Below are 260,465 nucleotides of genomic sequence, written 5' to 3'. Positions count from 1 at the left end.
GATCTGGTGTCAGTGTACGCTACTCTCAAACTGCTTTACGTACGGTGCATGCCCAGACTATTTTCACCCAGCACTGCGCATGCCCAGAGTTGTTTTTTTTTTCCTTAAAACTGAGGAGGCTCATCAAAAACTGCGACTTAGTTTTTAGATGAGAAAGTACGTGTTTTGTAAAGTTACATTTACTCCACATGTAATTATTCGTTTTATGTTAAATACAGACAGCTGGTGTTAACGAACGGTAAAGTGTACTATAGAGCCAGTTAGGTTACATTTTTTAAATAATTTTGCAAAAGATCAAAAGGCAACTATACTCGGACTGCAAATTGTTTACATTGACGCGTAGCGTTTTCTTCACACTGAAGTAACCCTTAAAAATACACCTTTGTAAAATTATTTTGCAAAGGTATTATTATTATTATTATTATTATTATTATTATTATTATTATTATTATTATTAATTTCCTGGTGTGAATTCTGATCATGTTGTTGATATGTTTAAAAGTAATATTAAGTAATAATATTACATTATTTTAGTTCTCTCTCTCTCTCTCTCTCTCTCTCTCTCTCTCTCTCTCTCTCTCTAGAATCTTTTCAAACTACTCTATATATAACCACCAAGATGAATTGTTGGATTGTTATAACTTGACCAAACCCCAGGGTAGAAAAATGTGACGCTTATACATGTCATATTTTGCTACCAGTGTAACGTTAATTTTTGCTACATCATAACAAAAACTGTTCTATTATTTAAGCACAAATCGCCAAACAAATGATCTTTGTCACAGCAGTTTCCCTTATACAAGTCTCCCATAGTAAAAGCATAGGAAAGCGATGTAAAGAACAGTGAGGTATGGTAAAGCATATTAATAAACATGATAAACCAGGGTAAATTATGGTTAATACATGGTAAAAGTCCAAAATACAGTGCAAAAATACCATATAAGGGTTGTTTGTTTTGTTATTTGGTAGTTTTTAAAATGAGTTATACAGTATAAGGATAGCAGAGCCATAATTAAAAGTCTATTTGCTCACTCACTGTACAAACAATTGTAACAAGCGATCCATCACACAGGTACAGGGGTATTATTCATTTTCCACCACAGGAAACGACAGAGGGACACAAGTTTTTCCCCGAAAAAGATTAGCAGCAGATATGATGCTGCTTTGTTCTCGAGAGTACCTGCTAGAAGCAATCAGATAGCAATTGAAAATACGGGGCAAGCAGTCGCCTGGCTCTGGGTGTGTTCGCACGTGCTGTGGCTTACCTAGCTGCTGTAGAGTGCTGAATTTAGGTACAGACACAGAACAAGCCAGGGAGAACTTGATTTGATTGCATCAGTGTGTTCCGCATGTGTGCCAGTACCAAGATTCAGTCCTGTCTATACCCAATGCGTGGCAGGATGCTGGCTTGTGTAGCTATGGGGTTTTTACTGTTGGTGCTCCGTTGGAGGGTCAGGAATCCAAATCAAGTGGAGATTATTGCATTGTTTCCATATTGGACTATCAAGGGGAGACCCGTGTGTGGTTAGCCGGTTCTAAGCCTTCCCCTGGTGGTGTGACCTGAAAAGACAAGATGCCCAATTTATGAATTAATGCCCAATTTATGGCTTAACATAGAATCCACCCTCCCTGTTCTTTTCAATAATACCAAGATCAAATGTTTTACCCAGCTCATTTAACCAATTCCTTCTTTCACTGGAGATTTTGTAGTTGCCATGACCCGTTTATATCCCCTTTGGTCATGATTTTTGTATTTAATCTTTAGAAATTTGGAAACATTTTATGTGAACTCTGCTTCAATTGTCCCTGCCAAAACTTTGAAAAAAAAACCCATTATGCATTCTAAAATAGATACATAGATAGGAAACTTAACATGGTACAATTATACATGCAGTGACTGAAGGGGACATATAACAGAACCTGCACACAAGGTATTATACCTGAATGTCAGTATGACTAGATGTACCCCAAGCAACGTTATGCCAGCCTTATACCTACACCCCTAGATCCTTTGGGCAGTATATCATTGCAATAACCCCCATCATATCAGGAATCACAGCACCAGTATTCTGAACCTGGTTAGTTACATCCAAAAACCACTCCATAATCTTACTCAGTGTTATTGCTCAAATACTCAAAACAAATACCGGTACTGCAAAGATTGATAACATGATAAGAATCTTAAAGCGCAGATTAGCCCAGTGGATGTGGCTGAAGCAGAGCTAAGCAGATATGAAATACTAGCACATCATATTGACCATGTCAAGCACAAGAGAACCTTCCTGGGCTCTTTTGTGATTCCGGGATGTAATTAAGCAGCTCCAGAGAGTCTTATGAGACATGGGTCCTCTATATATTACTAAAGAAGACTGCATAATCCAGTCATTTGGATGATATTTATTTTAATATTCAACATTGTGTGGATAAAAGTATGAAAAAAAGTTTAAATTGACAGGAAGTCAGAAATTAGTATTACTTTCAGTAAATTGTGGAATCTTCACTCAACATTTCATAGAGGGTAAAATTTTAGATTTTTTAGTATTTGTCTCTTGAGTCTCATCTGTGTAGCTTAATTGTATTTATTTATTTTCTGCTCATGTTGCTGAAGTAAGTTTGAAATATCCAATTTCTAAAATGACCACACAAGTATCTGAGAGTATTATTTAAAATAAATAAATACATAAATACATGTTTCTTTCAAAAAGTACACAATACGCTTGCATGGAATAATTTGTGAGTTACAAGCCCTTTAAGCAGAAATACATGCAGATTGTGATTCTTCTTCCAAACTATTATAGAAACACTGTAGCAATGACATCTATGTGATGTGTCTTGTTTAAATGAGAGAGATGCAGCTTTGAGATTGTGTTGGCTCTGTTTTTGAGATGTAATGTTCTTGTGTGAAAGGCGGCAGTGCCTTTGATGTATAAATAGAGTGCTGTGTAATTATTCTCAAGAATAAATATCGACATGAAAACCAAAGCACACTGATAGCATCAGGAAGAATGTTTATGGCCTGGTATCCTGTTGTTGGCTAATTGCTGAACAGTCTACTCCAAGGAAACACATAGACGTAGCTTTAAAATGACCATACTGTTCTGTGTCCTGTGCTATACCACACCCTTCGTTTGAAAGATAATTCACATTCTATTCTCATTGCTAAAGAAGCCAATACATACCAGTAAATCCTACCTAATATGAGTCACTGTCAAGTTGCATGTCTCACAATTTCCTACAAGCCAAAACTTTTGATTGATTGTCCATTTGCCTCAGTCAGGCCTCTTACTTACTAAATATCTTGGTATCTCTGTAGATTATCATCTCCTCTTTAAAAATACGCAAACATTTTAATGAGCAGTCTGTCCCACAAGTTCAGTGGTACCCCAAATATGATCCACTTACTGCCAATGCAGAATGGCTGGGTGTGGCAGGGGTGAGGCCCTGCACATGTAAATAAGATGGTCTTGTTTTGTTTGTAAAGAAAATGTGTTTTTTTAAATATTTACGTTTTTGGAAAATAAAGTTTGTATTAAATATGGCAGGGCTGGGAGGTTAGCATTCACTACCTGCCCAATTCAAATTCGTGTGCAGCATGTGACCAGGTGTTGATTAACTAATTAATTATCAATTAACCCTGGCCACAGGCCTTTAAAAAGGAGCGGAAAAGCTTCTTCATATACCAGCTTGAAGCTCATGACTGTGTGCCTTAACCAGGGTGAGTGGACCAAATAATACGCAGGAACGACCGTGTGTATACCGGGGTTCCAGTGTTTAACATAGGGATTACCGTATTTATTCGAATTTAAGTCGCACTTTTGTGGCCAAAATAAAAGTTCAATTTTTGGGGGGACCGACTTGGATTCAAGATTTTTAGTTAGGGTACCAATTTACATTTGCGCATGTCATTTATTCTGGTGCGCTTGAACAAGACCAACTGTACACAGTACTGCCCACTACAGATATTACTCTCGGTACAGTACCGGTATATTAAAATGGCTGCACAGCGAACTTCATGAACATTTGTTAATGCAGCTTTTAAAAGAAAAGTAATTTTGTTTGCTGAAGAAAAGAGAAACTGCGGCATCTGAGATGTGTCAGAAGATAGAGACGCAATCGAAAGGCTATGCAATGCTGTAATATTACCAGTATAGTACTTGTTGAAATGATCAACGCAGGTCCGGCTTCAAAATGAACAATCATTTATTTATATACCTTTCTCTCTCTGGAGGAGCACAAGAAACAGGAACACTAAGGTATGTACTGCTTAATGGCGGATCCTCCATTGCTGTTTGATTCTCACTGTTATTATGGTCTATGCCTGGTTTAACTACGGGAACCCCACTAGTGTAAACTCCAAACTCCAAAGTCCTAACTCAAACTTAAAATGAACTACACATTTCTGTCTTGCACTAATTTTGCTTGGAACGTGACAGAGTCACGTAGGCCAAATTAAACAAATGAGGACAATAAAGCAGACTGAAATAAAGTTCAAGGTAATTTACCCTTTCCCAGCTACCATAAACTGCAATGACTGTTCAATACTGAAAGTACTGTACTGTGACCGAGCTGTTGGCGTGTGGGTGGTGACGTCACGGACCAGGAACAGAAACCAAAACAATTAATGAGGGGTGAAACTGAACGCAACGGCGCTCAGTGTTTCATTAAATAAATAAAACAAAAGGGTTAAACAAACACAAACCAAAAGGCGCGTTGGCCAAACAAACAAGTGTGCTTGTTTTTATCCAGCACATCTAGCAATTGCTTTATTCTCACCCAGCCTTAACGTCTCTCCTCTGACACTCCCCACTTTGAGTCGAGAGTGGGTCTTATATTCTGGCCGAGGGGTTAACGAGCTGTTAATTAATTATTACCCCTCATCCACAGTCTGCACGAGTTTAGTAAGGATGCGTGACTGTCAGCTAGTTAAATAATCAGTAGCTGATCAGTCACGCATCCTCACAAGGTTTTTAAAATACAAAAACAATAACAGATACGCGGCGCTTCGCTGTAATATAAACATAGGGGTGGGACACTCCGTCACATATTTTCTTTTCCCATTTGTATTTGTAATATAGTAGGTGACGTACCCTGATGCTTTAATGTGCAGTGATACAGTGTTCCCTGCTGGCACCTAGAAATTAAAAAGTAATTTAACTGTTATTAATTGTGTTTTTTTTCCATTACAAGTTAAATGTGACTTCAAGGTGGGTTTTTTGGTGTCCGTATTTGGGGGTGCGACTTGAATTCAGGGGTGACTTAAATTCGAGTAAACACAGTAATGTGGGGAATTTTAATCCCAGAAAAGTGTATTTTAGTTGATATCAAGGACAAGGTTCCTGGAGCAGGACGTCCCTTTTAGTGGGAGCAGCGCTTGGCCGGTGTTTGGCCATCCTTGTTGATGGCTCCTTTTCAGTACTTCCTGATTCCAGTGAAATCACGTGATGCAGTGACCTTTCAACTCTGCTCGTTCTGCCTTCTTAATAGTGGTACAATAGAGCCAGCTGAGGTCATCCCATTACGTGATTTCTTTGGAATTAAGTACTCAAAGGGAGCAGGCCTACAAAGGCAAATATAAATAATTAATTACATTTGAAGCTACAGTACTCCAGAAATGACATGTAATTCCCCTTCCAGCAGGACTGTAAAGTATTTGGTTTGGATACCTCGGAGGAGCTGCAGGAAATGGTTTTGGTCAGTAGAGGACACTGTTCCCTTTAAAACTATGCTGCTAAACTGAGGTCCTGAATTACAATTTTTTATATTGTTTAAATGAAGGTAGTTTACAGTAATAGCAATAACTATTATCACTCATGGGGAAGGGTAGAAGTTTGATAACAGCTGCAATAAATAGTTACCACACCACAATGTTTTTTTTGTCATCAAAATGAAGATAAACCATTCCATCTAGTGGGGAAAAGGAAATCTACAACCTCTGTATAATTCCTTCTTCAGGATCATGCTTGACTGTAGCATTTATAACCTAAAGCATTTACTGATACTGATAAAAAAAAAAAGTAAAAATAGTTTAATACATAGTGTAGATATATACATATTCATTTAAATATACATATAGATATGCAATGTGAACCATTTCACCCAATTGGTTTCACTTTAAAATTCTAGCCAGTCTGTCAGATCAGGACAGTTACTCACTGAAGAAAATTAAGAATGAACAGGTTCTTTATGAGTCAGGAAAGCAGACCTAAAACCAGGGAATATAATACCCAAGAAAGGCAAAGAACCAAAAATATCTAGTTAAAAAAAGTGTTAAGTTTCCTATTGTAGATTAAATGCACAAAATCTATGCAGACCAGTAACTGGCACAGGCTCAAAAAACAGAAGAGTCACAAATCTATAGCACCAATGTAACATATATAAATATCCAGACTTAATTGTCAAGGCAATCCTGATCAATATAGCAGATATCTAAATGTGTATTTTAGTAACCTAATTGAATGGCTAAGGTCCCTATAAATAGACATGAGACAAACAGTAACCCAGGCAATACATACAAGTATAGTATAGTTGATTAGAATACCAACACCACAATGATAGCTATATAGGAAACTGGTTAATTAGAGACACGTACAATCAAATAGGAGTCACATTTAAAAATGGGGCTCTAAGCAACAACGATTTAAAGGGGTACAGGGACAGGGATTATATTTTAAATTAATAAAAACATAATTCACAAAAAAATAATGTAGGCTTATTCCCCTTAATTACACCAGGGGGTGCTGGAGTTCTATCTATACCGCCTATAGAAAAGACACTTGGAAAAAAATCACATCCAATAGACAGACTATACAAATGCAATTTAAGAAAGGCAGGGATATTAATAGGCTAAATATGTGTAATGAGTCAGTCAGTTTGCATAATAATGCCAGACCAGATATATTTTCATTAGTTTTAGAAGTTGTTTACTGTATTGGGGTTATATAAGGCCACCTCTTTCATTGTAAACAAGTTGTAATGTTACAGAACTCCCTGCGGTGCTTACAGGAAGCGCACTACAGGAAGCGCATTACGGGTCCCTTGTTGTTCGTATCGCAGCAATTCATTTTCTAAACATAATCCTGATTTTGATCTTTTTTTATTCAAACATCATGGCTCAAACATAAATCACCTGGGAAACACATTTCTCAACTTTGACTTGCTCGACATGAGAACACTTTTTTTTTCATATAAGCATCACAGTGTATCCAGATCATGCTGCCTCCTGCAGCAATGCTTGTATTCCTTTCTCATTTCAATCAGAGCTGCAGCATTGTTGCAGGAGGGAGCGTGATCTGGATACATTAAGATACCCAAAGAGAAACTCTCTCTCCTGGCAAATTGTGACAAATGTATTTATGGGGAGTTATGACCCATGATGCGTGAAGAAAAATATCAAAATGAAAACTTCCTATTTGTGCGGTTTCTGTGTGTTTTCATATTTTAATATTGAATACAGCTTGGTTCTCTGGGTTTCTCAGTCACTTGTTTGTTTGATTGCCCGCACAGTTTCCATTAGCTCTGCTTGTTTTGTTTAACATATTTATCCAGAGCTATTGTTTGTAAAAGCTGAATTTAAAAATGGGCCATGAATCAGTTAACTACAATTAGAAGCAAAAAAAGTAAGCCTAGTAACTCAGAGAATGAGCAGCACTTACCCATCGCTTCTGTCAAAACAGGCAAATTAGTCATTGTCTAAATTCAGAATGACTTTAATAGGCCACACATGCAAATGCAATTCATTTCAAATAGTAAGAGAAAGGGAACACATAGCCACACACAGTAAAATGCAGGAGACTTTTTAGAAGTTGTTCAAGATGCCTAATGCTCCGACTCTTTGGAACTCTCTCCCAGCTTTGGTTGTGTGATGCTCCCACCATCGCTTGCTTTAACACAACTCTCAAGACCCACCTGTTCTCTCTTGCTTTCCATGCTCTTTAAGCCTGATATCTGCTATTAGCTGCTGTGTTGCTGCTACTATTTCATGTATTATGCTACTATCATGTATGATTTACTTGCCACTATTTAATGTATTATGTTTTTTTTTTACTGTATATCATGTATTATGCATTTCTCTGTATTTAAAGTATTCTGGATTTTCTTGTTGTTACTGCATCTTGTAAAGCACTTTGTGATGGTGGTCCACTATGAAAGGTGCTATATAAAATATAGATTGATTGATTGATTGATTAATATGCAATTTTTAAAAATCTAAGCACATGGTAAATTCGATTTCCTTCTTTCTTTAAAAAGAAAGTCCTGCATTCAAGCATATGCACTTATCTCTATAAGCACAGCCCACATGTATAAACCATGCTCCTCTATGCACAGTCAGTTGTTTTATCTTCATTCACAAATCCTAGATACATGAAGAGCAAGACTTTCCAAGCAAGCTCACAGGTAACTTAACATGACTCGTCTCTGACTACATTGTAATTGCACAGTAGTGGTGCAGTAATTGAAGAAATGGTTGTGTAGTTACAACCCACCGACTTTCTTAATTACAAAAAACAAACATTTTGGCAGTTGCTTTTTGTAATTACTATGTATTTACACGTGTGATGTTTGTAATTACTATGTAACTACATTGTGGGGGTGTTAGTTTCTGTTTCATTTCTTAAAAGTTTAGTATTAAACATGTTAAACATCTTTTGTGTACATCAATTAATTGTATATAGAAAATACTGAATAGGAAATAAGTGTACATGTACTACTATTTAAACACTAAGGATAACACCTATATTTAAAACTGCATGTTTTAAAAACAAAGCCAAAAGGAATCACCGGTGTTCCATTGATTCGATATCTTTAGCACTGCCAATTTGCCTGTGTGTTTGTTTGCTTGTTTATTTTGCTGGTAGGGCGTTGTTGTTGTTGTTTTTATTTTTTTTAAAATTTATTTAAACTTTTATCACAAATGCCGATAATTCGGAAACAGAACTTTATTTACTGTACTTTACTGAAAACATGTAAACATTTTTATTAAGACCACTTAAGAGAAATACTGTAAAACCTTGTATTAAGGCCTGTGGCAGGGCTGAGGCCTGCCCCTGTAAATAGTGTATTGGTGGTGATTTGTCAATAAAATGTGTTTTTGTTTGATTAGGTATGGCAGAGCTGGGAGGTTAGACTTCCCTCCCTGCCTAATTGAAACCCAATGTGCAGCATGTGGCCAGGTGTGAATTGGATAATTGGAGGTCACCTGCCTTTAAAAAGGATCTGGAAAGCCAGTCCTTTGTTCTGTGCTGTACCAACCGTTTTAAATTGCACTCAAGACATTATTATTTCTCAAGGTAGAACTGAGGGGAGAACATCCCTGAAACTGCCCTTGCGAAACTCACATTTCTTTTGAATATCCAAGCCGATTTATTTTCCATACTGTAGACAGAGAGAGGTGAGAAGAAAACTGAATACTGTCAGTTGGGCAATGTGTTTGGTTTAGTGTAAATGTGAATTTTTTTTTTTTTTGGTCCCAACAAATTTCACCAACAGTGTTGCCAACACAGTCGGGTCAAATCAGTTCAATATGGACTAGGCTTAACTGACCTCTCTGTAAACTATCAACTGTTTAGAAAAACTCCAGGTGCAACACGATGTAACTCACTTGCTTAAAAACAATTCAAACCATTTGAATTGAAGAAAAGTAATTAACATCTAGAATGGTGAAACTGTTGTCTAGTTGTAACCACTGGATAAGAGATTTTAAAACAATCAAAATTGTATTAATTAAGGAGGCTGTGTGGTCCAGTGGTTAAAGAAAAGGGCTTGTAACCAGGAGGTCCCCGGTTCAAATCCCACCTCAGCCGCTGACTCATTGTGTGACCCTGAGCAAGTCACTTAACCTCCTTGTACTTTGTTTTTTCGGGTGAGACGTAGTTGTAAGTGACTCTGCAGCTGATGCATAGTTCCCACACCCTAGTCTCTGTAAGTCGCCTTGGATAAAGGCATCTGCTAAATAAACAAATAAAATATAAAACATTCTCTATCCCTTCAGTATTAAGGCCACCCCCCCCCTCTTAAGACCTAATTTTCTCGGTCACTTGATTGGCCCTATTAGCGAGGTTTTCACTGCATGTAAAGAAACACTTATGCTACTTTTAAAAACATTTGAACTTGTAAGACAGTGTAAGGTAAATTTGGTAGTCCAAACACTGAATTAGAAACGTTTTTCAATGAAAGTGTTGTTTGTAATTACCAGGGCTTTAAAAAACATTTTCTTACCCTCTGATTTGCATTACATTCTCACAAGCACTTTATCTTTGAGCTACAGGTTGTTTCGTTATTAATTTTACTTACAACAACTCCGATGAAACCCATACAGTGATCATGTTTAAGTACTGGAATCGTGCAAGTAGGTGCATGCGCTACTGTCTGCAATGGCAGTGCGCTAATACACCAGATAAGGGCATGGGCTTGAAAAGAAAGAAAAAACTCAATTTACAATGCTTTAGTGTGGGCGTTACCATTGTTACTGTCAGAATTAAACATGCTAGTGTATACCCTTATAAAAGTTTACAATAGTAAAAGCACAGTGAAAACATAGTAAAGCATGCAGTAAAGAATAGCAAGGTATGGTGAAGCATATTATTAGCATGGCAAACCAGGGTAAACAATGGTAAATGCATAGTATAACTGTGGGAAAGGCGAGGTTATAACATCCACAAATACAGTAGTAAACTTTTCGAAGTGTAGTAATGCAGAGATCTCGTATTTGATCTCTGCTGTGTGGGCGCTTATACGCGGAGATGGATGTATGTGTTTATATATGAAACCAAAGGAGGAACTGCAGTTTCTCAAAAGCAGCGAGTGCCAAGTATAAGCCCACACACCTGCTTGTGTGATCATATGTAGATGTGGTTTTAGTTGGGGTCCAGTGACCTGCTGCCCATGACGCCTTGATCTTAAAATGTGTGGCAAGAAGTAAAAGTTCAAATTAATAAATAGTGTGGTAAATGCATTGTTAATAAATGTGTGTCATTTAATTACAGTCAAACCCTCAAAAGGATAGAGTATAAATGGAAACAATAAACTCAGCTGACTTCATCAAGAGTTCACCATTACTCTGGCAAAATAAGCATTCAAACACAGCCCTGTGCCTGTTTCACTGTGGAGCTACTAGATATGGCATTTCAATAATATAGTCCTTAACAATGTACATGTACAACACATTGTAAGAAAACACAAGGGCACTGCATACATACACTTTCATCTTATTATATGAACTGGTGAGGAAAGCAGACTGTTAATGATGTCATAATAACTGATGTGATGTCATCAGGAGCTGGTCCCCATTGATTCTGGCCAAGTCCTTTCAATGTGGTGATAGTAAGCGGAGGGTGACATTAACAGGAGTGATATTGAGTAGGTTTGACTGCACCAGGTAATTGTTTTATTACTCCTTTGTAACAAGTCTTGTTCCCATGTCAGTAAGGTTTGCGTTCAGCTACAGGGCCCACATACATGTACAGAAGCAGTAGTTAATAATAAGGCTGTATTATTTCACGATTATCACTGAATTCGCAATTTCAGTGAAATGTACTCATTGTCGTGTAATATGTAGTTCCAAGTGAAAATTCTAATTTCTGAAAGAATCATGTAAATATACAGTACTGTGCAAAAGTTTTAGGCAGGTGTGAAAAAATGCTGTAAAGTAAGAATGCTTTCAAAAATAGACATGTTAATAGATTATATTGATCAATTAACTAAATGCAAAGTGAGTGAACAGAAGAAAAATCTAAATCAAATCCATATTTGGTGTGACCACCCTTTGCCTTCAAAACAGCATCAATTCTTCTAGGTACACTTGCACAAAGTCAGGGATTTTGTAGGCATATAGTCAGGTGTATGATTAAACAATTATACCAAACAGGTGCTAATGATCATCAATTCAATATGTAGGTTGAAACACAATCATTAACTGAAACAGAAACAGCTGTGTAGGAGGAATAAAACTGGGTGAGGAACAGTCAAACTCAGCTAACAAGGTGAGGTTGCTGAAGACAGTTTACTGTCAAAAGTCATACACCATGGCAAGACTGAGCACAGCAACAAGACACAAGGTAGTTATACTGCATCAGCAAGGTCTCTCCCAGGCAGAAATTTCAAGGCAGACAGGGGTTTCCAGATGTGCTTCCCAAGCTCTTTTGAAGAAGCACAAAGAAACGGGCAACGCTGAGGACGGTAGACGCAGTGGTCGGCCAAGGAAACTTACTGCAGCAGATGAAAGACACATCATGCTTACTTCCCTTCGCAATCGGAAGATGTCCAGCAGTGCCATCAGCTCAGAATTGGCAGAAAACAGTGGGACCCTGGTACACCCATCTACTGTCCGGAGAAGTCTGGTCAGAAGTGGCCTTCATGGAAGACTTGCGGCCAAAAAGCCATACCTCCGACGTGGAAACAAGGCCAAGCGACTCAACTATGCACGAAAACACAGGAACTGGGGTGCAGAAAAATGGCAGCAGGTGCTCTGGACTGATGAGTCAAAATTTGAAATATTTGGCTGTAGCAGAAGGCAGGTTGTTCGCCGAAGGGCTGGAGACAGGTACACGAATGAGTGTCTGCAGGCAACAGTGAAGCATGGTGGAGGTTCCTTGCAAGTTTGGGGCTGCATTTCTGCAAATGGAGTTGGGGATTTGGTCAGAATTAATGGTCTCCTCAATGCTGAAAAGTACAGGCAGATACTTATCCATCATGCAATACCATCAGGGAGGCATCTGATTGGCCCCAAATTTATTCTGCAGCATGTCAACGACCCCAAACATACAGCGAAAGTCATTAAGAACTATCTTCAGCGTAAAGAAGAACAAGGAGTCCTGGAAGTGATGGTATGGCCCCCACAGAGCCCTGATCTCAACATCATCGAGTCTGTCTGGGATTACATGAAGAGAGAGAAGCAACTGAGGCTGCCTAAATCCACAGAAGAACTATGGTTAGTTCTCCAAGATGTTTGGGCCAACCTACCTGCCGAGTTCCTTCAAAAACTGTGTGCAAGTGTACCTAGAAGAATTGATGCTGTTTTGAAGCCAAAGGGTGGTCACACCAAATATTGATTTGATGTAGATTTTTCTTCTGTTCACTCACTTTGCATTTTGTTAATTGATAAATATAAACTATTAACATGTCTATTTTTGAAAGCATTCTTACTTTACAGCATTTTTTCACATCTGCCTAAAACTTTTGCACAGTACTGTACGTGGTTTATCACTTAAACATAAATACAGCACACATTTGCCTTATTGCCGCACTACCTGTTACACTGCATTTAGGAACCTGGCAGACGGTCTATTTTGCTTCTTGTAAATGATTGAGCACACTGCATAGAGCTGCACGGTTCTTTTTTAAATGTCTTCAATGAAAAAGGCACCAGCTGCATCAAAGACTGGAAATATTTCTGCTGAAGATCACTCTGTCTAGTACAAGAAGGGGACATTTCATTTACATTTATTTATGTTTTTTGTTTCACAATTCACTGATGGTGAAAACACAATGTCTTTAAAAAGTAGACATGAAAAACTGTTTTTTCAGGCAAGCATTGAATATTTAGGAACATTTGTTTAATAATAACTCTAGAGACAATGATCAATTTTGAATGTGAAAACGCTAGTTTATCCCCTGCCTGCCAGGTCTACAAGGCCCAGAGGGAGATGAAGCGGCAGAGGTGGCAGTGGTGGCAGAGGGGAGGATGGAGGAGTGAAAAGGCTTCCACTAGGGTTTAAATAGGTGATTGAAGGTAGGAGTGGATGAGCCCTTGCTACCCCCATGGTTACAATAGTGGAAATGCTAAAATAAACTAAAATTCAATGGCAAATGTTTCAACTCGAATTCATATTGTCATGGTAACCAAAGCAGTATTTTTTAAAAGTTCTTAAAGAGGCAGCCCAGCTGCTGTGGGAGTGATGGCCTCTTGCAGATGGCTTCTTGACCCTCTTCCTGGTTGTGTGCCAGAGGACAGCACCCTCAGCAGAGGCTCCTTGCTGGAGGAGCTGCAGGAGCCCCATCCCCCAAGGAAACCAAAGGAACCGCACCTGAGAACACAAAAGTCTGCAGGGGAGATGTAATTATATTACCACAAGCATGGCTCAAACCCTCTGCCTCTCTTCCATGCTGGCTAACAGTGTTACCGTTTCACAGTTACTCTAGTAACACACTCCCCAGCAGCCACTATTGAATGAATAAAGAGCAGCTTTACTGGGGGTATTTACTGCCTGTTTTACACCGCTCAGGCCCTGTTTATTAAATATATCTTGGTATTCCTGGACATAGTAAATAATTGAATCTCCTTCAGAGGTATTCCAAATATTTTAAGAGCAAGTTCAGTGATTCTGCCAAAATGTTTTCTAGAAAGGCACGATTATTTTTTAACCTTTTATGTGCCAATGAAGAGAGGTGTCATCATACATATACAGGGTGATTAGAAAGTAAGTTGACCACATCAATGATATGCGGTAGACTTACTTTCTAATCACCCTGTACTATAAAACATAAAGGATGAGCAACTTACAATAAAATAAATATACTCCTTTGAAACACATACCGCCTCCACCTGTGCATGTGAGTTCCCAGTTTGAGCAAGCTGGGAAGCTGTATTTTGAGATGTAGTCAACACGGTTTAATGGGTTTAATAAAATACACATGCACAATTAATATGCCACCCTAATGTCTTATACAACAACTGGACTCTGTGCTCCCATTGTTTTCTATGGAGGGCAGAGGTTCCATTATTACTCAATAATGGAACTGCAAATAAAGCATGACTGAAAGAGGACAGTAATAAAAAAAAATTATTGAGCACTGCTCTCAAAAAGTGAATTTTTTGAGTGGACTACAATGATTATTTCAGTCAAACAAAGGTAAATAAATAAATATCTTGTACTATAACCGTAATAATGGCATTACTGTGACATGTCAGGCTTTATTGACTCGGTAGTTCCATTATTACCTTGTAACATGCCACAGCAGTGCCATTACCCCTAATTAAGCTATAGCCATACAGTGTTATAACAGCATATATCAGCATTTTTAAGAAACCTATAATTACTTTATGACATGACATGAAACATTACACTAGTAATTTGTCATTAAAAAGGTATTGGAATTAAAAAACCTTTAGTAACAAAATTATATACGTTTTTACACAATGAAAAAATAACACACACACACACACACACACACACACACACACACACACACATACTTTGCTATTCTGCTCTGGATAAAAATATTGCTTATGGGTTGGAAGGATGCCATTGATCATACTGCAGTCTTGAATACAAAGCCAGCTGCTCCGAATAGTATAGCACAACACTTTGCTTTTACCCTGACATCTGGCAGTAAAAAAAATACAAAATGAATGAAACAGTATTAACATTAGGATATTTCAGAATATAAAAGCACAAATCAGAGTGTGAAGAAAAGCATTGTCATGTTTCAGCCCACCCCTCATCATTTTTCATAAAGAAATGAGTCACATGATTAGCACCTCCTGTGCAGCTACTGCATCAGCTCTGTCTCAAATATATTCCCTTGAGCTGCAGTTGAGAGAAATTCCAGCAACATGCATGAAAAAGTGACAACAATGAGCCTGAGGAGGAAAGCACAGCCCTCCCTGGTGCCTAAAGCATGAATTGGGGATGCAATACAAACCCAGCAGGCTGCTTGAGGCCTAACTCATTGTGGGTCTGTCTCGGAGTGGAGAATGTGAAATTCCACCACAAGAGGAATCTGTCTACATTTGATTTGGCGCTGGGGAGTTGCTCTGGGAAGGTGTGGAACAATGCCAGGAGACTCTAGTCTCCCCTCACTATGCACCTCAGTTCTGACTCAAACACCCCCTGCCTGCCATTCCCTCCTGGGCCTCTCTCTACCGGGGATCCTGTGAATTCCACAGCTCCATAGCAACAAACCTCTGTGTGCTGCTTAAGATGTTTCCAACAGATACTTAATCGTCACATCTCTGGCCAGATTTGTGTCAGGGACAAATTATATCTACATTTTAATTGCCTTTAAATATAAGAAAGCAGGGTAATTAGTGAATAAAATTCCTTTGCTCTAACTGAGAACGAAGTACACATAGTTATTTAACCATTGAGGTGCTGCGGCGTTAGCCACCATGGAGCTTCATTTTACTATTCCCCTAGTGGATGTAAGAGGATGTAAGAAACATTTAACATAGAGTAAGGGCATTGTTGCGGGCGGGGGGGAGGGCGGGGGGGGCGGTTAATGGTTACACTCTGGTGTACCTGGTGTTCTTAGAGAGCATACATGTTTGAGAGCTCTATAGAGGCCACAGGGGTAATTTTAACTTCTGAGTTTTAAAAGGTCCCCAGGGTGTGATGTCTGAAACATTTGTTAAAATGGTCTGCTTACTGCTAGATCACAAACAGACAGCAATATTTTTGGTACCAGAAAGCTTCAGCAACCTTTAATGATTGTGTTTGTGTTTTATATACAGGGCCGTATTAACCTCTATGCAAATTCTGCTATAGCGTAGGGCCCCCAGCAGAATTGTGGCCCACGCGAGGTCGACGCTTGTTTGGAACATTTTACAAAAACTGCATGTGGGCGGTCGGGCCCACACACACAGGAAGAGAGGTTCATTTGTTTTCTTTAATGACGGCTAGGCATTCCTTCTCAATTACAGCATACCTGGTCTAGAAGTCTCTCACGCAAGCAGCTTCCTGCTAATGTACAATACCAAATGCCCCATGCCCTCTACCTCTTGGGAGAGATCCGTCCCTCGTGCTACTACATGAGAGGCATCAGTCTGCAGGATAAAATGTGTGAATCAGGCTCAATTTACACATTCATTTATTTCATTTTTAGGGCCAATTTAAAAACCTGTCCCGTCTCACAAAAGGTGAGTATGGCATATATATATATATATATATATATATATATATATATATATATATATATATATATATATATAAGCTGCTGGACTTTCTGGTAAACTAACAAAACCACTGGCCCATTAACCCCAGTGGATGTTATATTACGCACTTGATAATGCTTTTGTACTTTACTGTCTGGGACTGAAGCTTTTCTCTGTGTCTGTGATCCATATTGCAAGCAAAGAAGCAAACTATATTTAACACAAGGTAGAAAAATGGGACAGTGATAATGTTGTTGGTGCCAAAAAGCATTTTAAAACCTTGCATTTAATATTGAGAAAAAAAAAGAAATGGCCTACATGGACATCAACAAATAATATTGCAGTGTGCACTGGGGTAGGCAGCAGCAGGGCTGGTATGTGACGTAATCACATACGAAGACATAAGCCCGACATACGCTCCTTGCTTTAGTGCGAGAGGTCCAGGGTTCGTGCCCGCCCTCCGCCTGTGTGTGGATTGCCTCAGGAAGAACGTAGCGGCACAGCTTGAAATAGAATTAATCTTCAATTCCTTATGCAGGAAATACTGTAAAATTATTTCAATCGACCACACCGGGAAATATTCCCAGAAAAATACAAATATTAGAGGTTCCCACACACAGTTACTTTTAAATTGGCAATAGAGCAATCCCCAAATACACCAAAACAAGTCAGATACAGTTCGGCCAATGGCCATTTATTAATACAATGATTTACAATATAAAAAGTGCACAAAATGAGCAACCCTGCGACTTACAAGAAGAATGGCAGCAGCAGCATGCACACCAAGCTGTCTAACTTACAAAGTTATGGCCAACTAATAACACTCCAGAAATACATTAACACTATTAATAGGCCAACCATAAACACATTAACTACTAAAATGGCCAATTAAAATGATTTAAATAATTGAAATCTATATAGTAGTAGCTATTTAATAACAGCCCAACGCTACTTTCTCTAAGCCACCCGTGCCCTAAACTGATCCACCTCCTGAAGTAGCACTGTAGGCAGAAACAATCTCAGTTTGCCCTCTCCAATCTGTCCAGACACATCAGCCTTTCATCTGAACAACCCCAGACGCAGTCGGGTCTTCTGCTCAAGGGGAGTCACAGAGGCGGCGGGTTACGACTTGCACTTGAAATAAACAGGAAGAGACAAAGCGCAGGTCAGAGCAGTCTATTCTCCAGCACAAACACTGCACCGTTTTTAAATCTCCCAGGAGATCATTGCAGTTTCGCTGGGGGCATTTTGATTGGGAGTTTCCCCGATTGCTCTCGCTTGTCAATCATCTCCCAATCAGACTGTTGTCACTAATGTCCTCTGCATTGGTATAGACATTCCATACGTGTACAATAAAGAAACAGAACAGTGCTATAAAATATCACAACATCAGACAAAGTGAAGCACAGACATGGAGTAAAATATAAATAAACAGTGATATGTGGCTTAATCAGAAAAACAAACTAATGAAAAAAAAACCCACAAAATAATCCTGTTACAAATACAAATAATATTATTTTATAAAGCACTTCTATACATCAACGGACATGTTTGAATGTATTCCTTTTATTAAAGGAGAACATTCTCATTTGCAATGTAAATCCATGCCATTGCATTTTTACATTCCCTTACTGTTGTATTGTGTTTGCAATCAATCTGAGTTATTGCTCCAAGGCAGTAAAGGCAGATTTAGAGTAAAATGATAATAACTCAGTATGGGAGCGACTGAACCCAGAACCCTTTCGAATGATTGCAAACACCATGCAATAGTAAGGGAATGTGAAAAAGACATTACAATGACATTTGAAGCCCGCACATATCCCGTGAATCTGATATTCTGAATAACTCAAGTTAAATCATGTTAATACCAAGTTTCATGACAACTGGAAACGAGATTCTCCGGATATATGGAAAAATGTAAGTGTGACTGACAGATGCACGGCTGTATAGACAGACAGACACATCCCCAGTATCCTTTATTCTTAGTAATAACTAGCGTTCCACCAGCTTTCAGGAAGCATGTATGGTGTGACATATGACCACCCCCACTGTGTCCCCTTCTCAGGGCATTTCATCCCCAGCAGGGGTAATAACAGGGGGTTCTATACTGAAGTCAATACTCCTTAGTCTCCAATTCACAAAAAAAGACAGCATTTTGGAAACGGCATGCATTGATTCGGGGAAGACATTAATCTGAAATGATGTAGGTATATGTGACAAATATCAGAGACAACATGACAAACTGGAGCAATATCCTCCACAGGAGCTCACTCACAAAACAAGTCAACTCCTGGAGTGTCTTATCCTGTGATGTGCACATCAATCTTACTATCACGGTCATGCTTTCATCATTGGAAGTAGGACGTAAAGCAGTAACAGACTTCCTGGAAGACAACAAGCACCAGATGCCATGTTTTAAAATGGAAATACCTGTTTGCTATAACATGCGTTTCTTTCAAAACTGCACATTTGAGTCCAACATAGAGAATGAAAGTGCCTGTCTATGAATATTTTTAGGAGCATTCTACTTTGTTCAGAAAGTTGAAAGTAACTGTATCTGACAAAATAATTTATTTTTAAATGTTGCTACTGATTCAGTTGGGACAAGACTCATAATTTATATACTGTTGATGTTAAAAGAGATTTTTTTATCATCTTTTCCTGTGGAAGAATGCATACCCCACTTACATATGTGATCTGTCAGCACCAAATTCAGGAGGATATCATTTTCTGAGGTTGAGTTTCTTTAGCGATATCAAAGCTGTTTCATTGAGTCCCCTTTCCATGCCCTTTAAAGTGTCTCATTGGGAAAGAATGGAAGTCTATAGTTGGTTAATAAGAGAAGAAGAATTTATTTGCATCCATATCCAAACCCATATACATTTTAACTTTGCTATTACTTTTCACAATGTACCATACATAAAAAAACGACTCCCATTAGGCAAACTTAAGCCATTTCCCTACTGGGTAAAACAACCCCCTTGTAAGAGATGTCATTTAGAATTGTGTTGGTTAATTCTATGTAAAGTTATGTTCTTACGTTCTGCTTGGCTCACTTGAATCAGCCTTTACACTTGGTTTGCTGCTAAATGTTGGTTCTGGATACAGTCTAGTTCCTGAATAAATTACTTTGATCAAGGAAACCTCTGGTCAGGAGACTGGTCAGAGTGTATCTGACTTTGTAGTCAGTGATTATATAGATTCCTTACTGTCTCTATTGTTAATGAAGGCAATATGACCTACACATGTATAGTACTATAATACATGCATTGAGAACTTTAAAAAGAACAAATGTAGACTTCATGAAACCCTATAAATACAGTACAACCTGAACATGCATCTGCTAGTAATATCATATACAGTAAATGTGTGGGGGGAAATTAATCAATAAATGAACTGTTCTCACAATCTATTAAAAATCAAAGAAATGTGCACATACCCAAGCATAACCAATGTGCCTATTTGCATGATTATATGGTGCTCTGGCTCCCTCATTATAACCCCTTTCTCCTGTTATGATCAAAGCAAATCATTATTATTTTGGGCTGTTGAAGAACGCCAATGTTGAAATAAACTATAATTCAGTGTGCTAATAATGTACATCCCCAATTTAAATAAAATAAACAAGGAAAGAACAAAAAAATCACAGCACAATGCTAACGGTGGTATGTTTGCATGAAAAGCTATTTAAAGCTTGTTTTTCACTCATTCAAGAGCAAAAAAAGAGGAGCATGCTATGCATTTAGTGGTTCAAGGTTAATCAATATTCCCTGTGTGTTCGTTCGGTTTCAAACTGATGTCGCTTTTAAAGAATGTTAAAGTCTGTGAGTACATAGATTCAAGGAAATGCACAAAGTCCTTTTCTTCAATCAATAATCGGTTTATTAAATATGCAGGGGTACTGTATATCCAGTCCCAAGTACAGAACAGACAGATTGTACAACTTTACAAGATGTTAAATACCCCTTAACAAGTAAGTTCCCATGTAAGCAAATAGGCATGCTCGCTTCTGTATACATGAGATAGGAGTCTGTGTATCGCAGGACTATTTAGAAGAGAACGAGACAAATGAATATTCAATATACAATATAAAAATAAGCACTTTAGTTGCTGTATAATCATGCAAATCATCTCTTTGTTTTAGTGAGCGATATGTGAAATAAAACCACATGGCCAACTAATCTTGTCCGTCTCTGTGCTTCTGATCTTGCTCCCTCCATTATGCACACTCTCAACCTGTCCCTGGACTCTGGCTCAGTTCCTGCTGCCCTTAGCTTGTCCGAGTTACGCCAGTACTCAAAAAACCCTCCCTTGATCCGACTGACTAATTTCCGTCCCATCTCCAATCTCCCTTTTCTCTTCAAAACTCTTGAAAGGGCTGTAGTCAGTCAGGTGATGAAACATCTCACGGATAACAATCTGCTTGAATCTCAACAGTCTGGCTTCCGGCCGCATCACAATACTGAAACGGCTCTGCTCCGGATTGTGAATGATCTCCTGCTCAATGCTGATGCTGGTGCTCCCTCTGTGCTTGTCCTCCTTGACCTAACAACAGCTTTTGACACCATAGATCATAGTATTCTTCTTGACCGCCTTCAGAAGTATGCTGGGATCTCTGGAACCTATCTCTCCTGGATGTCTGTGGCAATGTGCCCCGCCCCTGTGTGCATTTGTGTGTTCCAACCTTTTATTTTCTGTCTGTTATTAAATGCTGAGCGCAATCACGCGCTCAGCTTTACCAAAACCCCATCTCTCTGTCGTTTGTGTTCCTGTTTCTGGTCTGACGCCACCCACTCCGGCCGTCTTTGTGACACGTGGTGTCAGAAGTGGGATCGACAGCGCCTCCAGGACTCAGGCCAGAGCAGGAACCGCAGTTTGGATTTAAAAAAAAGAAAAAAAAAAAAAAAAAAAAAAAAAATGGCAGAAGACGCCATCAAAGTGCGGGACTGGATGCTGGAGAATGCTGGGCTGGAGGCCCAGTCTCTGCCCATAGTCGTCCAGGCCCTGTGGATGATGGACAGTGAGAGATGGGAGGCCTATCAGGAGGAACACACCCCAAACACCTTGGAGGAGGGTGTGGAGTTTGTCCTCAACTACCTGGAGGCAACCATAAATGGAACAGCAGCCCAGGTAGCAGGACCACCAGCAGAGGAGTACCTGCTGTCCCCATCTCCACCAGCAGAGGGTGAGTACCTGCTGTCCCCATCTCCACCAGCAGAGGGTGAATGCCTGCTGGTTTTGCCTCCACAGCCCAAATGGGAGGAGCCTGAGCATCCACAGCCCAAATGGGAGGAGCCCAAGCGGAAGGAGCCCGAATGTCCTACGCCTGAGTGGGAGGAGCCCGAACGTCCTACGCCTGAGTGGGAGGAGCCCGAACGTCCTACGCCTGAGTGGGAGGAGCCCGAACGTCCTACGCCTGAGTGGGAGGAGCCCGAACGTCCTACGCCTGAGTGGGAGGAGTCGGGGCGTCCACAGCCCAACAGGGAGGAGTCGGGGCGTCCACAGCCCAACAGGGAGGAGTCGGGGCGTCCACAGCCCAACAGGGAGGAGTCTGGGCGTCCACAGCCCAAAAGGGAGGAGTCGGTGCGTCCACAGCCCAAAGGGAGGCAAGTCGGGGCTTCCACAGCCCTGGGACCCAAGCCACCAGCAGAGGGAAAATGCCTGCTGGTTCAGCCCCAAGAGCCAGAAGGGGAGGAGTTACAGGCTCAACCCCCTGGAAATTTTTTGGGGGGAGAAGGGCAGGATGCTGGTGTCCCCCAGCAGCCTCTAGCTATGCTGCTGAAGGCAGCACGGCGCGCACATGCCCAGCCGCCACAGCAGAGGGAGCCAGCACCGCCAGGAGCAGAGGAGCAGGAGCTGCCTCTGCCTCCACCACCGCCAGGAGCAGAGGAGCTGGAGCTGCCTCTGCTTCCGCCACCGCCCGGAGCAGAGGAGCAGGAGCTGTCTCTGCCTCCACCACCGTCAGGAGCAGAGGAGCTGGAGCTGCCTCTGCCTCCACCACCGCCAGGAGCAGAGGAGCTGGAGCTGCCTCTGCCTCCACCACCGCCAGGAGCAGAGGAGCTGGAGCTGCCTCTGCCTCCGCCACCGCCCGGAGCAGAGGAGCAGGAGCTGCCTCTGCTGCCCGTACCTCCGCAGGGAGTACGGTGGCCGGAGCCCCAGAAAGGGGAGCTGCCGGCCATGAAGAAGGGGGACGAGGTCTGGAGACCACTTTCCCCAGCAGCAGTTTCGCTGCAGGAGTTCTTGTGGCCGGAGCCCCACAGGAGGGAGCTGCCGGCTACGAAGAAGGGGGAGGTCGGGGGACCACCTGCCCCCGCAGCTTTTTCGCTGCAGGACGGGACCAGCATGCTGTCAGCCGTGCCACTACCGGCAGGGGAGCTGACAGCATTTCCAGCCATGGGCCCACTGAAGCCTCCCTTCCCAGCCCGAGACTTTGTCCTGGACTGCTGGGTTTTTAAGGGGGGAGGTGGCCGTTGAGGCCATGTGTGCTGCGCACAAGGGGGGGTATATGTGGCAATGTGCCCCGCCCCTGTGTGCATTTGTGTGTTCTGTGTTGTATATATGCGTGCGTATGTTAATGTTGGTGTATAGATTGGTACACGGGATATAAACGGGTCTGTGTTTCACGTGTGTTTAAAGTGTATAATTATATTTAGGCACGAGGATGGCACATCACTTCACGTGCAGATAAAATGTGTATAATGTGTGGCACGGGGTTGCACGTAATGAATTCACGTGCTGGGATTCAAGTGAGTAATTAATTAGTAATTGAATCCCAGCACAACAGTATATATAGAGACACATTTTCACTCACTGGTGGTTAGGTGTTCGGGAGTGGAGAACGGGTGTGGAGAAGGAGAGTTAAAATAAGCGAAAAGATCGTAAAGATAAGTGTTTTCACTCACCGTGTTTGTGTGTCTGTCCGTTTACTGTATAGTCGTTTTGTATGTCTATTTATTTTGGCTATAGTGCCGTGTCCAGTGTTTTTGTCTGTTCCAACCTTTTATTTTCTGTCTGTTATTAAATGCTGAGCGCAATCACGCGCTCAGCTTTACCAAAACCCCATCTCTCTGTCGTTTGTGTTCCTGTTTCTGGTCTGACGCCACCCACTCCGGCCGTCTTTGTGACAATGTCCTATCTGGGCGCATGCAGTCTATTTTCTATGCTGGATGCAGTGGTGTTGCAAACCCAGTCACTTGTAGTGTCCCCCAATGATCTGTTCTTGGGCCCCTTCTCTTCAATATCTACATGATTCCCGTGGGTTACCTCATCCGCCAACATAGCCTCATGTTTCACTCCTAAAGATTGATTGATTATATATGGACAGAATATAGAAACTGACAGTAAATGACTAAATGTGTTTCTTTTTTCGTGAACAATACTGATTTAAGATAGTGATTAACATTCTCTTATACAATTATTTTAAAATATGAATACACTTCTAACCTTTTTTAAAACAGTTGAAAAAGGTTTAGTGGGCAAAAAACTATAAAACGATAGGGAAAGGGGGAGGGGTGGGATGGGGAGGGGGGTGAGGGGTGGGATGGGGAGGGGGGCATGGGGGAGAATGGGGATGGTCTTTTGTTACATTTTGATGTATATCTCATTTTGCAAATAAAGCGAGGAATTTCCAACAGTTCATAATGTGACAAATTGCTTGCCCATCATTCCTTGCACAGCTGCTAATTTGCATTCCACTAAAACACTTTTAGTTTCCAAAGGTCATTACTCAGTGATTTGACAGTTGATGGATTCTGATAATCAGATTAACCTCTTGAAAGAAGAAGCTTCTAGATCATAAATTCTCTTAATGATGCGCTAATGCTATTTGGTTATTGAACGAAACAATTAACAATTCAACTGGGTACCAAGCCAATAGTAAAAAAAAAAAAACAACAAAAAACACAGGTCAACAATTTAAGCTCATACAAGCCTTACAATGCGTTTACAGGTTTGTTTGCTTTAGTTATACCTGGTTCTACGGTGTTATGACATGAATGTTGCCCTGTATACAGTGTTTAAATATTCAGTACACTTCAGGACATGTGTTTTGGTTTGAGAGTGAAACACACACATTCATTAGCACTATTACATCAAGATGACAAAGTAAAAATAATATACCAAATCATAAATAATAACAATTAATATTTACAATGTTTCCAATAATAATCACAAGCCCAATTTAATGAACATTACTCTGGCTTGTTGTTTTGAAAAGGGAATTCAGGCATTGATATCTCTTTATGAGTATACTTCATAATATCTGTCTTTTCCCAGTATATAAGTTGTACAGTTGACCCTGTCTCTTGTGAGCACTTTTGGACAGCGAACAATCCTCTGTTGTTGTTTCTTCTCATTATTCCCTGTGTTGACTATTCCAGCAAAAAATATCTTCTTTAAATCTTTCTCAAGCCCATCGGTGAAGCATTGTGTTCTGAAGCCTGTGCAACACTAATGTGCTTGTGGGCTCGCCTCCCCACGATCAGCATTGAGGAGTCTTTTTGCTGGAATAGTTAGTAAGCATGGCAGATAATGATCTAAGCAGAAACAACTACAGAGAATCATACAGAACACACACGGTAGAATATTAAACAGGTAAGCAAAAAGATGGATATGTTAGTTTTGGGAAAAGCTAGGCAACCAGATATCCGCTTTGTCCTGGAGTGTTTCTCAGAACAGGTAACTGCTTCCAGAGTTTCTTTCCATTTTTTTTGTCTTTCCTTGTGACTTTTTTTTTGCAGAAAAATAAATTGTTCACATATATTTTAGGTTTAAAATTATTGATGGCTCAATTTATGTCATCAGCGCCTTGACCCCCCCGTCCCTCATTCTAATCATCGTCCATCACCATAGTAACAACACCCCCCTGCCCCCACCCTCCCTGGTAATGACGGAATACTTGAATGTCCCCACGGAACACATCAGGCAGTCCGAGACTGAAATAGAACATGTGTGATGATCGTCGGAGTTAAGTCTTCAACACTGAAAAATATAAAAGAAAAAAGATGAGGCTGATTTGAAATCAGGTTTAATCAATGAAGTATAGCAGTTTGGAAAGTGGTTGTTTGTTTATAATAGTACTGCTGCAACAGTCCTGCTGCTTAAACAGTATTGCTTTTGAAATTGGATTCTCTCGAGAAAAAGCAGTCTTTTTAGAAGAGTCTGTATGGGCCTCTTGGCCTCGCAGCTTGTAGAGTGCTGAATAAGATGTTATTTTCCTCAAGCAAAGCTGAGAAATATGCAGTAATTGGAACTTGCATGCATACAAGGTAATAAATACATCTCCTTTTTTCATTTTAGTACTTATTGTATTACACAACAGCAGGTTTCTTTGACAAGGAAATATTTCAACCTGCTTCTGAAACCATTGTGCAGCATCTCTATATTTAACAGAGGCCTCTTGTTTGCTGACAGTCCTCTTTTTACAAGGAAAGTCACTTAGAATGTGAACTTATTCATAAATAAAAAATAGGGGCACTTGTTAAATATATTAACTGTAAAACTGCTGGCAAATAAAGCGAGGAATTTCCAACAGTTCATAATGTGACAAATTGCTTGCCCATCATTCCTTGCACAGCTGCTAATTTGCATTCCACTAAAACACTTTTAGTTTCCAAAGGTCATTACTCAGTGATTTGACAGTTGATGGATTCTGATAATCAGATTAACCTCTTGAAAGAAGAAGCTTCTAGATCATAAATTCTCTTAATGATGCGCTAATGCTATTTGGTTATTGAACGAAACAATTAACAATTCAACTGGGTACCAAGCCAATAGTAAAAAAAAAAAAACAACAAAAAACACAGGTCAACAATTTAAGCTCATACAAGCCTTACAATGCGTTTACAGGTTTGTTTGCTTTAGTTATACCTGGTTCTACGGTGTTATGACATGAATGTTGCCCTGTATACAGTGTTTAAATATTCAGTACACTTCAGGACATGTGTTTTGGTTTGAGAGTGAAACACACACATTCATTAGCACTATTACATCAAGATGACAAAGTAAAAATAATATACCAAATCATAAATAATAACAATTAATATTTACAATGTTTCCAATAATAATCACAAGCCCAATTTAATGAACATTACTCTGGCTTGTTGTTTTGAAAAGGGAATTCAGGCATTGATATCTCTTTATGAGTATACTTCATAATATCTGTCTTTTCCCAGTATATAAGTTGTACAGTTGACCCTGTCTCTTGTGAGCACTTTTGGACAGCGAACAATCCTCTGTTGTTGTTTCTTCTCATTATTCCCTGTGTTGACTATTCCAGCAAAAAATATCTTCTTTAAATCTTTCTCAAGCCCATCGGTGAAGCATTGTGTTCTGAAGCCTGTGCAACACTAATGTGCTTGTGGGCTCGCCTCCCCACGATCAGCATTGAGGAGTCTTTTTGCTGGAATAGTTAGTAAGCATGGCAGATAATGATCTAAGCAGAAACAACTACAGAGAATCATACAGAACACACACGGTAGAATATTAAACAGGTAAGCAAAAAGATGGATATGTTAGTTTTGGGAAAAGCTAGGCAACCAGATATCCGCTTTGTCCTGGAGTGTTTCTCAGAACAGGTAACTGCTTCCAGAGTTTCTTTCCATTTTTTTTGTCTTTCCTTGTGACTTTTTTTTTGCAGAAAAATAAATTGTTCACATATATTTTAGGTTTAAAATTATTGATGGCTCAATTTATGTCATCAGCGCCTTGACCCCCCCGTCCCTCATTCTAATCATCGTCCATCACCATAGTAACAACACCCCCCTGCCCCCACCCTCCCTGGTAATGACGGAATACTTGAATGTCCCCACGGAACACATCAGGCAGTCCGAGACTGAAATAGAACATGTGTGATGATCGTCGGAGTTAAGTCTTCAACACTGAAAAATATAAAAGAAAAAAGATGAGGCTGATTTGAAATCAGGTTTAATCAATGAAGTATAGCAGTTTGGAAAGTGGTTGTTTGTTTATAATAGTACTGCTGCAACAGTCCTGCTGCTTAAACAGTATTGCTTTTGAAATTGGATTCTCTCGAGAAAAAGCAGTCTTTTTAGAAGAGTCTGTATGGGCCTCTTGGCCTCGCAGCTTGTAGAGTGCTGAATAAGATGTTATTTTCCTCAAGCAAAGCTGAGAAATATGCAGTAATTGGAACTTGCATGCATACAAGGTAATAAATACATCTCCTTTTTTCATTTTAGTACTTATTGTATTACACAACAGCAGGTTTCTTTGACAAGGAAATATTTCAACCTGCTTCTGAAACCATTGTGCAGCATCTCTATATTTAACAGAGGCCTCTTGTTTGCTGACAGTCCTCTTTTTACAAGGAAAGTCACTTAGAATGTGAACTTATTCATAAATAAAAAATAGGGGCACTTGTTAAATATATTAACTGTAAAACGAGCTAACTGACACATTAAAGCCTTTTCATTCTGTGTTAAAGAGTAAGTAGCTCCCATTACTCGTAATGCTATTTGCAATCATTGTCAGTGGTTCCTATTACGAGTATTCAAATACTGTTTGTCTGGTGCTTTTGCCTGAGCTACAGTATTCTTCAGTTCTATAGATACATGTAACACTGGCTGTAAATAAGATTGATCAGATAAGATGTGTTTTTATGCAAGTAACAGCCAGCATCGAGTGACCTGCTTACTAATATAACCCACTGGCTAATCTAGCCTGCATACTGGTGCTTCACTTATTTCTCCTGCTCTACAATTCTCCAGCATCATGCATTCAGATATATGCAGTATTAAGAACCTACACTTTCATCCCTGACCATGGAAACTGTATCCATTTAACATGGAAAATTCATTAAATAATTCAATAAAACAATTAAAAGACAAAGGGGAGGTCTATTCATTCGATAGGAGGCTGTGTGGTCCAGTGGTTAAAGAAAAGGGCTTGTAACCAGGAGGTCCCCCGTTCAAATCCTGGCTCATTCATTGTGTGGCCCTGAGCAAGTCACTTAATCTCCTTGTGCTCTGTCTATCAAGTGAGATATTGTTGTAAGTGACTCTGCAGCTGATGCATAGTCCACCCACCCTAGTCTCTGTACATCACCTTGGATAAAGGTGTCTGCTAAATAAACAAGTAATAATAAACAGTGGAGGGTCTACATACCGCCAGTGTTTTAATATTACATTAGGACCAAATATGTCATTTTTATTATGAAAGCACACTGCAGAGATTCACACACGCACCCTGTTTGAGAGGTAGGCTACGACAAAGTCCCCATTCTTTAAAGGATTAAAACAACGGCTGCATTTAGACCCACCACCATTATGATGAATTGAATCTTCTTACCGCTGAGATTGGATATTCTAACAGCTAATATACACTGTGAGGGAGCTCCTAGTAGCTGATGTGTTAATAATTTCTCCCTGGAATCGTGACATTATTCTGGTAGGATGTTTTGCTGGCTGTTTCTGGCAGTTGTTCTGTCTGTGAACATGTTTGTGTTTGCTTATTAAATACAGGAGGCACAGTCTTCAAATCTTACACTCAGATGGTGTTAAATAAACCTTTGTAAAGCTTGTTTTACTACTGCATGTAAGCTTAATAAAATGTTCTGCTTTTTAAAAGTTTACTTTGAAAAAGCTAATGGAAATGTGTTAGAAGATTAAATGACTAGATTATAATTGTGAGGTTTCATCTTTGGACTGAAGATTTAATTATAATGTGAAAAGTGAACAATGCTGTTGTAGAAAATGATACAGTATGTAGAATAACAAGGGGTAAATTAGCATTAAAGCTTAAAGGGATGCATGTGAGCAGCGTTTCCATCAGGGGTCCTGTTCTACCAATGAAATAAATGTTTTGCATATTACAATAAGACTTGGAGCCCCTAAAGTGTCTAACATACCAGACTATGTTATACTTATCTATAGGTAAAATAGGTCAAACTATTTACATGTATAACACAAGAAGAATAAGAAGAAGAATTTACAATTAAATACATCATTTTTAACACTTTGCGTTTGTAAACAATGCTTTATTATGAATGGTACCACACACAATATCAGCATTAGTAAATTATGAATTGATCTTTGAAGTGAAAAAATAAAACAAACAGCAAGAACAGTGTGAAAAAAACATTTCAAATCTCTATAAACAATGATGAAAGGTAGATGGCAGCTAGACCAATGAAAATAGCCTTTAGCACAGGAAGTGATTCGTTATGAGGAAGAAACAGCCACTTTTAACTTAAGGAAAATTGTACAGGAGATATATCTGCATACACCGTATTATACAGTATAGAGAAAAGAAAGAACAACAAGATATTTAACTCAAAAGATAACGTAGCCAGTGTCAATTACATGAAGAAAATTATATATATATATATATATATATATATATATATATATATATATATATACACACACACACACACACAGAGAGAGAGAGAGAGAGAGAGAGAGAGAGAGAGAGAGAGAGAGAATAAATCCTTAGTAAGTAACCTTTAGGTTACCTTCACCTAAGTTTTTAAACCTTTTTTTTTTAAAGCAAAAGCACAGGTGAAAAAGTCAAATTTGGTTTATTTCTTTTTCATCTGAAAACTATTCTCTTTTTCTGCATCTTAGTTGAAAAGTTGAAAAAGGAATATACAATACGAATACAGAAGAGGTGTACAGTAATTGAATCCGGGAGAACTGTTAAATTACACTGAGATGAATTTGAGTCACGTCCAAATTCTGAAATGAAAACCTCATCTTTTTGCTATTTGATAGTTAAATTGCATGCAAGTAAAGTGAGAGTGTTTGCTCTTCAGTTGAATGGTAAGACGTTCATCTGGTTTGTAATTCGTGTTCAGCCCTTACCTTTTCATTCAATTCAACAGACTGAGATGCACAGTGGAACTGAAACCCAGTGGAACTGAAACCCAGTGAAACTGAAAACTCAATATTGTTGCATTACAGGCTGTGCATTGCAGATTTAACTGGAATTAGAAAATGATTCTGTATTTACACCTGTTTGTACTGTGTTATACAATGGTTTCACACAAAATGACTGTAGGAACATCTGCCATAGGATTGGAAGGCAACCAGAATGACACCAATTTGATGTGGCCAGTGAGCCCAGTGGAGGGATTACAGACCATTCTTTAGTGACTAATTCCTTCTGGAGAGTTGAGAGTAGAAAACCATGGGAAAGACTCTACTCTAGATTGCGATTTCAAATCAGCCGAATCCTCGATCTATTACAGACAGGAATAGTAAAAGCATGGCAAAACTGTGTGCAATTACCACTGTAAACTTTAAAGACAGTTCTGGTTACCCATATAGACATTGATTTTGATTGGTATGCGGCATTCATCACTTTCACACATTTCAAGGTTATTTCATGGTTAGTATTGCACTCCCAAACCTCAGGGACACAGGCTGGCATTGTTTACAGCTCTGTAGCTCCTGACGCTGTCACCAGATCTCTCCCTCCAGGCTCTTGTTAGTGCCTCGATTGTAATGCAGTTTTGTAAAATGGAAATATGTTTAAAACACCTTGTATGTGGTGTTGTAATGAAACACGAACCGCAAACCGTATGGTTCCAAAATGAATGTCTTACCATTCAACTAGAGAGCGATCTCAGTAATCGAGTGGCAAGTATGTGTCTTATGCTAATGTCAGTATATTCAACAAGGAAAGAAATTTGTAGCAATATACAGATTTACTTGGATTGTACCCTTAAACTTCTTTAATTTTCCCATGCTTTTCCAATGGTTATACTGCGTTTACCATAGTTTACAATTGTTTGTTTCATGCATGGTTTCACCATGCTTTATAACACTTTGCTATGCTTTTACTATGGGAAAAACAGACATTGCATTACAATTACAATTTATTCTAACTGATGAAGTACACACTGTTGTACATATATTAGGGACAGTATATTAGGTTGTAATTTTATTTTTGGGGTTCTTTCTTATGGGGTTATAGTGTCAATAAAATGACAGCTTAATTATGTACAACAGGATGTACTTTATTCCTTATATAGCTAATCTATTAGGCATCTATTATGTGGAATTAAACTCCTGTATTAATGTGTGACAATATAAAGTATGCTAATGGGAGGGAATGAAATGCCTTTAAAAGCCTTGATTATTGTAGTTTCATGATCCTTTTAAAAATATAATCATAAATTAAGAAGAAATGTCTGAGGCAACTAACTGTGGGGTGTTCAGTGGCTCACCTAGTAAAAGCACGGCCCTTTGGAGTGCGGGTTATGTGATTGTGGTTCAAATGCAACTCATGCCAAGTTGCTGATCTTGGCTGGGGACCCACATTGATGTTTTCTCTCCAATGGCAAAGGGAGGAAAATCGAGTGGGGATAGTTCTCCAGATCAGCGATCCCTTGTAATGGCTTGTCACCCCACATAACACCATTGAATCAAATAGAAAGGCTGCACGTGACCCGGTAACCACAGAGTTCAACGTCAAACACCTTAGCATTCAACTAAAGAGCCAGTTCTGTAGAAGAGAGGTGAGCACGTCTTATGCTGATGTCAGTATTATTAACTCATCAGCCGCTATAAAGAGATCCGTTACATTCTGTCCCCGCCTAATCATAGCTCATCCTCGAGTGTAAACACAAGCGTGCATCTGCCTAGGATCAAGGAGGGAGTTTCAACGTTGGGCTTGCCAAAACGACAACTCACCATCCCTTATGAGCCAGAGCAGCTTCGATAATCATGTGTCTCGCAAGTCAGCATACATGCTACAGTTTCATTTTAATCACCTGAACCACAGAGATCCTTTCCCAAAGGGCACCACTGTAATGGCTTGGCATCTCATAGCACTGGATTGAACAGGAAGGGAAGCGCTGGAAGCAAACTGATAACCCTGATGTCAGTATAACTCATAAGCCGATAGGAGGAGATCCATTACACCTTCCTGGTCAGACTCTAAATGAGTCCAGGTGGATACTATCCAGCCTGGGCCTCACCTCTAGGGTTCAGTAGTCAAGGTGAAATTGTTACGGTTAAAAGGGTGTCTGGCTTGACAGCGGGAAATCAGGTTGTCCATTGATTGGCAGTCCTCATAATCTTGAAGACATTGAGAAAGACTTCTGGTTTGTCATTGAATTCCTAAAGTTTCTTTTACAATTTCTAAATGTAGCACTATTGATTGTTTAACAGTTAAGGATGGTCCAATTTTCTTGTACATGCTCTCTGTAGAATTATTATCCACACTACAAACATTTTCCAATTCGTGGTTTCTAATTGCAGTTTGAATATCTCTTCCCATCACACTTTATTTGCATGGCTACTCATCAGAAAGCGTAACCTGCAGCAGACGCAAGTCGGTCATTTGTAATCTCCATGCAGATCTTGGTGGGGAAATACCAGGTGGAATAGCGAATCACAGCCATTGCAGGCAATTTACATTCCATGGATTACAGCAGTGGATTCCTAGCAAACAAACATCACTGCTCCTAATTTGATGATGCAGGGACAGTGACATTAATAAGCAGACCCTAATAAGACCCTAAAAGTTTACCAAAGTAATTTTGCATGGTGATTTTGCAGTTTTCCCATGCTTGTCTCGTGGTTAATGTGCTTTACCGTACATCTCTGGGCTTTACAATGCTTACCTATGCTTTATCATACTTTCACTGTGCTTTGATACATTTGTCTCTGCTTTTACTATGTTCATTTTTTAAAAGGGAGTTTTACTTACTTTTAAAGAACAGATCGCTTCATCCTTCTTATGTTTGAAATAGTTCTGAGAGGTTCTTATTGCAGTTATGCAAACACTGTGAAGGTGCTCTCCCCCGAGGTCAGGAGCTGCTCTTCAATTCTACTTGCTTGCCATAGATGTATGTAGCACAGGCTGTATATTAAAATCAAAAAGTCTGTTGCTCCAATCAGAGTGATACGCAGGAGAGTCGTATCCAATCAACATGAGTAAGGGAGGTTTCACAAGGGAGTGAATTAAAAGTCATTTTTCACTTTAGAAATTCAGCTTTTAGACGTAAACCCAGTGTTTTAAAAAGAACATTAGTTTGTGCACCAAGTTAATAATGATCCAAGCAGAAAACAGCAGTACGGAATGATAGAAAATACTAAATCAGGTAAGAAATTTAACATCAAGAAAATGTAGATGGTATTCCTTTAATAGGTGACATCACGTTTTCATGTATTGGTTGGTTTTCAGAAATCATTACAAAACATTACAAGCGTAACTTGGTTCAATCGACTAGGAGTCAGCTGGGGGATCGGAGAGGACGCGGGAGTGAAGACTATACTGCGTGCATCTGTTAATGCTTCACTTTTAATGAATCAAAACTGGGGCCTAGCAGCTTTTTACATAATAGATCTTTATTCGTGCAAATTCCAGAGCCTGTGTAATTCTTAGTAACGCTGGTGTAGCAGATAACACATTCACCGATTCTGCTGGGGTGTGTTTTGTTGTTTCTTTTTTAAATAGATTTAGTTTGGCAAATGCTTCAGGCCCAGTGTTGGCCTATGTGTTTTTTCAGTCTCTTATGCACTGCTCCCTGCATATTTCACTTAAAGAGCCAGTATCATGTGTATATAAGATAACAACACTTGATGTTGTGGCAGGGCACACGCCCTGCTGCTGTAAATAGTGTGTGTGTGGGAATGTAAGGTTGGCAGGGATGGGGTTAAATCTATCCCTGCCAGCAATCACAGGTGTGGCCATTCCCCAGTTAGGTAATTGCTAATTGGGGAGTGGCCACATGTATAAAAGGAACCAGAAAGCCTTTGTATGTTGGAGGAGTTTGGTGTGCAGTATTTTGTATTGTTTAGTCAACGTGTTAGTGAAGGCTGTGATGATATTTTGTTGCTTTATATTTAATTGGGAATTGAGCTTAATGAAACCTAATAATAGAAAGTCATTCTGTGTGTTTCCAATCCAAAATCTTTCCTCCCCCTTAAAACACTTGCATTTGTTTATGTAAAGAAAGAAACATATCTCTTATCTGCCAGATCACAAGAAAACATCACCCTCTCCAAGCTTCGAATGGACTTAAATTAATATACTGGAAAGAGACTTCCTAGAACCAGGAATTTGAAAAGACTGGAATTCTAAGGGTTAATGGACAACAGTGACATCTAATGGATAAAACTGACAGTACACTTTAATAGTCAAGAAAGAAACTTCATATGCTCTTGTGAACTCAAATATACAAACATTAAAAATATAGGGTATTAAAAGCCTTACTTAAATTAATTAAAGTAAAATTAATTCATTAGAATGTAATTATGGTACTTAAGCAAATTATTTTTGATATTGCATTATATGAAATAACATGTCATTATTAAGTAAAAATTAATAACTTAGGAAAAGTTCTGTGATGTACGACTCCTTGTTCAAATGAAGAGGGTGAGGTATTTGTTTGATTAAGTTATGATGTCATCTGCTTACATTCAAAACAGCCAATAAAATTACCTGATTGAGGATTTACCAATGGGATGACTAGCAGAGTCGACCAATTGAATGACAATAATCTAAGAGGCAAGGAAGCTGCAGTTTAAGCGCTAAACTGCACATTTAATAAACAAAATAACACAAAACAAAAGGGCACAAGGGCTAAATAAAGGTTTAAACAAAATACCACAAAAAAACACTCCCCTACTCCTCTCCCACATACAGAATTTCTACCTGCTTTTATGCAGGTGGCCACTCCCCAATTAGCACCAATCTGCACTAACAGGAGAGTGGCCACACCTGTGGTTGCTGGCAGAGACATTAACCCTGTCCCTGCCACAAGATCCCTAAAAGTCTTTCTGTATATTATAGCATCAAGAAAAATATATTTATTTTTATCCTTTTATTCTCGACCACGGGTCTTGAAAATGCATCTCTTAATAAATAGTTTGCAAATGTTTATAACAAGCATGATTCAAAGAAATTATATCGTCATGATTCATTCTAGAAAAAAAAGTGAACTCAAGTGTCATTCTGCTACCAGTTGGAGTTATTTCAAATAGCACTTTGATGGCTGGAATTTTATTAACTTTTTTTTTTTTTAATTGAAAATACACGAAAGATTCACTCAGGTAACGCTGCAAGAATCTCTCCAAAATGGGAAAACGAAAGAATGGCAAAGCAAAGCACAAAACCTATTTCAGGTAAGGTCAAACTGTTTATAATTGAAAAAGAATGCATGAACAACACGATGAAGTTTAAATTATGATACTGGGTCTTTAAGAAATAATAGCATTACGAGGTAATAATGGAACTCCTGAGTCTATAAAGTCCCATTATTACAGAGCAGCACGCCACAGCAATGTCATTATCACTATTATACTAACTTTTTAAAATGATATATTATTTATTTACCTTTGTTTTGTCTGAAATAATCATTGTGGTACACAGAGCAGGGCTGGAGTGTGCATAAAATCTGGTTTCATTAATTGGGGGGGGGGGGGGGGGTCTATATACTGTATCTAGTATTCAAGATTAGTAGATTTCCCTGGTAAAACAATGATTGTAAAAAAAACTGAGTTTGTTATGCTTAGGTGAAATAGTGCTCCACATCTTTAGCATCCAAGGGTCAAATTAAAGGAGGGCGAAATTCACAGTTGAAATGATTGTATTGGTGGTTCAGATTATTGAACACTTCACAAGATAACCGTATTCAGCTACTATTTGCAGCATTGGCTTGTGAGGCATGAAGTTAGAGCTAAGAAGTTCCTTAAATCTTCTATGCCATGCACTTCGCTGTAAAGGTCTCAGGTGTTTGGAAAGAATCTTGTTGCAGCAAACATGTATTTTCATTTTTTTAAATCTGTTACTGCTCGGGTAATGACTGTTCAATAAAATAACTGCACACAGTTATCAAAGTTTATATTATTTCAAAAACGCTATAAGGATAGAGGTGCCATAATTGAAACTGAATCCTAGGGCAATACTAGTTTTAAAATATACATGTTTGCTATAACATGTGTTTCTTTCAAAACTGCACATGTAATACCTCACTGTTTCTTACTTTTGTATGTCATTTTACTGCACATCAAGTTTCCTTTAGTTTTTCTGGCAGTGAACTGCTGTGCACTAGATGGTGCTGGTGCTTACTATTATACCAATACATGCATCAAACATGTCTATCGCAGCTTCTGAACTCAAAATCAAAGCATCTTAACCCAGACCTATCAAAAAATGAAAAAGAAAAAAAAACACAACTGAACAGTGTTTTGGAGTAATGCTTTACATATATAACATATTAATGTAATCTGATTATATTTTTCAGTAACCTGTAACTGTAATCTGATCACACTTTTCAGTAACTTTAATGGTTCCTTTTTCAGACAGGTGACAACATGTGGTAACGAATTTCATTAGTTATTTTTAGTTAGATTTTCTTTTAAAAAAGGACTACGGTTGCTAACGCATGACATGGAAATCAGAACGTTCTTCAACAGTGCATGTTAAACCTTACATGTCACAAGAACACACTTTTGTAAGTCATCTTGCTAGAAAATGACATCAGAGGAGGGAAAGAGTGAGTTCAAGAGCTGGTTATTCAGAGAATATCTGGAGCTGCAGCCTGACCAAACCCGAAAAAATATCTCTGTAAAATGTATGCTGTGCCTGAGAAGTAACTATTTGTAACTGCAACTGCTGTGAGATTTTTTCAAAGCAATAAGGTATTGTAACTAGTTACAGCTTTGTTGAAGTAACTTGTAGCTGTAACATATTACTTTTTAAAATGAACATCCGGAACACTGGGTACAGATTACACTCAATAGAACAGATCACTAATGTGGTCAGGGTCCAGTCCAAACTGCTTTGGACTGGTGAATGTCCACTGTGCTGATATGCTTTAGTGTCCTTGCTCCATCCTGTAACCTTGCAGCACAGAGTAACTCTGAACTATCGCAAGGCAGACTTCTATGAAAAGCAATTCATCAGTTTCATGAAACTCAACAGCTATATTTGTTATGCTGTCAGTATCTAAACGAGGGCTTTCATTACTTTCAACAAGGAAAAAAAAAATGCTTTTAAGGGCCTTCAAATTAGTTTTGCCGTCATTGACCACAAGTTTCATGTTACTTGCTAATGTACTGTAACTGAACTGCCATTTTCCTGGAGGAAGATTCGTTTTTTTTAATAATAATACATTATAAATTGATATGAATATATGGTGTTGTATACTGCTGGAAGTATATTGTGAAGTACCAGTGCCAGACGGAGTTCCATTACATTAATTATCTCTTTTTCTCTTGTATTTCCTTGCAGTGCTACTGAAATTTCAACTCTAGGCTATGTACCTATTCTTCGGATTTCATTACCATTAGTCATTTCATAAAATGTATTATGCCTTATTAAAGTCAGCCTCTCTTTGCTAAAATAATTGTACAAATCAGGCTCTTTTTATGGACTGCTGTAGGTTCTGAGGTACTGGGCCTCTTTAAATTAATGCACATGTTATATGAAATATCTGCTAGCTAACCACAAACTCTCTGTTCTTTAGACTCATACAAAGACTGAAAAGTGTGTGCTTTTAACTACAGTACCAAACCTGTACCTGAACCTGATCAGCTTCAAACAATGCATTTAGTCTGATGACAGCCAATGCTGTATTTAGTCTCCCGGTTCATTTCCTATGGATCTCCATTCATTTCCTATGGGGGCAGACTTTCCAAAGCCTGTTTAAGGACTGTGGCGAGGCCACGGGTCACGGGACGATGGTCATCCTGCTTCTACATGGGGAAAGGGGAAGCCCTGATAGTGGCCTGCTGGTCACGGAGACCTCTGGACGTGGCCACCCACCTTCTCTGCCGACTATTAATCCCCACATCCGGACCAGTGATGGAGCCCCTGGTCAATGTTTGGGGGCCCCTGGTCAATGGCCAAATGTTAAAATTAGATAAATTTTTCATAAAATAAATATAAGTGACCAAACTAAGATAAATATGTTATGTTTACAGAGTGTATTTTCCTACAGCAATATGAAATATACAAGATTTTAGATAAACTGCTGCATTCTGTGCTGTAGGTCACATGGTCTGAGTGCAGCTAGCCCTTTGCAGGGAATTCGAACTACAACACAGGAAGTGATTAGGAACCAGGAAGCAGCAGCAACTTTTCATCTTTATAATCACCTAAAGATTTTCAACAGAAGAAAGGGACCTCAAAAGAGAGGTGCTGGAGCAAGTTAACATCAATGAAAAGGAATGGATGGCTAAGGTAAGTAAACTGGGCTGGGTTGGGTGAGGCATGGAGGGGAGTGGTGCTGGGATGCCAGCATCACTGTCAAGCCTTCCTAAGGTTGTGAGCTAGTCGACGAAGCACCGGAGATGGGAGGTGCTCATCTGATGACCTCTGTGAAGTGCCCTACCCAGACCATTCCAGACGGTTCCCCTGCTGAGGCATTAGGGAGACCACACTTTGGTTGATCCTTGGAGCCAGCTTCACTGCCATTGTGTGTGCTGATGCCTCAAATAGGCCACCACTGCTATCTCATTTTATGTTGGCGAAAGCCAACTCCATAATTAGCATGAAGTAAATAACAGCTACTCTTGTGTAATAAGCACTAGTTTATATCGAAATATACTGTGCTTGTATATTTTGTTTGTAACTGCTTCTAACATGTATGTTAAAGTATGGTTCTTAGAAGTTGGCCTGTACACGTTGAAACGGCACCACACTTCCACTTTGTTTCACAACAGGACATTGTGTGTTTGTTGATAATGTCTATCTTGGTTTATCTAATCAGGCAGAATTGGGTGTGTGCGAGAGTTAGCCAAGTCTGTTTTTCAATCAGTTGTCAGAGAAACTGCACATCAATGCCAACAGCCTGCAGGCAACTTGTACATCCTGTCCTCCGGCCCCCTACACTCTCACTGACCAAGCAGGCATCTGCAGGATGCTCTATATGTTATTTTAATGCAGTATCTACTACTGCTCTTAATTGTAACTATTCACTGTATCTTGTACTTGATTTTACTCTTACAGATATCCATATTCACAGTTTTGGTACCGGCTCCTTTTTGAAGCTGTTCTTCTCTTTATCGTACTTACTATGTGCTCTTAATGGACTTTACTCGTATAAGGAAAGATTTTTACTATAAGTTAACTGCTCTTACTCGAACTTGCTCTTAAATGTAATTATTTACTGTATTCTTTGCTCTTATTTGAATTTGATCTTATTGTCTACTGATTTTACTGTACTTTATAACTGCTCTTAACTGTAATATGATATTCTGTAATGTGATTTTCTGTGATATTTTGTAAGGTGATACTTTGTATTGCGATATAACAGTGTAAGGATACCTGGATAATAAAATGTATTATTTTAATGCAGTATGTAGGTTGTAGCTCTTCATGGCTCGTAAGCGCACCTTTCTCCCCTACTGGGGGAAACTAATTTAAAAGCAGAGAATTTTATGTTTCCAGTGTTTTAGACCCTACTACTTCACCAGGTATTCCATGCATTTACAGCTCTGTGTAAAAAAGTACTTCCTACCTTCTGTTCTAAACTTACTGGTTCCATTTAGTGTTCTTGTTATTCTCTCTGTGCTAAACTTGAAGTAGTGCCTTGGGTTAAATTTATCTATATGATGTATGATTTTAAAGACTTCAGTCAAGTCCCCTCTTTCCTTACTTTTTTCTAGGCTGAAGAGATTACATTATTTTAACCTGTCCTCATAGCTCACGTCATTGAGTCCTGGGATCAGCTTAGTTGCCCTTCTCTGTATCTTCTGAAGTTCAGTGATGTATTTTTTGCACACAGTCACTTAATGCTGAACTCTACTGGAGGCAAGGACTTGCCCCAATCTTACTTACCTGAGTTAAAAGTAGAACAAATAGAGTGTAGGAAATCTTGTAATTCTCTCACACACTCATTTGTGATATTTGTTTTTCTGTTTTCTTATTTTGCATCTGTTTTTTTATCACAATTTTGAGCTCAGCAAGGTTCACAGCAATAATGTTCTTTACTAACGAACATTACACAATTCTTCTGGTTAGTTTCCCACAAGGGTTTTCTGCATCATCAATGTGAGACTAAATCCTAGTGTAACAGGCAGGGTTGTGATGTCATGGGTTCTGTCCCCTGTCAGTGAGATGAGATGAGACTAAAAGCTCTAACACCACGAATGCAGGGGAACCTGGCTTTTTTTCATTGTGGTGTGCAGGGTCGCCAGTTTGCACCCAGCCTCTGCCCTGTGACACTAGATAGCGAGACTAATTTTATTTTTAGTTTCATCTTCAATATCTCTGCAAGCTTTCCTGCCCACAGTTGTGTTGTGAGGGACTGGATGAGTTAATTGCTGCTGCTAACAAGATGCAATGAGACTGGTGTTTTTTTATTTTATTATTATTACAGGGAAGCAGCCACAGGTGGGGAAGGTGGCAATACAAATCTAATACGTCTCACTCTTTTACCTTTAGTTTCACAGTGATGATGCAAAAAGCCCTTGTGGAGACCCAACTCAAAGCATGTTGTAATGGTCTCAATGTAATGCTCAAACTTTAAAAAAAAAAGATTCAAGATGTAATGAAAAACAGAAACAAAACAACCATTGAAAACCAAATAAATAGGAAAGTTGGGAGCATACTTGCTCCGTTGAAGGCACTGCCTCACTTTACCCAACTAGTTTGTTGTTTTAGGATTTTTGGTTAGATTTGTAGTACTCGCTAATAGATTACAGGGAACAGTAAATGAAAATGAAAAGAGCTGGAAGGTGACAAAATCAAACAAGACCACAACATGTTACTGTGAAGGTCAAATATTGTGAAATAAAAAGCATTCATCAGCAACGGATATTGAAGAATGTTGAAAAACGTGAACCGCTGTTGATAATCCATCACAGTGCTGCTATAATTTATACAGTATAATAAGGAAGGTCTTTAAGGGTTGATAAGTGGATATAAGTGGATCCCCTCTGCCAGCACGGATAACCCTAAATCACTGAGCACGTCAATAAGCACCAGCAAGGGGACACTGAGCTTTTGGTCCAGTGCAAATGAAATAACTGAGAAAGACACGAGCCAAAACATGCCTCTACTTGACTTCTTTGTGTTACTGTCAAATAAGAGAAATAAACAGTTGTGTATGTTTCAAAACTAGAAAATAACAACTGAGAATGTTCAACAGGTAACGCTGTTCTGCTGTCAGAATCATGCAATACAGTATAGTATATAGTAGGCCCTGATATTAATACAGCTGTCTGAAATGTCTTTTTATCAGGAAGTCTGTGTTAGAAGGCTTGTATCAAAGAAGCTGATTTTCACCCAGTCAAGGTCAGAACATTTACTGTGGTAAGCTTTTTATAAAGATAGTCTCATTTTATACATACAACAGATGTTGATGATCTTTCCTACAGTTGCAGTGGTACTCTAAATGTTACTCACCTTTTACAAATGCAGAATGGGGACTAAAGTAAAATGTGTTTTTGTTGATTCCTGCCAGTATTGAGTTTTATAATAATAATAATAACTAGAACTGCCAGGCAGTTTTACGGCTCCCAAGCTCAGTACCAGTTGGAAATTTTGGCAAGCTGTAGCATTGCAGCACAAGTGTCAGCAACAGATCAGTTTTATGGGGCAGTTTCAATTCAAAATACTGCATTAGTTCATTATCTCATGATGCTTTATAACTTTAAACACCATAGTAACCATGACCCTATCTACACATTGTAAGGAGTTATAAGCTAGTTTTACATTTAACCTTAAGGAGAGGTCACAGGCAAGGTGATTTTTGGATAGAGTATATAAGGGTTCCTATCTGTGTTCTATAGTAACCATTAACCTATCTGCACTTTGTAAGGAGTTATAAGCTAGTTTTACATTTGACCAAAGATTCTGAAAGGTTTTTAAAGAAATGCATCAGGTGGCCATATTGGTTTACACACAAACACAGTTTTTGAAAAAGTCAATGGTATTGACACAGGGATGATGCTTGTCAGCTTTGGAGTTAATCCACTAAACCGTGTCCAACTGAAGCGGTTTTAAATTTAAGAATGAAACATATGTCTGGCCACCATCTTGTTTTACGAAAGAACACCATTTTGCCATATTTGAATTCCATTGTCCCCAGGATGACACCTACCAAGTCAGGAGTTAGTTGGTTAAACGGTTTGCAAACAGAAGCAGTTTGATGTTTGGGCGCTTTTTGGCAAATTTGGTGGCAGCCATTTTGATAGTAAAATTTATCGCAGCAACTTCTGCTTCACAAACTTGAAGCGGGTTTGGTTGCTGATGACATATGTGAAGTATATTCAGATCAATCGGATCACCGGTTCCCAAGAACAAGATTTTGAAAGGTTTTTCCAAAAAAATGTGTCAGTTCCGCCATTTTGGTTGACACAGGAGTTTAGTTTCTTTTGCATCTGAACTGTAATCTACACAGGATGATACCTGCCAAGCTTCATGTTGATTGGTTACACCACGAGCGAACAGGAGCAATTTAAAGTTTTGGGAGGAAAAACAACAATAATAAATAAAATAATAATAAAAAGAATGATAATAATAATCATCTTTACAATAACAATCCCAAGACAGCTTGGAAGCCTAATAATCCTACATTTTAGAAAGCCAACATAGTGCATTTTAACACGAATTCAATGAATGGAAAACGCTTGACATTAGTTTAAACGTGATATCTTTCAGGAAAAGCTACTGTAATCGACTAGGTCTCGGAGAGGTCTGATGGAACAAGCTGGTCTATTGCATTGAATTCTGCGGGGTTGTCACACCAACGATGCTGTACTTATCGTACTGGAAAAAGACGGTCTGAGTCTGTTCCTTAGCTGCTTGTTTGATGGCTGTAATACAGCAGTCTGACACTAGCATGCGCACTGCAGCCTCCTCTTGTCAATTCACTCGTTCGGGCTCAGTCATAGCAGCAGCACTGCTAGTGACTCTAACCTCTCCAGTTCCTGTTTCCGCCTCTCAGCTTACAACATCTTTTATGAAATAATTCCCCAAAACTCCAACCGAATACTCCTGCATTCAAAGGGGCATACCAAGGTAGGTGTTTTACAATCTTAAGTCTTGCCGATTTATTTAAATCGATGCTAGAAACGGCAGTGTGCAGCCTTTCAAACCCGGCCTGTTGCTGAGTGCTGCTGCCGCTTGCAATGCGATGCAAGCTAGTTGCTGCTGTTGTCATGATGACAGAATAGCGGTCAGTGGATGGTTTGCATATTTCGGTCCCGTTAGAAGTTCCCACACCGGTTTGTGCATTTTCAGCTGTAAAAACCTGACAGACGTGGTTGTTTGTTTATTTTCGTTTCTCTTAATCGAAAGAGCTTTCGAATTATGAAAAAAAGGGGAAATATACTGCAAGAAACAGTAAGTGCGACCCTCCAATGTATATATGTGTGAGTGCATGTTGCAAACAGAATTAGCGCTACATAACATATTAATACATAAATAAACATTAAACGGCAGCTGAAATTACCTAGATAAAGAATCCGACGCTTCCATATCGATATGTGCTACATTGTTTGAGTCTATTCGTATGTATGTGGCTGCGCGTGTATACATGTTTTTTTTTTTTTTTTTTAACTCTTTCCCTTATGCTTCTTCTAAGACAACAATGAAGTATTTCGTTTCCAAGAGTCTTGCATGGAATAACGTTGCAGATCGGTGCACACTGTGGTAGGAATAATATAATCGATGCAGTCGCGGAGGATATTAACATTTCAAATCAGTCATTCGTGTGTGGTTTAACACAACTAGACACAAAGCTGGTTTCACTGTGTAATCTGCATGTGATCTAGAGTGTTGGTGTTAAATGTTTTACTAATACTAATCGAGTGCTTGTGAGTACAGTCTGTGAAATCATTTACTAAACAAAGATAAGAACGTGCTTCATATGGTTAGCGGTTCTGTGCTAAAAAAACAATGCTGTTTTCTTCTTGTGTCTCACCGCTATTCCTAATTATACGAGGGCGGCAGAGCCACATCTGGCATGTGAAAGACTTACCCGTGGTCTGCTCCTCACGAATCAAGCCGTGGTAAACGGCCTTTGTGGCATTCTGAAGTAGCTTTCAGAGCTTAAGTGTTGTGTTGTGATTTGTATTAATGATACCTTGGTCGCCCCATAAATACAACAGTGAAACGGGAGAAGGGATGAGTGATTCTTTTTTCCGATGTCTGTTTGTCATTCTTGACAAATTACACATTTCCCAACGGGCTGCATTCTCTCGTTCATTCACGGAGTTAAAATATCACAGAAATGTTTTTAATTCTAGACGACAGCGTGGATCACGTGATGAAAACAATACCGTTATTTTCTTAGTCACCTGCTATTGCTAAACGGAAATACTTTAACTTAAACACTGTCAGGTTAGGGGAACTCCTTAGTTATGTTTGCTAAGTCAATAGGAGTTACATTTAGTTTTATGTATTATTATTATTATTATTATTATTATTATTATTATTATTATTATTATTATTATTAATAATAATGTACATGTATGCGTGTTACTTTATGGTTTGCAAGGAGAATATTACGTTGTTGACCTCTGGATAAAACAACAGTATCTGGTTCTAGAACGACCAGGTCGACTCACCAGAGAATAAAAGATTCTTACATGGAACAGACTGTACACGATTATATACAGTACCCGTAAGGATTTCATTATGACAAAATACAATATTTTAAAACATTTTCCTAGGGAACTTTACCACCACTTACATATCTGTTTTCTTAAAACTCTCCTGAACTAAATGAGAATTGCTTAACTGGTCAACGCATTGTAGAGCCCTCTGCACAATTCTAGAATGGGTTGGGTACTGTATACCTGAAATAGTCCACTGATTTTAAATTTGCAACACATACGGCAATTGCTACCTACCAAAAGGATGTGCAGCAATATGGATTATAAAGTATAGTCAGTTATTTTGGTCACACTTTTTATTATGCAGTCAATACTTAATTAGTTACTAATTAGTTAATGATCTCTACTTCCCAGCAATACATGGTAATTCAGTACTGATAAAGAGTTAAGGGTAGGATTAGGATCAACATTATAAATAATTGATCTGTCATTAAATATAAAGCATGTGCCATAGAAGTAAAAATAAAAGCGCATAGCTAAAACGCATAAACCTTATAGTGCAGGAATTTCTATTAAACAAAATAATGCATGGATTTCTGGTTCAGTTGTACTTATCAGATTCTGACAGTACAGTGGCATATTAAAAGCATGCTAAAATATTTTCATATTAACAATAGAAGCAAGCAAGAGAAAAAAAGCAAAGAAAACTGTGTTGCTTGTAATAAGGGCTTTTTAATGCAATGTATTGATTCAAGTTAATGTCTTCTTTGCTGAATAAGCCTCTCAATCAGCACTAAGACAAGTCTATTTTGTTTGATAGATTTTTTGAAGCAGCTACACTCATAGAGAATAGAGAATAGGGTGTTTTAATGTATATAGACTGTTGGGTTTTCTTTATAGAACCCTGGGAGTGCTATATATAATACTTGGTGTTCTAGAATCATGGGTGTTCTATATAGAATACTTGGTGTTCTAGAATAATGGGTGTTCTATATAGAAGCCGGTGTTCTATATAGAATACTTGGGGCCTCATTCACTAAACGGTGGTAAATGTTCAGAATTACTGTGTGGCAGGGGGAAGCCAAACCGCACGCAAAAATGAACCAGCGCTAGCTCTATTCACTAAACTAATTATATGCACAAATAAAGTGAGCTAAATGATTCATTTGCAAGTTGTCACAACTCGCAAAATTCAGCATGCAGGATTAAACATGCAGAATTACACACACTGTATTATATATATATATATATATATATATATATATATATATATATATATATATATATATATATATACAGTATATAATGTTAAAAAAAAAGTAACAAACAGACAAAATTTGATTTTTTTTAAAAACAACCTTGAATGACATATTCAGCAACATTTTCCAGTTTTGTAAACCTCTGAAACTTATGTTGACAGATTAATTACAATGACCGCGGAATTCCCATAGACTATTTTGCTGCCTCTGATCCCAAAATATTAAACACGGGAGAAACGTTAACTGAAATGACAAAACCGAAGCTTTTGTGTTTTTCTTTATAAAAACATTAATTATACAGTCAAATTATTAGTAAATAATATATAACATATATGCCACTGGAGCCTATCAACCCTAAAAATTAGTAATAATAATAAGAAAATAAAAAAACAGCTAGTGTTTCTCCCTCTGTTACATTGTCTACTATTACAAAGGCAGACACACAATTGAAATCCATGCCATTCTCCACAAGCGTCTTCATGATATCCTGACCTATTATTATTATTATTAGTTTATTTAGCAGAGACTAGGATGTGTGAACTATGCATCAGCTGCAGAGTCACTTACAATTACCTCTCACCTGAAAGACGGAGCACAAGGAGGTTAAGTGACTTGCTCAAGGTCACACAATGAGTTAGTGACTGAGGTGGGATTTGAACCGGGGACCTCCTGGTTACAAGCCCTTTTCTTTAACCACTGGACCACACAGCCTCCTACTACTGTTGTGTGGTTAGAGTCAAGATGCAGTGTATCTACTAAGTAAGCAGTAAGGGCTTCTGAATTAGCAGTTGTAAAGCTCTGTGGGATGAAAATAACGTACAGAACAAAAAATGTTGCCTTGCTCATCAGTGTCCTCGTTGCATACAACACAGACTCGTTCATTTTTCCATTTAAATATTCTTCGTGTGCTGCATACACTTTAGGGAGATGCTCTTGTCTGAGTGTGGCAGCCGTTGTGCCGGTATGTTCGCTGCACTAAGGCTTCCACTAATTCAAACGTGTTGACATTACGTGTTTTTCTGTGCTCTTTTCAAACAATCCTGTGATTGTGACCTGCTTGTTCGGTAATTGTTTAGCCTGAACTTCAAGTTTGATTTTCTTGTGATGATCCAAAGACACATTACAAGTTGAGCAAAACAGAATCGCACCATCTGCATGCAACTTCCCCTTTTCGTAGCTCTGAACGCGATCTTCTGTTGAAATGAATTGAGCTTTTTTTGATTCGTCAGCTGTCTGCATTTTTAATATTAATCCTACACTGCAAGCTAATAAATCAGCGCTATCTAAACAGCCATTTTAAACTTCATGCCTCTGACTCGCATGTTACGTCATTGTTCAGTATGGGGAATTCACCAATCATGAAGCCAGTATTTGTTTGACCCTGTTGCCGTAGTAACCAAATGCACGGCACTGACCGTGTACTTAATAAAAGTATAAAATGAACGGGGAGGTGAAGAGTAATGTAAAATACTGTAAGGAAAATAAAATGCATATTTTTCACAGTAGACAGTCAAATACATGATTTCTGTGAAGTTGAGTCCCTGACTCTTCTTCTCGCTCTCCTGTGCAGCTCTTCTGCTGGTTCTGTGACACCGTCTGGTTTCAATAAGCGGTACTTTTAACACACACTGAGGCACCTAGTAAAGTTAGCGTCTTTAAGTGACTATAGTTTGCATATGAGATATCTCTGTTGTGATATCTCTGTTGTGGTAACATTATTCATTGTATTTAAATGACTCGAACATGGTACCTTTTTCCATGCACTAGGTTGCCTGCCACGGGTTAGTGAGTACAGCAGGTGTACAAAGCATGCAGTAAAGGGGCTTACTGTGTGCAAAACACGTACCGCTCTTTAGTGAATGAGGCCCTTGGTGTTCTAGAACCCTGGGTCTTCCTTTGGGATTCTCTGGAACCCTTATTTTGTTCAGGTTCTTAACGGGTTTGAAAGCAGCTCAAACCCTCTGTGGTCGGTATAACAAGGATTCCAGAAAACAGTATACTTTGAAAGCTTAGGAACCACATGGGAATGCCTACTCTTTATTTTCCTTGTATGCAAATCAGTAGAAATGGTTTGTTACAGTATATGCAGAGGAATTATAATTTTTTTATTTGCCAATTTAAAGTCATTGGGAATTTTAATCTGAATACCGGTGACACACATCCACTGGATGCTGTACAAAGGAGACAATTGACAATAGCCGGATTAAAACAGAGCCCTTTCGGAGTGACATTAGCTCACAGTGGGCTTTTTTAGATTAAAATGAGATTTTCTTCTGAGAGGAGCAAACCCTGTTCAAATGCTCTGGATCTGTATAAACGGGAAGTTAGAAATATGTATATTGCACTGAATATATTGGCAGGGAAGTCCTAAAGAACAGAATGGAACTGTTCAAGGTTAATGTGAAGTTCATTGTTTGCTGTTATTAGTCACAATATTACTGAATTGACTGCCCACGATGGCTATGCTGCCACAGTACCTGACAGGAAACATCAGCGCATGAGTGCAGCAGTAATTATGAATGTGCTCTAGTTCCTGAATTGCTGATTGCTAATGTGTTATGCACTGTTTAACAAGGTTTGGTACTGGTAGCAATAAATATACACAGGAAAGTATAAGAAACTACACACAGGAATAGTTTTAAGATTTACAGTGTCCATAGTCATGTTCACCATTACATCAGTTCTTCCATAGTTTAGCTGGTTTTGCATGCTGCTTTACTATAAAACATACCTTGTTGACAGTCCAGATTGTGCATGTTCTCCCCAAGTACAGTTTTAGTGGACACACATTTTGTCCCCCTTAATTGCTTCTGTACTCTATTACATGCAGCAGTAGGAGGTTATAAAATCATCTTTCATCTCTACTGAAGAGCAAAACAGATTTCTATACATTTTACAGGGTCAAAACTTTTAAAAACATATTTTAAAATCATATTTTATAACTAACTGCACTGCTGAGTAGTATCATAGGTCTGTAGTGTTGCAGGCCGTGTCTGTAAAACCACTGTGACTAATGCAGAGCAATTAGAGCATGCTTCATTAACCCTTACAAACCACGATGTTAGAGATTGATGCAGAAGGCTTGGTTTGGGACTGTTTAAAAACTGGTGATGATAGCTGTTTCAAAGTTTGTAAAGGGGAGTACTTGTTACTCACTCATTATCTGATACTGCAGAATGAAAAAATACTCTACAGAATAACAAGGTGTCTATTCAATTGATCGAAGCAGTGGCAGATCTCAATACCACCACCATTTTAAATATTAAAATATCAGTCACAGAATTTTGATGTACTTTAAAAAAGGCTATAATTTTAATAATTTAAACAATGACTGTACATTATTTAGTAGATGTGTTAATAGTTTAACCATTATGCAAACGGTTACGATTCGAATTCTGTCTAAATGTTCAAATGGTATCAGTCCCATGAGATTCTGGCTCGCTCTAAAGCAGCACAACGCGTTTTTGTCCCAGACGGCTTTCCATAGAGATCACTATGATTGCGCGCGCATGATCTGGTTTGTTTACTTTAATAGAGGCTCAAGAGCTGCTGTGTGGATCCTGTGCTTTTATATATATATATATATATATATATATATATATATATATATATATATATTAATCTTGCATATCACACAGAGCTCTTTTCCATTTACCATTTTTTTAAACTGTCGCACAAATTCTGGCGAGGCGGTAAATAAGTACAAGGTATTTTTGTCATCTGATTTTTGTATCCGAATACATGTAAAAAACAAATATATATGTGTGTGTTTCAATATTCAAATATTTGTCCCAGCACTACAAATAGATCGATTCAACTCCAGTATCTTTATAACGACTGGTATACCATGACAAACATTTACCATAGAGTACAGAAGCAGACAAGCTTGCATGGTAAAGCTGGAGTCAGGTTACAGCAACACTTGGGTGATCAAAATGATAGTAAAACATAGGAATCCATGAGAGAGACCAGAACAGAATAGCAAACAAGCATGGTACGGTACACTCAGTTAGTTAACCAAGGACCGGACACATTACAGATCAGATGAAGCTTAAAGTATTGCCACTTACAGCTGACAGACACGACCACTGAAGACGCTCTCCCACTGCTCAGCTTGTCACTTCTGCTGGGGACTTTATTAACACACTTCAGTGTGGAGCAGGACGAGAGGAGGGGTTCAGTGTGCACAGGACTGGGTATATCCACAGGAAACACACTTCAGTGTGGAGCAGGACGAGAGGAGGGGTTCAGTGTGCACAGGACTGGGTATATCCACAGGGAACACACTTCAGTGTGGAGCAGGACGAGAGGAGGGGTTCAGTGTGCACAGGACTGGGTATATCCACAGGGAACACACTTCAGTGTGGAGCAGGACGAGAGGAGGGGTTCAGTGTGCACAGGACTGGGTATATCCACAGGGAACACACTTCAGTGTGGAGCAGGACGAGAGGAGGGGTTCAGTGTGCACAGGACCGGGTATATCCACAGGGAACACACTTCTGTTTATGATGTAGATATATTTTTATCGTAATTATTTTTTAAATAGGGTATCCATTTACTTTGACTACCAATCAATTACCAGACTTTTAGTTATTTTAAGTAAAAGATAACTTTTTTTTCAATTTTTTTTTGGACAACAATAGGGCGCAAATATCAGTTAGCTTGGAGTATAAACGTTGATACGTTATGTTAAACGTTTTAAACGTGTAGGAAATTAAACAGAATCTAAAGCCAATATTATTATTATTATTATTATTATTATTATTATTATTATTATTATTATTATTATTTATTTCTTAGCAGACGCCCTTATCTAGGGCGACTTACAATCGTAAGCAAATACATTTCAAGTGTTACAATACAAGTAATACAATAAGAGCAAGAAATACAATAACTTTTGTTCAAGCAAAGTATAAGTGTGACAAACCACAATTCAATAATACAGCAGATAATAGTGATAGTTACATCAGGATATGATTAAATACAAAATACTACAGGTTAAACACTTGGCAGATTACAGTATTCTGAAGTACAGGATTAAATGCAGTAAAATAGGGAGCAGATAAGAGCAAAATAAAGCACATTTAAATGAAGGGTGGTAGTGTCCCAGGATACAAACAGAGGAGTTCTACAGGTGCTGTTTGAAGAGGTGAGTCCTAAGGAGGCGCCGGAATGTGGTCAGGGACTGGGCAGTCCTGACATCTGTAGGAAGGTCATTCCACCACTGCGGAGCAAGGGTGGAGAAGGAGCGGGCTCTGGAGGCAGGGGAGCGTAGCGGAGGTAGAGCAAGTCTTCTAGTGCAGGCGGAGCGGAGAGGTCGAGTGGGGGTGTAGGGAGAGATGAGGGTCTGGTCAAGGCATCTGTAGGCTAGTACAAGAGTCTTGAACTGGATGCGAGCGGTGATCGGGAGCCAGTGGAGTGAGCGGAGAAGTGGAGTAGCGTGGGCGAAGCGAGGCAGAGAGAACACCAGGCGGGCAGCTGAGTTCTGGATGAGCTGGAGCGGACGGGTGACGGACGCAGGGAGGCCAACCAGGAGGGAGTTGCAGTAGTCTAGGCGGGAGAGTACCAGGGCCTGGACCAGGAGCTGGGTAGCGTAGTTGGTGAGGAAGGGTCGGATTCTTCGGATGTTGCTCAGGAAGAATCGGCAAGTGTGTGCCAGAGTGGAGATGTGCTGGGAATAAGAGAGGCAGGGGTCCAGGGTGACTCCGAGGTTCTTAGTGGAGGAAGAGGGAGAGAGTGTGGTAGATTCCAGAGGAACAGAGATAGAGAGATCAGAGGAGGGAGGAGGAGGGAAAGAAAAGGAGGTCAGATTTAGAGAGGTTGAGTTTGAGGTGATGCGAGTGCATCCAGGAGGAAATAGCAGACAGACAGGTAGAGATACGGGAGGGGATGGTGGAGTCAGAGGTGGGGAAGGAGAGGAAAATCTGAGCATCATCAGCATAGAAATGGTATGAGAAACCATAGGATGCGATGAGGGGGCCCAGGGAGTGGGTGTAGAGAGAGAACAGGAGAGGACCCAAGGCTGACCCTTGGGGGACTCCAGTTAAGAGAGGGTGAGGTGTGGAGGTTGCTCCACGCCAGGTTACCTGGTAAGTGCGGTTGGAGAGGTAGGAGGAGAACCAGGCCAGAGCAGTGCCAGAGATCCCCAGGTCAGCGAGAGATGATAGTAGAATAGAGTGATCAACAGTGTCAAAGGCAGCAGAGAGGTCGAGGAGAATTAGGACAGAGGAGAGAGAGAGGCAGCTCGGGCACACTTAAGTGAGTTGGTGACAGACAGGAGGGCGGTTTCAGTGGAGTGAGCAGAGCGGAAGCCAGATTGGAGAGGGTCAAGCAGAGAGTGGTTGGACAGGAAAGCAGAGAGCTGGCGGTGTACAGTCCGCTCGAGGGTTTTGGAGACAGGACGGTAGCTCTGGAGGGAGGTGGGGTCGAGGGTAGGTTTTTTGAGGAGGGGAGTGATAGAGGCTTTTTTGAAGGCAGAGGGAAAGATACCAGAAAGTAGAGAGGTGTTGAGGAGGGAGGAGATGAAGGGGAGTAGAGCAGGAGCAGCAGCTTGAATATTAACTCTACATGTACTTTACATACTGTGTTTATTATAGTAGGTCAAAATGTAAATCAGAAATAATCAGAAATAATTGATACTGTAGTAATTGAACTACTAAATGAAATGCTGTAACAATTGTGAAGCTACAGTAGAAAGTACGAATGTTTAATGATATACTGTTGGTCTGATTCAGCCACGAACACCACAAACAATATGGATTTTAAATTTGGGGAACCAAATCCATCACCAAAGTTGTGAAATCTGACTCTAGCAAAAGCCACATATTGTCATTTTATACTTTCCCTCTAAATCAAAAGAGAGATATTTGGAGGCCAATAAACCATATACTGCTCAAGAGCTATCCGCTGAAGAGGGCTGGCATTTCACACAGTGCAAACGAAGCTACATTGCCAAGCCAGCAAACACATATAAAACTGGTACCCCATCAAATTACCTATGAAGAAGGAGACGTCATTTATGCATTGGTTTCCTGTGCATAATATCATTTTGATCCAGTTGTTTATGTACTGTTATATGAATGATTATGAACATGGTCATGTTTCCCATAGAACACATTTCAAGCAGTGTTTTTTTTTTATATTTTCTTTTTTAGCATAGTCAACCATTGTAAGCATTTATATTTATAGAAATCATCTTTAAGCCAAACCTAGGCCAAAAACAGACCTCATCGTATGCAACATACTTTTTCAAAGTAAAAAAATAAACTGCATTGTGGAACACGTTTTAGAATATGCAGGCAGCTGTTTTTGAGGAAGCAGTTTGAAAGTATCTCAGCCACAGGAAAATGCTCCAAGACTGCTTGAAGTAACCCACAAAGCTTCTTGTAGTTGTATGCCCTTGAATGACAGAAAAACTGTATCAGTCATGGCATATTGTCTGGGTTCTTGACAAACTATAATATCTGAAACTGTGACATTCAGACTGAATCCGTACTGTTGCATTGTTCCCCGTGCATTCTCTCCAATGGAAACAGGTCCAGTTTATTTTTCAGTTGAAGACTTTGAGAAAGAGTTCTTGACCAACCGTTTGTCGTTGAATTTCACAAGTTTCTTTTTTAATTGAAGAAATTGAGAAAGAGTTGTAGACCAACTGTTTGTCGTTGAGCTTTACAAGTTTCTTTTTCAGTTGAAGACATTGAGAAAGACTTCTAGTCGAAATGTTTATCATTGAATTTTACAAGTTTCTTTTTCAGTTGAAGACATCAGTGGCGTAGCTAGGCTTGGAAATTTGGGTGGGCCCAAACTTTGCAAAAATTATTTAAATCTATTAAAACCCTGAATACATCAACTATTTCCTCTGTAAATCTAAGACTAAAAACTTAAGCTTCATCCATTTTAACGTTGTATAACAAAGTACATGCCAGTAGCAGACTTTCTCTGTTGCCGAATGTCTCTGATGTTAGCAGGCATGCAGACGCGGCTTTCATGAGGCCATATCATCTGTGTCATTTTGAAAGCGGCTGTTCAGTTCGCAAAGTTGACCATCTAGTAAAATATGATTCCACATTGCTCTCAAATCTTCATTAGAGTGCTCCCTGGTTGACTTTCCCATTTGGTAATTTTCTCTTCTGACATTTATTTTCACATGTTGCCATTTCCACTGCTGAAGTAGATGCAAATGAATAATTTGTAGATTTGTAGGAAGAGGATGATATGGGAGTTGCTTTTGTGGCTTCATTATCTGTCCATTGTCTTTTAAAAAAAATAAATTCTAATTAGTTTTGGCATGTTGACCGCTGCACTACTACTAATTAGCCTGCAAGTTTGCTTAAAAAATACACATTTTAAATAAAGCTGGAATATGGAAACGTCTGGGACGCGCCAACTGCCTCACAAGCTTTCAATCAAATGCAGCTTGCAAATGATTCGTTGTGCAAGAGGAAGCTCCCACCCAAACATTGACTCATAATGACTACTTTGCTTTGATTGGCTAAAGCCTGTGACATTTTCTCTATAGCTCTTGCCTTCGGGGTGCACAGTTTGAAAAAAAATAAATAAATAAATAAATGATACGTTTATTTAAACTTGACATTCATAAAGGTGCAGATTTGGGTGGGCCTGTGTGCTAACTGGGTGGGCCGTGGCTACGCCCCTGGAAGACATTGAGAAAGAGTTCTAGTCGAAACGTTTATCATTGAATTTTATACATTTCTTTTATTATCACAACTTTACATATGCCACTATTGAGTGTTGTATAGTTTTGGATACCTTCAAAAGTGCAACAAATACGTGACAACTTTAGTAAACTAAAAAAATCCTACCTGGAGAGCACGTGTATTGGTCCTCCAGGCAAAAAAAATAAACATCAGGTTCTTTTAACTAAACAGTGAGATACTAATTACTGATTATACTTGCCTGTGTGATCTGTAGACCTCCTAATAACCTGTGTAAACACAATGCAAATATATACGGAGCCCAGGAGGGAACATGAGAGAAAAAAAATCTTGTGCACAGGATTTACTATCTCGTGGCCACGATACAGCAAGACGTGCGCGTGAGAGAAATATTTTATTCTCTCCTGTCCTCTCCTTGGCTCTGTACAAATACAGCAAAATGAGATACGTGGCATTTTCAGCTGTATTAAGACTCCATAAGCATATTATGGGATCTGAGTTGTGTTGCTACAAAGTTTAGCATCGATACTGCAGGAAACTCAACATGGTACAATTATACATGCAATGACAAAGGGGATTTTAATTAGTGTTGCAATGATTCATTGTTTCTTTACATGATCTGCCGCATCATAATAAAATTACTTCTCTTTTGTATTGTGTTACAAGACCAAAATCACAAATAGTCCATTGTTGTTCACCAAATGGTTCTTGAATGAAAAATATGCTGACACAATGTGAGGGGTAATTGCTTACCTTTACAAGGAGGTGTGCTGGAATCAGTCAGTTTAAAGTGAGGTGGGTGTGTTGCCATGACGACTGCAGTGGACACTAGGTTCTGGAGGATAACCGCACTTGATAGCTATTTACTGTGCAGCAGAGCCCACAGCTTGGCAAGAAATGCTGTTTTTTTTTTCTATCAGAACTGAAGCAGGCGATGCAAGGTTGACTTCTGAAAACAAACAATGTAACTAGATAAAGATCCCTGGTGCTCATCACCTACAGTATAATGCAAGAAATGTGGTTTTATATTTTGACTGGATTGTAACATTTCTGAGTTGGGTTTCCAGGCCTTTGTTTTGGAATGTTTGTAGAGCGGACATTTTGAAACAGACTTTAAAGTTAGAACTGTAAAAAGTTATCAGGATGTTAACAATGAAAATAAAAATGACAGGTGTGTTATTTGAACAGTTGTAACAACACGTGGGGACGTATAACGCTATTGTTTCAGAACCACGCTATTTACTCTTTAAGCAAGCTCACATTATCACTGCCCCTAGGACTTACGCCTCCATTGCTACCAATCATCACAAAATTTAAACAATTCATTCAACACAAAAAAAACCGAAGGCTTTTTCTTTTGTATTTGAAATGGAATCCGCAGACCCTCTCCCTCCATTCCTATTTAGCCAGACCAGGAATCTCAGACAAATAAATACACAACCCAACCCCCCAATCCCAGCAGGACATAGCTTACTAGCAGACTGCTGGGTCCTGATCATTAATGTGTCTTGTCCTGAAGCTAAATGAGATCAATATTTCAAACATATTTCACTCACTAATCTTACCTGGAATCAGAAAACTAAAGATAGCCGTTTCATACACGAATGAGATGGTTTCGTTATATAATATTTTAGCATAGTGTTTTTAGTAGCTGTGGCATCCAGAAATACAAATGACATTACAAATGATTCATTTTATTGGATCGGTTACAGTATACTTCAATGTAATGCACAAACTTTTAAAATCATTTTGTAAACGTGGATTTTTTTTTAATGAATTGATATTAGAACAGTCTGAATATGTTTTTGGTGCCACTTTATTCCTGTATTTCAAAAGAAAATGAATTTCCATTTTTAGCAAGTTACAAGTTAATGCTATCGAAGGCTGGCTGTCGCAATTTTAGGATCTGTAATCCTAAGGGGGGACACTTTGTAAATACTCCCCCATAGACATTTAATCTTCAGAGACTCACCACCCCCACAAAATAGATCATTATATCTAAAGAAGAAAAGGCTACTATTGCACAGCAAGGCTTTTACCAGGATACTGAGAAGTTTTTTTGGCAGATGCTGCAAAATCTAAAATAGCCCCCCTTCGCAGCACTGTCAGTAGGTTGCAGGCCCATCGAGGATAGACAGCTGACAATGTTATTTTGTTCATCAGCTGATATGACTCATGGAGTTTTGAAATTGAACGATGTCTCAAAGTTCGTTGTAAAATTATTATGAAACAGAAGAGTGTTTTTTTATTTTAATTTTTTATTATACACTTTATGGGATGCTTTAGGGAAACATGCTGAAAGATATTTTATTGTACAATTTCCATTTTAGCCTCTAAAAAACGTTTATTTATTTATTAACATTTTTAACACGAATGTCCGATCCCAGACATACCGATAATCCAATTCTACCAATCCTGGGACATTAAATCAACCAAACACACTATAGACATATCCTCCCTATTGCTAAAACAACATCTCTGAGATCGCTGTCCTGCAGCAAAGAATGATGAGACTATGAAATGTCAGGCGTCGCACTAGGATTCCCCTGACAATACAATATGATTGTAAATCTGGATCGATTACAAGCAGACCTAATCAAGAGAATACCCTTGAGTGGGGATGGAGGGAGAGGGAGAGGGAGAGGGAGAGGGAGAGGGGGAGGGGGTCGGGGGAGGGGGTCGGGGCAGCTTAATGCCACCTATTGTACACTGCAGCAAAGAGAACCATCGTCGATGAGACCTGCTTTGTAGAGTGGCACACTTCATGCTTGGGGAGTGAAGGTGTGTGCTGTTTGAAATTAGTCATGTCTGACCTACACAGTCTGCTACAATACACTTTCTGCTATCAGACCAAGTTTTTGTAATGCATTTGATAGTAGGATATTTTTGGTGAAAGTGCTAATTAATCTAATGTATGTGTGAGGGTTAGACCCTCACTGTAATACTGAATTGCCTGTTATTGTGTTTATTCTTGTGATTGTTATTCTACTGGTGATAAAGCCGTGGTTTATTATGTATTGTGCATGCTGTTGATCAAGTGTGTTTGATACATGACAGTGTATTGCTGTATTTAGATTAGGGTGCTTCCCTTAATGAAGTTGCCATAGCTACATGTGGAACAAGGGTTTTGTTATATGTTTGATTATCTTCCAATGGGAGGGGTAATGCTAATTTTAAGTCTTTACTGGTAATAGGGACAAAAGAATAATAATGACAGTGATAATAATGAGTAAGCAATATAATAGTTTAACGATCGTATTGTAAACAAAGACGGTATTCATGCAGGTTAAACAAATACGTATAAATGAGAAGAAACATGTGTAATATAAAATATAGGAATGTGTATTGTAAAAGTATGAATGTTATATAATAGTTGTATAAAATGATTCCAGGTGCAATGTTTATTGAATAATGAATCTTGTTAGGAGTAAGCAGATTTAGGGATTGTACAATGCTGTGTCTTTCCTTGAGAGAGAGTTATTAGGTCAGTCGTGATCTTGTCTGTGAATGTCAGTTGTTGTATTTACAGCCTGCTAGTCAGTTGTAATTTGTGTGCAGTATCCAGTGCCAAAATAAAGATTTATACCTGTGAACACTACCACGTTGCTGTTTTCCTCCATTTCAAAGACCTCTGTGTTACTGAGTAAATAATTGTGATTGTGGGTGGGGGGAAGCGGACCATCACCTCATATCAGTATGCTTGTAAAATATTTCAGTGTTGTATATGCTTGAAGATGCTTCAAAGTTTTCTATATGTAACCAAGATATAGTTTGTAAAAATTTAACTGGTTACAAAAAAATAAGTCTAGCAGCAAATTACCTATTTAATACACCATTATTATTTTATTATTATTATTATTTATTTCTTAGCAGACGCCCTTATCCAGGGCGACTTACAATTGTTACAAGGTATCACATTATACATTATTTCACATTATACAGATATCACATTATTTTTTTACATACAATTACCCATTTATACAGTTGGGTTTTTACTGGAGCAATCTAGGTAAAGTACCTTGCTCAAGGGTACAACAGCAGTGTCCCCCACTGGGGATTGAACCCACAACCCTCCGGTCAAGAGTCCAGAGCCCTAACCACTACTCCACACTGCTGACCATTACTGCATGAAAGGCAGTTAGTACCTTTTCATAAACTCCTGAAGTGCTACACATCTCTGATATGTTAGTGCCTCAAACTTTTTATTATTATTATTTATTTCTTAGCAGACGCCCTTATCCAGGGCGACTTACAATTGTTACAAGATATCACATTATACATTATTTCACATTATACAGACATCACATTATTTTTACATACAATTACCCATTTATACAGTTGGGTTTTTACTGGAGCAATCTAGGTAAAGTACCTTGCTCAAGGGTACAACAGCAGTGTCCCTCACTGGGGATTGAACCCACAACCCTCCGGTCAAGAGTCCAAAGCCCTAACCACTACTCCACACTGCTGCCCTAACTTTGCAGCTATAATACACTACAGAAGACCAATCATTCATCACAGGGACACTGCAGTTTTAACCTCTGATAATGGGCACTTGTGTATATTGGTACCCACAGCTCATTTTACATTAAGGATACGTTTGGATAGTGATGGTCCTATCTAGACATCCCAGTTGGTAAAGTATATAGACTTCGGCTTGTATGTACAGATTTGGTTTGGTGTACTATATCGCTTATAAAAGGTTACCACTGTATTTTGCAGTATTACCATTCTTTCCCTGTGGTTATACTATGCATATAGTTTACCCTGGTTTGTCATGTTTATTAATATGCTTTACTATATGTGGCAAAGTGGTAAGTGGTAGCAGGTGCAGTGTGGATACAGTAATTCCAAGAACACACAGACAACAAAGTACAGGTGAAAATGATTGATTTAATGGTGTATAATCCAATGGTCTGATGACCCGCCAGTAAATAATAAAGAGCTGGCAATACACAACAATATGTATTGCACAGTAATGAAACAAAGGGTTGCAGTCCCGCAAATAATAGACACGGTACAAAACACACGCAATTAGACACACACGATCACTGTTCCAAAGTGAGTGCTCTTAGTGCTTGTTGTGAAGTACAATATAATACGTGTGCTATTAGTGAAACAAGTGCTGATAACAATGTTTATTCGTGACGGTAGTGCAGTGGTGATGCGGTTTCGTGCTGGCCCTTGGCGACAGCTCCGGATCTGTGTTTAGCCGTCTAGTGATAACAAACACAGACAATTACTAAACAGACAAACAAACAAAACACTCACGAACTCCTTTCGTTAATTATTTTGGGCAATCTCCCGGTCCTTCCAGTTTACTCGTAGCAAAAACCCAAGCGAAGGAAAAGATTTACAATTCTCCAGCCCCTTTTATGCGATTATGCATGACCCCTTGGTAAACGATTGCAGCTGATTCTATTGCCTGCAGCTGCTACCTCGTTTACCTTCCAGGTCAATACATTCTCGCACTGGAGTCTCGTCTTTTTCCAGGCTGACTGACTTCCCGACCCAGGGAATGAACTGTCAGGACAACCTGTCCGAAGCCTTTCCCTTTTGCTACTTCGTATCCTCACAGGTTGAGAGGGAGATTTACAACCAGAACTCACTATATTTCCGTCACACCATACTTATCCATTTTTACTATGCTTACCTATGCTTTATCATGCTTTATTACATTTTGCTATGCTTTTGCTATCGGAAACTTGTATACTGTCCTTATTACATACTGGTAACAGAATGTAGTCTTCCATTTTGGTGCTATACCAAGGCAATGGCATTTCCTAAGAGTCTGACAGAGCATCATGCAGTTCTGTGGCTTAGTGGAGCTGGTCAGTTTGTCTCTTAAACCTCCAGCTCATGCAGATGGCAGCAGGAGCATGCCTGCTTAGTTCAGAGAGTGACAGAGTGGCAAGAAGCAGGACACTTGCGTGTCTGAAGCAGAAATGACCTTTACAGGACGTAAACAAGCTAGACAGCCAACAAGGCCGGGTTTCTAATGCAGCAGAGTGCACAGAAGGGTAAACATTGGACATATTTAGCAAACCCTCACCTTAAGTCAAACTAAACCATTGAACGTTAAAACATGTTTTCATGTAAACTCCTGTACATAACTCTCAAGTGTAAACAACACCCTTTTCATTCGACACTCCTTAAGGGATCGTCTGTGAATTCTTAGGCTCCCTAACAGGGAATCGTCAACAAATCACAAAACATTTTATATCGTATTTAAGAAACTGGGAGACTGCAACTTTAAAACTGCATATAGAATGTGATTTTTAATTTGAAGGCTTTTAATTGATTAACCAGATGTGAAGGATCTAGTATAAAGATTTATTTGACAGTTATTATAGAAATAATTACGCCTGGCCCCAAAATTCAAATTAAGGTCTAAAATACCTTGACAAAGCCTCCTGTTTCACTAACATTCCTAATTTCTTCATCAGATTTTTTAAAAGTGCAGACTATTTGTATTTAATGTTTACCATATTATATTTAATTTACCTCCAGGCAGATTTGGTTACTTGGGTTTAAAAATCAACAATTGAATTAATTTATTTACAAACACATAATGTGTACAGCTTAACCCTGACACCTTTAACCGGATTAGCATTTTCAGAATGCTGCATGCTATTATTAAAATCTTCCCTGGCAGTATTAAATGATGAAATCTCGCACAGTGTGCTCTGGTGTGATCTTCAGATTAGGATTGTTTTGATTGACACAGGGGGCACATTTGACATTTGTTGCAGCTATAGCTCTTGTCCTTTTAGCTGCCTAGCCTTGGAGCTATTTCATGTTCTGTGTTTTTGGGGACTGGACTTGAACTGAAGGTCAGAGCAGATATTCTAATAAATATGAAATGGCAATGTCATGACTCGAATGTGACTCGTAGAATTAGTGATTTGTCAGAAGAAATGTGCATTATCAACAGCGCACGTCAGCTCTGTGCTGGAGGAGTGGGGGCTGGGCTACATTGTAATGTCAGATTTAGTTTGGTTTTTTGTTTTAAAGATGATGAAATTGAAAGCTTTTTATTGCAGTGTTATCCTAATACAGTCCAATCCTTATTAGTCTGTGGTCTCACATTGATGATGCAAAAAGCCCTTGTGGGATAATTACAGTAACTAAGACAACTTGGTCTTCAGCAGCTAGGCTTGTGGCTATGAACCTGGCTGAGCCTAAACTTTTTAAAAATAAGCCTGAATACTGTGATAAAAAACAGAAAAGAGACAAGAAATCAAATAAAACGAGTGACATGTGGGTAAGGGAATAACCAATTGTTTCAAACTCTTTCCATTCTGCCTTCCAAGTCAGAAAACAACTGCATCTCCATGTTCAACCTGTCCGAATCTAACTGAATTACTTCAAAAACCTACTGAGATTTTGGATCAAACCAGATAAAAAGGAATGCAAGCTGTTATTTAGAACATAAGAAAAGTTTAGGAATGAGAAAAGGCCATTCGGCCCATCAAGGCTCGTCCCTTGTTAGCACACCACTCTCCTCTACTAGGGAGTACTTTGCTAAAGCATAACCTAGATTTGTATAGCAACTGAGTGTCCTTATCGTCTGTGTTGTTGTCATCTATTACCACTAAAGACTTTACAGCAGTACAGAAAATTATCACAAATACAATCTGAAACTTGGTACAGATTCAGATAAACGCAAGATCCAGAACTGCACTGAAAAGCAGATGGATTGCAATGTTCAAAATGGGACAGATCCACTGTAAAACAAAAACAATAAAAAACACTGTAAGTGGCAGCTAATTCATTGGCAATAAAATGGAAATCAAATACGTAGGACTCAAGTCAATCACATGAACTGGGAGGTGAAATCCATTGTTGTTTATAGAGCACAAGTAAGGTTTGGAGCATGTGAAAGCTGAGCTGTATCAAGCCTCCTATTGGGTTGCACTGTGGAAGGATGTTGAGAAAAAGCCTGAGAATCTTTGTGTTAGTCTTGTGCAGGGTTTTACAATGAAGACCTATTGTGTGTGGAACACACAATGATACACTGACTGAAGAATAGAGAGATTCCAAATAATATGTTATGTGATTTGGCAAGCCGCCTAGCCTCAGAATAACAACCATAGCAGCAAAACTAATTGTGCTTCCCAATGTAGATCTGTTAAAGTCTTTAAAATGTACATTTTTAATTAGTTTTTTAAATGGTCTATTCATAGAACAGGGAGAGATAAAAATCAATTAGAGACGGAAGTCTTACTACATAAAGCAGGGACAAGTACTGCTATAAATCTTATTTTTAACTGTAATTTGTACATTTTTTATTTTTATTTAAAACACTTCAGTAAATTGAAATGTAAAGTTGCTTAAAAAAATAAAAAATAATATATATATATATATATAATATATAATATATATATATATATACAGTATATATATATTATATATATATATATATTGTAATGGAGTGGGCTTTCTTATTAAAGTTATAGAGGCTTTAGGACCCTGGGGATTAGGAGAGGACACTCCATCTTGGTAACACTGAAGTAACAGGAGGCCATTTTGCTAAAGGCCTCCTAATTGGGTTAAATTATTTGTTAATTGTTTTGGCAGTGGGTCTGATTGGGGTAAATTAGAGCCAGCTGCCCACACTTATGACTGTGGGGCATATAAACCTCACAGTTGGTTAATTCAGGGCTGTCAGGTTGGAGAAGGCAGTCAAGTAAAGTGAGTACTGTGTGTACTGGATTGTATGTTTGGGTCGGTAAGCAGCTTAGCTGCCCGACGCTCAGTCAGGGACTGTATTGAGTTTAGGAAGTACTCCTGAGAGGAGTTAGGTTTTGTTTTGCTTATTGTGTTTGGCTGTACTTGCAAATAAAGATACAGGCACTGTCCTGTTTAACTGAGAACAAAGTGTGAAACTGCTTTATTGTGTATCAGAATACGGGGCTGGTAAGAGCGGACACCTGGAACAGTAAATACAGAGGGGTGACTTTATCACATATGGTACCAGAAGTGGGGCTTAGAAGAGCCCAAGAAAGCACAAAGGGAGTGTGAACCCCAGCAGCCTACCGAGGCGCTGTTGAGGGAGGAGAAAATGGAACAGCTGGCTGTCCAAAAGACAGATCCAGAAGGAGAAGCACCGGTCAGTGGATCTCCCTGGTGTGAGTGGTGTGGAGAGCGGGCCCACCGCTGGAGAGAGTGCCCGGATGTCCCGCCAAACTGGTGTGGACTGTGTGAAGGGTTTGGACACGAGTGGCAAGAATGCCCAAACCGAGAACCAAAAAGGGGGCGTCACCAGCCTAAGAAGAGAGAGGACAAGCGGTACAGGTTGGCCCGGGAGGCTGCACTAAAGTTTTCCTGGTGCCAAGAGGATGGACACGAGGAAGCCAGGAGGGAGCTGCTACTACAGGAACCAGAAGTTTTCTGGGGAGAAGTACACACTGTGAGGGATTGTCAGCCGCCACAGGAGACGCTGCTGAGGAAAAGACAGTGTGACCTGCAGCCGCACATACAAACCCAGGATGATGGGAAGAAGCGGTTACAAGCTCAACGGGAGGAGCAGCAGAAACTGAAGAGCCAACTGCAGGAATTAAAGAAAAACATGGAGATCCTTAACCAGGAGAAGACAGCTGCTCTTGACGAGGCAGGGCAGTGGAAAAACAAGCTTTCAGAGTGGAAAAAGAAGGCAGAAACCAAGTTCTTGCAGAACCATAGCGCTGTAATGTCACTACAAGGCAAGTTGAAAGAGCTGGAGAAGCAAGTTTGTGGAAAAGAGGAACAGTTAAGCAAGCTCACAAGGAATGTTGCTAAACAGCACAGAAGCAAGTCCGAGAGAGACCAGGTGCTGGACAAGAAAGAGAAGAAAATCGGTGAGTTAACTGCTGAGCTACAAAACTGTGTGTTCAAGATAAAGGAGCTGGAAAACCAGCTTGAAAAGAGTGAGGAACATGAGTGTATTATAGTAGAGCTGCAGAAGAAAAATAAAGTAAAAGAGGCAGAAAACAAAGAACTGTTTCTGAAACTTCAACAAGCTCAAGTACAGTCTTCTGAAATGGGTAACAGAGTTAAAGAAACTGAAGATCAGTTGCATACTTTGAAAAGAGAGACTGAGCGTTTGAAACAGGAGCTTGAACACAAAGAAGAGGGTTTTGGGAAGTTGAAAATGGAAGCGCTGAAGAGTAAAGAAGAAATGCACCGAGCAGCAGAGAAATGCAGTGCGGATGTACAGCAGATTTTAAAGGGAAAGAACAGTGAAATACAAGAAGTGCAGAACTTTCACAGAATCAAGCAGAAGGAGATGGAAGAGAGAGTTAGTGAACTGGAGAGGGAAGTCCAAAGTCTTGTGCGAGAGTTACAGGTTGTCCAAGAGAGCAAGGGGAACCAGATTGCAGAGCTGAAGGAAAGCGCTGATTATTTGAAAGCTGAGTGGGAAGAAAAGTTACAGTGTGTTGTGAGTAAAATGAAACGGGAGAAGTTCGAACTTCAAAAGAAATACAGGGAAAGTAGTGAAGACGCAAACTCTCACCTGTCCCAGCTAGAGACCCGAGTGCAACAGCTGACAGTGGAAGTTGAGGATAGCACCTTGCAGTGTCAGAAACTGACCCAGGAGAAAGTAGTCTTGGAGCAACAGCAAGTGAACAGCATTACAGAACTATATGAGGTTAATCTAAAGTATAATGCCATGTGGGAAGAAAAGGAAGTGCTTGGAAAGAAGCTTGTAGAAGCAAATAAAGAAGTTGAAAAACACTCCACTAGAGTGAAGCAGCTTACACAAGAGAAGGAGAGGTTGCAGAAACTGTACAAGATGAAGGAAAGTGAAGCTGCCGGAGGGAGCCGGGAGAGTGACACTCTGAAAAAAGAAGTCCATTACTATGCAAGTAAGTCGAAGTGGGCACAAAACAAGTTAAAAGAAGAAGTTATTGCACATACAGAAACCAAGAAGAGACTGGAAGGTACTGCCAGCAATCTAACTCTAGTGAGAGGAAAAGCTGAACAGGAAAAGTTGAAGGTACACCAAGCTGAAAGCAAAGAGCTTGATACTCAGAAGAGAGCCTTTAAGAAAGACTTTGTGCTTTGAAGTCCCACGTAAAGTGCCTGGAAGCTGAAAAGTTAAGTACTGAGATTGAATTTGCAGACTACAGGAAGGTTGTCCTTAGACAGAAAGTTGAACTTCAGAATCTACGGGATCAAGTAAAAGGGGTACAGAAACTTGAAGGACAGGTTAAGCAACACGAGTCTGTCCTACAAGAAGAACAAATGAACAGAGGAAAGTTTCAACAGGACCTGCAGAAATGGATGAAACAGAGTTCAGATATGGAGAGCCAAGTGAAGGAACTCTGCAAGCTGTTTGAAGCGCGAAAGGGAGTTGGAACTGCGGTCAGAGAGGCACTGCGAAAGATATGTACTGTTCTTAAAGAAGCAAAACAACAGCGGACCAAGCAGGAGGAAGGCAAAGTTAACCTGAAGCTGGACTTGAGGAAATTGAATCGGGAGGCAAGGATGCATCAGGAGGAACTGCGCAACAGAGCTCAAGCCTTGATGGGAAACCTTCAGAAAACTCATCAGGAAAACAAGTTCATGTTGAAAGATATAGAAGCCATGGAAGAGAATCGGTCCAATGTCTCCCAGTGTCTGAAGGAGTTGCAGACACAGCTAGAGAAGCAGAAACAGAGCGGAAAGGAAGCTTTAGTTCAAAAGGAAAGAGTTAATCAGAAAGGGGACCAGGAGCATCAGAAGAAAACAGAGTTGGCATTTAGAGATGTAAATGGGGTTAAATGTCTGCTGCAGGCAAAAGCAGAAGAAGCACCCAAGCCCTCTAGCCAAGAGAATAGAAAACGGAAGCGCAAGAATAACGCTTGTACTGTTTCTTTGAAGAATAGAACGAATGGTAAGCTAGAGCGCTTGTTACAGAGAAACAGAAGGCGTAAGGTCAAGCTAGAACTAGCTTCACCGCCAGCAACTGAGGGGGAGGAGGCACCTCAGTCATTTCAAAATGTAGTGTCAGAGAAGGGGCACTTGCAGAGTTTGCAGCAACCACTGGAAGGGTCGCTGAGTAAAATAGAACCTGAGCAGACGGAGCTTGTGCAGCTGGAGCCGACGCAGGGGTATCCTCAGCAGCCACCGGAGATGCTGCGGAGGAAAATAGAGCATACAATGCTGGAGTACCTTCTATTGTTGCCAGCATTACCAACGGTAAACCGGGAGCTTAGGCTACTGCTGAACCCGCAAGAAGGGACAAAGGGGACGCTGGGTTTAGTGGGCAGGCCAGAGGTTAGAAGTGCACCTCCTTATAGAAGTATGGAGCTGATGAGAGGGTCAGCTCACATCAGAGGCCTGGTCTTTGATCGGGGCCGACTGAGCCACAATAGTCCCTGTCACCAGTCTGGAATGAGTACAAGTGGACTGTGAAAAGGTGTTGGCTAAAAGAAAGCTAACAAAAAGTGGAAGGACATCATAAACAAACTGGCAGGTGAACAAAGTAACCAAATAATGTAATGGATTTTGGTGGGTATTAAAACTAAAGACGGTGTAATGAATGAGTTTGTAAATGATAACGGTGTGTTAATTAAGGGAAAGTAAATATAGCATAGAGTTGGTATGCCCGACCCCACAGGATCGTGCAGAGGGGGAGGATATGTAATGGAGTGGGCTTTCTTATTAAAGTTATAGAGGCTTTAGGACCCTGGGGATTAGGAGAGGACACTCCATCTTGGTAACACTGAAGTAACAGGAGGCCATTTTGCTAAAGGCCTCCTAATTGGGTTAAATTATTTGTTAATTGTTTTGGCAGTGGGTCTGATTGGGGTAAATTAGAGCCAGCTGCCCACACTTATGACTGTGGGGCATATAAACCTCACAGTTGGTTAATTCAGGGCTGTCAGGTTGGAGAAGGCAGTCAAGTAAAGTGAGTACTGTGTGTACTGGATTGTATGTTTGGGTCGGTAAGCAGCTTAGCTGCCCGACGCTCAGTCAGGGACTGTATTGAGTTTAGGAAGTACTCCTGAGAGGAGTTAGGTTTTGTTTTGCTTATTGTGTTTGGCTGTACTTGCAAATAAAGATACAGGCACTGTCCTGTTTAACTGAGAACAAAGTGTGAAACTGCTTTATTGTGTATCAGAATACGGGGCTGGTAAGAGCGGACACCTGGAACAGTAAATACAGAGGGGTGACTTTATCACAATATATATATATATATATATATATATATGAACTGCTAATAATTGACAGTGATGAAAGTGACTCTCAGGAGTAATACATTATAACAATAGAAAATGTAGTTTAAAGTAGGCCTACATGTAATGCATATTTGTTTAATGCTGTTATTACGTTATTAAAAGTTTTGCTTTATACTTGAAGGTGTACAATACAATGTAATGTTGTTATAAAACACATTTTTTACTTAGTTCCCACTGACACAAAACCTTTTAACAAAGTTGCTGGAATGTTTAAATTGAGTTACGATGTTGCTACAAGGTTGTGTGTTAGCGGCTTCTCAATGACCACATGAAGCATGTGAAGCCAGTGATCTATTATACACGCCGGTCTCAACTAATCACCGGTCTCCAATACGCGGCGGGTCTGCTGGTAAATATTGTAAATAAACGCTGGAGGCATTTAATTGATGTTTTACGGTATATATGTATGTATGTATGTATGTATGTATGTATATATTAGGGGTGCAACAATTAATTGATGCATCGATTATTGATCATCTGTTCTTAAATTTCCCAAGCTTCTATTACATAATGTTGAATTGATGCATCAAATTAGTACCCAGTTTGAAGTCTGTTGCCGGTTTGCATTAAAACCTTGAGTGTGTGAGAGTGCTCTTCTTTTAGTGCTAGTATGGTAGATTAGCACATTGCTAGGATACACACTTTAGGCCTCTACATTCGCTTGGGCTAGCCAAATCAGAAGTAGACCTATTGTATTCACGTTTTCTTGATTTAAAAATGAAGGCAATATGTTTTTTATTTGTTTTAAATCTATTAAATCTACTGATTACCTTCTTTTGTTTCAAAGCATGTTGTGTTTGGATTATATTATATAAAAAGAAGCTGAATTTAGTACAATAGTTAAATTAGTCGGGATTTGTGAGATTCATTAAAATGTTTTGCTTTTGGACATTAAAACGTTAACAGTAATGAACAACCATAGTTCAGATAGAAATGACTTATGTTAAAATGCAGTGTTTTTTTATTATTACAATGTCAAAGGGACATCTGATGCGGACACACACATTCTTTTCAGTTGTTAAAAACTCTAATCGGAAGTGTTCTAATTTGAATGTAAGTTGTGCCTTATTGTTGAACTATTATGCACAACAGTGTTTTTAGTTATTGGATCTTCTATTAAAAAACAAAACAAAACAAAAAACTAATATTTGTTATTTATTTTGAAAAATAAAACGTCAATGCATCAGCTTATCGTTGATAAATGCCTATACGATAACGAATACAAAATGAGGGTGCCGATTGCAGCACTAATATATATTGCTTATTGCCCCCTTACTGTTTTTAATGTTTACAGTCATGCTGAGTGTAGTTATTCAGATATGCCTTTACGTTCTGTTCCAATCTGAGAGAAGGTGCTTTTCAGTTCTTTTCAGTTCTCTTCGGTTCCAGTTGCTTGCCATAGATATAAGGCAGGCTAGATCTGCGGAATAACATTGGGAATGGCCATGGTAACAAAACATTGTTGGATTTCTTGAGAGAAACAGCTTTGGGGTCATAATGAACAATAAAACAACATTTCTAGGAGGACATTTTTCTTTCTTTCGTTTTTCCAATTATGTTTACAGCAGCATTTATCTAAACGCAAAGTGAGTTCCATTTTCTGATTGATATGCATTACAAGTAGTGGTTTGCAGTTGCTGGAAAATTGATTTCATTTTTAGTGTCAGTAAAATGCAGCTCCAAAGTGGAATGGCCTTTACATACGCCGGTTTTAATTTGATATACAACCAGGAGCTGTCGGGAAACAGCAGTCGGGATGTAATTGTGCAGTAGCAAACCAATGTTCTGAAAAGACAATTTTGTTCTTTGTTAGTGGGATTATGTATTGTGCAAACTACTTGACGTGCCTCAAAAGGGTTTATTGAGGGTTTTTTCTATTCATGAGCCTTTGGTTTGGAGCTATTTCAGTGCTTTCTTTAAACACTGAAAGTACCAGACTGTTGTGGTAATGTAACCTTCCGATCTTAGAAACTAGAATGGTCAGTCTTTGCTTGAGAGAGGCCCAGGACTGAATGGCAGGCAGGGGGTGTTCAGGTCAAAAGCCCTACTTCCTTACTTACTAAATATCTAGGTATTTCTCACATGCAGAATGACTGAGCGGGACGGTTTCGCCAGTGATGACTGCCAAGAGTGACACCACAATGAATTGTGTAACTTTAAAAAAAAAAACGTGACCATCTTAAATACAAAAGCCTGAAAATGTGGCAACACTGACAAAAGAAAACAAACACAGAAGAACAGAAGCTCCAGAAATCCATCAAACTGATAGCAGCTTTAGTTTTATTGTTCGCTCTTTTTTCTGTAATACAAAGGAAGTCACTGTATCTCACTGTCCCATCTTAAATGTCTGCAATTGATCGATACAGTAAAATAACTAGCTGTTCTTACCTTCTCAATTTAGTTCAACAGGCCTGTTTGTAATTGGATGGCGCTAAAGAGCATGTGATGGCAGCATGCCCCTTGGGACTGCTCTCATTGTGTGCAGGCGGCCCTTCTGGTTAAACTGAAAGTAGGTCACAATCTTCAGCACATACTTCTACTGTTCCACCTAGCGAAGACGGTCTCTTATTCCTACAAAACAGGTACTTCTTTGGTTTATTTGTTTTTATATGATTTATTTATTTATTTATTTATGCTACATTGGCAGGCAGGTGCCAAGAGAGCTTCCCTTCACAGCTGAGAGAGAGAGACAGACAGACAGACTGTCTGTCTGTCTGTCTGTCTGTCTGTCTGTGTGGCAAAGTGCCCCCCCTGTGTATGTTATATGTTACGTGTTGTGTGTAAATGTGGGTGTATAGGCATTGGTACACGGGATATAAGCGGTCTGTGTTTCACGTGTGTGTAAATTGTATATTTGTATTTAGGCACGGGGATGGCACATCACATCACGTGCAAGTAAAAAGTAATATGTGAGCACGGGGAATTGCACTTTAATTAATTCACGTGCAGTTGTACCGAGATTCCAATTGAATGATTGACTAGCAATCGAATCTCGGTACAACTGCATAAAAGCTGCATGTTTTCACTCACTGGGGGTTGGTGTTCGGTGAGTGGAGAACGGGTTAGGAGACGGAGGGTATTATAAAGTAAAATAATAGTAAAAGAAGCTCACCGTGTTTGTCTGTGTAGTCCGTGTTGTTTGTCTCTTTATTTTGGCTCAAGTGCCGTGTCCTGTTTTTGTGTTTTGTTACAAACGTTTATTTTCTGTCTGTTTATTCATTAAATGCTGAGCGAAAGCATTCGCTCAGCTCCACCAAACTCCACATCTCTCTGTCGTTTGTGTTCTTGTCTTCTGGTCTGACGTCACCCACTCCGGCCGTCTTTGTGACACGTGGTGTCAGAACCGGGACAACAGCGCCTCCAGGGCTCAGGCCAGAGCGGGAACCGCAGTTTTTTTTGTGGAAAAGTAAATAAAAATAAATAAATAAAAAAAAAAAATGGAAGGCTGGAACTGGAGAGACGGCTGCAGTGAGCTGGAGGATCTCCTCGGCAGGTTGGAGGACCAAGGTTGGTGCCTTGCCTGCGGGGTGTATGGGCACACGGTGGCTGTCTGCCCCTTCCAGGAAGAGGAGGAGGAACCAGCCCAAAGGAGGAAGGTGAGCAGAAGGAGGCAGAGAGGGGGAAAAGTGAGGAGGAAGCAGAGGGAGCCAAGGTGGTGCACCATGTGCATTGCTTATGGGCATGAGGACGAGGACTGCCCAGAGCAGGAGCCAGGGGAGGAGGAGCCCGAACGTCCTGCGCCTGAGTGGGAGGAGCCCGAACGTCCTGCGCCTGAGTGGGAGGAGCCTGAACGTCCTGCGCCTAAAAGGGAGGAGCCCGAACGTCCTGCGCCTGAGTGGGAGGAGCCCGAACGTCCTGCGCCTGAGTGGGAGGAGCCCGAACGTCCTGCGCCTGAGTGGGAGGAGCCCGAACGTCCTGCGCCTGAGTGGGAGGAGCCCGAACGTCCACAGCCCGAGTGGGAGGAGCCCGAACGTCCACAGCCCGAGTGGGAGGAGCCCGAACGTCCACAGCCCGAGTGGGAGGAGCCCGAACGTCCACAGCCCAAGAGGGAGGAGTCGGTGCGTCCACGTCCCAAGAGGGAGGAGTCGGTGCGTCCACGGCCCAAGAGGGAGGAGTCGGTGCGTCCACGGCCCAAAAGGGAGGAGTCGGTGCGTCCACGGCCCGAGAGGGAGGAGTCGGTGCGTCCACGGCCCGAGAGGGAGGAGTCGGTGCGTCCTGTGTCCGGAGGGGAGGAGCTGAAGGCCCAAACCCCTATTTTTTTTTGGGAGGGACGAGGGCGTGAAGCTCAGGCTCCACAGCAGCCGCTGTTTTTGCTGCTGAAGGGAGCCCAGCGGAGACGCCCGCCACCAGCTCTACCCCCGCTGTCGGAGGAGCCGGCAGCGCCACCAGCCCTACCCCCGCTGTCGGAGGAGCCGGCAGCGCCTCCACCACCACCCGAGGGAGAGGAGCAGGAGCTGCCTCTGCCTCCACCACCCGAGGGAGAGGAGCAGGAGCTGCCTCTGCCTCCACCACCCGAGGGAGAGGAGCAGGAGCTGCCTCTGCCTCCACCACCACCCGAGGGAGAGGAGCAGGAGCTTCCTCTGCCTCCACCACCACCCGAGGGAGAGGAGCAGGAGCTGCCTCTGCCTCCACCACCACCCGAGGGAGAGGAGCAGGAGCTGCCTCTGCCTCCACCACCACCCGAGGGAGAGGAGCAGGAGCTGCCTCTGCCTCCACCACCACCCGAGGGAGAGGAGCAGGAGCTGCCTCTGCCTCCACCACCCGAGGGAGAGGAGCAGGAGCTGCCTCTGCCTCCACCACCACCCGAGGGAGAGGAGCAGGAGCTGCCTCTGCCTCCACCACCTGAGGGGGAGGAGCAGGAGCTGCCTCTGCCTCCACCACCACCCGAGGGAGAGGAGCAGGAGCTGCCTCTGCCTCCACCACCACCCGAGGGAGAGGAGCAGGAGCTGCCTCTGCCTCCACCACCACCCGAGGGAGAGGAGCAGGAGCTGCCTCTGCCTCCACCACCCGAGGGAGAGGAGCAGGAGCTGCCTCTGCCTCCACCTCCCGAGGGTCCGCTGCTGCTGCCGTCGCCTGAGGTCATCGAGGGTCCTGCTTCGCCTGGGGTCGCCGGGGCCTCTGCTTTGCCTCGGGTCGCGACACTGTGGCCGGAGCTCCATGAAGGGGAGCTGCCGGCCATAAAGAAAGAGGGGGAGGTCAGGAGACCAGCTCCCCCTTCTGCACTTTCGCGGCAGCAGATAGTGTGGCTGAAGCCCCGGAAGAGGGAGCTGCCAGCCACGAAGAATTGGGGGGTGCCAGACATTCCACCATGGCCACCCCCAGAAACAACTTGCTTCCCCCTCTTCCGGGACTTTGGGACTGAGGGGGGAGGTGGCCATTGAGGCCATGTGTGCGTTGCACAAGGGGGGGTATATGTGGCAAAGTGCCCCCCCTGTGTATGTTATATGTTACGTGTTGTGTGTAAATGTGGGTGTATAGGCATTGGTACACGGGATATAAGCGGTCTGTGTTTCACGTGTGTGTAAATTGTATATTTGTATTTAGGCACGGGGATGGCACATCACATCACGTGCAAGTAAAAAGTAATATGTGAGCACGGGGAATTGCACTTTAATTAATTCACGTGCAGTTGTACCGAGATTCCAATTGAATGATTGACTAGCAATCGAATCTCGGTACAACTGCATAAAAGCTGCATGTTTTCACTCACTGGGGGTTGGTGTTCGGTGAGTGGAGAACGGGTTAGGAGACGGAGGGTATTATAAAGTAAAATAATAGTAAAAGAAGCTCACCGTGTTTGTCTGTGTAGTCCGTGTTGTTTGTCTCTTTATTTTGGCTCAAGTGCCGTGTCCTGTTTTTATGTTTTGTTACAAACGTTTATTTTCTGTCTGTTTATTCATTAAATGCTGAGCGAAAGCATTCGCTCAGCTCCACCAAACTCCACATCTCTCTGTCGTTTGTGTTCCTGTCTTCTGGTCTGACGTCACCCACTCCGGCCGTCTTTGTGACAGTCTGACAGGAGACCCCTAACATAAAGGGTTAAAGCTGAGCAAAGCAAGAAGGGGCTCGGATAGGGAATATTTGATCAGTCACTAATTTAGATGAAAAGCAAAAGGCTTTGTAATATGAGAATTTTGCCTACAAGTGACGGCAAAAAATGTAAGTTGTTTTTATCTTCAGTATACCGTAGGGCAGGGGTTCCCAACCTTTTTCAACGTAGGGACCACCTTAATGTTTGGATTTTTCCCATGGACCACTTACCACGCATTTTTTCACAACAACGTTTTGAAACTCGTTTTATGTATATGTTACGGGAAAAACCCGCTGACTTGCCCGTGACTTTGGGCAAAGCCCAAAATAAAAATTAAAATAACTTTTCGGGCTTTTCCCCAGCAAACCACGGTCTGCCCACTGCTTCTGTGGCAGAGTCCGAATCACTCCCTCTGTTCTTTCATTCCTGTTCTGAGTGACAGGTAGACCTTCAAAACAAGGAATTAACATGAGGAACCCCATTGACACTTGCTTAGTACCATCGGCAACAGCCGGATAGGAATCAAGATATATATAAAACCAGCGTCACACTTCAGAACTATTACCTGCAACATCAGAACAAAAATTAACATGAGGAACCCCACTGACACTTGCGTATAAAAAGGACAACAATATTAATAACGTAATAACAACCAACAATAATAATGAGGAGTTGTATTGAATAGGGGTGCACCGAAATCGGTAGTCTATTGGCATGGTACTGATAAAAGGGAAAAAAACACAATCGGCTGTTGGTAGTTTTTGTTATTTTAGCCGATAATCTACACCGATATTCATGCTTGAATTTCTTCCAGCACAGAATTATATGTTTGGTCAGGCTTGCTTACTAAAAATGACACAAGAACACTGACACTCATTTTCTTAGTGCTGTGTAACCTGCGATCAAAATGCAGTAAGTACGTCTCAAAATAGAGGTGTTTTTTTTTTTTTTTATATCTGAAGACAACAATAGGATAGCGAGTTGTGTGCTACATGAAATCCAACAATGAGCTGCGAGTAGAATATTATTCTGATGCTTAAAAAAAAAGGTTGAATCCTAAATAACATTGATAGTTTAAGTTATTTATTATTATTATTATTATTATTATTATTATTATTATTATTATTATTATTATTATTATTATTATCATTATTTGTAGAGTACATGTAGCCTTTACAGTTACCAGACTAACATTCACCCTAAGTAATGCTTTGTAGTTGGTTTCAGGCTGACAAAACTGTAATAAATATAGGGGTATTTATTATTCGGAAGAAAATAGTATTAACCAGGCACATTATTGTACAAATGCATCGATGCACGGTTAGTTACAAAACTGCCTCTGCGATGTCTCTGCGATGTCTCTCTCTCTTCGGCATCACCTCAGGTCCTCCTCCACTTTTTTAAAACCAAGACTACAGCAGCAACGACAACAATCTCCCTAACCTCCAAGGAGCTGTGGGCTCTCTAAACGTTAAGTGGGAATTTCCTTTTGTAATTTTTGTTTATCTTGCTCTGAATGATTAGCTGATTCACGTTTGACAGTGTTTATGACAAGTGATCTAATAAGAGACCGTACTCAGCAGAGTGACTGGGAGTGTAAGTTAAGTGCGTAATACATATATAGATTTTAATAATTTGTTTAAAATAAATTAGTCTTATATATCTCATTTATTATTTGTCCCCTGTCTCTGTCCCCTGAAAACATAAAATGAAAGACTTTGACCAGGCATTGTTGGGCACTCCTAGAGCTGTAATATATAGAAAGTAAAGTATTTATTTATAATGAAATCCCTGGGCTTGAATCTCCGCTGCTTCCATGAAGGCACACATGCACTCAAGAACCGTCTACAGGGTACCCTGTCACAATACTCTATGGTAAGTCCATTAAAAGTGAAAAAACTAAATATTTTGGCAATCACTTCTAGGCACAGGTTCCATCTTATAGACGCTTGTACTTTTTGAGTTTAAAAATACTGCAGGAAACAAACAAATATTGGACGTCATGCTGGTACAGATTTCAGGTGTTCATTTCTTCATCATTTTTATTAGGAATGCATTCTTGAAAGCTTGGTGAATAAGGATCATAGAATTAAAACATGAAGATAAAAGCTTGAGGTCAGAGGATTTTCAATATGATTGTTGGTATTTGAAAAGCACAGTACTGTGCAGCCTAAAATGATGGAGTTTTCCAGTACCAATAGCAAGTCTTCTCCAATGTGTTAATTCAGGGCTATAAGTTATAAATATAATACTTTCTTTTCATGTAAAAACCCATGAGCATTATAATAAAAAGGCCTTTGACATCTTAGTTTTCATTTTGTGCTTCATGTCCATTTCAAACTGTAATCCAATCCTCTTTTTAATATAATCCAGGTTTGTGCTTTTCTGTTTATCAATAAGCTGACCTTGATGCCAATATGAATTACACTCTCAAATTGAAAATGTGTTTAATCTTTGCTCCTTGAGAGCTGTGGCAGGTAAACAGACAGCATTTGAGATCCTGGATACTGTTAACGTTGGCAAGATTCTTTTCCAAGCAGTTCAAGGGAAGCTTGTTTACTGTGCGTGTTTGAGCTTTGAGTTACAGCTCTGTAGAAAATAGACGGATGAACAGTCTCAAGATATTGCTTCTTGTAATTGATAAGATTTAAACGTGCAGTGTCATCTCAATTATCACTATTAGTTTATAATTAATCAAATATAATATGGGATTGCTGTAACCCCTACCTACCCAGACATTTAAAAAAGAATAATTTAAAAAGCAGATGGTTTGAAAGTCTCCTTAGAAAGGATCGTTTTGCAAATGTTGAGGTCATTTTACCAGCTTTCCAGTTTTTAAATAGCTTCAGTCTAGTATGTTGTTCAGGATTCTGTGATGTGATAAAGATGAAAAGATGATATTGTTTAACGATGACGCTCACAATAAAAAATGGCATACAAAAGATTTATATAGGGAAAAAATAAGAATGTGGCAATAGCCCTCACGAGCCCTGGATCTCAATCCAATTGAGAGTGTGTGGGATGAACTTCAGCGACACAATTATCACCATGATCCTCTGCCTACCTCTGCACCAATTGTGTGAACTATTAATGACTGAATGGATTAACATCCCCTGAAACACCTTCCTGCACCTTGTCTATGCCACAAGCCAACTGACAAGACTGAAACGAATTTGTGAAACTGAAGAAAGCTATGACAAACGTAAAACTGACACGCTTCTCAAATTTAATTCTAGAGAATACAAAACAGAATGGCTTGAATCAGCAGAAAATAAAGTGGATGCCAAATCCACTTAAACAAAAAATGTCTTCCCCAAAAAATAAACCAAATTTATTATGTTGCACAACGTACACCCCAAGGACAGTAAATATTAAAAAATGTTGTTTTAAAAAATTGTCACATACTCCAAAGTGATCAGTTGTTGGAGAACAAATTTAAAGAGCTACCAATGGTCACATACAAAAAAGCAGGAAATATTAAAAACCAAATAGTAAGGGCCAATACCTATTAAACAGCAAAACCAAAAACTGTCTGGAGCTGTTCCGACTGGAAATTATAAATGTGGCAATTGCATAAATTGCCAATATACTTGTAATACTAAATGGTTCAATCACCCAGGCAATGGAAAATAAATTGAAATAAAAGGTTTCATAAACTGTAGAACTAGCAATATTATTTATATGATTTACTGTCCTTGTGGGAAAGTATACATTGGTGAAACTGCACACTCTTTAAAATAATGTATTACAGAACACAGAAGTGCAATACGACGTGAGGATATTAGAAATCCTGTCGCTAGACACTTTAAAGAACTTAATCATCAGATCTCAAGTTTTCGCTATCTTGGCATTGAGAGGTGGCGATCCCGATTTAATTAGAAAATGAAGAGAGGCCTTTTGGATTCACTAATGTCAAAGCCTATTTCCTAAAGGACTTAATGAAGATTTTAATCTGAAGGATTTTCTATAATTGGAGATGCATATATTTGATTGCATTCGTAATCTGTATTTGTAAGCTATATCTAGGTGGATCTATGTTTACTATATTTATAATATTTTGTTGTGTAACTATAAGGGGGAGTTTATTTTTAGATGCCAAAATAATTGTTATTGCCGTAAGTGTTGATTTAATGGTTTACTGGCTGTATTATTGATTATTACTTACAGGTGTTTGTATCTCTTATACTGTTGATTTTTTATTAACTATACATATATTAGATGAAAGGGCCTTAACTAGACACATTAAAATTTAAAACTCAAGCCATTGTAGTTTCATTGGATGTTGTTAATTGCCAGTTAAACCCCCTAATTACCGAGTCTGTTCATACTGATGTGTATGTAAATACAAGTTTTAATTACCTTGACGAAGGCGCTGACTGAAACGCGTCGATTAAACGAAGGTTGTTTCCACTTTTTAAACTATCTCCGATGTGTTGCTGTGCTTCTTACCTAATCTATACTTACTTTGCTACATGCACCTTAGTGAGCTTGTGAAGTCGCACCAGTTACTTTATCTTTTCAAGGCTGTGATCAGGATAAACGGGGGCCAGACCCAATAGGCCCTGATAAAGTGGTCAGACAGTGTACACTAATGGCAATTGGATTATGTTTGCTCAGAGACATTAGTCTTTACATTCATTGTGTTAATTGCTTTGTTAATTTAAACCGTTCATTCGCATGCAGTGTAGCATACATCCTGCTTGTGGGCACTGTTTTGTGTTGCAATTTACAGTTTAATCACAGAATGCTTACCTTTTCTTTTGATTGCATATCCCCAGTTTGCATTTCTTTTGTGGGGTTATTATTTCCCAGTCAAACATTTTTTTGTTTTTTAATCCTTACACATTAAATTTACTGAACATGAAAATTGAAAACCGACTGTCTTCTGGGATAGCGACTTTGTAATAAATATTTTGGATGAATTGAAACTAATTTCCAGGTGAAAGTAGTCCGACCTAAAACAATGGGACATTTGGAAAATACTAGATTCTGTGCTTTTAAATCAGATCCCACCCAGTAGGGGAGAAAGGTGTGCTAACAAGGGACGAGCCTTGATGGGCCGAATTCCCTTTTCTCGTTCCCAAACTTTTCTTATGTTCTTATACGTCATGGTCATGACCTTCTTCCGTCATACTGATTCATTCTGAATTACACCATGGCAGGGATATGTGTTACTGACTGTGAACGGGCAGCGTTGTGGTGCAGCCTTTAATGGCTATGAAATAACAGGCAGAGGCAAAAGAAGGCAGGTAATTGTCTCTGGATGTTCTGGAGGTAGTTACCTGCTTTCAGTTCCGGGAGATATAAAGGAGAATTGTAGACTCTCCTTTTTGTTTGGCTGTTGTGCTCTGCTCCTTGCCCTGGGTTCGTCAACCTCACAAGTAGAGAGACTGCTCCTTTCCACACCTGTGACACAGTCTGCACGTGTATTTGGCAAGGATGGTATTAACCCTATCCATGCCAAACTGGAAGAACAACAAATAGTACATTATATACAGGGGCTTGCTCCCTATCACACTGACATACTTGTTCTGTTTGAAAGGCTTGCTTGGCTTTCCTCAGAACAGTAAACTCTACGAAAGCTTGCATGACTGAGTATCCAATGCGGGTGGTTGAATTGTTGAAGGCATGTGTCTGTTTATAAGAGACACCCCTGGGGTGCATTGTTCATTCATTTGAGTTACTGTACTTGCAAGCCAAAAGGATCTGGCTGATCTTAATCTTATCCTGTGAAACTATCCTAGACAGGATTTAGCAGGACAGAAATGATGTGCCCAATGAAGCCTAGTGTATTGTTACCGTTAGTATGTTAATAAGATTTACCCACGATAGCAGGCCTGCAGTGGTGGCTGACAGCTTCCCCTCATAGCTCTGGAAGCCAGTAAGAGCACCTCGATCATGAGCTGCACACCCCCTGACTCCCATTCAGTCTGGTGCCCATCTCAAGCAGCGCTGTTGAATTGTGTGGTTGGTTTGACGCCTGATTTTTATTTGAAGCCAAGCATGGTTGGACGTTGTTAGCTCTTGGATGGGGGACCTTTGTGGAAAATCAGGTTGCTGTTGGCTCCGGAGGGCTCTCTTATTCAAAGGTTAAACAGCCGACAGAGTCTCTTGGGTAGGCTTTCAGTTGCCTAGATCAGTGGTTCTCAATCCTGGTCCTCGGGAACCCCTGTGTCTTCTGGTTTTCATTCCAACTGAGCTCTCAGTTACTTAATAACTAAACCCTTAATTGAACTTATTAAAGTAGCTTAATTAAGCCTTTTTAATTGTTCTCTGCTCCTAAAAAGTTGCAGATTTCAAGTTACATATAACATGTTATAGTTAATTTGAAATCTCCGGGAATAAAGAGTTTTAAATCTCACAGGAACGGATGGGAGTGGAACTGAAGGCTGCGGCAATGGGTGGGAGCAACACAGAAAGCTGCGGGAAGAGCAGTACCAAACTGTAGTTTGTCAGACGAACTACAAGAACTTTAGATGTTGTAATATTAATCCAATCAATATGAAATTTAGCCAATCAAATACATACTCAGACTTCTGGGTATCCATATATTTACCAAGACAGACACTATAACCGTTGTATCAACGATGCTCATTTTAATTGACACACCCCATTTAGTGATGTCACTAGCTCCCCCATTCAGTTCAACCTTGCTTGCTTGCTTACTTCCAGACTGTTTAAAAAAAAAAAAAAAAAAAAAGACCTAAGCAAATAAGTTTATTATTATTATTACTATTAATTAATTAATTAATTAATTAATTAATTAATTAATTAATTAATTAATTAATTAATTAATTAATAATAATAATAATAATAATAATAATAATAATAATAATAATAATAGTAATATGAACTTACACTTGTCAAGTGACCCTGAAGATTGGTTGTGCCTCCATAATACAGCAACAGTTTGCATTCAACTTTTTTGGTTGTATTTAACAAAAAAATCCCAAACAGCAGAGGGGTTTCAAGACATTTCTTTCAATACAGCTTACGCTATACAACGCTTTGTATTCACACATTGTCAAATGGTTTCTGATACAGAGAAAAAAAACAAAAAAACATACAGTGCGTGAATGCCACCTGACGAACCTACGAAGTTTTAAAACTACCTTTGAATTTCTGGCTAGCAAAGAACCTTAGAACACTGCAATGAAGGGAACATACTGTGTCACCCAAATTCTTATAATGAAAACATGTATTATGTTTTTCCTTCATTGTAAATAAAAACTTGATTCGGTATAATTTAATTTAATACGCTGTTAATAATAACTGAATCATGGTAATAGCAGCAGTTTTTAAGTATTCTGTAAATATTTCGTCTAATAGTTAAAAAGTACAATGCTTATGGGGCTGTCAGGGCTTGTTTTCAAAAGATATCGGCACGGACATTATATACCAACCAATGGAATACCTTGTGTGTGTGTGTGTGAGTATATATATTTTCAATAGAGAGAGAATACATGCGTGTCTGTCTCCAGTCCTATGACTGAACGCGGTGAACTCATTGGTTGCTGGCTTTGAGACTTGCGAGCGGGTATTACACGCTGCCCGATGCGAGGGAATCACATCACAAAATATTAAACATGTTTAAACTTTGCAAGCCGACTGAAATCGATCGCTCGATCCCGTAGAATCACATCACAAAGCATAGCACACAGCCCAATGCGACTGCTGAAAAATCGCGTCGCAATTGATTAGTGTTAGTGTCCAGGGCTTAAGATCTCGTCTTTGCTTGTAAATCAACCTGCATGTTTTTTTGGTTATCTGTTCCAGGATTGATACCAGCCTAGTTTCATGAGCTTGGCACCTGACCCAGTTTTCTATGTATAGCTTCACTTTATAGAAGTGCCCTCAGAGCTGAACTCAACGAGGCACATGGGTCCTTAACACTACATACCTGATTGCCTTGAGCGAGTAAATAACAAATTACTGTCTGTGAAGTAAAATACTTCTTAGATGGGTTTGATAATGCACCTTGAAACCTAAGCCTGTGGAGTTCTGTGCCGAAAGTTTAAGCCTGGCTTTGATAACTCAAGATGACTTGTGCCTGCTCTGATGGCTTCAGTTGAGCAGCCCTTTGCTTGTGGGCATTCCCTAATCCTCCGTTCCTAATTTACAGCATGTTCAAAACGCTGTGGCCAGCTCATACTAAATCCAACCAACACATTACAGATGTTTTCTCTGACACAGGCAGTCTTTGGCTTTCAAAACTGATTTTAAAATGTGCCCACTGAAGGCTCACTGCTAAAGATGGATGAAACAGTCAGCACTGTAGAGTAATCTATCGATTTTATAGTTCTCACTATTCATATTATTATATTATTATCTAATAACATATGTCCATACATTTTCCATGTCATGCACATCCATTCACTGTAGGTCTTTTAGCAAACATATTATCTGATACTACTCTGTGTGCTGGCCTTGCGTTAGTCTTGCACTTTCCTGGTCATTTCACCTGGGGAGTGAAATTGTCTCTACCGCTTCAGGGCTTTCTTTCCTGTCAGTATCGGACCAGCTGCTTCGCCTATTGACTGACATGCCAGTAACCTGCTCTCACACACTGTTGTGGTGAAATAACCAAGGAAGTGCAAGTGTAATAGATCATCTGGAAGGCAGAGCAAGCAAACTGAGAACTTTCTTTAACCTACTGTAGTACAAGATATTTATCCACCCAGTGCTGTCTGTACAATTCTGGCTATTTTAATCTGCTTTAATATTCCAGTAGAACAATTTATAATATAATGAAGTAGCCCTCTAAATTCTGAACCCAGTCTGTAAAACTCAATCTCATCTCTTTGCATTATCAAACCGGGGCAGCAGTCGGTCCCATCTGTAGTGTGAAATCCAGTCTGCATCCAGATGTCACACAAGAGGTGAACGATTGCTTTCCCAGTGTGCAAAACTTCATTTAGTTTCTATAACCTGTTAGCTGTTCCTAAAAAAAAAAAAAGAAGTTCTTACACAGTGGGCGCCAATTGGAAATGAACAGAAGCTTAAAGGGTACTTAAGGACCTTTTTATTTTATTGTATTACATGTTCCCATGTGTTGCTACAACTGTTTACGTAAGGTGTGTGTATTGTTTTATTTATTTATTTTCATTTTGACCACTTTTTTAAACTTTTAAATTGCATTCCCTGCCTCAAGATGGCTTCACATGTACCCGCATGGACCTCTCAGAACTACATTTCCCATCATCCTCCTGCTCACTGGTAATTCCATCTCCATTACATATGTGAGCAGGAGGATGATGGGAAATGTAGTTCTGAGAGGTCCATGTGAAGCCATCTTGAGGCAGGGAATGCAACTGAAAAGTTTAAAAAAGTGGTCAAAATGTAAAAAAAAAAAACAATTAAAACAATACACACACCTTACGTAAACAGTTGTAGCAACACATGGGAACATGTAACACAATAAAATAAAAAGGTCCTTTAAATGTTTAAACTTAATACTGTAGACCTGTGAAGAGGCTGAGGAACAAGAGCAAAACAGCTGGGCTCTATCGCAGTGTTTTAACTTTAGAAATAACTCCTCATAAAGCTGTAGTTCTGGTGACACTATAAACCCACAGGAGTGAATCTCGAGTCACCTCGAGTCATGTATCGCTGGATGGTCTTTATTTTTTAACATTAATAAACAATTTGATGCATTTCTCTGGTTTCTTAAAGGTTATTTGTTACATTGCTGCAGCATTTTCTTATTGAACACATTTTTGTGCATGTCATGCTGATAGGATGTTTTTGTCGGTTGGTTTGTACAGCTCTCTGAGGATGTTTGTTTATTAACCACAGGAGGCTTTTTGCAGTCTTATTATCCTGCATGATATAAATAATAACACCTTTACAGTTTACATACAGAAGTATGCCATTTCTATCCTTTATATACCTACCGGCATGAAAACCTCTGGGTGTGAGAATTTCAATTTTCAATCAATAATCAGCGATATAGAAACACATGTGAGAAAATGTTAGAGCACTTTGTGCTTTAATTAGGCATCTTAAAAAACGTAAACAACTTCTAAAAAGTCTCATACATTTTACCGTTTGTGGCTATGTGTTCATTGTCTCTTACTGTTTTAAATGAATTACACGTGTGGCCTATTAAAGTCATTAGACAATCACCAATTTGCCTGTTTTGACAATTCTCCATGTTTTTCAGTTCCAGTGGTTGGATTTCATATGCACAACAAATCAAAACAGAAGCAATGGGGTGTTCTAATAAATGTACACACTGCTGTATGTAAACATTTTCTACTAACTATAAAATAATAAACAACAACATATTACATTATGTATTACTGTATCTAAATATAGTCTGTCTGGAGCAAACGGACCCCTCTCCTCCTTACCCTACCGTACAGCCATAAAATATACATTCAGTATCACTGCAGACAAGCACTGTATTTTGCAGTGGCATTGTAAAATGAATTCCCAGATCTCCTCGAAATATATCTCATGCTGCTACTGCTTAAACAGATAAACGAAACCCAGGGGCACTCCTTTCAAGGTTTGTGTGTGCAGAGAAACAGAGCTGGCTTTATCAGTGAAGCTGGGTGCCTTCATTATTTTGACCGATGTGTGGGTCACCTGTTGTGAGAGCCAATGCTACATCTGGGGTCAGGAGAACTGAGAATGTGATTTATTTTGTTCGCTCACTATGGGAAACATTAATCTGCTGTGTCAACACTTTGAAGCAACTTTATACTGAATAACTGACATACCGGTGATGCACAGTTTTATCTTGTGGTTGATTAAAGACGACACAGTTTATATCCTCTGACTTTTTTGAAAGCAGTGTTGCTGTGTGAACTACTTCTTGTCCTTTCGCATCCAAAACAAGCTCAGTTGCTTAAGCTGTTGATCATGATGAAACTTCAGAGACTGTATAACATGACGTCTGACCAAAAGCAGTGCAATCTGTAGTGCATACCAATTGCATTTACTGTATGTAGCGTCCCAGGACGCTTTACAAAAAATACAACAAACTATAAAGAGCTCTAAATGCCTCACTGATAAAAGCCTTGCTAATACAACCTGGAAAGTAAAAAGAGCCAAATGCCCTTGCACCATGGTTTTTTTTATGGGGTTCTTTCCAAGAAACCACTATTGTCCGATTATAGCATGGTTCAATCTGTAAGCAATAATTAACTCACACATATAGACAGAACCAAGACCATGAATTCCTTAAAAAAATTACCATGGTACATTTGCATAGCAATTTTGCAGTTTTCCCAAGGTTATATTATACATTTACTATAGATTACCATGGTATGCCATATTTTTTAATATGCTTTACCATACCTCTTTGGGCTTTGCAATGCTTACCTACTGTATATTTTGCTGGACTTTGCTAGGCTTTTTTACTATTATTTGTTTATTTATTTATTTATTTATTTATTTATTTATTTATTTATTTATTTGGCAGACACCATTATCCAAGATGACTTGCACGTGTTACAACGCAGTACAGGGTTACAATGCAAGATTAATATTTAAATACAGTATAGTTTACAGTAAGTGCAATAATACTAGTAATACAATATGAAATAGGATGCAACAAGTTAGGATTACAACAAATTAGATCTACAATGACATAGTAGTGCAATAATACATTAGCTGAGGATTCAGTAACGTGGTGCTTAGGTCAGGCAAGTCTAATGCATAGTAAGAGAGTATGATCAAGAGATCTAGTGCAGTCTAAACAGGTGGGTCCTGAGCAGGTGGCGGAAGGCACTGAGAGACGGAGCAGTCCTGAAGTTCTCCAGTAGCTGGTTCCACCACAGAGGGACTAGGGAAGAGAAGGAGCAGGCACAGGAGGATGGGGAGTGGAGGGAAGGCATGACCAGTTGGCCAGTAGAGGAGGTGCGGAGATGGCGTGAGGGGGTGTAGTGAGACACAAGGGACTGGAGATAGGAAGGGGCATTATGATGAAGAGAGCGATAGGCAAGAACAAGGGTCTTGAGTTGAATGCGAGTAGAGATAGGTAGCCAGTGGAGTGTGTGAAGCAGAGAAGTAGCATGAGAGAAGTGAGGCTGAGCTGAAGGTAAACTATGGTAAACTTTTACTTGGGGTATACTGTACGTGAGGAGCTACGGTTTAAAATCCGTACTCTGCTTCACTGGAAGCCAATGTAGTGACCTCAAAACTGAGGTTCAAATGGCAGGTAGACCTGGGATGTGTAGGTATTCTGGCTGCAGCCTATTCAATAAAGAATCTAGGAGGCCAGCAAACAAGAAATTATAATAACCAACCTTGAGGTTGATTTGATTTGAATACACATTATATAAAATGGCCCATTGCATTGTACATATTTGGTGTTATCTAGTACAGCGCTGTCAATCCCCTTTCTAATTTGTGTTTTACCTTATGATCTAGAACAGGACATTGCACAATAGGCTAAGCTGTGAAGGAATGAACAGCAGTATAGAACAATAACCATTTCCTGTTGAATTCAGAAATGTGAGAACTGTCATAAGAACTGCCACTAATTGTACTGTGTCACCTTAGCAACAGAACAATACCCAAAGTGGGGTGAATACTGCAAATCAATAAGACTTCCTGCTCTATAAGGTAACGCTGTGTGTCACTATCCTCTGCTGACTTTTCTAGATTAAAGGATCCTACTGGACTTTAAAATAATATCACAACACCACACAGTTAAACCCACAACATGTTAATTGCAGGCAATTGGGCATTTTAAATTACACTATACCCTTATAAAAGTAATTTTGAAGTTTTCCCCAATGATTTTCTAATTGTTATACTATGTATTTAGCTTATGGCACAGTATTTCCATTATAGGTGAAACACCTTTCATAGTAAATATTGTCTGTCACTTGTAGGTGAAATTCACAGCATATGGACCTGTGTACTGTGGTTGTTCTTGCTTCTCTGCAGTAGTTACTGTATTCAGTCTTATCAATTCAGTCAGGCTTTTCCACAGAACAAACTCAGCAGCACTCTCCCTGACAGGAAACATCTCCTTCCAAGGATTAGCAGATCAAAAGATACAGGGCCTGGTTTTTAATCCCAATAACTCAGACACAAGCCCATTATATCTGATCAGTGTATGTTGTCTTAACTGGGATTATACTATAGAAAGGATCACAGAGACAGCTGTACAGTACATAACTGCAGGATCTCTATATTTTCACACCTGGCTGGGATGAAAATGCAGTGTTTCCAATGCAGGACGTAGTGCAACAGCTATTACTACCGCTCATAATAGAATGTAGCGATGCAAACATGTAGAAACGCCTGCTATATGAAGCACACACTTGTGTGTTAATGGGCTGTCCCTTGCGTTACTGGTTTATGAAGTATCCACGTGAGGGGAGCTTACATGTCATTGTCAGTCCGCTGATGCTTGTTTAATGGCTACTATCCCATTAACCATTTCAGATGCCGACTTCATATATTCAGTATTATGGAAACACCTCTGGCTAAATTTAAACATGCACTTTAGCTGTGACCTAAGATGGCTGCCATATTGGGGTCATTTGACTTTATTGGTTTCCTCATCACAAAGGCCTAACAGCTGTAGATTACTTTCAAATGTGTGTACCAAGAAAAATGAGCCCTTTCGGTATTTTTACAAAGCAGCCGCTGCCACAGGGTTTTAGCCTCATATCTTAGACACCATTTGAGCTAATGACTCCATATTGCAGGGTGATAAACTAGGCTTTTGGTACATTTTTATGAACTTTTAAATGCTATGCAGGTGTCAGCGTTTAAACCATATCTGCATACACACACACTCTGATGTGGTTAGTATTTTCTAAGCAAAGAACCCCTAAAATAAGCAAATAACATTTTAACATTGCAAAGACGCAACTACAAAGTAAAAAAAAAAAAAAAAGCACGCACACACCAAAGTATATATTGAAATTAGGGCTGTCACTCGATCCAAATCGATCAGTTAATTTATGGGCATTAGTTGATTAACCGGTAGATTAATCGGTAGATTCATCCGTGCACATTTTTAATAAAGGCAATGATCTTATAGCGGCTGTCCTGCATGTAATACTACAAAATCTGTATGTATATACAGTGCCTTGCAAAAGTATTCAGACCCCTGACCAATTCTCTCATATTACTGAATTACAAATGGTACATTGAAATTTCGTTCTGTTTGATATTTCATTTTAAAACCATGAAACTCAAAATCAATTATTGTAAGGTGACACTGGTTTTATGTTGGAAAATATTTTTAAGAAAAATAAAAAACTGAAATATCTTGCTTGCATAAGTATTCAACCCCTGTGCTGTGGAAGCTCCCAGTTTACACCGATGAAAGAAATTGCCCTAACGAGGACACAATTACCTTACCATTGGCCTCCACCTGTGAACCATTAAAGTTGCTGTCACATTTTCTGGATAAAAACCCCACTGTTGAAGGATCATTGGTCAGGCTGTGAATCTGAAGGAAAATGAAGACCAAAGAGCATTCTACAGAAGTTAGAGATAAAGTAATACAAATGCATAGATTAGGGAAAGGGTACAAAATAATATCCAAGTGTTTGGATATCCCAGTGAGCACAGTTGGATCAATAATCAGGAAGTGCAAGCTGCATCGCACCACCCAGGCACTGCCAAGAAAAGGCCATCCCTCAAAACTCAGCGCTCAAACAAGAAGGAGACTTGTGAGAGAAGACACAGAGAGGCCAACAATCACTTTGAAGGAGCTACAGAGTTCAGTGGCTGGGAGTGGAGTAATGGTGCACAGGTCAACCATATCAAGAGCTCTGCATAACACTGGCCTGTATGGGAGGGTGGCAAGAAAGAAGCCGTTACTCAAAAAGTACCATCTGAAAGCACGTCTGGAGTTTGCCAGAAAGCATGAGAGTGACCCAGCTGCGATGTGGGAAAAGGTTTTGTGGTCAGATGAGACCAAGATAGAGCTTTTTGGCCAAAACTCAAAGCGCTATGTGTGGCGCAAACCTAACACTGCCCATGCCTCAAGACACACCATCCCTACAGTGAAGTATGGTGGTGGCAGCATCATGCTGTGGGGATGCTTCTCATCAGCAGGGACTGGGCATCTTGTTAAAATTGAAGGAAGAATGGATGGAGCAAAATACAGGGAAATAATGCAAGAGAACCTGCTTCAGTCCGCTAAAAAACTGAAGCTTGGGAGGAAATTCACCTTTCAGCAGGACAATGATCCCAAGCACAAGGCCAAAGAAACACTGGAGTGGCTCAAGAACAAAAAGGTAAATGTCCTACAGTGGCCCAGTCAAAGTCCTGATCTCAATCCCATTGAGAATCTGTGACACTATTTGAAAATTGCGGTCCACAAGCGTCGTCCAACCAACCTGAACAACCTGGAGCAAATCTGCCAAGAAGAATGGGCCAAAATCACTCCGACGCTGTGTGCAAAGCTGGTACATACTTACCCCAAAAGACTTAAAGCTGTTATTGCAGCGAAAGGTGGCTCTACCAAATATTTTATTTGTCTTAAAAATATTTCCCAACATAAAACCAATGTCACCTTACAATAATTGATTTTGAGTTTTTGTAATTCAGTAATATGAGAGAATTGGTCAGGGGTCTGAAGACTTTTGCAAGGCACTGTATATATATATAATTTGGTCTTTTTAAAGCATTTGTATTATTATTTTTATCTTAGTAATGTCTCTCTTTCTATTTGTACTGCTCTATTTAGTGTTGGATAAATAGTTGAATAAAATAAAGTAAACTAAACCCTTTTTTAGTTTTTTTTGGTTTTTATTAGTTAGTTTATATTCAAAGAAAAAAACAGAACCAGTAATAATAATAATAAAAAAGCACAGCTTACATGTGTTACAGAATCTGTGAAATACCCGGATTCCAATACATTTTTATATTAACTACTGTTCAGGGATCGGTGCCACAAACGGGAAATCCATTTATTTAATTTTTTAAATGTCCCCTTCTCTTGACAAATTACATAGATATCAAGGACATTTAAAAAAAAAAACGATTTGCATAAAAGTGTACTGGTAAATTAAGCCTGTACATAATTTATTTACACTTGTGCATTCTCTGAATTAATATTGGGAAAAAAAACCCATCCTTTTAAAATGGTGTTGTATGTATTCACAGTCTCCATCTAGAGCGTTGTGTTTATTATGGATGTTTGCCTTTTACTGCATTCAGTAACTCCATCCACAGTAATTCTGAATGTTTTCATTTCAAATGATGAAGCATTGAACTTTGTGTTTTTGTGGTACGGCAGTTTTGTTTGGCATAATTGTTTACATACCACGTTTTTCTTCCAAATGTGGCTTTGCCTCTTTCCTTTGATTAGAGATGCCATTTTATTAAAAATATATAACAAATGTCAGAAAAAAATGTCAGTGAGGAGACATAATAGGTCAATTTAAATTTAAGGGTAAAATAATCGGGCACAAAAAAGTAAAAAATGCAAAGCTTAATTTTGATGGTCCGTTTTAAATCCGTGTAGGACTACCCTTGAAAATCAATTTTAATATCAGTTAAGTTGTAGGTAATATAATTTCCTATTCCAACACAATACATACGGTACTGTACAGTAATTAGGTCTGTGTTGAATGTATATATATATATATGCCTAAGTAAATCCCTAAAGTAATACCAGTCAATAAAGAGAGGATTTATTTCAGGTTGTGTGAATTTAAAAGGTGGGGAGCTTATATTCACAGACTAGAACAAAGTAAAATCAGATTGCTTCTGTCACATGTTTCTTTTCATTTCTTTTCCAGGTTTTGAAGAGTGGACATCATGCAGCTCTCCTCACTTATTAACAACACCCAAGTGAGACACTAAGATCATACACGGCACATTTATAAAGGTAAGTGGTGGCATTTCAGTATACTAAAAGAACTGTGTCAGGGTTAGACGTTTAAATTACAGACTGTATTGAGTCATTATTATTATTATTATTATTATTATTATTATTATTATTATTATTATTATTATTATTATTATTATTCTTTATTTCTTGGCAGACTTCCTTACCCAGGGTGACTTACAGTTGTATAGATTCCAGAGGAATGGAGATAGAGAGATCAGAGGAGGGGGAAGATGAGGATGGGAAGAAAAGGTGGTCAGATTTAGAGAGGTTGAGTTTGAGGTGATGCGAGTGCATCCAGGAGGAGATAGCAAACAGACAGGTAGAGATACGGGAGGGGATGGTGGGGTCAGAGGGGGGGGGGAGGAGAGGAAGATCTGAGCATCATAAGCATAGAAATGGTATGAGAAACCATAGGATGCGATGAGGGGGCCCAGGGAGTGGGTGTAGAGAGAGAACAGGAGAGGACCCACGACTGACCCTTGGGGGACTCCTGTTGAGAGAGGGTGAGGTGTGGAGGTTGAGCCATGCCAGGTTACCTGGTAGGTGCGGTCGGAGAGGTAGGAGGAGAACCAGGCCAGAGCAGTGCCAGAGATTCCCAGGTCAGCAAGAGAGGATAGGAGAATAGAGTGATCGACAGTGTCAGAGAGATCGAGAAGAGAGAGGCAGCACGGGCAGAGTTTAGTGAGTTAGTGACAGACAGGAGAGCAGTTTCAGTGGAGTGAGCAGAGCGGATACCAGATTGGAGAGGGTCGAGCAGAGAGTGGTTAGACAGGAAAGCAGAGAGCTTTCGTTCAGGTCTTGTTTTTATATCCAGGGACATTAAGTATGAACTATATGTCTACGATTGTCATATTGTAGATGGAGTCTTCTTATTCCCCCCCCTTATCTTTTTGTGATCTTTAGAACATAAGAACATAAGAACATAAGAAAGAATTGTAATTTATAGCGTTTTCTTTTTTTTGTAAGTATCTTATTTCTTCTACTCATAAAAAGAAAACGCTGTTAAATACCTAATTCCTCTTTTAAAAATGTGCAATTTATATTTAATTATAAATTATAAATTATATTGCTGGTAATTGTATACTGTTAAGGCTTTAAGATGTGAATGCTGTACCCTGTTAGATAAGTCAACAATTCAAATACTTTCTTCAAGTTTAAGGATAACAGGGTACAGTTCATGTAAGCAAACATGTAGAGATACATTTACAAGTATTGCCACCTGTGTTTCATGTGATAGTGGAAATAAGGGGCAGGTTTGTTACAGCGGTGAATTTATTTCGTGGCTGTGGGCAACTGTTTCTCGGGAGACTCTGTTTCAGAATAGATTTGCCGGGGGGCAAATTTGTTATGGGGCAGACTTATTTTGTGACACCGGCAGTATTTTTTGTTTGTTTAATGCTGTATATAATTGTTATTAAAAAAAAAAAAAAAACAGATTCATTTTTTTAAACTTTTGAACTTGCAGCACTGTCAAAGGAATTGAGCAAGATATTTAAACATTTAGGGAAAATGCAAATAGCCTGGTTTTACCTTTTAAGCAAAGTGTCTTTTTAATGTATTTTTTCATTTCAGAAGTGCCTCAATAGGCTGCTTTGCAGAACCAAAAGCGAGTCAAATATTAATTTAAATACTGTAGCTGCAGTTATATTGGTTACATCTTACGGGTCAAATATTAGTTGGATATGCTGCTAGAGGTTCCCCATTTGCTTTATCGCTCAAAAGTGTGTCAATTCCTGTGTTTTTGTGTAGTAGAGATCCCTTTACTTAATTAGGATCAGTTATTAATAAAACTCAGAAACTCAGCACTGACAATTAGTTAAGAAACTGAACAAAAAAGTGTCATTGTGTACTGTGTTTATGTTTAAACCGAGGTGCTGCCCCCCGCCCCCCCCCCCCATTTCAGTATTAACCAGTCAGCGGTTAGTCAGTCTAAATAGGTACTGTAAGCACTGAAGCCAGACCGGGGTGAATGTTAACTGCCCTGTTTTGAACAGCTTGCAGTATTCTGAGACAGCCTTTCCAGAACATGCCTATCACTGCTGTGACAGTGTGTCAGAGGTGAAGAAGCAACAAGGGAAGGGAAGGGCTAAAGCTACAATAACATCTCACCACAGCTGCAATTCAGTTAGCTGAAGCCTGGAGACTGGTGATACCATCACAGGACTGTAGTACTGAAGTGAACTGGGGCTTATATTTATTCAGCCGGAAGTGTGACATGTGCACGTCACCACTGTATCCCTGTCATCGTGGGTATGCACCCAGCAGGGGTAAACAAGCAGCACTGTTCTGTATTGTGTGTCCAGTAAGAGCTGAAATTCTGTGGAGGTTCAGTTTGTGCAGGTCAGGATAGGGCAGCAGGCTGTTAAGTGAGGAGTCTAGCTCTGCATAGACAAATAATGGCAAGTTCCCTTCGGTTTAAATACGCAGGAATGGTTTTCTCGTGCACCTGTATCCACTATAAAAATTCCACTAGAAATTAAGCAAAACTGGATGCAGGGATTTTGCAAAGTAAAAGCATATTTTACACTGGATGTCCTTTTGTGTGTGTCAGTCATTTGGTATACTAATAACAACGTTCTGGTCGTTTAGTTTATAGCTTAATAAAAATGGTTCTGGTGTTTTAGTTTTATTCAGTGATAAACTATAACGGCCTGTACTTTGTCACTTAAGCATTCTGATTGTTGTAGGTAATTTGCTTCTCTGCGATGCATTTTTAATGTTGAAGGAATACTAATGGAATCTATTTTAAACCCAAAAATGAATCCCACTTAAAGATGGAACAGGAATGAAATATGTTCACTTTACTAATGTTTTAGAGTCACATCCATCATTTTCTGTTTCTGTCATCACATCACAGCAATAAAAGTTACTGTGGCCTTTATTTAGCTAGCAAACATGTCTTCTTCCTAAGTGCAGCTGGTACACCAGAGTGTTACCATTAAGCTGCTCCCCTGCAACATTCTGTCCCCAGTGGATATAAAGCTGTGGGAACACGAAGCCACTTTGATGCTTGGAACTTGGATTCAGGAGACTGGGTTTTAGGAGAGACTTGATACAGCAAAGTTGCCTCAAACTAGGTCTCCCGCTCTCCTGGGGCCAGATTTCTTCTATGTATTTCTAGTGATGTGCGTCTTCTTCCATCCACTGGGGGCAGAGTTGCCTTGGAGGAGGTTGTACTCTCCGAGCTGGAGAGAGAAGACATGGTTGATAACTCTATAGACACAACAAGGGTGCTTTAACATGTTAGAAAAAGTCTGTAGGATGCAAAGACTGGACAAGAAAACAATACAAAGTGGAAAAAACAGAAGAGGAATACCTTAAAATAAGGGATTTCATTCCCGTGCAGGTTGCTCTACAGTATAGGTACATCTCGTTGAGATCAAATCCTTGTTACAATCAACACTGATCTGTCCTCATTGGTTTTGTTTCAAACTCAAGATCAACATTTCCCACTGTTTTGTGCCTATTGCAGTCTTTAGCCGCTGCCAAAAAAATGCAGGCTGAATATAGCTTTAAGCCTTAGTGTTTCAATATTTTTCCATATTCCTTATACAAGAACACATGTTACAGTAATTTATAAGAAGGGATGGAGGGCTTCTTGTGATGGGTTTTCTGGTTCCAATGTTTTACATTTAAATCTATAGGAAATTAAAGGAAACAAACACCCCACTGCTTGCTGCCTAACAGTTCAATTTCAGTAAATAACATTACAGTAGGTTGTCCTTTTTTGTGTACCCTCATATGATGATAGTCTCCTACATTGGATACAAATAAACACTGTATAGATTTGACTTAGTTTCTTTATAGATTTACCTAAGCATTCTGACTGAAGGTATGGACTTTAAAGTCTCTTTGCTGTATGTAAAAGGGTGTGAGAGTGTGCTGCGAGAGGGAGACAGAGATTGCAGTTGACATGCCAGCACAGGCGTACAGGTTTGATACAGGATAAACACTGCATGGTGCAATACCAGGCGCCACCACCGAGCTGCCAACAATGGTATCACTCTGGGTGACGTTGTTCCTTCAGTGGGGCCATGACTTATATAATAGTTAATAAAACAAAGCTATCTGACAAAACTAAACAACTAATAGATAATCAATAAATCAATTAGCAGAAACTGACCATTTTCAAAAATATTCAAAATAAAACTTTATTTACAACTAACAAAACAAAATCAGCACACTTCGTGGTGGGATGAAGTAATTGTACTAAACTTGTGTTGGGCTCTGCATGCCAGATAGATGTCCAGTAAGAAACCTGTAAAAATGTGTTCCAATTCCCAACTTTGCTGTTTATCAGTAGTTACTGGGATTTCCAAAAGAGTGAGCAGCACATTAAAGTTAAAATTAGTATAATGATTTCTTAATTTCAAACATACAATAAACTAATATACTTCATTATATATAGTAAATGAAAACTATAAAAAGACAACTGCCTAGAAGTGGTCTCAACTAACCTCAGTATTCAGATGCCTTCTATATAAAGTTCAGCAGCATTAGTTACTAACTTAATGTGTTCATTTTAAGTGAATTACAGTAGAAGAACACTTGGGATTTTTAAAATGTTAATACCAGTTCCATCCAGCAGGATGGTTTTGTAGCAGTGATACAAGCTGTGAAGTACATGTACTGTATAGCTGTTTATTTTTAAAAGGGCACAGGAGAGAGTGGTTTAGTAATGTTCCCTTGGTGTAAGTTAACACCCTATTGTAAGGGCGCTCGGAAGACATCATGAGCTGTGTTTCTACTGTCATCTGAACCCAGCTCTCGATCAGCACTGCGCTGTTCCAATGATTGTCCTCCCCCCCTCAGCAAATGGCTTCATTCTCAGTATGGAGAATGGGTAGTAAAGCATTCTCTGGGCAGGAAAATATGTCATAGGTGATGAAGGTCAAGATCCTGTTAGTGGAAACAATTTCAGGGCTCAAGAGTACAGTGCTGAACCAGAACGCATCTCGGCACGCGTCCGAGAACAGTGGAAACAGTGTTTCATTCCACTAAGAATGGCTTCTTGTGTACACAGGACAGGTTCCATTCTAAACACGTTAAAAGGCAGTTTTTATCTGATGAAATCAAACTCATCACAGACGTCACACTAGCACATACAGTCACAGACAAAAGTATTTGGGCAGTTAAAAAATGAGAAAAACCACAAAGAAAATGATTTCTATCATTTCTAATTGTTCTATTGAAATATATAAATTAAAGTAGACATTAAGTTTTATAATAAACACATTATTACATAACACGCATAAAATGAAAAACAACATGCAAAAACTAATTTGACAAAAGTATTTGGGCACCCTTACATTAGTATTTTGTGTGTGCCCACCCTTTGCTTTCTTTACAGCTTGCAATCTTTTTTGTATTTTGAATCCAGTGCCTGGCATCTTTCCTGAGATATTTTTGCCCATTCTTCAACACATACAGCTTTGAGTTCTGCAATCAACTTTGGTTTCCTTTTTTGCAACAGCAGCCTTCAAGTCAATCCACAGCATCTCGAGATTCAAGTCTGGGGACTGAGATGGCCAATCTATAACTGTAATCTTTCTTTTTTTCAGAAATTCCTTTGTAGACTTCGCAGAATGCTTAGGGTCATTATCCTGCTGGAATACAAACTTCCTTCCAATAAGCCTTCTAGCACTGGGTAACAAATGAGAGTGCAAAATGTCTTTACATTTTGCAGCATTCATCGATCCTTCTACAATACAAAGGTTGACAGTGCCTGAGGAAGAAAAACAAGCCCATACCATCACACAACCTCCACTATGTTTAACACTGGGCATGATTAACTTTTCTTTAAATTCTTCCTCTCTTCCTTCAAACATATTGTTGCTTTCTCAGTGAAAAAAGATACTTTGAATTCGTCTGACCATAAAATTTGGTTGAAGAAATCATCAGGCTTCAAGCATTCAATGGAAAACTCCAATCACTTTCTTTGTTTTTAACAAAGGTTTGCATCTCGGTTTTCACCTATGGACATTCATCTTGTTTATTGTTGAATTGTTTGCTCGTGAATTTCTTGACCATCTTCTCTCAATTCTTGTGTCAAGTCTTTTGTAGTAATCCGAGGATTTGGCTGGGCTGCTCTAATGATTCTTCCGTATTTTGCAGAAATCTTTCTTGGTTTTTGTGACAGACAGAATGATTCTTGGTGATAAATTTCCCTCCCGACATTGTGAGGACACAGTGCAAAGGGAACAGAGTTCCCTGGACTGGATGGCCTGACAATTCATTCCCAGGGTTAAGTGGAAGTCGGCCATCTAGAAAGGGGGCTCAGCTGCGGTACATTAAGTCATCGCCCCAGAGGGAAAGCGATGTGGCAACCACGGATTGGGGGAGAAACGGCTGCACTCGCTAACCAAGGGTGTGTGTCTGAAGGTACAAATAGGAGACGTAGCTTGGTGATCTGTTCCATTGTTTATGGTTAAGAGAAACACTGAAGGACGAAAGTAAAATAACCGTGAGTGTTTAGTGTTTGTTTTGTCAAGTCTAATTGTACTGTTTGTTATTTATTAGACAGCTAACACGATCCGGAGCTGTCGCTACAGGCCAGCACAAATACCGGACAACACTCCACCACTGTGCACGAGTAAATTGTATTTCACCACGAGCACTACAGCACTCACTCTGTGGTTGTGTTCTGTGTGTGTTTAAATACCGTGTTTATTATTTCGGGACTGAACCCTGTGTTATTTAACTGTGCATTACACATCGTTGTGTATTGCCGGTCCTCCATTATTATTTACTGTTGTCATCAGACTTTGGATTACAATTAAACCCCCATTTCACCAGTACTTTGTTTGTCATTGTCTTGAGCACTGCATCACCTCTACACCTGCGCACTGCAATCCACTTTGCCACAGTCTTCCACACCTGGAGCTAGTTGCAGTAGTTCCTCTTCTCCTGTGTTTGTCAATAGTCGCCCACAAAGTGCTTTCGTTTATTTTTCTGATTGTTTCTATTTTTTTGTTTAGTTGTATCACTGCCATTTTGAGATCGTTGCTGTACTCTTTAGTTTTAACCATTTTTGTTGCTTTTTTTTAATCACAAATGTCCAATGTATTTTTCACCACTTGATGATTATGTATTTATTTATTCTATAATTATCATCAGGTGTTGGTTTTCAATCATGATAATTGTCAATAATTAAAAATGTATGGGTTTGGTATATTAAATATGTTGATTACCCAAATACTTTTGTCAAAGTATGAAATTAATGTTTTGCATGTTATTTTTCATTTTATGCATGTTATATAATAATTTGTTTTATTATAGTATATCTTTCAATAAAACAATTAGAAATGATAGAAATCACTTTCTTTGTGGTTTTTCTCGTGTTTTTAGATTGCTCAAATACTTTCGTCTGTGACTGTGTGTCATGCATATCATGGCACAGACTTTTCCCCAGTTGCTCAGGAATCAAATTATTATTATGTTTTTAAATCTATAAAACTGTATCCGACAGACCTTGTCATAATTTTTCTATACTTAACTATTCTAAAACTGCTGCCCATTATAGATGTAAAAAAAAGAGATTGCTGTTATTAGTAATGTATCAAACATCACATGTCATTCTTGATATACAGTACCGAGTTTCTGTCAAACAGCCCCACAGTGCACTTGGCACATTAATCTCGGAGGAACTCCACTAACCACTGATGGACAGAGCTGCTAACAGCCCTTTGGTTCAACAATTACTCCTTCGTATTTCGAAATAGATGGTGGTGATCTCCTGGGGGCGAGGCTGAGAAGCACACAGGATGTGAAGTAGTTTTTCTACTTAAAAAGGTTTTTTAAGAAAAGAAGTCACAAACTGGATTCTGTACACAGGCAGTGTGGGGATTTCTTTGCATTGCTATTTTGTTTTGAGGTGTCGAACACGCGTTCCTCTATGGAATTGAAAACAGTCTGTTAAATCTCAGTAATGGCGTGCAATCTGAAAATTCAAGTTTCACAGAGAGAGAAAGAAGCAACACATTTGTAGTTACAGTGAGATCGCCAGCTTGCAGCGTACCAAGGAGGTTATTTTCAAAGCTTGGTAACTTATGTTGAGTAAATCTCAGCTAATAAAGCTCTTGAACTGAAAGGCATCACTTGACTGAGCAGAACATGCATTCAGGTTCAAACACGAAAATAAATGTATACTTGGAAATTGTAAAATGATGTCAGTCTTTCTACGAAAGCTAGTGACTCCTATAGCTTGTGAGCAGCATGTTGTATGTATTTGAACATGTGTATACTGGTCCCCTCATAACCCTTTGCCACTTACAGAGTAAAACAAAAGAACAACACTGTGATGGGGTGCTAGCTTACCCCTATAATTTGTGTTTGTTATTGTTATTTTTAATGTTTTCATTATGATTATTCTTGTTTTGGTTTGGATCAGCAGGGAGGGGGTTAAATTCCTCCCTGCGAATATACATGTGAGAATGTGGCTGGAGCCTTAAGTCTTTATATGGTAATTATTAGTTAATTGGGCTCCAGCAACAGAGTATAAAGGGCAGGTGAAACCCTTTGTGCAAGGAGGGTGATTTGGAGTGGTTTTGTTCAAGTGCCATTTTGTTTCTGTTTTGTTTAAATATTTTGTTTTATTGATTAATAAATACGCTGAGTGCCATTGCAAACGCCTCCAAACGCCGGACCAGGAAAAGGACGTTTTTTTTTTTTTTTTTTTCGAATAGTGGTTTTTTTATTTTTTGTTTGAAAAAAAAATAAAATGGAAGGCTGGAGCTGGAGAAACGGCTGCGGGGAACTGGAGGACCTCCTGGGTGGTCTGGAGGACCAAGGCTGGTGCCTTGCTTGTGGGGTTTACGGGCATACCATAGCAATCTGCCCCTTCCAGGATGGGGAGGAGGAGGAATTGGCCCAGGAGAGGAAGGCAGGGAGAAGGAGCAGGAAGAGAAGGGGGAGAGGTAGGCTGCAGCAACAGCAACCACAGCAACAGCAGGAGGAGATCGGTGAGGATGACTGTGAGGTTTATATTGTGAACCTCGTGGCGGAGTTGTGCCCTGGCTGTGGGGCATATGGGCACACGTTGGCCATATGCCCCACGCAATATGAAGAGGCGGAGCGCGAGCATCCAGCGCCCAGAAGGGGGGAGCCTGTGCATCCAGCGCCCAGAAGGGGGGAGCCCGTGCATCCAGCGCCCAGAAGGGGGGGGCCCGTGCATCCAGCGCCCAGGGGGGGGAAGCCCACAGGTCCTGAACCTAGGCCTCCAGCAGCAGAGGAAGAATACCTGCTGCCTCTGCCACCTCCACCACTTCCACAGCCAGGAGCAGAGCAGCGGGAGCTGCCTCTGCCTCCGCCACCTCCACCGCCAGGAGCAGAGCAGCAGGAGCTGCCACCTCCACCGCCAGGAGCAGAGCAGCAGGAGCTGCCTCTGCCTCCGCCACCTCCACCAGCAGAGGGTGAATGCCTGCTGGTTCCGTCTCAAGCGCCGTGGGAGGACAGCTTACCACTCCCACCTCCACCAGCAGAGGGTGAATACCTGCTGGTTCCGTCTCAAGCGCCATGGGAGGACAGCTTACCGCTCCCAGCTCCACCAGCAGAGGGTGAATGCCTGCTGGTTCTGCCTCAATTGCCGTGGGAGGACTGCTTGCCCCTCCCACCTCCACCAGCAGAGGGTGAATGTCTGCTGGTTCCGCCTCAACCGCCGTGGGAGGACTGCTTGCCGCTCCCAGCTCCACCAGCAGAGGGTGAATGCCTGCTGGTTCCGCCTCAGCCGCCGTGGGAGGACTGCTTTCCCCTCCCACCTCCACCAGCAGAGGGTGAATACCTGCTGGTTCCACATCCACCTTCATGGGAAGGACTGCTCCTGCCCTGCCTCGCACCACCCAAGGATGCCTGCCTCGCTTCGCCCAAGGATGCCTGCCTCGCTTCGCCCAAGGATGCCTGCCTCGCTTCGCCCAAGGATGCCTGCCTCGCATCGCCCGGGGCTGCCTGTTGCTCCGCATCGCCCGGGGCTGCCTGTTGCTCCGCATCGCCCGGGGCTGCCTGTTGCTCCGCATCGCCCGGGGCTGCCTGTTGCTCCTCATCGCCCGGGGCTGCCTGTTGCTCCGCATCGCCCGGGGCTGCCTGTTGCTCCGCATCGCCCGGGGCTGCCTGTTGCTCCGCATCGCCCGGGGCTGCCTGTTGCTCCGCATCGCCCGGGGCTGCCTGTTGCTCCGCATCGCCCGGGGCTGCCTGTTGCTCCGCATCGCCCGGGGCTGTCTGTTGCTCCGCATCGCCTGGGGCTGCCTGTTGCTCCGCATCGCCTGGAGAGCCACCACCTACAGGGAACGAGGGAGAAGTGGAGCTCCCGCTGCCAACTCCATGGCCAGGGGCTCCCCTCCCGAGTTCACCTCCCCAAGGTCCGCCGCTGCTGCTGCCGTCGCCACCCGAGGGTCCGCCGCTGCTGCTGCCGTCGCCTCCCGAGGGTCTGCCGCTGCTGCTGCCGTCGCCCCCCGAGGGTCCGCTGCAGCTACCTTCGCCTCCCGAGGGGCCTGTTTTGCCTGGGGTCACTACCAGTCCTGCCATGCAGCAGGAAATGCTGTGGCTGGAGCCCCATGAAGGGCAGCTGCCGGCCACGAAGAAGGGGGGGGAGGTCAGAATACCAGCTCCCCCAGCCGCACTTTCGCGGCAGGAAATGCTGTGGCTGGAGCACCATGAAGGGGAGCTGCCGGCCACGGAAAAGGGGGGGGGGAGGTCAGGAGACCAGCTCCCACAGCCGCACTTTCGCGGCAGGAAATGCTGTGGCTGGAGCCCCATGAAGGGGAGCTGCCGGCCACGGAAAAGGGGGGGGAGGTCAGGAGACCAGCTCCCCCAGCCGCACTTTCACGGCAGGAAATACTATGGCTGGAACCCCATGAAGGGGAGCTGCCAGCCATGGAAAAGGGGGGGGAGGTTAGGAGACCAGCTCCCCCAGCCGCACTTTCGCGGCAGGAAATACTGTGGCTGGAGCCCCGTGAAGGGCAGCTGCCAGCCATGAAGAAGGGGGGGGGGGAGGTCAGGAGACAAGCTTCCCCCGCAGCAATTTCGCTGCAGGAGAAAGGGTGGCCGGAGCCCCACAGAGGGGAGCTGCCGGCCATGAAGAAGGGGGGGCAGGTCTGGAGACCACCCCCAAAAATTTTTTGGCCAGAGGAGCCGGCCGGTGCGCGGGCCATTGGAACGCTACGGCTGTTTGGGTGGGAGGAGGACATCCCACCGTGGCCGCCACCTTTGGCCCGTTGCTGCCCCTGTTCCTGCGCCGGGACTGCTAACCGGGACTTTGGGGACTAAGGGGGGAGGTGGCCGAAAAGGCCACGTGTGCTGCGCACAAGGTGGGGCATGTGTGGCGGAGTGTCCCGCCCCTATGTATTATTATTTGTATTTTTGTTTGCGGCGCGGGTAAAAGCGCAGCGTCTTTTATTATTATATTTAAAAACCCCGTGAGGATGCATGGCTGATCAGCTACTGATTATTTAACTAGCTGACAGTCATGCATCCTTACCAAACGCGTGCAGACTCTGGCCGAGGGATAATAAGATAATTAACAACTAGTTAATCCCTCGGCCAGAGTATATAAACCTGCAGCTCTCTGCACTCGGGGGGGGGGGAGTGTTGGAGTAGAGAGTACGGGAGAGCGGAGAGAGAGCGCGTAGAAGACATAGAAACAATTGCTAAAACGTGCTGGTTTAGCCAGCACGCCACTTACTTGTTTGTCTGTTTATTCGTTTGGCCCTCGTGCCATTTTGTTTCTGTTTTGTTTAAATATTTTGTTTTATTGATTAATAAATACGCTGAGTGCCATTGCACTCAGCTTCATCCGCCCATCCATTGTTTGTGATTCAGTTACTTCCTGGTCCGTGACGTCATCACCCTCACCACTGCCAGCCAGACTGTCACACCCTGTTATCAAAGTTTCCAGGTCCTGCAGACAGGGGCACATTTACTGTGAATTGCCTGTCATCTCTCTCAGGCATTGGTTCTACAAGTCAACCGGGGCTGTGTATTAGTGGTAGCCTAGTATATGAAAGATGTCTTTCTGCAACTCGCAGAATAATGTCCTGTAGGAGGTAATAAGCAGGGCACTGTAAATAATGCAGTAATCAAATAGTGTATTATAAGCACATAGATGCTTATTCTAAGATAGGAAATTGACTACTATAGGACTAAAAAATGAATCTGTAGGGCTAAATCAATAATTGTAGATGTGGTGAGTCTTTTCTACATCTATACCAACTCCCCTGCAACTCTCAGCCCTCTATTCTGCAAGTAAACAGGGGCTTTGTGTGGTAGCCTGTACAGTATATGAAAGAAATGCCTTTTTTGCTCCCTGAAGATGGAACATAAAATAAAGCCGTGCTTTTTCAATACAGTACTGTATCAGATAAAAAGCAGTATATTGTGAAGAATGCAGTTATCAAAGACAGTGCTGGTAACCAGTGTATTATACACACATAGAAGCACAGTTTCATGAAAATGACTACTGGTGAAACAAATCAATATTTAGGGATAACAATCTATTCTGCCAGTAAGCAGGAGCTGTGATTGTGGTGTGTGAAAAATGTATAATTTTTGTGACTCTCGGAAGACGGAATGGGGTGTAAATGCACCCCAGAAATGTACCGTGTGCACTTTAAAGAAAGATTACTCCCATTTCCCAGGTCGGACAAGGACTTTCTTTGTGTCAAAATAAAGGTAAGAGATTGAAGTTTAATCACATTTCAGGATATCCCGTGATCTTCAGATGTTCATTTTAAACACCCTAGGTTGCTCTTGCTGCTGACAAAGGGATAATGGTGGGGAGACACAGATTGTTAGAACACAGAGCTGAATTGTAAGCATATATTGCTGTGACTTTCTGTGTTAAACAAATACCTTGATCCCCATCCCCACCCCACAAATAAAGACCTTAGACGTTAAAAAAACAGTACAGTAAGTATTTCACTTTCCTTCATGCTCTCCATCACCTGCTCACCCTTTATATCGCTATAGTGGGGAGCCATAGTTACAAGACCGTGCTATTTGTGTTCCACTTTATAATGAGTATAAAAGGGCTACTATTATTATTATTATTATTATTATTATTATTATTATTATTATTATTATTATTATTATTATTAGTTTATTTAGCAGGCGCCTTTATCCAAGGCGACTTGCAGAGACTAGGGTGTGTGAACTATGCATCAGCTGCAGAGTCACTTACAATTACGTCTCACCCGAAAGACGGAGCACAAGGAGGTTAAGTGACTTGCTCAGGGTCACACAATGAGTCAGATATCATTAATCTGGATGCATTTGCCATAATTTTCTGATGTAACTTAACTTTCTGTGTTTTTGTAACATGCACGAATCACACCTTCTGCTGTAGGCCGATATCTAAAGATTTTTGGCACATGGGCTCCTGCAGTAAATGGTCTAAGTAGAGACTCATTGACATGCCTGGCTGTTAAAATATCACAATACTGCTACGGGAAATCTCTCACACTGGCAATGTGCAACGACCGCTGAACTCTGATAACAGATTCATTAGCATTATTTATTTGTATTCATTTTATTCTCAGGATGAAAGTTTTGTGTTGTTTTTTAGGCAGATATCTAAGTTTTTTGTAAATTTGCTTTTAATTAAATTTTCTTTCCATGAGTCAGTTGTTTCAACCCAACGATGTAATTTTGTGTTTAAAATATTTGTTTAAACATGCATTTTCTCCAGTGCACAAAAAATATTCTGAAGCTGGCTCCACATTGTAGAGCAACCAAGTCGGCCAACAATAATGTTACGGTGTGGACATGCTGTGCAACAGTGGGCATGCTGTGCAACAGTGTCTGCTAACAGTTTATTGTTGGCCAACCGTGTTCGAAAACTAGATTAGACTCTAGTTCAGTTTGCAGATATTTTTCACTTCATTAGTTGCCACAATCAAATTTCCTTTTGATTTATTGCATCACCTAATTAATGGCTGACATTAAAAAATAGTGTTTCCATGAAATAGCGTTTGCTAAAACTTAAGATTCTTATGCTTGTTGCTCATGCAATTACAAATATATTTACAATATCAAGTGCCATTGTCCTCATTTAAGGAGAATGGCACTTGATATTGTAAGCGTTTTTAACTGGCATCTACATGTGATTGAGCCCTTTTTCTGATTTTTTTCAAAGAAAAATTAATTGGGTAAATAATGGGTTAAAAATACTGTTATTTTTCTGCTGGTGCGCATGTTTATTAATAACAAAACAAACACAAAAATAGAAACAAAATAAACTGGCTCAAGGGCCAAAATAAACAGTTAAACAAAAGAATAAATCACTTGTAGGTAGGGCATTATGCTGTTTCAGCTGCAGAATCGCTAAAATGTATACGTTATAAGCACTTACTCCTTAAAACACCAGAGCAGCTTTTTAAACCGCATACTGAAGTCAGTAAAATATAGCCGACAATTTAGTCTGGCCTTTGTAATCCAATCAAAGTCATTGTGAAAGAATGTACTATAATCCTGCTTGAAACACTGATGAAAGTCATTCTACATGTCATATATTATTATTATTCTAAGCTCTCGGCACAGATCAGTGACCATCAGGACTGATGCTAAATGAAAGCCAGAGACTGTTGCATTTTACAAGGAAACAAAGTATGGTGTGGATATACTTGATGTAATGGCACGGCAGTATTCTGTCAAAGGTGTTTCTCGCAGGTGGCCTGTGGCTGTTTTTTGTAATGTTTTGGGCTTGGCTTTTGTTTTGTACAAGGAGTGCACCGGGAACACAATCTCCCGGAGGGACTTCATTCTGCAGCTAGCCCTGGAGCTGCGGCAGAAACATTTTGATCAGAAAAGCGCAAGCCGGCTTGCAAATGCCCCTCAACCTTCAGCCAGCGCTGCGCCCACTGGCACACGGAATAAAAGACAATGCCAGGTTGCTAAATGCAACGAAACAAAACTTTGAATGTCTGTGCCCATTGTGAAAAAGCAGTCTGTGGTACATGCACTGGTAAAGTTGAAAAGTGTGTTTTCTGTGTGGATTGTACTAATTAGACAGCTGTAATAGATGTGCCTTTGAACTCTGTTTCCCTCAAAGCGCATTCACGTCGCATAAGTTATCTTATTTTTGTTTTATTCTATTTTTATAACAAGTTATGTATTTTTATTTTTGCTGTGCAAATGTTATATATGATGATCATAAATAAAAATATTAAGTTGTATCCGATTGTTTGTTTTTCATTTTCATTTTGACGCCAAATGAACCGCTGAGGCAGTTATAACTAGTCAGAAATTTCGGAGGTTTTAGTGTTAAACACCCCCTGAACATACAGCTAAGGGGTTGGCTCCAGGGGTAAATACCCTTAGAAATGTGCACAACAAAATTAAGGGAAAGATCATTTACTTATCCCTTAACCCATTCATTTTTCTTTGAAAAAATCATAACTGTATTTTGTATGGAATTTGATACATTACATTTAGAGGTAGCTTTTGCGGTTAACAAAATAGAGTTATCAGAATAATATACTTAAAGAGAAAATAAAAAGGTAGATGCCAGTTAAAAATACTCCCAAAAATGACAAAGTAGCCTGTCCTCAAATGAGAACAATGGTACTTAATGGGAAAATCCATATTTAGGCCATCTGAGAAATTAGTAAGGTCATTTTAAGGAGGAAATGAAAGATTGGTTTTCATAGTGGTATTTAAGAGAGCATTGGTGATGCGCTCGATACCAGCAATTAAGGATGTGAAAATAATAATTTGTTAGGCCATACTTGCACAGCCAAGGATATAACAGAGTTTTTAACACCAGTGTAATTTGGTTTCCTGTTACCCAGCATTCTAGCTTCTGTTGAGCAGAGAGGCCAGCTGTGCTGTTTCAAGTGGAGCCTGCTGAGGCATCCTGATCGAGTCTGCACACCGGCTCCATCTTCACATGTTGGCTTTCCTTCCGCAGTCCGCAGCATTAATGTGTGTGATTAGTTTCATCCATCTGTTCTCCTTTTTGGAAAGTGACTGGCCCATTGCCATCGCCGTTGTCCGCCGCTCTCTCCCGTGCCCTCCATGTGTCGGATTAGGCCTCCCTCATTAGGGGTACTTTAATGAATTGCTCATGATTCTGCCGTAGTCACACTCATTTTTTATAAATAAGATATCAATAAGAATACTGAGACTCCCCAACGCATTTGAAGGTACTATACGGTAATCTGTTACTTTTTACAAGGCAGTATGGAGTGAGTGCAGAGCTTGTCCTTTTCAACAGGTGAGCTGGGTGTAGAGATGTATGTTCTCCATACCTGGTGTTTTGGAAATTCCTTTATGAAAATATCTTCGTAAAATATTTCATGATTTGCGAATATCAATGTTTTGTAAATAGTTTGTTTTAAATGACACGCAGCATGCTTAGCAATAGAATGTATTTGTGGTGCAGATTGTCACAATGAAAAAAAAAAGATTCAGTCACTAACTTTTCATGACATAACATAAAAATTACTCCTGGAAATGTAGACAAATATATCATATAAATATATATATTTTTATCATTATCGTAATCCTCTATTGTGCAAACTCAAGGGCTGACCTAAAAGGCTGTCTAATGATTCAAAATAGTACTAGGTCATACACATCGTTACAATAGGGCAGCAGTATGGAGTAGTGGTTAGGGCTCTGGACTCTTGACCGGAGGGTTGTGGGTTCAATCCCAGGTGGGGGACACTGCTCCTGTACTTTACCTAGATTGCTCCAGTAAAAACCCAACTGTATAAATGGGTAATTGTATGTAAAAATAATTTGTATAATTGTATGTAAAAATAATGTGATATCTTGTAACAATTGTAAGTCGCCCTGCATAAGGGCGTCTGCTAAGAAATAAATAACAATAAAAAAAATACAAAAAAGAATGAATGACGGCAGCTCTACTTCAGTATTTGCAGTCGCGGCTGGTGATATGTATGGTGCTAGCACACTGTGTTTGTTACTCCCTCTGGAAATCTTTCCTCCCTTCTTTAAACTGCATGCTGTCTCTGTCTTGTTAAGAGTATCAGGGGTTCGCTTGGGGAATGCTTTGCCCTCAGGCAGTCTTCTTCCAGCGGAGAGGAATCTGGCTCTAATCATTTTCTAAAACTCCTTACCATCAGGATTGTGGACCTTGTAAGGGATGAATCCTACAATATGCATGACCTTAACTGGGACCCCAAAGCATGCTTCAGTCTATAACATGATATTGGCTTTTTCACAGGGAGTCTGGTTTCAGTATTTCCACATCATATTTCACAAAGCTTAGTTCATTACAACCTCAGAGTTACGAACACCTTGGGAATGGAGGTTGTTCGTAAGTCTGAAATGTCTTTAACTCCGAATATGAGTTTTCAGTGGTTTTAATAAATGTGCACACCTGTCATCTACACCCTCAATCTGGCAAATAATACAGCACAGAAATGCAATATTTACATTGTTATGGTTTGAAAAGTTTTAAAAGTGTACTATACATGGGTAAAATGCTAAATATAACTTACTATTCAAATTATAACTAGCAAAACACAGATTTAAACATCCAGGAAAACGTGGATTAATGTACTGCTTGTCTTTATTTTAAACAAAATGCATTCATGTAGCTTGCTCAGTCATTCAGAGCCCTTTGGCTTGAAAACAAACTAAACTATGTTTAAAACTAAAATGCTCCTAGTAAAATTGCCCGCACTTCCTTTGAAATCTGCCTCACCTCTGTCTGGATACATTTGCTGGTACAGTAATTTTGACTGTGACCAGCACGTGGCTTATGAGAGCTTTATCAAAATCATCAGCAGCAGCGTTGCGTGCGATCTGTTTTTACTGCTCTGCTGTTTATCGTTTGTTGAATTTTTAAAAATATCTCTGACAATTTCCCGATACTGTATATTCCCATTGCTGAGGATAATACCATTGACTGTCAGTTTTTTAAAAATATTTGTAATGATTTCTTTCAATTTGAAGTGTATGACGTTTGCGCTTCCCAGTTCTTACCATTTAAGCAGGTTAATGTTGTGCTTTTTTAAGCTGGAATCTGGTTGTTTGTAGGCATGATTTGATTGATTGCATACTTCTGGCTGAAAGTGGGGTGTCTGGTTGACCGGTCAGTTCGTAAGTTTGGTGTTTGTAACTCTAGGTTCTGCTGTATATGGTTATATTGACCGATGACTGCTGATCCTTTTTTACTTGGTGATACCTCCCTATACACATCTAGACAATATTTGTTGTATCAAAACTTGTGTTAATTCTGCCAGGGTACCAGTGATATGAAAAGAGATGGGCTGTGCTTATTTTGTATCATTGTTTAGCCTTACTATCTTCTTTTACAAAGTGACTGCTGACTATCCATGTTCTGGCTTGAAGGATTTATGACAGTAATGAGACTCCATAGGGAAGCAGTGTAGAATACACAATGAAGGAGGAGAACAGCCCATGCAAGGTACTGCACCATGCTTTTCAATCCGGGCTTTGCAGCTGCAGCTTTTCCTATCAATGAAACATGCAGTCTTGGGGCTCCCGTGTGGCACATCTGGTAAAGGCACTAGTTCGACCAGGATGTCCTCGGCTCACCGCGCACCAGTGACCCCTGTGGTCTGGCTGGGCGCCTGTGGGCTTGCCTGTAAGCTACCCAGAGCTGCGTTGTCGTCCGATGCTGTAGCTCTAGGTGGCTGCACGGTGAGTCTGCAGTGTGAAAAAAAAAGCGGTCGGCTGACGGCACACGCTTCGGAGGACAGCGTGTGTTCGTCTTTGCAATTCCGAGTCAGCGTAGGGGTGGTAGTGGTGAGCTAAACCTAAAAAATAATTGGATATGCCAAAAATTGGGAGAAAATAATAAAATAATTGGCGATTTACTAAAAACAAAACAAAAAAACAAACAAACATGCAGGGCATGTGTTTTAAAGTATTGTTTCTTAGGGGTAGCATGGCCTGTGCCTTAGGGTGGCTTGAATCCACAGTTTTCATATCTCAGATAAGGGGTTTGGTATACATCTACAGTGCTATTTCTCATTGCTGCTGGGATTAGGTTACGTTTACAGCACTCTGTTAGAAATCTTTGTTTTACTATTTTACACCCAGTTTCAATGGTGAATGGTGAATGTTAAAAACATGAATGAATTTGTGACTCAGCTGTCAACAGGCCTACATGCATGCTGCATCCTGTATCCAATAAGCTTTTACATTTTTTACTGTAATTTTGAATACAAATCTACATAATGATCTTGAAGATATGCTTTAGAATGGTTAACAAGTTCAATTTTTCACGTTTTATTTTTCCTGAAACAATTATATTGACTGTATGTAATTCTTTGAAGACAGTCCTACTCTAGTATTCTTATGGACTTAATAAACTGTTTTAAAATAATACACTTGTTTTTAAATTATTTCTCGTAGTTAGATTTATAAATTGCATATGTTCATGAAATGCAGGTTAAATTAAGTGTCTAGAGATAATTGGCCTATTCACACCTCTGTAAGGTTAATATCTGATGCACTCAATAACCATTAAGAGATTTATCATTTGGGAGTGGAGACCACACCATACTCCTACGCTATAAGAACATAAAACAGAACTCATTTCAATATTGAAGACATTGAGAGAGACTTTTGTTGAAATGTTTGTCAAATAATTGTATCCGCTTCTTTTAGTGTTATTGTAGACAAACTAAAGTGTATTATCTGTCAATGTAAAGATCTCTGGTGCCATGTGCATTGGGGCAACACACCATTGCAGAAACCCCTTTTTGGGATAAAAGGTGCAGATGTACCATCCAGTTGTCCTACATTGGTTGTATACGGTTATTCAAATCTTTTGCATATTCAGTATTTGAAGTATGGATGCTAAATTCAAAAACCTTTGGGGAATTTTAGTAGCCAATCATAAGAATAAATAACTTTACATCCATTATAAAAGTGTGTCATAATAAAAGCATATCAAAGAATAATAAAGCATAGTGAAAGCAGACAAGGACTGGTATGTAAAGCTCCTACAACCCTATCCATGTGATAATCACAATTTGAAAACGTTATTGTGAATGGCAATCATGTGGTTTAAATGCACATTATTTAGGTAGGCTACACTGTAGAACAACGAAGGAATGAAGGAAACTGCCAAGTCTGAAAAAAACATACTCAACATACATATGAAGTACGAGCTCAAATTGCAGTCTAAGGGTAGACACACACATGCATGGTATACTGTATCTGTTGGCTGTTTGTTAACATGTAACTAAAGTTCAGCAAGTGGTTAATTGCATATTAATGACATACTTATTTATGCCAATCAAAATGCAGCGTTCTCAGAATATCCATTGAAGGATATGCAGATCTAACAAGACTACAAACTGGTTTGGCATGTATTCCTCCCAATGCCAGTCTGTGACAACTGGTCCCTGGTTTTTTGTCAGAACGGTTAAATACATGGCAACATCTGATCTGCCAGAAGCACATCACTTATTAGCACTGATTACCTAAATACAAAAAAGCCATTACAAGCATATTTGCATTACAATAAATCATTGTGTCCCGAAGAAACAGGTTTCTACATCTCTTTTCCAAAGTGCGTTTCACATTCATTTCTGAAAAAAGTCTTATTGCATTTTAGATTTGAAATCATGCAATATAATTTGTCATCTTCACCACTTCATATGTTTAGTAGCACCTCTCTGTGGCACAGCCTACATCTCTGATTACAGGTACGACAACAGCGGCCTAAGAAAACGTATTTGTAATTAAAAATGCAAGCTGTTATTTAATGCCAGAAGAATGTAATGTTCCTTTTCTATTCAGAAGCGTGCAAGCATGCCTGTGAGACATGTGCCTGTTATGTGGTTTGCTGCAGAAACACAAAATAAACAAACACTTTCATGTTCTGCTCTCTCAGTCGTACCAAGCTGTCATTTTTAGATCAGTTGAAATTATCAAGCTGAGGTACCAGCCGTGGTCAAAATCTGTATATTTGCAACTCGGCACCTGCAGCGTCTGTACCAACACCTGCTTCTGAAAGACCCAGATGGAGAGTTGATAAGTGCAGATCACTGATCACATGGTATTGCTTCCCTCTATGGCATAATGTATATTTAGCCAGTAACTTGGGATAAATTGGAAACAACTAACAAAGATTAAAAAAAAAATAGTACACATTAACCAAACTGATTGGGACCGAAGGGTGTTCGGATTATCAAATTGTTTGGATAACAACTGGGAAATATGACTTTCCAAATCAGGAAACCTCCTAAATAAGTCAACCCCTTTACCTGTAAATATATAACATGCAGTAAATACCAGAGATTGGGGCTGAATTGTGCACTTTCTGTGACAACAGTGCAGAAGAGCACAGCCCACATCGAGATAAGTTAACTGATTAGAGGAGAAACCTCAAAATGGAGCGAGGTAGGCAACTTCACGCAGGCAATAAAAATGTGCATTATAAATATCATATGGGAGATACTGAAATTGAAGAAGGAATCTATGAAAAAGACTCAGAAATGTCTTCATCTAGACAATGTGGGGAAGCTATAAAAAAAGGCCAACAAGATGCTCGGATATATTGTGAAAAGTGTTGAATTTAAATCAAGGGAAGTAATGTTAAAACTTTACAATGCATTAGTAAGACCTCACCTAGAATATTGTGTTCAGTTCTGGTCACCTAGTTACAAAAAGGATATTGCTGCTCTAGAAAGAGTGCAAAGAAGAGCGACCAGAATTATCCTGGGTTTAAAAGGCATGTCGTATGCAAACAGGCTAAAATAATGTAATCTATTATTATTATTATTTGTTTATTTAGCAGACGCCTTTATCCAAGGCAACTTACAGAGACTAGGGTGTGTGAACTATGCATCAGCTGCAGAGTCACTTACAACTACGTCTGACCCGAAAGACGGAGCACAGGGAGGTGAAGTGACTTGCTTAGGGTCACACAATGAGTCAGTGGCTGAGGTGGGATTTGAACCGGGGACCTCCTGGTTACAAGCCCCTTTTCTTTAACCACTGGACCACACAGCCCCCTATGCGTTGACTATGCGTTGATCTGATTCAAGCATTCAAAATTCTAAAAGGTATTAACAATGTCAACCCAGGGGACTTTTTTTACCTGAAAAAAGAAACAAGGACCAGGGGTCACAAATGGAGATTAGATAAAGGGGCATTCAGAACAGAAAATAGGAGGCACAACTCCCAGGTAATGTTGCTGAAGCTGACACCCTGGGCTCTTTCAAGAAGCTGCTTGATGAGATTCTGGGATCAATAAGATACTAACAACCAAACGAGCAAGATGGGCCGAATGGCCTCCTCTCGTTTGTAAACTTCCTTATGTTCTTATGTTCTAAGAGGCTGTTCAGATCGGTGTTTGATCATCAGGGTTGGGATAATTAGGTGTTCGGGGGCTACTGTATTTTGAATTTTAAACTCATTTATCTCTAATGTACCTCTTAATTTCCAATGCCCGCGCAAACAGTGTGTGACATTTTACTGCACATTAAAAGGGCGGATTCCAAGGACAGGATTGATCATGGAATCATTGGGTGGGGTTCCACAGTCAAGATGCATGATGTCATGGTGTGCGAGAAAGCCAGGGAATCCCTGGGAACACATGAAGAGTCTGCATTTTATTGCTTCATGTTTTTTTAATCATAAATGTTATATTATGATGTATAATCATATCCAGATGCATGTTTTCAGTTATATTTGAAGGGTTTTTTGTTGATCCTGTTTCCAATTGAAGGCAATAGCTGAAACTTTGTCTTCTTGACAAAAGAATTAATGATCGTGATGATTAATGATTCCTATATTTCTTAAAGTCTTGCGTTTTATATATTGCATAGAAATACAGCTGGAGAACTGAAGCCACACTGCAGTTTGGAATATGACTGCAGATCTACTGCATTGCACTGCATTAAAAAGCATTCATTTGTTGGCCTAGTTTGAAGGGCACACAATCCCTGGTACACTTGAACAAGGTTGAATGAGATGGAAGCACAAGCACCTGGTAATCAGGAGTTGGACATGGGCTTAGTGCAGCTACTTAAGCAGACACTGTAGGCATCAGCTTCTTGAAATTGCTCTTAATTCAGTTTTAAGCTAAATCCTTCCATTGTTTCATGTGTTACTGCTGTTTAACTATTAGCTCTTTGTAATGTGTAAAGGTAATTATAGACTGGGCAATGAAGCCAGTACCAGTGCATTTAGAAGCACCAAAAAATGAAGACAAAATAAAGAGGTTGTGTCTGTTGACCTCACGCCTTGAATCTGTGAAAGCTAAAATTCAACAGCGCTGAATACTAAGGGTTTGATTTGATCAACCTTTAGCCAGCCAAGCCATGACTGATTATTTTAGAGAATCTAATAGGATTTAGGAATGACCTTGGATTGTATCAGCCACTTATTTGTGGTTGTCCAGGGATTACCACTACAAATTAGCGGATGATGCTAAAATAATTCCCTAAATCAACAACCCCTAGCCTTTGGTACTGGCAAAGCAATGCAAGTTAATTCTATTTTAAATTGTTAAGTATTGCAATACAAATGAGTATAATTTAATTATCCTTGCAATCTGTAAAGCCTGTCTTTGATTACAGTGTCATATCATTCAAGCTTGTATTATACTGTGAGCATTAGTTTGTATTCTTGTCGTACAAGATTTGTGCAGTTTATTATTCAGCGTTAAAAATGTACACTAAAGTTTGAGTATTGGAGGCTACAGATTTTGAATCCTGCTAATACAGTTTTGAAAACTGCTTTAAATTACCCAACTGTATACATGGGTAATTGTATGTAAAAATAATGTGATATCTTGTAACAATTGTAAGTTGCCCTGGATAAGGGTGTCTGCTAAGAAATTAATAATAATAATAATAATAATAATAATAATAATAATAATAATAATAATAATAATAATCCAGCCATGTTTTCATAACAAAATATATTCTGATAGCAGCTGTAGAAACTTCAATTTCAGAAAAAGAAAACATGCATTGGTAGTGTCACAAAGACGGCCAGAGTGGGTGGCGTCAGACCAGAAGCAGGAAGGAATACAGAGACAGTGGTTGTGATGAGCTGAGTGCAATGGCTGCACTCAGCGTTTATTAACAAAATAAAAGGTTTCAAACAGCACAAAAACACAGGACACGGCACTGGTAGCCAAAATAAACAGACAAACAAAACGAACTAACACTTAACAAACGGTGCACGGAGAGACAAACAAACAAACACGGTGAGTGAAAAACAACTACTAATTCTTGCTCTTTTCATTAACATTTACCTCCGCTCCAATCCCGTTCTCCACTCACCGAACACCTAACCCCGACTGAATGAAAATGTGCATCTATATATACTGTTGTGCTGGGATTCAATTACTAATTAGTTATTCACTTGAATCCCAGCACGTGAATTAATTCTGTGCAACCCCGTGGTCGCATATTATATTTTAAATGCACGTGCGTGATGTGCAATCCCGTGCCTAAATACAAATATACAATTTAAACACACGTGAAACACAGACCTGTTTATATCCCGTGTACCAATCTATACACCAACATTAACATACGCACGCATACATACAACATAGAACACACAAATGCACACAGGGGCGGGGCACTTTGCCACAGTAGTTTTTAATCAATTGGCTATTACTTATTTTTAATAAAGTATGAAAACATAAAAACAAAGACTAGACAAGTATAGTACAGATAACCTTCAAAATAAATCACTGATCTGAACAGGGTGCAATCCCAACTGGTTTACTGTAATAGGGTTACATCATGTCTACCTAAAACCCTATATCCTATTTTTTTTACTACAAAAACAAACCAGCTCAATCAAAATATCTTCCTGGGGACAAATGATTCCACAGGGGCTATTTAAATTGATATAAAAAATCTGCTGATCGTTAGAGAGAGAATTCCACATTTAAAGACATGCATGCTTTACCAAGGCCCACAAACCAGCTTTGAACATCTGTTCTAATTGCAGAATAAGAACATTAAACCAGCAGTTTGCTTATGTTGAAGACGGAGTTTCATAATGTGCATCTGGTGTACAAGAAACATTTCTGCCAATGGTTTTGGTCATGTGCTGTGCACAGCTAAGCTACCACGCAAAGGGAATTGTTAGAAATTGCACCATCAGCATTAAATAAAATTCACGGAACAGGAGCAAGAGCTGCAAGGAATAAGCCCTGGGACTTGAAATAGAAATGATGTGCATGTGAGTTTAGGAAGATGACATGCTTTGGAAGATGATATGCTTTCCCTTCAGCTCGCTGAGAGCCTCCCTCGCGGAGGTGAGACTGAACTGATCAGCCCCCGTGGCTGGGAAGCCAGCGTTACTTCCCCCAAGGGGAAATAAAGAGAAGGATAGAGGATATATTTGAAGACTAGAAGAAGTCGCCCCAACTAACAAGGAATGCCTAATCTTCGGGAGATCAGCACGCCCAGACCTCTGAGGGGGGACCGAACTGATCGGGGCTCCAAGGCTGGAGAAGCATGTATGCTGGGAGATTGTTAAGATTTGACCGATGGTCCCCTCTGGCTCTCGGAGGTTGAGGCCATCTCGGCTGGGCCTATGGTTTGGAAGTGATGTCGCTTGCCCCCAAAAGAGAACCCCGGCTCCCCGTATCTGCACCACCAATGCAAAAAAAATAAAATTATTAAAAATTAAAAAGAAGGGTTAGTAAAGAAACCTAGGTTAAAAGTGACAGTCAATACTGGAGGATTTAAAAAACAAACAAACAAAAAAAACATTAAGGACTAACCTGACCCTTAATTGGGAAGGGAAAAAACCTTAATTGGGAGGAAACCTCTGGTGGTCTCGGTGGATTTCTTTGAGGTTTTAGCTCTGTGACAATGTAGTACAAAGCATCTTCTTTTTCTTCTTCTGCATCTTCTTGTGCATTGTTGATGGGGAGGACATTATACCCAACTCCTCCCACATAATTAAAACCGTTTAACGATCGTGATTTACACGTCAAGGATTACCTTCTTTACCTGATTTATCCCTCTAGCTAGGTTGTAGGTTGAGGTGTCAAGTGGCTGTTGGATGCTATCTAAAATAACTGGGCATCTGCTAGTAAAACACAGATAATTTGGACTGTCAGATTTCACTTCAGTTTTTTTTAAATTTAAATTTAAATTGTGGTGTGTGTGTTTAATATACAGAGCTGTGCTTTCCTGACTTTTCCTAAATATATAATTAACCTGACAAAGAAAGAATTGCATAGCTGCAAAAATTTGTGAGATAATATAAAACATATTATAACAATTAACTGTTGTGGTATTATTTGTATTTATCAGTCGGGACTTGCCGCCACGTATTGAAGTTTGATTATATCAGTCTGCATTCCTCAAGTGAGTGGTCTTCTGACATTTCTATTGTTTCAATGAGCCTCTTTGATAGCCCATCAATCAGCCTTGACAGCTTACGACGCTCGGCTGTCTGTCTGCACTTTGGTTACTATACAAGTCACTTGTTTTTCTAAGAAATTCATTGTTACCCCAATACACATTGAAAATGGATCGCGCAGGACAGCAACGCAGTGTTTGGAATTACTGCAACGAATCTGATGCAGCAGAGACGGACAATGGCGAATCTGGCTCTGAAGCAGACTGGATTTGCAGATCTGGGTTTTCCTCTAAATGTACACTCATCATTCATTAACAATTACATTTTTGTGGAAGGAATTTATATTTTCTAAATATTTGTTTATCTAACATTTAATGCTTAATCTGCAGGGAGTATTTGCGTTGATAGTATAAGTTTGCATTAGAAGGTTTCTGGCTTGAGCAAATGTCAGATGGAACATTTTGTGGTTTCTTTATAGAAATAAAACTAGACACCTCCATCCTGTCACAGACACAGGAGGTGCAATAAGACATCTGAGTAGACAGCCAAAAGTGACGTGTGTCTAGTTTAGATACAACGAGAGATGTAAATAAGTTGTATGTGTGGGTAAGGTGTGAAGGTAGACAACCACAAAATGTAAACAAGTTTGAACTGGCTTTTTAGCAATAAAGGTAGAGCAGTAGATTAAATACGTTTATAAAATGATTAAACATGATGCACCATGGAATGTTCTAGAAACTTTGGGCAGATCCCCCCCTGAACAGGAGGTGTGTTAAAGGTGTGAGCTACCGGGGTGGTAACCTCAACAATTGGATATCGAACAAGAATATGGGAGGGGAATCAACCATGATGTTTGTTTATAAATATATGTGTTCTTCCTGAATATTTTAAGTCAGAATTGTGTTTTGAATGGATTTGCTGGCTTCCTTTGTGCATTGTAATAAAGCTTATAAGATCACTGCTCCAGGCTGTCTTGTGTCGAGTCTTTTCAGGAAGCCCCACTACAACTTCATAAAATTAAAAAATAGAAGACACTGACAAATAAATACAGATCAGTAAAATAACTTTTAAAGAGACTACACATTGTATCTGAGAGCTCATTTAAGCCATGACAAATTGTTTTATAAAGGGTTTTATTGTTTCCCCTCCGGGTAGCAGCGTGGAGTAGCGGTCAGGGCTCTGGACTCTTGACTGGAGGGTCGTGGGTTCAATCCCAGGTGGGGACACTGCTGCTGTACCCTTGAGCAAGGTACTTTACCTAGATTGCTCCAGTAAAAACCCAACTGTATAAATGGGTAATTGTATGTAAAAATAACGTGATATCTTGTAAAAATTGTAAGTCGCCCTGGAAAGGGCTTCTGCTAAGAAATAAATAATAATAATAATAATAATAATAATAATAATAATAATAATAATAATAATAAAGTATTGTTGGAGATTAATGGTTCAATGCATATTAGGTGAAACCTGAGCAATGTCGGAGATACAAAAATCTTCTGAATTGTAAATAAATTAGCTTTGGTTTGAGGGGAGATCATTATCAGCTTTATCTCTAACAGTATGCTAAATAATAGTACTCCTGATTTTGAACGCACCCTCTGTATGGTACGTACAATGAGAAACTTGAATGAATGCCAGTTTGAACAGCTGGGAAGTCAGCAGAACATGTTTTAAATCTGTTAAATTCTTTGGTGCATATTGATTTTGCTGGGCTTTGATTCAAGGTCAAGCTGGGAATTGCTTTAGTTCACATTAATTTGCAAAGGCTGTGTTTTATCCCAATGAGTATTTTTTTTGTATTTTCTATTTAATAAAATGTTCAAGTCTGAACCACTGGCATGTGATTTTTATATATATATATATATAGCTCTGGAAAAAATTAAGAGACCACTGCAAAATTATCATTTTCTCTGGTTTTACTATTTATAGGTATGTGTTTGGGTAAAATGAACATTTTTGTTTAATTCTATACACTACTGACAACATTTCTCCCAAATTCCAAATAAAAATATTGTCATTTAGAGCATTTATTTGCAGAAAATGACAACTGGTCAAAATAACAAAAAAGATGCAGTGTTGTCAGACCTTGAATAATGCAAAGAAAATAAGTTCATATTCATTTTTAAACAACACAATACTAATGTTTTAACTTAGGAAGAGTTCAGAAATCAATATTTGGTGGAATAACCCTGATTTTCAAGCACAGCTTTCATGCGTCTTGGCATGCTCTCCACCAGTCTTTCACATTGATGTTGGGTGACTTTATGCGACTCCTGGCGCAAAAATTCAAGCAGCTCGGCTTTGTTTGATGGCTTGTGACCATCCATCTTCCTCTTGATCACATTCCAGAGGTTTTCAATGGGGTTCAGGTCTGCAGATTGGGCTGGCCATCACAGGGTCTTGATCTGGTGGTCCTCCATCCACACCTTGATTGACCTGGCTGTGTGGCATGGAGCATTGTCCTGCTGGAAAAACAAATCCTCACAGTTGGGGAACATTGTCAGAGCAGAAGGAAGCAAGTTTTCTTCCAGGACAACCTTGTACTTGGCTTGATTCATGCCAAATCTGCCCGATTCCAGCCTTGCTGAAGCACCCCCAGATCATCACCGATCCTCCACCACATTTCACAGTGGGTGCGAGACACTGTGGCTTGTAGGCCTCTCCAGGTCTGTGTCTAACCATTAGACGACCAGGTGTTGGGCAAAGCTGAAAATTGGACTCATCTGGGGGTGCTCCAGTAAGGCTGGAATCGGGCAGATTTGTCTTTGTGAAGGACGCATGAATCAAGCCAAGTACAAGGTTGTCCTGGAAGAAAACTTGCTTCCTTCTGCTCTGACAATGTTCCCCAACTCTGAGGATTGGTTTTTCCAGCAGGACAATGCTCCATGCCACACAGCCAGGTCAATCAAGGTGTGGATGGAGGACCACCAGATCAAGACCCTGTCATGGCCAGCCCAATCTCCAGACCTGAACCCCATTGAAAACCTCTGGAATGTGATCAAGAGGAAGATGGATGGTCACAAGCCATCAAACAAAGCCGAGCTGCTTGAATTTTTGCACCAGGAGTTGCATAAAGTCACCCAACATCAATGTGAAAGACTGGTGGAGAGCATGCCAAGACGCATGAAAGCTGTGCTTGAAAATCAGGGTTATTCCACCAAATATTGATTTCTGAACTCTTCCTAAGTTAAAACATTAGTATTGTGTTGTTTAAAAATGAATATGAACTTATTTTCTTTGCATTAGTCGAGTTCTGACAACACTGCATCTTTTTTGTTATTTTGACCAGTTGTCATTTTCTGCAAATAAATGCTCTAAATGACAATATTTTTATTTGGAATTTGGGAGAAATGTTGTCAGTAGTTTATAGAATAAAACAAATATGTTCATTTTACCCAAACACATACCTATAAATAGTAAAATCAGAGAAACTGATAATTTTGCAGTGGTCTCTTAATTTTTTCCAGAGCTGTATATATGGTAAAATGTAAGAAATCTTTGTACTGACAGGTTGGGTCTGGTCATCTTAAATTGTCAGTATCCTGGAACTCTCAAATGTATTAAAAAATAAATAAATAAATAAATAAATAAACATCTGAACAATTTCAAATTTAGTGTAAACGTTACAATTTAGTTTACTGCAGTTCTAGTATTCTGCTTATTGGAATTCATTGGAAACTTGGAAGCCCCAGTAGAACAGTACAGGGGGTTGAGAATGACGATCTCCACTGTAATACTGAATATTGTTTCTTTTTCAGAGTTTGAAGTCCTGTATTTGAAGAGTGGCTGTTTTAACTGGAGCCATTTGTATTTTGAAAGATACAGAACAACACGGTAAGCTTGGACCAACTGAGATAAGAGGTTCTTGAACTACTAAGGAAGATTTTTTTAAAAGAAGTCAAAGGCAGGCGTTAGACTGATTTAGAGTTGGAATCGATGCTGCAGGGTTTTGGATATGGTGTCAATTAAAATCAGGGGGTACTTGAGAATGCCTGCAAGCAAAGAGTGGAAAAAAATCAATTCCGGTTGAAAAATAGATGTCTTTACAACAGATCAGACTTCAGTCTCCAATTCGGGATCGATGCATAGAACCGCTTGGGTATTGAAACATCACACCAACAGCACTTACATTGCCAGTAAATACAGAAAACACATTGTAACCGAGCAAGCAGTCAGTTCTGGGTAGTGCCTACACGGGTACTTTACTTACACAATGGTGTGTATTTCTCCACATTTGCTGGTAAATTTTCAGGGCAGTTTAAAATGGTATTGAAAATGAATGGTTTAATCATTGGCCCTATGGGTAGCAGAGCACCATTTAAATAAGAACATAAGAAAGTTTACAAACGAGAGGAGGCCATTCGACCCATCTTACTCGTTTGGTTGTTAGTAGCGTATTGATCCCAGAATCTCATCAAGCAGCTTCTTGAAGGATCCCAGGGTGTCAGCTTCAACAACATTACTGGGGAGTTGGTTCCAGACCCTCACAATTCTCTGTGTAAAATAGTGCCTCCTATTTTATGTTCTGAATGCCCCTTTATCTAATCTCCATTTGTGACCCCTGGTCCTTGTTTCTTTTTTCAGGTCGAAAAAGGCCCTGGGTCAACACTGCCAATACCTTTTAGGATTTTGAATGCTTGAATCAGATCACCGCATAGTCTTCTTTGTTCAAGACTGAATAGATTAAATTCTTTTAGCCATTATAAGCCATAATCATTCCTAGTTATCCCCCAACATATACAGCAGGTGAGCTTTGTTCTATTGCTAGACTGTATTCCATTATACTCCTTTGTAGTTTGAGTTGAAATAATTTATTTTATGTATTTTTGTCGACTACCCTGTCCAATTATCCAGCTGGAGGCCTTGGGGAAAGAAATGACTTTAGCACCTGGCTTTATTTGTCTCCCATTGTGATGGCCATTTTCTGTGCATTAAACTGGATTTTTCAATTTTGTTCTAATTATCGGAAATCTGTCCACCTTTTTATTATTATATATCTAGTTTCATATTTCAAATTAGCAATATCATTTTTCTAGACTCAGTATCACCGCTGAAACATAAAAAATGTTTTAAACTTACAAATCTATAATTGTTATATTCCATGACCATTTTTATTATTGCCTAATTTTGCTTTGAGGCCTATTTTGTTGTGTATTGTATTTGACTATACCATGCTGTGGATGGGTGGTGGGTAATTCACTGACACACGGGAGACACGGGTGATCTTGACAACACCGCACAGGTGCCCAGTTTTATTATTAGTGGGGCAGTTCCACATGTTGGCCCGCAGAGGGCACTGTTGTCTGTGGTCTGCCTATCAGTGATGATAAAACAGAGCCACAGAGATACCAGAGGCGGTACTGTTACACAGTACAGGCGCACTCGCAGGTGCTCAAACCAAAAATAAGCAAAAGGAGAAAAGAACAAGGAAAATAAAATACAGTAATAAAAAAACTACAAATAAAAGGTGCTGCACTCGGCAGCTTCACCCCGACCGTCGCTACCCGCACGGTCCGGGTCTCCGTCCTACCCTCGCCGCTCCCTCAGACTGCTAAAACAAATACTGATGGGGTCTGCACACGGTTTTCCCTGCTAACCCTGTTTTCTTTCTGTTCTCTTTTATTTCTTTTGGGGTTTTCCTCCCCGGCCGTGTTCTGTTTCGGGACCAGTGCGTCCGTACGTCTGTTCTCTCTCAAAGGGGCAGACCTGAGGGAACAGCAGAATGTTAATTTTATAGGGCCAGCAATTCCCCCCAAGATCCGCCTCTCAGCCATTCAGAGAGAAGGAAAGCCCGTACACCCACTCTCCCACCTCTCTGTGTCACTGCCATGACTGACAGGCGAATATTGACAGGCTGCTGCCCTCTTCCTGCAGCACTTCGAACACATCAGAAGAGTCAGTACAGGTCTCCCCCTGTTACACATGCCCTATAGTTGATTTCTGACTCCTTTAGTAAAGTATAGCTGTGAAGGATTCAGAGCTTAGTGTTAGGGGAATATTACTGCAACTCCCTCCTGGCTGGCCTCCCTGCGTCCGCCACCCGTCCGCTCCAGCTCATCCAGAACTCTGCTGCCCGCCTGGTTTTCTCTCTGCCTCGCTTCATCCATGCTACTCCACTACTCCGCTCGCTCCACTGGCTCCCGATCACCGCTCGCATCCAGTTCAAGACTCTTGTACTAGCCTACAGATGCCTTGACCAGACTGCACCCAGCTACCTCCAGACCCTCATCTCTCCCTACACCCCCACTTGACCTCTCCGCTCCGCCTGCACTAGAAGACTGGCTCTACCTCCGCTACGCTCCCCTGCCTCCCGAGCCCGCTCCTTCTCCACCCTTGCTCCGCAGTGGTGGAATGACCTTCCTACAGATGTCAGGACTGCCCAGTCCCTGACCACATTCCGGCGCCTCCTTAAGACTCATCTCTTCAAACAGCACCTGTAGAACTCCTCTGTTTGTATCCTGGGACACTATCACCCTTCATTTAAATGTGCTTTATTTTGCTCTTATCTGCATTTTACTGCATTTAATCCTGTACTTCAGAATACTGTAATCTGCCAAGTGTTTAACCTGTAGTATTTTGTATTTAATCATATCCTGATGTAACTATCACTATTTAATCATATCCTGATGTAACTATCACTATTATCTGCTGTATTATTGAATTGTGGTTTGTCACACTTGAACAAAAGTTATTGTATTTCTTGCTCTTATTGTATTACTTGTATTGTAACACTTGAAATGTATTTGCTTACGATTGTAAGTCACCCTGGATAAGGGCGTCTGCTAAGAAATAAATAATAATAATAATAATAATACTAGGGGGAAAAAAAATCAAGACAATTTCACTCAGTATCTGTCCAGCAATGTCTGTAGGCATCAATAAAGAGCATAGCAATCTAGTATAAACACACATTAAAAAGCATAGCAATCTAGTATAAACACACATTAAAAAGCATAGCAATCTAGTATAAACACACATTAAAAAGGTGCAGAAACCATTTTTGTCATTTATTTTCATTTACTGTGCTGCTTCTGTGCATTTTCAAAGTACTGAGTGTTGGGCTGCACTTTTTCATGAGCTACATAAGTCGACGCTGGCATTGTAAATGTTAAGTGATTCAATTGAAAAGGCTGTATTTTGAGAACTTTATGTAGGTGGGGAGTTACTAGTAGCTTTGTAGTCACAAGTTTCAGCTGTTGCTAGGGGCAATGTGTAAAAATTATTTTGCACCACAATTGCATCAACAGTGATTTTCCTTTCACTGTAGAAAAAATACTGCATGCAGTAGAAAACCTCAAGGTTTGTCATTTATATCCTTTATATATCTACCTACATGAAGTATGAGAATTTCAGTTTTCGGTCAGCAATCAGGGATATAGAAACAATTGGCACTTGTGTGAAAATAGACCACTTTGTGCTTTTAATTAGGCATCTTAAACAACTTTTAAAAACTAAAAGCTAAAACTAAAAAGTCTCATGCATTTTACCATTTGTAGCTATGTGTTCCTTTTCACTTACTATTGTAAATGAATTGCACGCGTGGCCTATTAAATTCATCTAGACAATTAAATTAGACACACTAATTTGCCTATTTTGACAATTTTCCAAGATTCAGTTCCAGTGGTTTGATTTCATATGCACAAGAAATCAAAACAACAGAAGCACTAGGTATTCTAATACATTTGCACACTGCTGTATATTAAACTTAAAGAGCTTGATAAATATATAGCCCTTTGAGGTACTGAATTTAAAAGTAGTGAGCAGTGAGCAATACCTGTATTTTGATGCTAAGCAGCTGATTCCAGAGTTATGTAGGCAACGCTTGTTATGTCTCGGCTAATTCTGAAGCCAAAATAGTTGATTGAATAGGAGTGGTGGAGACTACAAAGTAGTATCAGAGCTTTGAAGATTACAATCTTTGATTCTGCTCCTACACTGCTCCAAACATATCAAGCATGTGTGTATGCAAGCATTCAGACACTCATTTCCAGTATGCATTATTGCAGTGAGTCGTGGTGATCACACAACATCTAATGCAATTTATACATATCACTGGAGTAGTGTATGGACGCTGTCTTGAACCATGTGTTTTTACACAACATGCACTAAGAATCCTTTATTAACGATCCTTGATATTGAGAACTACTTGCAATACAAAGATAATTATGTGAAAAACACAGGACTCATCGATAAGGATTCAGAACAGAGTTCAGTTAACGCAGTTAAAGAAAGCCGTGTATATTCAATTGACCTAAACAGCAGCAAATCGAAGGCTGTCACTGATTAGCACACGCTCCCCAATCGAGCAGCTTAACCACTCTACAGAAAGAGCCTGGTACAATACAAAGGAGCCCTTGTAACATCATATTTTAGTTATGTAAAGCATGATATATGTGTTTTCATATTTGGTACATAGCTGTGTTCTATAGTTTTTCTCATTTAAGATTCACTGTTGGTGTTTCATGTTTCATTCACAGTACATTTTTACAGCTGCTTAATCTCTGGCTATATCAGTGATACAGCCCACACTGAGATAGAGACCTATACTTTCCTCTGTGGACAAATCATAAGCAAATTGCTCCCTCCATAGTATGTAAATGATATGGGCAATTTGACAATGTTATTCTCTAGATTTCTGAGTTGCTTTTGATTTATGGTGTTGTCTAATAAACCATTTTGTGGCCATATTTCAGAAACTGTTAAAATGTGGCCACAATTTACGCTTTTTCCTCCGTGTATACAAAGCATTCTGTCAGATGATTTTGCCGTACAGGGATGCACCATGGAAGCTCTGTTTTTGTTCACAGTTAAAAGAAAGAGTTCAGATAGATTTTGTTCAGGTTATTAAACTTCATCATCATTATCCCCTGGCTATTTCCATATTTCCTTGTACATTAAGCAAAACCGCGCCTGATTTTTAAATCTTGGTACAGCGCTTACAGAACCAGTCTTATCTATCTGCAAAGAAGCAGCTGTGGCAGCAGAAGCCCCTAAAGTACTGACTGCACACCAGGAGCACCAACACAGATCAACAAGCAGATTTTATTCATCTCAATGATGAGTAAATGAAACTTAAGCAACTTGCATGTGAACATTTCAAGATAAGTGGAAGGGACAAGGCAGGGCAAGGGAAGTCATGCAGAATTGGAGATCTTCATTTTTGTCTTCTGCATGCTTAGGGTTTATATTCTTTAAACAAGATTCTCTGCAGTTCTGCCTTCAGTCAAAGAACTGGAACGCATTGAAAGAAGCATGATGTTACATCGACCATTAACCCATTAATATACCAAATTAATTTCTCTTTGAAAAAATCAGAACAAAGCTGTATTTGTCATTTGATACATAGCATTTAGATTTTACTTTTGCGGTTAACAAAATTAGAGTAAGTTATCATAACAATATAAATAAAGAGGTAGGTGCCAGTTAAAAAGGGTCCATAACATTACAAGTAGCCTGTCCTCAAATGAGGACTTAATGGGATAAGAAGGAACATCATTTAAAAACAGAAAACCTTCAACAAGATAAAACCTTGTTTTGTTGAACAACAAGGGTGCCTGGTGCCACATAACAATACAACAAAAACAAGAAAAATACGCAATTCCAGCCAAATAGCCAATATCCCTGTTGGCAGAGTCATGGCCCCTCTGTAGGTTCAGTATGGTCTGTTCGGAAATAACTGGAACCAAGAAATGCACAGAACATTTACCCAGCCAGTCCATTAGAACTTCCCACTGATCCCTGTCAAATATACACTTCATTATTTAGAATACTTACTTAGACTAATACTGATCACTATAGATACTTTTATTATATATTAACTAATTTGATCTATTAAATGCAACGTAGGCAAGAGAATAAATATTACTATAAAACTTCAAACTTGGTAGAATCTGAGACCTACTGTACAACCAGCAGAGCTCTAAAGATTAAAAGAGCGATTGCATTTGTGGATTAGCACCAATTATGGATTGTGTAGGAATTTAGTGCCTGTCCCTTTGTTGGGTATCCTGGATCCTGTTGGATCCTGATTCTCCTTGGATATAGATATAGAGCTGTTTGCTTTATTTTTTTATTTTTTATTTTTTTAAGTCTCTCTATAGTCTAGAGATGTTTAACTGCTCTAATATGGTCAACTGGTCATGTGAACTCCTTAACATGGTCTAAAAAGGACAAGTTACTAATTCAAATATTTTACATGCATTTGAAGAGTTTTAGGGATCTATTCAGGGATATCAAGAAAGCTAGGGGTCTAAGTGGGGTAAAGTAGGCAGCATCCCATGCCGTTGTGCATTTCTTCTCAATAATACTTTCTGAAGGGCAGCTTGTGTCTGTTAGTGCTATTTCCATGCTTCCTGTAACATGAGAGTTCTGAGAATTAACTTTTAAAATCAAGTTTCCTCATATTCTGATGAGATCATCACAAAATAAACCATCTTCTTATTTAGTTCTGAGCTGTCAGCTCATTTTCAACATTTCCTGCATCCCAAAATTGGCGGGAGTCTGGCCACAAACCGCGATGGTCTGCTTCCTAAACCTCAAGCTAAAGAAAGCTCACGCCTTCATGCTAATGTCAGTAAAGAAGCGAAATTGCAAAACACAGTATCATGTTCCATTCCCTGTCAAACAAGAAAAGCTAACCGGATTTTGAAAACACTGAGGGGTGGCATACTCAAGGCCTGGAGGATGAATTGGGCCCCAGGGCAGTTTTATCAGTTGATGGGATTTTAATGTATGCCATCGATCCTTACGTAAGAGACGGTGAGGCAGCTGAAAGGCAGTTTAATGCAATGCATGTCACTATATTACATGTTAATGATACTGCACGTTCCTCACAATCCCTCAAATAGAAGTGAAAACAAAAGAAGCAGAACATTTATTTTCTGTCCATCTCATTAAATAGGAAATTACAACCACTGATAACATGGAGTTTGACACCCCTGGTCAAATTCTGTTGATCGATAAAAAGCTACAGGTCTAAATACCACTGCCTTTAGATAACTAAAACCAGTGAGCACACATCCTTTATCACAGTTTCCCATAGTAAAAGCATAGCAAACTGTAATAAAGCATGTTAAGCATTGTAAAGCCCAGAGTGGTATGGTAAAAATAAATAAAAATTAAACCATGTGAAACTATGGACAAGACATAGGGAAACTGCACAATAACCAAACATTTTTTACTGTGGTAAACATTTACAAGGACTGTGTAGAGACCTCATAATCTCGCCATTAAAAATTGATGCTGAAAAAAATCTATAAAGTAATATAGCATTAATACAAGTTTCCTTGTTGTGAAAGCCAGTTAAGGATGGTATTTGTTCAACGTGCTGCAATTTCCATTTTCCTTTTATGTTCCACATGACAGAATGAAAAAAAAAAATAATTTAAACAGTGATAATGTTTTTCACCTTTTATATTTGCAGATGCTACACTATTTGTACATATTTGTATCATTGTAGCTACCGGTGCCAGTAATTAGGTTTGTATCCTCGTTTAAACATGTACTTCTGTTCTCTTAATGGTGTTTAAAAAGGCAAAACTGTTCAATTAAAATTAGTTTCCTAATTTTTTATTTTTTTTTACACCCGCAGCTGTCTTCGGGTGGAGGCTGGTACTAGGCACTGTTGTATGTTTTGTCGGTGTCTCTTTTTCCAAATCTGCAAGCACTTGTGTTTTTTATTTTATTTATTTATTTATTTATGCAGAAGATTGACCCCTTGAGACGAGGCCTCATTTACAAGAGGTCCTGTTAGACAATAAAGCAATTACAAATACAAGCAACATAACAACTACATGTGTGCTTCAAACTTAGTCAACAGGCTACAAAAAAACAATCACATAAATAAGATCGTTTTAGCCTTGTGGTTGCTGGGATTCTGTTCAGCCCAGTCTTTTGCAGTTATATTCTCTGTGCAGCACGATTCATCCTGTAGTTGGGGTGAAAGTGGTTAACAGGTGTTGCTGGGTACCAAAATAAACTAAAGCAAATTAACATAGCTGTATTTCTGACCTTTTATAAACACAATAAGGTCCTGCACCAGAGCCCATCTTTCTCTTCCTCCTCCACTGTCTAGAACTGGTAACTTAACAAGAAAATGACTATCAAACACTATTTTAGCAATAGAACTGATTTAGATTTACAATAATAGCCTCAGTTTTCACATACTAAGATCGATTAAAAATGGAACTGAATGCCACTGAGTCAGCATACGATCGCAATTCAAACACAAAATGGATATAAATGATAGACTTCCCAGCTGATCAATATTGGTTAAAGCTTTTCTAAATGTTAATTAGTACTAAACTAAGCAGACATTTACATGTTTAAAGATGCCTTATACACGACTGTTGACGATGATCTGTTATTATAAATATGTTCTTTGTGACAGTCTGAAGAAGCCTTGATAATTACCGGATTTTATATTTGATTCATGTTCTCCCTTTTTATATTCCAGTGTGACGGTTTCCATATAAAAATAGCCTTCCCAAGGGAACTTTTAACAACAGAATCCTGAAGCAGTGATTTTTACCAGAGGCTGTTTGTTGGCAGGTATGTTTTTAATGTAACATTGTGAAATCTCTATACAAACCTGCTCACAGTCCCTCATTAACCATGTATTGCCACAACAGACTTGTACATAGAGACATGAAAGGGGTTATTTTCTCCAACCTGTGTGTAAAGTTTCGTTTCAGTTTTAATTTTGCGTTCTCAACATTTGTGTGTGGGTTATAGCTAAACTATAGCCATTTTGTTACAAGTTACATGAGGTCAGGTTACACTGACTGCACAGTGATTTGGGACGGTTACAGGAGATCAAGGTTTCAGAAAACGAATGTATTCAGAAAACTGAATCAGAACATTGTTTTTTTAAAAACGACCCTTTTCTGTGTTTACATGGCTTGGAATAGATAATCAAATTACAATTCTGATCAATTCAACTGTATGGATTCAATTTTTCAGAAAACGTGGAGCATTTGAGCGAACTCTGTAGTGAGTAGGATGGAACAGACAGGGCTCGGTTCAGTCTGCAGTAAAAATGAGACCTGATTATAGACTTGGCAAAGCTGCACATTCTTATGCTGTATTCAACAGAGTATTATCCTATACATCACTCTTGTTCTAATTCCCCCGCGTGTGCAAACTGTCCACTCCTTGCAACAGCTCATCCTTTTCTTCATACAAGCTACTGTACCTTACATATGGTACTGTGTAAATGTTCAAACTGTTTCACAATCTTTGTGACTTTTGTAACCTCCAGACTAAGGGCCTCATTCACTAAACGGCAGTAAATGACCAGAATTACCGCGTGGCAGGAGGAAGCCACACTGCGTGCAAAAATGAACCAGCGCTAGCTCTATGAAACATTAAGGACAAAATAAATGTGCTCCATTGTATACGACTAAGCATAGACGTAAAGAGCTAAGGAGGCTGTGTGGTCCAGTTATTAAAGAAAAGGGCTTGTAACCAGGAGGTCCCCGGTTCAAATCCCAGCTCACTCACTGACTCATTGTGTGACACTAAGCAAGTCACTTAACCTCCTTGTGCTCTGTCATTCTGGTGAGTCGTTACTGTAAGTGGATCTACAGCTGATGCATAGTTCACACACCCTAGTTAGTTGCCTTGGATAAAGGTGTTTGCTAAATAAACTACTACTACTACAATTACTACTAATAATAATAATAGTGTTTCTCCCTCTGTTACATTGTCAGTTATTACAAAGGCAGACACACAATTGAAATCCATGCCATTCTCCACAAGCGTCTTAATGATATCCTGACCTACTACTGTTGTGTGGTTAGAGTCAAGATGCAGTGTATCTACTAAGTAAGCAGTAAGTTCCTCTGAATTAGCTCTGTAAAGCTCTATGGGATGAAAATAATGTACAAAACACAGTTGCCTTGATCATCAGTGTCCTCTTCGCATACAACGCAAACAGACTCTGAATCGTTCATTTTGCTATTTAAATATTCTTTGTGTGCTACATACACTTTAGGGAGATAGTCTCGTGTGTCACTCAGTATGATTACATGGCACAATTATTCCGAATATTGTATTTGGAATACTAGAATGTTCTGAATGCTCTGTATACATGCAGGCGGAATTCTTCTTCTTTTCATATTCCGTGTTTCCATGGTAAATGGAATATTCCTTTTATGCCATTAACGTATGCGTACCTTGCTTCCCACTGCAAACCAAGAGTGCTGATTGTAGTTTAACCAAGCACATCATCAACAGAGCCTACAGTAAACACATGTACAGTAGAATAATAACCATAGTAAATAAATAAAGCAAATACTGTGTGTGTGTGTGTATATATATATATACATATATATATATATAAATTGTCATCACATGCATAGTTGTTTTTTCAAATCAACACTATCTAAACAACAATCATTTTAAACTTCATGCCTCTGACTCACATGTTAAGTCATTATACAGTATGAGGAATTCACAAATCATGAGGCCAGTATTTGTTTGACCCCGTTGCCGTAGTAACCAAATACACGGCATTGACCGTGTACTTAATAAAAGTATGAAATGAACAGGGGAGGTGAAGAGTAATGTAAAATACTGTAAGGAAAATAAAATGCATATTTTTCATGGTAGGCAGTCACGATTTCTGTGAAATTCGTGATATCGTCAATTTTCCGGGGCCCTACATATAAGGCTAGTATGATCTGTGCTCAGTCTGTATCTAGTTATTACCTCCTCCTTACACAGCCCTAGTAACGTCTGCCTGGTCCAAAATACTCTCTCCCTGACTCTTCTTCTTGCTCTTCTTTGCAGCTCTTCTACTGGTTCTATGACACCTCCTGGTTTCAATAAGCGGTACTTTTAACACACGCTGAGGCACCTAGTAAAGTTAGTGCCCTTAAGTGAATATGGTTTGCATATCAAATACCTTCCTCGTGGTATTTTGTGATGTAATTTGCATACATTTCCACACATTAACATTATTCATTGTATTTAAATGACTCGAACATGGTACTTTTTTCCATGCACTAGGTTGCCTGCCACGGGTTAGTGAGTACAGCAGGTGTACAAAGCATGCAGTAAAGGGGCTTACTGTGTGCAAAACACGTACCGCTCTTTAGTGAATGAGGCCCTGAATGTTCAGACTGGGGGTAGACAACCTCAGAAGCTCCAGCCCAGGTGTTGGCCATTACTTACTAATCTGAACCAATTAAAACTGAAAAAGTCGGCAGAAAGATTTTCTTTCATTCCTTAAATATTGTTTGGGAATCACTGCCAGAATCTTTGAATACAGGGACTCCCCTTTTGCATTACATCGTTGTAGTCAATTTTCACAAAATGAAATGCAGTTGTCAAAATAATGCAGTTTTCAGAGCTTGATGGGGTTGACTTGGAAACATATTTGCTCATTTAGAAAATCTAGGACAAATTCTCATTTGATATGCCCACGCTACCTAAATAATGTGCAAACAACACAAGTTGCAACCACAGATGGTCGTGCATTATGTAGGCACAGTAGGGTGACAAGGGGAATAGTTACTTGAAATGTCCCTAAGAAACTCTGCTTCCTTCCCTCTTTTCCTGCCTAATGTAAAAGTAATGCTAAACCGATATGCAATAGATTCTCTCTATTTGCAAGTACTGTATGGAGAGTTTAGTGCCTGCAAGAGACTGATCCCTTGTCAAATGAAGAATGATGGTGTCAAATGAATCTCCTGTTTGCTGTTTAGCCTATAGCCAGTGCTCCAGCCCGTGCCACAGATGAGTTGCAGCTGTCTTGGAGACACCCTAGAGACTGTATGTAAGGGGGGGAGGGGGTTGTGTGCATTGCATTTTGAAGAATCAGACATTTCCAGCGTGCTTTGTACTTAGCCACCACGATGGGTTTTGCACCATTTTATTTTTTATGGGCGTAGGTTAGCGTAGCTTATTTTGGAAACCTCAAAGCTTCTCCATTTGTATTTGTTTTTTGATGAGTAATGTAAGAAATTAATGAAAGAAATGGGATGTCTTCTTGCTTTTCTCAGTGCATATGATAGTACTGTGTATAACAATATGCACATGCATGTCTTAGTTATATTTTGTGCCCCTTGCTTTTAAGTACTAAGGTGTTCCCAGTGCAGACGTTGTCATTTATTACCTGTCCGAAACGTATTTATTTTAATTAAGAGTTCCCAATGTCCTTACGCAGTCCTTCACTTTAACATAATCTAATTTTTTTAAGCGATTTTTCCACTTACGGGAAAGTTTTGCAAGCACGCTGGCATCTTGCTAAAGGCACTATCCTGGTAAAGCGTTTAAAATAAATAAATGGAAATGCTTGATGTCATGACTGCTGTGTTCTTTTCATGGTTTGCTGAGTGCCTCGTTGGAAATGACGGGCAGTTTATAAATAAAGCTGGTCTGCTTACTCTTTTTTCAATTCCAAATGGCTTCTTTGGTCATAGATTTACTCAGATGATGGGGTCTGGTAATCTCATCTCCAGGCACTATGGTTTTGGTAATAGCCTTTAAATCTTCCCTGTCGTGAATATGGGCAGTTTAGTCTGACGTTGCTTGGCAGAGTGAGATTTAAAGTTTGGTTAAAACGTTTTTTCTTAAAGCGACAGTGTTTCGTACAGTATATACTTCATTTTAATGTTAGGATTCCATTCTGTCTTAGAGCATATAGATTAAAATGACATTTTAATGTGTTTGTTTTTTTCATGTCCCTAATTATTTGATGCTGCTTGCAATCATTCAGAGCGGTTCTGGGTTTTCTTGCTCCAATATTGAGATCTCATTTGTTACTAAATCTTACCTGGCCTTGAGCTTGTCCGGAGCTGAACCCCAGTCCTCATTCCAATCAAATGATACGACAATCTGACCTTTCAGCTTTAACCCTCTCTACATTTATATAGTCAGAGTAGGCATGTCTACCTGAGTTCAAAGGTGATTTATATCAAAATAAAAATAAATATGTAACGGCAATATTGTCAGGGCATCTGTAAGCACATTTTTTTCATATGGAGAACCATATATCTAATTAGCACAAGTGATTAAGAGGGGATGTAAATGCAAATGTATTTGTTACAAAACTATGTCACTTTATTATGTTCATAAAAATTATAATAGCAAACAATGGCATTACATTTTAGCAGTAAAATATTTCTCCATCTGCAGAACTGATGAGTAAATAGCAATAGGAATGTATCTTAGCTGTAACTCACAACAGAACCAGCTTTTTTTACTTGGATACGTGTAATCCCCTCCCTCTGTGTCCTCTGGCTATATCCGCAATGCTCCGGCTGCTCCAGAAGTCTCTCAACATGCAAGATATTACATTTCTCATCGCCCATGACCTGCAGTGCAGACAGAGGACCCGGGGAGCTCCTGTGGGCATCTGGTGGCATTTTGAAACTCGTAACAGCGTGCTACTAGGAGCTGAAGCTGCACTCTGTGCGCGGGGCACAACCTTGAAGCTGTGGCCCTCCCTGAAGATTTATTCTTAGCGTGGCTCAGAGCTGTTATTGAATGCAGGGTGAGGGACTGGCAGCACAGAGACAGCGTCCTGTACTACATCGTTCCCATTCTAGACCCCAGAGGCAGAAAAAAGAAATAATTATGGCACACATAAAATATTTTTTATTTAGAGAATGTACTTTTTACAAAATGGTGGTGATTTGCTTGGTATAAAATAAACAAAAGCTCTTCGTAGGGGGGAAAAATGTAGCCCCCCCCCCCCTTTTTCTTTTTAAACTCGTAAGAACCAGAGCTTGACATTGATAACCTCCTGCTGCATGTAATAGCACCGCCAAACCACATTTATTTTATATAAAGCCTTTCATGGAAAAATGCTTTACAACAAGTATAATAGAAAATGAACACACTTAAACCATTAAGCCCCCCAAGTTAGGATATGCTAGCAGTTGTTTCATGTTGCATAACTGTATGGATTGCTATGAAAAGGTGTTGTCTTTAACTTGGCCATACACCTTTACAGATCCTTTCAGTACCTTTGCAACTGCCTCTGCTGATATTGGAGGAATTAGAAATTCAAAAAGATAAAGCCGGTTGCTTCAGCTACTTGAACACAGTACATAACACAGTGATCTCAAATGATCGCTGTCTTGTTTTTTTTTTTAAGTGAAAGAACACATCCACCGTATACAAGACAACTTGAACCTTGAAAAGAATAAACACGCAAGGTACGTACATTTTTTCTAAAACATCTTTGTAGAGGTTGTTTTACCTGTAAGCACCTGTGGCCGTGTGCCCTGCCCCTGTGCGTATCTTTGGGTTTCATGTTGTCTGTTATATGTGGATATAGTGGTGCACCAGATATAAATGGGTCTGTGTAGCACGAGTGACTTAAAATATATAGTTGTATTTAAGCACGGGGATTGCACAATCACTTCACGTGCAGATAAAGTATGTAATAGTATGTGAGCACAAGGAGTGCACAAATTAGTTCATGTGCTGGGATTCAAGTGAATGATTAATTAGTAATTGAATCCTGGCATAGCTGTATATACACAGACGTGCTCAAATTTGTTGGTACCCTTACAGCTCATTGAAATAATGCTTCATTCCTCCTGAAAAGTGATGAAATTAAAAGCTATTTTTATCATGTATACTTGCATGCCTTTGGTATGTCATATTCTAAAATGGCCTGGACACATTTGTTGGTACCCCTTAGAAAAGATAATAAATAATTGGATTATAGTGATATTTCAAACTAATTAGTTTCTTTAATTAGTATCACACATGTCTCTAATCTTGTAATCAGTCATTCAGCCTATTTAATTTAAATGAGAAAAGTAGTCACTGTGCTGTTTGGTATCATTGTGTGCACCACACTGAACATGGACCAGAGAAAGCAAAGGAGAGAGTTGTTTGAGGAGATCAGAAAGAAAATAATAGACAAGCATGGTAAAGGTAAAGGCTACAAGACCATCTCCAAGCAGCTTGATGTTCCTGTGACAACAGTTGCAAATATTATTAAGAAGTTTAAGGTCCATGGAACTGTAGCCAACCTCCCTGGGCGCGGCCGCAAGAGGAAAATCGACCCCAGATTGAACAGAAGGATAGTGCGAATGGTAGAAAAAGAACCAAGGATAACTGCCAAAGAGATACAAGCTGAACTCCAAGGTGAAGGTACGTCAGTTTCTGATCGCACCATCCGTCGCTTTTTGAGCGAAAGTGGGCTCCATGGAAGAAGACCCAGGAGGACTCCACTTTTGAAAGAAAAACATAAAAAAGCCAGACTGGAATTTGCTAAAATGCATATTGACAAGCCACAATCCTTCTGGGAGAATGTCCTTTGGACAGATGAGTCAAAACTGGAGCCTTTTGGCAAGTCACATCAGCTCTATGTTCACAGACAAAAAAATGAAGCTTTCAAAGAAAAGAACACCATACCTACAGTGAAACATGGAGGAGGCTCAGTTATGTTTTGGGGCTGCTTTGTTGCGCCTGGCACAGGGTGCCTGGAATCTGTGCAGGACACAATGAAATCTCAAGACTATCAAGGCATTCTGGAGCGAAACGTACTGCCCAGTGTCAGAAAGCTCTGTCTCAGTCGCAGGTCATGGGTCCTCCAACAGGATAATGACCCAAAACACACAGCTAAAAGCACCCAAGAATGGATAAGAACAAAACATTGGACTATTCTGAAGTGGCCTTCTATGAGTCCTGATCTGAATCCTATCGAACATCTATGGAAAGAGCTGAAACTTGCAGTCTGGAGAAGGCACCCATCAAACCTGAGACAGCTGGAGGAGTTTGCTCAGGAAGAGTGGGCCAAACTACCTGTTAACAGGTGCAGAAGTCTCATTGAGAGCTACAGAAAACGTTTGATTGCAGTGATTGCCTCTAAAGGTTGTGCAACAAAATATTAGGTTATTTTTGTCCATGCCATTTTCATTTGTTATTTACAATATTATGTTGAATAAAAAATCAAAAGCAAAGTCTGATTTCTATTAAATATGGAATAAACAATGGTGGATGCCAATTACTTTTGTCAGTTTCAAGTTATTTCAGAGAAAATTGTGCATTCTTCGTTTTTTGTGGAGGGGTACCAACAAATTTTCTGTAGATGCACGAATCACTCACTAGGGGTTGGGTGTTCGTGAGTGGAGAACGGGAGAGAGCGAGAAATAATTTGACAATAATAATAATTGCTACTGGTGCTAAACCACCTCAGCCCAGTACTTGGGTATGGTAATCGTCAGAAAATATACCACGGTTATCGTTGTACCGCAGTATAATGTCATTTTTTTGTAATCCGTTTTTAAATGGCTATTTAAAGAAATACACTCAAGTCTAGTCATTTTTTAACAAGGAACATAACTTTCATTTAAAGTTTTAAAACAAATACAACACACTGGTACTACAGTTCTATCAGGCACTACCTAACTGGGCGTAGTTTTCACTGCAGCTCACACAGGCTCATCATGCTGCTTTTTTATTTCAAATTACTGTAGAGAAACACCAACATTTTCTGGGCTCAATCTGGAACGATAAGGAGTAAGGATGTGACCACTGCAACTGAATACCCCCTTCATCTTTATCAGTTTGGACGGCATCCTATTAGTAAAGAGAAGCAAAGTGATACCTAGCAATAGCCAATCGAATGTTTTAAGACATGCAGTGCCCGCCCACTGATCTCTCGGCAGAGTGCAAAACTTAATGATGAGAAGACAGCGCCTGCAAATAGTTTTTTTTTTTGGACTGCATGATAACAGCAATGAACACAAAGGAAAGAAGAAACGTTAAGGTGGGTATGACACCGTTGCAAAGTTAAGGGTCTTTTTTTTTTTTAAATGGGAGTAAAATTGTATTAATTTTTGAATGCATAAAACCAAAATCCCTTCAACACTATCAACTCGAGGAGACGGCAACATCTTTATACAGACGTGCTCAAATTTGTTGGTACCCCTCCACAAAAAACGAAAAATGCACAATTTTCTCTGAAATAACTTGAAACTGACAAAAGTAATTGGCATCCACCATTGTTTATTCCATATTTAATAGAAATCAGACTTTGCTTTTGATTTTTTATTCAATATAATATTGTAAATAAGAAAACAAATGAAAATGGCATGGACAAAAATGATGGGACCACTAACCTAATATTTTGTTGCACAATCTTTAGAGGCAATCACTGCAATCAAACGTTTTCTGTAGCTCTCAATGAAACACCTGCACCTGTTAACAGGTAGTTTGGCCCACTCTTCCTGAGCAAACTGCTCCAGCTGTCTCAGGTTTGATGGGTGCCTTCTCCAGACTGCAAGTTTCAGCTCTTTCCATAGATGTTCGATAGGATTCAGATCAGGACTCATAGAAGGCCACTTCAGAATAGTCCAATGTTTTGTTCTTATCCATTCTTGGGTGCTTTTAGCTGTGTGTTTTGGGTCATTATCCTGTTGGAGAACCCATGACCTGCGACTGAGACCGAGCTTTCTGACACTGGGCAGTATGTTTCGCTCCAGAATGCCTTGATAGTCTTGAGATTTCATTGTGTCCTGCACAGATTCCAGGCACCCTGTGCCAGGCTCAGCAAAGCAGCCCCAAAACATAACCGAGCCTCCTCCATGTTTCACTGTAGGTATGGTGTTCTTTTCTTTGAAAGCTTCATTTTTTCGTCTGTGAACATAGAGCTGATGTGACTTGCCAAAAAGCTCCAGTTTTGACTCATCTGTCCAAAGGACATTCTCCCAGAAGGATTGTGGCTTGTCAATATGCATTTTAGCAAATTCCAGTCTGGCTTTTTTATGTTTTTCTTTCAAAAGTCCTCCTGGGTCTTCTTCCATGGAGCCCACTTTCGCTCAAAAAGTGACGGATGGTGCGATCAGAAACTGACGTACCTTCACCTTGGAGTTCAGCTTGTATCTCTTTGGCAGTTATCCTTGGTTCTTTTTCTACCATTCGCACTATCCTTCTGTTCAATCTGGGGTCTATATCACATTAAACCATGTGAACTCAGAATTGTAAAGAAAAATGGTTGCAGTTTCAAAACCGTGGCCGTTTATACCGCAGTTTACCGTAAAACCGGTATATTGTGACATTCCTAGTGTGGATCAGTGTTTTGTTTGTCTATTTATTTTGGCCAACGTGTCGTTTTGTTTGTTCAGTGTTTGTTAAACCTTTTTATTTTGTTTATTTAATAAAAGAGCTGAGTGCCATTGCGCTTCAGTTTCGCCTGCAGTTGCTGTGTGTCTTGCATTCATTTTCTGGCCTGAAGTCACCCCTACAGCCAGCCTGTTCACAGCACCATACATACGGTACTGTATATACCATGTACCTGGGGTACAGCAAGAGCCATAGATACAGCAGCGATGGCAGTTATGGTAACATCCCTTGTTTGGGAGCGCTCTAAATCCCTTTCTGTTGTGTTGTGTTGTGTATTAGGTGTGTGATGTTCTGAGCCTAGTTTTGAGCAAGGGCAGCATTCCGCTACAGAAAAGATGGCCCACAAAACACTTAATACGAAAAAGTCTTTCTTTACCATTGCGTTTACTGACACAGCTGTCTTTGTCCTTGTATTTCTATAACTTAACATGAGCTTTAAAGTTCTTACTTCAGGTCAAACAGTTATTACAATTGTATATGATATAGGACCGAATAACAAGTTTCTAACAGGTGTGAAATATGACCGTTATTTTAACTGGTGCTGCCACCTTCTTGATTAGATTCACTTTGTATCATTTTCTGTTTCAATCATCACATCCTGGTGACTTTTTTAAAACACAGCAGTTAAAAGCACCCTATCGCCTCAATAGAGTTTTCAAACATGCCTTCTCTCTTAAGTACAGCTGGTACACTACAGCTGGTACCCCCCCCCAACGCTCTCCCCCTATTGGGTGTACATCAGTAAGAAATAGTGTTATACAAAGTTATTCGAAAAATGAAAACTGATATTTTAAACTGATCAGATTTTGAAAAAAAGTAGTTCAGATTATTTATATTTTATATATGTATCAAGTTGCCCTTGAGTTAATCAAATAGTCAAATGCGACTGAGTTGCTCATCAGCAAATGTGAATAAAAACACATTAATCCTCTGCAGAAAGTTGAAAAGAGGGGAAAGAAAAATGCATTAACAGTAAATCAGTACCTGCCCAGTACCACACCGTCACATCTCACACATGCCCTTTTACAAAACTGAATTTGTTACCAAATGTTGGTTTGCTGCGGACTGCAAATGGTAGTTGTTATCCGTAATACCGGAGCGTCTTTAACATTGAAAGTCTATTTAAAGTGAAGCCAGTGGAATCAAATCAGAAGTGCATCAGTAAACCACGTGTATAACTGTGGATGAATCTTGTTGTTCTGTTCAGGAGCTGTTTATGTATTCTAAACCCAGTACTCTGTGTGTAAACAGATGTGCACAGGTCAAGTCAGCAGGAGGCAAAGCCCTGGTTTCTGTTGAGACGCACAACAATTAGCATTAAGACAACAAGCAGGGCTGCACGGAGCTCCCTGCACTACAGAAGTCGGGAGTGCTGGAAACAGCCAATCTCAACTGAAGCCTTCCAGTACCACATGAAATAAATACACAGTCCTGAATAAGTGACCCGCTCTGAGGTGATCCAGCTACAGCAGAAGGGATTCTGCTCACCATGCTCCCAGCCCAGTGTTTAGAACTATCTTCCTGAAATGTGTTACTAATGTCATGTCTCCATTGCACCATAATTCAGTCTGTAAAAGGAATCTCATTCCAGTTTGAAAATGGGGCTGCAGCCGCTCCCTTCTGCATTCCAATATTTCCTTGACGGTATAATATATTCACAACCAACATCTTTTTTTTTTCTGCAGTCTTGAGATTTAAAACTTCTCTCGCCTTTTGGCACTGGACGTATCTGACACAGGTCTATATGCTGTGGTTATAATATTATTGTCTCTAATTTTGAATTTACGCCCGCGGCAGGGGATTAACTCAGCAGGCATGCTTGTTACACAGTGGATAACTGTGTTATAAGATTCAGTACGACAATGGTGAGATTTGTTTGTGTACTGGGGAAAGGTTGCCCAATATATAGGAACCTTATATGTTCAAAATGCAGGTTCACAAAACAACTTAACTTCACTGAAAAATCAGATTTCCTGTCAAATGAGATGTAGAAAACCTAATACTGTTCAGTTTTGGATTGATTAGAGCTGGGCGAGGCAACTCTGGTCCTGGAGGACCATTCCACTGAAAGTTTAATAGATACAGTTAAATGATTAAATACCTCAGGTCTGGCAAGGGGTTTCATGGATTCAATTAATCAATTAAGGACATGAGGGTTAGCATGATCTGTGTAGTTATCAATTTTCAATTTGCACATTTTATTTGAAGGCCTCTTGGAGTATAAAAGTGAAAGTTGTGTTCATGCAAGGAATGATTTGGGAAGCTCTTTTAAGTTCCGTATTTTAAAAGTTGAGATCTGTGGGATATTCCCAGCCACTTCTGTAAATTCACCTCCACCTCTCCCTGTGGTACAGTATGTAGGTCTCTCTCAGTGTAAGAGCACTGTGTGCCACAATTTGAAACAGAGAAAAAAAAGGAGCTTTTTAACTAAATTGATGTCAAAATGTCAGGAATTTAAATAATTTTGCCTTCAGATATAGAAAAGAGTGCATCTGAAGGCAAACGGCACCATATGATAAACATTTTTTAAACTTGGCACGTACACCTGGCACTGGCATTTGACTTTAGTACTGTCAGGTTGAGTTAAGGCTTCCCCCTTTAAATGTGTTAACCTCCTACTTGTTTTTGTATTACATTGCAATTGACTTTCCAGGCCCACTATCAAACAACCAAGCCTCATTTCGCACAAGGATTTTACTGTATTTTTCTTGACATACTTGCATTGTTTAAACATTGCCCTTTAGTTTCTCACAGGTGGTTTTACACAACTACAAAATACTGTAATTACCTTTTGTATAGTTACAAAAATAAACTCAAGCAAAACTGCCATTAAGTTAACAGACGCTATGTCAGTAGTCCAAGAAATTAGTTTTTTTAGCAGTTTTTGTTTGCACTTACAAAACTACTGCTATCAGATCACAGTGTTTGCTTGTGGTTTGCATTTGTTTCCAAGGTACACCAACGCGTGTGGCATGGCCGTTGTATTTCCTCAGAGGCCTGCCAAAGTAATTGGGTATGATTTTATGGACCTACCACGCAGGAACGGTGCCGGCGACACTTCACGTAATTGGCAGCAGTAGCTGTCAGTCTTAATCAAGAAAGCCTGCACTCCAGGGTGCCGTCAGTCATCCTAAACCAACAGAAAAGAGAATCGATCAGCTGTCTGCATGGAGAACTGTTTAGGCAGGGAAATCAAATATTTATTTAAGAGTTTATGCCTTCCAAAACATGCTGAGTTCAGTCTCATCCAAAGTGATTATCAGGGAAGTACGGAACAACAATGTTTGCATAACTTGTTGGTCAGAGAAAGCGTTTCCAGGTGGTGAATTGTAAGAGGTTTTCTAGTAATCTTTTAGAGTGCAGCAGTAGTAGCAATATTTGATTTAAATGGCGTTTCTTATAAAGAACCATTTTAAAACACTACTACACTAAACGTATTGGTGTAGTCTGTTAGATTTTGAAAACGTTGGGACCGTGGAAAAATGCAGTAAACCGTCACCCCGGAGGTCTTTTTTTTTTTTTTTTTTTTTTGCAATGCAGCTATAAATTGTTCAGTGTTTTAATTTGCAACCTTATCATCATTCTGTGCAGAAGGGCAGGCTGTTTCACACATCACTGCCAGCAAGTCGCAAGCCCTGCCAGCACATTTCTTGATTGGCAGGTTTCTTTATATATATATATATATATATATATATATATATATATATATATATATATATATATATATATGCTGTAATGCTTCTAGAAAGAAAAAAAATGTAACATTTAATTAGGAACACTGGTTTCCAATACATTGAATTGGTATTGTATACAGCTTACATAAGGTCTAGAATGGCCTCTGGATGGCCTTTCCTGTTTGTATTGGGAAGCAGCTTACTGTAATTTACAGTGTAGGAATGTTCAATGAGATGCATCTGGAAACTACCAGCACCAAATGGTCATGTGTCCTTAATTTACAAACATTGCCCAACTCCAGTACACAATTGGTATAACCTAGCCAGTTAAAGGCCAGTGTCACACACCACTACTACACTGCTAAACCCAGTTTAATTTGTAATAGTTTACTAGAATAAATAATTGAAATAACATGTTTAAATCATTAGACTAGCTGAGCTGATTTCTAAAAAACGAATCCAGTCTTGTTTTGTTGAAAACAAAACAAAACAAAAAAAACACCACAGTTATTTTTGCTAGCTACAAACCTGCCATGAGCTAGAAGTGTTCCGGAAAAGAGGCCTCCACCTCGCACCTCAATCCTGTCCTGAACACTGCCTGCCTGACTGCCTGCCATTTGGTCCTGGGGCTCCCTCAAGCAGAGATTGACAGCTGTGCCACATAGTCTGGTTGAGAACCAAACTCGTTCAACTTGTATACCTAAAAACTGTCACTTGAGGAAATATACATGTATTTGTTGCATTATCTATCAAGAGCTTTGGAACTAGTGGCACCCGGGACTGTCAAGCTAATCTATCACTGTCAAATGTTAACATCTGTTGAAGCAGTTTGGGGTTTTGAATATTTATGAAAAAAACATGAGGTTAGCTATTTTTGACAAAGAGACAATGACTTTGTTGGAGCAACCATGTGCCTGCTTGTTTAGTGAAGCAACTGTAGATAACAACTAATGAGGAGAGGAGGGATTCCAGGCTTTTTCTAGAAGTCCTCTTATCTTTCTGTTGTTTACTGTGACTGGGTACACCCTGCTCTTGTGTGTATTTTGTATTATTTTATATTGTCTGTTGATGTTTTATGATTTACATGTATGGATGTACTGGTGCACAGGGTGTGTTATTAGTGTTGAAAATGCATGTTTGGTGTGCACTGGTGTTTTAGGTCAGCAGGGAAGGAGTAATTACCTTCCCTGTCAAATCACTTAACATGCAGAATGTGCCTGAGCTCGATTGAATGATTAACAAGCAATGGAGCTCATGCACAGCTGTATTAAAGAGCGGACCAGCCACTCATCAGGGTTGGTTTTGGTTCAGAGGGGGAACGAGAGACGTGGTCGTGAGTGAAAATATATGGAAGAAAACAATTGCTATTCTTACTGAGTTAGCTCAGCACGATAATTGTTTTGTTAGCAGTGTTTGTTTATTGTCTGTATATTTTGGCCACCGTGCTGTTTTGTTTTGAAAAGTGTTTTGTTTTGTTTGTTTAAATATTTTATTTATAATAAACACACGCATCAGCGCTTCCCCTCGCAGTCCTGTCTGTGTCCATTTCCTGGTCTGACGTCACCCACAAGCCACCTGGGTAAGTTGTAACTTAATGGGATAAAAAAAAAAAATACATGTTTCAAGGGCTTTCCAACAAAAATGAATTCACGCAAGGGGTCGAGCAAACCCCTTTGGGCCACTTTAGTTGGATTGACCTACAGCAGTTCAATTTATAATATTAATGGTATATCTTTATAATTGTATAATATCAATGGTAAGTCTTTATAATACAACTCCTCCAGAAGCACAATAATTTGCAATCTGGCCAGGATTTTTATCGTCTGATGTTTTCCCTGTTTCTTTGTAGTTCACTGCCTGACCAATGTTTGTCAAGTTTCATATTCTTTTGTATCTCAATTTACATTACCCAAAAGATACCTGCGAATACATAAGCATACATAAATATCTGAAATAAGTATTGCATGTTACAGAGCAGAAGATTGTTTCTCTCTTTCTCCTTGGTGTGATGGAGTATTGCGTTAGCTGTACTAATTATTATTATTATTATTATTATTATTATTATTTATTTCTTTCTTAGCAGACGCCCTTACCCAGGGCGACTTACAGTGGTAAACAAAAAATACATTTCATGAATCACAGTACAAGTATTAATACAATTAAGAGCAAGATAAAATACAATAACTAATGAGAATAAGGTAACCCATTATTTTCTATAAAAAAAAAAGAAGAACTGTTTGCAGTTTCAAAGAGTATTCAATCCTCATTAACCCAAATCTAGAATCAGCTCGTCTCACTGTCCTATTGCAGCCGCTTAAGAGCGAATGAGACTGAGGTTTTGAAACAGAAGTGCATCCGTTTGCAAAAAAAGATCTGTGTAAGGCCACATGTACCCTTTATTTGTTTGTTGCGATTGAGTTTTATCTTTTAATACATGTTTAGTTTCTTTTATCTACTTGATTTTTGATATATGGGTCTAAAAATAAGAACTGTTCCAATTATTACATCTAATTGTAACACGCTGACACCTCAGCACAGCGTTGATACAGTTTCCCTTCACCTCTCTTACACATTATTCTAGACCAGGCACGCTGTATTCAAACTGTTTCATTATTTATCTCAAGGGTTTCTTACGGTTATTGAATTCTTTGCTTATTTGTATGGGTTATACACACAATTATATATATCTCCTTATATTAATAGGAGCAAAACAGTTCAATATTCTCCACGTGAAGTATGGAAGCGATGCTCTCCCTGCCCAAGAAGTGAGGGCTTGGCGCTCCCTGCCAGCCCTGCAGCACTACACCTGCATTTAACAGCATTTTTAAGGCTACAAACAACTACAAGGCAACCGTCGCATAGGCTATTCTATCAACACTTCTAGGGTAAAACTATATAACTGAAATGCAATAGAACTACAAAGAAATTCAGTAGTGAAACCAGTTCCGCTGAGAAGTTTTTATCGATTTCTCAGTCTCTTGTTTTTTTTTTTTTTTTTAGGGTTGAAATAATTTTGCAGTCTAAAGATGTACTTTTAGGGCTGTGTTTAATCATTTCCCCCCTGTTTCTTCCGCAGCACAGAAATACCATTTTTAAAAAGGCGGATGGCTTACAGCTTCTCATTTAGTGCTTGTTTGGTGCGGGCCTTTCCAGTGAGTCATGATTTTCTATTCCACTCCAATACCAAGCAGTTGGGCATAATTATAACCTTGACAACTTGTTGCCAAGGTAATCACTACAGCACTCAGTCACCTGGAGTGCGATGAGAACCTAATAAGTGCTCAACCTGATTATAAACCCAGCGTCCTTTGATAGGTTTGGAGTTTTTCTTTTGAAATTCAATTCTTAGGGTCTTTTTGAAGTAGATGAAAAATGCCAGTGTATTTAATAATACTCCTTCTTCTTTGTGTGGTCTTTGTTTTGAAATAAAACTGCATTTGGTAGCTTAATATCATTCTAGTTTGGTTGCTCGTAGCGTTACTATATGGCAGTGATATAAGTTGGCACAATGTGGAATTACATTCTACTTGTATGCTCGGTATTTATTGATACCTCCCTCAATATTTGTAAATATATTTCAATTTGAAGAAAAAAAGGATCCAATATTTCCAGTCTTTAATTTGAGATAGATTGAAATTTACATTCCAAGGCTCTGTCAAAACAAATGCAAATATACATACACCAGAGCAGCAATGCACCCTGGGTTATTGCTAATATGCCTGGGCTGAGCATATTAACAATCCAGAGCTTGTTTAAGTAATGAACATTTTTGCAACGGTTTTGAACTCTTCAAGTCAGCCACAAATTCAGATAAATATTTGCATATGTTGTAGCCAGTAGGAAAGCATGTTTGCATTCAGTAATATCAGTAAGACCACTATACATTTAATATATTAGATAATGTTCTTGTAAAATCTTTGGAAAATAAAATGCTGACTGTACTTAGTGGTTTTCAAGAGGGGATGTTTAAATTCAGGTTTTATTGCGGGTATTTTGAATATTGCTCCATGCAGAAATGGGCATGTGGCATCTGATTTAGTTCCAAGGTATTTTTGATATCAGTTTAGGAAAATTATATTCTCCCGGGAGTGATAAATTTGGACTCGCTTGTGCTCCGCGTGGAAATTGCAGGATAAGCAGCTGGGTGGTTAATTTAAACCCCCTCCTCAAGTTGTACCAATCAGGTGTGTTGATCTCACAGTAACGATAAACTGTAACATTTCAGATGTCCGCACTCATGAACAGAAACCCAGAGATGATGTCAGAATTTCTTCATTTTTATTTTTTATTCGTTGACCACGGAGGTTAAAAGTAATAACGAACATGTTGTTTCGACCTTAAGAACAGCGGCCTGTAGTTTTCAAGCAGTAAACCACAGTGTTTTTAAGATTAATAGTGCAATGCACTGTGGACCTCGACTGCATGGCAGCTTTGTTCAGCTGAGACCACATTCATATATCTTGAGAAGCTGAAGCTGCACGGCCTGGTTGTGGTACAGCCCTGCAGCAATGCTAGTTGAAATGTGCCGCACGGTCCCACAGCTTGCTTGGGACTGTGGAAACAGTGTGTAAATCTCCAAACTGACTGTAAGGGAATGGTGTGAATGGCACTCTGGTCACAATCTGAACATCAAGCAAAGCACTACAGATAGAAACAAGACTCATGCACTGACTGCAGGCTCATAACCATTTAGCGCCTTGTACTGCAACAGTTGTCAATATGGTCCAATCTCTGGAGTGAATTCAGTAGCTAAACTTCTTACCTCCCCTTTACATTGTCCTGAGAAGGCAGGAATAGTCCCATCGAGCAAACAGTCTTGCATTTTGAGCCAAACAGGTCCAAAGGAAAACAAACTACAGTCGTGTGCAAATGTATTAGAACACCCTGCTGCTTCTGTTGTTTAGGAATCAAACTACTGTAACTGAAAGTCTTGTCAAAATAGGCAAATTAGTGATTGTCTAATTTAATTGATGACTTTAATAGGCCGCACATGCAATTAATTTAAAATAGTAAGAGAAAAGGAGCAACACATGGTAAAATGCATGAGACTTTTTAGAAGTTGTTTAAGATGCCTAATTAAAGCACAAAGTGGTCTAACATTTTCACACATTTGTGTTTCTGTATCACTGATTATTGATTGAAAATTGAAATTCTCACACCCAGAGGTTTTCATGCAGGTAGGTATATAAAGGATGTAAATGACACATCTTGAGGTATTCCAGTAAATGTGCACACTACTGTATATATGTTACTGTCAGTCTAAAGTGAAAATCAAACAAAACTTCAATTTTTGTCAGTTTCCATTTGATGCTGGCCCAGAAATCAAAGCAGCTGGATTTGAGAGTCTGTCAGCACAGGTTAATATTGCTTATTGGCCAAACTTGACAAATCACATAGGTGGAGGAAGTGACTCAAGGAAGTGAAACAAGTGATGCGTTAAGAGTAACTTCAACAGAAAAGAAAAGAAAAACAATCAGAGAACTACACTGGAATCCACACCTCTGTGTGTACAAGTAGCAAATGGGATTATCTTTAAATCATGTTAAGAGAAGCAATATCAATTACATTAAACACATTTAGACACGTGTGTATCGTTATTCACAGCTCTCATGGTGTGGCACATCCAGAACTGGAATATTTAAAGTGAAAGAATTCTGAACACTTAATAACATGACTGAAAAGTTAAGTCCTGCAGTCAAAATAGTTAAAAAGATATTGGCTGCTGATTTCACCTCATACTGAAAATGGCTCCCCTTGGCTTGAAAACCTCTAATGAGCAAAAAAAGATGAGTGTTTGTCCCCTTTTCAACCCCCTAGTTTTTTACTTTAAGCCCCAACCCCAGTCAGTATTTGTTTAATATGACCCCTGGTGCAAGTCTTGCTGTCCATTATTTGGTGTCTGCAAGCATCACGTTTCACTGTTCCACCTCTAATGATTTCCACACCAGTAGTTTTGGCTAACTTTATAAACGACCCTGTACTTTTACTCTTCAGACAGAAAAGACAGGGCTGCTCCTCCTAAATTTCAAATGTTTGGCACATTGAGTCTGACATGACCAGGAACTTTTGGATCTAGGTCGTTTGGTTAGTTCTTGCATGTTCTAGTTGCCCAGAAGTCCCGGGTAAAAGTTGTGCCTGAAAGTTAAGGAAACAGAAGTGACCTTCACAATACTGCCAGTAGCTGTCCTCTTTAAAATGCTGGATTGGCTATAGTATATGAATAATGAATAGGAAGGGATTGTATCTACACAAAGTCTATGAACTGGAGAAAGCTCTGCTATTAATAAAATAATATAGTATCCAAAGGGCTTCACTGTTTCATGTTCAATTTTACACAGTTTAGCGTCGATCCTGATTCTGCCATAGTTTAACCTTAAACTGCACGTATCGGAAAGCAGGCTTTGTTGATGGCTCAGTTTGTTTTCATGCCTCCAAAGAGTAGTCCAGCTGTATGGAGACATGCACGCCCCTTTTAAGACCTGCTTGACGTTAGGTCGCCCAGTTTTGGTGTTTGCAGCAGTAGGAGGTTATACATTATTTAATTATAGATTGCGTTTTTCCTATATAATGGTCAGTACAAGAAAAGCACAATGGATCATGAAAACTGTATCCCTGCTAAAACTACATGCAGGGAATGGAAAGACACAAACCACAACGTGTCTGCATTCTAATGGACACAAAGATAAACCATGCAGAACTCTTGCAAACCAACACCAGTGAATTAGGACCTAATGGTAGAGTTTGAGTGTTATATACTGTATACCCAGAACAAGGTGTGCAGTATACTCTATATTGTATTGTATTCTATATTGCATTTTATACTATGATGTTTTATGCAAGACTCATATTTGCTGAAATAGTTACATTCCTTGGAGCTAGTTCAGAGCCTGTAGTTGTATTATCAGACACAGAGAGCTGCAGACCCCAATAGTCTGTTACCAGAGACAGAATTGTTCCACTGGCAAACACAGTTGCATTATTTTCTTAAAGGGTTTGATTTACTCACTGTCTCTCACTCTCTGCACAGTAAATGTTAGCTAGTGTTAATTTTTCCTCCATTTTGCCAATTACACAGCGTTTTAGAAGCACTTGCTGTTTGTGACACGCATACCAGGGATTTAATGCAGAGAGAACTTTAGTCACACAGTCTATGTTGGGGGGGAAAGAGCATAACCATTTACCTACTGGAGACAGCTTGTTATGACATGAAATGCATTTCATCTATTGAGCTCGGCTGCTAAAAAACATCAGAGCCTAACCACTTAGGAAGGCACCGGGCATTCAGCGATAACAGTGGCATTGCTATAAATCTAAGCAGACCGTTTACATCAATGCTTGAATAATTCAGTAGATTATAGGCTGTCTAGATTCATAATTCTGGGGCAAAGCCTGGGAACTCGTGTGCTGTTCGGATCATTATTATTCCTGTCAGGCACAGTATGAGTCTTTCTTTGAATAGTCTCCATTGTGCTTCTGACAATTCCGTGTTTCAAATTAAACAGAAGGATGGCGAAAAGCTGTGTTCATATAAAGAAAAGAAATGTGCGTATGCTGTACTTAAATTCATGGAGTCTGAATCTTAAGAATTGCATTGATGCATTAAATTTACTGTGCTGCCACCTCACTGCTATTAGGACAATGTTGTTTCCTATTGAAACAACATTGTCAATGTTTTATTACTAACTGTGGTCAATAAACTACTGCTTAATGTGTTTATTAAATGTTGTTTCAAGCATCTTATTCTTAATAAACTGCTGTTTTGTTTGCCCAAAAGTAATTCCGAACCAGTGAGTGTCAATATCTTTGATCTTATTCAATAAACTACAGGGCATACGAACCTGGTGCAGTCCACAAACTCAATCACTGACTGAATTAAAATGGGCTTTAAGTGACAAGAAATAGGAGATGCTTTTTGATTATTGCTGCGCACCTTGTATGAGAAATACATTGGAGATATATTGGGTATAAATGTGCCAGGGCTAGCATAGTGTCTGTGGCTTATCTAGCCGAAGTAGAGTGCTGAATTGTGTTGAAAAGGTGGCCGTATTGAAACCATGCTGTGACATTTTTGCTGTCCTTTTTCGTGTTCATATTTTGTGCTTCAGAGTTAACTAACCGCATGCACAGGAGCATGCCACCCAGTAAGATGGATCATATGTAGGGTTAAAGTTTTAACCGATAAACACCCCCCCCCCAAAAAAAAGGAAATAAAACACAGGAGACTGGTACTGATTTTGGTTCATGGTGCAGCTTATTGTATTTTGGGTTCATTTCCGCCCTGGTTTATGGATCAGTTGACCTTATTTTGTGTTCACTGCCCCTCCTGGTGCAGTTGACTGCTTTGCAATCGAGGTGCAGTGCTCAGGGTGATTTCTGTCTGTGCTGTTATTTGATTGGAGCAGTCCGGTGCAGCGCTCACGGTGATTCCCGTCTGTGCTGTTATTTGATTGGTTGGAGCAGTGCTCAGGATGCCTCAACACATTAAAACTCCAGAACAGTGCTTTTGTTTAAAACCAGAAGGAAATGGGTTAATTCACTTTTCTGACTATGAAATACAGCATAAGAATGTCAACTTTGTTAAATCTAAAATACCTGACAATTCATGCCTCAGTCTTACTGCAGACTGAACCAAGCCCTGTCTGTTCCCATCCTAGTCGCTACTGCATATGCACAAATGCTCAAAAACGTTTCCCGAAAAATTAAATCCATGTACACAGTTGAATTAATCGGAAATGTAACGGAATTATCTATTCCAAGTCATGTAAACACAGAAGTGTCGTTTTCAGAAAATGAATTTCCTGATTCAGTTTTCCGAATACATTCGATTTCTGAAAACTTGATCTCATGGAAACGTACTGATTGTTAGGCAAGAAATATTTTGAAGTAAATTGTGCAATGATCTGACTTAATGATTTGTTTATTTATTTCAAATAGAAAATATAAGCCTGTAAAATAGAATAATGTTTTACTCAGCACAAAATAACAGCACTACTGCAATAATTTAGAATGTCATAGATCCGTCATGTCTTTTAGGAAACCATGCATCAATGCTAAAGCCATAAATTATTAACACGCTTCTAAAAATCTTCATCAAATCAATTGTAAATCACAGTAAAACAGTCATTTTGTCAATGTGTTTGCAGGTTTAAACCTCTTTCTGCTACTGGATAACTGCTTTAATCTCAAAACCAATCTTTTGATGCCGGTGTCTTTCCAGAAGGATGCTGGAAAGGCTATGCTTTATGATTGTTCTGGCAGACACTGCCTGAACTTGCTGTGACACAGAGTCATTCACCAATTTCAGCATTAACAGCGTGTAAATGGGCTTTGTGCATTGTGTGGTGCCAACAGTGAAATGTATAGTTTCAACACAGCTGAGAATGGGTTGAACAAATGGAGAGTACATCAGTAATTTAATTAAGAGGCCTGGACACTGGACATTAAATCAATACTGGTCTGAGAGCTAATCATTAAGCATATTTAACCTTGAACTAGGCAAAAGCTGCTGAAAAGAAACAGTTTATCATCATTTAAGTCCACATAAGACACGAAGGGACACATTTCCAAAGCATTTCCTCCATTCTTTAATGACCTATTATGTGAAAGGAGAAAAAATCATGTTAATGTTACAAATGAAAAACAAAAACCATAGGGCCCTATTTAGCAAATATGTGCGCAGCCACTTTCGCAAGGGCAAAAATGACAGCGTTAGCGAACCGACGCAATAGTGCACGAAAACTCGGGGCTAACGCATTTCAAATAGCAAATCATGCGCCCAGCCAATCAAAGCATAGTGGGGGGAGTAAGGTTACAACCAATAAGGATTCAACTTTCCCTTTAAGAGCACCTGTGTGTCTGCGTTGGCGAACGGATGGCATTTTGAAACCCCAAAAAAAGAAGAAAGACAAAAGAGCAAAAAAAATAAAAATGTCCAGCAGTCCAAGTGAGGAGGATGACCAAGCCCCTCAAGCAAGGTTACGATTTTTTTTTTTTTTAGCAGCCTGGAGGTGGAGAGTGAATATGAAATAAAAAGGCTTTGTCTGACCTGCCTGGCACTTGCAGCATTTGCAACCACCACCGCTGGGGCTTCAAGTTCAGCATCTGCTTCTCAAACCCTGTAATCTTTCCTCTGTCAGTTCAACATCCATTATGGAGATCTATGTTATGTAAAACACAACAAGCCAGGATGATATTGCTAGCCTTCTGAGGAGTGTACTGTAGTGTTCCCCCAGAGACATCCAAACATCGGAATCGCATTTTGAGGGTTCCAAATGTTCGCTTAATTACAGTACGAGCACATTTAAAGATATGGTTATACCTCTGTTTGGCAGGGGTCATGGGGTTGAGCAGCAGTGTCAGTAGCCACTGCTTCAGTGGATTCACGTTGTCTCCTATCAACCAGCCTCTCATACTGTCATCCCGCTGAAACGGAGCTGCCACCTGCGAATTAGTGAGGATGGTTTGAATACACATGTGTGATTGGCATCACACACTGCTTGCACGTTGACAGAATAGGTCCCCTTACGATTTATGTAGAGGTGCCTATTCTGTGTTGGTGCGTGTAGCTGCACATCTGTTCCAACAGTGGCTCCCAGGACACCAGGAAACCCATACCTCCCAAGAAAACACTGCTTGTATTTAGTTGCAGTTCATGAGAGAGAGAAATGGATGAATTCTCCTGCCCGCTTTACTAAATCTGCTGGTACATCTCGCATTGCGCAGCCAACTGGCTCATGTCTGCAGTATACTGTAAAGCCATAAATATTTGCTAGCCTTTTGTTATGCGTTTTTCATGTATGAAAAAAAATGTAAACATTTTTGGCACAAAATCAAATTCCACTAACAATACATACTTTGTATATTGCAACAGATAGCCAACATTTCTGGAGCAAAATAGGCTTTATGGGTGTGATTCACCATATATTTTGGTCACAAATATTTATGGCTTTACAGAAACCCACAGTACATTGGAACGAGCCAGTGGCATACAATGCTAGTGCAGCGGGTACCCTTATGCTACAGGCACACAGTGTCCTCTCCGCATGTCTCCTTCCAGGTCAGCCTGAAGCAGTTGGCAGATGTCAGTGATTGTTTGTGTGTTGAGGCAAAATTGCTGAAAACATTGTGTGTCAGACAGACTCAGATAATAGATGATTTCTAAATATTTGAGGACGCCTCCTCCTCTCTCTTTGTCTGGCCACGTAGAAATCCAGTGCGCATCCATATTTCTTTTATTTCTCTTTTTTCTCTCTCTATTTTCTTTGCCTGCTTCCCTGGTAGTTGCAGCGGTATTTATAGTCGACCATGTAATTTGCACACAGTTTAGACCTAGGTTTCACATGTCAATTGAAACGCAAATGCTAACACTGTTGATGGTTTGCTAAATCGCTACATCTGTATGTAAATGAGGACACTCCCCAAAAGTTCAGCCCATGTCTAGCACTATCGCTGACTTGCTGGGTGGACACTAAAACACGGTAGGTGGGCAAAGTCTGTTTGCTCACGTGTGCGTCTGATTTTGGTGCGCTAACTGTCTGCAAAAGTATTTTGCGATTGGCTTAGGGGTTTGTGAACGTTGCTAAATAGGGCCAATAGAGTGCTTAAGAGAATATGAAATATATTGCCTTGTTGTTTGATTCTAAATGTATACATTTAACAGGTGTTTTACCTCTTTCAAAATAGGAGTTAATCATAGACTGGAGTAATATGGCCTATTGTGGGAAGCAAATCTTTACTACTAGGTAAAGAAAACAGCTTTGCTTCAGGAGAAAGTGTGAATGCATTGGTAGTTTAAATCTTCCCATTAAATCATGTATAACATTCATCAACTACATAAGCTGTGTTTCCACTGCCACAAGCCCCGTTCTGAACACCATTCTTGAGGAGTACTGTGTTGTTCCAATGGTTGCCCTCCCCTCCCCTCTGCAAGCAGGTTCATTCAGGTCTCAGTGTGGAGAATGGTGCTAGCAGAAGACTACCTAGCAGAAGACTACCTTGAATTCAAGAAACTGCAATGCCGGTGCATCTCAGCATGCACCTGCATTGCAGTTTCTTGAATTCAAGGTAGTCTTCTACTAGGTTGTGAAGAGCTCATTACAATTCTTTCTGATTTTGAACGTCTTATTGTAACAGGCGGTGTTGTGCAATACACTGCCATTATGGATTCTGTCCTATCCCCTGTCTGTGAGAAGAGAGGAGGTTAAAAGCTCTAAAACCATGATGCAGACGAGCCCGGCTCTTTTGCATTGTGGTTAAGACACTTCTGCATGCCCTGTTATATTACCTGTTGATTCCTGGTACCTAATAATTTCCTGTGTTAAGAAAAGACAGACCTACCACACAAGAAATGGATTAGGTGCCAGGAAGCAGCAGTTGAATTGTTAAAAATCTATAGTGCATTAATAAAGAAAACACAGGTAACCACACAAATATCTTTAGCACAAGAAAGGGAGCTGTTGCAGTTATTATGTTGAGGTGCAAGTATGAGTTGAGAAATGTGATTTCCAAGCCTTGTCTAGCACTTCTTTACAGTGCAAGAGAGAGACTACAATTTTGGACACGGAATAAAAAATGATTTTCAGCCAAAAAAAAAAAAAGTCTGCATCTATTTTGTAAAAACATGACAGTGCATAAATGCATTGAAAATCAGATTTTCAGTTTTTTCATGTTAATTCAGTTAACATAATTTAGAACTTGATTACCAGGCTACTTAAATTGTAGATTTCCTTTTTCGGAAAGTCATGAATTTAAAAGAGTTTATTATTCAAATGTGGAACATGTTTCTAGGAGTTTGAGCGATTTAACTTTGACAGGTTCATTAGCACCCTGGACATTGAATCTGCATCCTGCAAGAGTTTGGTGTCTCCATTTATTAACCTGCGCTAATACAGTATCTACCCCTAGGTTTTTCTTATAAAAGTGTGAATATATCCTAAACTGACTTAGCAAAAATGGTGACAATAAGTGGAGTTTACTTGATCAGTAGTGTTGATACAACAAGTATTATTGTTCTGCTAGGAACCCTGTAATATACTAAAATACTGATTATTAATAACATTTATTTTAAATCAGTATAGTGTACTTCACTAACACATTGTAATAATTAAAAAACGTAACAACCCTGTAAACATACGCAATGCAGTGCTCTGTAAGCTATAAGTCAGAACATTTCAGTACTGTAAACTTTCAGATCATCTGCTTTTATTAAGTGTGATTCTAAACAAAGCGATATCGTCCAGTATATTCAATCCGGGACATTTCAAAGGGGTGATAAGATGTTGGTTAGGTTGATATTAGGCTTCTTCAAAACTTACCTTGACGTGACTACAAACTTTGAATTCACAATTTGGTTTTACTATTTATCCAATATAATGCTGTACCCTTGTTGTATAGCCTGGATTTAATGGAATGCCTTTTCTATAGTTTGACAGGGTTACGGACAGAGGTAAAAAGAGAAGGGGAGAGAGGAGGAAGAGAGAATTGTGGAAACACAGACAAGGTAAGGATAGAGTAGAATATATTAGCTAGCAATAGAACACAGGTATGGTGTTATGATGGTAGTTAAAAAGCGTCTTGTTATAGGTATGAAATATGAGAGTTATCAGAATGAATGTATTCTTCTTGGGTTTTAGATTCACTATGTTTTAGTCAACACAAAGCTGGTGTATCTGCACTAGGGGCAGAATATTGCAGAGGAACATGGTACATCGGTTAGTGTGGACCTTTTTACTGCTCTTCTGTTATTTCTGTACTGTGAATAATGTAGTTGCATGTAGTTTGTGTGTAGGGATTGTCTGCTTGGGCCTCAGAATCATATAGATGAAAATGCTTAGGTGCACTACATGAGTTTAATTAGCTAAATACCAATACAACCTCAAAATTGATGTATTGATATGAAGTGATTATAGTAATGATGTAAGCCATGCAACTTTCAGCTCTGGGAAAATGGGCCTTGTAAACATACTTCCTTTGCCAGACAGGGGAGTTGAATAAACACACATACCAAGAACATGCTGCCGCCTCTTCAGTGTCTCAACAGCAAGTGACCACCTCACAACAGACAAGGCTCAAAGCCGTCCTCTTTTTATGGAGCGATGGGAGATATACGGTGTCTGGAAAATTATAGAGCGAATGTGTAGTAGTTTTGTTGTCTCAAACAGTTTATTTTGGCCACTGTTTGTGTTCCTGTTTGTTCGTTGTTTGTTTTGTGTGTTGGGCAGTTGTTTGTTACTGTGAATAAAAGTGCACACTAGCGCTTAAACTGCAGCTTCTGTCTCTGGGTCTACTTCGTGGGAGTAATGCAACTTGCCAGCGACGCTGTCCTTTCCACAGTACGGCATGCAGTTTGAGAGCTTTTTTTAAACATACTAAATAACAAAACGGACAGCAACTGAGACGAATATAACAGATGACATCCTATGCAGTGTGCAATCAATTATTGCACACAGTTCTCATTGTTTGTGTTATTTGGTACAGAAAGTAAAACAGCCCCATAGTTCAAATGAATCTATCCCAGTGATAGCAACAGATATAAATAATAAATAGTGTGTGCTTCTTTCAAAATACCTTTTAGTGAATGGAAGTTTGTGGCAGGTAAGATGTAAGGAATTATTTCATTAGCAAGCGCTTTGATCAGTTGAGGAGAGTGCTGTGAGGGTTGACCATGTGTTCAGCAAGTGATAAGATTTGCCCTTCAATACCTATAATAAGTCAGCAAAGTGCTTTCTTTCCCGCAGTAGCAAAGGCATTATTCTGAATTTGTACAGAAAAAGAATCAGTATTCAAAAAACGACCAGCCTCATTTCATCAACCCTTTTCAATATATCTCTATAATTAATCCCAAGGAGAACACACTTGGAATAATGTTAAATAAACGTGTATGTATAATTTATTTACTCATTTTGTTCTCTCCAGTTGATGAACTTTGATGTCTTTCAAAGGGTAGGCTGACATTAAATCTAAATAGATCCACCAAGGGTACAGAAAATGAGCTGCAGTCACATACTTTAATCCAGCTTTGTCAAAAGTGTACTTTTCATAAATGTAGCAGTAAAAACAGTTGCTATTCGTTTAGAATAATAAAACAGTGTGCACTTGGTCATACAATTCCCTTCTGTGTAAGATAGTCATGAGGTAGCCTTATTATCCCTCCTGCGGCTGCATCTCACCACTAGGGGATATAGTGCAGGCGTACTTCTCCAGTTGTGATGAAACTTGAAAAGGACATTCTTTAGCACAATGTATTAATCACAATCCACAGCATGGATGCCTGTCTATCCATCCCTTATTTAATTGTGAAGAAAGTTGCTTTGGACATTCTTGTCAGTTTTTGTATATATATATATATATTTTTGTAGTATTTCATGTTATGGGTGACTCTAATTTTGTATTTACAGCTGTGTCGGGATGAGTGTGACGGATACGTCAATGTAAATAATACATGTGAAGACATGCAGAGGGTATAGTAAAGTGTGAGATCTATGATACTAGTAGTGGTTTGAAATAGTTTTCCTGTTACAGAGTATACATTTAGGTGTTCTGTAACTGGACTCTGCTGGAACAGGCCTACCAAACAAATCAACACTAGCTTTGCCTTTAGGTCTCGAAACCAAATCCGTCTTCTAAATGTGAAATCAAAATGTTACACTTTTTCCTGCCCCCGCTTAGAATGACCTATTAATAGCATTAAAAAGTGCAGCTGTATGTTTCTGTAATTAATCCTATTCTACAGCATATATGTGGAATGAGTGTAAGTGTTGTGTGAATGTACAGGAGAAGCAGGAAGGGATTTCAAAGCATAGAGGTTTAAAGCTGCAGATCCCACACTTCAATTTTTTACTTCAGTTTGATTCCTGAGGCTGTTCATTTTGTTTACATTCACTAGTTTAGTTTCAGCTGCAAGCAGGAATAATTCTTCCTTTCCCTTATAGCAGCCTTGCTTGCCTCTGATAGAGAGTCACAGTAGTTAGTTCCAAGCTAGAGTAATGTGACTGTCTTTACAGGAACGTTATGGTAGAACTAGAGTATGACCTCACCACAGTGTGGTAGCGGCAGATTAACTAGACTGGAGAGAAAGTGAATTTTTGGTCAAAATGAAATCCATACAAGGAGATGAATGTTTTTCTGTTTGTAATGAAGGGATACTAAAAGAAACTTGACAGGCATTTTGATTAGATGTCTTTCTCCATGAGGCTGATTTTCAAAGCTTTTTACTCAAAAGTATACATTATTCAATATTTACAAAAATGTAAAAAATAAATAAATAAACAGCTTAACTTTATTTAAATGTTGTCAAAGAATTGTATGCGTTTCTTTTAGTATTTTTGCTGTTCAGTATATGTGCAAATGATAGTGGCTATTTTAAATGCTGTAATTATTATCTGACAGCGAATCTTCAAAGAATCTTTGTAGAAATCCCAGATCCCTTGGGGGCTTGCAAATCTGTTGCTTTAAGGCACTTTGATGTCATGGGCGAGGTGCTCCAGTTAGAGTGGGCTATATAAAGGATGCAGTTAAATTATTTAATCAATCTCCAAGTCCCCATTGGTCTGTTGAGACCCCTTCATCTTGTGGAAATCTTCAAATACATCTTTCAATATCTAATTCAGTTTCATCACAAACGTTAAACGCTAAATAAAGTTGTATACAATTTTCTTCTTCTTCTTCTTCTTCTTAGTAGTAGTAATAGTATACATGGGGAACGATAATTGTCCTATAAACTTCTGTCTTTTGCTTATTATGCACGGTGATGGCGCCAGACCCGACTATAATAAGGTTCATGATAAAACTGCTAACCTCAGTTTTTAAAAACAAATGCTGCCACCAGTACTTCAACATAACAAAACACTGTCAGTACCAAGACAAACAGCAATGTTCAGCAGATTTAATGTTTCATCCGCAGAAGGCACATTTGTGGAAATCAGAATAAATGCAAGTACTCTTAGAAAAACTATGAGCGACATCCAGTTAGTAAGAAATGACCTCAGTCACGTGCCCTCCCTGGGATGTGAGGAGAACAACTCTGAGTATCCTTCTGCAGGAATCCTTCTGACTGGACTCCAACTCAGTACACACGTTTGTGTAGTCAGCAGTTCATAAAAGTTTAGTATCAGCAGCATATTACTGGTAGTTAGTTCTGGTCTTACATTATTATTATTATTATTATTATTATTATTATTATTATTATTATTATTATTATTATTTTATTATTATTAAGTGTAGCACGCTTAATTGTCTAACTGATTTTTCTGGAATATTTATACACTTAAATGGAGATTGCACTTAAGCAGGTTGGTGACTCCCAGTCCTTACATAAAACTTTACCGTTAAAGTTTTATGTAAGGACTTTACCGTTAACAGAATGCATTATTCTACATTAATTATTTTACTGAACTTCAATATGAAATCAGGGAACCATCAGTTAATTACATATTTAAATGCACAATCATGAAAACTGCATTCATCTACATGTAATTTTAGGCTACTTGAAAACTGAACAGAAATCATTATGCACGTACCTTAACATACTGTTAATGCTGTTCTCATTTTTGCACAGCATAGTCCTTTTAGTACAGTCTCTTAGCTTAGCAGTTCAGCTGTCACTCGCTGAAGCTGATTTTGCAATACTGTATGTAATTCATATTAGGACTGTATTTTTAAACAAACTGTTGAAAATGTATATTTTCTTAATTGGTAACATGTAAGTAAAGTTTTTTAAAGGAAAACATAAACTAGAATGGTGTTTACACAGCAAATCACGTAGTAAAAAGCACTGGGGGTGTGCAGTAGGGGTCACAAATTCCAAGTATCTGACACTTATCATTATATGTTTCTAATTCCTGTGACTGGAGGTGAGAAGTGTGGTCTGTGGTTGCAAATGCATCACATTTTGGTGCAGAAGATTTTGCACCATTTTTGCATTAGTCGCCATGGTTGATCTGACCGCCAGTATGCTAGGGTCATGTGTAAAACCAACGAGAGGAAATCATTCAACGCCACCCTCCAAAAAAGCCAGGTGAATTTTCTACTGCGATGCTTAGTAATAATACATACTGTGCCTTGCAAAAGTATTCAGACCCCTGACCAATTCTCTCATATTACTGAATTACAAATGGTACATTGAAATTACGTTCTGTTTGATATTTTATTTTAAAACACTGAAACTCAAAATCAATTTTTGTAAGGTGACATTGGTTTTATGTTGGGAAATATTTTTAAGAAAAATAAAAAACTGGTTGATATGGTTGACTGGTGCAATAAATAATTGTAAAAATATAAACTTGCTTTGAAGGCCATCAATCTAAACTGCCTAACATCCCAGGGAGGGCATGTGACTGATGTAATTTCTTACTAACTGGATGTCGCGTATAGTTTTTCTGAGAGCATTTATTCTGATGTCCAGTGAGTAGAGCCCAGTTATTGGCTGCTGTGAAGTGTGAATCCATACATCCTGTCCAGTTCATGATGAGCTTTCTTTTTTAAATTGAAACAAGCTAACAGTTGCATCAGGAACCTGTAACAGTACATGTAACTTCATTGGATTTTAGTGCAGGGTAAAAGTACACAAAACAGACCAGATTTCACGGTGCAGAATGCATTTCATGGTCTGTGTCACGTTTTTCACGAATTTAAGCATGCTGGAAATAACATTACGATTTAAAGATTAACTATATCCCAGAGATAGCAATGTATTCTTCTTCTTGTTTTGATTCACTTTGAATCATTTCTGTTTGAGTTATCACAGAAGTTGAAAGTGCCCCAGTGGCTTCAATGAGAATCATGTCTAAAATACTTCTGGTACACCAGAGTGTAACCATGAACCTGTCCCCCTGCAACACTGCCCCTAGTGAATGTAATAAATACATCAGTAAGAAATCCCATACAGACCAAAGATACGTAACAGGAGAGCAGTTTGTGTTGCTCTTTTTAATGAAACAATTATGTTCACACAAGTACGATAATCTGACTTAAATATAATAAAGAAAATAGCTATTTCTGCACATTGCGCTTTAAAACTATAGCAATACGTATTCTAATAATTTGTCAGTTTGCTCAGCATGGTTCATAGCAATATTTTCTGTACTGAAGACAATGACAAGATGCTTTTAGTTAGTTCCCCACACAGAGAGAGAGACTAATTTATTATTAGGTCCAGTGTTACAGAACCCCGCCCATAGTGCTCACAAGAAACATATTACTTTACCTTTGCTTTATCCTTTGATGTCCATATCGCAGCAATTTTTTTTCTAACTTATTCCCTTGTTTTTATGTTTTTTTTATTCACACATCAAAAGTAAATCAAGTACGGAATTACTATTTTTCAACTGTTACTCTGAAAGTGTTCTTCTAAACAACACGTGTATCCAATCCATGCTCCCTCCTGCAACAATCTTGACACTCTCATTGAAATGGGTGGCATATTGCGGGAACAGAAAATCAACACTGTTGCAACAGGGACTGTGATCTAGATACACTGCAGTCTTTAGAAGACATTAGATTTTTTCCAGGCGAATGGACCCGAATAAATGTTGAGAAATGTTTTGCCCAGTTGTTTATGATCCATGATGTGTATTTAAGAAATTGCTATACAGACAGCACGGGACACAAGCAGGTAATGTAATGCGATTCTTGTAAACACTGCAGGAGGTTCTGTAACACCTGTGTGTACTTCCCTGTAATAAAAATTAATTGCATCTCGTTAGCAATAGCAATTAACTCAACTAGCCCATCATAATGCATTTGTCAGCAGTGAAGCTTGCACAGGTGTAGCAGAAGAGACTAATAATCAAATTATCCTCACTCTCTTACCTTTTACATTGATGATGCAAAAAACCCTTGTGGGGAACTAACTACTGTAATGGTAATGGTCTTTAGTAGAGAAAATATTACAATCAACCTTGCTGAGCTCACACTTTTTAAAAATACGTTTCAAGGGTGTGGTGAAAAATGGAAACAATACAAGAATTGGAAACCAAAATACCACGATAGGTGGATGAGAGAATCATTTATTTGTTCTACCTTCAACCCAGAATCATTGCATTGTCATTGTACATGACAGCTGTCTGCCTGCATTGTCATTAAGGATCATATTGGGAAGGCTTGACAGTATCTAACATGTTGCAACAAAAATACAGACACAGTACACCAGAAAGACAATGGTTTTAAAAAGACACACACAATGGACCAGAATAGACAGACAATGGTTTTAAAAACGATTGCAAACAAGGGCTGAATCCTTGGAAGATGGCTCAATTGAGGATGCACAGGCAGCATTCTGTTCCTGACACTGTGCTGTGTAAGCAAGTGAATGTGTACCATGCAGTCTGTTTAAATGATGGGATGAATAAGGCAATGATAGCTGACAGCACTATGTGTATTAGCACCGGCATGCACAGGCAGTGGGATCTTGGTTATGTGTGTTGAAGTTAGAAATTTCTCTTGACTTCAGTACATTTACATTGCACCTCCTTCAAATAGGATCATTTAACTCTTTGTGCCGCTGTGACCCCCTTATCAACCATAAACTTTGCAAACCATGTTTCAGAGATGTGGGATTCTGAGGAGTCTGATTGATGTAAAAATGTTCATGAAAAGCTTTTACATTTTTTTTTTATTTGTATTGTTGTTTGCTAATGATTATTAAAAATATGTTTTAATTTAGTCAGTTATATAAAAGTATTTAACTTTTAGACTACCAGGAGCATAGCATGCTTGTGTTCCTGTTGTTTAAAGACAGGAGAGACACACTCTTCTGTACAGTAGAATGTGTCATTTATATCACATGTCATTAAAGCATTTCATTTAGGTATTTTCTTTGCATGATATATTTTTTATTCTGTTCTATGAATGGATATGAACATGGTCATTTCTGCCACTGAATACAAGTTGTTTAAATGTTTCACTATGGTTCACAGTAAGACAATTTGTGGAAATACAGTAAGCACACAAGAATGACAGTATGTTTAGGGTACACTAACCCTTAGTAAAACCTTGAATAACTTGAAATAGTTCCATGTTGAACTTTTCATATTTCACAGATACTCCCTGGCGAATGAATACCTACAGCAGCATGGCGGATTTAATTGACAGAGTCTGTGTTCCACTCAGTGGCTTAAACAGAGAGCAAGTCATCCTAATAGGCTTGTCTGTAAAATCAGCCTGCAAACTGGGCAGGGAAAAAAAATCATTTAACAGTGCATACAGAAAATAAAGTGAAAAAAATTGATTATACAACTGAAATCAATGTTAGTGTCTAGTTAACAAAGCTGTGGACAATACTGTTTGTTCAGCAGTAAGCAAGATTGGTCAGTATTGACCATGTGGACATGTAAAGCATATGCACTCGGTTTGGACCAAAAAAACTAAATGGAAATACCTGACACATACAACACAGTCTTTCATGTAAACAGACGGTCCCATCCTGGCGGATGTAATTTGCAATGCAAAAAGGCATCCCTGACATGTATCGTGGAATATATAAAAGCTGCATCTCCCAGGTGCAAGCCCGTTACAGTCCAGACTGTACAGATTGCTGTTGTTTTATCAGGAAGACAGATTTCCATGTTCAGCTGCCTCTTAAAGAGTCATGAATCACTGAGGAATGGGAAAGAAACCCACCAGAATAACTTAAACCCCCTGCAGACTTCATGCTGTGGGGAGTTGCTGCCTTGAGGTAACATTATTGGACATTCTGAATTGGGTAGAAAAACGATGGTACAATAATTGGACACACTAAATTGAAAACTGTGTTACTGAAGTTCCCAGTTTACCTGCACTGTGCTTTTACTATGCTTTACAACACTTTGCATGCTTTTACTGTGGCTTAGTACAGTTTAACACAGTATGAAGGAAAACAACTGTTATCACTACTAAAGCTATTACATATTCAGTATGTCAAGAGATGTAAGTTACGATGCTAAACATTTTTGCTTTTCCTATAGGCAGGGGATAAACAACAACCTACAGTCTTTGCTTTCAGCTCATTAGGGCTCAATAATGCATGTTCACGTCAGTCATATTATTCCAGCAGGAGCGCATAGTGAACTGAACGGGCAGCAAAACCATCTGGTAAACAACACTTCTATTAAAACTGATAGACGTGACAGTAATGGTTTTGCTTTACTTTGGCAAAAACTGCCAAAGGATGGAATCTGCTTAAAGCGAGACATGTCGTGTTTCTTAGAATGAGGAAATGCAGAAAAAATATATTTCCTGTATACGTATGTAGGATTCTGTGTTAGTTGTCTTTCTGTTTGGGCTTGTTGTGTTTTTTTTAAAGGATAATTTATCTTGCATTAAGTGTCAGCGATGAGATTTATTTTCGCTGTCTGAGTCGGCTATAATGTCATCATTATAGCACTTCATTGGATAAGCACAGAGTTGTTTTTTCTTGTCTTTTTTTCCTTCTTATTTCTGTTTATATAATTATTTATTTTCTTTATCAAACCGATTTACAGGGATAATCTATTAAACAATTAAACAATAGTGCTGAATTTAAAAATACAATGAATAGATTAAATGATTTAGAAGTCTTTCTCAATGTCTCAATCATCTACTAGGGCCAGGGGACCAAAAATAATAAATAAATAAATAATAAATAATAATAATAAATTAATAATAATAACATAAAGAAAATAATGCAGTGAAACCTGTTATTAACGTATTAAGGCCAGTCAAGGGACCAAATACATGTAGCCTTAATAGCGGGGTGACCTTACTGAAGGTACAGTGGCATCGATTGGGACTGGAGAATTGTGCTGAATTATACAGTGTCCCGGTTTACAGAGGTGCTGTAAAATCTAAATTCTAAATGAGAAACTATTTGAACACTTTAAAAAAAAAAAAAAAAAAAACTCTTATTATACATACAGTAGAAGTACAGTCCAGGTGTATTCTGTAATTCAAGAATTGCATTATTTTTACTTTCCCCAGAAAGTAAACAAGGATTTTACTGTACCTTACTGGCGGGACATGTGCGTATTCACTGAATATACTTGTATTATAAACTTAGACAAGAAAGATCACATGACTTGGTGTCAGACTGCAGAGTCAGATTTGCATTGATTTTAGACAGACAAGACTTACAAATCATGCTGGATTCCATTTTAATAGGGATTTGGTCGGGACCCACAAATTATGACGAATTATAAAAAAATGCTAGTTTGTAGAGGGGCTGGATTAGACAAGTTTGACTGTACATTGAATTTTGTGTCACACATTAATACCATAGGATTCAAGCTCCTGTGTGTAAAGAGTCAATTGGCTTGGTCATGGGATCGGAGGACGTCCACTGACCTTCAGTCCTCCAGAGCTGTTTTGGGGAATTGCTGCGGTGAGAGACTGTAACTGAACATTCTAAATTGGGGAGAAAAAGAGGGGTAAATAATTGGTCTCTAGATTTAAAAAAAAAAAAGAATAAAACATTAAATTTGTATGTCATTCTTCAATTCCAGTGCACAAAGATTAAACCAATGCTCATATAAAAACCATTTCCCCGTGGCTGCTGTAGTAACAGGAAAAACCTTTCTCTACTTTGTGCTCACAACCGGTAAAGGTTACTGACTAAACAATCAAATGTAAATTATGTGTCGTTGTTTTTCTAAGCAGTTTGTATGAGAGCAGAAGTGCGGACGGTGTAATTTGTTATGTGAGGCTTGACATTTTGGTGACACTTCCAAATATCTGCAATCAGTAGGAGTTTAACCTTTAGCATAATTAATTGCAATAGTGGGGGGTCGTCTGTGCAAAATGTTTCAAATCACTCCTCTTTTATATCACAGCTGCACAAAGCCATTAACACTAAAAGATCATCTTAGACTTCTCAAACTACCTGGTCTTTAATTTGCTGTTGTATTATTATCATGCCTATCCCAGCGCCTGCTATAGTGTAGGTGATTGTACACATGTCACACACACACGTCCAGAGAGTCGCTTGTCCAATTGTGCTTTGTTAGGATATTCTTTAGTTCTTGATCAGAACCTGGGGTGTAAGGAGGTGTCAGTTTCTAGGGACCCGCTTGCCCACTTGTGTGATAAAACTTGTTTACAGCATTCTTTAACACAAGTTGTTGAGTGTGCAAATCTGACCATCTGTCTTTCTGCATGTACACTGAATATGGATGTAAGTCATGGTAATGTTTTCATGATACTGATGGCTCTGATTTTGTATTTAGAGCTGTGGCAGGGGGTGCATTTTACTTTTTTGTTTATTTTTAAAACCTTTTCAATATTTTCAGCAAAAAATACATCATCATTTATGGTAAGTGTTTAAAACAAACTGCATTTATCATAATTTTAAGGTATGGACAGCAAACAGTATTTGCAGGTGACTTTAAACGACAGAAGACTGTCACCATTTTACCCTACCATGAGATTATCAGTTATGCAACAGTAACATCAAGGCATCTTTGAATTCTCTAATATCCCCTGGCTAACAAGCTACTTGAAATATTATATCTTTATTCCTGTCATCCTCTGAGTTAATAAGATTATACGATTAGTTTCACTCAGACTGATGAAATTATAAGTATTTGCTCAATACAGCAGGCTAACAAACATAAAGTACTTGTACTGCAGTTGGATTACTGTACCAGTCTAGTCTATTTTTATTATGCAAACAGCAGCAGATCTAGTGACACACATCCATCCAGTATGGGACCTAGTTGACACTGATTTGAACCCAGTCCTGTTCATTTCCATCTGCAGCAGGCAGACCAATATAAAACTGGTTTGAATTGGGACTTGCAGCCTCCTGTCAGAAATCTCGTTATTACTGCTGAAGGACGTTACCTAATGAGTGCAGAGCAAGGGCAGGTGTTAAACCAGGAACTAAAGGGGGAAAGCAATGGAGAACTGAGGATTCTTTATTTTACTATCAGGGGAGCTGCTACAGGTTAAGTCGTTCCTAATGGGAATGTGTGGATTGTAGACTACAGATGGAACCGGTGGCAGCCCCAGTTTTACTGCAGACCACAGCATTGCCAAACAAGGGCGACACAATAGAATTGAAACATAGTGTTCCTGAATCTGTAGCACTAATGTGCTGGCAATGTTACCAGACATGTGTATAGGGCTCTGCATTCACCCATTTATCTTAGTGATTGTTGCTTCATGGTTTTAAACCCCGATCTCCAATCAGGAATTAATATCAGATACCAATAGTAATATCACGATGGTAATATGTCTGGAGCTGTATAAAAGATACTGATAACTGGACTTTTTTTAAAATCACAAACGTTAACTGTTTCAACCACGTCATATATTAGCACTCAGATGTTGTACACAATATTATTAACATACCATACAGGTATCCGTTTTTATTTAAAACAACAGAAACTCCCTGAAGGAATTTATAAATTGAGGTTTCTCTTTACTCCCTGTAGCAGTCAGTAGCAAAGCATGGCTGGACCATGTTATCCATCCATATGTGAAAATGAATATGAAATAATATTTCTGTTTGTTTTGTAATTATTTGATAGACATGCCTGTTGATGATACACATTTCCAGTGCAGATTAAGATTTGCGAAGAAACCAGTTGGCAACAGTCACTTTGACTATGAAGACAAACTTCGTTAAGCCATTGTCAAAATCTAAAAATGTTACCACTGTTATCCTATCTATCAAATATTCTTCCTCTGGGCACTAATGCATTCCATTGAAGATAATGTAGGAAGGAAAGGTACATTAGTACATTGGTAATGTTTCTGCGATGCAGTAAGCTGAGTGAGATCATTATTCACTCTTATATGTTCCTTCTGGATTACAAAATGACCCTCTTTGTGCCTCCCTGAGATTAAAGACACTTTGATAATGAAAATGTAACCCTGTCCTTGTACAATCACTGTGAATCCCTTTGGATCCCTCTTTCTGGTCCATTTAAAACAAGACTTCAAAGTAACGCCACTCTTTGGCGAAGGCAAATCTTCCCAAATGATTCATTCCCAAAAATTTTGTTTCATATTTCAAATTCTCTGGGCACTTAAAAACAAAGGAGCGCTCTAAACTACATGGCTTCAAACAGTGCAAATAATCTTGCAGACTCTAAATAATGAGTCCTGTGCTATCAATACAGAGGACCTGCATCATTTTCTTAGCAGCTGGCTTCTAAAGAATGGCTTTGACTCGGGAACGGTTGCAATGAAAGTGCACAGCAATCTTTCCCCTTGCACACAGAGAAGGCTGTCTCCCTGCTGAGATGACGGCTTTGTGACACGGCTTTGCTAAGAGAACTAGAGATTTACAAGGAGTTGTTTAATGTAGTTTTTCAAAAAGGTGAGAAATAATGTTGCTGAGAGAGAGACAGCACCTCAGTCCTGACCTGAACACCCCCTGCCTGCTATTCAGTCCTGAGCCTCTCAAGCAGACACATAGAGGATACAACTTGAACACCCTCACAGCTCTGAGAGGGAGAGACAGCACATCAATCCTGACCTGAAAACCCTGCCTGCCATTGTCAACCAGAGACATAGAGGATACACCAGCTTTCATAGAGTACTACAGTTATTCCACGAAGGAGGATGGTTGAACTTACGAGCTGAGTGAAATAATCACAGCACTCTACGAACGTTCATGGAGTAAAATAATGTCTGTTTAAACCTAAACTGAACAACTGAATTCAGAGAATGACTTTCCGTAGATGAAGCTTTGTCTCTGCTTAGAAATACATTGTTATTTAGAACAGTCTGAAACAGCCGCTCATTCTGCCATTGGATTTGAATGCACCAAAGCTGGATGATCTCAACCTCAGCTGTGCTGCACATCCTCACTGCTGACTTGCCTTTACAGCGGTCTGCACTTTCAGCTCCCACTGTATGTCTATAGCAGGGAACTACGAGTGAAGAGCAGCTCCTGAACTCAGGCACGTTAATACAGACTTTCCAAAAAGAAATATTATTATTATTTGTTTATTTAGCAGGCGCCTTTATCCAAGGCGACTTAGAGACTGGGATGTGTGAACTATGCATCAGCTGCAGAGTCGCTTATAGCGTCTCACCTGAAAGACGGAGCACAAGGAGGTTAAGTGACTTGCTCAAGGTCACACAGTGAGCCCTGGTTATAAGCCCTTTTCTTTAACCACAGGACCTTACAGCCTTTTAAAGTATTTGAGTAATTGTAGTAAAAATCACACAGGAAAAACCGACCAAAATTATTTTTGAATCTGCTTACTCGTTAATATAATTTGATCCACCACTTTTTTAGATCATTAAAATAAACCTGGTTATGTTGTTAATGTAGACATGTGGTGTGTTTCAGAACGAGTGTGTTTTACTAAATAAATGTTTTTCTTAGATCAGTTGTTTCAACTGGCGTGTTTGATTTCTCGCTTTGAAAGAGATTCATCATTCGCTGTGAGGGAGACCACATAGCCGTTTTTTGGTTTTTTTTAATGCACAAATAAATGCCTCGCTTTAAAACAAACGACTAATTAAAAAGCTCCAAAAATATCCTTTTGAACAAAATAATAATATTATTAGCCTTAATTTGCTTGTCAAGTCCAAAAACCTATTAGTTACAATCCTCAAATGATTTGCTAGATTTATTTTTAAAAGATTCATTATCGTAATCCCTCACTGATTTTAATATTTACAGCTGACTCAGATACCCAAAGAGATTGCTTCAGTATGCGTGCTTCTCTTGGTTTATGTTCGAATGCATCATTGCCTTTTACTTTTTGGAGGACAGCGAATAGTGGTTTAGTAATGGAACTGTAATAGTTATATTATATAAGACAGAGTTCTGCAGGGGTTCAGTAATAGAACTGTAATAGTTATATTATATAAGACAGAGTTCTGCAGGGGTTTAGTAATAAAACTGTAATAGTTATATTATATAAGACAGAGTTCTGCAGGGGTTTGGTAATAGAACTGTAATAGTTATATAAGACAGAGTTCTGCAGTGGTTTAGTAATAGAACTGTAATAGTTATATAAGACAGAGTTCTGCAGGGGTTTAGTAATAGAACTGTAATAGTTATATTATATAAGACAGAGTTCTGCAGGGGTCTTTTATCATTATTACAAACCATGACAATATAAAATGGCTGTTCATTAAAGTAAGATTAGATTAATACTGCTACAGCCAGTCCTTAAATGGTGTTGATCATTCAAGTGGCTACATTGTTTTAAATCATATTGGATTAGTACATAACATACCTTATCAAGTCTTTTTATTAAATGATGTAACCAGATCTTAAAGGAAGGCTAACCAAGGTTTCTCACCTCATATTGGCACTGGCAATATTAGCACTGCACACAACTAATAGCCATTTTTATATTGGTCTTGTTACAGAAATTGCTCAGGGTTGTGTGTCATGCAGAATCATAAGAATAAGATGGAGTAAAAAAAAAAAAAACCTGAAATAGCAATTTAGACAACAGCTAATAACAGATACCAGGCTACACCTATATATATATATATATATATATATATATATATATTTTGTGGTAGCGTGGCGGGCAGTCAAGACTGACCCAAACACCCACAGACAGAGTTATCGTTCAGCGCCTTGGCGCACTTTTATTCTCACAAAATAAAACAAAACACAGGAACAGAATAAATATTTGAACCAAAATACTATAAACCCTTTTTACAAACAGAACAAACCAAAAGCCTATCTTCACTTGAAGATACTAACTTCACTGTATTGAAGTCCCTAACTCACACAGGACAGCTAAGCTGTTTCCCTGTCTCAAATCCAGTTTATCAATTATTTTAATCCCTCTGTACTTACGTTCTCCACATTCAACACTCCTGCCACCTCCCTTCTTACACTAAGAACAAAAGGACAGTTTATATAGGACAGATAATTGCAAACACTCAGTCAATTAACACCCTATCTACCCAATTAGACAGGTGTTTTTCCCTTTTCTGGTTGAATACCATCAGCCCTAAAGGCTTCTGGGAAATGTAGTTTCCCCAGCCACATGACGCCTATCATGAACTACAAGTTTTTCACCTTAACAGGGGAACATAGATCTTGTCAGCCTCAGACTGACATACTTATCAGCCCTCACTGCCCCACAAATTATATATATATATATATATATATATATATATATATATATATATATATATATTTCTTAGCAGACACGATTATCCAGGGCAACTTACAATTGTTACAAGATATCACATTATTTTTACATACAATTACATTTTTTTTTTTTACACATTATTTTTACATACAATTACCCATTTATATAGTTGGGTTTTTACTGGAATAATCTAGGTAAAGTACCTTGCTCAAGGGTACAGCAGCAGTGTCGTCCCCCAGCTGGGATTGAACCCACGACCCTCCAGTCAAGAGTCCAGAGCCCTAACCACTACTCCACACTGCTATATGTAGCCTGGTATCTGTTATTAGCTGTTGTCTAAATTGCTATTTCAGGTTTTATATATATATATTTGATGGACAGCGACACCTGTGCCTTCTGCCAGTACTGTTGTCAATTCAATGCTTATCTTCTTTCTATTCCTTAAGGATAATATCTTCAAGTATTGCTCATCCTTGTTAGACAGCTTTTTGGGTCTTCCAGTCCTGAGTTTGTCAATTACAGATGATGTTTCTCTGTACTTGTTGATTATGCGTCGGATACCACACCTTGAAAATCAAATGATGTGAGCTATTTCACTCAATGTTTTTAGTAGAAAACACCAGTGGAGGCTTTGAGTAAATTATAGAAAAATGCAACATGTCTAAGACTTTTTGCACAGCAGTATATATATATATATATATATATATATATATATATATATATATATATAACATATGGCATATAAGTAGTCCAATTAAACCATATCTGTTTGTTTTATAACATTTTAAATAGCCAGAAGTACTGTTATGCAGTATTAATTTGAACAAGGCTTTGGACTGCTCACTTCAATAATCAAGGGCATTACACCAGTGAGAACCACTGCAGCTTGGCCTGAATTTCATCGAACGCTGGACATGTGTTACAAGAAGTTTGTAAACATGCTATCCATGTAGATCAAACCTCAGGAGGGTAAAACCACACAGAGCCTCTAATTTATAGTATTTATCAAAAGGGAATATGTTTTATATATGGAGTGTTATTATCATGAAGCTCCTTTGTGGCAGGGCGAGACACCTCATTGACACATCTTCCTATTCCTTTAGTTGAAGGAAGGACAGAGTGCTTTTATCAGCCCCGTCAGCAGTGCACCTTCACTCCCAGACCTGAAAGAACAGTTTGTACTTGTGAGAATGAAAGCACAGAACAAATGGAGATAAGCTGTAATGCATTCACTCCGTTGGAAAAGCAAGCTTGTAAAATATAGATGACTCGTTTCAGCAGAGGCTAGTCCCTTTGAGCCCCACATGTACATGTCCTTAGATCTATCAAAAGAAATTCACCACTTTCAAATCACCAAAACAGAACTGGGGACAGTGAAACCTTGCTAATAAGGCCAGTCAAGAAACAAGCAAAATGGTGTCTTAATGGAGGGGTGGCCTCACTGAAGTACATTGTCGAAACACTTGTGAACACATTTTACTAAGATGTTATTTATTTTAGTTTATTTCTGTGCAAAGTGCTATAATTTACGGGTATCATTTTGAATAGTCCCAATCAAAAATATAAATCAAATGAGTTATATCATGCTGCGTCCATGTTTTCAGAGGGTTTGGTAGTTTACAGTCATCTTGGTCTCATTAGAGAGCTCATTTAACAGTCTCTTGATGCCTTTGGGATTGCTGGTGGTGGCTTTATTACTGAACACGGGGTGGCTTTTTATATATATATATATAGATGTCGATAGGAGCAAATCAGGACTGAGAAAAAGTGGCCTTAAGTGTGAGATGGCCTTTTTACTGAAGTGGCCTTACAGCCATTGTATATTAAAATCTGTAAAAGCATTTTATCTTCTTTAAAAAATAATCTGAGTTTCTTTTTCTGCAACTTTAACTCAGGACCTACAGTAAATCAAATAAATGGATTTTAATGAACTTAATTTCAGTAAACATTAGCTTATTAATGTCGGTTACCTTAGTCATGTAAAAACCAAAGACCAGTCACTTAATAGGTCGTTTCGCATGTGAGGGCCGCAGCTTTGTTGTGCTTGCAGGTGCAGGGTTTTGTGTAATCTCTTGTCCATGTAGCTGACTGTGACAGGGTAGCGTCGTGGGCCCAGATGGTATTCGGCAGGCCAAGAGACTCAGAGACAAGGAACTGCAGTTAACGCGCTTCTGCGCAGTTTAATAAACAAAAAGAAATCAAAAAGTTGCACAAAACACTGCTCACAGAGCAAAAATAAAACAGTTAAACAAAACAGAACGTTCACAATAAAACAAATCACAAAATAACTGACGCAAGGGCCAAAACAAAAGGTTTAAACAAAATACAAAAAAGGTAGGCTGGGCATTAGCCTTCACTACACTTCTTTTTTTTCCCCAAAAATATACACAGAGACCAAACAAACACTCACCCAAAACACCTCCACCAAACAAAGGATTTTCCCCTTTTTATAGCATGTGGCTGGAGCCTAATTATCAATGATTCAATTAGCTCCAGCCACATTCTCACATGTATTTTGGCAGGGATAGGAAATTAACCCCATCCCTGCCAGCCACCACCAAATCACCACATAACAATATTATTTACAGGCAGGGCTCTGCCCTGCTACACTGACATACCAGAATGTATTGTACAGTAACTGAAATGTAACCCTCATGTGCATGCTGAACAAATCATGTGTAATGCAGCAAGGAACACAGCAAGGTTACTTCCTTGATTTAAACAATGAGGGTGTGAATTTCGAATAAAACAATTTGCGAGCACAGGGGTCTCAGCAGGTTTCTGGCTGTGTGAAGTTGCTGGTCTTCACTGGTGATTCCACAGGGAGCATGACTCTGGTTCTCCTGTGGGTTAGGGAGAGGGGATGTTTCTCTTCATCGAGCTACACAGATCCTGCTGGCCAAGTCAGTTTTTATTGATTAAATAATAGTATTCATTAAGTGTTCAGGGCTCGGCACTGTTGTTTAAAAAACAAAAGCAATCATTCTATAGAATAATTTCATGAATATTGAACTGTATTCTATTTAATAAATCAAAACAGACTAACTTGAAATAATTTAAGTAATGTATTGACCTTTTTGCAGACAGATTGGATAATTGTATACTGTATAATGTGATTGAGTCTGAGTAATGTGCTTTGAGTGTTTAACTTCATGTTATCACATTTTTATATTACGACCTGTGGCAGGGCAGAGCCCTGCATGTAAACCGGGGGTAGAATAAAGCCCTGCTGAAGAATGTATTATTTTGGGGTGTGTTTAAAATGATTTGTTATGTTATTAATGTATTGTGTGTTTATTTGGAACAGGTGATGTTATATTGTTTAGTTTAAATGTGGCAGAGGAGATGTTAGCAGCTCGTCTCTGTCAGACATCTCGTGAGAATGCGTGGTCGGTAGCAAATTCATTATTAACAGATTGTCTGTCCACAACGCAGATATAAAACTGTCGTGTAGAATGTGACCATTTCCAGATTGATTAATGTATTACTAATGTGGAGGGGGGAGGAGAGAGGGGAAAACAGAGGAGAAAAATTGGTTGTATCCCTTTTTAATTCTACAGACGTTATTGGAAGTAATTGCACTTTATTTATTTATGAAATGTTTTTTTTTTTTGCTTATATTCAAGAAAACATGTTAAAAAAAATAGTTTAAATGATTATCTTGGCATTTCATTAACATAACCCCAGTCATTCTCAGATTTCATTTACATGATCATGTTTTACGATTTCACTTGTTAACACCTCTGCTGATAATTCCCATAACAACATGATAACTAACTGTCTTCAACAGCTCCATCAAATGGCACATGGACCACAGACATGCAGCCTTTAATGGAGTGCTAACGAATCCATTCCCCTACCTCTTATTAGCTTTAGCAGCCTGACTGCCCCCTTGTTTTTGTCCTATTGAAGATATTGTGTGTTTTTGCTTGTATTTTCTACTGATCAAAAGCAATGGTTTATTGGGACATAACCTATGACAGCGGAGCGATCTGATTGATTATGTACATATATCAATGATGGTATCCAATCACTTCCTGTGAGGCAGTTCAACAAATCACTCCTATGGTGTAGCTGCAATCAGACCATGTGACCAAAAGTATCAGGATGCAGCAGCTCTTAAAATATCTGTCTATCGGGATTAATTGTAAAGTAGCAACTGAAGAAGCAAAATATTTTCTTCAAAACAAAAGAGCTCAGATACAAGTATTGTAAGGTATTTTAAAGCTTTGGTTACCGGTCCAGCAAATGGAATGTCAGGTTTTCTATATTGTATTTTTTTTGTTGCTTTTAAAAACAAATCTATGTATTTTTTCAATTTATAAGAAGTAAATTACAGCGTTGAAAATATCAGCCCTTCTGCAAAATTGCATTAGCGTTTAGAAAGCCTGAAATCGAGGTTTGGATAATAAAGCAGATCACGGAGGCCCCGAGTGAATGAGGCCTGCCAGACAGTCCCCCTGTGTCTGGTGGTATCAGGGAGCATACTGCTGGCTAGATGTGGATTAGAGCCAGGTGTCCACACTGTAATACTTTTGCAGGGAGTGATCAGGGCCAGGAGAGGGCATGACGGCTATTAGGAGTTCATACACCCTCTGACAGCCTGCATGCCTTTGACATATGGAGGGTTGGTATTAAATAATGGACTGCTTAAATGACATTCAAGACAAATGACAAATGGAATTTTGCTTGTTGGCCGCAGAGTCTGTTGTAGCACTATTTGATTTATTGTCACTTATTGCGGTGGAATAGTTTCAACAAATTACTTGGATCAGTCTGGTTTATATCTTGTGTTTGCTGCCTCTCTGTGTTTCTAAAGGTTAATAATAATAATAATAATAATAATAATAATAATAATAATAATAATAATAATAATAATAATAATAATAATGGAATATACCCAGCTGTACAGCCTGTAATTCCTTTGAGATGCTTATTAGACCAAAACCCAGAGTAGGAATGCAGCTCTCTGTGTTCAGAAGGGTATCATAATTTATAATTAATTCTGATGAGTTTCTCTGGTGTCTATCGTATATTTATTTGTATATTGCGCAATTATTTAACTGTTGCAGCATTTTCTGGAATTTGAATACGTTTTCTAAATAAATCAAATGAATGTTAATCTGGACGTCATTTTGATCTGCTGATTTTCCGACTGGTTTGTGCAGCTGCTCTGAGGCGAAGCTGCTTAACTGGGTTCAGACCTTGAGACAGTCCGGGGTTTGGACCAAGAACCTTGAGGCCATCACCCCAGTGTTAAAACATGTCCTCAGAATCATGTGTTGAAGGTGTCAATACAGTAACTGGGAGGCTTTGAATAGTCAGCACAGTCCACAGCAGGGACGTTTTTATCCCCGATCGCCAAGACCCCCATTACTCCCATTACTTTCAATGTGGTTGTTTTATTATTTATTTCTTAGCAGACACCATCCAGGGCGACTTACAATTGTTACAAGATATCACATTATTTTTTACATACAATTACATTATTTTGTACACATTATACAATTACCCATTTATACAGTTGGGTTTTTACTGGAGCAATCTAGGTAAAGTACCTTGCTCAAGGATGCAGCAGCAGTGTCCCCCACCTGGGATTGAACACATGACCCTCCGGTCAGGAGTTCAGAGCCCTAACCACTACTCCACACTGCTGCCCAAATATCCTCATCCAAAGCTGTTCACTGAATCATCGGCTACTTCCAAGTGAGCTAAACCAATCGGACATTTTAGTAGGGCAGAGTTTGTGGGACTTTTAAATATAATCTCATTTCATCATTCAATTGCATATTTCACACTACGTTAAGGGGTTTAGTTTTTCTTCTGTTTATTATAGGGCAGTATACACACCACCATCTGTGCTTCATGCCTACCCGATTCAGGCTCTGTGGAAGTCACTGCTTCAAGCCATCCAACACAATGGAATCCCAATACTTGTTGGGGACGGATACATACTATCAGAATGACTTTATGTATTTATTGCCCATTTGAACCCATTTAGAACCCTCACTCATTTGCATGACATATTTTACTGAATAACGGGCAGCAGTGTGGAGTAGTGGTTAGGGCTCTGGACTCTGGACCGGAGGGTCGTGGGTTCAATCCTAGGTGGGGACACTGCTGCTGTACCCTTGAGCAAGGTACTTTACCTAGATTGCTCCAGTAAAAACCCAACTGTATAAATGGGTAATTGTATGTAAAAATAATGTGATATCTTGTAACAATTGTAAGTCGCCCTGGATAAGGGCGTCTGCTAAGAAATAAATAATAATAATAATAATAATAATAATAATAATCCGTCAACTCGGTGTTGCACTTAACAGTGATGTGGCAACTCCACCTTCCCTGTTTCAGTTTGTGGTGGGCAATAGCACCAGTTTTGGTATTGATAAAATCCCACATACCACATTGATTTGAATTTTTAATCTACTTTAGTCATTTTAACTCCATTGTTATTACCACGGACAATGCATAGCAATTTGTTTGGTATGTTAAATACCTACAGTAAAAACGTACTCCCAAGTGGCTCAGTGGTGAAAGTGCAGTCATGCAGTCAGGGGAGTGCAGGTTTGGGTACTGGCTGTGCTAAATTGCAGATTTTCAGTGGGGATCCCACAGGGAATGTTGCATTGGCTCTGGTGCTCCTGCAGGCTAGGGAGGCAAAATCTGCAGGGACTGTACCCTCACCACACTACAGCTATTATTATTATTATTATTATTATTATTATTATTATTATTATTATTATTATTATTATTATTATTATAAACAGTTCTAAGTATTGTTTTGTTTTTTTTATCTACAGCTATGGCCAGCAGTTTTGCGTCACCCTATAGAATGAACTAATTTTGCTTCAAGTCAAATGAAACCTGCTGAATAATGTTATGTTAACATATTGAATTGCATACCGCTTTGTAGTTTCCCATATACTTAATGAAAAACTGACAAAAAGTTGAAAAATGTGACATTTAAAAATCTGAAAATACTGTACTACTAATACTATTATAGCTTCTGGTAGACTTTTGCGACATCATTGTGTAGTTTCTTTGATTACATGATGTTAAATAAAATATCTATTCTTATAGTTATTTTTATTTTTTTTTTAAAATTATGTATCGATCCTAAAATTCTAGGTGATGCAAAACTTTTGGCCATAGCTGAATATGCAAATGAACAGTTCTTAAAACATTTTAAAAAACTGTATTGTGCTGCATATTGCAACATTCTGCACTATATGCAAACACTTCTTACAGAACTAAATAGCTTGTACTGCATTACCTTTATGTTCTGTACTTGACGTAATGATAATGTATGTAGAGTATCATTTTGGAACAAAATATAGATCAATTTTCCCTCCACTAATCTATGTGCTCTCTCTCTGTCTCTGTCTGTGACTAATAATGTTACTTTAATGATGCTGTTTAGTCCTCAAGTGGCTCTGCTGTACATTGTCTCTGTAGAAGTTTTATAATTGTATCCAAAACACTTCTTTCACTTCCACATTATTTCTGTGCTTCATGGCTCCGCATTTTGCTTTCTTACCTTCCGGTTACCTAATCTCAAATTGAAAGAACATTTCATTTAGGCTTCAGAGCACCAGGGCTAGAGATCGATTTCTAAAAGGCAGAATGCTTAATGAACAAGCCGCAGTTTGAATTTGTATAACTTCATCATCATATTGTTTTAGCTTTTAGGAGAAAACTAAACTTGTGAAAATGCCTTGACTGTCTTGAAATGAAAAGAGGTTAAAGCAACCAAACTGGAAACTAAGAAACAGAGTTGAACTTGACCCTACCTTTTTGCTGCATTTGTTTCCTCCAGGATAGATCACTGTAAGCCCTTATATGTCGGAATTCCTTCAAAAGTGTTGTCCTTACTTGTACATATTCCGGCTGCAGGAGTTTTGACGTTTAAGATTTGTGGACATATTATTGGTTGCTAGTGCATTTTAGGGTTGATTATACATGTCACGGAGAGGCTTGTGGGTGATGTCAGAACAAGAAGAGACAGAGACACAGTCCTGTGAGCGCAGAGCTGATGCACAGATTTATAATAAATAATAAAAATAAACAAACACTAGACAGAACACAGAGCATGCACATTAACAAAATAACCGGCGCAAGGGCCAAAACAAAAGAACTATACAAAACACTCAAGGAATAAATAACACAGGACAAACGGCGCAGCACAGAACACGAGAAACACTCGCCACATACCTCTATCACCATCATTACCTTCAACACAATAACCATTTCACCACCCGTGATCACCTTATTTATAAACCTGTGGCTGGAGCCTTAATTAATTATTTAAACATTTATTCAGTTGACGGCTCCAGCCATATTCCCACGTGTGTTTGCAGGGAGGATCTTAACTCCATCCCTGTCACCCAATACTTCCCACATATACAACCCCGTGCCTCAGCAGGCCTCTCGCCACACTGCCACATATCTCCCCCCTATGTGCACAGCACATATGGCCACCGCCATTGGCCACCTCCCCCCTTAAAACACAACCCCCCTCCCCTCATGTCTGTTTTTCACCCTGTGATCTCCCTCTGGCGGTGGAGGTGGGAGCAGCAGGTACTCTGCCCCTGGCGGTGGAGGCAGCAGCAATAATGACAAGGTGGGCACCAGCTCGAGACCTCAATAAGGCGATGTAGGCATCCCAATCGCCCGCCGGCAGTGGTTCATCCTCCATTCCTGGGAGGGGGGCAGTTGTCTGGGAAGTGCCCACACTCCCCGCAGGCAGGGCACCAACTCGAGACCTCGAGAAGGCGGAGGTAGGCTTCCCAGCGGCTCTCCTGCTGGGTGCGGGGTATATCTGCCGTCTCAATGGTGGCAGTGGAGACAGCAGGACTACCCCCTTTTTGGCGCTGGACATAACTGGACTCCGGGCTCGTCCCCCTCCTCGTCTGTGTCCCCGTCAACCCCCGGGCAGCTTTCCTCTTCATGCCCATATCGACAGCAGTAGGTGCACCACTCTTCATCCTCCTGCTCTGCAGTGGAGTACTCCCCTTGTACCCACAGGATGGGGTCCCACGGCCGGGTCAGATGGTTCACCTCCCTGCTTCCCCCGTCCCTCTTTTGGGCAGGTGCCTGAAGGAGCAGCGCATGGTGGTGTGCCCGGGTTTGGTAGAGGCGAGGCACCAAAACTCTGCTTCGTCCTTCAGGCTTTGGGACTGGCCGTTCCTCTGCTTTCCATTTTGGCTTTTTCTTTCAAAAACACACACACACAATATTAAAAAAAATAAATAAATATCCCCCGCAGTACTATTCCTGGCCTGCATCTGTGGAGGCGCTGTTATCCCAAACACCGACACCATATGTCACACATAAGCTTGTGGGTGACGTCAGAACAGGAACAGTCAGAGACACAGTACTGTGAGTGCAATAAACAAACACAAGACAGAACACAGAACAAAACACTCACCACTTACCTCTACCACCAAAATGACCACCCATGATCACCTTCCCACATATACAACCCTGTGACTCGGCTCTCGCCCTGCCACAATACGTGTTTGTTTTTGCCTGGCTCTGAATAGCCTTTCCTCGCTGTATATGTGTGATTTGCTGTCACCTTATGCCTCTAACTGCACTTTGTATTTCTCATGGTTGCAGCTCCCTAGGGTCAAAATGTGAACAGGCCTATTCTTTTTTTATGCTCTTAACCATTGGGACTGTACTCCGGCCCCAAACTTTAAAACCTTGCGTGAAGGCCCACTTGTATGAAAATTATTTTTCTAATACTTAGCTAATTGCTTATGAATTAAGGTTTCTATAGCTGATAAAAATCTAATAATTATATTTGTCTTTATTTGTCGATGCTTAAACTGTTTTTTTTTTTTTTTTGGGATTGTGAAGTGCTCCGGGAGGGGGCTAGAAGAATGCTATACTGTATCACTAAAGTGTTGCTTTCCCAATGGCATTCCATTTGTAGGTGATTCTGTATCCAAGACTGCATGAATTATTCCTTTAAAAGTACTGGCTAATTTTCAACTGCAAATAAATACATATCCTTCTTGAAAAATGTAGAATCAGTGCTGTCCACGTTGGACCAAAACTCACCTGACAGCAGGCAGGTACTTGTGTATATACAGTATAGTGTCTATATGTGTGAGTATAGTGTGTAGCAGACACTATTGTTAATTTCCTGGTAGCTATTTATATATTACTGTATTACAGATAAGCAAACTTGTACTCTCTTGTTACAGGATTGCTGATAAGCTTTGCTTTTACAATTGTTTGTTTGAATGCGTATCAGAAGGCTGTTGTGTGCTGTATTCCTGCAGTCGCCTGGTACAGCTGTCCCTTTCCAAGCCTGATTACATGCAACAATTAGTCAGAGGTGTGGTGGAGCAGTTTATTTTCTTTCCCCTCATTTTTATAGCATTAATGAGTCCTTCGCCTCGGATCTGCCATACCTAATTTCTTCAAGGACTGAACTCCCAGTAGGTTCTGAGCCTCACAGGATAATTGCATCAGTAAACACTCTACGCTGCAGGAAGCTCTGAACCATAAAACTGGCAGGTAGGAAACAGAAACTGCAATTAATATCTAGACAAGTGCTTCAGTTTGTTTTGAAAGTGTGGCACCTTTGCGCTATTAGGAAGTCTTCAAGTTGATCCCTTCTATCAGTCAGTGCCAATCGCAAGAACTAAGCAGGGAGAATTCTGGGGGGGGGGGGGGGCTGTACTGACATCGAGTGGAATTTTCTGTTCTACATGCCGTTATTTGATTTAGTTTTCTACTAAAGTACAGATGCTGTATGCCACTGTGGAAAGCTATGTGCTATGCATTGTTTGTTTGCAATTACCAGACAGTGCAGGAGTCAGGACTTGGTTAACATGGTAATAGGGTTATCCTGACATCCCACTGGGAGTTCATTTTGGGGGTGAGGTTTAGAGGAAGAATTTTTTTTTTTTTTCACTTTTTCTGTTTATTAAGTCCACAAGTCCGCATCGCCTTTGCCTTACCTTATTAACAAAGTCATGATTTGAAACCCGCATGGAGTCAATTTTTTAATGAAATCAGACTGTTTGTTTTTAAAACACCTGGATTATCCCACAATAGAGTTATCATTTATTAAAGAAAGTGTTTTATTAAAACTGGAATGTGAGGTCCAGTGTATTTCTGAGGGATATTTTTGTATGAACTCTGTTGCAGTGTATTTTATATGGAAGTATCAGAAGTGCTTATTTAAGTTAATATTTAACTTGTATGCACATCCTGGTTTGCAGCAGTTAATGCATTTGCATTTTTTATAACTTGAATTGTAGACCAGGGGTGCACAAACAGACAATACCAAGTCCTACATTTTGAAATTATTTTTTTACATATTATTCAGTTTGCATATAGGGATTGTTTTTTAAACCAGATTATCATGCTATTTCTGTAACATTTGCAGTTTGTTCTTCAAAAATTGTGCACATTTGGCACTGCGGTAAATGTTTTATGTATATGTAAACTCTTGATTATCAGCACGCCACAATGTGGAGATCAGCAGTTTGAAAAACATTTACATAGCTAACCATCTTTGCTGATAATACCATTGTGATGTATTACTTGCTTTAACATTTCTTTGGTAGGCTTCAGTGCAGATATAATTCTTCTGTTGCTTGTTCGATTATAAATGATTTACCCAAGATAGCCCAACCTAACCATTTCTACAGCTGGATGGGGTTGAAGCACATGGCAATCAAGTGACTTTCACACAGGATCTCCTAGTGAGTCTGTAGCAGTGACAGATCCAGGCTTCAAACCCATGACTTTAGTGTTGCTAATAAATCTTGCACCTACCCACAAGACTATGTAGTATATCTCAAAAAGCTCAGCGAATGAACCTGCACAGTATCTCTGAAAAGCTTTGTTTCTGCACAGAACAAGCCCCTGGCCATATAAACTCTCTGTTACTATAATATCTGTCAAACCTATAAAAACTAGTATACTGCTATCTCTGGAACAAACTTGATTGTCTTGCAGCCAATCAGATAACAATTGACACTCTACCCTATATCATATTGCTTTGTTTCTCTTACCATCTCATCTTTCTCCAATCTGCAGCAGGTTTTCTCAAGGCTGCTTATCGTAAGCCTCCCTTGTTTTGGCAATAGCTACGTTGAAGGCTTTGAAAGCCGGCATTTACATCTATGCATTGTAACAGACTGAAACAGCCTTCTCTATAAATTACATAAATAATCCAACTAATTATCTTCCTTTCTTTTTAGAATCCTGGAATAAGTGAACGTCCTGCTTCTTCTCGGGAGTAGAAAATTCAAATTGTGGCAGGAGCGGAAAGGAGCTTGAAAGAGTTACGGGCTTCGAGACTATGTGGTGAGGAGGGACAGGTGTAAGGAAGGCAGGCAGGCAGACTGCGAGGTCCCCTCACTCACACTCGGAGCACTTAAAGATGCGCGGTGTCCTGCTGTGAAGGCATCATTGGGAGCTTTGTGAATAAACTAAGAGACTTGAAGATGCGGCCATGGACCGGCTCCTGGCGGTGGATTATGCTCATCCTCTTGGCCTGGGGCACCCTGCTCTTCTACATCGGAGGACACCTGGTCAGAGACAATGACCACCCTGACCGCTCCAGCCGAGAGCTCTCCAAAATCCTGGCCAAGCTGGAGCGCTTAAAACAGCAGAACGAGGACCTGCGGAGGATGGCCGAGTCTTTAAGGTAGTGTGCCAGTACCATCTATAACAGGGGTGGCCAACCCTGATCCTGGAGAGCCACAATTCTGCAGTTTTTTTGGGTGTCTTTAAATCAGCAATGGCTAAAGACCTGGAAAAAATGTTAGTGTTGAGCAATTAAGAAAATAACTTGTTTAAAAAATGTAATAAGAGCTCCGGTGGAACAAAAACCAGAAGACCCTGCTGTTCTCCAGAACCAGGGCTGGCCACCCCTGATCTATAACTATTAAACACTCAACAGTGCTAAATTCAGAAATACTGAAAGAAATGCAATGCAGTATTTCTAAAGGTACCAGGACCATAAGAGTACATGATAAAACCCCACACTTCTTTAGTCAACTAAACTGACGCTGATTTAAATATTGCAGCTAGTTGCAGGGGTCTTTTAAAGAATTCAAATTGATTACAATGCAGTCCTTTTGTAAGTGGCGTGACAGACCTAATGTGATTGGGCCCAGTCATGTGGGCCCACATGACTGATGCTGTCTGACTCCATTTTGATTGCTTACGGCACTCCTGTGTACCAGTCTAACCGGCTGAACTGACTTTTGGATTGGAATAGTGTATGGGCAGAATGAACCTCAGACCCACACATACGTTTTAAAATCGTACAAATTCCGGAATCTCGTTTCCAAGCTTCTCTCAAAGCGCAAGTTCATTGGGCATTTTCTTTATCGCAGGGCATTCTGTTTCTTATCTTGAAACTATGCAGGCAAACCCAACGGCTGAAAGTCCTGAATACTCACAAATGTCAGTGAATTTTGTTACAGCCTTGTCTTAGTTCTCAGAGTAGATGGCAGGAGAAACCTTTGTACTCCAGTACACCTGGCATGTTAATTATTTGAAGAGCTGTGGATTTAAGGGAAGTCACTGTGTACACAAATGAAACTGAGGCACGCAGACAATAAAAATGTGCATTATAAATATCATATGGGAGATACTGAAATTGAAGAAGGAATCTATGAAAAAGACCTAGGAGTTTATGTTGACTCAGAAATGTCTTCATCTAGACAATGTGGGGAAGCTATAAAAAAGGCCAACAAGATACTCAGATATATTGTGAGAAGTGTTGAATTTAAATCAAGGGAATTAATGTTAAAACTTTACAGTTTCTGGGATCAATAAGCTACTAACAACCAAACGAGCAGGATGGGCTGAATGGCCTCCTCTCGTTTGTAAACTTTCTTATGTTCTTATGTTCTTTTATTGGTTCCAGAAACATGATAATTACAATTACAATATGCATCAAAGTATAATCTCCAGAAGTGAGTTAGTGGAATTGGATATTGGCCTTTGTGTTTATTTTTAATTCACAACTAGCTTCGCGTGTTTTGTAGTTAACTGGTTAAAAGTAGTGAAGCACAGTACAAGCTTTTCAGGTAATACTTGAAAAGGGATACTTATGGCTTCAAGAAAATGTATTATTGAATGAGAGCAGGCTATCCAGCCCATAGAAGCTCTTTCAGTTTCTTGTAGCTGATTGATCTCAAAACTGTGTCAAGGGGTCCCTGAGTAAACACTGTCAAGTCAGGTCTCAAAGGATCTGAATGATTCAGTATCAACAACATCGATAGATAACCCATCCCATTCTACCTTCACCACTCTGTGTAAGAATTGCATCCTACCATCAGTCCTAAGTCTGCATGTGTGTGTGTGTGTGTGTGTGTGTATATATATACATATATATATATATAGTGAAAGAATCGCCCTCACCGCGGTTCATTGCCCCTTTAAAAACACTGACCCAACACACAGAAATGGATTTTTGAAAGCGCGGTTGCGCTATTTTTAATGAAAATACAAAAACAAAATAAACAAAACAAACACCTAGCTCTTTTTTTAGCACTAACTAAACAAAACAGGAACCTAAACTAAAAGACAGGACAGCTAAGCTGTTTACCTGTAACAAAAAACAAACAGAACAGCACACACAGAAAAGGCTTCACTCTACCTTTTTCCTTTTAAATTACAGCTTTACCCACACACCAGCACAGTCGGGCTTTAATGGCTAATTACTGGAATACAAATCGCAATAAAAATATAAAGCACAACCAGATGGAAGAACGTGGAATAAAACGACAACTGGCACATTACTAAAAGCTTCATTCTGTTGTGTCTTACAATTCGTCAAAAACGTTTGGATATTGAAATGTTACAAACAGAGGGTGTTCTAAATATCCTTTCTATAACATGTAAGAATAACATTTTGTTCAAGTGTGTACACAGTGGAGATTGTACCAAACATTATGGCAAATGGATTGCATTGCTGTGACGATCGGTACCTTAATTATAAACTATTCCTGTAACCTGATTTTTGGAAATTGTCAGCTGCCAGTACCTTATAAACCATTTCAGGTGATGACTCCATATGTTCAATGGTTGAGAAACCTAACGGTACCCTTCACTTTGACCTGTGAGCTAGCATGGTTTCCATATCGTGTTCATGAAGTTTTAAGATGATAAAGACCTAGGCTTTGTCATACTGGCTTCATACTCAGTACCCAACTGTATTCTATGATTCTCTAAGTAGGTATAATAAACACTGGATTCTAAAGATTTTAATGACCTTAACCTTGATATTTCAGCCATATTGATGCCATGTGATTTTATTCTGCTATACAGAGTACGTTTTTAGTTGTCTTAATGTTTGGAACACAGTTGTATTCTATGATTCCCTAAATAAAGTTTCACTACATGTTTCACTGAAATACTGAAACAGCTTTGTGGTCCAGTGGTTAAAGAAAGGGGCTTGTTACCAGGAGGTTCACAATTCAATCCCAGCTCAGCCACTGACTCACTGTGTGTGACCCTGAGCAAGTAACTTAACCTCCATGTGCTCCATCATTCGGATGAGACGTAAAACTGAGGTCCTATTGTAAGTGACAGTTGTGATGCATAGTTAACTCTCTCGTCTCAGTAAGTCACTTTGGATAAAAGCGTCTGCTAAATTACTAATTAATAATAATAATAATTTTACATCATGTTTAGAAGATCCCATATCCCAAGGGATGCTTTGTTTGTATCACAATAATACCCTGTTTGTTTTTTCAATACTAAAAATATAGTGCATCATTGTGCTTGTAATAATAATTGCTTTAGACAACTGTAGACAAACCACATTACTGAGAGGGCCATTGTTCTATGCATTGAATTGACATTCTTTACACAGAACTTGGGTCAAATGGTACCATTTCCCTAACCTTCCCCACTGGTACACAATCTCTCTAGACCTCAGAACCTGTACAGGACTCTGTATAGAGGCTCAATGGAAGATGCAATCAGGAATTGACAGCAAGTTTAGTGACCCAATAAGTTGTACATATAGTTTTATATATTTACAGAAGGGTGTAACCATTTTTAATGGTAAAAAGCTGTAGGTTCTTCCTGTAAATGTTATCAAATCACTGGAAATACACATATAGACTGGAGTTAAGGTGTATAGATGAAACATATTGTACAATCGCTTTAACTTTATTCGTTTCTGGACAGCAGTGTATAACTTTCAGGCCTGAGGCTCGTCTTTCAATACAGCTTCTCAGTCTGTGTTTTTGGAGTGGAGACAATGGATTATTTATTACAACTTTGTGTATGTAGAGTTTTTTTTGTTTGGAATGTGTTGAGGTGTGAACACATTATTATTATTATTATTATTATTATTTCTTTCTTAGCAGACGCCCTTATCCAGAGCAACTTACAAGATATCACATTATTTTTACATACAATTACATTATATTTTACACATTATTTTAACATACAATTACCCATTTATACAGTTGGGTTTTTACTGGAGCAATCTATGTAAAGTACCTTGCTCAAGAGTACAGCAGCAGTGTCCCCCACTTGGGATTGAACCCACGACCCGCTGGTCAAGAGCCCAGAGCCCAAACCACTACTCCACACTGCTGCCACATCAGAGACGTTACTATGAATGGTTATGTATATGTACCATTGTTATGAGTATGCATCATTTTTAAGGACTTCTGAAGCTATTGGGCAAATCATAAAATGCTAAATGATGGTGCTTTAATAAAACACAAGACAGATTTTAAAACCAAGGTTTAATAAAAGTGAATGAGTTGTTCAGTCAAATACACTGTTTCATTGACATATTGTTTTAACCTCTGGCAATTGTTGTACTGGTAGAGTTGTTTAGACCAGTTATATGTTGTGTCTTGTTTGGCACAGACAAGCGACCTAGCTATAAAGATAGGTCTAGTGTTTTTTTACTTTCACTGATGAAGAGTACAGAGCAGAAAACCTACTAATATATTTGCATTAATACAGAGGACACTTACATTGACTAAAAAACACAACAGAAACCCAGAGAATGCAAGGACGGCGAGGTTCTCCATTCATTAGGAAGCCAAATGGGTCATTCCCACTTCTCTATTATAATCTGTGTGAAGAGAAACGCATTCTATTGCTTGTTAAGTTGTTCCTGTCTTAAATTCGAGAGTACTGGCAGTAGAAAAGAATGCCAATAGTTCAGTGCTCCATGACTACAGAAAACTTCAATCTTATCCAGCCTCAAGTCTTTCTTTTCATGAAATGTTGCCGATACATTTATTGCAAGAGTGTTTCAGCACACAAAGAATGTAGATGTTTGTAGATTTATTTAGAATGTAGGTGCTTAGGTGCTTATCCCCCATAATACCCAGTAAAGGTAACCTGGGGTCCATTTGGACCCCATAGTGCTTTAGCATCAGTTATTATGTTGATCTAGTGACTTGATGTTTGTTTCCTTTTAGGTAGTTGTCAGGCACCCATCCTGTTAAACTATGCAAAGGGTAATTCTAGTCCAGGTAGCCTGGTTGAATTTCCCAAATTGTTTTAGGTTTGGGTCTGTATGGACCCCAGGCGTAGTGTATTGGCAGGCCCAACTTTCTCGCATGAATTTCTCAGGCACCGTAATAGCTAGCTTCCTGGTTGAAACGCTTGTTTGAAAGTACAGAATTAGAGCTTTCCAATGATGTATCGTATGTTCTGAGCAGACGTTCCTAAACTAAACTACAGCAAACCGAAACTAAGGCTTGAATCATGTGACACAAGTCAGCTCCTAAGTTTCGTTTGTTGCCTATTAGTCAGTCGCTTCAACAGATTACGTTCTATTTTCAACGTCATTTAAAAGCGCAGGCTTTGCGCTTTCCGTTGAAGTCAGGCATGTCCGTATGCGTACTTTCTACCACCCCCTCATTCAGTGCTCCAGTGCTGTGACGCGCAGCAAATCGGTAGGAGTGTTCAAGTGCCTGTAACTCGAAAATGGAAATGAAAGAGGCGTGGGGCTTTCCAATGATAGCTCACTTGCCTGGATGACATGTTCCTAGAATAAATGACAGCGTCCAGAATACAGCGGTGCCTTCACTTGCTAGGAGACAGCTGTGCACATTGGGCGTCTTATCCATTTTGCGTAGCATAAACAACACATTATACCAAACAATGGCTAGAAGTAAAGGAACAGCAAAATAAGGTGTTCATATATTTTCATTCATTCATTTACTCCAGTTATTAGTTATATGTTGTTTTATTGCTGGGTCCGGTTGGACTCCAGGTTACCAGGGAAGTCAGTTTTCTGACATGTCCTTATGAGGGTTAATAAGGCCCCAAACGATTTCTTGTGATTGTTATATGTAGGGAACCATTCATCTCAATTTGAACCTGCTTTCCATAGACATTACAGTACATATGGTGGATGTTCTAAACCTTCAGGTTTGGTATATGTGTTTGATATCACTCATATTAACATCACCCACAGTTTCTTCTCACCACACTGAAATGGGAACCAATGGGAACAGGCTCCAGTTAACATCACAGGCTGTACAGTGAGACTGTATCCCTGTACAGTGGTAGCTGGTTCAAAGCTGGTCAGGAAAACAGGATAGCAACATTGTGACATTTTGGCATTGCTGCACTGCCCCAGGTCTGTGGCTACCACTGTCAGTAAGGTCCTGTTTAAACTGTATTGAAATGACATTAAATTACAGTAATGAACAGCACTGTACAGTACATGCAGTTTCACACTGTAACAGAGACATAGTTGTTGTTTCAGCACTTCATTTGTGTTTTAATGCTTGTTTTGCTCATCAATTAAAGTCAGCTTCTTGTCACTATTTGTGCTCAGTTCTTTTGAAGTTCTACTGAAAGGCTTTGAATTGGGTTCTAAAGAAGTTCAGAATACCAGTTTTGTATTGATGTTTAAAACAGAATGCCGGGACTGTCTGCCTCTGCGTCTGGAAGAAACCACAAAATGACCCACGACCATAATACAGAGATAAAACATATTTAATGATATAAATGTAAGAACCGAACAAATGAAGGACCATGATATACAATGAATACATAAATGGAAAAAATAGGGTGATATCCGATTCAAGCTGATATCTACCCTAAGAGAACTTTGAGTGGGATGGAAATTAATTACAGCGTCTTAGTCTGTATTTTAAGTTAAACAAGAATAATTAAACAGCATTGTAGCTAAGAAAATAATTCCATACCTTTTGTTATATATTATGTTTTTTGGTTTTTTTTTAAAACATACCTCGTACTAAAAAGTTAAAGAAATCTCTGTTTGCTATGTTTTCAGATCGTGTTGCACTTCATGTTTTATTTCACCTTTAGGGTGAAGTTGTCCCCACCCCTTCAGTGACTTCTTTCCTGTCTTTAACCAACCAGCTGCTTCCTCTATTGACTGACATGCTTTCAACCAGTAACATGCTTTGACGGAGAAATTGTCCCAGGAAGTGGAAGTATAACCGATTTCCTAAGAATAGGGCAAGGAAACGGAACGCTTTCTTTAACCTCATGCAGTGCCAGATATCATGTTTAAAATGACAATGCATATTTGCTATAACATGTTTCTTTCAAAACTGCACATTTCAGTCCTATATAGCAAATGGATGTGCAAAACAGGTAAGATTTAGTCCAATTATTTTGTCAGCTACAATCACTTTAAAGTGATGTATTTATATCCGATACAAAGCCATTTCAGATGGCTGTAACACATCCATAGGCGTAATATACACGGGTGGAAATGCTCCCTCACATTGCAGCAGTACTACAACTTCAGTAATGTATTCTTATAATCACTAGTCAGAATGGTAGTCTCCACTGGGACCCAATGGAAACACCAATCAGCTGAGGCAGTGTTAGTGTGCGTGCATTGCATTGTGGGTGATCTCAAGCGGACAGGAGAAAGCGCAGTTGTTAAAGAACTGTTTCTGCAAGTTATTTTTTTTTTCTTTTCATTGTGAAATGAGTCAGTCGTGATACCATTTCCGATGTCTGTGTTCTCAGTTCTATAAAAACATTTCTATTTGAACACTGGGGTCTTATTGTCGTAGAGTGGCTGTGAAATACACCCTCCTGTTCTCCGAAGAGGGAGTTCATGACCGCAAAGACGCCAATTTGAATGAAATGAACGTTTATTTATAATTATATTAATATATGCCCCAGCTACAGAAACTGCCCCCCCCCATACACACACACACACTTTTGAAACCACCACTTATCACATCTACACCAAGGTCTACTATATATTATATATATGAGGTTAATTTACTGGTCTGCAGTTTAGAGAGGAGTAATGTACCTTATACAGGTCACTTATTTAAAGCTATAGCAAAGTTCTAGTATTTGAGCACTATTAAATTGTAAGTACTTGCTTGAAACTGGGAGCTTATAAACATTGTATTCAGGCTCCCCGACCTCCTGCTTTGTTTTATAACACGATTACATGGCCTAGAGCAGCGTATGGTTGATAAACGGGCGCTAAGGCCAGTCCCCCACAGCAATGTCGCAGGCTGCCTCAATCCCTTTCCTACTGTTGTGCTTCAAATAGAATTAATCAATTATACAAGGCCTCAGCCCCAGGAAAGATTTAAAAGCTCTGCAAAAAGTCTCCTGGACAGCTTCCTAGATAAGGATATTCGCAGTGTCCGGAATGAAAGACTTAACTTCAAGAGCTTTCTGAGATCAATCAAACAAACAGTACAGAAAAAAACAAAACAAGAAAGGACTGTATCCCAGATCTGTCCAGCGTTTCTGCTCATCCCGTCAGATTGCACTCTTTAAAAAGCTGCCAGCCTATCGGAAAGCTCCTCTGAAAAAGCGCTACCACGGCTGCTGATGGTATCAGGGTTTTGTTGGCCAGTAGATTAGAATGTAAATGATGGGAAGCAGGACAAACTGTTCCTGGCAGTGTACTGAGCTGGAGGGGCCTATTCAGTGGAAACAAAACGACTCCCATCATGAATCTTTAAAACAGCATCTCTGACTGCACCTGTGCATTTAGAATCTCCTTCATATTTTTAGTATATGCCAGGGTTTGATTTCCGCATGGCTTTACAGCATAACAAACAAGTATTCCCTATTGGTCTGTTTTTCTAGACCTTATTTTTTACTTCAGTACATGTGTAGCCTACTAATAGGTTCATTCATAACTGTAAAACACTCAATGGTGTTATATGTACTAATACTGTAAAACATTTATATTAGTTATTCTCATTATTTGCTTAGGGCAGATTTCAGGGAAAGCTTATGCACTGAAGCCCATAGGTGAAAAATTGTGTAATGCTTATATTGAAACATTACTTCAACACTATAAGTTCACTTCCTGTGTTACCGGGGGGTTACACAGAAAGTGGATAAAGAAAAAAAAAATGATGTCAAACTAACAGCGTTGTTCCCCTTAGAAATTAAAAAGTTCTTTGCTATAACAGAAAATGTTTCTTCACAGTAAAGGTGCCAAATAACCATGCAGCAGATTAGTTTGCCAATTGTTTAATCATCACATTCCCTGGAGGATTAAACAAACAGAGAGACTCTGTGATGGATCCTTGGTTATTCATTATCACAATTTAGTGATTCAGCCATGATAATAAGAACATAAGAAAGTTTACAAACGAGAGGAGGCCATTCAGCCCATCTTGCTCATTTGGTTGAATACACTGAATAGGATTTCTTAATTTGCAGTGTGAATTTCAGTGTAGAGCTCCCAAAATAAACAGCAAACCAGGAATAAACAACTGAATATGTTTAATTTACGGGCTTGGAAATACTTAGTTTTAGACTGGTTTCACTGATTAACACTAATCCTGTAAAGCCTTTTAGTCCTCTAGATTAATGCTAACTAGGGTCTGTGAAATTTGCCTTCAGTTAAAATTTTCTTTCAGAAAATAACTACTGTATAATATTCATTTTGAGTTACATCTCCGTTCAACTAGCTTGATTGTCACTAAATTCAAGCAGCTTATTCATTTGCTTTGCTTATGTGCTGCGTTTTTGAATTTCGTAGAACAGTACTTTTGTGTTATTTTTAATTCTCGCAGTCAGAAATAGTCTAGATTGGGTTTAAACCTTGTGCAGCCTCACAGTTTATCAACAGCTAGCAGATGGCCAGAGTGAGTACTACAGCTAGCAGCATGGTATGGAGGCAACGTAGGTGACTCAAGTTCACTGTGATCTTCAAAACACAAAGAAACTCAGTCTTAGTAGGTTTACTGCCTCGGGGGGGAGGGGGGTAAAGCAGGTTATATAAGCGAGCATTGCACACAGATGTTACACTACACAGGGAACTCAATAGGGAATTAGGGTTTACAAGAAAAATACAAGAAAAGTGCCTGTTTCATAGGAACTTTGAATGAAAAGCATGTAATTAATACTGTACTGTAATTATGTACTATATGTATTACAAAAAACAAAACAAAGATTTGTTGAATATTGATAGGGTGTTTGTGACAGGGCGGAAGCCCTGCACATGGGAAATATGTAGTTTACTGTATATTTGGCGGTTAATTGTTGTAAATAGATTGATTGAATTAATTGTTTAACTGCTGTGGCGCTTCGCTGGGGACGACTACCTGTCTGCAAGGAGCAGCAGCTGAAAGCAATCCGCTGTTCCAGCAGGCAGGTGGGCGTGTCTCAGCGGAGCGTCAGTATAAAAACATAGAGATCACTGTGATAGGGGCTGCTGCAAGGCCTGCCGTTTTCATGGCACCTTTGATTTTGTTGTATTGTGTTCTATCTTACCGTCGTCTGTGCTCTACCATTGCTGGTAGCGTCGCATGACATTATTGGTTGTTTTTTGTTTATGTGTTAATAAATCCTGAGTGCCGTGCTGGCATGTTTCCCAGCAGTTCTGTGTCTCCGTGCCTCCATTCCGGCTCTCACCTGCCTGTCTGCCTGCTTCAGTGCAGGAGCAACACACAAGAATGCCACAGTGTTGAGTGATACAAGCTGATAGTCATGTGGCTTTACTACAAGAAGGCCCTGGTTTGTGGTGTCTGGAGTAGTCGTGGCTTCTGTTGCTCCAGATTTGAGTTGTCTGGAGAATTCTGAACACACTTCCTCATACCACTCAAACCATGTGACATGTCACCCCTGCCAGCCCCTCCTACTTTTCTATTGACAGAGAGATTGAGAACACCACGAAACAGTAAGGGGATGTACAAATGCAACATGCTTTTTAAATTGGTGTTTTATACTCAGATCTAATTGGAACCACAGCTGAAATTGACAGTAAGGTCTATCTACATTAAATCACATTTTTAATATTGATATTCATTTGAAATATTCTAAGTCAATGAGTTATCTGTAATTGGGATCAAACCTATGATCTTGCAATATTTGGGTACATATGTTTGATTTATAAAGTGTTTAAATAGCTCTGATAGTATGTACACTATCCTTCTCATTTTACACACAAAGATACTGGTAGGTCATTCAATTACAATATTATTATTTAAATACAATGAATAAATATTTCAGCATTTAGAGAAATTTGGGAGAATAAAACCCTAAATCACACTGCAATCAAAGACGTGCACAGGTAAAAGGCAAGTGCATTTTCTTTGTATCAGATGGAAATTACATCACCTGAAGATTAGCTATACTGTTTAATTATTCTTATTTAAGTATATCATAAAACATATAGGATAGGGTGCTGGGTAAGACAGAAGCTGACTCAAGGTCAGAGCAGCCAGAAAGATCCTTTATAAAAGTTTACCAAAGTGTAGAAAAGCATAGTGAAAGCATGGTAAAGGACAGGTCAGCATTATAAAGCCCAGAGAGGTACAGTATGGTAAAGTATATTAAAGAACATGGAAAACCATGGAAAACTATGGTACATGTGTAGTATAACCATGAGGAAAGCAAAATGACAGTGGTAAACTTTACAAGGGCCTTCTCGTGGAGTGGATATGAGCATGTATCATACAACACCCTATATGATATTATCAGGACCCAGTGTCATGCGGGTCAGCTAGGTGATTTCACACTGCTTTTGATAAAGCAGGGTTGACCTGGGTGACAGACGCAAGTACACAATGCGCGTATCAATGCGCCGGAAGCAGCTTGTTACGGACGCTTCCGTCCAAGCTTCTCTGCACTGAACCGTCTGCCCAAATGTTGATTAGAGCAAATGTTTCTTCATCCCCGCAGCAGTCTGGCTCATGGTGAGTCTCAATCAAAAAAAATATGGCTAAACAGAATAAACAGAAATGTTCCTTGCGGAACTGTAACCTTCACACAGGCTTAGCTGCTTGTTATTTCGTCAGCTTTACGAACGGCTGTCATGCATTTTGTCTCTCTCAACCCAGGTCAAAGTGTGTTGACCCACATCCTGATGTGGGGTCACTGCGCCCGGGTCAACCTGGGTATGACCCAGGTACTTGGTTTCACACTACGTGGGATTGTGACCTGGGCAGCCAGAACCCGGGTCGGGACTGGGATAGGATTGCCAGTGTGAAAGGGGCTTCAAAACAGAACGTGGCCTTATTGTAAAACTACACTTATTCCTTGAATGAAGTATCTTTTTCCACTGCACTTGAATATACCAAAAAGGATTTATTACTTTGCTGTGTGAACTTCACTGTAGATAATTTGTAACAACGAAATAAAAAAGAAAAACTGATGGTGAAAAAAACACCCCAGATGGCAAACCTTGAGGCAGTGAGTGTGCTCTGACTCCCCTGACACTGGAGGGATGGGAGCTGGTAAACCTCACAGCACCATGCTGTCAAAACCCAGAGTGACTTCTCAAGTTTAGCACATATTCATTCCTACAGCATCTGTGGCTGAAGTGCACTCATCATTATGAAGTGCTGCAGAGCTGATCCCAGGCTAATAGATTGTTAAGTGACATCGAGGCTGGCGTATCATTTTCAATATAGCTGGTAACCGTTAAGTGGAGTCAAAATAGTTGGCAACGGTTTTGGATAAGAAAGTAATGCCGAAAGCTTCTTTAAGCATGTACAAGGGTGTAGTGACGTAGATTTGAGTTTCCTGTACTATATACCCGAGTCATTGGTCATGCAGACAGTGGCACTACAGTGGCAACTTAGTAGGCTGCCATTGGTGGAACTGTAACCTAATCGGAACACTCCCATGTTTTATATGAAATACAGTGCCTTGCGAAAGTATTCGGCCCCCTTGAACTTTGAGACCTTTTGCCACATTTCAGGCTTCAAACATAAAGATATGAAACTGTAATTTTTTGTGAAGAATCAACAACAAGTGGGACACAATCATGAAGTGGAACGAAATTTATTGGATATTTCAAACTTTTTTAACAAATAAAAAACTGAAAAATTGGGCGTGCAAAATTATTCAGCCCCCTTAAGTTAATACTTTGTAGCGCCACCTTTTGCTGCGATTACAGCTGTAAGTCGCTTGGGGTATGTCTCTATCAGTTTTGCACATCGAGAGACTGAAATTTTTGCCCATTCCTCCTTGCAAAACAGCTCGAGCTCAGTGAGGTTGGATGGAGAGCATTTGTGAACAGCAGTTTTCAGTTCTTTCCACAGATTCTCGATTGGATTCAGGTCTGGACTTTGACTTGGCCATTCTAACACCTGGATATGTTTATTTGTGAACCATTCCATTGTAGATTTTGCTTTATGTTTTGGATCATTGTCTTGTTGGAAGACAAATCTCCGTCCCAGTCTCAGGTCTTCTGCAGACTCCATCAGGTTTTCTTCCAGAATGGTCCTGTATTTGGCTCCATCCATCTTCCCATCAATTTTAACCATCTTCCCTGTCCCTGCTGAAGAAAAGCAGGCCCAAACCATGATGCTGCCACCACCATGTTTGACAGTGGGGATGGTGTGTTCAGGGTGATGAGCTGTGTTGCTTTTACGCCAAACATAACGTTTTGCATTGTTGCCAAAAAGTTCGATTTTGGTTTCATCTGACCAGAGCACCTTCTTCCACATGTTTGGTGTGTCTCCCAGGTGGCCTGTGGCAAACTGTAAACAACACTTTTTATGGATATCTTTAAGAAATGGCTTTCTTCTTGCCACTCTTCCATAAAGGCCAGATTTGTGCAGTATACGACTGATTGTTGTCCTATGGACAGAGTCTCCCACCTCAGCTGTAGATCTCTGCAGTTCATCCAGAGTGATCATGGGCCTCTTGGCTGCATCTCTGATCAGTCTTCTCCTTGTATGAGCTGAAAGTTTAGAGGGACGGCCAGGTCTTGGTAGATTTGCAGTGGTCTGATACTCCTTCCATTTCAATATTATCGCTTGCACAGTGCTCCTTGGGATGTTTAAAGCTTGGGAAATCTTTTTGTATCCAAATCCGGCTTTAAACTTCTCCACAACAGTATCTCGGACCTGCCTGGTGTGTTCCTTGTTCTTCATGATGCTCTCTGCGCTTTAAACGGACCTCTGAGACTATCACAGTGCAGGTGCATTTATACGGAGACTTGATTAAACACAGGTGGATTCTATTTATCATCATTAGTCATTTAGGTCAACATTGGATCATTCAGAGATCCTCACTGAACTTCTGGAGAGAGTTTGCTGCACTGAAAGTAAAGGGGCTGAATAATTTTGCACGCCCAATTTTTCAGTTTTTTATTTGTTAAAAAAGTTTGAAATATCCAATAAATTTCGTTCCACTTCATGATTGTGTCCCACTTGTTGTTGATTCTTCACAAAAAATTACAGTTTCATATCTTTATGTTTGAAGCCTGAAATGTGGCAAAAGGTCGCAAAGTTCAAGGGGGCCGAATACTTTCGCAAGGCACTGTATGTCATGAACCAAGAAACGATCCCTAGTTAGTGTCTCTCTCTTACTCTTTTATTTTTTTTCTCAGTCTGCTTTTCACTTGTTGGCTTTTTTTAATGTTCTCTCCCACAACTGAATGAAAGTCATTTTTAGAAGCCCACTTTGATTACATGGCAGTAACCTCCACCCACTCCCAGCATCTCTTTATGGATAAACCAGCTGCCTACAGGAAGAGAGAGGAACAAAGCACCGTGGTAGCAGTAGCGCTGATCCTTTTTAGCTTCTGATCACTGTCAGAAACACCTTTATCATCAGAAATCTTTTCAGCGCGGTAAACAATCAAGACTAAACAGTGATCTATAATACAGCACACCCTCGCTGGAACGAACCTGTTGGGGTCCAAGCCTTTTGTTCATTATATGGAAGGGTTTGTTATAGTAAAAGGACAATCAAAATGAATGTAAACTGTTGGAGTAAGTTAATGAGATGAGATTGTGAATACAAGTAGAATTACACATACCTTTTCGTCTCATGTATGCAGGATTCTGCCTTTGCTTTATCCTATTCGTTAAAGAATTAAAATGCAGTACAAAAAGCAAAAATTCCGAATTGAAGCTGAAGCTCAAAATCAATCTGACATGAATCGTTTCAAAGTGCACCAAATCTTAATCCAACATGCAAGAATCCCAAACTGAGCTTTTATTCCAAATCAACCCGACATGAAAAATCATCAGATTCTCAAGTTTTTGTTGTTGTTGTTTTTTCTTTAATCAATTTTGATTTGCCGCATGGTTGCTGAACAAGCCAATAAACAGAGTGCTTTTTGACAACCTATATTTATGACAGAGATATGCCTACTTTACGGCTTTTTTCAAACAACCAGTGTCGTTTCCAGTTTACACAGCGCGTATTATTTATTAAAACAAAGAGTTGACTTCACTTTGGAGGTGGCTTCCTGTGCGTACAGACCGGGATGTTGATAGTGTGTGTTTAAATGATCTTTTTTAGTTTTTTTTTATTTGGGGTCCAGGGGCCAGGTTCGTTATAGCCGAAGGTTTTATAATGAAGGCCGTTATAGCGAGGATGTACTGTATCACCATAATCAATCCAAACCCACAGAAACACATACATTGCAAAACAGTACCCAGATTAGTGAGCTGCCATGGCTAATGCTATGTTTTATTTGTGTTTTGTTTATTCATTTTTAAATACTGATTCATTTTAGCAGTACAGTTGCACTGTGTCAGTACCAGCAATCTTACAAATCTATTTAATTTATTTCTTTGGACAACACATTCATATTATCTGTATTTTCTTATCTTTAAAAAAAAAAAAAAACAAGTAGGGGAGTGCAGATTCACCTCCTGGCTGTGCGAAGTCATCATCTTCACTGGTATTCCACACGGAGCAATGCATTGACTGGCACTCCTGCAGGTTAGGGAGGCAAAACCGCCAGGGACTGTTTCTCCTCATTGCGCTACAGAAGCCCCTACTGGCCAGGTGCCTGGGGAGCTCAAGCGGACACACCTACAGGGCTGGCCTTTGTCTTCCAGGGGCAGTTAGCTTGCCAACATCCACTGTATTTCTCCTGGGTGTAAAGAGGCAATTGGCATGGTCGTAGGATCGGCGGACATGTGGTGAGGGAATATAATTAGACATTTTAATTTAAAGAGAAAGCCTAGTGTAATACAATATAATTGAGCAAACTAAAAATGTAAAAAAAAACAAAAAAACCCTGTATGTTTAAAACAGTGGCCCTCTTAAGCTTCTAAAAGAAAGAGCATCACAGTGGTATTGATGTGTTTCACGGTCATGTCTTAATATAAATTTCATAACTCCTCTTAGCTGCTTACTCAGCTATTGAGTCTTTCACACTTTACAATGTAACCATGGTGACAAACCCTGTTGGCATTATCTACTGTAGTAAACAAAATGGTACAGTGCCACTTTGATGCTTCTAATGACAACATATGTTGCTTTGTTTGTTTTTAATTACTAAAATGCAGTTATTAACCTTATTTGTTGCCAAGCAGAATAGAATACTACCTCTCTGGCTGTGCCACATAAAAAAGCCACTTTACATTTTCTAACCACATAGGATTATAGTTTTGATGTAAGTGCAGTAAACAATTACAGATTTCTGTCAAGTTTCAGAACACCACTGGCCATTTCTTTAAAAAAAGGATATACAAAACGGTAAGATTATTTAAAGAATGTGTTTTATACATTTACAAGGTTTCTAATGTATTATGAAACAGACCACTGCAAAAACAACCACACGATGTCGATCCTCGACTCAATTTTAATGGATTTATTACAACAAGAACTTCCAAACAAGGGACCAGAAAGAGGCAATACTTTTTTATTTTATTGAAGATGAAGTAAGAAATAGATTATTTTAATTATACTAGGAAGTAATAAAACAGGCAGTTACATTAGCCATCACATGTGAAATTCATTGTATACAGTATGTGGAATGTGTCCTTAAATTCAAAACACTCAAACAGAACTTCTGAGGTGAAACCATAGAAGTCGTGTAAACACACATTTTGATTGATGGAGATCAGCATCTGACTTGCTGACTTAGGGACATACATTTTAAAAATGATTACCCCCAGTTTTTAACTCTTGTTTTTTGAAAGAGAAAAAACACCTGTGTATTCTGTAACATTAACGTTGAGAATGAATTGTCATTTTCTCCCTAAGAGTGTTGTACCTCAGTATAAGGGGGCTGTACCTCAGTATAAGGGTGTATAAGGGTGCTGTACCTCAGTATAACAGAGCTGTACCTCAGTATAAGGGTGTATAAGGGTTCTGCATCTCAGTATAAGGGTGCTGTACCTCAGTATAAGGGTTCTGCGCCTCAGTATAAGGGGGCTGTACCTCAGTATAAGGGTGCTGTACCTCAGTATAAGGGTGTATAAGGGTGCTGTACCTCAGTATAAGAGTGTCTCAGGGTTCTGCACCTCAGTATAAGGGTGTATAAGGGTGCTGTATCTCAGTATAATGGGGTTGCACCTCAGTATAAGGGTTCTGCACCTCAGTATAAGGGGGCTGTACCTCAGCATAAGGGTGTATAAGGGTGCTATACCTCAGTATAAGAGTGTCTCAGGGTTCTGCACCTCAGTATAAGGGTGTATAAGGGTGCTGTATCTCAGTATAAGGGGGCTGTACCTCAGTATAAGAGTGTCTAAGTGTTCTGCACCTCAGTATAAGGGTGTATAAGGGTGCTGTATCTCAGTATAATGGGGTTGCACCTCAGTATAAGGGTTCTGCACCTCAGTATAAGGGGGCTGTACCTCAGTATAAGGGTGTATAAGGGTGCTGTACCTCAGTATAAGAGTGTCTCAGGGTTCTGCACCTCAGTATAAGGGTGTATAAGGGTGCTGTATCTCAGTATAAGGGGGCTGTACCTCAGTATAAGGGTGTCTAAGTGTTCTGCACCTCAGTATAAGGGTGTATAAGGGTGCTGTATCTCAGTATAATGGGGTTGCACCTCAGTATAAGGGTTCTGCACCTCAGTATAATGGGGTTGCACCTCAGTATAAGGGTTCTGCACCTCAGTATAAGGGGGCTGTACCTCAGTATAAGGGTGTATAAGGGTGCTATACCTTAGTATAATGGTGTCTAAGGGTTCTGCACCTCAGTATAAGGAAGCTGTACCTCAGTATAAGGGTGTATAAGGGTGTATAAGGGTGCTGTACCTCAGTATAAGGGTGCTGTACCTCAGTATAAGGGGGCTGTACCTCAGTATAAGGGTGTCTAAGTGTTCTGCACCTCAGTATAAGGGTGTATAAGGGTGCTGTATCTCAGTATAAGGGTGCTGTACCTCAGTATAAGGGTTCTGCACCTCAGTATAAGGGGGCTGTACCTCAGTATAAGGGTGTATAAGTGTTCTGCACCTCAGTATAAGGGTGTATAAGGGTGCTGTATCTCAGTATAAGGGGGCTGTACCTCAGTTTCTGGAGTGAGTTTGTGCCCTGGTGCTTCGTGTTTCAGTTTGACTGACACTTTAAAGACCCATGCCTTGATGCTGTGGCCGACGGCTGCTGTCATTTCCTATGACTGCTACAGTCTCTTTGAAGACTGCTCTGTGGAACACCATCAAGCTAACGAGAAGGTACTCGTTGAAAATGGATACAGATGCTGTTGCATGTCAAGCTCCTTTCCCTCCATGCTGCTTCATGGGAACTATGTTGTTGTTTTTTTTTTATTCCAATTTTATTACATTTTTGTTTTAGACTCTTTTAATTGTTCTGTTTCTACAAACTAGCGTTTTATGTTAGTTTTTAATTTAATGGTTTAATTGTTCATTTTTTTTCTTGTGTGTGTGAAGCACTTTGGGATCCTTGTGATAAAAGGCGTTATAGAAATGTGGATTGTTGTTGTTGTTGTATGTTTCTATAGATATGGGTGTAGTTCAGAATCTTGTTGTTTTAAACTCCTGTTATTATTAGACCAGGCTGGTCTTATTTCAGTATTTTGGCAATGTGCTACTCTTATTTTATGTTTTATTTTGGTGCTTGTGATTTTAATACTAATCAAATACATAGAGCACAATCCTGTTTGAATAGATCCACAATGCCTCAAGTTGTCACACAGTTACTACGGGTGATAGTGTTCACCAATCAGCCTCAACTTCTGCTTTGCAAAAGCTTGACATCCTATATAATAATAGGCTATTCAGATTTGCTGACCAGTGTGATTACTTCACTCACTATTGAGATCTGTATTCTATGTAATCATGGCCTCCTACTACTTATAACGTCCTTCGATCTAAATGGACTTTGGTACTCGTTTGTTTGCATATCTTGCCCCAGTTTATGTAAAGAACTGTGTATTCAATTTGGATGAGACTTGGTTAGTATCAGAATCTCTAGGTATGTGGAGGCATCTGTCTATCTCTCTCAATGTCAAACATTTTTACATGTGCATCATTTTGTCAGTCGTGACTCTAATAGGACCTGTCAAGCTTTGCCCAGGTGTTTTCCTGGTATACAGGGATGGAAATAAGACTCCCATTGCATAGCTGTTTGCTCCATTCCTGGTTTTACTGTGAGTTTAATAAGACTCACCTGAGCTTGTTACCTATACACTGTGACTGAAACCTGGAATGGATGAATCTGCTATGCAATAGAAGTCTTATTTCCATTCCTGGTATACTGAATGAATGGAATAGTTGAACTTGTTTTAATTGCTGTTCTTTTATATTCTTGTTATGTCAGGATTTGAATACAGTCAAACCCGCTTAATATCACTCCTATTAATGAATGTCACATTGAAATGTCCCGGCCAGGATATAACGGGAGTCCATAGGAGCAATAATACGTACAATAATAAAAACAATAATTACCAATATTAAATTGAAATACATCTTGGATATTATGTATAAACATAACATCTCTGAAATGTATCATTAATATTTTATTTAAAGGCTAAACATAATAAATAAATGACTGATACTGGGTGAACTATACAGCACCTGTTAAAAGGATGAGCCATCCTTCAGGCTCACTTCCATTGTCCTTCCATCAGTGGTGTAGTCCTAAATCTGAATCTACCAGAACAGCACTAAAATATTGAGCAATAATTATTGAACATATTATTTGTGTACTAGACTTTTAGTAACACTTTACGTGTGTGTGTGTCAGTGGTCGAACGATGATGTCTGAGCTGCCTATAGAAAATAGCACCGGAACAGTGTTCCGGCATGTTCCTGCGTGTTCTGGCACGTTCTGGCTCCACTGCACCACTGCCTTCCACCTAGTCTCGACCCAGTTCTAGGAGCTCACGCCTCACCCTGTGAACTCTTGCGATCTGGAAGTTTAAGCTACTGATTACTAAAGGGCTTCTCTCAAGCGAAGAACTGGGTCACTAGAACTAGAACAAATGGATTTATTTATTCCCTGAAAAGCTGTTAAACTGGCTCCCAGCTGCCTCATCTCTTCCTTATTTTAAGACTTGGTCCATCCTTAAACTGAAAACTCAGGTGCTTACAGTGAGCTTATTCTTTCTGTGCTCTGAAATTCAAGCTGGACTGCAGCATACAGTACTGTACAAATACAGTTTATTAATAGATAAATAAATACATACATTCCTGCCTGGCCACTTTATTAGGGCCTGTCTACCTGATACGATTTGGCATCGCCCTGTTGTGGGGCATGTTCTCCTGGTATATCTGGGTCCCTTGATTACTATGGAATGCCAAGCTAATGCTGTAGGGGTCTTAAGCATTGCTGCTATACCTTTATGCTTGCTTCAAAATACAACCCAATAAAATCACTCAAAGGGTTAACGAAAAAAGGATAAAGTGGAAAGAAAAAACTGCTTCAGCCAGATGACCACTTTTGCGGATCAGCTAATTAAGCCTTCCAGTGGTGACATCCCAATTTTGTTCAATTGATTTTTTTCCTAATTGCCAGTGCTCCCTCTGTTTGCAGATACCCTTCTCTTTACGTGGAGCGTTGACTTCTCATTTACGATCAAAAGGAGAAGGTCACGTCTCTGCTGCATCAGCCCTAATCTTCTGTATATCCATCAGCCCAGGTCGGCTCCCTGTGTGTCCGGCTTGGCTGTGCTTCACGAGCCCGCTGATGGAGTGGAAATTGAGGCCTTCTCCCTCGGGAGAGTTCACCGTTTGTTGATGCAACCGATAAATCACATGAGACACGATTGCTCTCACGTTCAAAAACATCAAATAATTGTATCTCAGCATGCCATGCTTTTGCAGTTAAGAAGGATCATGTGTAATTTCAGATTTGAAACAAAGCCTCTCATACTCACTGCAACTCTCTTTATTTTTTTATTATTAAATATGTCAGCTAGGTCTTTCACTGTACAGTCTTTTTTTAAAACACTACAGCATACTCGTAATACAGGTTTAAGTGCAAAAGTGGAGGATTAAAGCAGAATGGTTTTGTTAAACATGGATTGCTCTCTGTTCTCTAAAATTACCAGCAATGTCTTTGGACAAAAATAAAACAATTAAAAAATATAATAAGATATCACACTGCAGCAAACAGGTTTACAATGGGGGTGAGGGGGTGGGGCTCTACAACTTTGGGGCATGAAAACAAACTGGACTGTCAACTTCTCAAGTACTTTATAGTGTCCGACAGAATCTTAAGTGCCAGGACTGAATAGCCTTCCATTCAAATCATGTGATATTGTAACCTATCAGCTTTGCTAGCTACACCTTCTCTACATTCATATAGAGTGTGTGGGGCTAGCACTGTAGAATAGTAATAGAATAGGGCAGTATGAAATGTCCCACAATGTATCTCCTTTTAAAGTCAAACTAACAATATTGTGCCATCAAATATGGTGTCAGTTGAGCTCCATTATGGCTGTAGAGCCACTATTATTTTAATTTAATTTAATTTAATCCAGCCAGAGCCTCATTGCATCATAGATGTGACATACAGTATGTTGTTGAGAGATGATGCCTTAACTAATGATACATACACACAGGAGTGCTATGTATCAGCATTCTTATGGCACATAGTTGATTGAAACTCTGTCTATCAAGTATACAATGTTGTGTTTAGTAATGGGTTAACTATGACTGCCTTACGCCAATCTCTACCTGTTCACCGATTTATGTAGCACAGGGATGAAGGATGCCTGCCGATTCCTCTGAAATAATCAATATTTATTTCAAGCATGAAAAAACAGTTCAAAATCACAGTACAATAAATTCGTTTCCTGAATTTCCCCAGATAAATACCGGGAAATTATTGACAGACATTATAAAACGTAGCAGATGAAACCGATTGCAGATTGTAGTTTATTAAAGGGACCTGATGTCCAAAACATTAAAAATGATTAAACAGATCAGTTTAAAGTTGTGTACATATCTAGAGAGCTTCTAGTCCAATGGTCACAAAACTTGCTCAGGACCTACTTAGTTCCAGTTGTACTGTATAATGGGCTATATTTTCAAAGCGTTAACTCCATTCTTTCATTAACTCATATTTTTGCATGGAGAAAAACATCTGTTATTAAGAAAAAGCAAGAACAAACAACTAGGTAATACAATATGAAGTCTCCCAAGCACACTCACATTGTTTGTGTCCCATTTGGTAACACTAACATGATTTTTATTCTCTGTTAATTAAAGACTGGAGAAAACACTTTGAAAGTACAGCTCAATCTATCAGATTCAGAGTAGTAGGATTTTCTTACATTTTTAAATACATCTACAGAACACCTTATACTTATACTATTGTGATGAAACTTGATAAATGGCATTCTTTAGCAGTGGGAGCATCGGGACCAAGTGAGCTCAGAGCGGACATCTGCAGGGCTGGTCTTTGTCCTCCAGAGGCCGGTAGCTCGCTGACATCCGCTCTCGAGTTCCTGGGTGAAAAAGGAATCTGGCTTGATCGTGGGATCTGTGGAGGCCCACTGAACCTTTGGGTTTCCTGAGCCATGTGAAGAATTGCTGTGATGGGGGGAAAAGCGATTGGGCATTCCAAATTGGGAGAATATCATGGGAAAAATTATAATTGGACACACTAAATTATATATATTAATTAAAAATAAAAAACTGAAATAGCTTGGTTGGATAAGTGTCCACTCCCCTTGTAATAGCAATCCTAAATTAGCTCAGGTGTAACCAATCGCCTTCAAAATCACACACCAAGTTAAGTGGCCTCCACCTGTTTTAACTTGTAGTGATTCACATGATTTCAGGATAAATTCAGCAGTTCCTCTATGTTCCCTCTGCTGGGTAGTGCATTTCAAAGCAAAGACTCAACCATGAGCACCAAGGTGCTTTCAAAAGAACTCCAGGACAAAGTTGTTGAAAGACACAGATCAGGGGATGGGTATAAAAAATATCAAAGGCCTTGAATATCCCTTGGAGCATGGTCAAGATGATTATTAAGAAGTGGAAGTTGTATGGCACCACCAAGACCCTGCCAAGATCAGGCCGTCCCTCCAAACTGGATGACCGAGAAAGAAGGAGACTGATCAGAGAGTTTACCAAGAGGCCAATGGCAACTTTGCAAGAGCTACATACATTTTCAAAGAATATTCAAACATGAAAAAACTATGTTCATCCCAACATGGAAAAATGCATGCTTACATGTTGGCAACACTCTGGTCTAGACTATTTATTTACTTTGTAAGTCTTTTTTTCCATTCACAAAAAATATTCCAGTTGATTTGATCAATAAGGAACAAGTTAGAAAAAACAGCAATTGCTGTTTAGTAACTTGATCTGTAAAGTGTGCATTCTGTAGTTTAATCTTGATCACAGAAATGTGATCGATGAAATACGCAGGTGGAACTTGATCTACAACATCACCTCAGTTCAGTCGCTTACAGGCACCTTGGCAGCAGCACGGAAGATTGTGGTTGAATTGAATTGAATAGGGATCACAGGGAACTTAGATTCTGGGAACAATGAGCTTGACAAGGTTCTATTAGTTAGTTAGGGAAATAAAGCTGTTTTATTAGTACATACAAGAGGGTGGACACGAGATGAGTCTGCTGTTACCCTGTCAGCAAGGTGCAGCGCCACTTGACGAGGCTGTTAGGTGATTACGTTGTTCAAGAGGGATACAGTACATTCCTCAATTTGAGATCCTTGTGAGACATCAGTAATCTGGGCAGTCTCGGGACGTGGAAGCACCTGCCAACCAAGCACATACTATTAGATCTGTTTTCTGAAAATGACATGCATTTCAGGAAGACTGTTTTGTGGTGTGCAAAGGCAGTCCAAATCTGTGGGAAAGTATGCAAAAAACAGCAGACATTTTCAGTAGATATCTGCGGAGTGTTCTGCGGAGCAACTTCTGTGTTGAGTATTTGTATTAATAATGACTTATACAAATGTAAATCAAGTAAACATAATCGTATCAAACAATGTATGGGTTAAGTACTTCCAATTTCATATATCAAGCATTTTTAGCAGTAAAATCTTCAGAAACCGTCAAACAAAAACATCCCATCACACCACATTTTCAAAGCCTTAACTCCAGTCTTTAATTAACTCTTTTTTGAAGGAGACAAAACATCTGTTAATTTAACAAAACTAGAACCGAACAACTGAGTTATATATTTCAGGTCACTTTAGCAGTCTGTGTGTGATCATTATGATGACGATGTAGCTGCAGAATATGGCGAATCTGTGGAAGACTGCGAATTCCGTGGGAACCTGCAAATTCTACGATTTCTGAGGAATTCCGTTATCTGCAGATTTTGGACTGCCTCCAGTCATGTGTGAGACAGCTTTTTTACACAAAAATGTGTGTTACATTGTGATTTTTATTTTTATTTTTTGTTAAATTTATTGAATTTTAGTTACAAAACACATACAAAATAAGAAAACCAAATGCGTATGTATTTATTTATTTACCCATTGAGAGAGGTTCATTTACAAGGGGGTCCTGGAAAAGAATAAAAAATGAACAATCACAATGAACAAGCAACACAATAAAAACATGTGTGGTTCAGATTCAATCAGCAGCACACAGAGCTCAAAGGACAGAATAAATACAACATCTCTGTGTATCAATGTGGACTGAAGGACAAGCATGGGCAGAAGGTTCTAAGCAATTCTGAAATACGATCTTTATAACTAGAGAAAGAAAGGTTATCAAATTCCATCTTCATAGCAAAAGATAGTCATCCCATACGTGTTTGAACACTTGGAACAGCCAAATTAATAAACCTTGAATCTGAACATGCACAAACACTGCTACAAGATGCTGTAATAACTCCCCTCTCCCATTTTTCTCCTTCTTTTCTGCCTTTGCTATGCAGAAAATGTAAAAACACTTTTGTTTTACAGCCTTAAACTTGAAATAGCTGGAATTTCAAGTAACAAGGGAACAATCAAGATAATTAAAAGTATAACAGGGCATTGTTTAAAACGATTTAAATAAACATGCCTGTTAATTATGGATCATTTTATCTTTCCAGCGTGTAAAGCAATCTATTCTCTTGAGCTATACACTCTACTATTGCTCTATTTATGTCTTTCTGAGTCATTACTGCATTGTGTTAGTTAAATAATTCCCCTGCATATTAATAGTTTAATGCTTGTCATTGGGATCCCATTATGTTACCCGGCAGATTCTGTAACAGAACCATTAGCAGACCACATCATTACCAGCAATGGCAACACAATGGCTTGGAAGCCAATATTGCACAGTAGAATTATTATGCTGGTGGATTATTCCAGGAGTGACAATAGGCTGTGAATGTGGTACTTCAAGTAAACACATATCCCTGTGTTGACCATTAGATACGTTTTTGAAAAGGTGATGATCTTATATGTAAAAGCACTGGGATTCATTACAATAAGCTTGCAATATGTTTAAAGATATTGCTTCATTCTGAAGAGTCTTGTAGATACAATCATTAAAAAAAATGTTTTAAATGTAGAAATCATGGATCAGAATGGTTGAGCGCACATCAGAAGGTTATTTAAGCAATAAGGCACGAGAGGGTTGTGCTGGATATCGTCACTTCTTGAAGCTCTGTTAGAATATCCAGCACAACCCATGCCCTCAAGTGCCTTATTGCTTTTATAAAACAGATTTATAAATGTTTTATAAATAAGAAAGGAGAAATCTATATAGTTTCTAAAGATTTATTAACATTTTGAGGTATAACCTTCCATAACAGAAAATAGTCCCTATGAACTAAAAATAATATTCAAGTAAAACTAAGGCTTAGACAATACGTTGATGTATCGATGCATCGTATCGTTTGACAACTATCGATAGTCAAGGCTGTGTATCGTTTCTGTGTAAAGGAATGCTTTTATTTTGTATTAAATTTGGAATCGTCAATTATTTTTTGCATTAAATGCAGAGCTTCTCTGCATATTCTACGTAAAGGAGAAGAGAGAGTGAAGAAAGGCGAGAGTCGGGTGGTTAAGACATTGCATGTAGTAATGTAAATACTGTTGAAAAATATTAAAATATCCACAGTTAAAAATTAATGAAGAGTCAGTTTCACAAAACGACAGCTGATACCAACTAGAAGGAGGAAAATAAAACTGAATATCTGACAACTGGATCTGACTGAAGTTACAGAAAATGACTACAAATAAGTACCAAAACAGCATCTTGTTTAAAATTGCAAACTGGTTCGTAGTGCAAATTCATATACACTGGAAGATATTGGAAGATATGAGAAGACACCTTGATGTCTTCAGTATCTTCCATGACAACAGGTATTTTGACAGGTGTTTTCTATGATTTAGGTGGCGCAGTTATACGTGGTTAGCACAGGTGTAGTGATTTGCCTTAGTTCCTAATCATGACATTGTGCTGGATATTGTAACGACTTGGAACACTGATGGACCAATCATCATGCAGCATTCTAACAATCCATTTTATAACAAGACTCATGAGCCTGGGGCAATTGAGGTCAGCTGGATTTGCCAATTGCGTTTCTCAAGCACTGTTTTTTTTTTGTTTGAAATAAACACAGGTATATGGTATTGATTGTAGATTCTACCTTAAGGAACACTGTATTCTAATCTGTATGTTTCTTCTCATGCAGAATCCCTGAAGGGCCCATTGATCAGGGCCCTGCCTCAGCAGGAAGAGTGCGGGCTTTGGAAGAGCAGCTCATTAAGGCCAAAGAGCAGATCGAGAACTTCAGGAAGCAGGCTGGAGACGGTCAGTCCAGTGTCTCAAACCCACACGCTGTGGCTGAACACGATTAGCACTTTGCTGCATTCCATCGAGTACACTGGACAATACATTGGGTTTTTTGTTTGTGTTTTTTTAAGGTGTGATAATAGGATGTGCTTAAATACTTTTCATGCTAACTGTCTTATTTTGTCTTTCTCTTTTTTATTAAAACATTATGTATTTATTTTTTGACAAACACAATTACCTGGTTCAGGTTTTTTGGGGGGTTGAGCAATTCAAATCGTCCAGCGTACAAAAAACAAAAATAAACACTGTACAAAAAAACTATCCAAATCAAGTTGCCATGAAAATGGAGTATGCTACTCCGCTAACAAAATGGAGGTCCCGCTTCCATATCTGTCTGCTATACTGGATGTGATGTCCTGTCCCGAAACTAACTCTCTGTTGCTCGGGCAGTTCATCCAACTCCAACCTCGGATATCTGCTCAATCTCTGTTAGAGCTCTGTTAGGGGGTCGCTTAGTTCCTGTACCCAGTCGTTTCAGCAACACAGACGGACCAATGTTTCGGCAGGAGCAGCGCTGTGACCCCTATGGCTTACAGCAGCCCCGATCTGTATAATTGGGACCCTTTTATTCCTGACGCTCTGCTGCACCATGCCCACCTGTTGATTAGAAGCTCACAGCTGGTAATCACACACACTCTGATAAACACAGCAGGCAGGCTGCTACGCACAGAGCGTCAGGTTCCCCCTTAAAAACCAATCCCACTATTTATTTATTTCTACCATCACAACACTCATATTTACAATAAACAATCACAGATGTCTCCTCCTTATGTGCTTGGCCTCAGACCCACGACAGTAGAAAATAAGACTTATCTTAACAAATGTATTTATGTTGCTTAGGTTTTTATTGTTGTCTGTTTAAGTTATTATATCCTGGATAATAAGTAATTCTATCCCTGTGGCCTCTAGAATTCTCAGAATCATGTCTAACCCTCCAAGTACATCTGGCACACCAGAGTGTAACCATTAACCTGTCCCCCTGCAACACTCAGCTCCAATTACAATTACTAACCAACCATTGACACACTCTTCTGTGGTTGCATTTCAATGTTTATTTATTGTTTAAATCTTTTTTTTTTTTTTCTTTGGCAGGTCCTGGAAAAAATCAAGAGATTTTACGGCGCAGAATTGCCAACGGCGTCAAGGAGCTGTGGTATTTCATCCGTAGTGAATTAAAGAAAGTCACACAGATGGAAGGAAGTGATCTACAGAAATATACAGCTGGGTTATTGGAAGATCTTGGACACCAGCAAAGGTACTTATATTGGAAATGATCAATTTATTAATTTCAACTAGGGATGCAACAGTTATGATTTTCCCAAACCGAAACCAACATTTGCATAAAATTCCAAACCGAACAATACCGAAAAAAGATACAGCTGAACCGGAACAAAGTCGGTGGCATTTTCGTGAGCTCGTCCCTTATTAATTTTAATATGGTAACATAAATCAACAGTTATGACACAACAGAGCTGTTTTCTTTTCAGGTTTCTAAACCAGTTTGTTGATTAAAAAGGTGCTGGTGCTCGTACTAGCGGGCATACGCAAACCGGTGTACCCTAACCTAAACCTTGTGTTAAAAAAATGCATCCTAAGAAGTGTAAAGATGAAGCTGGAAGTTTTTGAGGCATGTCTGTTACATTCTGTGTAGATGTGACAGAAAGATAATGATTCTTGGTGGTAAATCTCCCTCCTGACCTGTGAGGAAACAGAGTACCCTGGACTGCTTGGCCTGACACTTCGTTCCTAGGGTTAAAAGGAAGTCGGTCATTTAGAAAAGGGGCGGAGCTTCGGTACATTAACTCATCGACACGGAAAGGAAATGATGTGGCAGCCGCAGATTGGAGGAGCGGCTGCAATCGTTTACCAAGGTGTCATGAGTGACAATATAAGTAGGGGTCGAAGCGACGTAATCTGTTCCTTCATTTTGGTTATTGAAAAAGAACCCGGAAGGACCTGTGCTTTGAATATAAGTATCGTGAGTGTTTGTTTGTCTTGTCTAATTGTTGCTTGTTATTGTTAGACAGTTAACACGTCGCCAGAGGCCAGCACAAACCTGGAACAGCACTGCACTCATATCACCATAAACTGTATCCACAAGCACTAATTCACGCACTAACGGACTTGTGTATGTGTTTTGTGTTTCATGTGGGTGTACAATAAACGGGACTATTAGTTTGCGACCAACCCGGGGATTACAAAGTAAGTAATACACGCCGCTGTATTACTTACCATCTTTATTGTTTATTGTTTGTTTTGCCGTCAGGCACTGGACATAAAACTAATAAAACAATCTTTGCACCTGGATTATAATTGTCTGTCTGTCGCATTGATCACCTGCACCTGCACACTATTAACCACTTTGCCACAGTAGACCTAATAAAAATAATTCAATAATAAATTAATTAAATAATTAAATAATGATGCAAAAGTACTGAAAGAAAATAAAATGTTAATTGAGATCACAAACCATTGTGAAGCTGTAAACAAGCGAAAGGGACACTGCGGACAACTGCTTTAATGAGATGCTTCTGTGAGCAGGTCCGTTTATTTGTATTAAGGTAGCTTCATTTGCTGTGCATGTATTGGAATTAGTTTAGTTTTTCTGATTACTTCGATTGAATTCAAGTGTAAGGGCTTTTCCTTCGAATGAGACATAAAACCGAGGTCCTATTGTAAGTGACTCTGCAGCAGCAGTTGTGATGCATAGTTCACCCCCTAGTCTCTGTAAGTTGCTTTGGATAAAAGCGTCAGCTAAATAACACATTAATAATAATAATAATAATAATAATAATAATAATAATAATAATAATAATAGAGTCCTATGTATTCTAGTAGCAAGCTATAATAAACCAGCATATAAATAAGTAATTTGCATATGTTTTTTGGTTGGCTGGCGACAGGCATGAGTTCTAGCTTTAGTTTTTTGTTGACATAAATCTAGTTGACATTTTAAAGTGTTCCCTCATCAGAAACTAGTTTAAAAAGCTGCCAGATATCTCAGTCACATTTTGATTAAATAATTGCAATTTTGAAAATCATGAACTGCAGCTCCACTCAGACTTGCCACTTACAAGCGACCACGGCAACAGAGTTGAATGTCTCTTAATACATTCTTTTCTTCTTTCTATGCTGTGTTTAATTGTATAATACCTAAACAAAACTGTGTGTATAATAATGCTATTTCCTGTTCCCTTAGCTGCACAAATGCCGTTTGTTTTTTCGGGTTTAAACTTTCATTTTGGTTTTACCGAAAACGATTGGATGTCAAAAACAGCTGAAAGAGTTGATAAAAAAAATGATCATAAGCGACTGCAATTAAGGATAGACCCCCTACGATGGATCCTTGTTCAAAAAATAGAGCCCGATGGGCAGATTGCATGTGTCCGTCACATTCTACATGGTGAACACGAGGTCTGCCTTCACCAAACTTTACACTCCTAGCCGCCTGTAGACATTCCAGATTGCAGCTGGCTATAATCTAATGAGCTCTGCCTTTTATACAAATTGAACCATTCAGGTACTAGGTGATTATTACACAATCAAAAAAAATAAACAAACTATGTTATGCATTAATAATTACGTTTATATATTTTTATGGACCTACCACTGCTTAACTAAACTATACTGGAATGCCCGCCTCTTTCATATAGGAATGTGTACCACCTTTGAAATGGTAGCAATCAAGTACGATTTACTGGGATAATTGTGTTCTTTACAGGGAAAGCGATGGCAGCAACCATTAACTTTATTTGCGCAAAATAATAATTTCAGGATTTGGTCAATGAGTTTTAGAGCTGTGTAATTTGAATACAACAGTTATCTGGATTTCTTATCAGGCAGAAATGAGGTTAAATGCACTCAGAAAAAGATTTAGTAGGCGGACTCCGGCTAGTACCATTATTCGTACTGTAGCAGCTAGAGAATTAAAAAAACATAAAGATAATCCTTAGGATTGGGAAACTCTACAGGACAGTATAGTTTACTGGATTTAACAGTACACTCTGAAATATTCCTGGAGGTTAGTGCTGGGAACCTGAGCCTATTTCTCCTGGATCCATTCCCTACACGATGATAAACCATATAAATAATTCAGGGCTGTAATCCAGTCTTCTGGCTATCACTGCAAACCTTTCAGTACCGATTACTAGGCAAAATCATATGTCAGTTCTGAACCTTTACCTAACAACAATAATAAAACATGGGTAATGTATGATAATTAAGGGACGGTGGCATTGCTGAAGCGTGTTACAAGGTAAAAATGGAATGGAATGGAAATGTACTTACCTCTGCTTGTCTGAAATAATCATTGTAGTCCACTGAAAGAGCTAGCTTTATGACAGCAGGGTTCGCAGTGGTTTTAGAACAGGTGCCATTAATCAGTGTCATCTTTTCCGTTACTGATTAATTGCAGAACTGCTGACCGATGTATTTTCTCGTGCATGTAAACCCAGCCAATGAGAGTACAAAAACAGGTAAGAAAATTGGTCTTGGATTCATACTGTAATTATTTATCATTTGTAAAATAATTAAAGATAATGGGAAAAAAGATAATGATATAATCAGTGTACCCACAGTTCTGAATTATTAAAGCAATTAAACTCCAATAACAAAGCTGCTTCTAATTTTGCTTTAAATAAAATATTCTGCCTTTCAAAACTATTTATATTTATAGACATTTAATAAATATATTTTTAAAACGGTTTGTCAGTAATTAACCCTATGTAACTGAATGACAAGAGGAAAACAATATTTGCAAGTTCTTAAATCGGTAATTCCATAAGAATATTTTTTTAATGTAACATTTTAAATACTGAGGGCATTCATTTCTGTATTCCAGGTTTGTAGGGTGGGCGATCTGGTTTATATAGATTGAAAAATAATAATAATAAATAAATAATTAAAAATGAGTTGCAATGATAAGCTTTGTCCTAATTTCAACACATATTTTTATGCACCGAAATTGAGAGGAGGGCACATCACTGCCGCCTGTTAAGCGTAAACGTGCTTTCCAACCTGACATTTTAATGTGTCAGGTTACATCCACTTTGTAATAGGGCTCTATACTCAAACCGTTTTCCATAAATTCGGTGCTAGCATTATTTTTTCTGAAGGCTATAAACCTCCACATAAGCTGTCAAACAATAAGTGAATCATACACAGCGTCTATAAATAAACCGTATGCACTGTGACTTACCACATTCTTATTTTCTTTCATATTGTGTTCCTAAGAATACAAAATAAATGCTTTAGAAATAGTGTCAGTAATACTGAATTTGTGTTAAATTTTTGGCGTATAGAGCCCAGTGTGTCAGGAAAATTCCATAATGTTTGCATTAGAAATAACATTGTATTACCCATTAAGGTCCCTATATGATAGTAAGGCTTTTTAAATATTACAGTGCATATTTAGTAGTGATATTTTTTATAGTCTAAAAACAACAATTTGATTACTTTTCTACTTTTTTTAAAGTTTAATACTAGTTTTGAGTTTTAAAAATCCATAGAATGTTCATATTGACTGTCTAATTTCATGTTGTTTTTTTTGCCATTGTAATCACTAATACTTGTATTAATCATTTATGCAGTGGCAAAAGAGCCACATTCAGAAGCAGGGCTTGTATCAGCTGTGCCAGGTTCCAGTTATGCAGTGGCAAAAGAGCCACATTCAGAAGCAGGGCTTGTATCAGCTGTGCCAGGTTCCAGTTATGCAGTGGCAAAAGAGCCACATTCAGAAGCAGGGCTTGTATCAGCTGTGCCAGGTTCCAGTTATGCAGTGGCAAAAGAGCCACATTCAGAAGCAGGGCTTGTATCAGCTGTGCCAGGTTCCAGTTATGCAGTGGCAAAAGAGCCACATTCAGAAGCAGGGCTTGTATCAGCTGTGCCAGGTTCCAGTTATGCAGTGGCAAAAGAGCCACATTCAGAAGCAGGGCTTGTATCAGCTGTGCCAGGTTCCAGTTATGCAGTGGCAAAAGAGCCACATTCAGAAGCAGGGCTTGTATCAGCTGTGCCAGGTTCCAGTTATGCAGTGGCAGGAGAGACACAGTCAGAAGCAGGGCTTGTACCAGCTGTGCCAGGTTCCAGTTATGCAGTGGCAGGAGAGACACAGTCAGAAGCAGGGCTTGTACCAGCTGTGCCAGGTTCCAGTTATGCAGTGACAGGAGAGCCATAGACAGAAGCAGGGCTTGTATCAGCTGTGCCAGGTTCCAGTTATGCAGTGGCAGGAGAGCCATAGTCAGAAGCAGGGCTTGTACCAGCTGTGCCAGGTTCCAGTTATGCAGTGGCAGGAGAGACACAGTCAGAAGCAGGGCTTGAACCAGCTGTGCCAGGTTCCAGTTATGCAGTGGCAGGAGAGCCATAGTCAGAAGCAGGGCTTGTACCAGCTGTGCCAGGTTCCAGTTATGCAGTGGCAGGAGAGCCATAGTCAGAAGCAGGGCTTGTACCAGCTGTGCCAGGTTCCAGTTATGCAGTGGCAGGAGAGCCATAGTCAGAAGCAGGGCTTATACCCAGTATTACTACTCCTACTACTCAGTGTCAGCTACTCCTGATTTATTACCTAGCATTACTGATGCTCCATCTGAGACAAAGCAGATCAGGCGATCTTGAAGAATTTATTTTGTGAAACCATGACTATATTGTATCAGCATTACTGGCAGCAGGTTCCACTAAATCAGGGAAGAATGTTACAGGTTCATCTGAACCACAGAGGCAAGCTCTAATGTAGATATAAACAGACTTTTTACTGACTGTAGTAGACTCATCAATCAGAACTGCCCATTTGGATTCAATCTTTATAACACTTTCTGCAAGTTTCTTTCCTCATTTCATTTGCATTTGAGAAGCAAAGGTACGCCCCATGTCAAGGCCATTTAAAACTTGCAAATCAAAGTCAGGAGGCAAGTCTGTAAATGGCCTCCCTGATTTTACAATCTTGTAAATGGTTTGAAGCACTCTATCTGTTATTTCATACATCTCTCTTTGGTGTCTCTTGCCCATTCATCAGACAGGTGAATGTGTTTACTGGAGCTTGTGCCCAGTTACTGTAAATTTGCACAAACTGTACATCCTATCTATCTATCTATCTATCTATCTATCTATCTATCTATATATATATATATATATATATATATATATATATATATATATATATATATTTCTAAAAACTGGTTTTGTGTCCAACATTCCGGAAATTCCTGGGTATCCTGCAGTTTTATAACATCCTCAGCAGCTGTATTATCAGGTGATGCGGTATCATCTGAGTTAGGAATTAATCCTGACACTGTCTGTCTAGGTATGTTTGTCTGAAGACCTGGAACCTGGCACAGCTGGTATTTCTTTTAGATAGAAAGAAACCTCTGCACCCCTTCAAAAATATTTTTGGCAAAGAGCGTGAAGATTACTTTTAACTACATTTGACTCTTAAGAAACAAACCGAAAACAAACTATGTGGACAGCTTAAAAAATGGACTGGTCTTGAACTGAAACTCTGCCTGTCAAATGCCTGATTGTGAGAACATGGACCTGTGAGTAGACTTCAGGAGTTCCCCTTGTTAGCTTTTTACAACCTGAGTCCTGGGTAGCACCGATAAACACTGATATCCCCTCCATTAAAGGTCAGAGCAGCTTTCTGGATTAAAATCTGGATGGTTTTTTCGGCACCCTATATTATATTTTTGAGAATACACTGTGGTGTGCATTTTTTAAAAAAAACTTGTTGTCCAAGGGACAAAATGCTAGAAAAATCTACTTGCCCCCTCCCCGTCGTACAAAACACAAAAAAGTAGAACATAACTTGGTCTTATATAACAGTGAACACAATCAATCAATTAGTGATTAACAGGGGCGGATCTACCCTAAATTCTTCAAGATACATAAATGCTTCCCTGTGACCCCACCTCACCTCAACAAATGTATAACATACTTTAAGGAAATGTGCCTTTCAGTGCAGTTTGGAGCACATTTGATACTAAGTTTAAATAACATACTAAGAGTACAACTATAATAAGCAATACTTGGTTATTCAAATATAAAAATAGCTTCTGACTCTCTCGATAAGCTAAGTTCAGCTTCTGATGCACAGGTGTTTTAGTTGTTGCATCACAGATACCAGTGCTTTGTGGAATCCACATTTGTCTTGACATTCTTTCAGTTTTGTAACTGCTGAACCCCAGATTTGTCAAGTTTCTCTGCATTTGTCAAGTTTCTCTACATTTATTTTTATACTGTTTTTCAACCAAAATGCACACATAATTTACAGTAGGCTCCATCAAATTCTGCAAAGAGAAAAAAGTTTTTTCTTTTGTTTATTTTTATTATATACTTTTTTTTTTAAACAGTGTACATTTTACAGTTATTATTCCTCATCTAACATCATGTCCAACTGGAACACTGCCACATTCTACTCTCACCGAAAAATAAATACACAAATGAATTAATACATAAACACATTGCCATGTCATTTACAGTCTGTATTTTATTTTAAAATAATAATAGAATATTGTACAGATAATCTAAGCATTTCATTTCTATCATTATAAACATAGTTGGCAATCTTCATGTTTTAATAGTTTCACAAACCAATAAAAATTAATATAGCGTTTAAATTAAATGAAAAAAAAAAATGTAAATATGGTAAATAGCAAATTAGGTTAGGAACAATAAAATCGAAAGAAAAAAAAAAGTTTGTTTTGAAATGCTTCTAAACAGTAAACTTCCCAACAAGTACGCGCTTGACCACAAAGTAGACTCAGAAATAATTTTATAAATTACACAACACAATTTTTTCTAATCCGCTAATACCTTAGTGACTATGGTATTATTACTTTACTAGATTGCTTCATTTAAATGTCAGGTTCATGTATTAAGAAAGCAGTATCACTTATTTGCTAATTTACAAAAAATGTAAATAATACCTTAAGTTTATAAGATTAGTCTGTGCCCTGCCAGAGGCTGTCTTGGCAGCCATTATTGGGTTTCCTTGTAACCAATTGAAGATCCGCTTTTTCCACAGCTAGCCAATCAGAAGTGACAGGAGTGGGCCGTAAACACTTTTAAAAATGTTTTTATGTAGGTGTTAGACTTCCGCAGTTCAGATTCCAGAAACTTGTGTGGCTCTCTAGCAACAGAACGAACATAGGAAAAATGAATAAATAAAAACTATTTGTCTAACGGGCAAAGTATTATGGCAAAACTTGTATTCCCTCACACAAATCTTGTTGTCCCGGACGTTGGGCGATATGAATTAATCAATAATATTTAAACAGTATAGCTAAACTTAATGGGACATCATTGCATAAATAAAGGCTTGACTATAATATCAGCTTTTGCTGCAAGAAAAATGGGTTTATATTCCATAAAGTTCCTATATATAGCATACATCCTGTGAAGCACGTTGCTGCGCTTCTAAAATAAAAGAGAATGCATAATATTTCTAACACACATGTATTTTCATTTTAAAACATGATATCTGGCTCTACTCTAGGTTAAGGAAATCGCTGTCTGCCGATCTGGCTTTCAGATAGTCTTGCACTTTTATGGTCACCTGAGCAGTGAAATTGTCCCCACCCCTTCAGGCTTTCTTTCCTGTCATAACCAACCGGCTACTTCCCTAATGACTGACATGCTTTACAGCCAGTAACATGCTCAATCCCAAAGACAGGGGTGAAATGACCTAAGAAGTGCAAGGGTAATGCATGTCCTGAAAAGCAAGCAAAGAGAGTGAGAACTTTCTTTAACCTAGAAGAGTACCAGCTGTTTTCAAATGATAATACGTGTTTGTGATGTCAGTGAATGGAAGTGATTTGTGATATACATGGGTGACATGTCTCTGTGTTGCAGGTCAATCATGACTGATCTGCACCACCTCAGTCAAACAGACGGGGCTGGTGACTGGAGAGAGAAGGAAGCCAGGGACCTTTCCAATCTGGTTCAGAACAGAATAACATACCTTCAGGTAAACTGCAAGAAATTCCTTCTACCATCTGAATTTGCATTACATCATGTTTTTAGCTTTTGTTTTTATCCCATTATCTGTGTCCCTTATCATCATTTAGAAATTGTTAGTTTGTATTTTGCATTAAAAATCTTTAACAGACTATCTTAGGGAAGGAGAAATTACTGCTGGCCACCCCTTAAGCTCATTTCTATACTGACCTTGTTCTAGCAATTGCACCTTGATCAGGCTTGTAAAAAATATGTAAAATATCCATGAGTGCAGATTAATAACACATATAATTAAATATTAAACGTAAAAGAAACATATGCAAATTCAAAGGGTATACACTATTGATGATACAGTAATATTAGAGTGCACAGCTAAACTATGGAAGTCAGGGTTTTTAAGTAGCGAAGGAGACAGTGTGGAAGCAGCAGGTATTAAATGACACCTATTTAGTTTTTTTTTCTTTTTTAAGGACCAGGATTATAATGTCTGCGCAGATATCGGCTACTGTCAGTGGGACACTTGGTGATGTTAGTTTATCCAAACTGTACGGTGTTGTATAAGATAACAAGATTTGGAATCCCAATGAAAGTGAATTCCACTTCTCATACATAAAGAAGGAAATACAGCATTAGTTTCCAAGGTAATCAGTAACACCTTCAAATGGAGGACAATTTTGTCATGTTTGAAACAGGAGGAATAATAAGCAGTCATGTGGAATTCAGCATGGCGCACATAGCCAGACACAGCTGAAGCAGTACAGTTTGCGTTTAGCATAATAATATCCACTTTGAACACAGCCCTTCCTAAGCTTGGTCTTATCAGGTTCATACAGCAGACATTAGTCATGCTTAACAGGTTCTTTCATTATTTTCCATGTTCGCAAGTGGTAGCCAGACAGAGCCCCATCAACAGATGACTTTCCACACTTCATTAATAAAAAGTGTCGCTCTCTGTCTTACATAGAATCCTTTGGACGCTGGCATCTGTCATCGGGAACTCCAGCCCCCTATAGCTCCTTGAGAAACATCGTCACTGGCTTCTTCTTTTCTAATGAGTTTGAGCCCATGGGAGAGAGCCGTTCTGTGATTCCATCCCGATTAACCTTTGTATTTCATGATGCCTGGCACTGTCGTTAATCTTCCTATGCACTTTGAAACTTCCTATGCACTGGCCGTCTTTCCCCTTCACTCTCCTTTTTGAGACTCAATCCAACCATTTATCTAAGCCAATGACTTCAGCTGTCAGCCCCCTAGAACAGGAACATTAACACAAAATCAATGTCTGTGCTCAAGCAGTACATACAAGGCTTTCTTGCTTGTAGCTTTTAGCACCAGAAAAAGGGAAATGTTTACCGTTAATGTAAACAGTATGCAGATGCATATTGTGCATTAAGGCATGTCGAGGCTCAGTGACTGTAGAATGTTTAGCTGCTTGTTTTTTCTTTATTTCTTTTAACAGCGCTTCTCGCTGAGATAAATAATAGCTTAGAGGGATCAGAAATGTGTGCCCGGTATATTAGGTGTTTAAAAATGTGGTGTCATGCATTTAATTAAAGGAGTTATAGCAAATACAATAATTCCATAAATCTTACCAGCTGTTCACTTCCAGTCACTTTATTGGTCTCACAGGTGCAGTGATGAATGATAATAATGGTATCTGGTGCAATTAAAGTTAAAGAAAGCTCTGTTTGCATGCCTTACTTTCAAGTAGTGTTGCACTTCCTTGGTCATATAACCCCTTGAAGGCCTTCATTTCTGTCATTAACCAACCAGCTGTCTCCCCTAACGACTGACGGGCTTTGCAGCCAGTGACATGATTTGTCCCCGAAGACAGGTGTAATGGCCCACTAAGCTAAATAATAACTGACTACCTGAACGTAAGGCATGCAGACTGAGAGCGTATAACCTCTTTGATATAAGACAGATGTTCCAGTATATGTTATCCAATAGACTTTTATGACGGGGTAATAGGAAGCACTTTGATGGCAGGTGCATTTGCAGCACATTTACCTGATAATTCCCTGAAGGAATTAGAGGCAGGTAATCACTGAGGAATGGTTACGTTTCTCTGCAGAACTATTTAAACACCTTGTAGCTCAATGGGAGTCAATGGGCACAAGCTCCTGATAATTGTGTTTGTTGTCACACTCTGGTTAGTATCACTCACATGTGTCAGTCATTCAACTGATAGTCACCCCACTTAATATCACTTTGGTAAGTAAAAGCATACAACTAAAAGGTTTACATGTACAGCAAGTTGCTGTAAAGCATTGAAATCTTCAAACATATAACACCTGAGCGCATACTGCAGTACTGCAGTGCATGTTGAGTGGGTATTGAATAGAAATGGTATTAATGAACACTACTGTCATCAATGCACTACCCACAGTACTATGTTTCCATTTCTGTCAGGGCTGTTGGTGAATTCCAGTCAACTCTGCTTATTGCCATCCCTTCCGCTCAGTGTCTTTGAAGTTATATTAAAAGGGTTTTACTTGATTTTATTTCTCAAATCCTGGAAATGTAAGATGCATCATTTATTGATAATCTGTGAATAAGCAGCATAGCAGCGAAGGGACTGTTGCTATGAAACTACAATGAATTATTGATGCGCTCCAGCCTGCCTGGTTGGCCGAGCGACAGTTTCATGTCCACCTGCTTAGATTCAGTAATGGCCCTACTTGTATGTGTGTTTAAAGAGTGCTGTACAATCCCATGTAGCACAGAGCGGGTATTCCATTAGCTCCTGGAAATGGCTTATGCTTACCAAGTCCCCAGTGATGACTGCATATCTAATTAAGAAAGTGCGCATCCTTTTGATTTTAACAAAGACTCAGCAACACAGAAAACGTGTGGAAAACGTGTGGTTTCATCACAATGCATCCCAGCAGCACTAGATTCAAACAAACGCGAGCGTGTAAGAAATCAATTACTGTGTCAGAAACATGCCTATGCGCCATGACTGCAGATTCAGAATTAGAGCCGTCAGTATGACCAAAATATTGATGACCATGACATGCATTACTAGCATGTACAGAATAGTGTAGAATAAGGACAAGCAGGGAAATGTTTATTATTATTATTATTATTTATTTCTTAGCAGACGCCCTTATCCAGGGCGACTTACAATCGTAAGCAAAAACATTTCAAGCGTCAATTTGATGAGAGATTTTCCAGATATATGCAAATAAACATGTGACTTTAGGTGTTATAAACTGTTGTTAATGAGGTTTAGAAACCAACTCAAAATATTGGTTCTCTTAGCATTGCAATATTGGTTTAGGTTTTGAAAAATAAAATCTCGGGAATCGGACGCCAAATTTCTAAGAGTTTGTCTCATGATTTCTTCAACGGTGGAGTTGGCAATACTGTATACACAGCTTGGGTATATCTCAGCTTTTTGTCAGAATCTTTTTGTTCCAATCACCCTGGATTGCATCAGCCACACCTATGCACGATTACCCCGGGATTACAGATTACAGATTGTAGATCTACATCTTCACTTGTTTGGTAAGAGGCGACTGGAGCAAAGGCTTTGAAAATATGTTGCATTTTAAGTTTTCATCACCTCATAAAACCCAGACATCCCTAAACTAGTATACTTCAAATCTTCCAATAATCTGTCTGACATACTGCAGAACAGCCTGTATAGGGTAACATCTGTTCAGTTTCTTTCATGATAAAATGAAAGATACTGGAATCATTTTGAGAGTTCAGGGACAAGACGGTGTTGCCGTTTGCCAATATGGAGTAATTGTAGTAAGAACCACAATAATGATTTTAAACATTATAAAACGTTACAGAGGCAGTACAAAAAAGAAAGCTCACAGTGTAAGCCCATTAGTCTGTTACACTCCCTGGATCATTTCAACTCAGCAGCGTCTTCCTGGGTCATGTTACTGGCTGCAAAGCATGTCAATCATTAATACTCAAGATGTAATTAGACCATGGGATCTACAGCACAGGAAGTCAGGTGCCAGGGGAACTACAGGTTAAAATGTTTGTAATCTAGAGTGTGGTACTTGAAAAAGTATGCTAATCTCTAATTAAAAACAATAATAATAATAATAATAATAATAATAATAATAATAATAATAATAATAATAATAATAATAACAGGCCCAGTGATAATGACTGCGATTCATCCTTGTGTCTTACACACATTGCCAGTGTCAGAGGCCTGAAAGAAAGACCTAGTCAGGTAATTGTCACACAATTATCAAATGTCTATGTGGCAGCATAAGTAAGGTGTTTCTTTCATGCTGAAGTTAAATGCAAATAGAATATTGAGCTCTTTTAATAACCTGCATGTAGACAACAAGAACCCTAATGTGCAGAGTAAAATGGACAGAGTATATAATCCATGCGTCACAGTTTTAATATACCTGAAGCCATTAGCTAACATTAATGGCAATTAGCATTTGAAATACTAATTGGCATTATTAGGATTATTCTTAGAAATAGGACTGCTTTTAAAGACTAATTGCTTGGCTGTCTGTGCATTAGTATCAGGCTCATGCCTATCAGATTTTCTAGTATTACAGGAACAAACCTGTTACTTGAATTAGCCACAAAGACACAGAACATGTTAATTCCGTGTCAATTACCTATCTTTCATTCAGGGGCTTTGTAACATCAAGGCTGGATTAAAGGGATTCCCATTGAATGGGAAAGGATTTGTCACACAACCTCCGCTGGACCACACAGCTGTGAGGAGGCTGTGTGGTCCAGTGGTTAAAGAAAAGGGCTTATAACCAGGAGGTCCCCGGTTCAAATCCCACCTCAGCCACTGACTCATTGCGTGACCCTGAGCAAGTCACTTAACCTCCTTGTGCTCCGTCTTTCGGGTGAGACGTAATTGTAAGTGACTATGCAGCTGATGCATAGTTCACACACCCTAGTCTCTATGTCGCCTGGGATAAAGGCGTCTGCTAAATAAACAAATAATAATAATAACTGAAGGAAGTAATACCAAAAAAACATCCAGACCACACAGTTTGATGGAAAAGGTATAAAGAAAGATTTTGTGTAAAAAAAAACTTTTTACACAAAAATACAAACAAAGTTGCACCTCCTAGCTAAGGACTTTTTCAGACCTGCTAACCAGCAGTCTATTCCTCCCTGAGTCTATGAGAAGGTGAACCAGTTTATCTCCTTCAGTCACTGCGTGTGTATAATTGTGCCATGTTAAGTTTCCTCTCTACAGTATGTATCTATTTTAGAATGCATAATGTTTTGGGGTTTTTTTCAGTTTTGGCACGGCAACTTCTCGAATAGAGTTCATACAAACTGTTTTATAATTTCTAAAAACTAAATAAAGAAATTGTGGCTGAAGGGGATATAAAGAGCCCTGGCTCCACCTACTCACATATCTCCAGCAATCACAATATAAATTTCTTTCAGACACATTAATCTAACATGCAGAAATGCCAGGCGCATTGCATCGTACAAACATGAGCCCCTCTGTAACTGTCAGGGCAGCATTCTCCCACACGCCATTGCCACCACAAAGCATCCGGTAAATACTCTTTGTTTCTTTGTATTGCTTTGATTGATTTTTTTGTCTTTAGTTTGTTTAAAAGCAATCCAGAACTGTGCGCTGTGAGCCGCACCCTTCGATACACGCCAGCCTTGCAAAAATACCTAAAACAAAGATGAGTTTTAATAGCAAACTCTAGAATAATGAATACAATACACAGGGATTTGTTACATTTGCCAACATACCTATTAACCCATTAAGTACCAAATATTTCTTTCTTTGTATTTATGTCATTTGATACCTTACATTTAGACTTAACGTTTGCGGTTAACAAAATTAGAGTAAGTTATCATAACAATAAAAAAAATAGGTAAATGCTCCAAAAAATTCTCTGTGTCACACATTCCATACGTCAGTTTATGATGGTTATTAGACAACCTGTCAGAAGTCTGATGGGCTTGACTTGTTAGAGCCCTTGAGTTTTCATTGAACCCAGACTAAACATTTCCATCTGCAGCTGGGACTGACTTGAAAACGCTTCAAAATCAGACTCAGATTTACAGGGAAGTAATGTTAAAACTTTACAATCCATTAGTAAGACCTCACCTAGAATATTGTGTTCAGTTCTGGTCACCTCGTTACAAAAACGATATTGCTGCTCTAGAAAGAGTGCAAAGAAGAGCGACCAGAATTATCCCTGATTTAAAAGGCATGTCATATGCAGACAGGCTAAAAAATAATTGAATCTATTCAGTCTTGAACAAAAAAGACTACACGGTGATCTGATTTAGTCATCATTCTCAATTAGCTTCTTTACGCAAATGAACCTTATTGCAATAAACAGAACTATGCATATTGAAACAGCTGCTCTCTAACTCGCTTTGATGCCACTGTATTACAGACCCACATTATGACAAAGACAGGCACGGTTCTTGGTATTACCATTGTTAAAGTAAGTAGCAAACAGAGAGGGGAGCAGTCCAGGCATAGTGCATTAGTAGTCTGAGAGCACAAAGGCATTACTGTATGAAATACACAGCGAAGCGCTACCATTGTGTAGTATTCACAGAAGGCATTCTTATACAAAATGTATATTGACACCACCCATACAACCCTTATACTGTGGAATGGACTTGCAGAAACTTTTCCCTTCAAAGTTATAAATGGTGACAATAGTATACCAATAACACAGAAGATACACAGTATTTATTTATTTATTATAATACCGTTCATTTGTAAAGTCATCTACTGTATGGCACATGTTTTATTGTCAGCTGAAACATGTTGCAGTGTTTTGCATTCCACTGTATTGTACAAAGGTATGTCAGAACATTTCAAAACAGTGCCTTACCTGTAAACTGCTTTCTGTGCTAAATTTGAAGTTGTGTCTTGGGTTAACTTTATCTAGACCATTTGATTTTAGTCAGTCAAGTTCCCTCTTTCCCTTCCTTTTTCTAGGCTGAAGAGATTACATTTTTTTAACCTTTCCTCATAGCTCATGTCATTAAGTCCTGGGATCAGCCTAGTTGCGATTCTCTGTACCTTCTCGAATGTAATGATGCAAATTTTGTCATGGGTTGACCAACACTGCACACAGTATTCTAGATGGGGTCTAACTAGAGCATTGTACAATCTTACGTACAAACAAAACAGACTCTGAGTTCAAACTATAAAAAAGATAAACTGTATTTATTTTATAGAATAAACTAAGGCAAGTCAATTGAAAGGTTTCATGAACTGCTTGTCTCGACTTCATATAGTTCAACACAGAGCTGACCTAAAAGGGCCATACTGACGACCTGGGAGATCTTAAAAACATAATCACATAAGACATACAATAACTTGTGTTTACTAAAGCTAAATAGTTATGGAATATTAGCCAACATTTTTTTTTTTTAATAGATCTAGCCAGACTGCGTATTAAGCATGTGTCATGTTTAAACACAACACCAATTTTGCTGCATTTTGGCTGTACAGTACTTGCTTCTACCAAAGACTACCAATTGCCCCTGTAGTCTTTTCAAACCCCTGAAGAGCCTGAATGGGATACTTTACCTCTGAATCAAAATAGTCATATTGGGGAGATCAGTGAGTTATATACTGTATTGCTCAAGAGACATCCACTGCAAAATCAAAAACTAGTTTAAAAGTATCAGAAATAAACCAAAACAGAAACATACTGGGATTGAATTCTGCACTAACCACTGAATAACTTCTCCCCTCTGTATCACATGCCTGTGAATATGTCCCTGCATGTTAAAATCACATTGAGATGATTGATGACAGTAGTTCACGTAGGTCAGAGAGTGCAGTTTATTTCAGAACTGTTTTTTTTTGTCCCTAATCTCAGAACCCCAACGACTGCAGCAAAGCCAGGAAGCTGGTTTGCAACATCAACAAAGGCTGCGGTTACGGCTGTCAGCTCCATCACGTTGTCTACTGCTTCATGATCGCCTACGGCACCCAGCGCACCCTCATCCTGGAGTCCCAAAACTGGCGCTATGCCACGAGCGGCTGGGAGTCTGTCTTCAAAGCCGTCAGCGAGTCATGCACTGACAGATCGGGAACCTCCACAGGCCACTGGTCAGGTAAGGAGCGTAATTAATAACAAGCTGCTGGAGTCGCTTTGCTGCGGGCTCCAGGGATTGCTTGCATTCGCTTCTCTTCCTGGAGATGACGAGTGGCAGCAGTGGCTATTGTGTCTCGTTCAAGTATCTTTCTCCTGCTGGGATTAGCTCAGGCAAGCGTGTGCACAGACGGGGGGGGGGGGGGGGGGAAAGCAAGTCCTACTGATGGACGAATAGCTGATGAAAAACGCCAGCGGGGTCTGCTCGATTGACTTCCTGAGACAATTAGCATGAAGCCATTTGTGTGCCAAGACAGTCAAACCACACGGGTCTCTTTAGCGCATTTCTGTCTGGGAAAATGCTGTATGGAAACGACAGTGGTTAAAAGCGACAGCGGTATTTAGATCCATCATCGATCAATTGATTCAACTCCAGTGTCTGTGACAGTGTCGCCACACAGTTTACATACATACATAAATACATACAAACTCTTGTAAAATATCTATAGTGTAAATTGGTCATTTCTCTGTTTTCCTTTGCTTTTCCCATGGTTATACTTTGCATTTACTATCGTTTACCTTGGTTTGCCATGTTTTTTTTTAATATACTTTACCATACCTCTCTGGGTTTACAGTGCTTACCTATGCTTTACCACACACATCTTTATCAAAAGACCTTATGACACCAATAAAACGTCACAAAAACAGTGAGGGGGGAGCCTTTACAGCTAAAAAAAATACCTTTCCGAAATGAAATGTTAACTAACTGGACTGTCAACAGGGTTCTGATGAGACTAAACTGTGGGGAGGGGTTAACATTGTGGGATTGCATTAATATGTATTCTGGAAAATCAATTGTTCACCCCATATGGCATTCTTAACTGGGCCATTGCTGAAAGCTCCCTCCCTTCTCTGTGACCTCACATTAAGGTCACCACTAGTATTCCTTTAGTGAAAGATTGAACTGGAACAGAGAAACAAAGCATCTATAAAATGAATTGACTGAACACAAAACAACAATAAAAAAGAAAAGCGATGTTACTGGCGTAATGAGTGAATGGGACATTAGCTTTGGGTCAGGAGTAAGACAAATTTAAAACAGAAAATCAAAACTGTAACTCTTGGTTATTTTTCCCCACCCACTGTGAAATTATGACAGCCATTTTGTCATAATAAAGACAGGCCACAAAGCAGGGGATTTGTTTACATTAGAGTCCTGCTGTTCTTACAAGTTGCCTGTATCATCGACGCCAGTGTTCCTCAAAGTCTTTTGACCACAAGCACAGTTGTACATTCCTCATAAGCAGGGTCATTTTTCTCTTTTGACATTTAACTACAGTACTTATTCAAAACATAAAATAAAATGAAATTAAAATACTGCACAAAAGCGGAGGCTACCTGTAATGTCGTTAAGCCATCTACTAATACACCAGTACTGAAGTTAAAGTGAGTACTGTGCTTCAACTAAGATATTGTTGACTTACCAGTTTGTTTACATTGCCTATGGTAGTTTTGCCGTGCTTTCACATTGCACTGAAATAAACTAACCAAACTCAGTCCTTTTGCCCAAAAGGTGAGACCACCTCTTGAGAAGGTTTGGTTCAATTTAAACAGACTCTTAAAGGGACAGAGTTATTTTGGAGTATTCACATATGCTTCCAAAATGAACTGAACCGCACTCAGTTAAAAAAAAAAATCAGCCCAAATGAGTCAAGTGTGACTGCACCCCTAGCTGCAGGCGCACAAGCTGCCTCTCTCCTTGAAGCCTTCCTGCCTCTTGGTCACCATGTGAACTGAACAGCCATCCTGCTACTGCCTGCAGCCGCAGGGCGATGGGAATGTTATGCATAACCTCTGTTTTAGTTCAAAAGCAACAGAACGAAGATCATTTATGTATACCATTTTAAAAGATAAACCTATAATATTTTCATCATGGGTTTGTCGGCTTTGCTCTGCTTTTTTGTCAAACCCAGTTAGGGGATAATTTAGCGTGAACCATTTCTAATCCTTTATACAGGGTACTGAGAGGTCTTCACATGTATTAATCTGCTTTGGGTTTTAATTCAAACATTAATAATGTATGGGCTTGTAATGCATTCTATTTGATTAGCATGGAATCTGAATATAGTGACAAGGGCAGAGGAGATTCTATTTGGTGGTATTGCTACTTTAGTTGAACTCATGGTAGAGTTTGGGGTGTTTCTCTGCATCACAGCCAGGCGTTTTTGGCTCATATTCAGAGGCATGGTGTTGCCTGCAGGTGGAATGGGGTAATCTCAAGCTGTCAAGTATAACAGGATTGTTTTCATGTAAAGCAGGATGCTTAAAGCTGTGCTAACCAGGGCTTTTAAACCCATAGGTTTTATTACAGGGAGGAGGCAGTGTGGTCCAGTGTTAAAGTCCAGGGCTTGTAACCAGAAGGTCACCTGTTCAGATCCCACCTCTGCCACTGATTGACTCACTGTGTGACCCTGAGCAAGTCACTTAACCTCCTTGTGCTACATCCTGCGGATGAGATGTTAAATCAATGTCCTATTGTAAGTGACTCTGCATTTAATGCACAGTTCACAGCCTACCTCTGTAAAGCGCTTTGTGATGGTGGTCCACTATGAAAGGCGCTATATATAGAAATAAATATATTATTATATAGTGGAGGTGACCATATGGACAATTTTTTGAGTTTAAAATTCATTAATATACAGATTTAGTATTTAAATAATGGCTATTTTAGATACGGTCACTGCAGAAAGCCTTTACGTGACTGAAGGGCTATTTAGCCTATCCGTCCATCAATAATCTCTATGGTACAGTACCTGAGTTTTGTGCATGCACACCTGATCGCTAAGGGGTCGATTTGGATGTGACCACCGTAGCTTTTCTTGGGGGGGTCAGGAAAATATTAGGTCAGAGTAACAAACATGCGCAGCCATGTTGATGGGGATATTTTGTTTACAATTCCTGAGGAGAGATTCCTGAGAAATCATTTTCCTGCTAAATTTGCATATACAGTACGAGCCGAAAGAAAGCAATCAAAGTAAAAAAAACAAAAGGTAAGCTCTGTCACACTTTCACACCTATAAATATTCACTTTAAGTTCAGGACAGAAAGTTTTTTCAAGCAAGATAACAAGCAAACATAGAAGGGAAATGAGGGAAAGTGAAAAGGACTGTCCAAAATGCTGAGGTTGTTGTACCCTAAAGATTTTGAGCAATCATTATTTGTAGCATACTTCTTATATACAGTATTGGTTTACACAGGAGTCTTAAATGCAGTGCACCAGTAAATTTACATCTAGAGAATCCAATGTATGATGAACTTTGGTTACGACATTCTGATGGACCATGTGCTATTGAGAGTATCAGAATCTTAGGATGTGGTTTTTGGAGGAACTTGTCCATCTGTCTGTGTGTCACGTTTACATTGTGTGAATATGCTGGGTGTGAGTTACTTTACTTTTCATGCAATTGATAGTGATTTTGCTTGTAAGCAATAGCAACAATATCACTGACCTCTGATCACATGGTTAGACTGCAGAGCTTGACCCAAGGTGTATTTTAAAATCATTTTACTTTTAAAAATACACTAAATTACCCTTTTTGTGACAGCTGAAATGGATTACGCTTTAGGGTTTTTTCTATGGATAAATGTGTTCGCTAAGAAGCCATTTATTAGTCTATTTTAGTGTTTACTATTGATCGCTTTCCAGTTTCCATGGTCTTTTGTCACGCGTGAATAGGAGGTCTTATCTTTTGTCCTGTCTCAACTGACAATAAAGACCTTAATCCAAAGTGGTCAAGTGCTATTCAGCAATAATCTGTTGATGACAAACTGCCACACAATTCCCACTGGAACGAAAGAGATGTTTTGGTGTTCATGAGGTGCAGAGGATATTTATTTTCCCGTGCAGTGGGTGCATATCCTTGGTAATGGAGAGCGCGTGACCATGTACATCACACTGTAGAGAATCGCATATCCAGTTGTGATGAAGCTTGGCAAAGACTTTCTTCAGTACAAGTCATTGAATTGATGTCATCAGAATCTGGGAGTATACTGCATCTATCTGTATGTCACACTTACATTTTAACACATAGATAGAAAACAGCTTAACAAGTTGAAACTTGATGCGTAAAAAAAGTATATAGCAAGGCACCTGTCTGCCCGTATGTCACATTTTTCATATCCATACTATATGGTGGATGTAGCTCATAGTAGGCCATGGTATTGTTAGCTCTAATTTTGTATTTACAGTAATGGTGGGGAATATACTTGTAAGTATTATAAGTATTAGCAACAAAATAACTTGTGTTGTCATGAAGTCAAGCTACTGTTAGCCATGGAAATCCGCTAACTGAAAAGGGGAATACAAATGAGAAATTCGGGCAACTTCAATAGGATGCTGAGCTTTCAAAACACTTCAAAAGCAACCTTCCATATGAAAATCAATACGACCAAAAGGACATGTGAGCAGCGGCACTCACAACTACTCAACGATTGCAAATACAAAAAGGGATTTTTTAAGTAAACATTTTCTTTAATGATGTCTAATAAAGTTTCAAGCCTACACAATGTAATCCAGTTTAAAAATGCATCTTTAAAAAACGGAGTTGCAGCTGGGAGAAGCGAGCACTGCAAGGTGTGTAAATCAGGGGGTGTCACTGACCCTCTTGCAGGAGAGCAGGATGAGGCTGGATATCCCATTGGATTAATGCAGCTACCCACCATATTTTATAGTCAAAGAGGAAGATAATCTGTCCCAGAGCTGTCTCGTCTAAACTCCATAGCTGTCAAAAGAAGACCAAAAACCCCAGGCGCAGCCACTCTAGATGATCTAATGCATTCATAATACCCCAGGGATTCCAGACTTCACAGGCTGGGGGGAAAAGCACATAAAAAAGGTGCAACATCATTCTGAGATATCTCTCCCCTTGTCGTTCACCTGCGGTCTTTAGCAGCAAGTTTCATCCGTCAGGCCTGCTGCCATTCCGGCTTTGCTTTCTAAAGCCAGCCGTCTATTACATGCAAGATTCATCAGCTGAGCGACACAATGCATCGCTGTGGCCCGCCAGTTAGAACAAGCATGTCCCAGCTAGGTTTTCTGCTTCCATTAAGGTGGCTTGGATTTGTTGGCATGTGGTGACACAAAACTGACTCCCAGGTACCTGGTAAACGGGTTGTTTGTTTTCACTTATTGCCACAGGACATGACAGCACCCCCGCTTGTTCATTGTTCATCTAACCAATTTCATTAAAAGAAACTTCTGCTGCGACACAGAATAGAAATGCTGCTGGAAAAGGAATGCAATCTCAGTAATTATTTAGAGCTTAATACCGGTTGGTCACTTTTGTTTTAACTATGTATAGGTTCCAGAATGTATCTCATATTTATTATCTCCACTGGTGATGCATATCCTCTAGCAATAGGGATGTAGTGAAGGCATCTGTCAGTACTTATGTCAGCAAGTTGAGTTCTGCATTTACACACACATACATGCTGTATTTATACACACAAACAAGAATCAAGAGATCTAGCATTGATTAATTATTTTGTATTCAACATAGATCCATAGTGAATATATATATATATATATATATATATATATATATATATATATATATATATATATATATATATATATATATACTTTTTGTTTTTACCAGATGTCATTTTGGAATCTACTGTACCTTGCATTCATTCAGATCCAAAGGAACGAGAATGACCGGGTGAATCTCACTGTTACCAATTATGCTGCATTACTACGCTTGATCTGAGGTTATCCAGCTGTTTAACTTTAAACATACTTTCTTTTTGATACATTGCACTTGGATAAATAGAAAGGATGGCCATGAACAACTTGGGTTATTTGTCCATCCTCATTCATCACATAACTACAGTATTCACGCACGTTCATGGAGTATCCTCAACATAACATTCGTGTGTAAGTCACTGTGCAACTTTCAAAATGCTCAATCAGAATAGAAGGCAGCACTTAAGAGGAAACAAGTCCCATAGACAATGTTTTGGCTAGCACAGTGATGAAGGCACAAGCTGAAACGTTTGTCTTGTGCCTTCAGCAGCGCGCTAGCCGAAAAGTGTGTCTACTTTATTAGACAGCTGGCTAATACATGCTCTACCACAAGTTATTTTGAGAATCAGTATCTGGAGGTATATTTTACACATACATAGGTTCTGGTGATATGATAATGAGCCTTTTACATGAAACTGGAATAATGTGAATAAATTAAATAATTGCATGGATAAGCCTTGTGAGGTGGTAAAATTCATTTTTGATTTCTGCCAGCACTCTTAGGTTGCCTTCATAGATTACTGTGAAGGTAACGATAAGGGCTATTGGTCTTAACATCAATTGTAAAAGGCAACTGCAGAAGTGCTTAAAAAACATCAATCTGCTGCAGTTTTATAACTCCCTCTTTGTATGCATCAAATATTTTAAACAGTTTTTATATCTCTAGCAGTCAAGAATACCCACTGTAAAGCCTGGTGTCTGTTCAGGAACTTATGCATATAGATTAGACACTTTTCCATACCTCAGACAACAAACCAGCACAGTGAAACTGTAACAATCAAGGAATGCTTTTTATTATTCTTTCAATGCCAATCCAATCACTTTGAAAATCTTTCTTTAAATAACTGGATTACTCAGACTCCACACAGGGCTGGAGAATGAATCAGGGAGGGTCGGTAGTGGTTATGAACCTACATGACATGTCAAACGGTCCTGGTTTATCAGAGAAATTGGACTTTGCTTATATTGTGCAGGGAGATTCAATTGTTCATTTTGTATTGTGGAGGTTGGATTTCCGAAATCCAGTGTGCTTAATCATAAACTGATTCCAAGGCCTTAGTGCAAGTCTCTCGTTTCACTGTCAAGGCTATGCTGTAAATGTATGCAAACATCCGTCACAGGCAAAAGAAGGCCCTTTGTTTCTTTATTGGGGTTTTAGCCTTTATGTTAAAGTGTTACAGATCCCCCTGCAGTGTTTACAAGAAAGGCAAACAGATTTCTTTAACTTTAAGGGAGTATAGAGAGTTTGAGTTATTTAACATATTTGGCTGGTTTGTGGCCTTTGTCATAGCTCCATAGAATATAGGTCTGTGAAAAATCAGGTTTATGCATTTAAGGATGGCAGCAAGTGTGTTTGGAAGATAATTAAGACCCCATTTCTGGATGAGGACCGTGTAGAAGTGCAGGTTTTGCTTTGTACACCTTTCTGGACTTAAACAAGATTAGAATTCAGTTGCAATGAAGTGACCCAGGTGTGTGCTGTTACAGAGAGTTCGCTGGTGTTCTAATTACATGGGTGCTATACATATTCACATAATAGAATTTGAAGGGAACAAAAGTGATGACCGTGCCCCTTGGGAACAAATTAGTAGCAGCCTAAAGGATAATGACCACACACAAGGTGTGGTTCGTTCATTTACTTTCTAATTACCCAGAAGCTTGTTTTCCATGGGAAATTGGCAGCGCTTGCTGGAAATACAAACCTTGCTCAGTTACATAGACTGGGGAGACAATCAGAGATCAGGGAGTAGAGAAAACCAACTTCATCCAAAAGAAAAATCATTCAAGGTAATAATGAAGGCTTCATATTTTTTTTTCCTTACCTCTCATTAGCATTACAACAAGTGCTTCTGAAGGCTTACCTGGTAAAGACACACGCACATGCTGTGCAGGGTGAGTCACACAGTTTGGTCAGGCACCCAGTGCACAAGGGGGCGGTAGCTCACTGACATCCACTGCAGAGCCCCTGGGTCTCAAGAGGCAACTGACTTTGGGATCACCCACTGACTTTCAGTTCTCCTGAGTTGCTGTAGGGATTGCTGCTGTAAAGGAACATAATTGATCTAAATCGGTGGGGAAAAAAATGGGTAAAATAATTTAGTAAGAACAGGTAAGAAATTAAATGTAAATTAGGTAAACCTAAGAAAATAAAAGGGAATACAATTGTTACTAAAACAACAGTTTTGGTAAAATGGTGTAAGAAATGTATTAGAAGTAGACGAATGTTTCGCCTAGTGTTTTTTCTTCAGTGCACATGGTGTTATTTTTATATCAGTAAAGGGTCAGACTCTCGCTGTGAGAACTATGTATGAACACACTAATGATAGGTGCTGATCATGAAAGGGATGAAAGACATGGAGAGGAGGAGAGGGTGGGGCAGATCTTCCATAGTGGACTGAAGATGAAAAGGAAGGAAGAGAAAAAGAAAACTAGTTTCAGTAGGGAAGATGTTTCTGGCTAAACAAAAGATTCTCTATTAAATTTAGAAATGTATGCAGTAAGCGAAATTTTGTGCTTCAGTTTTCTAGCTGTTTAATTTTAATGCCTCCTAAATACTTGCCGGTGTCCAGTTGAGCCTGTTTGAGAAAACCATACAGGCAGAGGGTTCTGTGTTTGTTTTAGATGGGGAAGATAATGCAGCTCAAATGTGCATTACAAAAAGCTGGCATCTAGTTCTAATAATTTACAACGCGAACACATCTGCTGGCAGAGTCAGTTTAGACAAGGAAGAGCACAAATTATGGCAAAGGAAATTGAACAAGCTGTTTATATGAGACTGTGACAGGATAGGCGTAGTGTGGTGTAAAATAATAGACTCCAGTCCTTTTTCCAATTAAGCGCTTGGGTTTTATTTCCTTAAAAAACGGTTACCAAACGCACTCAGAAATAATAGGGACAAATAAACAATAGGGATGCCAGGGTACACAACGGTGTGTAACCCGACAACATAAAGAGAAACGGGGTTGCAGTCCCAAATAAACAAACAACAAAAACAGTCTGTCTTCCTTTTGTAATCCAGGAACGGGAAAAACACGGGGGTAACAAAACCAGCACTTCCGGGTAGTCGCTCCGCCGTCGTAATCCTGGAGCGTCCCATTAGTGCTCTAAAATGCAAAGAACAGATGGGTTAGCAAAAGTCCACACAGCAAAGACGACCCGTCTTCAAAAACCCTTCCTCTGTTTCCCTGCTCGTTTCTCTCTCTCTCTCTCTCTCTCTCTCTCTCTCTCTCTCTCTCTCTCTCTCTCTCTCTCTCTCTCTCTCTCTCTTTCTCTCTCTCTCTCTCTCTCTTTCTCTCACACGCACTGTACCTTGCCAGAAGGAACAGAACCCTGGGCCATGCCCCCTTTTGTACGCTCCGTCCCGACGCCATTGGTCAGCGAGGGCAACCGCTGTCAGCCAATGCGTGATTGCCACCACGCTTCCCGACCGGGTCGATGACGTTGCGCACTGCGGCTCTGCCCCCTTTCCAGGTGGCCGACTTCCACCTCCCCTGGGGATGTCTGCTTCTCCTCCCTAGCGCCCTCACCGGTCGGAAGGGAGATCTAAAACAATAATTAATTCTCTCTTTGTCACAGAGACTAAGTGAACTGCTGATGGTCCTAGTAGTTATGAGGCTTAGAGCAAAATCAGACCCTCATGTAGACAAAATCTGTCTTAATTAATCTGGGGATGTACACAGGCATTCTCTTGTGTTCTGAACGGGAGGATTGTATTCATGATACTGTTCACCCTGTCACAGCAAACATTCACCTGTTTGGAAATATTCAATTGGGCGATACCATAGCACTGACAAGAGGGTCACAAGCACTGATTCATAATGGCTGTATCAGATTGTTCTGGAGGAATTCAAGGAGGTTGTATTGGTTGTAATGCAAGCCCTGTTCCAGAATGGTCCAGAGTTTCTCCAGTCTGCTTTTCCCTATGTAGCTGAAACGGACTTGCAACAGGGAGCTTTTCTATACTACAGATGTCATGTACATTAATAGTACATATAAAAACAGTTTACAGAATACTTTGAGGCTTTCTGAACTTGCACATAGTGGGATTATGTTATGTGTTGTACTGAATCACAAGTATCATATTCTCCCAGTATTAACATTCATTCAGATTGCTAATGAACAGGCTCTGTACCATTTTATTCCTCCCTGACTCGCTTTCCTTCGTGCTGACTGGATCAAGAATGTTGTATTAGCCCACAATGTGTAGTCCCTGCTGCTTTGTTTGAATGGAAACAGGGGTGTCTTGTCCAGTGTAATAGGTATCTGTGATTTGGGACACAAGTCAGCAGGTGCGTGCTAGAATGGAGATGTGCTGGGAGTAGGAGAGGCAGGGGTCCAGGGTTACTCTGAGGTTCTTGGCTGAGGAGGAGGGAGAGAGCGTGGTAGATTCCAGAGCAATGGAGATAGAGAGATCAGAGGAAGGGCAAGATGAGGAGGGGAAGAAAAGGAGGTCAGATTTAGAGAGGTTGAGTTTGAGGTGATGCGAGTGCATCCAGAAGGAGATAGCAAACAGACAGGTAGAGATACGGGAGGGGATGGTGGGGTCAGAGGGGGGGGGAAGGAGAGGAAGATCTGAGCATCATAAGCATAGAAATGGTATGAGAAACCATAGGATGCAATGAGGGGGCCCAGGGAGTGGGTGTAGAGAGAGAACAGAACCCAAGACTGATCCTTGGGGAACTCCTGTTGAGAGAGGGTGAGGTGTGGAGGTTGAGCCGCACCAGGTTACCTGGTAGGTGCGGTCGGAGAGGTAGGAGGAGAACCTAGCCAAAGCAGTGCCATAGATTTCCAGGATAGGAGAATAGAGTGATCGACAGTGTCAAAGGCAGCAGAGAGATCGAGGAGAATTAGGACAGAGGAGAGAGAGGCAGCACGGGCAGAGTTTAGTGAGTTAGTGACAGACAGGAGAGCAGTTTCAGTGGAGTGAGTAGAGCGGAAACCAGATTGGAGAGGGTCAAGGAGAGAGTGGTTAGTCAGGAAAGCAGAGAGCTGGCGGTGTACTGACTGCTCGAGGGTTTTAGAGAGGAAGGGTAAGAGGGAGACAGGATGGTAGTTCTGGAGGGAGGTGGGGTTTTTTGAGGAGGGGGGTGATAGAGGCTTGTTTGAAGGTGGGGGAAAGAGGCCAGAGAGGAGAGAGATGTTGAGAAGGGAGGAGATGTATATATAAATATATATAAAACTACACTGTAACTGCATTTTCATTGTTAAACACTGATAATCCCAAACCTTGTGCTTATTTGCTTGATTAAAGGGCAACGGTTCATACATAGCAGACTGTAAACATGCTCTGCTTTAATTGAGTGGGCAGCAGGACCCAACAGTGGAAGCATTGCCCCCTCTTGGTGCCTTCTGTGGCACCTGAAACTAGGGCATTCCCACCGTCTGTTCTGGGCTGAGACCTGCTGGACAGTACAAGGGATTGACAGTCTGCTGGGGACGGAGGGGGAACTAGATTAAATAACCTGCAAGAAACTGCAAGGCGTCAAATCTGTCTCAATGTGCTCAAGACATTTAACCTCTTCAGTGCTGGTGACAAGTCCTGCTCATTTTATAGGGCCACTACCAATCTGCTAATGAAGAGATACCTCCTATTGTAGCGTGCCGAAGTTTTTCAGTCAAAACCGAGATACAAATGTATGTCTAATTTAATACAGTAATACTACATTCAACTTTGAATGAAATAACAAGTGTTTTTATATACCACCATTGTTTTGTAGTTATTGATTAAAAACAAATATGTCGATGACATGTATCCCTTGTGACTTGAGTTATCAGTAAAATGACGATTACAATCTACATCATACAGACAGGTAAAGAAAGTCTGTATCAAGTTTCATCACAATTAGACAGGCAGTTCGCTGATAGAAATATAAGCGTGACAGACAGCTAGACAGCCTCCTTACAAATCCTTATACTCTCAACAACTTGCCACAGAATGTCCAAGTATGTAGAACTGGACAAGCGAGTGGCTCTCTGGATATGTTGATTACAGAGCCTACACTAATGCAGGTTTGTAATTAAAGAAACCGTGTGAAGCACTTTATACAAACACTGGAGACATACTTACATGTGCCTCTTCTACAGAAAGAACAAGAAGATACATTCTACTGCCTCTATCTTCTAATCTTAATATGTTAAAATGCTTAGATCTATTCAAATAATGGCGTACCAACATTTGCAAAAATTGAAGCCACTGGACCAGTCGATAATAGGTTCAAATAGGTTGCATGACGTGCTTTTATTATTTCTAAATTCAACATTTGGAATAGCTGTGGAGATACCCAAGAACTTGACTGTAGACACAACCTCCAGTTAGAAAACAGTATTGCCTAATAGGACTGAAACAACTCATTAAGTTTTGAGAGTGTTTCTTTAAAAGCACAGAACAGAGCACAGATGCCTTGCTTTATAATTGGACGAGCAGCTCCAACACTGTGGTACATGTATATTCAAAAGACAGACTGAAATCAGGAGGGTGCATGCCACCTGCACTACACCAGTTGGTTCAGGGACTGTTGTATCAGCGAGGGAGCGAAGATCACCCACCGTTAGAAAATCATATTAGGAGGTTGACACACACACACACACACACACACACACACACACACACACGTGAGTTTGCTTATGAAGCAGCTGAAGCATTCATGGGTTTACGTTGATGAATACAGTATCGCTTTTAAAGGACAGATGAAATCATTAGAAACAAACACCCTGTGAAGGCTAGTAATGTCCTGTATGTTTTTAAGAACTGTCTGAATATGTTGGTGTTTGAAATAAATAATAATAATAATAATAATAATAATAATAATAATAATAATAATAATAATATATTTATTTTTATATAGCGCCTTTCATAATGGACCACCATCACAAAGTGCTTTACAGAGTGAACTGTGCATTATATGCAGAGTCACTTACAATAGGACATTGATTTAACATCTCATCCGCAGTATGGAGCACAGTGAGGTTAAGTGACTTGCTCAGGGTCACACAGTGAATCAGTCAGTGGCAGAGGTGGGATTTGAACAAAATGTATAAATTGGTGTAAATACATTCATATTCAGTACACACAGTAAAATCCTGCTATCATATCAGTAGCCAGTGCACACATGTGCATGTGCACAGGGTTCTCCTAATAGTATAATAAATCACACAGTTCTTGAAAGGTTAATTTGTATAACATCAAGAGTTATAGCTAAATGCATTAGGAATTGCAGGTGCCGAATGCAATACAAAACAGCCACTTTATAGGAGGCTAGGTGTGTTTCGATAACAGTGAAAGTTTGATGATGTAAGGATAGATGGACAGACACAATCAGCACATATAGATTTTTTTTGTTTGGTTGTAAAGCTACCTTCAATATTGAGAGCTACAGGACCCCTGTATTTAGTAATAAGGCCACGATAGCCAGTGCCAAATGCATCACGTCACTCAGGAATGACCTCTCTAATTGGATCAGCAAGCCGTGAAACTACCAAACCCTTCAGAAACCTTAGATGCAGCATGATGTAGGGGACAGGGTGTATTTAATTGATCCTTTACCTGCTGACTATGACACACACAAACAGCGCTATGATTCACAATGCAATGTTTACTGCAACTATTTGCAGCAGACTCCTTCACAAAACATATCCCATAGAATGTCTACAGGGATTTGATACCTGTCCTGTGAGATCTGACAGCAACGTACATTAACCTCTTTGCGTACAGACTTGTCATGCTACACATCAAGCTTATTTGGAAATTACTGCTATCCTTAAACTTTACAACTTGCATATGCAACGTTAACCAGTGGATAGTACCTTTATTCTCCAGTGGTGCGTATTTACAGTATATGTAGGGCTCTTCCTTTTCTGTTTTTATTTTTGGTCACGTGATGTCCCTTTAAAGTTATATTGAGCCGACTCCGTTTCTTAATTAAACTCTTGAAAAAGTGTTGATTTTGAAACAAGATCACTTTTGTTTTTTCTCCCGTAACTTCAGTGAGACTATATGAGACTTCAATGAGAGCTCCTTATTTTTTTATTCTAACCGAACACAAAAAGCAAGTTCAGTTAAATTGCTTTTCCTGGATTTAAAATCTTAATGACTTGTTATAACCTGTTTTGCAAAGCATAGTTTCCTCTTAACTAAATCAATTTAAATTCACTTGCAGTTTGCGTCGGTTTGAATTGAAAAGAGTTTAATTGAACGGAGTTGGGACATCACGTGATCAAAAAAAAAAAAAAAGAAAATAAAGAGCCATAAGTATATACTGTAAATGTGGTTCAAAATATTATCAGGTGAATTCAATTTGCCTGTTTAGGTCAACAACCATTTTGGTACACTTGAATAACAATCGTTTTCTGCTTTGATTGAGCGTGGAGTATATTGTTATGGTCATTTCATAACTGGAGTAATAGGAAAAACATAATTAAAATCCAGTTTCGATTGTTTACACAGCATGATTAGCAATGATTACACTGAGAGAGTTTCTGTTTAGCTCGGATGGAGATCTGAAACACATTACATTAGATATAAATAAACAAATGTTGTTTTTTTTGGTTTACCCTCAATGAAATCATTGTTTAAATGCAACCAATAGCATCAAGCTTGGTCATGTATTAAAAGGTAGAATACAGAGGATGTACAAAATAAATTAAACGTATAAATAATTATTTGGTTTCGAGTTCTTGTTTTGTTTTAATTTTCCATTGCATCCTTGACAATATTCTACTAGAGACCATTACAGGGTGCTTCTTCCACAAGGACTTTTTGCATCAATGTGAGACGAAAGATTTGATTATTAGTCTTACCTTCAACACCTGTGCGAGCTTCCCTGTAATGAAATCAAAAAATAAATCAAATCAGACTCATTGCATCTCGTTAGCAGCAGCAATTAATTCAACTAGAGCATCACAACACAATTGTCAGCAGGGTGTAGAAAGTGAGACTAATAATCAAATTAGTCTCACCCTCTTACCTCTAAGCCCAGCATACACGAGGAAACATGTTTCTTCAAAAAGTGTTAGGAAACAATATCGGGGAACATTTTCAAGCAGCATGTGATCCTTTCTGAAATGGAGGATGGCTTTATTGCAGTGAGTGGTGCTAAACTTTAAAACAGAGTCTTGTGGACCCTAAATCCTGAGGAGAGAGTAGCGTACCGTATTCTTTTAAATGAGCTACATTTAAATGATCACTTAAGTTATCGCAATTTTGTTCGTATGCATCCAGACACTTTTGAGGAGCTGCTGAGGCTTGTAGGACCACGAATACCCTGGAATGACACTACAGTGCGTCAGGGTACGTATCAGTAAAACCATTGATTGTAGCAGGATTCCAAACCATGCTGTCTTCTGTAGAAGTTGCCATCTTAGCATAGTCACATGATCGATGACTCATGCTCACATAGTCTCTCCTGACCACATAGTCTCTCCTGGCCAGGCTTCCTTGTTTCCTTGTTCCTGGAATGACAGAACCATCCAGCATACATGAGGAAACATTTTGTCTGGAAACATGTTTACTTGTGTATGATGGGCTTCAGTCTCACATTGATGCATTGAAACGAACTAGAAGCATCTTGTACTGGTCTTTAGTAGCTATGAACCTCATATCGCTATGAACCATGCTGAGCTCAAATGTTTTAAAATACATTTCAAGGGTGCAGAAGGCTGTTCAGTCCCGTCACTTAGGATTCTCCAGGTAAGCTTAAAGCACCATCAAAGGCAGGCTTAGAGAAGCCACAGTACTCTTTAAATTGTTAATTTTGTAAAATGTATTTTTAGTTATGTTATAAAAAAAAAAAAAAACATCATAACTGGGCATAAGGACTGATTCTGAATCATCATAAAAATGTAATAAATACAGCAAAAAAATATATACTATTTTTATATATTTGGTTTCTATCCCAGTACTGATCTGTAATTACATCTATTTCTAATTTGTCCCAGGTTATTACTCCATTGTTGACAGACTTACAAAAAGACTGTCAAGATCACTATCCACTCTTATCTATGGAGTGCACATTTAGCATGGATCCCACGCTCTATAAGGCAACATAACTCTCCAGGTTATATTCACTTTGCAAACTAATAATGCCTCTTCGACGAGGATGAGATTATAACATGTCTCCATTGGGTCAGAATACTGTCGGTATAGCCCAGGAAAATGCATTAGGCTTAGTGAACTGCCGGCCTCTTTCAGTGCCTGTTGAGAAGAGGCACCAGAGGAGCATGTCAAGGCAGCCCTCACCATATGATATGCAAATCCTAACAGCGTCTCAAACTGTGGTTCTACGTGACTAAATTCAGAAAAGGGACTTGAATAATTTCCCCCTCCAATCCTCCAGAAATAAAATGTTTAGAATCTAATTAGATAGGCAAATACAGTACATGGACGCCGAACACAGCAGCACGTAATGCTTATGGAAGCATTCTCCCGTGTCCCACAGCAAGGACGGATGACCTACCAGCTTGATCCGATTCCTAGGAATTCATCAGAGGTTGGGGGACGTACATTCTTATTTATGGAAGTCCTGGCGGTATGCCTCATTATTACCAATGCCATCTGTAAACCTACAATACCACTTCATCAGTCATTGCAATTGATGGCACAACAGCTATTGAGTCTGCACCATCCTGGTATAATTAATTCCTTGAATAGCATAGGTTAACTGTCCAGGGACCAAATGGTGTTATGTTGTGTGCACACTAGTACTGTAAATACCAGTCTAAATGGATAATCTTCATTTTGTATTAGTTTACAGTTCTCTTTAACCAATGAGGCCTTGATGGCTGATTATTCATATTCTTGAGGCCTGGATTCTGGTCACAAGGGAAGTAATCTTCTGATCCACATAGAAAACAGAATTTGGTGCAATTGTCAGTCATTGATTGAGAGAGGCCAAAGAATGAAAGGCAGGCTCACCGACAGGCCAGCAGGCAGGCAGGCAAGCAGGGGGTGTTCAGGTCAGGATCAAGGTGTGTGCTTTCTCTTGCATGCAGAGCTGTGGGGGGAGGCTTCCTTTATCCATATTGTGAGTATGTTAATCGTTTGCAGCAAATACAATGAAAATGTATTACATGTAATAACAAATTTAAAACTGAATCATAAAAGTAAGTACTCAGCGAATAATGCCGTCAAAATAATTTCCATAGGGACAGGGACTGGCACGCACTTTGAAAATACAAGGCTGGATAGATGGCTGACAGCTAGAGCATTTTTTTTCAGTCAAAGTATTAGTCATGCAGCTGAAAGAACTTCACATTCACTTGTTGGCATAGCGATGGTTCTGATCGCTTTAATAGTGGTTCTAAGGTACTGGGGATATGGGCAGCTTTGCATTCCTTGTATTTACGAAATCCTTTTATATTCAGGGTGAAACTGTAATAATTAAAAGCATAAGAAAGCTAAGGTCTATATGCGATACTCTGCTATTGTACTTTATATTCGGAATCTGCCAATACCATACAGCAGCTTACTTACCTAAAGTGATATAAAGGGGAGTGGAAGTCAGTTGCTGTTGAATGTGAGTGATGTTAACCAGAGTGTGATAATATCCAGAGTGATATTATCAGGAGCTTGTGCCCAATCCTATTATATTCTGGCCGGGTCATTTCAATGCTGTGATAATAAGCACAGGGTGACATTAGCAGGAGTGATATTAAGCAAGTTTGACTGTATATTGTTTTTTTCAAATGACCCACCCCCCCAAAATCTTGTATTAAATGAAACCCCTTTAAAACACGAACAGTTGTCGCTTCACATCTGTCAGCTTCAATGCACCGCGGGTATCCTCTCTCTCTCTCTCTCTCTCTGGAATCAGCAGTGGCTGCACATCCAAATGAAGTGTTATGAATTGGGCAGCGAGAGAGGGCATCTCCGCGGAGGATTCCACCCACGCTTGTGCAAATCAGTCCTTTCAAAAGAGCCGGACTGGAGGCAAAGCTGCTGCAGCTCCGCATTAACCACCTCATGCATCTCGCTTAGCCTTGCTCCACAGCATGACATTATAAAGCATTAGCCATTATGATTAGGTTTGCCATCAAAAATTAGCTACAGAAATGACCGAAAAACATTATAAATGGAGTTGAAGTCTCCCAATCAGTTATTTGCACAGAGAGAAGGTCATATTGGGATGTTTAGCGCAATAAAATAATTTGCCAAGGGTTTGTTAAAATCATTCAGGCAAGTAACATTTGATTTGTGACAATCACTGATGGGAAATAGGAAACTATCACAGCAAGAGCTGCTACTCTACTGCCTTTAATGATTGTTTATTTTATGTATTCATAATTCTGTGTGAAGGTGCTTTGATTCAGGAGCTGCTCCTCAGTTCTAGGTCTTTTTTTATTTAGTGTGTACCTTAATTTACATAATTCAACTCAAGCAGATTCAATTAAATCAAAATAATAAATTAAAAACACAAACAAAACCCAACTAAGTCTGCTTTTCAACAGAAATGAATTGTTCTGTTTTGCTTAGTTATGTTGTGCACGTCAGTAAAGCCTGCATTATTTGCGCAAGGAGGTTTGGTTATTACAGAGGAACACACCACAGCAATGGCATTAATCACTGTTCTACTACAGCTTTTTATGTATGCATTTACCTTTGTCTGAAATAATCATTGCAGCTTACAGAAAGAGTTCGCTTTGGGTCTCGAGCTGGCGATAGGTGTTATTAATTCATATAATCTAGCTGTGCTGTGTGCATTATTGAGTAACAGAATGGCTGACCTCCATAGAAAACAATGCAAGAGCGGTGTCAGATATTTCACAACTAAAGTTAGCAGGTATCAAAACCAGACCCCATGTGTAACTGCCTGAATCACGCTTGGAGCTACTGTATATGTATCATGGTTCCAAAATATTTCCTTGCAATGTGATCCTCTGCTGAGCTGTCCACCTTAGCAATCAGTGCTGTTCTTATCAAGCTGTCAGGAAGCTTTCCCCTGGGGTATTGTTTCCTGGAGGGGGTTTCTCAAACCAACTAAACACACATTAGAAATGTACCCCAAGACCTTTCTCAAGTCTCAAGGTTACTTTCACAAAATTAAAGCAGCACAGGCTCACTTTTTATTCTTTCAAATTAATTTGTGCATGAATACAAATTGGACGGCACAAGCAATACTAATCTTTCAATTCACTGAATGCCTCATGAAAGCTTTTTAACTTGCTCAGCCTTTGGGGATATGAACTGTAATAAAGGCTTTTCGATAGATAGTTGTTTGATGCAGGTGGGTTTGATAGGGGGAATATTTTTCAAATTGCTTATTACAGCCTTTTACTAACTCCTATATTTGAAATTTATGAAAAGAAATAACACTTTCAGAATATATTTAAGGTCCCTTAAAATATTTAAATGTTGTTTTGCATTCCAATGCTTCTCTGAATGTTTATTTTGCAGTCTTTGTGCTAACGGTATCACATTTTGTTTGAAAACGGAGTCATTCCAGCTCAACTGGACCAAAGTCTTGGAAGGCGTTTCCTCCATTTCTGAGTGACACCATACATTAATAAAGGAAATATAGACAAAGCCATTCACATGCTATTTGAATGTGCTGTAAGAGAGCTGCTGAGCGCTGTACTAATCGGAGCATCTTCCTTCTTTCAGGTGAAGCCAATGACAGGGATGTACAGGTCGTAGAGCTGCCCATCGTGGACAGCCTGCACCCTCGCCCCCCCTACCTGCCGCTAGCTATCCCAGAAGACCTTGCTGACCGGCTGGACCGTCTCCATGGTGACCCGTCTGTGTGGTGGGTCTCACAGTTCGTCAAGTACCTGATTCGACCGCAGCCCTGGCTAGAGAAGGAGATTGATGAAGCCACCAGGAAAATGGGCTTTAAGCACCCAATAATAGGGTAAGAAACTCCCCACACAGAGATGCAGAGTGACCTCTTAAACCTTCATGAACAGTTTTACTACGTTTTTACCTCAGCGTTTATCAATACGGATGTGCCTTTTTAACATGTATACTTTTTAACTCTTCAGGGACCAAGCGTTTTTCAGTGGGATCCCCCCTGATGTTTGAGCAAATTGCAAGACATTGTTTCACCTGAGTGATTTCTCATGGTCTTTATAAGCAATAATGGACACGATTATTTTCTCAAAATAAATATTTATAAATAAAATAATAGTTCTTCATGACATTATCAGTAATAAAGAAACAAATTTAGTTCATTAAACATTATCTGTGTATATCCACTTGTTTCTTGATATGTATACATATTATAAAAAAGATATATTGAAACAAATGAGACAAAATACATGTTCTAATATAAGTATAAGTCAAATACATCAGATTTACAGTGTTTTCACTTTTTTTTTCTCTAAACAAGTTCCTGTGGTGTTTTGTTTCTGCGTGCTGCTGTAAACTGTCTCTGCCCTTTAAAAATTAAATGCCTGTCTCAGGCAGTGAAATTCAATCCTCCCTATCCAATGATATGTGTTTACAAGCCTTACTGCAAAGCATGGTGGCCCAGTAAGTCAAAGAAATGAAGTGCGTTTTTTATCACGGGCCCAGAATGCTCACGATCCTTAAAGGGTTAACTTGTATGTGCTTCCGTTGGGAGATGTGATTAGAAAACATGCCGTCTGTAAGGCTGTGTTGAAAACAAACCCAAAAAAGTTTCTTCATGGGACACAGAAGAAATTACTAGGGCTGTACCGAAGGGCACATTTTTTAACTTTCGAATATTCAGAACACATTACCGAAGGAAGGTTCGAACCTTCGATAGTACTCATTTGCATAACTTACTGGTGATGTCACCGTAGCTACTGGTTTATATTTGATTGAAAATCCTAGTATCTTACAGGTAATCCATATACATGGAATAAAACATTCATATGTAGTTTAAAAATACATTATATAGAACAGTAATCATGTTTTTATAATTTAAATAAAAATAAAAATACACATTGTTTATGAGCACGTAATCGCTGCTGCTTGCGATCTATACAGTAAGCTTGCATTGCAGCATCACCTTATTGCAGCCAATTAAAAGAACTGCAGCTCACTAAGGCAAAACAAAGCTTTATTTAACAGTCACCGTTGACATCTTCTGTTCTTGGAGAGAGTGGTGAGGGAAAGAAATGTTACCTAGTCATGTTGTTGAGTCTGAATCACTTGGATCCTTTAAAATAGACAAAGTTTTCTGTTCAACCAGCTACTAGGAACCGGATGAGCATAGATGGGTCGAATGGCCTCCTCTCATTCATAATCTATCTATCTATCTATCTATCTATCTATCTATCTATCTATCTATCTATCTATCTTGTTAATTTACTACAATTGGATATCATTTTACCACAGTAGGCAGGGTGCTCTGATATTGTTGTCTAAAATAGTATACCATATAATCCAGACTGTGATTGTGAAGCTGTCTTCAAGTTAAACATGCAGACACTTCAGGGAATAAAGTATGACTGATCACTGTCAAGAACGATCAGATGTTAGCAAGGTCATTGGGTGCATTAGGATGGAACCCCCTGACTGGGAGAAAATACATTTCTTTCACTACACTCCTGAGTTTTCAATTTAGTTTTAATTTTCAAAGCAAGTAATGGTGTTTGTTGCCTGAGTGAGCCTGTTGAGAAATGACTGCCTGATGCATTACCCTGGCTAATAATAGGGTATATTGTCATAAATGATTCTATACCACGTTGTTCTGAAAAGGGTTTTTTATTGTCATTCTGCAAGAAAATATGATCAATGCGGCAGCATTAGAGTACTTAATGAAAAACTGTAGTGGAAAAAATAGTTACATTTAAAGATCTCATCAAATGAGATCAATGATTCCATTTCAACTGGCAATTTAACTGTGATTGAGAACATTCAGAAATGTGCTTTATTATTATTACTAATCTATAGATAAACAATTACCTACTTAATATTGACTGTCATGCAAACTGAACGTGTGTGTCTCTGCTGTGCCATGGTGTAAATGGCACGTTGTTATGTCACAATCTTTAAGGGCTGATTTTCAAACCATTTACTCCAAATTATCATTTATTTCAGATACTAGAAACGCACCTAATAAAGCTACAAACCCAGAAATGAACAATGCAGACATTCAATTTAGGGGCTTGTGGTTAGTCCAAAATTGTTATGTGTTTTAGAAATGCAAATTATTATTATTATTATTTTTTTTTTCTTTCAGACAGAAAATGCGCTAATGAGAATTTGGAGTAATTAGCTTTGAGAATGTATCCCTATGTGTTTTTCCGAATAAACAACACATTGTTAGTATAATCTAAGGGAAAACACTGCACTGATAACATACAGATTCAAATGGAAATCAGAAATCTGCAGCAACTGTGGAGTTTCTGACTGTGTGCTCTCAGCTGAGAACCAAAGCTGTCAAATCCCTTGAAAAAATAAGAAGAAACACCAAACCTTCAAAAAACATTCTCTAAAAAAAGGTTTTGTGAAGTGGAAAGTTGATTGAATTATGGGTTAAATGGTACATAAAGCATTCTTTGTTTGTAAATGTTGCAAATGCTAACGAGGTACGGAAATTACATTTAAAGCCTTGGTTAAAATGAATTTAAGACGTAAACTTACCAGACAAATTCAAGGTGACTGAGGCAAATTCATTAGATTACCTCGAGATTTATCATGTATTTACCATTTATGGCTTTGTGTGCCTTTTTTCTTACTATTTGAACACTAGAACCGCAGCGGTTATACTCATACCTTAAACCGCCGCTGGCAATCATTATGACAGTTACATTTTAAACAACATCAATATTAAAATGAAAGACAAACTATCTGAGTTTTATTCAAGCACATCAGATCAAACATCTGCACAGCCGAAACAGGGTAGTTAAATGAACTATTAAACATAAACAGGTTTATTTTCTAACTTGCAATACTTAAAAAAATGAGAAACTATAATAAAATAAACATGTCAAAAGAAATGTAGTGTGTAGTGCGTAAACAGGTATATGTACATACAAAACTGTAAAAACTAAAGTAGTTTTTAATTTAAAACAAAAGTAATATTTGTTTTCTCTTGCGTGTGTCACTCAGTGTTGCACTGAATCCAGGTTGATCTGCTGCAGCCTGCTGCTTTGCAGTTTTTTGTTCGAAATCGCTGCCAAAGCGCTGTGGCTAGCTTCAAGATGAAATCTCATCTACTGATATTTTCCCCGGTACATTCATTGTACAAAACAAAGGAATTGATGGCTGCCAGGTCCAGTAGAGATAACAACAGGCTTGTATATAAAAAATAGAATATTGTAGGTTATATTCAAAATAAAAACATGTATTGTAAAAGGCACTCAAAATGATGGCTTTGGTGTTCTAGGTGGGCAGGATTATAACTTCCTTAACTTCCTTATCCTGCCTTTCAAAAGTATTTTGAAATCCTGTGAACCTGCTCTTCTTTTTTGTCTGCAGGGTTCACGTCCGAAGGACTGACAAGGTGGGAACGGAAGCTGCCTTCCACCCCATTGAAGAGTATATGGTGCAGGTAGAGGAGCACTTCCAGATGCTCGGCCGGAGGATGCACATCGACAAGAAGAGAGTGTACCTGGCCACAGACGACCCCTCCCTGCTACAGGAAGCAAAAACAAAGTGAGCATACCAACCACAGAAACAGCGCTTTCACATAACACTGTGGTGTTAGTCCCTGCCGTTTCATTGAGTCCAGCTTTTCCCCCACTAAGGACCCATTCATTTTTAATGATCAATCAATCTCACAAATGCAGTGGGACCCCATCCATTTTTAATGATCAAGCCATCTCACAAGTGCAGCGGGACCCCATCCATTTTTAATGATCAATCAATCTCACAAATGCAGTGGGACCCCATCCATTTTTAATGATCAAGCTATCCCACAAGTGCAGTGGGACCCCATCCATTTTTAATGATCAAGCAATCTCACAAATACAGTGGGACCCATCCATTTTTAATGATCAAGCCATCCCACAAGTGTAGTGGGACCCCATCCATTTTTAATGATCAAGCCATCTCACAAGTGCAGTGGGACCCCATCCATTTTTAATGATCAATCAATCTCACAAATGCAGTGGGACCCCATCCATTTTTAATGATCAAGCCATCTCACAAGTGCAGTGGGACCCCATCCATTTTTTCACCTGTCGTGAGACTGTATTTAAATGCAAGTAGTAACTGTATCTATAACACATTGAGAAAGACTCCTTCTTCCTTCTTGGAAAAGCCCAGTGATATTTCCTGGCAGTTTTCAAATGCAATATCAGAACTCGAGCCAGTTTTCTATACCGCGGCTGAAGAGATTATCGAGTGCACTTTTCAGAAGGAGCCAAGTTAAGGCCCGACTCAATATTCATTAAGTATTCATTATCAGGACCTGGCTACTCTTAAGACACAAGGGAGCTTTGGAAACAGAAGCTCTGCATGTTTCACAAGTGGATTGTCTAATTTCACTGGTGGTGCTCAGCATGAAGCTAGCCTTTATGCACACAGCACACAAAGAGCAAAACCAATTGGAGGCAAATCCCAAGTACCTCCAAAACATGTAAGCAGTAAAACAAATTTTACTGATGCCAAAATTTAATGTGCAACATGAACAAAGCTTGCATTTGGATTTTGAACTCAGACGCTGCTTCCCACATACAACACTGTATATACAGAGCTCTGGCACTGAGTCTCTGATAATTTATTTGTGCAGATTTTTTTGAAGTCTTTTTGGACTAAAAGCATTAAAGATTACATTATATTTTTCTTTTATACCCCTTTTCCACCTGCGTACCTGAGCCGTGAGGGCTCCAGGCCGTCACGGCTTCGGTGGTTTTCCACTAGCAAGATACCCGACCCTAGCCGACCCGTACCGGTAACTCCAGCCGCGCAACATATCTGAATCTGGCTCGGGGCCGAAGCAGGCTGTGGGCGGGGTTATTGCATTTCATCATCACGCTCAAGCGTCATTCCCAGAAAACATGAGAAAAAATGGCTGACATCGATGTAGACGAGAGTTAAGTGAATGCTTGGGACACTGACAAGGTGCAAGCACTGGAGTCAAGCGTTCGAAGCGAGAAAATGTATTCACGAATTTCAGATAGTTTAAAAGAAATGGGATTCAACTGCAGTCTCAAGCATTTTTAAAAGTCTGGGGATTTTTCTTCAGCTGCATGCAAATAGTTTTAAACAAGCAAGGATGTGAAACGGAAAAATAACCAGGTTTACCTTTTTTGTCTTATGTCTTCTGGAGCTGAGTTCGGTGTTCGCAAGAGTCATACGGCTCTCTGCCATGAGCATTCTTCTCCTTGATGTCAAAATGAAAAATATATGGGAATATGTTATAAATATTTAAAGCTTTCTTTACTGTACGTCTTCACTATTGAAAGTTAAGTGTCTTCCCATTTGACACACTGACATACATGCACAACACTTGCTTTCTACCTGCTGAACACAGATCTGAAACAGGATGGTTTACTTGGCGCCATGACCAGGTGCTGCGATGTTTGGCCTTAGCATTGGAAGACAAGCGTAACATGACCAATAAGTTGCCACCTGTTCCATCAAAACATTACACACAAAAGACAACATTCCTCCGCCCAGGAGAGCAACCACCAAGAAAAGGTGTTAAAACCAATCCTCGCCCAGGACAACTGGAAGCTGCTAGAGACTGGAATATGCTGGCAGATGTTGGTCAACGGCTTATTTTTCCACCTGAGATTGCCACCACTAACCTTCGACCAGATATTGTCTTGTGGTCTGGATCAGCACGCCTTGTTCACCTGGTAGAGTTAACAGTGCCATGGGAGGACGCTGTAGATGAGGCGTATGAGAGGAAGAAACTGCGGTATGCTCAACTAGCCACTGAAGCGGAACAGCGAGGATGGAGAGTTCGGGTTTACCCAGTGGAAGTGGGTTGTCGAGGATTTGTGGCACACTCTACAACCCGGTTTCTCAGAGACGTCGGATTCAGTGGCCAAGAGTTGCGTCGCACAGTGAAGAACTTATCTGAAGCAGCAGAGAGGAGCAGCAACTGGCTGTGGTTGAGACGGAAAGATTCTGGCTGGGGACAGGTAAGTAAGCTGGGCTGAGTTGAGTGGGGGACGGAGGGGGGTGATGCTGGGACGCCAGAATCACCGTCGAGCCCTCTTGAGGTGTCGTGGGCTAGTCGACGAAACACTGAGGATGGAAGGTGCCCACTTGAAAACCCCAGAGATGTACCCTACTTAGCTCAATCCAGACGGTTGTCATGCTGATGCGCTGGGGAGGCCGCACTTTGGTTGATCCCCGGAGCCAGCATCGCAGCCGTTGTGTGTGCTGATGCGCCAGGGAGGCAAAATAAGCTGATCCCTGGAGCCAGCATTACACTTCAGCCATTAACACCAGACAGAAGGATATCTACATCATCATATGGAAGGAAACGTAAATGGATGGAGACGCATATGGATCACATTAGTTTACTGTAAAGCTACGTCTTAGTTGGTGCTTATCTTGGCGAGAGCCGAGTTCAAATCAGCATGAAGTTTTAACATCTACTCTCGTGTAATGGAAATCTTGTGTTACTGTAAACTCCCAGTTGTGATCTTCGTATACGCAGTGATTGCTAATTTATTTTTTAAACAAAGTGGGCTTGAAAACAAATATTCTCTCCAAAACTAAACATGACTAAAAAAAAATACTTCAGAGTACCTTTGAACATATTTTTTATTTCCTGCAAACTGTAGATAAACGAGAGGTTTATCAGTCTTTTTTTCTGAGCTTTCTGATCCCCCGTTTCATGGACACTGTAGAGGTGTGTGCTGTGACCTTTTAACTCTGGTTTGTTTATTTTTTTTTTTAAAGGGGCAGTGTTGTAGCTACTCAAACAACCATTCACAGACGTCTCGTTCTTATTATTGAAGACAAAATATGTACGGTTTCATTTTGAACACGGTAACAAAAACAATTATTTTAATCTAAAAGCAATTGACAATTGTATGTTTTCGTTGTATATATAACATTAAAACACGAACAGGTCCTTTAAAAACCCTTAACATATTGTAGATGGCATTTAAAAACGACACATAATCCGTAGCTCTGGCCTAATGCATCATAAACTTGCGACTCAGCTTGGCTCGCCTTTCTGTAGTGTAAAAGCAACTCAAGCTACCTGTACCAGGCTGGCTCGACTCGTCACCGGCTCAGCTCTGGTGTGCAGGTGGAAAAGGGGTATTACTGTTACTCCTTACAGTGCATCATGTGGCAACTAAATGTTCTCTCTCTCTCTCTCTCTCTCTCTGAACTATATTTTTTTGTTCACCATTGCAGTTTAGTTCAAGTGACTATAGCTACCTATTACTATCCAATATTAGACCCACTTCCAAATAGTTTAGAGGGTGGTGCACCATGTGCAGCCAGGACGGTACCATTTAGACTGCAAGGTGGTAAAATAGTAGGTAGATCCTTCAGGGAAGTTGGAAGTGGAAATCTGCAGTCATACAGTCCATGTCATTGAAATCTTTTTTTGAAGTCTCTCATACGTGTTGTTTTGCATTGCAGGTATAAAGATTACGAGTTTATAAGCGACAACTCCATATCGTGGTCTGCTGGTCTGCACAATCGATACACCGAGAACTCCCTGCGAGGCGTCATTCTGGACATTCACTTCTTATCCCAGACAGACTTTCTGGTGTGCACCTTCTCCTCACAGGTAGGACTGTCTCCATGCCATGCAGGACATGAAGAGCATTCATCTCAACTCGCTGCAAGGTTCTTACTGTTTCCATGAACTGCCTAACACACCCACTCTATTGCAGGTCTGTCGAGTTGCCTACGAGATCATGCAGACCCTGCACCCCGATGCTTCCACGCACTTCCACTCGCTGGACGACATCTACTACTTCGGGGGCCAGAACGCTCACAACCAGATAGCCATCTACCCACATCAACCCCGGACTGGAGAGGAGATACTGCTGGAGCCCGGAGATGTGATCGGGGTGGCCGGCAACCACTGGGACGGCTACTCCAAAGGGATGAACCGCAAAATGGGAAGAACGGGGCTTTACCCCTCCTACAAAGTGAAGGAGAAGATAGAGACTGTGAAATACCCAACCTATCCTGAGGCTGATAAGCAGCTACCACAGTAGCCAAGAAAGAGACTGTGATAATACAGCGGTAATGGCAACTGGTTGGTACTTTATCCTTTAAGCACCCATTTAAAGTGGCATGGGCGGACTTCTTTTGGTTGTAACATGTGATGCAAAAAAATAACACAAGGGATTGCAAATAATATTCTTTTTAAACATTTTGAACGGACTATTGTAGCCGGGACTAAGACTGGAGATGGACAAATGGTTATGTTTTGTTTTTTTATGGATATCCTTACCTACCTACCCCCACCCATCCTTCCACTTCTTTATCAATGAATGTACCCTTCTAAAAACCCACCTACCATGTCTTTTTACTGTTTAGACTGTTGCATTCATCATGTCTGCTATTTTTTATTCTCCTCAGACCTTCGTCAGACTGCCATTTTGTGCTTTTAATGTGTAATTAGGAACAGTTTTATTTGTCGTGTGTATGTGTGTGTTCCTGAACTTGGTGCCTGGAAAAAAACTAAATGGCTTTTTATTAATTATTATTATTATTATAGTTATTATTATTATTATTGCTAAACCATCTGCGTTATCGCCGAGTCTAAATTTGGACCTTGCCAGTATTGCTAGTGTTGGTTACAATTGTGTCAACGGAAAGATTCCATAAATTGTCTGTTTTTTTTTTTTTCTTTTTTCTTTTACCCTTCTTACACGTTTTAAAACACATCTAAATTAAAAAAAATGTGTAGGTCATAACAAGATTTACGTTAATGGCCATTTCTTTGATAACAAAAGAAGAAATAAACCTGGATAAACCATTTCACTTGTGTGTCCTTAATTCTTATTACTCCAGTATAATTACACGCGTTCAGCAGGGATTTAACTGTATGGGGTGAGGAGTTTTGAGTGTGTAATATTTTAAAGTGTAAGCCTTTTTCGTTCCATTCCAACCGAGTGACAATGTGACTTTTCAGCTCAGCTTGCCTCGCATACTGTATTCTGCATATGCATATAAAGAGAATAGGTGGAGCTGAAAGGCTACACTTTCACATGATTTGAATGGAACGAGGCCTGTTCAGTCCCGACATCTAAGATATAATCATTTATTTTCAAATGACAGTATTTTTAATTTCTGTTCATTTCTCAAAAATAAAAGTTTGTGGCAAATCAAATGTCACATTTTTTTGTGTAATGTCAGTGCTGTGAACAAAATGCATTTGTAGGTTCTAAAAAAAAAAAAATAATTCCACTGGAATTAAAAGGTTCCGTTGCTCCAGTATTGGAGTTGGACTTTTCTGTGAATCTGCCTTTATGTGTCTTCAAGCTGCTTTGGGCTTGTCTAGAAAATCTGAAGTGCTGGCAGTGAACAGCCCTCCTCATTCCATTCACATCATGGGACAATGTTACTGTTCAATCCCCAACACTAGATTGTTATATACAGAGAGTACAGTGTAGATGGGTGGCAGCGTGTTAAACGATTTGAATGGCAGTGAAGGGTGTTCAGTGCTGGCACTTAGAGTTCTCCAGACAGACTCAAAGCCAGGTAAAAGCAGCTATAGGGAAAAGTGAAGACTGCATGTTGTAGCTACAGACAGCAGAACACTACTTGCACCATAAAATAATGTAAAAACGTAAACTATAATGACATTGGAAGCTACATTTGTACACACTGCATCTTCAGTTTAAGAAACAACAATGTCAAATAACTTTTTAAGGGCTATCGTGAACAGTTAGTTCTGTCATCACCAACAAAACCACCTTACTCTTTGCTTTGCCATTCATAGCTCATGCTTTGCAATACTGTAGATAATATAATCTGTTTATACCACAAGTATTTCAAAATGTAATTTCAAAGTGTACTGCGGTATACACCAGAAAGAATAAGTTGTTTCCATGACTGAAACCCATACTGTCTTGGATTACCTGGAACCGATTAAATATGAGCAACGATACACAGCCATACTGCTGATATTGTGGACTGCAGTGTGTCCTTGTTTCAATAAAGTGATGAACATTTTATTGCTGTAATCATACACCATTCATATATAAAAATGAATCAACAGAGTGGTCCCCGAGTGGCTCACCTGGCAGAAACGCAGCCATGCGGTGTGCAGGGTGAGGCATACAGTGCAGGTTTGCATCCTGGCTGTGCGAAGTAGCTGGTCTTTGCTGGGGATTCTGATAGAGGATGAGGTGTATAAAGGCCATTTCCCAGGCCAAGCAGGGAGAATGGATGAGATGAGAGAGTGTGGAACAACACAAGATTGGCTGGCAAGACCTATGGTCAATGGAACAGAGCAGGATCAGTTTCCTCATCAGGTCAACATATGATGTTCTCCAAGCACCACATAACCTAAACCTCTGGGTAGGAGAGGATCCCTCATGTCCTTTGTGTTCATCACCTGCAACATTAAGGCACATTTTGACAGGATGTAAGGTGGCTCTTAGCCAAGGACGGTTTACTTGGCGCCATGACCAGGTGCTGTGATGTTTGGCCTTAGCATTGGAAGACAAGCGTAACATGACCAATAAGTTGCCACCTGTTCCATCAAAACATTACACACAAAAGACAACATTCCTCCGTCCAGGAGAGCAACCACCAAGAAAAGGTGTTAAAACCAATCCTCGCCCAGGACAACTGGAAGCTGCTAGAGACTGGAAAATGCTGGCAGATGTTGGTCAACGGCTTATTTTTCCACCTGAGATTGCCACCACTAACCGTTGACCAGATGGATCAGCACGCCTTGTTCACCTGGTGGAGTTAATCCTTTGCAGTCAATTTATTAAGTGCGCGTCAGGCGCGTCAGGTCCAATTTATTTCACACGTGCAGTTAATTTTAGACACGCTGTTTAAAAATATTTTTTTCCACAGTCAAACGGGTTTAAAAGGCCCTGCATATCAAC

The 260,465-nt window shown here is 39.4% G+C and overlaps 3 protein-coding genes across 29 annotated transcripts; all 3 read left to right on the top strand.

The window, feature by feature from the left end:
- Nucleotides 1-43,630: 43,630 nt before the first annotated feature.
- LOC117424054 (alpha-(1,6)-fucosyltransferase-like) lies at nucleotides 43,631-258,863 on the top strand. 27 transcript variants are annotated; one of them, XM_034040099.3, is made up of 17 exons: nucleotides 43,631-43,804; nucleotides 91,237-91,325; nucleotides 121,367-121,442; nucleotides 122,193-122,354; nucleotides 130,063-130,157; nucleotides 135,712-135,772; nucleotides 156,794-156,869; nucleotides 182,789-182,928; nucleotides 184,626-185,074; nucleotides 211,615-211,733; nucleotides 212,868-213,030; nucleotides 221,613-221,727; nucleotides 229,547-229,784; nucleotides 249,160-249,406; nucleotides 252,946-253,122; nucleotides 257,026-257,176; nucleotides 257,283-258,863. In XM_034040099.3, exons 9-17 carry the CDS (start codon nucleotides 184,872-184,874, stop codon nucleotides 257,610-257,612), a joined length of 1,743 nt encoding a protein of 580 aa, XP_033895990.1. In that variant the 5' UTR covers nucleotides 43,631-43,804; nucleotides 91,237-91,325; nucleotides 121,367-121,442; nucleotides 122,193-122,354; nucleotides 130,063-130,157; nucleotides 135,712-135,772; nucleotides 156,794-156,869; nucleotides 182,789-182,928; nucleotides 184,626-184,871; the 3' UTR covers nucleotides 257,613-258,863. The 27 variants fall into 27 exon arrangements, with proteins under 27 accessions (XP_033895990.1, XP_058847302.1, XP_033896009.1 ...); XM_058991319.1 differs by lacking the exon at nucleotides 182,789-182,928 and adding an exon at nucleotides 70,883-71,063; XM_034040118.3 differs by lacking the exon at nucleotides 156,794-156,869.
- LOC131698635 (golgin subfamily A member 4-like) lies at nucleotides 63,760-66,323 on the top strand. Its single transcript, XM_058991315.1, has one exon. It carries the CDS (start codon nucleotides 64,341-64,343, stop codon nucleotides 66,321-66,323), a length of 1,983 nt encoding a protein of 660 aa, XP_058847298.1. The 5' UTR covers nucleotides 63,760-64,340.
- Nucleotides 66,323-68,401, top strand: LOC131698636 (uncharacterized). The gene has a single exon (XM_058991326.1). The coding sequence runs from the start codon at nucleotides 66,503-66,505 to the stop codon at nucleotides 67,652-67,654; it is 1,152 nt and encodes a 383-aa protein (XP_058847309.1). The 5' UTR covers nucleotides 66,323-66,502; the 3' UTR covers nucleotides 67,655-68,401.
- Nucleotides 258,864-260,465: the final 1,602 nt, after the last annotated feature.

This window comes from Acipenser ruthenus, chromosome 18 (assembly GCF_902713425.1).
Source record: "Acipenser ruthenus chromosome 18, fAciRut3.2 maternal haplotype, whole genome shotgun sequence".
In the NCBI taxonomy this organism is placed as follows: Eukaryota; Metazoa; Chordata; class Actinopteri; order Acipenseriformes; family Acipenseridae; genus Acipenser; species Acipenser ruthenus.
The sequence above is the reverse complement of the archived record's forward strand: the minus strand, read 5'-3'. Positions and strand labels throughout refer to the sequence as shown.

Bases quoted from the DNA above. Each gene is read 5' to 3' on its own strand.
- LOC131698635 (XM_058991315.1), top strand. From the start codon at position 64,341: ATGGAACAGCTGGCTGTCCAAAAGACAGATCCAGAAGGAGAAGCACCG.
- LOC131698636 (XM_058991326.1), top strand. From the start codon at position 66,503: ATGAACAGAGGAAAGTTTCAACAGGACCTGCAGAAATGGATGAAACAG.
- LOC117424054 (XM_034040254.3), top strand. From the start codon at position 184,872: ATGCGGCCATGGACCGGCTCCTGGCGGTGGATTATGCTCATCCTCTTG. The intron at 185,075-211,614 runs GTAGTGTGCCAG...CTTCTCATGCAG, and splicing joins AGGATGGCCGAGTCTTTAAG to AATCCCTGAAGGGCCCATTG. The intron at 257,177-257,282 runs GTAGGACTGTCT...ACTCTATTGCAG, and splicing joins TGTGCACCTTCTCCTCACAG to GTCTGTCGAGTTGCCTACGA.